The sequence below is a fragment of the Coccomyxa subellipsoidea genome (assembly GCF_000258705.1).
Source record: "Coccomyxa subellipsoidea C-169, whole genome shotgun sequence".
Taxonomy (NCBI): domain Eukaryota; kingdom Viridiplantae; phylum Chlorophyta; class Trebouxiophyceae; family Coccomyxaceae; genus Coccomyxa; species Coccomyxa subellipsoidea.
In genome coordinates this window covers 861,406-1,122,391 of record NW_005178035.1, presented here as the reverse complement: position 1 = coordinate 1,122,391, position 260,986 = coordinate 861,406, and the positions used below count along the sequence as shown (strand labels likewise).

General features: G+C 53.4%; 64 protein-coding genes across 64 annotated transcripts in view; 33 read left to right on the top strand and 31 right to left on the bottom strand.

Annotated features, from left to right (window-relative positions):
• COCSUDRAFT_47526 (hypothetical protein) overlaps nt 1-4,907 on the bottom strand; it is a 6,422-nt gene extending 1,515 nt beyond the window's left edge. Inside the window, exons 1-12 of the mRNA XM_005647656.1 lie at nt 4,823-4,907; nt 4,517-4,670; nt 3,858-4,121; nt 3,522-3,677; nt 3,116-3,222; nt 2,540-2,894; nt 2,161-2,222; nt 1,883-1,988; nt 1,450-1,575; nt 1,047-1,157; nt 481-819; nt 5-165 (exon numbers count right to left, since the gene is read on the bottom strand). Coding sequence (XP_005647713.1) covers nt 5-165; nt 481-819; nt 1,047-1,157; nt 1,450-1,575; nt 1,883-1,988; nt 2,161-2,222; nt 2,540-2,894; nt 3,116-3,222; nt 3,522-3,677; nt 3,858-4,121; nt 4,517-4,601 — 1,872 coding nt within the window. The 5' untranslated portion in view covers nt 4,602-4,670; nt 4,823-4,907. The remainder of the gene's footprint in view (nt 1-4; nt 166-480; nt 820-1,046; nt 1,158-1,449; nt 1,576-1,882; nt 1,989-2,160; nt 2,223-2,539; nt 2,895-3,115; nt 3,223-3,521; nt 3,678-3,857; nt 4,122-4,516; nt 4,671-4,822) is intronic.
• Nucleotides 4,908-5,160: 253 nt separating this feature from the next.
• On the top strand, nt 5,161-8,338 carry COCSUDRAFT_47525 (hypothetical protein; the record flags this gene model as incomplete). The annotated part of the gene is made up of 7 exons (XM_005647655.1): nt 5,161-5,424; nt 5,606-5,761; nt 6,011-6,147; nt 6,331-6,409; nt 6,918-7,040; nt 7,457-7,729; nt 8,195-8,338. The coding sequence occupies exons 1-7, from the start codon at nt 5,308-5,310 to the stop codon at nt 8,336-8,338; spliced, it is 1,029 nt and encodes a 342-aa protein (XP_005647712.1). The 5' UTR covers nt 5,161-5,307.
• A 331-nt stretch (nt 8,339-8,669) lies between these two features.
• On the bottom strand, nt 8,670-9,647 carry COCSUDRAFT_33268 (hypothetical protein). The gene has a single exon (XM_005647654.1). It carries the CDS (start codon nt 9,385-9,387, stop codon nt 9,163-9,165), a length of 225 nt encoding a protein of 74 aa, XP_005647711.1. The 5' UTR covers nt 9,388-9,647; the 3' UTR covers nt 8,670-9,162.
• Nucleotides 9,648-10,854: 1,207 nt separating this feature from the next.
• Nucleotides 10,855-11,473, bottom strand: COCSUDRAFT_15709 (hypothetical protein; the record flags this gene model as incomplete). Its single annotated transcript, XM_005647653.1, has 3 exons — nt 10,855-11,076; nt 11,186-11,330; nt 11,433-11,473. 3 exons carry the CDS (start codon nt 11,471-11,473, stop codon nt 10,855-10,857), a joined length of 408 nt encoding a protein of 135 aa, XP_005647710.1.
• A 665-nt stretch (nt 11,474-12,138) lies between these two features.
• On the top strand, nt 12,139-14,203 carry COCSUDRAFT_42095 (E set domain-containing protein; the record flags this gene model as incomplete). Its single annotated transcript, XM_005647652.1, has 9 exons — nt 12,139-12,234; nt 12,398-12,499; nt 12,618-12,769; nt 12,859-12,925; nt 13,196-13,363; nt 13,503-13,562; nt 13,679-13,766; nt 13,905-13,990; nt 14,114-14,203. 9 exons carry the CDS (start codon nt 12,139-12,141, stop codon nt 14,201-14,203), a joined length of 909 nt encoding a protein of 302 aa, XP_005647709.1.
• Nucleotides 14,204-14,421: 218 nt separating this feature from the next.
• On the bottom strand, nt 14,422-15,885 carry COCSUDRAFT_47524 (hypothetical protein; the record flags this gene model as incomplete). The annotated part of the gene is made up of 7 exons (XM_005647651.1): nt 14,422-14,673; nt 14,811-14,870; nt 14,979-15,093; nt 15,225-15,249; nt 15,340-15,411; nt 15,593-15,726; nt 15,845-15,885. 7 exons carry the CDS (start codon nt 15,883-15,885, stop codon nt 14,566-14,568), a joined length of 555 nt encoding a protein of 184 aa, XP_005647708.1. The 3' UTR covers nt 14,422-14,565.
• A 408-nt stretch (nt 15,886-16,293) lies between these two features.
• On the top strand, nt 16,294-20,402 carry COCSUDRAFT_66195 (Ribokinase-like protein). The gene is made up of 8 exons (XM_005647650.1): nt 16,294-16,529; nt 16,728-16,788; nt 16,964-17,132; nt 17,532-17,684; nt 17,990-18,111; nt 18,483-18,656; nt 19,024-19,236; nt 19,522-20,402. The coding sequence occupies exons 1-8, from the start codon at nt 16,417-16,419 to the stop codon at nt 19,819-19,821; spliced, it is 1,305 nt and encodes a 434-aa protein (XP_005647707.1). The 5' UTR covers nt 16,294-16,416; the 3' UTR covers nt 19,822-20,402.
• A 627-nt stretch (nt 20,403-21,029) lies between these two features.
• Nucleotides 21,030-22,736, bottom strand: COCSUDRAFT_29150 (hypothetical protein; the record flags this gene model as incomplete). Its single annotated transcript, XM_005647649.1, has 5 exons — nt 22,183-22,736; nt 21,896-22,026; nt 21,789-21,832; nt 21,609-21,720; nt 21,030-21,395 (listed from the first exon to the last, which is right to left on the bottom strand). The coding sequence occupies exons 1-5, from the start codon at nt 22,652-22,654 to the stop codon at nt 21,030-21,032; spliced, it is 1,125 nt and encodes a 374-aa protein (XP_005647706.1). The 5' UTR covers nt 22,655-22,736.
• A 746-nt stretch (nt 22,737-23,482) lies between these two features.
• Nucleotides 23,483-25,291, bottom strand: COCSUDRAFT_23789 (hypothetical protein). The gene is made up of 3 exons (XM_005647648.1): nt 24,876-25,291; nt 24,364-24,560; nt 23,483-24,201 (listed from the first exon to the last, which is right to left on the bottom strand). Exons 1-3 carry the CDS (start codon nt 25,152-25,154, stop codon nt 24,177-24,179), a joined length of 501 nt encoding a protein of 166 aa, XP_005647705.1. The 5' UTR covers nt 25,155-25,291; the 3' UTR covers nt 23,483-24,176.
• A 2,404-nt stretch (nt 25,292-27,695) lies between these two features.
• On the bottom strand, nt 27,696-34,178 carry COCSUDRAFT_63523 (hypothetical protein; the record flags this gene model as incomplete). The annotated part of the gene is made up of 13 exons (XM_005647647.1): nt 27,696-27,752; nt 28,438-28,561; nt 28,979-29,167; nt 29,767-29,966; nt 30,427-30,565; nt 30,865-30,986; nt 31,302-31,448; nt 31,748-31,991; nt 32,291-32,400; nt 32,615-32,725; nt 32,940-33,209; nt 33,539-33,702; nt 33,908-34,178. The coding sequence occupies 13 exons, from the start codon at nt 34,176-34,178 to the stop codon at nt 27,696-27,698; spliced, it is 2,148 nt and encodes a 715-aa protein (XP_005647704.1).
• A 1,106-nt stretch (nt 34,179-35,284) lies between these two features.
• Nucleotides 35,285-37,436, top strand: COCSUDRAFT_66192 (CGI-32 protein; the record flags this gene model as incomplete). The annotated part of the gene is made up of 7 exons (XM_005647646.1): nt 35,285-35,624; nt 35,734-35,831; nt 35,974-36,102; nt 36,212-36,261; nt 36,385-36,460; nt 36,791-36,930; nt 37,250-37,436. The coding sequence occupies exons 1-7, from the start codon at nt 35,471-35,473 to the stop codon at nt 37,434-37,436; spliced, it is 834 nt and encodes a 277-aa protein (XP_005647703.1). The 5' UTR covers nt 35,285-35,470.
• An 802-nt stretch (nt 37,437-38,238) lies between these two features.
• COCSUDRAFT_42089 (hypothetical protein) lies at nt 38,239-46,566 on the bottom strand (the record flags this gene model as incomplete). The annotated part of the gene is made up of 20 exons (XM_005647645.1): nt 38,239-38,281; nt 38,358-38,747; nt 39,049-39,218; nt 39,583-39,829; nt 40,011-40,153; nt 40,318-40,465; nt 40,957-41,075; nt 41,475-41,597; nt 42,031-42,207; nt 42,779-42,872; nt 43,075-43,185; nt 43,481-43,745; nt 44,044-44,311; nt 44,538-44,651; nt 45,075-45,222; nt 45,703-45,794; nt 45,940-46,061; nt 46,186-46,285; nt 46,397-46,429; nt 46,513-46,566. 20 exons carry the CDS (start codon nt 46,564-46,566, stop codon nt 38,239-38,241), a joined length of 2,961 nt encoding a protein of 986 aa, XP_005647702.1.
• Nucleotides 46,567-46,919: 353 nt separating this feature from the next.
• On the top strand, nt 46,920-49,623 carry COCSUDRAFT_66191 (hypothetical protein). The gene is made up of 5 exons (XM_005647644.1): nt 46,920-47,523; nt 47,660-47,793; nt 48,007-48,220; nt 48,574-48,734; nt 48,991-49,623. Exons 1-5 carry the CDS (start codon nt 47,300-47,302, stop codon nt 49,098-49,100), a joined length of 843 nt encoding a protein of 280 aa, XP_005647701.1. The 5' UTR covers nt 46,920-47,299; the 3' UTR covers nt 49,101-49,623.
• Nucleotides 49,624-50,224: 601 nt separating this feature from the next.
• On the bottom strand, nt 50,225-52,414 carry COCSUDRAFT_47519 (DUF179-domain-containing protein; the record flags this gene model as incomplete). Its single annotated transcript, XM_005647643.1, has 6 exons — nt 50,225-50,347; nt 50,583-50,733; nt 51,017-51,168; nt 51,607-51,744; nt 51,862-51,996; nt 52,343-52,414. 6 exons carry the CDS (start codon nt 52,412-52,414, stop codon nt 50,225-50,227), a joined length of 771 nt encoding a protein of 256 aa, XP_005647700.1.
• A 484-nt stretch (nt 52,415-52,898) lies between these two features.
• Nucleotides 52,899-61,099, top strand: COCSUDRAFT_29142 (hypothetical protein). Its single transcript, XM_005647642.1, has 17 exons — nt 52,899-53,010; nt 53,536-53,654; nt 53,994-54,152; nt 54,597-54,741; nt 55,039-55,163; nt 55,573-55,725; nt 56,027-56,112; nt 56,396-56,459; nt 56,702-56,763; nt 56,886-56,974; nt 57,269-57,447; nt 58,109-58,312; nt 58,829-58,994; nt 59,421-59,620; nt 59,979-60,027; nt 60,172-60,224; nt 60,445-61,099. The coding sequence occupies exons 1-17, from the start codon at nt 53,004-53,006 to the stop codon at nt 60,631-60,633; spliced, it is 2,049 nt and encodes a 682-aa protein (XP_005647699.1). The 5' UTR covers nt 52,899-53,003; the 3' UTR covers nt 60,634-61,099.
• A 166-nt stretch (nt 61,100-61,265) lies between these two features.
• On the bottom strand, nt 61,266-62,194 carry COCSUDRAFT_53525 (hypothetical protein; the record flags this gene model as incomplete). The annotated part of the gene is made up of 2 exons (XM_005647641.1): nt 62,055-62,194; nt 61,266-61,772 (listed from the first exon to the last, which is right to left on the bottom strand). The coding sequence occupies exons 1-2, from the start codon at nt 62,148-62,150 to the stop codon at nt 61,269-61,271; spliced, it is 600 nt and encodes a 199-aa protein (XP_005647698.1). The 5' UTR covers nt 62,151-62,194.
• Nucleotides 62,195-63,888: 1,694 nt separating this feature from the next.
• On the bottom strand, nt 63,889-65,917 carry COCSUDRAFT_29140 (P-loop containing nucleoside triphosphate hydrolase protein; the record flags this gene model as incomplete). The annotated part of the gene is made up of 8 exons (XM_005647640.1): nt 65,703-65,917; nt 65,543-65,629; nt 65,365-65,439; nt 65,078-65,246; nt 64,870-64,955; nt 64,675-64,772; nt 64,357-64,555; nt 63,889-64,067 (listed from the first exon to the last, which is right to left on the bottom strand). The coding sequence occupies exons 1-8, from the start codon at nt 65,800-65,802 to the stop codon at nt 63,889-63,891; spliced, it is 993 nt and encodes a 330-aa protein (XP_005647697.1). The 5' UTR covers nt 65,803-65,917.
• Nucleotides 65,918-66,627: 710 nt separating this feature from the next.
• COCSUDRAFT_83701 (hypothetical protein) lies at nt 66,628-69,338 on the bottom strand (the record flags this gene model as incomplete). Its single annotated transcript, XM_005647812.1, has 9 exons — nt 66,628-66,666; nt 66,792-66,847; nt 67,045-67,194; nt 67,323-67,428; nt 67,714-68,014; nt 68,226-68,482; nt 68,734-68,914; nt 69,029-69,135; nt 69,294-69,338. 9 exons carry the CDS (start codon nt 69,336-69,338, stop codon nt 66,628-66,630), a joined length of 1,242 nt encoding a protein of 413 aa, XP_005647869.1.
• A 1,558-nt stretch (nt 69,339-70,896) lies between these two features.
• Nucleotides 70,897-71,306, top strand: COCSUDRAFT_15621 (hypothetical protein; the record flags this gene model as incomplete). Its single annotated transcript, XM_005647639.1, has 2 exons — nt 70,897-71,048; nt 71,138-71,306. 2 exons carry the CDS (start codon nt 70,897-70,899, stop codon nt 71,304-71,306), a joined length of 321 nt encoding a protein of 106 aa, XP_005647696.1.
• A 2,182-nt stretch (nt 71,307-73,488) lies between these two features.
• COCSUDRAFT_15606 (RCC1/BLIP-II) lies at nt 73,489-74,271 on the bottom strand (the record flags this gene model as incomplete). The annotated part of the gene is made up of 4 exons (XM_005647638.1): nt 73,489-73,630; nt 73,767-73,810; nt 73,856-73,982; nt 74,087-74,271. The coding sequence occupies 4 exons, from the start codon at nt 74,269-74,271 to the stop codon at nt 73,489-73,491; spliced, it is 498 nt and encodes a 165-aa protein (XP_005647695.1).
• Nucleotides 74,272-76,171: 1,900 nt separating this feature from the next.
• COCSUDRAFT_66187 (hypothetical protein) lies at nt 76,172-79,698 on the top strand. The gene is made up of 12 exons (XM_005647637.1): nt 76,172-76,364; nt 76,611-76,670; nt 76,788-76,831; nt 76,939-76,954; nt 77,069-77,116; nt 77,249-77,359; nt 77,547-77,677; nt 77,811-77,928; nt 78,224-78,367; nt 78,665-78,733; nt 78,901-78,996; nt 79,167-79,698. Exons 1-12 carry the CDS (start codon nt 76,308-76,310, stop codon nt 79,278-79,280), a joined length of 1,008 nt encoding a protein of 335 aa, XP_005647694.1. The 5' UTR covers nt 76,172-76,307; the 3' UTR covers nt 79,281-79,698.
• A 458-nt stretch (nt 79,699-80,156) lies between these two features.
• COCSUDRAFT_63514 (hypothetical protein) lies at nt 80,157-81,448 on the bottom strand (the record flags this gene model as incomplete). Its single annotated transcript, XM_005647636.1, has 5 exons — nt 80,157-80,276; nt 80,387-80,460; nt 80,787-81,025; nt 81,166-81,287; nt 81,380-81,448. 5 exons carry the CDS (start codon nt 81,446-81,448, stop codon nt 80,157-80,159), a joined length of 624 nt encoding a protein of 207 aa, XP_005647693.1.
• Nucleotides 81,449-81,640: 192 nt separating this feature from the next.
• COCSUDRAFT_63513 (glutamate dehydrogenase) lies at nt 81,641-85,388 on the top strand (the record flags this gene model as incomplete). Its single annotated transcript, XM_005647635.1, has 10 exons — nt 81,641-81,659; nt 82,212-82,297; nt 82,652-82,857; nt 83,004-83,136; nt 83,334-83,497; nt 83,607-83,703; nt 83,868-84,036; nt 84,253-84,462; nt 84,854-85,057; nt 85,375-85,388. 10 exons carry the CDS (start codon nt 81,641-81,643, stop codon nt 85,386-85,388), a joined length of 1,302 nt encoding a protein of 433 aa, XP_005647692.1.
• Nucleotides 85,389-90,802: 5,414 nt separating this feature from the next.
• Nucleotides 90,803-93,016, top strand: COCSUDRAFT_15794 (kinase-like protein; the record flags this gene model as incomplete). Its single annotated transcript, XM_005647634.1, has 5 exons — nt 90,803-91,064; nt 91,535-91,647; nt 91,960-92,181; nt 92,394-92,636; nt 92,852-93,016. 5 exons carry the CDS (start codon nt 90,803-90,805, stop codon nt 93,014-93,016), a joined length of 1,005 nt encoding a protein of 334 aa, XP_005647691.1.
• A 1,560-nt stretch (nt 93,017-94,576) lies between these two features.
• On the bottom strand, nt 94,577-97,891 carry COCSUDRAFT_66185 (hypothetical protein). The gene is made up of 9 exons (XM_005647633.1): nt 97,855-97,891; nt 97,628-97,715; nt 97,313-97,473; nt 96,939-97,116; nt 96,389-96,528; nt 95,967-96,063; nt 95,539-95,681; nt 95,152-95,255; nt 94,577-95,031 (listed from the first exon to the last, which is right to left on the bottom strand). Exons 3-9 carry the CDS (start codon nt 97,424-97,426, stop codon nt 94,941-94,943), a joined length of 867 nt encoding a protein of 288 aa, XP_005647690.1. The 5' UTR covers nt 97,427-97,473; nt 97,628-97,715; nt 97,855-97,891; the 3' UTR covers nt 94,577-94,940.
• A 928-nt stretch (nt 97,892-98,819) lies between these two features.
• Nucleotides 98,820-103,423, top strand: COCSUDRAFT_47512 (hypothetical protein; the record flags this gene model as incomplete). The annotated part of the gene is made up of 15 exons (XM_005647632.1): nt 98,820-98,928; nt 99,022-99,080; nt 99,192-99,279; nt 99,401-99,480; nt 99,591-99,698; nt 99,803-99,953; nt 100,120-100,282; nt 100,476-100,640; nt 100,771-100,864; nt 100,987-101,070; nt 101,232-101,304; nt 101,425-101,502; nt 101,652-101,897; nt 102,171-102,334; nt 102,735-103,423. 15 exons carry the CDS (start codon nt 98,820-98,822, stop codon nt 102,876-102,878), a joined length of 1,806 nt encoding a protein of 601 aa, XP_005647689.1. The 3' UTR covers nt 102,879-103,423.
• A 90-nt stretch (nt 103,424-103,513) lies between these two features.
• COCSUDRAFT_53522 (hypothetical protein) lies at nt 103,514-105,885 on the bottom strand (the record flags this gene model as incomplete). The annotated part of the gene is made up of 6 exons (XM_005647631.1): nt 105,524-105,885; nt 105,257-105,370; nt 104,952-105,096; nt 104,591-104,805; nt 104,044-104,259; nt 103,514-103,705 (listed from the first exon to the last, which is right to left on the bottom strand). The coding sequence occupies exons 1-6, from the start codon at nt 105,743-105,745 to the stop codon at nt 103,514-103,516; spliced, it is 1,104 nt and encodes a 367-aa protein (XP_005647688.1). The 5' UTR covers nt 105,746-105,885.
• A 156-nt stretch (nt 105,886-106,041) lies between these two features.
• Nucleotides 106,042-108,980, top strand: COCSUDRAFT_47510 (NAD(P)-binding protein). Its single transcript, XM_005647630.1, has 10 exons — nt 106,042-106,190; nt 106,411-106,477; nt 106,706-106,889; nt 106,996-107,159; nt 107,305-107,402; nt 107,532-107,633; nt 107,757-107,856; nt 108,017-108,189; nt 108,296-108,426; nt 108,588-108,980. The coding sequence occupies exons 2-10, from the start codon at nt 106,468-106,470 to the stop codon at nt 108,628-108,630; spliced, it is 1,005 nt and encodes a 334-aa protein (XP_005647687.1). The 5' UTR covers nt 106,042-106,190; nt 106,411-106,467; the 3' UTR covers nt 108,631-108,980.
• Nucleotides 108,981-115,270: 6,290 nt separating this feature from the next.
• On the bottom strand, nt 115,271-117,212 carry COCSUDRAFT_53521 (hypothetical protein). Its single transcript, XM_005647629.1, has 5 exons — nt 116,756-117,212; nt 116,485-116,561; nt 116,272-116,359; nt 116,080-116,149; nt 115,271-115,889 (listed from the first exon to the last, which is right to left on the bottom strand). The coding sequence occupies exons 1-5, from the start codon at nt 117,040-117,042 to the stop codon at nt 115,734-115,736; spliced, it is 678 nt and encodes a 225-aa protein (XP_005647686.1). The 5' UTR covers nt 117,043-117,212; the 3' UTR covers nt 115,271-115,733.
• Nucleotides 117,213-117,365: 153 nt separating this feature from the next.
• COCSUDRAFT_23770 (rab GDP dissociation inhibitor protein) lies at nt 117,366-120,567 on the top strand. The gene is made up of 11 exons (XM_005647628.1): nt 117,366-117,485; nt 117,561-117,623; nt 117,798-117,905; nt 118,038-118,210; nt 118,318-118,461; nt 118,636-118,771; nt 118,975-119,154; nt 119,316-119,402; nt 119,516-119,645; nt 119,780-119,882; nt 120,049-120,567. The coding sequence occupies exons 1-11, from the start codon at nt 117,399-117,401 to the stop codon at nt 120,164-120,166; spliced, it is 1,329 nt and encodes a 442-aa protein (XP_005647685.1). The 5' UTR covers nt 117,366-117,398; the 3' UTR covers nt 120,167-120,567.
• A 195-nt stretch (nt 120,568-120,762) lies between these two features.
• COCSUDRAFT_47508 (hypothetical protein) lies at nt 120,763-140,893 on the top strand (the record flags this gene model as incomplete). Its single annotated transcript, XM_005647627.1, has 54 exons — nt 120,763-120,845; nt 121,513-121,744; nt 122,223-122,484; nt 122,714-122,862; nt 122,997-123,215; nt 123,486-123,690; nt 123,900-124,067; nt 124,262-124,441; nt 124,842-124,997; nt 125,198-125,382; nt 125,595-125,886; nt 126,161-126,292; nt 126,517-126,629; nt 126,844-127,108; nt 127,369-127,547; nt 127,775-127,945; nt 128,087-128,267; nt 128,421-128,601; nt 128,852-128,997; nt 129,254-129,528; nt 129,808-129,948; nt 130,118-130,300; nt 130,406-130,528; nt 130,631-130,727; nt 130,885-131,092; nt 131,229-131,428; nt 131,740-132,029; nt 132,242-132,392; nt 132,557-132,663; nt 132,801-133,067; nt 133,290-133,469; nt 133,571-133,732; nt 133,852-133,969; nt 134,095-134,290; nt 134,475-134,643; nt 134,818-134,952; nt 135,120-135,255; nt 135,429-135,562; nt 135,708-135,872; nt 135,984-136,088; nt 136,198-136,440; nt 136,474-136,536; nt 136,732-136,993; nt 137,163-137,386; nt 137,515-137,601; nt 137,740-137,886; nt 138,065-138,268; nt 138,440-138,631; nt 138,779-138,951; nt 139,125-139,328; nt 139,559-139,752; nt 139,879-140,087; nt 140,223-140,409; nt 140,556-140,893. 54 exons carry the CDS (start codon nt 120,763-120,765, stop codon nt 140,891-140,893), a joined length of 9,768 nt encoding a protein of 3,255 aa, XP_005647684.1.
• Nucleotides 140,894-140,918: 25 nt separating this feature from the next.
• Nucleotides 140,919-150,853, bottom strand: COCSUDRAFT_47507 (P-loop containing nucleoside triphosphate hydrolase protein; the record flags this gene model as incomplete). The annotated part of the gene is made up of 25 exons (XM_005647626.1): nt 140,919-141,508; nt 142,384-142,618; nt 142,782-142,897; nt 142,998-143,149; nt 143,271-143,368; nt 143,517-143,698; nt 143,944-144,108; nt 144,208-144,384; nt 144,495-144,637; nt 144,967-145,088; nt 145,195-145,265; nt 145,576-145,782; nt 145,887-145,984; nt 146,095-146,264; nt 146,363-146,472; nt 146,582-146,764; nt 147,156-147,285; nt 147,436-147,573; nt 148,317-148,423; nt 148,532-148,735; nt 148,828-148,956; nt 149,327-149,420; nt 149,685-149,737; nt 149,835-150,005; nt 150,707-150,853. The coding sequence occupies 25 exons, from the start codon at nt 150,851-150,853 to the stop codon at nt 141,464-141,466; spliced, it is 3,447 nt and encodes a 1,148-aa protein (XP_005647683.1). The 3' UTR covers nt 140,919-141,463.
• A 1,899-nt stretch (nt 150,854-152,752) lies between these two features.
• On the bottom strand, nt 152,753-154,260 carry COCSUDRAFT_53519 (ribosomal protein L5). The gene is made up of 5 exons (XM_005647625.1): nt 154,217-154,260; nt 153,953-154,057; nt 153,491-153,625; nt 153,189-153,318; nt 152,753-153,072 (listed from the first exon to the last, which is right to left on the bottom strand). The coding sequence occupies exons 1-5, from the start codon at nt 154,220-154,222 to the stop codon at nt 152,906-152,908; spliced, it is 543 nt and encodes a 180-aa protein (XP_005647682.1). The 5' UTR covers nt 154,223-154,260; the 3' UTR covers nt 152,753-152,905.
• Nucleotides 154,261-154,409: 149 nt separating this feature from the next.
• Nucleotides 154,410-155,295, top strand: COCSUDRAFT_53518 (hypothetical protein). The gene is made up of 3 exons (XM_005647624.1): nt 154,410-154,641; nt 154,763-154,833; nt 154,922-155,295. The coding sequence occupies exons 1-3, from the start codon at nt 154,542-154,544 to the stop codon at nt 155,006-155,008; spliced, it is 258 nt and encodes an 85-aa protein (XP_005647681.1). The 5' UTR covers nt 154,410-154,541; the 3' UTR covers nt 155,009-155,295.
• A 134-nt stretch (nt 155,296-155,429) lies between these two features.
• COCSUDRAFT_66177 (hypothetical protein) lies at nt 155,430-158,620 on the bottom strand. Its single transcript, XM_005647623.1, has 10 exons — nt 158,465-158,620; nt 158,075-158,282; nt 157,811-157,952; nt 157,573-157,676; nt 157,214-157,454; nt 156,886-157,047; nt 156,591-156,714; nt 156,271-156,438; nt 155,922-156,135; nt 155,430-155,771 (listed from the first exon to the last, which is right to left on the bottom strand). The coding sequence occupies exons 1-10, from the start codon at nt 158,550-158,552 to the stop codon at nt 155,666-155,668; spliced, it is 1,557 nt and encodes a 518-aa protein (XP_005647680.1). The 5' UTR covers nt 158,553-158,620; the 3' UTR covers nt 155,430-155,665.
• A 906-nt stretch (nt 158,621-159,526) lies between these two features.
• Nucleotides 159,527-162,404, top strand: COCSUDRAFT_53517 (hypothetical protein). Its single transcript, XM_005647622.1, has 8 exons — nt 159,527-159,754; nt 160,018-160,131; nt 160,250-160,345; nt 160,450-160,601; nt 160,763-160,973; nt 161,156-161,304; nt 161,427-161,594; nt 161,693-162,404. Exons 1-8 carry the CDS (start codon nt 159,640-159,642, stop codon nt 161,819-161,821), a joined length of 1,134 nt encoding a protein of 377 aa, XP_005647679.1. The 5' UTR covers nt 159,527-159,639; the 3' UTR covers nt 161,822-162,404.
• Nucleotides 162,405-163,297: 893 nt separating this feature from the next.
• Nucleotides 163,298-164,545, top strand: COCSUDRAFT_42072 (hypothetical protein; the record flags this gene model as incomplete). The annotated part of the gene is made up of 5 exons (XM_005647621.1): nt 163,298-163,347; nt 163,677-163,732; nt 163,934-164,040; nt 164,180-164,373; nt 164,482-164,545. 5 exons carry the CDS (start codon nt 163,298-163,300, stop codon nt 164,543-164,545), a joined length of 471 nt encoding a protein of 156 aa, XP_005647678.1.
• A 442-nt stretch (nt 164,546-164,987) lies between these two features.
• COCSUDRAFT_15553 (nucleic acid-binding protein) lies at nt 164,988-166,324 on the bottom strand (the record flags this gene model as incomplete). Its single annotated transcript, XM_005647620.1, has 5 exons — nt 164,988-165,170; nt 165,295-165,456; nt 165,558-165,692; nt 165,825-165,992; nt 166,109-166,324. Coding segments are annotated over 5 exons (864 nt in total), but the record flags the coding sequence as incomplete, so codon positions are not given.
• Nucleotides 166,325-167,157: 833 nt separating this feature from the next.
• Nucleotides 167,158-169,215, top strand: COCSUDRAFT_29119 (HlyIII-domain-containing protein; the record flags this gene model as incomplete). Its single annotated transcript, XM_005647619.1, has 8 exons — nt 167,158-167,409; nt 167,568-167,695; nt 167,782-167,870; nt 167,970-168,099; nt 168,346-168,405; nt 168,500-168,629; nt 168,726-168,919; nt 169,036-169,215. Exons 1-8 carry the CDS (start codon nt 167,163-167,165, stop codon nt 169,213-169,215), a joined length of 1,158 nt encoding a protein of 385 aa, XP_005647676.1. The 5' UTR covers nt 167,158-167,162.
• Nucleotides 169,216-170,047: 832 nt separating this feature from the next.
• Nucleotides 170,048-173,769, bottom strand: COCSUDRAFT_42070 (barren-domain-containing protein; the record flags this gene model as incomplete). Its single annotated transcript, XM_005647618.1, has 13 exons — nt 170,048-170,206; nt 170,348-170,437; nt 170,539-170,651; nt 170,816-170,978; nt 171,114-171,258; nt 171,365-171,549; nt 171,602-171,756; nt 171,869-172,063; nt 172,174-172,333; nt 172,428-172,540; nt 172,654-172,848; nt 172,975-173,131; nt 173,698-173,769. The coding sequence occupies 13 exons, from the start codon at nt 173,767-173,769 to the stop codon at nt 170,048-170,050; spliced, it is 1,902 nt and encodes a 633-aa protein (XP_005647675.1).
• A 311-nt stretch (nt 173,770-174,080) lies between these two features.
• COCSUDRAFT_15576 (hypothetical protein) lies at nt 174,081-174,341 on the top strand (the record flags this gene model as incomplete). The annotated part of the gene is made up of 2 exons (XM_005647617.1): nt 174,081-174,125; nt 174,219-174,341. The coding sequence occupies 2 exons, from the start codon at nt 174,081-174,083 to the stop codon at nt 174,339-174,341; spliced, it is 168 nt and encodes a 55-aa protein (XP_005647674.1).
• Nucleotides 174,342-174,648: 307 nt separating this feature from the next.
• Nucleotides 174,649-175,705, top strand: COCSUDRAFT_36666 (putative phosphopantothenoylcysteine decarboxylase; the record flags this gene model as incomplete). Its single annotated transcript, XM_005647616.1, has 5 exons — nt 174,649-174,692; nt 174,806-174,972; nt 175,093-175,250; nt 175,335-175,463; nt 175,571-175,705. 5 exons carry the CDS (start codon nt 174,649-174,651, stop codon nt 175,703-175,705), a joined length of 633 nt encoding a protein of 210 aa, XP_005647673.1.
• A 2,401-nt stretch (nt 175,706-178,106) lies between these two features.
• COCSUDRAFT_53515 (hypothetical protein) lies at nt 178,107-179,365 on the top strand. The gene is made up of 3 exons (XM_005647615.1): nt 178,107-178,424; nt 178,520-178,682; nt 178,803-179,365. The coding sequence occupies exons 1-3, from the start codon at nt 178,284-178,286 to the stop codon at nt 178,880-178,882; spliced, it is 384 nt and encodes a 127-aa protein (XP_005647672.1). The 5' UTR covers nt 178,107-178,283; the 3' UTR covers nt 178,883-179,365.
• An 830-nt stretch (nt 179,366-180,195) lies between these two features.
• Nucleotides 180,196-181,338, top strand: COCSUDRAFT_63498 (hypothetical protein; the record flags this gene model as incomplete). The annotated part of the gene is made up of 3 exons (XM_005647614.1): nt 180,196-180,252; nt 180,375-180,951; nt 181,280-181,338. 3 exons carry the CDS (start codon nt 180,196-180,198, stop codon nt 181,336-181,338), a joined length of 693 nt encoding a protein of 230 aa, XP_005647671.1.
• A 10,947-nt stretch (nt 181,339-192,285) lies between these two features.
• Nucleotides 192,286-193,785, bottom strand: COCSUDRAFT_63494 (hypothetical protein; the record flags this gene model as incomplete). The annotated part of the gene is made up of 5 exons (XM_005647613.1): nt 192,286-192,434; nt 192,538-192,642; nt 192,894-193,135; nt 193,246-193,370; nt 193,489-193,785. The coding sequence occupies 5 exons, from the start codon at nt 193,783-193,785 to the stop codon at nt 192,286-192,288; spliced, it is 918 nt and encodes a 305-aa protein (XP_005647670.1).
• A 5,762-nt stretch (nt 193,786-199,547) lies between these two features.
• Nucleotides 199,548-201,200, bottom strand: COCSUDRAFT_15599 (TPR-like protein; the record flags this gene model as incomplete). The annotated part of the gene is made up of 8 exons (XM_005647612.1): nt 199,548-199,712; nt 199,819-199,910; nt 200,034-200,178; nt 200,280-200,339; nt 200,445-200,507; nt 200,611-200,690; nt 200,756-200,908; nt 201,047-201,200. The coding sequence occupies 8 exons, from the start codon at nt 201,198-201,200 to the stop codon at nt 199,548-199,550; spliced, it is 912 nt and encodes a 303-aa protein (XP_005647669.1).
• Nucleotides 201,201-201,722: 522 nt separating this feature from the next.
• On the top strand, nt 201,723-205,128 carry COCSUDRAFT_66174 (alanine-glyoxylate transaminase). The gene is made up of 11 exons (XM_005647611.1): nt 201,723-201,874; nt 202,034-202,115; nt 202,229-202,342; nt 202,469-202,576; nt 202,667-202,770; nt 202,917-202,985; nt 203,150-203,261; nt 203,359-203,507; nt 203,924-203,998; nt 204,284-204,400; nt 204,512-205,128. The coding sequence occupies exons 1-11, from the start codon at nt 201,788-201,790 to the stop codon at nt 204,593-204,595; spliced, it is 1,101 nt and encodes a 366-aa protein (XP_005647668.1). The 5' UTR covers nt 201,723-201,787; the 3' UTR covers nt 204,596-205,128.
• A 484-nt stretch (nt 205,129-205,612) lies between these two features.
• On the top strand, nt 205,613-206,724 carry COCSUDRAFT_6994 (DUF1230-domain-containing protein; the record flags this gene model as incomplete). Its single annotated transcript, XM_005647610.1, has 5 exons — nt 205,613-205,690; nt 205,828-205,938; nt 206,039-206,175; nt 206,296-206,486; nt 206,594-206,724. Coding segments are annotated over 5 exons (648 nt in total), but the record flags the coding sequence as incomplete, so codon positions are not given.
• A 744-nt stretch (nt 206,725-207,468) lies between these two features.
• Nucleotides 207,469-211,140, bottom strand: COCSUDRAFT_53513 (citrate synthase; the record flags this gene model as incomplete). The annotated part of the gene is made up of 13 exons (XM_005647609.1): nt 207,469-207,784; nt 207,892-208,026; nt 208,162-208,356; nt 208,507-208,605; nt 208,698-208,822; nt 208,981-209,197; nt 209,326-209,505; nt 209,640-209,777; nt 209,892-210,022; nt 210,126-210,285; nt 210,382-210,541; nt 210,627-210,798; nt 211,038-211,140. The coding sequence occupies 13 exons, from the start codon at nt 211,138-211,140 to the stop codon at nt 207,767-207,769; spliced, it is 1,833 nt and encodes a 610-aa protein (XP_005647666.1). The 3' UTR covers nt 207,469-207,766.
• Nucleotides 211,141-212,159: 1,019 nt separating this feature from the next.
• On the bottom strand, nt 212,160-213,597 carry COCSUDRAFT_15932 (succinate dehydrogenase and fumarate r; the record flags this gene model as incomplete). Its single annotated transcript, XM_005647608.1, has 7 exons — nt 212,160-212,237; nt 212,353-212,455; nt 212,600-212,755; nt 212,871-213,010; nt 213,123-213,189; nt 213,302-213,382; nt 213,518-213,597. The coding sequence occupies 7 exons, from the start codon at nt 213,595-213,597 to the stop codon at nt 212,160-212,162; spliced, it is 705 nt and encodes a 234-aa protein (XP_005647665.1).
• Nucleotides 213,598-216,024: 2,427 nt separating this feature from the next.
• COCSUDRAFT_33252 (hypothetical protein) lies at nt 216,025-217,992 on the top strand (the record flags this gene model as incomplete). The annotated part of the gene is made up of 8 exons (XM_005647607.1): nt 216,025-216,060; nt 216,184-216,268; nt 216,363-216,485; nt 216,595-216,846; nt 216,979-217,098; nt 217,219-217,434; nt 217,531-217,644; nt 217,732-217,992. Coding segments are annotated over exons 1-7 (893 nt in total), but the record flags the coding sequence as incomplete, so codon positions are not given.
• A 681-nt stretch (nt 217,993-218,673) lies between these two features.
• COCSUDRAFT_15889 (PLP-dependent transferase) lies at nt 218,674-220,759 on the top strand (the record flags this gene model as incomplete). Its single annotated transcript, XM_005647606.1, has 9 exons — nt 218,674-218,796; nt 218,891-219,001; nt 219,101-219,229; nt 219,340-219,597; nt 219,713-219,835; nt 219,985-220,118; nt 220,218-220,331; nt 220,462-220,525; nt 220,625-220,759. 9 exons carry the CDS (start codon nt 218,674-218,676, stop codon nt 220,757-220,759), a joined length of 1,191 nt encoding a protein of 396 aa, XP_005647663.1.
• Nucleotides 220,760-222,346: 1,587 nt separating this feature from the next.
• On the top strand, nt 222,347-223,827 carry COCSUDRAFT_29112 (hypothetical protein). The gene is made up of 5 exons (XM_005647605.1): nt 222,347-222,544; nt 222,649-222,775; nt 222,911-223,115; nt 223,211-223,308; nt 223,460-223,827. The coding sequence occupies exons 1-5, from the start codon at nt 222,533-222,535 to the stop codon at nt 223,705-223,707; spliced, it is 690 nt and encodes a 229-aa protein (XP_005647662.1). The 5' UTR covers nt 222,347-222,532; the 3' UTR covers nt 223,708-223,827.
• Nucleotides 223,828-223,855: 28 nt separating this feature from the next.
• On the bottom strand, nt 223,856-226,507 carry COCSUDRAFT_66171 (hypothetical protein; the record flags this gene model as incomplete). The annotated part of the gene is made up of 7 exons (XM_005647604.1): nt 223,856-224,250; nt 224,362-224,485; nt 224,702-224,878; nt 225,268-225,448; nt 225,584-225,751; nt 225,876-225,928; nt 226,442-226,507. The coding sequence occupies 7 exons, from the start codon at nt 226,505-226,507 to the stop codon at nt 223,994-223,996; spliced, it is 1,026 nt and encodes a 341-aa protein (XP_005647661.1). The 3' UTR covers nt 223,856-223,993.
• Nucleotides 226,508-227,138: 631 nt separating this feature from the next.
• Nucleotides 227,139-227,797, top strand: COCSUDRAFT_63486 (hypothetical protein; the record flags this gene model as incomplete). Its single annotated transcript, XM_005647603.1, has 3 exons — nt 227,139-227,205; nt 227,324-227,412; nt 227,531-227,797. The coding sequence occupies 3 exons, from the start codon at nt 227,139-227,141 to the stop codon at nt 227,795-227,797; spliced, it is 423 nt and encodes a 140-aa protein (XP_005647660.1).
• Nucleotides 227,798-227,875: 78 nt separating this feature from the next.
• On the bottom strand, nt 227,876-229,408 carry COCSUDRAFT_66170 (hypothetical protein; the record flags this gene model as incomplete). The annotated part of the gene is made up of 4 exons (XM_005647602.1): nt 227,876-228,639; nt 228,758-228,949; nt 229,087-229,286; nt 229,404-229,408. The coding sequence occupies 4 exons, from the start codon at nt 229,406-229,408 to the stop codon at nt 228,488-228,490; spliced, it is 549 nt and encodes a 182-aa protein (XP_005647659.1). The 3' UTR covers nt 227,876-228,487.
• Nucleotides 229,409-230,222: 814 nt separating this feature from the next.
• On the top strand, nt 230,223-233,285 carry COCSUDRAFT_23749 (DnaJ-domain-containing protein; the record flags this gene model as incomplete). Its single annotated transcript, XM_005647601.1, has 10 exons — nt 230,223-230,288; nt 230,371-230,416; nt 230,528-230,559; nt 230,663-230,786; nt 230,994-231,164; nt 231,830-231,999; nt 232,160-232,255; nt 232,398-232,559; nt 232,739-232,840; nt 232,959-233,285. 10 exons carry the CDS (start codon nt 230,223-230,225, stop codon nt 233,025-233,027), a joined length of 1,038 nt encoding a protein of 345 aa, XP_005647658.1. The 3' UTR covers nt 233,028-233,285.
• Nucleotides 233,286-234,233: 948 nt separating this feature from the next.
• COCSUDRAFT_63483 (3-phosphoshikimate 1-carboxyvinyltransferase) lies at nt 234,234-236,759 on the top strand (the record flags this gene model as incomplete). Its single annotated transcript, XM_005647600.1, has 8 exons — nt 234,234-234,368; nt 234,479-234,639; nt 234,784-234,973; nt 235,168-235,332; nt 235,465-235,579; nt 235,694-235,831; nt 236,042-236,178; nt 236,496-236,759. 8 exons carry the CDS (start codon nt 234,234-234,236, stop codon nt 236,757-236,759), a joined length of 1,305 nt encoding a protein of 434 aa, XP_005647657.1.
• Nucleotides 236,760-239,286: 2,527 nt separating this feature from the next.
• On the bottom strand, nt 239,287-240,249 carry COCSUDRAFT_8743 (MFS general substrate transporter; the record flags this gene model as incomplete). Its single annotated transcript, XM_005647599.1, has 6 exons — nt 239,287-239,388; nt 239,496-239,597; nt 239,685-239,786; nt 239,836-239,842; nt 239,957-240,058; nt 240,188-240,249. Coding segments are annotated over 6 exons (477 nt in total), but the record flags the coding sequence as incomplete, so codon positions are not given.
• A 1,027-nt stretch (nt 240,250-241,276) lies between these two features.
• COCSUDRAFT_15983 (hypothetical protein) lies at nt 241,277-241,720 on the top strand (the record flags this gene model as incomplete). The annotated part of the gene is made up of 2 exons (XM_005647598.1): nt 241,277-241,441; nt 241,580-241,720. 2 exons carry the CDS (start codon nt 241,277-241,279, stop codon nt 241,718-241,720), a joined length of 306 nt encoding a protein of 101 aa, XP_005647655.1.
• Nucleotides 241,721-242,646: 926 nt separating this feature from the next.
• COCSUDRAFT_53510 (peptidyl-tRNA hydrolase II) lies at nt 242,647-244,217 on the bottom strand. Its single transcript, XM_005647597.1, has 4 exons — nt 243,809-244,217; nt 243,619-243,711; nt 243,401-243,485; nt 242,647-243,272 (listed from the first exon to the last, which is right to left on the bottom strand). The coding sequence occupies exons 1-4, from the start codon at nt 244,136-244,138 to the stop codon at nt 243,160-243,162; spliced, it is 621 nt and encodes a 206-aa protein (XP_005647654.1). The 5' UTR covers nt 244,139-244,217; the 3' UTR covers nt 242,647-243,159.
• A 149-nt stretch (nt 244,218-244,366) lies between these two features.
• On the top strand, nt 244,367-254,636 carry COCSUDRAFT_66167 (hypothetical protein). Its single transcript, XM_005647596.1, has 26 exons — nt 244,367-244,565; nt 244,674-244,774; nt 244,930-244,980; nt 245,082-245,282; nt 245,441-245,624; nt 245,763-245,969; nt 246,268-246,423; nt 246,751-246,858; nt 246,980-247,044; nt 247,163-247,317; nt 247,454-247,573; nt 247,702-247,861; nt 248,085-248,235; nt 248,556-248,707; nt 249,019-249,194; nt 249,339-249,468; nt 249,603-249,746; nt 249,961-250,170; nt 250,541-250,683; nt 251,055-251,211; nt 251,588-251,821; nt 252,076-252,313; nt 252,618-252,709; nt 252,907-253,053; nt 253,382-253,549; nt 253,981-254,636. The coding sequence occupies exons 1-26, from the start codon at nt 244,493-244,495 to the stop codon at nt 254,146-254,148; spliced, it is 3,891 nt and encodes a 1,296-aa protein (XP_005647653.1). The 5' UTR covers nt 244,367-244,492; the 3' UTR covers nt 254,149-254,636.
• Nucleotides 254,637-254,726: 90 nt separating this feature from the next.
• Nucleotides 254,727-257,331, bottom strand: COCSUDRAFT_63480 (hypothetical protein; the record flags this gene model as incomplete). The annotated part of the gene is made up of 7 exons (XM_005647595.1): nt 254,727-254,848; nt 255,091-255,196; nt 255,561-255,662; nt 256,327-256,386; nt 256,669-256,755; nt 256,961-257,032; nt 257,320-257,331. The coding sequence occupies 7 exons, from the start codon at nt 257,329-257,331 to the stop codon at nt 254,727-254,729; spliced, it is 561 nt and encodes a 186-aa protein (XP_005647652.1).
• A 244-nt stretch (nt 257,332-257,575) lies between these two features.
• On the top strand, nt 257,576-260,614 carry COCSUDRAFT_42060 (hypothetical protein; the record flags this gene model as incomplete). Its single annotated transcript, XM_005647594.1, has 7 exons — nt 257,576-257,597; nt 258,045-258,259; nt 258,424-258,588; nt 258,752-258,928; nt 259,103-259,362; nt 259,492-259,795; nt 260,276-260,614. The coding sequence occupies 7 exons, from the start codon at nt 257,576-257,578 to the stop codon at nt 260,612-260,614; spliced, it is 1,482 nt and encodes a 493-aa protein (XP_005647651.1).
• Nucleotides 260,615-260,986: the final 372 nt, after the last annotated feature.

Below are 260,986 nucleotides of genomic sequence, written 5' to 3'. Positions count from 1 at the left end.
TCACATTGAGGGTGGACTGGGGGAGGATGCTGCCGCCACAACCGGAAGGAGTGGGGGTGGCAGGGGGTGCCGCAGGAGTGAAAGGGTTAACCGGGGAGACTGGCTGCGCCGGCTGGCTGACCAGGACAGGTGCGGCCACAGCCCCGGGGTTGTTGTTGGCATTGTCTGCACATAGCACAGTGCACGAGTCAGCTTACTTCTCCAAGGATTGCAAATTGGTGCTACTGGGAAGTGCAATCGTTGTATTTTTGTTGCATGACATGCACTTGCGAGGCAACGCTTTCTCATATCTTCTAGCACTGGCTCTGCCTCAAGTCAGCAATCATCCAGTCTGAAAGACACAGAGCCAGTCAGCATTCCTCAATTCTGAAAGACACAGAGCCAGTGAAACATGTTCGGAGTGCACATGGAACACGGTAAGCACTGGCAGGTGTCTGCTGGACATGCAGAGGAGAGCACGAGCACAAGGCCGAGACGCACTGTTGATTGTGCCGCCACCGCCGACGCTGCCGCCGTTGTTGTTGTTGTTGTTATTGTTGTTGTTTGCGACTCCACTGCCTCCGTTGCTGTTGTTGTTATTGTTGTTGTTGTTGGCAGCACCGCCGCCATTGTTGTTGTTGTTGTTATTGTTGTTGGCAGCACCACCAGCGCCATTGTTATTGTTGTTATTGTTGTTGGCAGCACCACCAGCGCCATTGTTGTTGTTGTTATTGTTGTTGTTGGCAGCACCACCAGCGCCATTGTTGTTGTTATTGTTGTTGTTGTTGGCACCGCCACCGCCACCGTTGTTGTTGTTATTGTTGTTGTTGTTCACCGTGCCTGCAGGAGCAGGCAGGGCCACAGATCGGAGGGCTGACCCCATGAGAGCACCAAGCACCCAGTGCTCAGTGTTAGCCACCAAAAGACCCACATCAGACCACCATAGCTGATGCAGGGGACCTCGGAAGGAGTAAGGTACACATGAACGGCATGCTTTTGCATTTAGAATGGCAGCGTTCAAACAGGTGCCAAGACATGGGGAATGGGCGGGAGGTGAGTGAGTGTACCTGAGGAGCCTGGGCAGAAATTGTTGTTATTGTTGTTGTTGTTACCGCCACCGTTGTTGTTGTTGTTATTGTTGATGACGCACACGTTGTAGTAGTTGTTGGATGCCTGCTCTGTTGGCAGAAACACAAGCACAGGTCAGCGACAAATTCATACCATGCGCCAACTACGAACTCTCACAAATTCTCTCAATCCCGAACCAAAGACCTCTAAACATCTGTAACCAAACGCGTCATGCAATTCCTACCATGTCATACAGGGTCACACTATGCATGCCTTCAAAAACATGAACCCTCTTAGCAACTGACATCGAGTTTCAATTCACACTTGCTGATGAGTCCGTCCAAATTATTTATGCAAGCACAGAATGTAGGCAGAGCTCAGATGAGCAGAGGAGTGACTTACGAGCAGTGACAGGCTTGCAGGGGCCGTTGTTGATGATGGCGACACCCTTGCTCTTGGGTGTGCATGTGTTGGAGTAGGTCACTCCGTCACCACCGCAGACCTCGGTGCTGTCAGCGCACTGCACCCCTGCTCACACACACAGCACGCCATCAATTAAAACTTTGTCCTCTTTGCAGTGCATTCTCGCAGCAGTAACGGATCATGGACAGTTGAAATCATCGGTTTAAACAAATATACCAGGACATAAAAAGTGTGTCATTTGCGCAGAGCAGTCTCAAGCAGCAGCAATCTCGGATATTTGACCATCCTATAGATCAGCACACCATGCCGAAGAGCGCAGAGCAAGGATGGCAGTGACAGCTTTCAAGATGGTGGGCATCAAGGAACATTGCACAGCACAGGGTACATGGAAAGTTTGAGCGGATTGACCCACCAGGGGCAGGGCCCACAGCAGGGCAGGCGCCCTGGGACTTCACGCCAACATTGGCGCAGCCGGCAGCGCAAGAGGACGTGTAAGTCTTGTCGTCGAAACCGCACACCTGCACACAGCAACCATTCCAATTCAGACATGTCCAAGCCGCCATGCAATGTTAGTCACAGCAAGCACCCAACGATTGGTGGGTAGCACACCAGACGCATTGACTGCCAAGCGCGGGCAAGGGAACGAGAGCTGTAGACAATATCCGGCAGAGAGCAGGAGATAGCACTCACCAGAGACTCGGCCACGCCGGCACAGTTGCAGGGCGGCAGAGGGGCCGGAGAAGGCGCCTGGCCTGCACACAAACACAGCTCGCCATCTCAGCAATCGGCAGATGCTTGGGGATTCTCTTCAGCTGCTGTACAGCTTCCAAGGTGCGCTTGTGTTTCTGCAGGGAAAGAAAGCAGGAAAACACATCACAGCTTGACGCTGACCCCTCAGCACTCTAGCAGAGTGCTTTAGATCTTGAGATGCTGCCCGGCTCGAGAAGGCAGCAGGGCATGAGACAGTGCAGGCATGTGGACCTGAAAACTTGTTAGGCTGCTGCACCCCTTCAAACTGCAATTTAGCGAATGAGATCAGCAGGGCATAAAAAATAGCAGGGGTACAGACCTGGGGTAGCGGCCTTTGGCGGCTGGGCGGTAGGTGCGGCAGCCTTAGGGGCCTGTGCGCCACTTGTTGGGGCCTGTGCGCCGCTTGTTGGGGCCTGTGCGCCGCTTGTTGGGGCCTGTGCGCCGCTTGTTGGGGCCTGTGCGCCGCTTGTTGGGGCCTCTGCAGCCGGCTTGTTGGCCTGCTGGGGGGCCTGAGCGGTGGTGGTAGGGGCCTGGGCGGTAGTGGGGGGCACCGCGGCGATCCTGGCGCCGGCCGCGGGGGCCTGGGCGGTGTTGCCAGTGGTAGGCGCCTGTGCGTTGCTTCCCTGGTTGACCGGCAGGATGCTGGCTGCAGCTGCGTTGCTGTTTGTGGGAGCCTGTGCGACAGTCAACGACCAGGCTGTCAGCCAAGCCAATCACTACATCTTCGCATGTGTGGGGAGGAGATAGAACCCTTGGATTCCATCTGCTTCTCAGCTTCACGCAGCTTTCTACAATGCCTCATTGACCAACAGCTAGCAGTCACATGCAAAGCGCAAGCACAGCTAGGCTGTTGGCAGCATCAGTACAAACAGGATGCTTAATTTGGCGGGCTCACCTGCGCTACCCTCTGGGCGCTCTGGTTGGGCGAGGGAGAGGCGGCCGGGGTGCCGGAAGGAGACGGGGACGCGCTGAAGGCGTTGCTCGGAGACGGCGATGCCTGGCCTGCAGCATATGAAAGACACCAGTCTATCAAAAGCTGTGAGCTATAAAGTTCTCTCATGCATGAGGCGCTGAGCATGTGCCGATAGCTCAATTGCGAGCTGCAAGGAAGTGACATGACCATCTTGGCTACTACCAAGCCAACGCATGCAGACAGATAGGCTCTGTGACGGCATGGAAAGCAGAGGCTGTAGGCAGTATGCAGGCTGCCAAGAGAGCGCCAATCAGCATGCAGAATGAAGCCAGCATCCCCACAAAAGATTGACAAAATTTGTCAAAATAAAATACATTGTCCGGCGCACCAGAGGGGCTGGGAGAGGCAGAGGTGCCACTGGGAGAGGGGCTCGCGCTGGTGCCCGCGGCAGCAAAGGTGTTCTGCCTGTTAGCAGCTGCAGCCTGTGTCGCTGCCGGTGTGGCTGCCGGGGTGGCGAATGGGGTGGCTGCCGGGGAGCTTCCACCTGCAGGACGTATGGATATCCAATCATCCCTTGCTAAGAAAGGCTCAAATGGAGCAAGTACAGCTGTGAGATGTAAATTCTCCCCTGGAGAGTAGATGCAAGGAAGCCGCGGCTACAGAGAAGTAGTTCAAAAAGAGCTAAATGCGACTGCGTCCAAGATTAAGCAAGCGAGTGTCTGACCTGAAGGCGAGGAGCCACCTGAGGGCGAGGAGCCTCCAGCGGGGGAGGAGGGGCTCGAGCCAGAGGGAGAGCTGCCTCCAGCGGGGGAGGAGGGGCTCGAGCCAGAGGGAGAGCTGCCTCCAGCTGGGGAAGGGGAGCTTCCTCCAGAAGGGGAGCTGCCTCCAGAAGGGGAGCTGCCTCCAGCAGGGGAAGGGGAGCTTCCTCCAGCAGCTGGAGATGGAGTGGGAGTGGGTGTTGGTGTGCCAAAGAGAGAAGTCAAGCCTCCTGCAACAGGCCAGAATTTAAGCTCAGGCGACTGAAAGGTCCAGATGATGGAATACAAGACGTAGCTATTGAATGTCTCAACAGCTAGATGCAGGCGAGACAACTGTCCCAGGACGCATATTGTGCACCCATCGGTCCATAGGCTGGCTCCGCCTAGTCACCAAGGTCAGTTGCGACCGAAAAGGTCGTGATCGCTGTGTCGGGCCTAGTCGGACGACAGGCATATCCTCCTTGTGTGCGCGTCACATCTCATGAAAAATTGCTGACGAGCCTTGAATGATTCGACACAATTAAAAGGAGGCCACGTAGCAGCAAGGAACCGGCAGCGGTGAGGTGGCACTTGGCACATCACGACCCAATGCCTGACCCGATATAGGCAAAATAGAAGTCAGCACCTTGCAACAACTGACGGCTACTGGCGTCTCCGGTAGACACCAGAGCTGCAAAAGCCGCCACCAGCAGGATGGTGGAGAGCTTCATAGCGTGCTGCTTTGTTGCACGCTAGATTTCTGCTTTCAGGCCTTTCGCACCGCGATCGATCGGAAAACCCTGCAAGCCAAACTACTGTCAATTCCTCGCTTGACTGCGCACAGATTTGGCACTAAAAATGTTCCGAAATTTATACGTAAACATGCAGCACCGACGCCCGACCACCTGGACCTTTTCTGTGTCGAAACAAGCACAGCTTCTTGCAAGCTTACCTGTCTGACAGATACCCGACTTGCAAGCACAGCGGTCTGGGGCTATACACAGCTAATTCGATGCTGCGTCCTGAATTAATTTGACAGATGGTCTGTGCACAACCCCTTTTATTGGGTCGAGGACAAAGACTGCCACCTTGCAGGCTCCACGCGTCATTATCACGATCGATGGTCTTGTTCCGGAAGCTTCATCGGAACGAGTGCGTGATGTATTACTAATGCTCCGATAGGGTCCAAATACTTCCCTCGAATTTGTCAATTTTATAAACCCTACGAATCTTCTCATGGAACACGAGGTGTGGGGCTCTCGGAGGACCTCATTCACGCCAATGTTGGAGGTGCTGTTGCCAAAGAAAAAGCAATCGGGGGTTCTGCTAGAAGGAACGATCGGGAGCCTGAACTGAGGTACCCAGGGGCCACCAAGTAAGAGCCCAAACCTGCCTGTGGCCAGGACAAGCCTCTAGCTCGACATGCAATTGGCCTGAATGGTGCTGGGTATCGTGAGCTCGGCATTCTCCCTGCTTGGGGCGGTTGTGGGGGTGTGCGAAGGCGTGACCAAGGCAGCCGTGGGTGCTATCTGCCAACCCAGCGTTGCGGACGAGGTGAGCTTGCTGCCTGCCCGAATTTCCCAGAATTCAGTGCGTGCGTGAAACAATTCCAAAGGAGTCCTGGGAATCGAGGGGACAATATCGGGACGAGGGTGAGGTCCCAGTATGTCTTCCCTGTGCAGACCTAGTTGGGTCACAGTGCCTGCAGTCGTCACGCAAACATTTTGCGCTGCAGGAGCCGGACATCAATGAAATATCAGGACTACGAGCCCTTCTTGAGACGCTGCAGCTGACCACCGACGGAGGCCCAGAACCGGTCTTGCAGGCCTGCGTGAGTTCATGGCTGAGTGACGAACAAGACGGAGTCTCGATGGTCACCATCATCGACCTGGTAAGCCCTTGCAGTCACTTCAATTTGCAACATGCTTCATCTCTGCTTGTGCTGCTTCATGAGCTCTCTCGCGGAGTAGGTGCCAGACACTCAGGAAAGTGTATGCAGCAAGATGTTTGCCACCTGCATTCTCTACTGTCTGTCCAGCAGACTGCCTTCTGATTCACACAGGCTTGTGGCGCATCTGCATTTTGATAGTATGCACAGTCGAAGATCAAGAGTGCACTCTGAGCTTCGGGCCTTGTGCAGGTGTTTGTGGTGGCCATCAAGAGGTCCGGCAAGTCTGCCTCCTGGGCTGTGCAGTATGCGCGCCTGTGCTCCAACCTCAAGGCGGCTGCCCAGCCGCTCAGCCTGGAAGACACTGTGCAGGACGCCCTGTATGGCAGGTACTTCAGTCCATCTCCATTCCTTCAACAGCCACAGCTTGTTGACAAGATTGTGAACTCCATGGTTCTTGTCCTTTGGACATTGTGTAACTGCGTCTTGAGGTGGTTTTGGCGCAGTCACATGTCGGAAGTCTTCTACCGATGGTGCTGAGCTTTGATTGTGAGATTGCATTGTTTGTGCAGGTCCACAGAGGAGTACTGCAGGATGACCTTCCGCACAGTCACCGTGGACCACTTTGGCCGCAAGAAACACCCCCAGCAGGTATGCTTCACTCCCGGTTGCTGTGGCCATACTTGCAGAGAAAAGTCCAATACGTGTCAGCAGGTGTAGTGTTCTACTTGGTTCTCATATGCTGGGCATGTTGAGTGCACCTTCTGTCTGTGTAAGAGATGGCATGCAGGCGCTTATGCCCCTTCCAGCGGTAACAGCCCTGACTGGCCACAGCATTGCAAGGCTGGTAGTCACATGGTAATGCAAATATTATATTGGAGTGTGCTTGCCGCGGGCAGTGCCACCTGCATGATTCTGCTTCATGCCCGCAAGCAGCCTGCGTTTCGGCCTATAATTGGCAGAGCATCCAAGCCATTCGAGCCCTGCAAAGTCAGCTGAAACCTAGGGGCTGCAGCTGCTTCCAGACAGCCCTCTCTGGGAGCATGGGGTGGTTGGAGGATATTGTTCCTACCCCGCACCTGTCTCACAGGAGGCGCAGATCACCAGCGCATGAAACAGCTTTTTAGCAGCTAAGGGTGAGATCCTTGGATCCATGCAGGTGTCGGAGGAGGCTGCAGACCTGAGGGGCAGCCTGCGCTTCATCGCCTGTCTCTTTAAGGAGCACCTGCTTCCCATCAACTTCATCCACACCCTTGTACTGGACTTCCTGGGCCACCTGCAGGTGCAAAATTCATGACTTCAACCCTTGCCTGATCTACATCCTTTCATATCATGGCCAAACAGACAGTTGTGATAGGATGCCACATATAAAGAGCATGTCCTTGATATTCCCTGATCCGGTCGGGGTGCTTGGCGAAGTGCTCACTGCTGCCACACATGCAAATGTTTTGATGGAAAGATTTTGCATTAGACTTCTGATGTCCTGTCACACAATATCTGTGTCTGCACAATTGCCTGCGGCAGAGACAGGTACACTTTTGGCCTCCAAAACTTCTTTGCCACCACATGCATGCAGCCAATGGATGCATCCATTGGCTGAGTAAGTGTCTGGACTTCAATCAAAGTTCAGTGCACGGAAGTTGCTGGGTCTGCACGCAAATACAGTCTTGAGGAGGGAACATTGCATGTCTGGCGCAGGCGGCGGGGCAGGGGGGAGCCTCGGTGCACAATCAGGCGCTGGTGGCGCTGGGGTTAGTAAGCGCGCTGCAGTGCTGTGCGGACGCATACGTGTGCAGCGAGGCCCTGCGCAGCCCCGAGCTGGCCGGCGGATCGGCCGAGGCGCACATCCGCGCCATCAACCTCACTCTGCTGCGCCTGCAGCCGCGCATCGACCCCTTCGACGAGCTCCGCGCCGACATGCAGGCGCATTCCCTCCTGCTTCCCCTTCGATTATGTCATCTAAGTACAGTGGTTTTTAAATCCAATATAAAGCCGTGCCGACATGCAGGCGAGGGCTCTCTTAATCGCTCCCGGTGTGATTTGCCTCCGGTTAGTATTCTGACGTTCAGCTTAGCACAGAGGACAGTGGAGGATGCTGGCAATTTCTGTGTAAAAGAGAGCTCAGATTGCCAGTACCATTTATAGTGCTGTGAAATTAGGTTTGTGGTGCTGGCAGCTCTCTTGTGTCTGGACGGGAAAGCTAGGATCAAGATGCATGCATTTGGAATGTCATTCTCCTTTGCATTGATTTTCCCGAGAAACACCGATATGCAATTTTGCTTGGACCTTGGGCGTCAATGTGATGACTGCAGTGTAGCAACTGTTCTTGACATCTGGGGAGCCGGAGGTTCAGGTCAATTTGATCAGAAAATCGAAACCCGGACGCTGCGAATACATGGGCGACTGAATGGCTGAAGATGCCTCGTTTTTGTGCAGGATCTGCAGTTCAAGCTGTCTTGCTACTCGTCCTCGGTCTTCGCGTCCGGCCCGCAGCAGCACTTTGGGCCGCGCCGATCCGAGGACTCCGGCGCCACTGGTCTCCGGGGGGTATTTCCGTTACGGGCCACCACCTTCGCCTGATCTACCACCGCCTGATCTGGCAATGCTGCACAGAATGACTTACTCAGCATGACTGACGATGCAAGCGTGCCAGTGACATCTCTGGTGTGACGATGCAAGCACACATTCTGCAATTGCCCAAATGCTGTGCTCACCTGCCAGCAAACTCGCGACAACATGCCTGTGGCGGGCAAATGACTCCGGTGGCTCTGAGCCTCTTGCACGGATGCAGCCCGCCTTGAAAATGGCGGATGCTGTCTGCAGACCACACTGAGACACGTGTGTCCAGTAAAAAGCCGCTCTTGGTCAAGTGTGAGCGAGCTGCATTCTCAAGACTGTATTTCTGATTGTACAGAAGGCCCTCGCGAACGACTGGTTGTGCTTAGGATTAGGCTTGGTAAGTTAGGGGTCAGGCATGTGTCTGGTGTGTGTACATCTTGTGCGGGTTGAGGTCAGGCAGGTTTTAGGGCAATAACAACTTAAGTTTTCAGGTTATCCTCATCAGCATGCCTGCGCATGTGTGGCAGCGATTTGCGCAGCCTTGTCAAAGGTTATCTGACTGTTAAGCACCCTCGACGGTGCGATTCCATCAGGGGTTATGCGATTTCATTTGCTTATTCCAAGCTCTGTTTGTATATATGTGCTGCCGTGAGGCCGCCATTAGGATCATTAGAGTCACTCTAGTACTAGAGTGTGCAGCAGATTCTCGCAGTGTATTGATAGGGATAATTTGCTGTTCTGTGCTGTACTGCGCTGATCTTCTGTCATCAGGCAACGCTAGAAGCAAGTTGATTTTGCAACAGGACCCTGATCTAGAGGTCAGGTCGTCATAGATAGGGGTGTCCTTATGAATGCACAGGTATTTGCAAGGGTGCCATATGGCAACCATTTATACAGAAGTTGTCATGATTGATTTTCTGAGTTCTCAGCAGCATAGTACATGCTATGGTCATCTGGCAGGGGTTGTGAAAGTGCCCTCCACCAAATGCTTCTTGTATTTGTGAGGTTACGGTATGTATGACATGTGATGCGAGCCACTGTGACAGCATCCTGAGGTCAGCCAGGGCCATTGGGAATGACTAACCCAGATCAGCAGACCGGTGCTTTTGGATAAAGTGATGCATGCTTTTGACTGCAGTCTTTACAGCGTGCCAAGGACTTCTAAGTGTGGTAGGGAACCACATTGAGTTTTCAGACATTTTTGGCATGACCTCAAGAGTATTGGACGGGGTTTGGCCAAATGGAGAGATGATCAATTGGGCATTAGTAGTTGCCACCCATCAGGCCCTGGGCCAATATGGGTTTGACTTGTTTAATCTGGGAATAATTGATGCTACTGGGGCGGAGGGGGATCATTGTATTGCTGTCGCATGACATGCACTTGTGACTCACCTCGGCAGCCCTACCTCCTATCTTCTGGCGCTCGCTCTGCCAAGCTCGATTTCTGGGTTCCTTTTTCCCAAATTGTCGTCACAGTCATTCACTTCACGTACAGAGAGCAGTCCAAGAGACCAAAAAAAACCCTGAACATAATAAGGATTCTATGGGTTCATTCAAAGTGTTGACGCAATCGTGCAATATGGTTCACTGTGAGTTACCTGTACACTAGGTGAGCTAGTTTAAGAGTTGTCATCATCGCTGTCACTGCCATATGCACCCAGGAGGCCCTGCAACCCCTCATCTGCCTGAGACTTCTCATCCACAGCATTTGTCCCCTCCGCACCCCCTCTCTGCCTCTTATCCGCAGCATATCCCCCACCCCCTCTGTCAGTTTCTGCCTGGCTGGGCTGGATTTGCGAGCCAGACTTGGCTGCAGGCTTTATTCTGACAATGTGGATGGCTGCCTTGCGTTTGGCGGCGGGCGGAGCCGATGGCGCGCTTTTGGGCTGCGGCTGCTGATGCGGCCGCGGCCCTGCCTCCTGCGCTGCTCGCTGCCGCTCCCCTGCCTCCCTCACCGCCTGAAGAAAACATACCTCAGATATTACACCCCTCATGCCTCATTCCTCAGGTGCCTGAACTTCCTATTCTCGTATCAATATTGAAGAATATTGTTCCTTACTCCTCATACTTCAGTACTTCACATTCATTTGTCTCATTCCTCCGATTTTAGAGGTGAAGTTTGAAGCAAGCATGAAAACAACTAGCAGTGCGGTGACATGAGGGCACTGCTAAAGCGCGAACGGTGAGTCCCAAGTACTCTGGCTCGTATCTGAGCTGTGGGCTGCATCTGTGCTTTCGTCAAGGGTATCGCAAATTATCAACAGCTGATGAGAGTCTGTTGTGAGACTGCTTGTAGTGCATAATCGTGATGATCAAGGGTCAACAGCACCTGTTGGTAGGCATCCAGGGCCGCCCTCTCTTCCTCCCTGACAGTGCGGTCCTTGGCCCTGTCTTGCTCCAGCACCGCCTCCACAAAGTTCAAATCCTCCTCATCCAGCGGCCTGTTCTTCCCTGCCAGCACATGTCATCATCCTGATTACTGAAGGCCAGAGAAGTACACATCCCCATGGTGGGCTTCTGCTCACTGCTCGTCCTGTCTAGAAGCATGGGATTGTGAACAACTCCTTGTGACACAGCAGTAGTCGATATTTACTTTCTTGAGCAGGGCAAATCTTACCGACTTTCATGGACTTCCAGACTGCCTGGAAAGCAGCCTCCTTGGCCTCTGCAGCCTCTCTGAGAACCTCCACCAGCGGCTTGCTGGGCTCCAGGGATCCATCCTCCACCCGCGCTCCTCGTTCGGCCTTGATCTTTTCCAACTGCACACCAAACGCGATCTTTGCTGGGCATCAGAATTACGGTGCAGATCGGGCAGTGCACCCTGTGAATTTTGACGAGTACTTATCCACTGTGGCGTGATGTGCGTACCTCAGATTCGGTGATGAATCTTAGATTGGACCCCAACGCTGCTTTCACGGCCTCGGTATCGATCGCTGGCGTCTTGGATTCTGTGGGGAAGACAGATTTTGCGTCTCTGCCCAGCACTTCCTCCCGATCGAACACCTCTTCCTCCCTGCACAAGGTGTCAATCTCACTTCATTGCTTCTGATTATGATCTTGGCACATGATTATGTGGCAAAGACGTCTGCATCTCTTGAGAGAAGTCATGGCTCACCTTGGAATAACAACCATTTCTATGCGGCTCGGTTCCGACATCTTGCACTGTTACTCTTTGCCCAGTCAACAATAAATCAATTCAGATATTCATGAAGTCTGGCTATTCGAGGAGGAACTCCTTTCCTTCTCAACAGGAGGGTCGAGAAAGCATGCACAGCTTCCAGTCGCAAGGAAGCTAATCTTACGACATCAACGGACATTCTTTCCGAGGAAGAGCATGAGAAGAATATTGCGGTAAGTGGCAAGATTATGACAAGTAGTGCTGAGAATCTGCAATGATTGCACCTTTTGCAGTGAGGAGTGCGTGAAATTGAACGGAAAGCACGATTCCTTTCCGCTATATCTGCAGCGTTACCCTAGACATGCAACGATCGGTTCAGCAGACTTCAGCTGCGATGAGGAAACGCAGCTTCAAGAGGACCACGTCATTTCAAAGGGTGGCCAACGTCGTCGACATCACCACTAAGAAGCTTGAAAGGTGCCCCACACGTCCATGGACCACCAAGATGTTATACTGGATCAATATACAGCTAGGGTTTGGTGCAGGATTATATCATGTCATTCAAGCACCAATATCTGCCCATTGATGTTGAATCAGCCTCGGTTCTGGGCCCAGGTTGGGATCGTTCGCTGCCAGACCAAAATCCACACGATGGGGAGTCATTGGAGTGCGGAGAACGCTTGCAGATGACTTCCAAGGGAAAATGTTCGAGATGGACTGGGACGTGCTTGTCCTCTTTTGCCTTGCAATGTATCTCGTTGTGAGCATCGTCTTTGCTGCACTCTTCTACATCACTGGGGTGCGCACCATTTCACTGCACCAACGTTCTGTAGCTTTCACTGCTTGCACAGGCTTTGCACATCAGGCTGTATCAGTTTGAATTTGGCTGCAAAATAAAAGTATTTTGCTGGAAATCCTGCAGCATGCTGGCCATGTTCAATCAATATTGTGTCTGCAAGCAGGCTGTCTATGAACAGATGCTGGGGGATTCTCACCTGTCCCTGCCAGAGGCCTGCTTCTGGCTCAGTGTCACAAATCTGACCACCATTGGCTATGGCAGCATCGTGAGTCTCTTGTCCTTATTGTGCTTCTGTACCTAAATTCCCTATCCTCTTTGCAATATATGAAGGTCCTCATCGGTGTGATATGAAGTAAGCTAAGTGGAGGTATGCTGGTTTGCAGAGCCCTGACACTCAGCTGGCTTATATCGTGTGCACAGTGGAGCATTTTGTGGGCATCATGATGTCCTCATTGCTGCTGGGGATTGTGTTTGCAAAGGCAAGCATGCCCACCAATAAAACAGCCTTCAGCAGGGTGTGTCTCATCACTGCCAGGTGCGCGCCAGCTGCCACTCTGCGTTCCGTGTCGTTCCAAAGCAACTCTTACAATTTACAGCAGTGAAGTGACTGTGTGTGCACTCCAGGAATGGGGTGCCCCATTTGCTTATACGCATCGGAAATACTAGGGGAAACTTCCTGCTGCACCCGGAGGTGCGATCTCATAACTAACTTTGCTAGGGAAGTCAAGGACAGTTGATTTCTTGCTGGACACCAAATACCTTGGTTGTGATATGTAACAGTCTCCCATGCTCCAGCAGATCAGGGTGTCTTATTTTCAGCGGCTTGTGACAACCGAGGGTGAGGTCACTTTCAAGGTGGGTCCAGCTGAATTCCTATTGAGTAAACTGATTATGCCCATATTTTGGGGGCAACTTTGCATGATGATCTGCAGTCCAACGACTTGAAACACTCTGTTCACAGGGGAGGCGATGCGAAGTGACAGACCCTACTGCCATCGCCCCCAGCCTCATCATTGCGCATGAGATCGATGAGGCCTCTCCCCTGCATGGCCTAACAGCGGAGGACATCCGAGCCGCAGAGGGGGCCATCTTTGTCAGTGTGGCCGCCACCGATGACAACAGCAAACAGGTAGACACTCACAGTGCTTCACATGTACATATGCAGGAGCATGAGCAGCATGGGCATGCAGCAATTCAGCTTTAAATTGTTTGAGCATGGGCGCTATGGCAAGCAAGCCTTTGTTAATCTTATCTTTGGTGGCTTGCAGTCCGTGATTGCACGCACCATTTTCCGTCCAGCAGACATCCTGTGGAATCACCGCTTCCAGGTACTTTCATGCAGGATTTGGACAATCTATATCTGCTTGCTTCTGCAGGATTCATGCGAAATATCTATTTGAAGCTGTGCAACCTAAAATCGCATTGTGGTGTGGAATTTGCACAGGACGTCCTGGTGCAGAAGGATGGCCGCCAGTTTGTCGACTTCACAAAGTTTCATGACACTGTCCAGATCGAAGAGCAGCGTAAAGCAGGTACAAATCTTCATGTGCAGCTGCTGCATGCATGCCAAACATGTCTTTGAGAATGCATGATGCCATATGAAGAGTTGGCACGACAGCACTTCAGACTGCACTGCCACTGAGAAGCAGAGGCGCTGTTTGTCAATGCAGATAGCAGTGGCGCACAGCAGATGCCGCCATACTATGCAAACCAGAGAGTGAAGCATGCGGACATCCTGGGGAAGTCTGGGGACATGGTGCGTGCGCAAGCAGAATCACAGCTTTTACCAGAGGAGAGAGCAGAAAGCAATTCCTCTTCAGCAGCAGATGCAGAACCTGATGCATTGCAAGAGATGGATAGTGGAGGCGCGGCCGAGCAGCAACTCAGGCATAGAGGCGCACAGCTGAAGAGCATCCCTGAGGGTGCTGAGAAGCCAGAACAGCACCAGGGCAGCTCAGCCAAGGGCTAATAGCCATTTGTGTATATTATGTTGATAATTCTTCGACTTATCTTGTGGATCACATTGTTATAACTAGTGTTGTTGCACAAGCCATTTGTTCCGGCGCACAACAATCCCCTTATGTAAAAATGGATCAGGTGAAAATGGCCATGCCAGAAGCACAACTGTGCTGACATCAATTGTACAGAGCTGGCAGCAATGTATCGTTTAGGGTGATGACTTCATAAAGGCAAGTGTTATTTACACAAAGGCTAAGTTGACTTTGTTTGTTTTTGAAAGCTACACCCGTTGTAGTCACCGTTGGGTATCTGTTTGACACTCAACGTTCCACAGCTAATTTGGCAGTGAGCAGGCGAACTCAACGTGATGTTTCATGTCAAAACGCCGCAATCAGAGATCTTCAGATGGTCCTTGGGCTTTGAGAAGAAGTCAACTGGAAGATACTGCAGCTTCTGGACTAGGTCAAAGCCTTCCAGTACCTGAGCCATCCAAGACAAGCAGCTGATGTCATTGACATCTATCTTTATGATATTGCAGACACAGGGCTTGTAATAAATACATGGCCATAAAGCATATTATGATATCATCGATGGGGGCAATCAGGGAGTAGACCTACCTCTCCAAGTACCACATGCTTGCCGTCTAGCCATGGAGTTGGTGCGGTTGTGATGAAGAACTGCAGCACACCCACTCACGATTACAGCAGATGCAGGCAGCTTTTTGGCGGGCAGCTGTTCTTTCTGCATGTATCATGTATTATGTATGGCACAGGGGTTGGCAGCACCTGAGAGCCATTGGTGTTGGGTCCAGCGTTTGCCATTGACACCGCTCCCGGGCGGTGGGGAATGCTGAAATTTTCATCCACAAACTTGCGACCGTAAATGCTGTATCCACCAGTCCTGCAGGCCAACACTGTATTAAACACCAGTGTCGCAGTGTACTGGCTTGCTACAGCAGTGCTGTCATCATAATAACGTAGACGATGTATCAATGACTCCTTGACAAGAGCCAGGGTGATGGGAACACGCACCCATTTCCCCTCTCAAAGTCACCGCCTGCAAATGAGACACTTCACAGTCTTACAAATCTGCTTCACATGAGGGGTCCAGGCAGAAGTGGTGCTTCTCACATGTCGATATGCGTACCTTGCAGCACAAAGTCTTTCACGACGCGGTGGAACTCTGTGTTCTTGTACCCAAACCCCTTCTCGCCCGTGGCTGCAAATACAGAGAGGGCATCCAGAAGTTGCATATTGTCCATGCACAGATCCCAGGTGTACTGTAGTGTCCAGACGCATTGCGGTGTCCCATGGCAGCAGCATATTGAAGACGGCAGACAGCTGTTCCTGCTGACCCTTCAGGCACTGCATGCAGTGAGACAGTGGTGAGGCAAGCTCACCTAGAGCCACAAAGTTGGCGACTGTCTTGGGAACGGCCTCCCCGTAGAGCCCCAGAACTACTCGCCCTGCTGGCTTGTCGCCCACTGTGAGATCAAAGAAGACCTTCTGCGTGATCTGAGGATCAGCTCCTGCCCTGCAACAGTCAGCCCAGGTCCAGTCACATGCTGATGTCTGGAATAATCTGAAATGCGATGCATGCAATCGTTGATGCAACAACCATTTAGTAGTGCTTCGACGGATTGCTGGGTCACCTGTTTGCAGACACTAGCCAGGTAGAAGCTATCATTCCCATGATGGCATGCCTCCTGGTGATGTCTGGCCTGACAGCATCCGCTGATTCCGCCTTGTGGTTCAGAGCCTTCACGACAAGACGTTTATGGGATCTTTGGGACTTCCCAGCAATGGTAAAGAAAGGCACCGACGACCGAGTGAAGGTGGGCTGAATGAGTGCATGTTGCTGGGTTGTAATGTTGCCAAGCATCCCCATACTGTTATTATAACGATGATAATTATGAGAACAACTTTCTGTCGTGGTCTAGAGATGGATGTCTTCTGAAATTCTAAAACTAAGGCTGGCTGGACAGTCAAGAAGTTGGGTGCCCCATTTGGGTCAAGCGGGCAGCCCAAACGGGGACCAACCGGGTCTCAAGCGGCGAGAAGGGCTTCGTCCGCATTCATGAACACTTGCATTTGGGCCGTGGCACATTTGACGCAGATAATGGTAACAATGCATGTCATATGATCGTGTTTGGGCTGCACCAGCTGCAATTTCTTTGCAGCACCATGCCGGGGCTCTGTTGTTGTTCAGACTGAATATTGGACGATGGGGATCCAACGTGGGCAGGCCTTATTGGCACTGTCTTCTGGCACAGGCAGACTGCTTTTAGTCTGTACGGCGTGTCTGCTGGGCGCTGTGGCCATTTCGGAATTGTTCAGGTGAGCAAGGATAGCCTGCGTTGCCCTGTAGGATCTCCCTTGTACGGAATCGATCGCCTGAGCACAAACCCATATGCTACTCATTGGATTAAAGAGTGTGTATATTTCAAATAGCATGGCTGTACACAGCCTGTACGTGCCCTGTCCTAGCGTGCTGTGTGCTTGTCAGCTGACCTGGCCTGCCTTCTTGTTGCTCAGGCCCACGCTCTTGCTCGTTGGCGATGTGACAGTGGATGTGGTGGATGGTAAAAGGGCCTTGGTAAGTCACCATTTCCTCCAGGTCGTTCGCTGGAGCCCTTGCTCTGTACTCTTGGTTACTAGGCTAGGTGTGTGAAGCGCTCAGGTATGAAAACGCTGTGCGCAGAAGAAACAGAGGAACCCTCCTTAAGCAAAGTCAAGACGACCTTGAAGTTCATTCTGTGCTTCGATTACAGGGAGGTGCTATATCTTATGCAGCAGCAGTAGCCAGTGCGTATGGCATTCGCGCATGCGTGGTGACAGCTGCAGGACCGGATGCAGATCTGTCAGTATTCCGGGGCCATGATCTGCATGTGATCTCTACAAACAACACCCTCACCTTTGAGCACTCCTACACTTGGTGGGGTGAGGTTCTCACCCGCATGCAGATTGATTTGTTACATATGATGCACAAATGCATGGCGAGCTGGAAGGTACTCTGCCTTCCATGTCAGTACCGCCAACTGTAGGGATTGCTGCTCTTCTCCCTGTACGATTGAACCACATATCTGGAGCCATGTGCACTTAAGCATAACTGTGTTTCCATTGCTACCCTGCTCTGGCAGCTTGTCTTGCCAGTTAGTACAATGAGCAATTATCATGGGTGTTCGTAGCCCCACCCATGAATGTCTCTCTAGTATTGAGGGGCCAGAATTAAGCTCTGGCCACAAGAGGCTTGAGAGCTCCCCTCAGTTGCACGCTTAACTTGCGCCGCACTTGTGGCAGGCCCTTTTTTGAGATAGAGTGTGTCGCTGCACTGGGCAGGCAACAAGCGGAAGCTGCGCGTGACGGCGACGCCTAATGTGACGCTGAGGGTGGAGCATGTTCCGCCGCACTGCCGCCGCGCGCGCACCGTGCTGCTCGGGCCGCTCACCCCTGATGATCTGGACGCCGCCAGCTTCATCCGGCACCGCCAGGGTTAGCCCCTCTCTTCCAGTCTTCCAAAAACAATTTGGTGCAACGTGCAGAAACGCAGAATGCGTTGCTTTTCGCACAAAATGTTTTATGGTGCTAGCGGGGCGTCACCATGCATGGAATGCCTCTCTCCAGAAGCACCAGGTGTCATTATGCCTGTTCACAGTGTCTAGGTCATGAACGATGTGCTCATGGGAAGGCATGCAAGTATGCATCATGAGGCTGTGCACATGAAAAGGAACTGTGTGTAGGTTCAATCTACTTTTGCCTGAGGAGGGTTTACAAGGGTGGATGATGGTGGGCAGCAGGGGTGTGGGATCGCGCGACGGGGTTCCGGCAGGCGGTGGGGCTCATGGCGCAGGGGCAGCAGCGAAGCCTGGACGCCTCCGGCCGCGTCTCTCCTTCCAAGGAGCCCAGCCCCCAGCTCCTGGTGCGCACAGCCCCTAAATACACCTGTCAGTCAGGCTGCGCGCTTCTCAGCGGTGCATGGCAGTGTCTCTTTCATGACCTGGCCCACGATCTTGTGTGCTTCTGCTGCGCATCCCGAAAAAGATTTGCATTGTTTGCAAGAGCCATGGCCAGAGACCATGATGAATGGCAATGCTTCGCACAAGCTTCTCCTTCTGTCAGCATGCCAGGCGCTGCTCTTTTGCTTCAGTTGCTGCATTTGGACGTTCCTGCAGTCATTAAGGAAATTGCACCGGGAACGCCTTTTTGCAGTAAATAACGTGCAGGAGTGGCAGTTGCAGACTTTCCTATTTTGATGAGCAATGTGTCATGCAAGGGGCTGGGCTGTTGCAGGAGGCGTTGGGCCCGCGGACGTCGGTGTTTCTGTCGGATGTGGAGACTGATGTGTGGCCGCCGGGGCTAGTCAACGAGCTGGCCAGCGGGTCCGCGCGCTGGCTCATCACCCGCGGCGAGTTTGGCGCTGATGAAGTCGTCGGCAACTCCTCTGTGCACCTCCCACCGGAGAAGGTATGCAGCACTCAGCCATTAGCTGTCAAATTGCTGCTATTTCTTCGACTGTCACTTTCGGCCCACAATGACAATGAGCGGCTTTGAGCTGCACGTTAGACACATATCTACTTCTGCGTGGACACGGCTGACCTCAGTGTCCCTAAACTATGTCTCTGAGTCATATGCCCCCTTGCGCATGACTCACGGCGAACTTCACTACCCAACTGAGCCATTGCAGCGTTTGCCTCACTAAGGGTGGATCGCACTGGAGTGATCTTCCTGCTCCTGCGCCCTGGGACGGGATCTGGACCCTCAAATCCTCTTCAAATACAAAAATGGAATGTCGACTTTTTAAAATAAGAGTTTGGGTGTGGTGTGCGCGCAGGTGGCGGCGGTGGACACGAATGGGGCGGGAGACACGTTTGCGACGGCGTACATGCTGGCGCTGGCGCGGCGCGCGGGCAGCCCGGGGGCGGTGGCCAACTGGGTGGCCAGCCGCGCGGTGATGCAGGCGCAGGCCTGCAAGCCCCAGTGCGTCCTAGATGGCATCGTGCTTGGATCCTCCTACGCGCAGTACCGGCAGTGGGTCCGCACGCAGGTGACCAGCTGCTTTATTCTTATCTGTATCTTGTTGGCTTTATGTGATTGGCAGCCCATGTGATTGATTGATGTAGTCTGAGCTTTGTGTGGTTGGTCGCTGGCCCCCTGAGTGGATGCATGCAAACCATTCTTTACCCATTTGGTGGGACTGCAAGCTACTTGTCATTTGCTATCTAATGTTGGTAGGTTTAAGACAGTGGCGCATCGTTTGTGTGAAGTCTACATGAGACAATAGGTTGTGCTGTGGGCTATTGTCTGAATATGCCAAGATGTGTGCTTGCAGGCTGATAGAGCGTCGCGTACAATAATCACACCAGTGACAGCTGCCCTGCGGCCTGTGACACAGCGGGTGCAGGGTGGCTTCGCAGCCTTTGTCAGCAAGTATTCCTCTGGCAAGGGCGGCGCTTCTTCTGCCGGGGAGACAGGCCTCAACGCAGCTCCCTCTGCATTGGGCGGTTATGCGGCAGCATTCAATGGGACCCAGCTGTTTCTGCGGGGTGTCGTAGAGAGTTTCGGGGCCAATGGCATGAATGGCCTCCTGCAGAATGCGCTCAGCAAAATCAGGGCCATTCTGCATGCCTGAAAACGGGCACCTCAGTGGTCAGGAGTCATTACTCTATGTCCGTCCAGTAGGCCCTAGCTGTAACGGTGGCGCAAGTGTTCTGGTGCTGAAGTGAGGGAGTCATTGCCATGTGAGAGCGGTGAGGAGCAATCTCATTGCCTGCTTGAACCGTGCCTGTGTCTGTCTTGCTGCTTCACCAATCGCTTAGCGCTACTCCCATGTACCACCATAAGAGCAATGCAGGCACACCTGGCCGCATGTCGGGTCCGTAGAAGTCCTTTCCTTCTACAGACCCAGATTCGTGCCAGTTCAAGACTAGTTCAAGATAAGTAGCATAGTTTGTAGGTAGACAGAAGGTTTTCATGCGCTTGCCACAAGTGTGCAGCGTCCGTGGATGAGAGAAGGGATTTGCAGACATGGTGTAGTCACCATGCATGCTTCCTTATGTGGCAGATTGATTGTGTGGTGCTGATTGTGTGGACAGTGCCTGCTTGTGACTCAGGGTCAATCTTGGATGTAGCTCCATGTGGTCGCAATGAAGCTCAGAAAAAGGCTGACCCATTGAATCAAGGTGCAACCATGGATATAAATAGCTTCAAGCCAAGGCCACCATTATTAAGCCCATCGTATTTGCTGTGGCATATATTGACATTGGATGCTCACATGTGCACAGCAGATGGGGAACTATCCAGCCCTACATAAATCACTTGCCTGCTACATCGCTTAAATGACACATGGTCGCCAGTCTTGCATACAAATCGTGCAACATCTCTGCGCTGTACTAAACCTCATGGCACTCTGTTATTCAACAGAACGCAAATCATGCATTACTACACTGCAAAACAGCAATGGCAACTCCTTTGAGTTGCAGCCCTTTAACTTGCCCGTAATTTTATCAGACATCTGATGTACATCTCTGTTCTTTCCTACCAAAGGAAGGTACATCATGTGATGCAAACACCTGCCAATCATTGGAACCATATCTAGTCTCTATTATACAAGCTTCAATCTTGGGTATGCTTCCTGCCAGCCCTGACCAAACCATATATGCATAACAAAAAGTGCCACCAGAAATAAAGGCATACAAATCACAGCACTTGCGGAACCACACTGTTCTGTGCAACAGCACCCCTCGCACTGCCGATAGAGCAGATATCTACAGTCAGCAATCATCATCAACGTGGCCTCAGCATCTTATACAAGGCCAGCTTTGCTGACAGCAGGGTGACTCATATCTGGCAGGGCGGCTGGGGAAACTGCTCCTGGTGCACCAGAGAGGCCACCTCCCTCTGCACGCCCCTATCAGACAGCGCCTGACGGAGGTACGCCGCGTCCCTGTTGAGGATCCCTCGGACCCCCCGCAGCACGGACCCCCCGGCCTCCCGGTTTCCCCGCTCCGATTCTTGATGGAGGGTGGAAGCCTGGGGTTGGCTCTCCAGTGCCTCGGCAGCCAGAGGTGTGCTAGTGGCGTTGTTGCACCAAGCACCGGGGCACGGCTGCGTCTGCGGCTGCGGCTGCAGCAGCGGTGTCAGATTCAGCCCGGCAAACAGCGGCGATCGCAGCATGGGGGGGTCCCGAAGAATCACATTGTCCACCTGCTCAGCATTGAACTCGAATCAATCCTGCTCAAGTCCCAAAGGCATATACAGTAATACCACCATTCGTTCCAAATCTTAACGGCACATCACATTTGATGCCACACAAGCCTGATGATGCTCTTGGAACACTAACTTCAGCAAAGGTAGCCCATGCGCACAGAGGGAGCCCAAGCATTGCATGTGTGGCCATGAGGACCCCCGGTCACGCACCTGGTGCTCATAGATCTTCCCCTGGCGGTCCAACTTGAAGGTAGAGACACCATCGAAAATGCCCTCTGCTTTCCATGGGACTCGGGGAATGCCATGAACTGTCCAACGCATCCTGCAGCATGGGATTCAAAGGTCAGTATGCGCCTGAAGTTGTGGCACCTGAAAGTGTATTGCGAGAACATGATTGTCAAAGAAGACTGCTCTGTGCTCCAAAAATTTGGCAGCTGAGATCATGATTAGTTCCCTTGCCTGATCTGAGCGTCATCCGGTTGCCAGATTCTCTGCACGTCCACATACAGCCTAGAGAAAAAGAGCCTCCCATGGAAGCGCAAGCTCCAGAAGATGGTCTTGTAGTTCTTCAGGCCCTTGAAAGTATTCCTTGGGTCCCGGAAGACGATATCCTCCCTGTAGATGTCATCTGCAGCAGAATATACATCTCAGCGGTGGGACAGTGAGTACAGAACAAAATGAGGACAACTGTTGCACAACGGCACCCTAACGACACAAATAAATTACTATACTGAAGGAATCGACTTGCAGTATCTAATACAGCCAGTCAGAGAGGCGCCCTCACATGTGAAGTCCTGCTGGAAGAGGAGTGGTATCTCTTCTCTGAGCGTCCTGATGGCATTCCCAACGTTGGCGTAAAATTCATCATTCTTGCCGTTTCCACCCCCTGGACTCTGCGAGCTGCGCGGAGGTGGCGTGCTGAGCTGCACTGACAAGTTGAGCACGTGGTAAAACTGCTCTAGGTCCCCAAAGTGTACAGGCGGTTCCGCGAGCAGAGCTGGCTCTGTATTGCTTGTAAGTGTCTCTGGCAGCGTCACTGTATCTCTCTGCATTGTCTTTGGGCCAGCTTCCAGCCTGAGACCAGCTGGCTGAGCCTTCACAAGACTTCTTCTGCGTTGTCTTCTTTGCGGCAGTTGAGCGACATTGGTGATAGAGGACTGAAACGGCAAATGCGCACGCCCGCTGAAAGATGCTGAACGAGCGCTCGACGAGCAGATGGGGCTATCAAGCTGTGGTGCAACAGTGGGAAATTGCATATTAGGCAAACACTACTGCAGCTGCGCGCCACCGGCGAGTGGGTCCAATCGACAGCAGCTCAGCATGCGATTGTTGTCGATCTTCACTCTGAGATACTGAAATTGACGATTGCGAGAACCTGTGCAAGAAAGATCTCTTCACATTCTTGGATCCTGAAGGGCCCACGTCGGACGTCTTGTCACGAGGCGTTCCTGTGCTCATGCAGAGCCCTTGCAAGTCTGAGATGTTTCCAACTAAAAACGCAAGTGCATGGGCAGGAAGATTGTGCAGAGACACAAGCATAACACTGTCAGGCAAACACTGGGTACAGCGTAGGACTTGCTGCGCATCACTGTCACAGTCGCACAAACAGTCTCAGCTGCAACCGGCCGGCTCCGCTAATGTGATTCAATTGTGGCTACAGATTCCCTACCAGCTAGCTCAATCAACGTTCAGCTAAACTTGTCCAGCCCGATGCAGCCCTGCTGGCCACTGTACCAACAGCTAGTAGCCCCAGGGCCTGTGTGCGCTATGATTTGGGGTCGTGCCAGTAGCCAACTGCAGTGGCATGCGGAGGGCTGCACAGCGTCTGGACTACAGGTCTTATCAGTATTATCATGAGGTTTATGATGATCACATGCCTGTGTGAGCAAAAGACTCCATGAGCGTGCCTCAAAGCAGCTGTTGAATGCCCAGAGCAGTTGTGCACTCAGATGCCAGCAGTGCTAGCGGCTTCCGCATTGCGGAATCCGCAGTACCATCACGGCCAGCGCTGCTAGCAATTGCAAGCACGACTACAAACAGTGCATGTAACATCAGAACCCTGGGCAGCTGGGTTCACAGCTATTGACTTGCGTGGCAATTACAAGACAGCACCTTCAAGTGCACACTTCCAATCGCGAGCCAACAAGGCACCAGAGCAAGCAATCAAACAATCCAATCAACCAGCCGCGACATCTTCTGCAAAACACCAGTACTGCTCAAGAGCAGGCATATCATTTTCTGTATCATGTAACACTGCTTCTCCACCCACAGCAAATCAGAGTCACTGCAATCAAACGACCCCAAGACAGCAGGTCGTGCATTGTATAAAACTGCGCATTTGCGCAGGCATGACACAACCTCGTCCTAAGACACCCTTCCAGCAGCAGCTTCATTCTGAGAGATTTTCGGTTATCATGCGAGATAGCCACACTAATTTGGCTGGAGGACAACTGTGAGAAAGAATGATTAAATGCCACACACTGCTTGATGGCTTTGACCACTTCTCACCCCGGCTGTTACTGCCAAGCATCACACCATCCCCTCAAAGTAGAATGTACAGAGCTTTATTTGATATGATACAGTCTGCAGACATCCCTCTTCTAGCACTTGCCTACCATTATGACATGCGTTTGTCTTGCCTACCTAAAAGAATCACCATATAGCACAGAATGCTCCTCTCCCAACATCTCTCCACAGGAACAAGCATATCCACCGTTTTGTGATCCTCTCACACACTCTCGTACAGTGTCAGCTAGCTACATTGCGCTCTCCATAGTTCTATCTCCCAATGTAATTGCTGCCCCTGCACACAAGACACTCAGGTCAGCAACAAATTCCTCCAGCACTGCAACCAACTGCCCAATCCTAAGCAGCAAATCTAAGAAGCAGCAGCTATCCTTGGTGGTCACAGTAATTCAGGTAACGTTCAGGCACCAGGTCACAGCAAGCAGGTCATCTGCCTCACCTTCGGGCAACGATCTTTGCTGTTGCAGGCACTGCTGTGCCTCCACCTCCACAGCTTCTGCATGCCATCCTGGAAGAGCCATTGCAGGTTGCGCAGCCCGCATCATTGTCACTCCACCTCGTGCATATGCACTCCTCAAACCCGGAGCCGCTGCACCTGGGGCACTCGCCAGTTTCATCTTCCCTCTGCTCAGGTGCCTGTTCAAACCCACAAACCCCAAGCTGTCAGGACTCAAAGCACCACACACATTGTGGCAAGGTATAGATCTTAATTCGCCTTTGCATGTGCCAGCCCATAACATGACGAAGGGATCCTTACACCATATTCGCAAAGGTGTTGAAGCAAAGCAGATTCTTAAACAGCTACCTGCCCACGATAGCCTATATGCTATATTTGGCACTTGCATCTCAGTCCGCTTTCACAGATGTCCACAAAAGAAACAGAAAACAACTGGCCAGAGGCGCCGCCTAAGCAGCTTCCAAGCTTTGCTGACAACACGCGTTTTCACGTACCTGGTCAACCAGGCGGGCGGTAAACCATGCAGCCACCCCGATGGCTGCGAAAGTGGCGGCCTGTAATAGTATGTTGACGGCAGAAGAGCCGGACGTGAGCCCAAAATCGTCTGCGACACCCCCCACAGACAGCGCCTGGGGAGACGTGGAGCTGCGCCTGCTATTGCGACGAATAGCGCAGTGAGCCAGGCTGGGCAGCGCCGTTTGCTGCCTGTAAGCCTCTCGTCTGCTCACTGAGTGAATAGAGCACATCGTGGAGTTGCTCAGTGCCTGCGCCATCCTTGTAAGCTTTCACTCGAGATTAAACGCGCGTTTTTGGGATAGGTTGATAACACCGCTTTGGCGAAGAAGATCTCAACGACGTATATGCACAGCTTGCAAACGAGGATCTCTACTTTGTAAATTTCGCTCACAACGCCTTTCTTTACGCGAAGCAAGTCTTCAGCGTGAAGCCAGACTCGGTTGTGTCTATAGAGGCGTTTCTACACAGAGCGTGGAAGCCAGGCGAAAGGCACAGTGGCAGTGCCACTGTGGCACAGATTTTCTACGAATTCCAAGTTAGTTCTGGAATACCTTCCTCCGACATCAGGACAGCTCATGCGTTACATGTTGCAGCTCAGCAGCATTGATCATGACCACATATATATATATATATATATATATATATATATGCGCATGCGGCCCCGGCTGGCGGGGGCGGTACTGCCAGTGAGCACCGTGCCCATGGTTGATTGGGTCTTGCTTGGATCTGGCGAGTCCAACAAGGGGTAGGATTGTGGCAGCCTTTAACTGCAGCTTGTCTGCAGGATGCACCCTGCCTCTTGGCAGGAAAAGCGTGTAATAATAATGATTATAATACATGCGCATGCACTGCCAGTGGCGGCCGCGACGGGCGCCCGCGCGCGTGGTTGGCCCGGAGTCAACCAGCAAGTTGCGGCTGCTTGTGTTATTCATGAGACATGAAAATATTCATTAATGCCAGTCACTAATCACTGATGAGCCCGATGGTCATCATGATGCATCACATGTGCGCAAGCTCAGCATGACTTATCATGGATGTTGTCAATTGGTAGGCGCTATTCAGTGGCACTAAGCTGGCAATTGGGGTAACCATCATGACGACGGCGGCTGACACTGCCAGTCTGCCAGACTCAGGCAGACCCCGGGCAGCACTTGGAGATCTCTGAGGTTACATCATGCAGTGCACTCGATGATGCAGCCTCAATATTACTTGAATTTGATCGTGATGCAAACTTAGAATGAATCATGCGCGCAGACACCAGCGGCAGTCGCTCACCAAACACACAGACACACTTTTCTCTGCAAGAAGTACAGCACCTACCTACACACTTGTCTGGCAGAACAAGCACTCACGACAGGCAAGGACATTTGACCAAAAGGTACGCCAACAACTTGCAATTACCCTCAACCGAAAGGCCACAACAACCAAATGGAGATCAGACTTTTTGAGAGTCAATAGAGCGTCCAAAAAATTTGGCGCCACAGCAGAGCCTAGCACATCAGCGGATGGACAAAGCACCCACATGAAAGCAGCATGACTTCCGCTAAGAATGCAATGCCATTCAATCCTAGAGGGCCCCTCAACCGGCCCCCTCTCAAAGCTGCAGCAACTTCTGCGCAGGTTGCATGAAACGACGCACCACCCTTCACACATGGTAAGAACACATTTAATATCTGGTGCACCAGACCCTTCACTCTTCTGAAGCCACTCTTCTGAAGCACGCTGCTGACGCATTGTGGTTCAGGATCCAGCGCATCACAGGATTTGCGTGACAGAACAGAACTTCTCTCACTGCTGTCAACCCACGTACTTCCCAGGCGAACGACCTTTGATAGGCATACTCGCCTTATGAGTCATTCACAATCTCCCCAGAAGCACGCATGTGGAATGACGTGCTCTATGAGGATCATTTAAGGGCACAAGGAGCCCAACATGCAGCGCTTGCTTGCTTGCTTGCCATTCAGACAGCGACAATTTTGGCTGTGCTTGAAATTGTCGCCCAAACCCCAATCCAAGAAAAGAATTTGCAGCTCAGCAGTCTCTGCTCCTCTGCTGGGAGATTCATGAACCGTACTTGTGGCTGAGCAACACTTAAGGTCCGACCGAGTTCGTTCCGCGCTTGAGGGTCTCACTCTCACACAACGTGTTGAACACTGATGGTCAGAGCAAACACGGCGAGATCAGAACGGTGATGTGAACCTTCTACCCCTGCTGGTGCAATCCTGCAGGCCCATCGATCATTTCCTGAGTAACAATTATTCCCTGAACGAACGTGGTGGGGAACCCAATCAAATGAGCTGTGCATGCAACTGCAAACAACATCAAACGCAACCACACCAGTGCTGATTTGTAACAAATTGTTGTTTGAGCTTCGCAGCACACCTGGCAGCACACCTGGCAGCACACCCGCAGCACACTGCTGAGTGTTGCAGTCGCAGTGTGCAAACATGCCGGGCATGGTGCACGCAGATAAAGAGTGTCAGAGCTCTTGTAGTAAAGCATGTTGCCAACAGCAGACGCTGCCAATACAAGCGCAATCAAATAAAGCCCGGTCCACGTTTGACCTCCGCCAATTGGGGGTCCGGGAGAAACGTCCTTTGTAATTCGCCCTATGTATTGTAGCTTGAGCCCCTTGGGCCCAAGGTAACTTTTTATTAAATGGCCAGCTGTTATTGAGTGAGCTCATGCTCTTAAAGCTGCCTCCTGCCTGTCCCTATGCAACTCCGCCTCTTCTCCAAAGATAGGTGTGCAGCAGGCATATTCAATTTACTGCGCACGGCGGAGTCATCGATTTATTGCTAAGCACCCTCTTCGTTCTCTTCAGCGTTGGCCTGCCTCCTGGCCTGCTCAATGACCTGCACCACCCAACGCACCATCCATCATCATGCTGTCATGTTGTTATTATTAAACACGCTTTTCCTGCCAAAGGCAAGGTGCGTCTGCAGACAAGCTGCATGTAAAGGCTGCCAAATTCCTACCCCTTGTTGGACTCGCCAGATCCAAGCAAGACCCAATCAACCGTGAGCATGGTGCTCAGAATTTGTACCGCCCCCCGCCAGCCGGGGCCATCCTGTTGTTATAGCAGCCTTAAAATGCCACAGGAGATCCTCGCAGCCAATATAAAGCGTTAACACAAGGGGGATGATCCTTACGGCACAACAAGCAACCTCTACAATCCAAGGAGTGCGTGGCACCTTGGGGAAGCCACACATATCCCTGCTACAGATGCACACAGGTACAAGGGACGCTGTCCAGCTATTCTGAGCAGCAGGATTTGATGCCACTTCAGATGCAGACAGTCCACAGAAGCAACCGCAGGACACTGTGCATCTGAGGGATACCAAGACCAGCTGCTCAGGAAACCGCATGCAGCTTGCAGGCTAGATCAGGCATCACGCTCACAACATCCAAGTCAGGCCTGTCTTCTAAACAGGTCTGCTCTGCATGCTGGAAGAAAGGGCTCAAGTGCCCTAGCCAGAGGTCATATGGTCATTCTGAGACCAGACAGATGTGCGGACTGGACGGGGCCGGAGGGGGCACCTGTGAGAGGGCGATGCTCTGCGCGTAGGGCAGCTGGCTGGCATGTGCTGCCAGGTGCTGGGTGACCGCCGCGCGCAGCTCCAGCAGTTCAAGCTTCAGCGCTGCATTCTCCGCCGCCAGTTCCCTGCAGCACCCACAACAATTCAGAATATCACAACAGCATCACGCCAAGTTGAGCTGTGTCCTCTGTGATGGATGCCCTTTGTACCAAAGACCATAACAGACTGGTCCTCAACCGACACTTTGTTCAACAGATTCATCAAAGCCCCAGGTACATTGAGTCATACATGGCACAGGGCAGCTACTCAAGCTCCTTTGTTTCCTTTTAAAACACTCTCTTCTGCAAACAACAGAATGAAGGCCTGGCTGTTGGCGGAAGTCCAGGAGCAAAGACAGCTCCCGATGGTGTGTGTCATCAACAAAGGCGAGCCATCATTGACCGCGCCGTTATTGCCGTTTCTAAATCTGGATCCTAGAACAGATCCCTTCTTATTTTCAAAACCGATTTCCAAAACAGGAGCGCGGAGGGAACGGGGCGCACTGCAGCTTGGGGTCGCCGAGGCCGGGGATGGAGGAAAGCAGCGCATGGTTGGCGGCCGCCAGGTCAGCCACCTGCGCGCGAAGCTTCTCGGCATCTGCCTGCAACGCCTCGTTGGTGCCGCGTAGGGCCGCCATCTCGCTGTTGCGCCGCTGCCGCGTTCGCCGCGCCGACTCCCGGTTGCTCAATCGCCTGCGCGCCGTCATCTTCAAGAGTGACAAAGGACATTCTCATACTGATCAAAACAGAGGGCTTTTGCCTTGAACGTCCTTCCTATTCACAGGTTTCTCCTGTTCAAGACTCTGAGGCCCCCGAGGAACAATTCTTCCATGTCTGCTGCTCCATGGAAATGCCCCATCTGAATCCAAAAACTGCTTGGAAACCTGAAAATCACAGCCCAGAGACCCAAATAGGCGTCTTGCGCCACAATCTGAAGCCCCCCATGCCAAGCTAATCTGCCGTACTCTCCCCAGCTCGACCAATAGTGACAGGGAACAGTCACATACGGAACTCCCCGTTGCAGAATGGTCACTCTAAACCCCGCTGAAAATGAATGTTTTTGGCCAGGAAGGGTTGATAAATTAAGACCCAATCTTCCAAAATGTACACCCTATGACGATTTTGAGACCAGATTCGGGAAGCACTCGACGGGCCCAATCCAATGGAGTAAGCCCCTGGTGATACAATGCCAGGAAGACCCTTGAATATTGCCTTGAAATGTTTCCCGCCGGGGGGGGCGAGAATTAGAGTGACCATAACGGTACACGGTGTGTCTGGCGAGTTGCACGCACCGGCGCTTGATGCGATCCTCAAGGGTGTCTGCTGCAGGCTCGCCCTCCCGCGGTGCCTCGCTGTCATCGGCGCCCGCGTCGCTTTCGTCGGCCCGAGCCGCGGCAGCCGCCGCCTCCCGGGGAGCGCCAGCCGCCGACGCCTGCGCACGCGCACGCCCCAGTAGACGTTGCACCTCCTCCGCTATCGCCCGCCCGGAGCCCTGCACAGCGCCACAACAGCCTCACAACCCATGTAGCAAGGCACTAAGCTTTCCATCTAGTGCAAGCATCCCATCCAGTGGTTTGCCTGTATCAAGAAGGAGTGATGGACAAGTAAAGCGACGCAAAGCCTGTCACCACATCTTGTATCCTGCATGTGCTCCCAAAGTGCATGAAAACAGGACCAACTGCGCATGTCTTGCCCAATCCTGTGTTTTGGCGTCTTCCGGCGCCATGGCTTTTCTCATTGTGTCTCTTTGTGCCACACAAGGAATACAGCAGCCCACAACGAGATAGACACAAAGCAACTAGACACCTGGCGCAGAAGCTGAAATGGCTTGTGCAGGTGTTCTAAGGAGAGGTTGCCATGACATGCACAGCTCATACCGATACAATGCACGGAAACACAGTATTTATTGCACCTTCCAGTCAAGGTTGTGATGTCATGCATCACAGGCGCACCTGGCCGGCAGCATCGAGGGAGCGCTCGAGGGCCCGGTAGGAGTCGGCGGTGAGCAAAGAGCGTGGCGGCAGTGACTGTGAGATGCGCATGGCGGCCGGCATGCTCTCCTGCATCTGCCGCAGGAAGTCCCCAGCGTGCCTGCGCAGTCAAAATCAAATTTTCCCTGACAAGAGACCATGCCACCACTCGCAGAGAGTAACGAGAGCACTCGGAGGAATGTTGGTGTGTCCTACAGATAATTTCAGTTACAAGCCCGTAGATGCATTCGGCAACAGAGTCAAGAGGACAAGGAATGCACTACATCACATTTCCTGGGCCCTCGAACACAGTGATCATTGCTGGCCATCACCGTGATCAGCTCAGCCTATTCTGATTCCGAGAAGAAAATGAAAATGGCTCTTGGTCACAAGTGCTGGAAGGATGGTAATCAGTCTCACCGCTGGAGGTCCTGGCCTGCAGCGGCGACTGTGGGTGCGGATGCTGCAGCCTGCAGTGCTGACCACTGCTGCGGCAGCCCTGGCTTGCTGCTGGCTGACCAGTCCAGAGCATCCCCAAGCGCCTGCACCAAGGAACAAATTTTGGTACCTGAGCCTTCAATGCCTGCAATTCACATCCCCTGAAGGGTGCCCACTTCTGCTCAGGATGTCACTCCCATGCCACCCAGGATGTCAGCTCCACTCAAACTATGTGCTCACAATGAACGCTTTAGAATGCTCATTGTGAACGGCAGGAGATTGACATTCTTGTCCCCCTGCATTGTCGAGTGTCTATTTCCAGTCCAAATTTTTCATGTAACAGGCACTGTCCCCTGATCAAATTCAGAGCTTGAGCATTAGAAAAAGGGACTATGGCGACATGCACCCACCCTGCGCACATGGGTGAGGTTGGGTCGGGGCAGTGACTCAGCGGACTGTTCTGCAGGGGCCTCCCCTCCGGCCTTGCGTTTACTGCTAATTCCCCTGCCGCCACTGGGGGCGCGCTGCGCATCCCCGCTCCGCCTCGACGCTGTGTCCGAGTTGACCTGCACGCAAAATAGTGAAAGTCAGACCGGGCAGATAACGTACTGATTGCCTGTGGCATGGGGCCTAGGTGTATGTTGGACAAGTATGCTACCGGTGCAGCCCTGGGGAGCTGACAAATGGGCTGTGTGGTGGCATGTGAACGGCATGTGCTCAAAACAAGAGACCCTCCAGACAGCCCCACCCCAGCCCATAGGTGGCAGGTTGTGCTCCTGGAAGCCCTATGAATCACTCTTCTGCATCTGACCAATTATATTTCGGACCGCACAGATGCAGCGCCAACACTGTCTTGATTGGTCACTGGCAGCGATTTGGGGGGCTGCAGGAATACAAAAGAGCTCGTCGGAGGGCGTGCCTGCTGCGCGGCGCCGGCGGCCGACGGCGGCTGCGCGGCAGCTGCCAGAGCAGCTGTGCTCCAGTGCAGGGGCGGGTGTGAGGCAAGCGAGGACGCCTGGCGCTGCAACAAGTCATTGGCGAAGCCCGCGAAGGGGTTGGTGATCGGCTGGCCCAGCTGGAATGCCACCGTGGCGCTCTCCTGCGGATGGCTGCGCGCCGGCGGCATCGCGCTCAGGTCCCCGGTTAATATCCTTCGCAGCTCTGCGCAACAACCGCAATGTCCTTGTCAGCATGGTGGCACCGGCATGATACCCTCCAAATGAAGGTTTATCGAAGCAAATGCGGATGCAACCCCACAATAGACTTGAGACTGGCGGGCAGGACTCAACAGAGTCCCAGACACGAACAGGGCAGAAGTGCAGCATTTGGCGGGTTTGCATCTGATGTGAATGTTGCTCGTTGGGTTGGCGAAGGTGGCTGAGCAAGTGGGATGAGTAATTGGGCAGACTGTGGTGGGGGCGTGCCTGGGTCAGGGATGGGAAGGCTGTTGGTCCTCTGCAGGCCCCGGCTGCCCTGTGGCGCCGGTGCCTCTGCGCTCTCAGCTACCGCCTCCTTCCCCTGCAGCCGCACCCCCGGCTTGTATCTTCGCTGACCCCTGGACATCCTGTACTTCTCTGGACCCTAAGGCCTCAGATGACCTCCAAGTGGGGCAATCTATAACACGACATGCAAAGCAGGGGTACTAGACATCAAAATGAAAAGTGTTCTCACACGCCAGAATGGGAGTCAATCATCTATGGAATCTGTGCAAGCTGACAGGGGGCAGTGTCACCTTGGGGAGGGATGACGGCTGGCGCGGCAGCTGCGTTGACGGCGGCGGCGCGTTTGTGCTGTCACCCTGGTCGGGCGTGCGCAGCTTGAAGCCCACTGAATTCAGGAACGCCTGCAGCACCGACTTAGTATCAGAGCCAGCTGGATCCTTCGTTTTGAAACTCTCCAACTACGCCAGGTACAGCCCGGCTCACCAGACATGTGTCACAATGTCTAGCAGCTGTCCCTGGAGTAGAAGATGTCCTGAGGAGGTGAGAGCGTGAAGTCAGCTGCAAGTTAATCTCCCACCAAACTTTACACAGATTTGCAGATTTAAAGTTGCGCACCTGGATGGTGTTGGCATCGGACACCTGCTGGGCGACGGCCCCCAGCGGCGCGGCCGCGGCAGCGGCAGCGGGGGGACCGGGGCCCCCCTCCGCGGTGCGCTGCTGGTGGCGCAGCGCGCCCAACAGCCCGGCCAGCATCCGCTCGGCGCCGGTGGCCGGCTGCCGCCGTGCGCCGCCGACGGGCGCGGACGCTTGGCGCGCGGCCAGCAGCGAGTCCAGCGAGCTCAGCAGCGAGTTACGGCCGCTCAAAGTCGCGCTGCCGGAGCTCCCCTGCTCGCAGAAGACACGCTGTGAAAAGAATGTGTGGCTGGTGCACAAGTATACATGGCAAGTCATGAACCGCTCAGCCGCCAATCACCCTTCGCTTAGCTGCCTGCTGGCAACACGATCCCCAGTGATAAGTCAGCTCCCAATCAGATGCTGCTATCAGTAGCCTCCCTTCTACGGAAGGAGCTACATCATCTTGTGCTCTCTTGCAGGCAAGAACGAGAAGGAAAAGCAATGCTGCTTGGGATCAAGAAGACATGCTGTTGCGCACGATATGCTGTATCAGCGGGAAAGGAAAGGGCATTGAATGTGATGGATGACGGAATGGGCACCTGCCACCGCGGCGATCCGGAGGCGTCGAGGAAGGTGGCCGCGCTGTGCCCGCTGAGCACATGGTGCAGCGCAGCTTCCCCGGGTGCAAGCTGACCGGACGCGGTCGACGGTGTGGCCTGAGCCGGTCCCAGAAGGGGGGCCGACAGGCTCGGCGTAGCAACCCCTGTCAACACATAGGACCCTCAACCCCACATCGTAACCCTCACTCACCCAGCCAGTACCGGAATGCAGCGGACAGATGTGCTTGAAAAGATGATTGCCTTGCACTCGGGGAACAAGTTGCACAATACAGCTGCCAGAGCGGATGCAAGCATGACATGTGCAATGACAGTCGTTCTCTCAAGTTTGCCCTCGTCCAAAAAATGCACCCGGGGTGTTCACAACATTGGCGGCTGCGGCGGCGCGTCCCGGCGGGCCGGTGCGTGCCGAGATCTCATGTGCGCCATGCCTGCTCACCGGCAGAGCCTGCTCCGGCCGTGCCCTGAGCCCCCTTCGGCTGCGCCCCTGCCTGGCATCGTCCGTGGCTGTGCTCACTGGCGAGCCATCGTGTTTCTCGTCTGCAGCGTGGCGGCTGGAATCACTGGCGGTGGCCTCTGAGTCCTCCGCGGGGCTTGCTGGTGCTGCCTCCTGCTCTGACATGGCAGCGGCTGCCGCTCATCGCCGGGCGCGAAAGGCTGCTACCCGGCCGCCATGGCGGCGCATGCAGGCTTGAGACGTCGAGCAGATGCTGTGGGTGTTTGACCTCGGCAGCAAGATGTCACCTGCAGCATGCGCCAAGCAAGTTGAGAAGGGGGATGTAGCATGGGATGGGGGCTGAGGCTTGCACCAGGTCTGGTCTTCTGGCAGGAAACAACCATGTATGTAGGTCTATCTGAGGGAATTGATAAAGATTTTCATGCTGTCTAAGGCGACTAGGGAATAGTATTTCTTGGACACACAGAAAACGTCCTGCGAGAAGTTTCTGGACTTGACGTCCGCTCCATCGGATTGTCTCGGATCCGCGGCACTACATGACGCCTGTCAGGTGTCAAGAGTTGACGTCTGCCTCCAAACTGGGCGCCAGAAAGGTGTGAGAACTGCACGGCTGCGTTCCGCCTGGCAGTGGTGAGAGCCAACGACCTTCAGGCGCAGCAAGGGCGCAGGAGTGTGTGCACATTGCCGCACAAAGTACGGCACAATTTGCTGGCCAAACGTAGGTGTCCGCAATACCTGCTTATTGAAATATACGGTAGTCCTTGTCGACTCGTTTCAATGTGCTATTGAGCACATAGATATTGCGCGCGTACTCGAAACGCGCCTTCCCATGCGATGCGATCAGTGTCTAGGAGTATCTAAACTTCTTCTCGCACAACACAGCAACTCTGCTGGAGCTCGGCCGTACGAGGATGTCGTACGGGCGGACTCACCTGTTTGCTGCCGCTCTGGTCGACTTATTGCGGACGTCTCACTGGCAGCGTCCTGCCTGCTACAAGGCTGTCAAAGTCCCTGTCCGACTGATTCCCGACGAGTCCAATGTTGCTACCCAAGACTAGAGATTGGGCGAAGTTCCGACGGGAATCGATGCCATCAGCGGAGGTGATCAGCCAGAGCAGCGAGCAGGCCTGCCGGGTTAGTCAGTTTTGGCCTTCCCTGTCAGCTCTGATGGTCATTGAGCTCCCGGTTTATACAAGCCCTTTGAATTCAAACGTAGGGTTTTCGCCTTGGACAAGAAAACTGGAAGCGGCACTTGGAGCTAGAAGGTGTCTGGAAAGTCGATGCAGTCTTGAGGAAATCGTTCTGAATATAAATTAAGAGCTTGCATGAGAGGGCATGGGAGGGGGCTCCACAATCGTTGAACTTCGGTACACATGCACTTTGGAGAACGAACTGAGAGTTTGAAGTGGGTGAAAACCAGAACATCACGGCAGTTCTAAGTAGTTTCTAAATGTAAGATGGTGGCACCGGCTGCTGCCGCTGTCACCACCGGCGTTGAGGTTGAATTCTGTGTGGACTCTCTCTCATCAGCAGTACACGCACAGAGGACTGGGGCGACACGTGTGGAACTATGTTGTGGCTTGTCAGAGGGAGGATTGACTCCCAGCGCCGGTGATAGTCGCTGGATCACGAATATCGTGGGTCAAACTCGTCCTCTGTTGAGAGCAAAGTCCTGCCAGAACTGCTCCCATTGCTTCTGATGTATTGTCCTTGTCCACAGGCCTCATTAAGGCAGTCAGGGCGGCGCTGAAGATCCCAGTGCACATCTTGCTCCGCCCTCGTGGAGGGGACTTCCTGTACACAACACAGGAGCTGCTGGTAAATCCCATTCTGCCCCTTCACCCCTTGCCTTGCGACAATTGTGACAATCATGCTTCATCCGTGAAAGGGCCATGAACCAGTCTAGAGTGGTGATACTCAGATTGCAAGCAGCAAAAGTGGGGTGTTGCATGTACTGCAGGTAATTAGGGAGGACCTGCTCACAGCAGCTGAGTTGGGGGTGGATGGAGTAGTAGCTGGCATGTTGACCAGGGAAGGAGATGTGGACGCCGGCCAGCTGTCAGACATCATGTTGCTCTGCAGAAGCCTGGTATGCGCCCTTTCTACCCAACCGCATCTGCTGATGAGTTGACTTGCTGCAGAAGTGATCGTGGCAACAACAGGCGTCAGTGCATGACTGCCCCTCTCTGTGCATGCAGGGAATGGACTTCACTTTCCACAGAGCCTTCGACATGGCGCGAGACAAGAGGTTCCCCCCCTATCTTGGCCCCTTGCGTAGCATCTGGTTGACCACCACTTTGGGGAGAAGGTGAGAGATGCTCTGGAGCTCATTACTTGGATGACCGTGTTCACTGCAGTAGCTGATGCGTAGGGCTGCGCTAGACACGCTCATTTCATGCGGTGTTCCACGAGTCTTGACTTCTGGCGGGGCGCACTCTGCACTGCAGGTGATTCCTCCTCAGCTCACACACATAACGATGATTTGCATACTCCTCAAGCTTGCAGAGCCTTGCTTACCGACAGCTGCAATTAGTTCGCCGCCACGTATGGACCCGCCAGATCCAAGCACGGCCCAATCAATAGTGGGAACGATGCTCAGCGTTTTATACCGTCCCCCACCAATTGGTGCCAAGAAGGGTACATAGATACCCAGAAATACAGATATCATGGTCAAAACCGATGAGCGAGAGACATTCCCGGATCAGCCACTGGTTCCATATCTCCATCAAAGGACAGTTTTTCTGTGTGGCTCACACATGGAGAAACTGGGTGCGCAGGGCAGCACAGCCATCAGGCAGCTGGTGGAGCAGGCGCAGGGGAGGATCACAGTCATGGCGGGGGGAGGCGTGCGTGCAAAGACTGCCGAGCTGCTCGTCAGCCTCACAGGCGTCTCCTCACTCCATGCCAGCGCATCTGGGTGGGCCTCCTGCCATGCAATTACCTTGTCACTACAACCCTGCAGCCCTGAGAGCGCTCTTCTTTAGGGATAGTCCTATTTTTGGGCATTCTGCTACGTACCGGTACCAGTGTCACATCATGCACATGCTTAGGAACACACATCTGTACTTGCTTCTTACTTGGCAGATTGAGTGCTACCTACTATTGCGGCGCGTGCTCTGCTCTGAATTTAGACTCGCGGCAGTAAGACCCTTACCGTGACGGGGGACTTTGCTGTCTGCTGTCTTGAGAAGATGTTTGAATCTTGATTGCGTGTGAAGAGCTATCTGTTTCTGCAGATGGGTGGAGAGCGGGATGGCGTACAAGAACAGGAAGCTGTCTCTGTGCTCCAAGGAGCCGCTGACAGATTGGCGGTGGAGGAGGCTTGATGAGTCATCCGCAGCCGCGCTGTGCATCACATGCGAGGCCATCCAGCGCAAGGATACTCTGGAAGGCGCCTGGCAGTGCCTGACATTCAGGGCTTGAGCCTTGATGCGTCATGTACCTTACGTACTGCTTTAAGTGTGCACTGATCTCAGTTGTGACTTGCAGTTGTGTCATTCTTGTGTCGTGTGGTTGCTTGCCGTTTTGTTTGGCAATTGCAATCCTTACAAGGACATTTGTTGTGGCAAATTGAGTGCTCAGTCAAGCCAGGCTGTAAGCTCATGAGGCATTGATCAATGGCTGTAAATACAAGCCTGATTTGCACAATAGATGACAACAGCATCACAACATCCATCGGTCCCTCCGCCTGGCTTAAATTCGCATGGAATACTGTCACCGGGACCGTTTGGAGTCCTTGCGGTGTTCCTTTCCTACAGGGCTTCTGTCTCTGCTCCTGTCTCTGTCCTTACGCTTCTTCTGGTCCCTGTCCTTCTCCCGCTTTCTCTCCCTTTCCTTGTCCCTTTCCTTTTCTCTCTCCCTTTCCTTTTCTCTTTCCCTTTCCCGCTCCCTTTCGCGCTGCTCTCTCTCCCTCTCCCTCTCTCTTTCCCTCTCCCGCTCTTTCTCCCTGGCGGCGCGATCTCTGGAGCGCTCTCGCGACTGGTCCCGGCGCCGGTCTCTCTCCCGGCTCTTGGAGCGGCTCCTGCCTCGGGCCCTGCACAACATCGTCACCTTTGATAACTTTATTCTTAATATTTTTAGACGCCTTTCCAATCCATGAGGATCAGGTGCGCCGCAGCAGTGTTTCTATGACTTTCATATTCATGGCGACAAATGCTCAGCCTCTTTTTACTTGAGATGCACCGCCTTCAATCTGCTGCATGCCAGCCTTGAGAACATGGCATTGTCAACCTTCACAACGATCTACATGCATCAGTAGATAGTAGCTCCTCAACAAAGGCATCACATCGCTTCAAAGTGCTGCATGCTACCCGACAAAATGCTACAGTAGAAGTGTAAGTGCACCTGTCTCGGCTGTGGCTGCGGCTGCGCCTGTCCCTCAGCCGGTCCCTGTCTTTCTCCCGCTCTCTTTCCCTCTCGCGATCCCTGTCCTCCTTTTCCCTGTCCTTGTCCTTCGGCCTGTCCCTCTCCTTGCGCTCTCTCTCCCTCCTGCTGCCGTTTTCCCTGTCCCGCGTGTCTTTTGTGTCTGCGCTGCGCTCGCGCTTTCGCTCTGACTTCTCCCTGTCCCTCTCCCTGTCCTTCTCTCTTTCCCTTTCCCTCTCCCGGCTCCTCTCTCTGTCCCTCTCCCTCTCCCGGCTTCTTTCCCTGTCCCTCTCCCGGTCCCGATCTCTATCCCTGTCCCGATCCCGGTCTTTCGCCCTGTCTGAATCCCTCTGCTTCTCCCTGTCGCTACCCCTGCTCGCAGCAACCCATGGCCACATCAGCAACAGAGCGAAAAAATTTTTACGGCTCAACCCCCGGCTATCGACTGAATAAGCACACTTCACGGTCTCACTGACGAGTACAACTCAAAACCAGTGACATGTGTTCAGCTGAATACATGTCACTGAACAGAGATTTGCTAGCTGTCACGGATGGGCAGGGAATAGTAAGACTTCAATATCAGGCTGTATATCAGGCTAGGCACATCTCGGGACTGTAGACCGTTTTGGTAAAATTGCAGGATTGGTGCGGATCTGTGATGCTCGTAGCGCACCTGGCGCTGCGGTCACGCTCGGCTTTGCCGGCGGCGGCTTTGGAGTCGAGGTCGCGCTCGGCCTCGGCCAGGAGTTCGGCGCGGCGCTCGGCGACGGCCGCATCCACGTCATCGCGCGCCATGCCGCCCTCCTCCAGCTCGTCCCGGTACAGCATCGTCGACACCTCCACCTGTTTTGGCATCAGAGCATTGGTCAGACGTGAGAAATGCAGTGGATATTCGACATATAAATAAGTGTGCACGAAGGTGACCTGGTAGATGCTCTAGCATCTGATAGCGAGTGTAAGTTGTGTCCAAGGCGTGTCAATGTCACGGATTGAAGGTAATCTGAAAAGCAGTATATCATGTGCAATGATGTCACGGCTCACCGCCGTACAAGCTTCTCCCCCAAGCACTGCTGCCTGGCACACCTCAAGCAAGCAAAGGCAACAAACGTCCCTGGTACTTAGTAAAAGGCATCCGCCCCAGCCTATGCGTTCCAGCGGCAAAGGCGCCTTCAGCAACCATCCTGCGCAGAGAGGAGGGAATCTTCACCTGCCGCAGGCGTAGCCGCCGCTCCTCGTCGGCGCCGTCCGTGCGCTCGGCTCCGCCTGCACCGGAGGCCGCCGCGCGGCCGCCGTCGGCTGGCTTGGGACTGGGGCGGGGGGCCCCAGACCCCCCGTCGGCGGCTGCGGGGGCGCGGTCCTCCGCCAAGGGGTCCGGCGGTGGGGACGCGCCCCGCTCATCCCGTGGCGTTGCCTCTGCGTCGCTGAAAATGTCGCCGGGCTCCTCTGCCTTGGCACTGCGCATGCAGTCCAGACGTCTGTATTCACCTTGACCAGGAAGAATTACCAGATTGTTCATTATATATCATGGCAAACCCATTTTCCTCCATGCAAAGTAGATGTTTCATAGCCTATCAAGCTTCAGGTGGCGAGAACTTTGAAGTGCATCTGGGAATTGGGGAGGGGAGTGAAACGCACTCATCAAACGTTGTTGCAGGCTCGGTATCATAGTCGACGAGGGTCCATTTGGACACGATCTCCGGCTCGGGGGGCTTCTTTGCTGGCTCCGGCGCAGGGTCTCTGTTGACGTCAAAGACGCTTGGCGCATTCTTCTCAGCAAGCTGCGCCCAGCGTGCCACAATTCAACATCCAGATTGCCCGCACATAATCAGTGCATAGCAAGGACGCCACAGACGACGCAGTGTGTGTGGCAAGCCACCTTGATTGTGCAACAAGCCGGCCATGCAAAGGGCTTCTTAATGAGAAGTGCACAGTTGGTGCCCACCTTGACAGCCAGGTCCTCATTGTCAGCCTTGCGCTCTGCAGCCTGTTGAGCAGCCTGCTGAGTTGCGTCCGGCTTGCTGCTTGCCGGGTCTCCATGCAGGTAGGAATGGAGCGCCAACAGGCGGGACACCTGCGCGCCGCGGCCGCCCCTGCACGACACACAACTCACTTCAATCACATTTGCAAATAATTTATTTGCATCATCCCTGTCTAGAGCGGGGTGGCACAGCTCACCTTGCAAAGGATGGGCTCTAAGCAAACACCAGCAGCCTTGAGAAGCAAACTGTTGCAAAAGCTAATGTGCCAGTCTTGAAGCTTCTGGATCTATCAGCCCATGGATAGCAATGAGCCAAGACCCCATTGCACCCCAGCCCAAGAAATCAAGAAACTGAAAGCCTGGCACCCGAGCGTAGGTATCAAGGATTCCACTGGGTTCGCATTTCCTTGTCAGAGTATGTGACATGGTTTAGATGCAAGAAGGTATAAGTGTCTCACAGGAAATGCTACAAAACATCTCTATGCATTGCTTACTAGCCTGTCAAACCTGTATAATATTGTTGACCCTGTTGTTTGAATCTGGACCAATAATCGCATAATGAAAATGTCGGCAAACCCAAAGCCTGAGGCCATGGGGGCATACCTGCGGGAGAGGCCGTTGCGGCGGCAGCGCGTGTCGAGCTCGTCGCTGGATAGCGCATTCAGCTCTGCAGCCAGCTCCGTTTCATCACCTCCCGAGCTGGCCCCACGCAGAAACATCGCCTGCAGCCAACCACACCCCAAAAAGCATTCACCACCTGCTCTTCCTTCTGCGCCATTTCTGGAGTGACACCCTCCAGACCTCCACAGGCCATGGTCTGACCATCTGCTACAGTGTGCAAAATGTTCTGTGTCTTGGACAACGCAGGGGTCCACACATGCCTCTTTGAAGCACGGCAGCACACAAAGGGCCAGGGAAGGATTTACAACCAGTCACACGGGCCAATGCGTGTGGAGGAGAATGTTTTATCCACTGGACCCAACACCTATGGGTGGGGCAGTCTATCAGTCTATCACATGAAATGGATCGTGCAGGGCTGAGGCTTTCCAACACCAGCTTGACCTCTACTTAAGCAATCTATCAGTCTAATACATGACGTGAAAGTTGCAGGGGAGGGGCACCTGGAGGCCGTTGAGGAAGTCGTCGGAGAAGATGAACCAGGAGCGCCAGATTCGCAGCACACGCAGCACATGCCGCCGCAGTGACTCCTGCGCCATGCGGCTCTCCACCGACCGGTACGTCTCCTGCAGCCGAGCAACAGACACATGCCACGTCACATCCAGTACAGCAGAATTTCACAACGACATGCATGCACTGCAGGTGCCAGCATGTATAAGGGTCGGCCTGGCAAGCAACTGTCTATTAATCTAAAGTATTCTAGGAAGTAATTCTATATAAGAGTATCACTAAGTGAGTGGCTATTTCAACTCTTTAAGTGTATGAGAGATGGAAGCATGCAGTGTGGACATCTGAATTGACAGCAGGACAGAATAGTCACTAGCGCTTCAGAAAAGGGCATCAGTCCAGGACGGGCTCCGACGCCTTTTGCTGACTACACAGACGAGCCACAACCCTGCTTGAAGTGCTGGACCCATGTGCACGAGTCAACACATGCTCAGTCTTTAGCCAAATGACCCCTTGCACCGCAACACATTGTGATGCGTAGCAGGGCGGCACCTGCAGGGACTCGAAGATGTCGGGGAGGTGGGCTTCGAGCAGGGAGCGGTAGCGGGAGGCGTTGCGCACGGGCGCGGTGGAGTTGTGCAGCACGTCCGACACCAGCATCAGACGCGCCACCTTCACCGGCACCGGCGTCTCCGCCAGCGTCAGCGCATCAGCCATCGTCTCCGCCACCTGTTATTTCCAGGCCCCTAAAACATTTGTTTATTTCCCTGAACCCTTTGCATGTCTCTATGCTCTGTCGAGCGACAATCCGATGGTAAGAGTAGGCCCATCGACCGAGCTGGAGGCTTGTCTTAGCATCCTTGTCTTTCAAGTCATCTGCTAGATTTTAGGTACATCTGGATCCCAAGGTCCAGAGACAATTCTGTCCCTATGCATGCATGTGTCTACCCCTTCCCTGACTGGGCAGCACATTCCACATCAACCCCAAGGTCGACATGCACGCCATGCACAGCCACAGTGCTTGAAGAGGTACGCCATCAGACAATATATTGCATAATGACGTCACATTATCAAGATTACAACAATACTTCACAAACCCTGCCATTAGTTATGCCTGAGCCGGGAACGGCCACCCTTGGCGGCTCACTCAGGCTCAGCGCAAGGGAACAGGGATGGTGCTGCAGTATGTGTGGGGGCCACAACCCGTCAGGGCATTCCCAGCTCAATCAGTGCTGCAGTGCTTGATCGTTTCTCACAAAGTGTGGCAAAAGAGTAGCCCCCGATGTGAACATGCGCGCACCTCTGTGGCGGACTCAGCGTTGTCCAGAGCAAAGACCATCGCCTCGCAGATGTCCGGCCGCGCAATTGTGATCGCACGCAGCAAGTCCTCAAATCTGTCACACATCAGGGATTACTAAAGATGCACACTCGCAAGTGGACCCAACTCTCATTACTCATTCACTCTGCTTCTCCTGTGCAGGGGTGTTCTCGCTCCACCCTAAAGAACTGATCCTATAGTGTGAGAAGATGTCCTGGCATCATGTTTCTGTGCAGACGCAAAAGCAGAGCATGGCGGCAGGGGTTGCAGCAGCGCACTTGTCCCGCTGCAGGTCGGACAGCGGCCGGTCCTTGTCCTTGGCCTCGCCTCCGCGCTGCGCCGCCGTCTGGTGCGACCCGTCCGCAGCCATCATTGCCGGTGGCACCCACCTGCAAACCCAAGATCCTTCAAGGTGCCTTACTCTAAGCAAAAGCACACCCTAGCAACCAATCGCCCTTGGTTGAAGCCCTGAACGGAGAACTTCTAAACAAGGCTCCAAAACCATTCCATAAAGGCCAAACGCGAGTCAAATGGAGCACAGATGTGGTGAAAGCTGGCATGATGAGGATACTTTGGGGTAACGGCGCGAACAAGGACAAAATCTTGAACTTCCAGCGTGAAGATGCACTTTGTGTGTGCTGGACTTGTCAAATACTGCAGCAGTGAAGGATGGGAGTGCAGCACCTGGGTCCGCCTTCCACCATGACAAAGGGCTCGACGCGCCAGCTCTTGAGGGAGTCCCCCGAGGCCAGGCTGAACAGGCGCCAGCGGTAGTAGGCGTGCTCGGAGCAGCGCAGGTCAAACAGAAAGGCAAACTCCGGGTTGGCCGCCTGGCCGGTCATGACCGCCTGCTCAAATGCGCAGCCGTCCACCACCACGTAGCTCGCCATGGAGTCGATTATGAAACGCACGCGGCTGTCGCCTGGCACATCCACCACTATGTCCGGGCCTGCGCTCCAGTAACACGCGTCCTTTCAGAAAAAAAAGCAAAAATATATTTGGCGTCGTTGCTACCTCGCTCAGCGGCAGGGATATCTGCCTGAGATTATGCTGCAGCCCCAGCCTTGCAGCCCAAGAACTTGGCTCAACAGGATGCGCAGGGGCACTGTAATGGCTCATTTGAGGACAGACCTGCTTCCACCATTTCACATTGAGTATGCTCAGCCTTGACTAAAGCGGCAGATCAGCTAGGCCAAGGAATGCAGGAAACGGACAAGAAGGATACTGAAAGGCTTAAGAGAGCCCACCGACGCCCTCAAGGCTGTCCTCGCCGTGCGGCGGCGCGACCCAGGGCGGAGCGGCCTCCACGCCCGGCGGCGGGACGGCAGCTCCGGCCGGCTTGCCGAGCGGGCCACCGGGGGGACCGCCGGCGCCCGCGGGGGCCCCAGCTGTGGAGGCGGAGTAGAGGGGCACGGGCGGCAGCTGCACGGACTTGCCCCAGCCCAGCTTCAGCTCCAGATCGTGCAGGATCGCGCCGTTCAAGTCTGCCTTCGCCCGATCCGCTCCCGCTCGCGTCTGCAGCAACCCATCACGAATGTTGTTCACCACGTGGGCAGTCAAAGCAACTAGACTCGGCGAAGCCGGCACTGGGAACCGGAGAGCACCTCTAGGCGAGCACCTCCCAACACTGTGCTATCTGCAAAATTTTCATGGTGATCCATCATGAACATTTGGTAGCATCTGGCAACAAAACGGAATGACTACTCATGATTGGGTCAGAATTGGTTGGAGAGGGGTTCACCATGAAGGCCACAAAGCCGCAGTTCCTGCCTCGGCGCCGCTGGTCTTCATCTCGCGGCCACATGATCTTGACGCTCGCAATGTCGCCAAAGCGCCCAAACTCCCGCTTTAGCACCTGGCAAGCATGCCACACATATGCACCTTCAGCAACATGCATTCTTTGCACTGACCCCTGTAATGCTCACAGATACAGTTGCTAGTCGCCTCATGCCTGTGAGCGGGGCAGGCTGACAGAATCTTTGGTTCACCCTTAGAAAGCGAAATTGGGAAGGGTGCCATGGCTGGATCTGCAGCATTTAATTGCATTCCCACGACAGGACAGAAGTTGTAGTCACTAGAGGCACATCTCCTCATCCACAGGGGCCACAGAAACGATGCCAAAATTCTCACGCCTGTGGCATTGCCGGCCGCTACAGCTTGCAGCGGGCATGCGTGGAGCCGGTCTGAGATGCTTCTAATGCATAGCAAGCCCCCGAGGTGGTGCAGCAAGTGCCAGTCAGTGTCCTGTTTTCCTCAGGCATGCGGGACGGTGTCTCACCTCTTCATCAATGTCCGGTGCCAGGTTGCCCACATACAGATTGGTGGTGTAGGGGTCTCCGTCGTCGAAGGAGCCTGCGCCGTCGTCCTCCAACTCGATGCCCTGCTCGCGCCGCAACCGCTGCCGCTCCTCGCGCGCCTCTTGCTCCCTTCACAGCCGCCACGTCGTGCCAGGCACAGCATCGCCGTCAGTCCCATGCTCGTAGTGCAACTGCTTGACCCTATGCTTGTTTTGACCTCTCCACACAGGTACATCGTTCTAAAGGAAGCCTTTCCTTTCTTCAGTTCTGCTAGACCAACGCAACGTCTGTAATCACGCATGACCAAAATCCAAAGTTCTTGCACTGCTACCACCACCAACTGTGTTCAGCTTGAAGCCTTCTGACACTGGATTAGAAGACAGACTTGCACTAAGCCATTCTTACTATTGAACCCTGATGTCACTGCAAACCTGCTCACAATGCATTGTTACAATATCCTAAAGCATAGCACGACCAACGCAAAAAGGATTCACATACTGTTCTAGGGGTACACAAATTGGGCATGGTGGGGGTTCTTAGGGAGGATAATTGGCTAAGTTGCTGCCAGTCAGCACCCTGCCGCGGCAGCCGGGGGGGCGTCATGCATACCGCTTGAGATTCTCCAGCATCATGTCAATATTGCGGGGCTTGCTGCGATCACTACGAGAGGAGCTGGGTGGCAGCGCCGAGCCAGAGTCACGCTGGCAAGTTTAAAACATCAGCCCAAGTCAGCCGCCTGCCATTTGTGTCTCAGAATGTGTACAGGGCATGGGTTGCCAAAGCAGGAAGCGGACAATGTAAGACACTGGGGATCAGGCATTCAGCAGAAGTGTGTTGTTGGCATACCCCGCCTATGGATGAGAAGCCGGAATCTCTGGTGGGCCCACGATTGGCTGCTGCGGCCGCCATGGATGGCGGCAAGAAGGATGGCACATACTTTCCGGCTGCTGCCTTCTTCTGGCCTTGCCCTGCCCAACATGCAGGCCTTCAATCTTCTGATCTATGCTAGGTGGAGAAGTTACAAAAGCAAGTAGAGGGCAGATCAATGCCAACCAGCTTGGGCTGCAGAGGAGCCGGGTTGGATGGTGCCACCCCGCAGGAAGGCTTTTGGGCCGCTGCTCTCCTCAGGCTTGGCATCCCCAAAGGATTCCACAAACTCTTCGTACAGCTTTGCTGCTTCTGCTTCCTCTTTCTGCATCGATGGCATCAAGAACACAATAAAATGAGTGGGAGGAACGCAGAGCATGAAAAAAAGCAGAATACCAAAAGGGAGGGACAGCTGTGGCAGTGATGGATGCCTGACCTTCTTCCTCTCTTCTTCCAGCTCCTTATGTCGCTGCACGCGAACAATGGCGATTCAGTCAGATCTAGAGGTCCTGCGCAGGTCTTCTGGCAGATGGCAGAGGCTGACAAACTCACCTGGAATGGCGTCTTCTTGCGTTGTCCAGGAAACACAAATGCATCCTTTCCCATTTTTGGTATTGCTTATGGATCTAGGTATATTGGCGGAGCTCTATCTCGAATGTGCGACGATGAAAGGTCTGATCCAGAGATCGAATCCAGAAAGATGATATCAGCAAGCGCCATTCAGGCACGACGGCGCACCAGCATGCCTTGGACAAGTAGCATTGGTGTCATCTGTGCATCTTTGGATACCTGTTCTGAGCAAATACGATGAGGCCAAGAAAGCAATGGAGCATTTACATAGGGTTTTAATCCAAGGGGTTGGTACCAGGTTGGGGTCAAATTGGGCGGCAAGCCCTGGCCCACGGGGAGCAGGCCAGGTGGAAGCAAGGGAGAGGAAAATTCCATGGCGGAGGAAAATCGGCTGGACCAATTGCAGCCTCATCCAGTACCTTGAGAGAGATTTAAGAGTGTCCTGCCAATGTGCTTACCTGATTGCGACAATTCCAGGAAGTCAGAACCATCGTTGTAGTATTGTACATAGTAAGACAGTTGAACAACCGGGTTTGCATCAGAAGCTAGTTGGGGATGATGTGTGGGTCTTCTATTTGATTTGGAGAGTTCATGCAACTGATGGGCATGCCTGTGGGATCTGGTGCAATAGAAAAGTGTATTCGCCGAGTCTGACACAGAACTCAAAGCGCAAAAATATTGCGCTCAGACATCATAGAAAACAGATCGCTATACAAACGTACTACAGCGAAGCACCAAGATATCAGATTGTTGAAGGCCGCACGAAACGATGCGAATAATCGCCGGGGCTTCAGTATTGTGGGCCTGGTTAATCCTCTTGCCTGGCAGTGAGGGAGGTATCTGGTCAAAGCCGGCGGTGCGAGGCCAACACCATATCCGCGAACATCACATCCCACAGATTATACATCAGTCCTGGAAAGACGAGAACGTACCCCAAGGATTCAAGCCCTGGCAGGACAGCTGGAAGAAGAACCACCCAGGCTGGGAGTACAGGTGGGTCTTTCTTCCACAAGAATCTGAAATCCCTGCACATACTTGCTTTGCTGTTCATGCTACTTTGACATGCAGTGCCACCCAAAGTGGAGGTTTAGTAGCGATGAGTGAGACATCAAGTTGCTGTGCAATGCAGATTATGGACCGATGTCGACAATAGGAAGCTTGTGCTAGATCATTACCCCTGGTTCCTGGACACATACGATGCGCTGCCCAAGCCCATCATGAAGGCAGACAGCGTGCGATACCTCTACATGTACCATGTAGGAGGTGCGGAGCCCCCTTATGAGCACTGGTCTTGCACTTCGCCACCACTGACCCATTCTGCCGCCTTCTTAGAACAGTGCACCATGCTCAGATCTTTGTGCTGCATATACTCGGCTTGCTCCTAGCAATTGCAGGTTGGCACAAGGACGTTGACAGCGGAACAGGATGATTCAGCATCACTTCAATACATCAAGGATGCATGCTCACATGGCGCAGGGGTGTATGCGGACTTAGACTTTGAGTCGATAAGGAGCCTGGAGGATGTTTTAGCGGGGAGGCAGGTGGTGCTGGCAGAGATGACAGAGGAGGAGTGGGACCAGAAGATCCCCAATGCCTGGCTGGCCTCCACCAAGGGTCACCCCTTCTGGCTCTACTGTATCCAGCAGATCATCAAGGCCGCCGGCTCCTGCGCCGCCACCAACACCGACCGGTGCGCTTGCGTTTGTTTCTCTTTAGACATGCTCACTACGCGGGCGGAGTCCTGGACACCTCGTCAAAGAGTACCGTATGACAAATTAAAATAAGGCAAGGTTGTGGAAGTCTCAGCAATGCTCGCAGTGAGCAGGAGGTCAGCCAATGCTGATAGCCTACCGTAAATCCACATGCAACAACATCTCTTTTGGGTGTCTGAGAGCCAGGCTGGAGGATCTCTTGCTGGGCAGATGATATCCAAGTCACTTATGCTTGCTGACGGCTTGCAACCCGTAACTTGCCTCATGTATGCGTAGGGTGGTGCCCTTATTTGTGAGTGCTTCATTGAGACTTTGTGCTGCTTTGTGACAGGTGGGACTGGCTGGAGGCGACCACGGGGCCGGTGATGCTTTTCCATGCGGTGGAGGCCTACAAGAAGGTCAAGGGCCTGTCGGGGTTGACCATCCTGCCGCCCGGCGTGATCTACCCCATCGATTGGCGCCGCACCGTCTGGGGCCCCAAGGACGGCCCAGGTGTGCCCTCTCCCCATTCTCACTGCTGTCATTCTTATTTAAGCATCCTGCCAACTACTGTGCAAGACGAGGGCTAATTACATGCCCTTATAGTGAGGTCGTGTCAGTCGAGAGCAGCTCTGTTTTCAAGAGTGCAGCCTTGGGGCACTGCCCAACCCAAATCCCTGCGAGCACAATATTTTGTGCCTGGACATTGTTGCGTGCGCAGCGCGCAGCTGGGTATGTACCTTCTGACTCAGCGTTGGTGGCTTCGCAGGCGACGAGTTCAGCATCTGCAATCCGCCGCACCCGATTTTCAACGAGGATCAGTGCAAGGCTCGCTTCCCTCAGGCCTATGCCATCACATACTGGACGCACACCTGGTGACCAGCCCAGCAAAAGGGAGGACCTGAGAGGCTGCCAGCATGCAGGCTGCGCACTGATTTGGGTGGATTTTTCCACACCTGCATGGCTGCTAGACTCGTCTGGCTGTTCCTGCCGATGTTACTGGGAGGTCAGACAGGCAGAGCTGTGCCACAACGCGATGTGTACCTGTACAATGTATGGCCACCCGTTGAATGCCATTCCTCGGAATGATGTGTTGCCGGACCTATCTCGAGAGAGGAAACTGTGCTTGCATGAATTCCTAGCCGATCTCACTCTGGATTCGTTTTTATTCTTGTGCGGTAGTTAGATTTCAGTCAAAAAATGATTAGGGCCTGTGTTCTCCTTTCATTTCATTAGGTGTGATAGGCTCTGCTGCTGGGCTGGTGTATGGAATGACAGCAACGACATTTGTTCCATCTGGGGATCTTCCGTCATCTAGTTGCGACACTTGGTAGTGCCAATCCATTTAGCCAAGGAAGCTCCTTAGATAGCTCACAAAGTTGTGGTTAAAGTTGTGTCTTAGAAGTTGCTGCAATTTGCATGATCCTGTCAAGAGCATTTCCTAGGGACAAGGAGGCAGTGCAGTGCTCAACAATCCTTTGATGAGAAGCTCCGCAAATGCTGAAATTTGCCCATCCAAATGGGGGACTTGTAACACAGCTCTAGATCTACGTTACGGTTCACACTGTCTTGTTGAGTGATCATCACCGTGATACGGTGCATATGTGTGCCATTTGGCCATGCAAATCGTGTGCCACAATTTGAATTTGCAGAAAGCTCTACTGTCACAGTGTAGTACACCTCTTTATCTGATTTTCAAACCCTGCCCACAGACAGCATCATGCTTATGATCAGGGATCTTGCTCTTTCAAGCATTTGAAGTCGACGCCAGAGAATCTGGAATTTTATGCATACCACAAAGAAACTCTGCTTAATCATCATCACGGGGTCCGGCAATGTTCAAATAGAGCACTCGTGCACACACAAACACTCTCATATCTTAAAACAGCTTGCAAACCTGCCATTTGGCAAATATCTTCCAGCGAATTAGTTTTGGTGTTGACATCAATGGTCAGCCGAGTGTTTTCTCAAGATATGCACCTTATTTCATCTGCTTAAATAGGTCAGACTGCATCACCATCGCGGTTCTCTGAGGGAGGGGCCGGGGTTCCCATGATTTCAGGGTCGAACACCCCCTTCTGGGCCTTACTAAGCTCTGCCAGATCACCCCCAATCAGGTTCAGCACCTGCACAAGCACCCCAACAGGCTCAATGCACGACTGAAGAAGCCAAAAAGGCACACAACATTGCTGATGCAACTCCCTTACATGCAACTGCTGCTGCATGATCACACAAACTGACAGGGCAGAAGCACATGTCCTCAAAATACATATCATGTTACAGCAGACCTTATGCAAGTGCATGAGAATGGAGCAATGCTCTCTCTACACAGGGTGACATCGCGAACGCAGGTTTAAACACCTGGTGCCACATCTCGCGCCCCGAGTCTGCGCTGTCTGCGCAGCCCTGCTGGAGCACCAGGGCGCTGCTGGCCGCCGCAGTGAACCACACGCCCGACGCGCATTCCCTCTGTAATTGCCCCGCACCCCACCCCGAGTACCTTGTGAACCACCTGTTCAAGAATTTTAAGTCCATGAGGCAATGTCCAGCAAAAGTAGCACAATTCACTCATTTCTAAGAAGTACTGAGTCCTCCTCTCTGGTTAATTGCAGTGAATCTAGTCCCTAACTAAGCAATGAATAAATGTCTGCTCTGTGCTTTTGTAATTGAAGAGGGGCAATGGTAAGCGAGCACTGCAGAGCAGTGGCAAGGTGGTTTCTCCTGACCAACGTATGCTACATCAAGCGAGCACTAAAAAGGAGTGGCAAAAGGTGATTATTTAACAGGGCGCCCACTTGAAGTCTGTGGCTGGCATTCTGCCCTGGCTGACAGCAGCCTTGGCCGCATCAAAGCCCCCCATGTTGATCCCTCGGATGATCTCCACTGCTTCTGGCAGCTGCCCGTGGCAGTGCAGCATGTGCATCGAGTTGGGGCTCACATCTCCACCCTGCACGTACCAGAATTTCTTTTGATGGAGCGCTGATGTGCAGGCTTGAAATTATGGCATGATGAAGGTCACCAGTCCCGCTTTCAGCTGCTCCCATCGACACACCCGTCTTCAGTCCGCCCAATCTAGGGGAGCACCTGAGAAAATGGGGCCAAAGAGATACGGCCTGCCCAAATCGAGCTGGAAATTGAGGGGCAGGGGAGCTCGAAGAAATAGCATATTCACAGACAAAAAAGACCAGAGACTGGAGGTTCTTAATGCAAATGCCTTTGTGTGGACCATCCTAGTTGCATTGGGCAAAGATACGGATTGCGAAGTAGCATTGCAAAGATGGAGCTGTCTTTCAGCCTCAGGTGTTCTGGATGATGCTTGTCGTATGGCTGAAGCATTTGCAGGCCTGTGTACAAGGGAGGCGCCTTCTGAAAATGTGAGGCGCACCAGGAAGAGACCATTGTTGTTGAACTCTGGGCAGAGCGCCTCCAGCCCAGACATGGTGCCAATGGTGTACTGTGTGGGCTTGTTCAGTATCAGCCCGGCGCTGCCCTGCTCGCTGTGCTCGAAGATGAATATGACAGCCTGCGCCAGCAGCATCTTCCTGTCACTCTTTTACACTGATACTAGAAAGAGAGTGTAGATCAAAGGACATGCAAAGGAGGCAACCCATGTGCGAGAGGCGACAGGACATGATATTACCTGCGCAAAGTACTGCTGCTGGGTGGTGAACACAAGTGGGTGCGCGATGAGCAGGCACCCCTTCTCTGGGAAGTTGATGGAGTGCGCCCACAGCTTCGACTCCTCGTCAGGCTCTGTGGACTTCTCACTGACGCCCTGTGCACAGCAGAGAGCGAGTTGAGCAAAGCAATAAGGAGAACTGCTGTTCTGGCTCCAGATTGCACAGCCTTGAAGATTACCTGCTCCTCGGTTCTGCCAGAGGTGGATGCAGTTTGCCCAGCAATAAGGCGTGCTCTGAACTCCCTCCAGTCAGTGTCTGCAGCGCTGGCAGGGAGGCTGTCAGGAACGGACAGCTCCGGTTTCCCCTCATCCTGACCTCCACTGCTGCTCCCAGCGGCGTCCCTACGATCGGTGAAACGAGGTTCACATACTTCCAAGAGCACACCTTGTGAATACAGCCACAGGATACGTGGTGACCCCTGCTAGGTTTCGAGGCCCTCACCTTGCGTCGGCTCTCCCGATGAAGGGGCGCCACTTTGTGCACTTCTGTGCCTGCAACAAGGGATTGCCCCATCAAGGCTTGCTTTGAACAGGGGAACATGCACGTGCGCAAGAAACGAGAGCCACTGAATTGATCCTTACTTGTCGCTGTCGCCAGCACAGAGCCCTTGAAGTTCCAATAAAGTTGTTCAGAGGAGCATCGATAGGAAGCATGCCCCGCATTCCTGCGTGTGGCTGCATCAAGAGTGCCATCTCTCAAACGTACTGTGACCCGGGATTCTAATTCCTCAGCCTGACTGTTTGATGAGAGAAGCTCACTGCCAATTGAACATCTGTACTTTTTGTGCAACGAATTATCCAGTGCATGCGCGAGAGATGCCTTCCCGGAAAGCTTCTCCCAAGAAACTCAATCGCCAGGCACATCCTCTCATTCGCCAGGCGGAAGCATTTACGACGACGAAATATTTTGGCGCATCCCACATGGAGTCCCTGTGGCCCATTAACGCAGATTTGCTCTCTGGAAGCCAGTTGTTTCTCTTCGAGATCGAGCAAGGCGTCGCCAGTTCGTCCCGTTCATTAGCTTGTTTCTCGTATAAGCTGTCGACACGAACGTATAGGCCGCACCGTTGCAACAACCGGCATCTGTGTGTTTTCGGAGCAACATGGGCGGTGAGCTTCGTGCGCTTGCTCCATCACATTGTTGCGTGCATTTTGTTCACCTTTGATTCTTTGAATTAAGTGTAATGCACTGCAAACATATTTAAGAAATGAAATGGTTGGAAGGGTTGCTGCCGGTGAGCACAGCATCGATATCGCGCATACGTATGCGATTGCGTGTCTCTTGCCAGCATAAATCTGGCTTCTTTCCGGCAATTTCTGTGGAATAAACTCGCTTGATCATGTCTTTCTAATTGTAGGAGTGTGAGATCACACCGCTTTCCGGCTGTTGCTGGGGTCACAGTGCCTTCTGAAACCAGTGACTTTTCGTATGCAAGACCAACATATCTGAGCATTCCACAACATTGTGATGTGTTTCGTGTCGATTACAGACGTCGTATGAGGGCATCAAATGTAATAGATGACGCACACACTCTCTTGTTAGCTGGTACCCAGCTGGTCTTGGAACTTACCACCCTTTGTACCTCCTGTACCTGCCATGCAGAGAATCAATATGCATCTGCTTGCCTGGTGCAGTCGCACATCCCCTGGACCCCCTCACGCCAGAGGAGATCAAGGCCGCAGCAGCTGCCATCAAGGCCACTGCTGCGCAGAAGGACCTCTCCCCTCTGCGCTTCAACGTCATCACCCTTGCAGTACGCTCGCCTCCCTCTTGCGCCACTTTGTCATCCTTTCACCTTGCGACTCTGCAACCTTGTTGAGCACATGCCCACTTCACCAACAACCGGCAACAGCACAGAAAAATCAAGCAGCGTCGATCCCATGAATAGATCTCAACCAATCATGGTCTGTAGACTAAATGTGAACAGTGAATGATGCAGCTCTCCGCAGCCAGAGTACCGGAACCTCAATGAGATCCTGCAAATGGGCTATGTGAAAATGCCAGTGCTCATGCTGTATGCTGCCAACGACAGCATACATCTCTTGGGTCCCAGCTGGTCAAGATGATCACCAGTCTTATGTCATGGTTGCAGGAGCCCACAAAGGCGGAGTTGGTGGCGTACGAGGCCAACCCGGACGATGTACCTTCACGCGCTGCTGACGTCATCCTGCAGGCCTACCCCAAGGCGCCCCTCATCGAGGCCACGGTTCTGCTCTCCGGCGCCAAGCCCGCCATCACTGCCTGGACCGAGGTACACCTAGATCATTAGTCACAAAATTAATTGATCACATGAGAGACATGCGTAGACATGTAAGTGTTGGGAGCGCCCGTCAAGCAGTTGCACTTAACAGAGGTACTTGGAGGAAGCATAGGGGCTTGATAATAGTGCAGATCTGGTGTTTACCGCTTTATTGTGTGGGCTATATTTGGTGTAGGAAAGTAGAAAAGATATTGGCGAGCCTGGCTTTAGAGGCAGCGCAGTTCACCCCGCACCCAGAAAGCGCACTGTCTGCCCGGTGAGAGTGTGGAAGACGCTGCTTGCCCGGTGGCAGTCTGAAGAAGCCCCCTAGACATGCAGGAGGGTAGAGTGCAGGCATGCAGGCCGGGAACAGCGCCGGATTGGGGTCGGTGAGAGGTGTTTATGGTGGGTGGATGATGGTTATATATAATGGGGGGAGTGTGCATGCGCTTGCAGATCCAGGACAGGGAGCCGCTGCTGACGCCGGAGGACTGCATCTTGGCGGAGGATATTGTCAAGGCGGACCCCGAGGTGGTGGCTCTGCTGAAGGACCAGTACGGCCTGACTGACCTCGCCCTAGTCGCCTGCGACCCCTGGTCAGGTAATTGTAATCCACTGGACCCTCAGGCGCCAGGTTGACCTGCTAAACATGAGAATACCTGGTAGGAGGGGCAGGATGCAAAGACAGGCCTGGCTCGGTAAGTGCCTATTGCTGATCTCACCCTGACACCCGTAAACCTCCGGGAAATCTGCTTGAAAGAAAAGCTGCGCTCTGAGGTTCTTTGCTGGTGCAGCAGAGGCATTTCTCACACGCAGGGCAGAGACACAAAAGCAGGACAGAAGCAGTGGTAATGCAGGGGTCTGCGTCACAGAAGGTTCTGACATGGACTGTGTGCAGTGCACATGCCGCCGATCGAGGGGCGGCTGATCCAGACGTGGATGTATGAGCGCACCCACCTGGATGACAATCACTATTCCCACCCCATCGACTTTGTCCCCATGGTCGACCTCAACCTCAAAAAGGTGCCCTTCCCTGTGCATCACGTTCATCTGCTTCTCCTCATAACATCCCACCGCGAGAGTAATCAGAGCCCACATCACAAGGCCTTTCGCAGATCCCAATGCTCTGGATTGCACGCCTCGCTGGTGGGTTGGGCTAGATTGGTCTCAGGGACTTTGCTTTAAGAAGAGCTGATTCCAGAAGTATTGGGCAGGTTTTGGCTGCTGTGTGTATGGAGGAGTGCCGGCCTGCCAAGGGCAAGTGCAGCATGGGCGGCAGTCCTGTGCACCTACCAATACTGCCACTGATTTCTGCCGGGCACTGATATCTGCCGGGCACTGATTTCTGCCGGGCACACATGCAAGAATGAATGCAGCAGGACATGCAAAAAATCTACATCGTTTCGTAAGGGCACTCTGTATGCACATGCAGGTGGTGCAGATAGACTTCCCCTGGAAGGACGCGGCCGAGCCGTGGAAGGTGCCCAAGGCAAACAGCAACTACCACCGCAACCTGATGGACAAGGGCTTCCGCACCTCACTCAAGCCCCTCAACATTGACCAGCCCGAGGGACCCTCCTTCACCGTGCGCCCCTTTCTAGCTCCCTTTCACTCATGTATTCCTCTCTATCATCTCTTTCTTCTTGGAGTGCATGTGATTCTTGAGTACACATGTGTTGCAAATCAAAGGGTAAAACTGGTGTCTTCGGGTCCCAGTGGGGTGCTTCCTGTCATGCCAGTCACTCCTACTCTACTTGGCGGCTTTCCACTCAGCAAGCGTGAATGTTTGGCATTGGTCCTTTTAGAGTTAAGAGGGGCAGGCCGAAAGGTACACATGGGCGAGGATATGCTGCATGACTTTAAAAGTGTTCACATATGGTGTGCAGATTGAGGGCAACCTGATAAAGTGGGAGAGGTGGCAAATCCGCACCTCCTTCAACTACCGCGAGGGCCTCGTGCTCCACAACGTCGGGTGCGTCTCTCATGCACTCGGTCAACTTTTCTGCTTCCAAAAGCCAGTGCACAAGCAATGACCCTCCCACCTGACTGCTAAGACAGGCATTTGCGCATCATTCCAGCCTGCATGTGTCGCTAGGGAACATGGGCGTCTCCAGGTTTTCACATTGGCAAGGACATCCATGCATGGCATGAATCACCTGTTTGCCTCCTTTATCACGCCCCAGGATTGATCAGGGATTTGAATGTATTGGATGCAAGGAGAAGGCTTGCTGAGAGGTTGGCTGTTGCTGTGGCAGGTATGAGGACGGCGGCGCTGTGCGGCCCATTCTGCACAGAGCATCCCTTGTGGAGATGTGTGTGGTGCGCTGCTGCCGCCTCCTGCCTTTGCTCTGCGTCAGTGCTCTAAAAAGGCCACCTCACACTTGTCAATAACATTGCTGACTGGACATATTATGCCTCCTGATGACTGTGGAATAATATAGGGTGTCACAAAGCCTGTCTGCTTGAGGTCTTGTGTGTCCCCTTCTCACCGGCCCGGCCCGGCATCTCCAAATGTATATTCAAATTTGAACAATGGACCAATTTTCTCATGGCTGCTGCAGCCGTACGGGGACCCGCATGCGCCGTTCCAGCGCAAGTGCGCGTTTGACGTGGGCGACTACGGGTACCACTCTTTGCCAGAGCGCCACTCTTGTGCCTAGCTTAATGTCCATCAACATGCAACGGACTGCTTGCTTGACATCATGACGTCTTACTGCCATCCTGTGAGTCTTGGCCTTGTTGCAGGCTGGGCTTCTGCGCCAACAGCCTGGAGCTGGGCTGCGACTGCCTCGGCCACATCAAGTACTTTGACGCCGTCCTCAACGACAGCAAGGGTAAATTCCACTTCCTGTGATCTGGCGCCCCTGTCCTCACATTACTGTGTTGTGCTCATGGCAAGCACCTGCCTGCCTGCCGCACCTCTTTATTCAGTGGAAAGCCAATCCTCTGTGTCAAGCAGGTTTTATACGAAGGAACTTGTGTATTTTTTCTGCAGCACTGACGCGCGTGGGCTGTCACAGATCGGCACAGATGGCTGGTTTCCAGACCCAAAAGGATCATCTGGTACCTATCTGCGCCTAGTCCAGTCTGTATAGTCACTGATCCGTGACATGGGCTGTTTTTTGCAGGGGAGCCGTGGGCGATAAAGAAGGCAGTGTGCCTGCACGAGGAGGATGCGGGCATCCTGTGGAAGCACATGGAGTACCGTAACGGGCACGCCGAGGTTCGCCGCAGCCGCCGCCTTGTCCTCTCCTTCGTCGCCACCGTTGTCAACTACGAGTACTGCTTCTACTGGCACTTTTACCAGGTGCGCCTTGAGCCTTGCTGCAATTTTTCAACGCCATTTAGTAGTGCGCGGGCACACTGTTCTTGTGATCATGTGCTCAATGTTGGTGAGGCGTGTTTCTTCCCACTCACTTCAATGCCAGACCGGCTCGGGCTGGTGCCGCCCAGTCTACTTGACTTCTAATGTTCCCCTTGTAAGGAATACAAAGTGCGCTCACCCGGCTGTCCACTGAACCCTGATGCTTTTACTAGCACTTCTACCAGGTGCAATTCGAACCCCTGCTGCAGGATCTCAGCGCGTTCTGCAAATGCGCAAGTCCACCGTTTTGATCATTATGCTCGTGTGCTCAATGCCGGCATGCAGCATTTACCGCGCACTTCAATACCAGACAGGCTCGGGCTGGTACCGTCCAGTCTTGTTACGTTCCCCTTCTAGAAAAAGCAATGCGCGCACACAAGGCTGTCAAGTAACCTAACGGTGCCATGCACTAGTTCCGGCATCCTCCCTGCACCTGCACTAGAAGACGCAGCTATGACAAGGCATGCATGCTTGGCAAGATGGCACTGTCTGTCCAGCAGGGCATGTGTACAGTGTCTGATTGCAACGTCGCCCGGTTTGAATCACAGTTGGCCTCAGAATGCAGCTTGCATAAATCTTGATGGTGGGCTGCTCGCGCGCGCAGGACGGCACGATCGAGTACCAGATCAAGCTGACGGGCGAGCTGTCAACCAACCCGCTGTCCCCTGACGAGGACCCGGCAAATCCGCGCTACGGCACGCTCGTGGCGCCGGGCGTCAATGCGCAGGCGCACCAGCACCTGTTCTGTGCGCGCCTCGACTTCTCCGTCGACGACCCGGCCGGCGGCAAGGCCCTCACCGTCAGTGAGGTGCGGCCGCAGCCCCTCTGAGTATAAGATTGCCAGGGGTGGAGGCTTGTACATGGAACGATCTCATGCATGAAGTGCACGCCACTAGCTGGGTCTCTGCGTGGTGCCCTGTAGTGCAGGAAGCAGTCACAAGTGATGCAAGCATCTTTTTGCACTGCATACAGACCAGGATGTCAGATGCACCTTGCGTGGAATTCTTGCTCCTGCTGCATTCCAAAGCAATCCATTCCTGTTCCAATTCCTCCCCGGACTAGGGCCTTGAGCTCATTTTGCTGAGCTGAGGCTCACAGAACAGAAACTTAGAGGCATGCATGCAGCTCCAAGCAGTAGGACTGTTTCTGGTGGTCAGGGCAGTTGGTAGCACCTGGCACGCGCCGGATGATTTTGACAATAGCGAGAGAGATCCTCAGGCAGACTGCATGTTTCACGGACTTCTGTGGAACAGGCAACAGGGGTGATCAAAGGGGGTTTTGCTGTACCTGGCATGCACTTAAGAGGTACTTTGACGCGGTGCAGGTGAACGTTGAGGCAATGCCGGACGGCCCAGAGAACCCATACGGCAACGGCTTCATCGCGGTGGAGACGGATTTGACGAGCGAGGCGAAGGCGCAGCGCGTGTGCGACCCCAGCAAGGGCCGCATGTGGAAGGTCAAGAACCCCGAGTCCCTCAACCCAATCACAGGTGACCTCTCAGCCCCTCTCTTCCTCGTGACCCCCAACCGCATGTAGTGGGTGCTACGGAAACGCAGTTGTATTGGGACCCTGCCTTTTGTTTCGCTGGCTGTGCCAGTTGCCATTGCTAAGCTGCACGTAAGTGATTGAAGACCCTCTTCAAGCCTAATATCTCCAGTGCTAGCTTGCACCAGTGCTGATGGCAGCGGTGCTCTTGGCAGGCATATTCTGCAGGAGCTGGCAGCAGCCTGTGCTGTGCAGGTCTTCTTAGAATGGTGGCATTATCAACTTTTTGCTGTGCAGTCAGGCCAGTGCCGTGCAAAGTCAAGCCAGTGCTTTCTTCCGCTGGTGACAATAACGATGAAGCTGCACAGGCAGTGCAACTGCTGTGCCATGTCCTGCAATGACAATAATGAAAACATGTGCGCTGCTGCAGGCAAGCCAGTGGCGTACAAGCTGATGACGAATGCGGCGCCGGTGATGCTGGCGACGCCCAGCAGCCTGCTGCAGGCGCGCGGCGGCTTCGCCCTCAAAAACATCTGGGTCACTCCGCACAGCGAGTCCGAGCGTTGGCCCGCGGGTGACTACACCATCCAGTCCAAGGGCGGCGAGGGACTGCCCCTCTGGACCAAGCAGGTCCGCCGCGTTCCCTCCGATCTTCTTACTCTCTGTAATTCGTGAATCGCCTTTTATGTACAGAGCATGATCCTTTTGGTGTGAAATCCGTCTACGTGCCTCGTTCTTCTCATGGGAGCCCATGCGCCAGGTTCATTTGTTTTCTGGGGGCGCTGCAACAGCAGATATGTGCTTGTGACAGGAATGGCTGGAAGATGACGGGGTTTGCTTGTCCTGCTCGGCCATTGTGCATGCATGCCTCTGCACAGCAATGGAATTGAAGAGAGGGACTGCGTCAGGAATCTCCGCTTGAAATCCATCTAGCAACAGGGTCATGGGAGTGGATATATAGAATTTGAATCTGAATTTGTGGGTGCAGAACCGGAGGGTGGACAGCGGCAACGACCCAGTCGTGTGGCACTCCTTCGGTGAGTCGATATTTCCCCTGTGTCATTTTTGAGATTCTGGCCCTCTAGCCAGCTTTTCTGCTTGAACGTTCCCATCATTCTGGAAATTATGCAGCCATGCGTCATCTTGATTAGGCGGCAGCTTAACAGATGTGCTGCGTGCAGGTGTCACACACATTGTGCGGCCTGAGGACTTTCCAGTCATGCCTGTGGAGCACGTACGTTCCCTCGTCTGTTGCCCCCTTTACTGGTCAACACAATGCTAGTTTCTTGCTGCCACTCCTGTCTGAAGCAAATGTTTTGAAGCGCGCAGCCTTGCACCGAGCATTGGCTGGCGTTTTGCTGTAAATTGTGGGGCACACAAACTGTCTACAGATTGATAGACATTCCAGTGTACCTGTTGTGCTACGCATGAACGGGATGTGATTGCCCATGCAGGTGGGCTTCACCCTGAAGCCCTTTGGCTTCTTTGACTGCAACCCAGGCGTGGATCTGCCATATGCAGCCAACGCCGCCAGCAAGCTTGTGAACGGCTGCTGCAACGGCAACGGCGTCGCAAACGGCCATGCAAATGGAAACGGCCATGCAAATGGGAATGGCAATGCAAACGGCAACGGGTACCACTAGGGGAGCAAGCCAGGAAAGTGCTCCTCAATTGAGCAGGCTTTCGGTTTCCTTTGTATTTTGAATGAATGTGTCTATTCCTTAGTTGATGGTAATTATGACTTGGGGTCCGTGGTGGGGTTTGTTGGGGTCCTGAAATGCCCACATGCACAGTGCATTTGGACGCATTCTGCAATATGGTGGGTAGGATTCTGTCCAGAAACACTGACAAGTGCTCCCTCCTTAGGGACCTGTCATTAAGACTGTTAACATTGACAACGATCAGCGTACGAGAAGGCGTTCATTTGTATATAGCAATCCGTGTCTACTCTGCATACGCAGCCTTTTTGTTGACCATTTAGGATGTGTAACTCTGATTATCCTTGTCGGTTTTATGGCAAGTCATATATTGGAACGTATGGTGCTTGTCTGTAAATTAATGGTGCAATTGCAAGCCTGATCAGAATTTGTAGTCCGTTGTTGTTTCTACCAGGTCTGCAGAGAGACTGCATGCATGGGTGCTCAGAGAGGTGGCATGCCGACCCCTCTGTGGCTTTCTCTGTGCTGTTGACTCTCCAATGATCAGGTCACTTCCTGATTCAAGGCATATGAGCTGCCATCATTGTCTGGGTGAATACGGCATTATCAATGAAGCTGAGTCATGAACTGGCTTTACATATCGTCATCTTCCAAGCGGCAATGACATCCTTTGCTGCTGCGGCTATGACCTTGTCAGGCCTCTTGCTGAGCGCCTTCACTCTGTGCCCAATGCCCGTCTCCCTCAGAAGCGACGCAGTTACTCGCGCATCTCTCATGACACTCAATTGCTCCAACACAACCTTTGCGACCCCAGGATCCAATGGCCCTCCACTCGCCACACATGCTTCAATGGAAGTGCACATCTCATGCAAGCGCCTGCCACTGCTCTCCTCTTCTGTCCCATCTGCCCTTGGCGGCTGGGCGTGTCTGCTGGCGATTCGGTGTTGCTTTCCAGAAAGGCTGGCAGCATCTGGGGATTGTGCGCCTGTCGCTGCTCCTGTTGAAGCCTTTGCCAGGAGCTCTGCGGCTGATGACAGGGCCTTTGCCTCGCTGCTGCTGTGAGCCAGCTTGCTCAGGTAGACTGGCTTGCTGGCGCTGGTGGAGTAGCACTCCTGCTCCATCACCTGTGCAGCATATCAAGTCAGTGACATGCAGGACTCAGTTGCATAAGAGGGCACAATCGCCAGAGGTGCAGCTTCAAAAATGCCTCTATGAGACCGGGCAACATGCACATTTGAAGGAAAGGTGGAACCCAGTGTGATTTTGATTCTCAGCACAGCCATCAGCGCTACACGGCCAACTTCAATTTCCATATCCATATCAAGAAAACAACACAATGAATTAAGGTAATGAGGCAAATAGTCCAGGCTTGCACTTATAGTCATATTAGAAGAGGAAGATCTCACCTGTGCAGCTGCTGCCAGATGGGCTTCGTCCACACCACTCCCCGCAGGGCTCCCTCTCAGGGCTGCGAGGATGCGCTGCATGCCGGCATGCCGCATGGCTTCGCTCACAGGCGCGGTGCCCAGTGCCGGCCTGGCCGCCGGCGCCGCCTGTTTCGCCTCCAGCTTGCGCAAGATGAGCTCTCCCTTATTGCCTGCAAGTGAGAACATAACAATGATGATGATTCTTCTGAAAAACTTAAAACCACCACAGAAACCGCTTCGCAAGGCAAGGTTTGGCAATAGTTTGAGGCAAGTGCAGCCACCTTGCTTGTCAAATCTGTCATTTTGAGCTGATCTTCCTTGAGCCATTCAGCTCCCGTGTCAGTGTACTCGAATGATCTACCAGCCAATGCACCCAACAAAAAAGTTTACTGTGTCCTTGGCGTATGTCTCGGACAAGCATGCATGCTGCAGACCTCCAGTGGCTTCCTTGGAGCTCTTGTTGAAGCGCAGCTCGGCGCTCTCCAGCTCCTGGAACATGGCCGCCTGCGAGGAGGGCCCCGGCCCGCGGCTGCGCTTGGCCGCCTTGCTAGCCGCCTCAGCCGCCGCCAGCATGGCGTCCTCGTCATCACTGCTCCCTGCGCACAGCCATTGCTTTAGCATGTGACCCAAGATGTTGTACCATATGGTGACCTCTGCTTTAACAGTCAGCCTTGTATCCTGAGCATTGCTCTGCTGACATGAAAAGGACGCGTCGGCTAAATGGACCCCACATATTTTCTGGGCACACACCTTTGACTGACTCAATCTCGTCCTCATCATCATTATTGTTGTTGTTCTGGTTGTGGCCATGAGCCATGAAGCCCCTCCCTCCAAACCTCTGTTCTCGCTCCCTCACCCTCTTTGGCCCCTCTAACGCCATCTGTGACACCTGCACAACAAGCATCCAACGTCCTCAATCGAGCTCCCTCGCTCTCAACCAATGCTCTAAAGCTCAGTAAAGGGACAGCCCTGTCCCACGATACAGAGTTGATGGCATCATTCGAGATGCAGGCTGCGTGAGTGTCAGCCATTTGCTTAGATAAGTGATATGCTGACCTGCTGGGACACTGTTTTGCGATCCAGGCACCAGTCACAGCCAGAGCATGACACCGACAGGCGCTCCCCAAAATGGGCCAGCAGCTGAGCCCTTCTGCACTGCTCGCCCACACAGTAGTTCACCATCTTGGAAAACGCCTGCTGCCCCCTGTCCACAGTCGCATCACTAGTCGCATTGCTGGCACCTTTCTTGCGCTTCCTCCCCTGTTCCTTGCCTGCGCGTAGATTGGAGCCCATACTTGCAATGCTGAACATTGGATCACTCACCAAGCCATCTGACAACTGTCACGTCCTCTGTGCACAGGTCCCATGTGTAACATCCACATGCCAGGAGGCAGATGTGCCGAGTAAACACCATGCAGGTGGCACCTTGAAGCCAGGGTCTTACCGAGGATGTAGTCCATGCGCTCTCTGTCGTCCACATCGTAGAACAGGACAGAGCGTGAAGGCAGCCCATCTCTGCCTGCACGCCCGGACTCCTGATAGAATCCCTCAAGCGTCTTTGGTAGGTTCAGGTGAGCCACAAGCCGCACACCTGCAGCGCCAATATCAGTCTCAAATGGCCTTTACAAGGTAAAAGCAGGTCTCTGAGACCTCCTATGACCTGGATCTGGCACCTTATATGCGTATGCATGATGTTTTTCATGCCAGTCAGCTCAAGCACTATCGGTCAGATGGCGCAGTGCGGCCGCCACCACCACACTCCTATGCTAGATTCCAGCATGACAAGTCAGGCTGGATCAGATTTCATCGCTCTTTAAGCAGGGACAACCACGATTGATACTCTGGGGTAAAGGCTGGAAAGGAGAGGCTCACATGCTCGGTCAATGCCCATGCCAAACGCGATCGTGGCAGCTACAACAGGGATCTGCCCAGAGGACCACTGCTCTAGTACCCGGGTTCTCTCTGCATCCCTCAAGCCTGCATGGTATGCGGCTGCGCGCACACCTGCCACCAACATAGATACCCTTTCCTTAGCTATTCAAATTGAAGACCACTGACCAAGGAGCACTCATGTGCTGCCGAAGATGTGCAATCATGCATGCCTCTCTCCCTCTCACATTGTCAGAAGTACAAATGGGAACATGTACAACAGTACCTTCAAGATGTGCAAATTTGCATGCACATCCCTCTCACACTGTGCCACAGATACAAGGAAGTACAAAAAGATGCAGAAGTCTACCTCTTGCATTGAGACGGTTTGCCACTTCGTCAGCCGTCTCACGCTTCAGAGTGTACACGATGCAGCAGGGGACGGCTCCAGCAGGCCCCTTCATCTCCTCAATGATGTCAGCAATCTGGCTGACTGCTGATGAGCTGCCCTGCAGCTGGTAGCGCACGTGGTAACTGATGTTGGGCCGGTTGAAGGATGTGATCAGGCGGAGCGGGTTTCTCAGCACACTCTGAGCAATGTCATCCTGAACCTGCATTTCAGACACTACACGTCTTTGTCACCATTCCTCATCGCAGCGGCCAAAGCTGGTAACGGAAAGTTTGCAAGGAACAGCAGAGAGATAGATGGCATGCATGAGGAGGAGCGGACCTGCTTGGTTGCTGTGGCAGTCAATGCCATGATTGGGACACCAGGCAGCTCCCTTCTGATGCTGGACAGGCGCCTGTATGCTGGCCTGAAATCATGACCTGACATAAACCTCGCCATTCAGCACATGAGAGCATGCTCCAATGGCTATTTGCTCACATTTAAGGTAGAGTTGAGAGAGGAGTGTTTAAGCCGCACCCCAGGATGATATGCAGTGGGCTTCATCAATAGCCACCAAAGCAAGCTGGCCCGAGGCATATATCCCACGCATGTGCTCAAGCAACCTGCAGTGAAGTAATTTTCTTGATAGCACGAACCCCTTCAATAGTGCAGCAAGCATTTGGATACTCAAAGGTAGGCATCGATAAAAGGCACCTTGATGGTATTGTAAAAGAGGAGACCCTACTGTTCTGAGGAGAATGTCTCCGGTGTGACAAACAGCAGCCGAAGAGCAATGTTGGCGGTCTGCAAGCCACGGATAATGGCTGCACGTTCCTTCTCTGTGCGGGTGGAGCAAAAATAGTCCGATTTGATGCCCCTCTTGTTGAAATTACTGACCTGGTCCTGCATCAAAGCTGACCCAAGAAACTGGCACTTCAGTTGTAAGGGGGACATAATCAATCTTGGCAGCTCGCAGTGGATATCAGCCACCCTTGGGCCGCAACAGGGGGGATGGTAGGAAGCAGTGCGCACCAATGAGGGGTGATACTACAACCGCCAATTTTCCAGTGATGACAGCTGGAAGGGCGTAGCAAAGGGACTTGCCACCTGCACATCATTGCCAAATGTGGACTCCTAGACGAATTTAGTAAACATGCACCACTGCAAGTAATAGCAGAGCAGCACAGTAGCATAGTGAGAGCATGTCCACCTCCAGTAGGCATGAGGACGAGACAGTCACTGCCAGTCAGTGCTGCAGTAATCGCTTCCTTCTGCTTTCCTCGGAAGTCATTGAAGCCTGTAGGCAAGTTCTTCTCAGTTGCGCTATTCAATAAGCTGATGGTGCACGTGACAATGGATTAAGGACGTACCGAGATCTTTCAGGCTTTCAAGGAGGCGTTCTTCTGCATCAGATGTGAGCATTGTGCAATACGAAAGCGGTTCGGTCTCCACCACACACTCGGGGATCATTTGATCACCAGATCGAATGCCTCCAAAAAGTGAATCCTGGCTGGCACAGACATATCAAGTGCTGCTGGCCAACAACCGAGCTTCAGGAACAATATGTATAATCACTTTGACGATCTTGATTGTTTTGCTTGCAAACAGCAACAAGTCCAAGAAATGCGTGCTTTGGTGACCACGTGTCAGCATCAGCATCGATGCATGCAGCTGCAGAGGCTGCTGACACAGTGTCAGCCTGCGATTGCTTAGATATGTGGGACGCTTAATCAGCCCTGTGTGGCTGGAAAAAGTGTAATCTCTCTCTCTCTCTCTCTTGCTTCCTTTCAGTATGTGATTGGCTGCAGAGCTCGGATGAGTTATGGGTACCATGTGATCACAACCCAAGCTCTTAAAATATATCTGAAGCACACACTCAGTATTCACAGGCTGTCAAATTTGTTTAAACAGAGCAGCCCGTGTAGAGTCTCCAACATTCAAGTTGCATTCTATCAAAAATTACAATGTCTGGTCAGCATAGACACTATATTGCCAGAGCCATTCAGAGCCTGCAAATAAGTCTCAGGTACACATGAACGATATTGACTCACCGCGCATGCGACAGCGCTGCACATTCCGTGGCAATTCAATGAGAGCTCAGCTATCATAGGCTATCAAGCATGCATTCAATTTAAGAAGAGCGTCTTCAACAAACTCAAGTCCAAGAAGCTGTATCTAGTGTACATAGATACTATAGATATACACAAAAGGCAGGCAAGTTATTCCAATGCTATACTTTGACAAACAAGCAGCAGCTGACATTGCACATGCACGACCCTGCAGGACAGCGTGCTTTCACATGTTTCCGCCGCACAGCGGCCAATTGCTTTTTCCCTGCCCATTGTCATTGCCATAGTATCTCCCAAAGTTTGCAAGGGCAGTTTGTGGGATTCAATCGGTCCTTTTCGGCAAAAAAACCAGGTTCATGCAACAAGCACGGTGCAAAGTTTTGGATGCACCTCAACATAGACACGGCGATAGGGAATGTCCTCTCCATCCACTACCAGCCATGTGCCTGCCATGCCACAACCCAATCTATCAACAAGCGCAGTAATTGGTTGGAGTTTATAATTTCAAACACTGAAATTCTCTGGGATCCCCACAGATGCAAAACTGCGAAGCCATTATCACACAACTGCTCGATATGCAGATGTATCCAATGAGCAGTGGATGCAGGAGAGCCGCAAATTTGTTAAGGTGTATTGTAATTACCTGGGCTGAGAGGGTCGATTATGAGGGCCGCAACTTTCTCCAGGAGGCAGTTGCTGCCCTCCAGGTGCTTCCCTTTCCCAATCGCTTCCAGGAACTCAAGGCCCTCCTTCCTTGACTTCAGATCTTCCACATACATGAGGTCCAGGCAGCCTGCACAGAACAAACATTGTTGAAGGCACATCATTTCAAGTCCTGGAACGCGCATTTGTGCGAAACCATGTTTCAGCTTTATCAGGCCATTTGCATTGCAGTAAATGCTGGGTGCAGGCTCTCCTGACCTGTGTCAAAGTCGGCCTGCGGCCCTGTGCGTGAGGTGAAGTCCAGGAAAGGCAGGTTGACAGCGGCAAAGAAGGAGGTCTCCTCACAGGGAAGCATCCGCCACCCCTGCGACACCACCCAGCAAATTTCACACCTTTATACCACGTGCAGCAGACAATTATACTCTTAAATGATCGCACATCAATGATCACACATTCATGAACCCATAGGCATGATCCATGCTTCATCTTCACCTGTGGCTCTTGCACACACTTGAACATTCCCTTGTAGATAATCTGCATGCTGAAAATAAGGTGGAATTGCTTGTCTGGGACCTGCAAAGATGCCATTGTATGGTGGGCTTATCAGGGAAGTATACAGCAAGCATACAGCAAGGAGGAGAAGGCACACCTGGGGCAGGGCATTGGCATTGAAAAGGTCCAGCCGTGACAAGTCACCCAGACCATCCAATATCTGTGTTGCAGGCCCCTGTGGGGCTGAGTTGCCTTCCATGCGTCCATGCTCCTGCTTGTTGCTGGCTGCTTTCCCTTCAGAGCGCTCATGAGCATTTCCTGGGCTGCTGCTGCCACGGTCTGCGTGAGGCAGCCTCTCAGCGCTTGCTGAGGGCAAGAACGCCACTCGGGCTGCGTATTTCTTCCTCTGGAAAATCTCATGCAGCGCTCCAATGGTGAAACGCACAGAGCCCATCCACCTGTTGCCACACACATGCATTAATTCTTGGCCAGAGTTTCTTGCCATTTGGAGGTACTTCAACACTCAAAGTGGAGAATGCAATGTACAGGATTAAGCTGCACAGATGCATTGGCAGACAGCCCAAGAAAGCAATATTCGCCACTGTGGGATTGAGCTCAGGGTGTATTATCAGCCTGACAGTATGCTAGTTATTAGTTTAGTGATGTCACCTGAGATGGTCGGTGCCGCGATCCAGGTTGGCCATCATGCCATAGTAGATGGACAGGAACGCATAGAAGCGCTGCCCCTGCGCCTGCAGCACTGAGAAGATGTCGATGGGCCGCTGCTTGCCCTTGCACACAGCGTACGCAGCCGTGACCGCATCCCACATCCCGCAGTTGGCTGACAGGGCATTCCCAGATCCGCTGGGGACCAGGCAGAAGGGCGTCCTTGTGCGCTGCTGCCAGTGTTGTCCGTGGAAATACCCCTGCGCCAGGAATGCGCCATCTCATGAGAGCCTTTCACAGCAACATGCATGTGACGTGAGAGATCATGATACATATACAGCCATACATCCTGACAGCCAGCATAGCAGACAGCCATACAACCAAAGTACCCATACTGCATTCTTGAATATATACAGTTACTCATTGGTCAGCGACAGCAAAAAAAGAGCACTGGGTGTCACTCCATGCCAGTCCTATATGCACCAGACTCCGATGAAATATCAAAGGGTACCTGGAGAACCTCGAAGGCTGTCCCATCCCCACCCACAGCAACAACGGCTTGGAACTGCTCCAGCGCCTCATCCCTGACAATGTCTGTGGCCTGCCCTGGGCGCTCAGTCACGTGAAGCACCACTTCAAAGCCGGCAGCTTGCAGCATGGCTTCCACCACACTGTGGTAAGTCTTCCTCGCCCTGAATCACATGAGCCCTTGTCACTTTTCCTGATCTCGCAGCAATTGAACAGAAAGGGGTGGAATGCATTCAATGCAGGACAGCGGAGATTTTGGACAGGGCTGTGTTGCTCACTTGCCACGGCCGCTGTGGGGATTGATGATGACTAACAGCCGCTTCCCACGATTTCCCTTGGACGGGCTGCCCAGGCTCTGCAGGACATTGACTGTCTTCTGCGCTATCTGTGCTGATGTGCATGTGAAGCGTCCGCTCTTACACAGATGCCTGCGTCACTTGCGTATTCGCACTAAATCAGGTGAGATCTGCCATACTGATGACGTCTGGAACGAAGATACATAAAGATCTCTCAGATGCATGTGAAGCTGATGTAAGGACCCACCGAATCTGCCGACCCAAGGTGCTTCTGCTCACAGTGCAGTACCATACTTTGAATCCATTGCCCTTCTCCAGAGAAGCACCAATCAGCTCGTCCTCTTTCACCTGCACAGATACCTGTGTTGGAAGGACCTGACTAAATTGCTGACATGAGGCAGCGAGCAGAGACCCTTTGGGTGCAGGACAGTACCTGCACGTTCTGGTCTGCAGTGCCACAGCATCCAGGCCTCAACAGGGAAGATTTCATGGCCTGTTCATGAGACATTCAGTCAGCATAGCTTTTTCAATCGCTTGCATCAAAGAGGAGGTGTTGCTTGTCCAAGGACTATTCTTCAAGGCCAATTTGTGGCAGTATGCAAGGTGGTCAGTATACCTTATCTACGATGAAGCTCACAGAATTGTCTCTGTTTATGCTCAGTACTCCAGTGCCTCCCCTGAAGGAGACCACTATGCTAGTACTGGAAGCATGAGACGGCTCAGCTTTCCCTAGCAATGAAGTTTCCAGGGCAGGGATGGTACCGGAAGCAACATTCATCGTATTAATCTGCAGATGGAGCCTTAGATCCCTATATGCACCCCGATCACGAAACCTCGGACTCAGTCAACAAGGAATCCGAGATCTCGCCGCATCATCAGGCAGTTCTGTGAAGCGATCGACAGCGTCATACCGAGCGCAACTTCCATCGAAAACACTACTCTTCTGTCTGAGCTTCCCTGCATGTGCTCGCGAACAGAACATCGAAACGTTCGAGGCCAGATCAGCAGTTGTTAGGGACCCTTTAAATTCTAAACCCTCTCATATGAGACCCTGATCAGTAGATTTGCTGCTGACAAGAAGCTCACTGGCTCCAACAGCAATTCGACGCTTGAATGTCAATCATTTGCAGTAGAGTAGAGGATCTTGGTTTGCACTGCTCTCGGGAAAATTTCATATCGAATCACGCCCCTAGTCCAGAGGGCTGATGGCCTCTTTCCCTTTAAGGAATCAAGAAGTCGTTGTGCAACCTGCTTGTTGTCCGCATGCATTAAGATTGCTTACGAGGCAAGGCTTCGAGATCTGCAATGACTGTCTGTGCTTGTGCTGATATTTTCCTTGTCCCGATTTCAACGTTCGTAAGCAGTTGATGAATTGCACCAGTCTGTCACACGATCTGAGAATCGTTGCCTTGATCCAAATTTTATGTGTTTTACAGAAGACTGCCGTGTTCGAAGTCAATCTGCGCTCAAGAGAGGCTCCATAGCACAGTGGCTCGAGGAATTCTAGACAAGTACAGACAGGATCAGGCTGTGATAGAGGCACAAAGAGCGGTGACGAGTGAAGATGGGGCCAATGATGACACCTGCCCCGCCGAGTGTGTGAGAGACATCTATTCAGGTGGCGCCTTATCTCGCTGTCCCTCACCATACAGACAGCAGGTCTGTTGTTTCCAAGTGCAGTGCCGTGCTCAGAATAGCAATCTTGACAATTTGATGCCATATCTGCAGTGGAAGATCTGGACAATGCGTTGGAGAAGGCAGGAGAGAACACTCTGGTACGACCTGGCAAGCTGGACAGCTTTTGCAGAGTGTCACATTTTTGTAGTCCCGGTAGACAGGGAGAAAGCATTATGTTGGTCCTGCGCATTCAGGTTGTGGTGGACTTCTTTAAGACTGCCTGTGGGAGCTGTCGCTACATCCAGCCGGGGTTCATAAAGCTGTGCAGGGCCAGTGTGGAGCGGCACTCACCAGTCATGTTTCTGCGGCACAACATTTTTGATGAGTACGAGCCCGTTCAGAAAGCATCAGCTGTGCTCTTTGATCTCTATGGGGTCTTTCCTGTGTGCCCTCAAATTTAGACATGCGCTGTAGGTATGAGGAGCTGTCAGAGCTTTCAGACAAGTTTAAGATCAAAGCAGTGCCGCTCTTCTACTTCTTCAAGGGCGGTCAGGTGGTGGAGAAATTTGCGACGAGGGAGCGGCGCCGAATAGCCAAAGCAATCAACACACACGCTGGCTATGAAGTATTGGACCCTAACTAGCTAGCAACAATCCAGAATGGAGGAGTGATTCTGGCATTTGAGAACTTGTATATTTTGGGGGTGTGCAAGGCGACAAGCCATTGCAGATCTGCAGAAGAATTCTGAATTCTGTTGTGCCACCAACAAAGCGAGTGTTCTGTTCATGTACCATAGAAGATGCGCATGGGGCCATTGCCCTAGAAGTATATATCCTTGGTTGTGCTGGACTGTCCCAATCTGATGTACGTTACACTGAAGATCAATACCCTATATCGATATATCTAAGGTGAATGGCTGAGACGTGAGTGCCGAGTTCAGCCCTGTTGGTGCCAGCAGCACAAGCAGCTACATGACTGCGGTGCCCATCACCAAGTTGAGAGAGACAAACTAACACTATCGTGTCTAGAGATACTGAGGCCATTGTGAGGATCAGTTGTCTGCTGTAATGTGATTTTGCACCAGATGGAGCATGTTCATGATGCCATGGCCAGTACATTGGAAACATTCACTGTGGCTGAAGCTATTTACAATGGGTTGCAGGCTGCCAACCCTGCCTGCATATTTTCTAAGGACAGATGCAACCAGTGCATCAGTCTATATTATAGACTCTATAACATCCATGTCTCTCGTTTGATCGACCTATAATGGCTCACATGTGTATTGCGCAAACCACTGTCGGAGGACCAAGTGATCCTAAGGAAATTGCAGAGGCTTCAAGGATATAGGCAATATCTGCTCAGGAAAACAGAAAAGGTTCTGCAGCAGCAATCGTGGCACAGACATTTCACCCCAAGTTGGTGGAGCTCAATGAAGAAATGCTAGCCCTAACATCTACTCAAACACAACTCGCTCAATCTAGGTTCGCTTGTAAGTCAGCATCGGCATATATGCAATCAATAGATCTGCAAAACGAAGCACAAAAGTGGTTCAGTTGAGTAATCAAGGCCCTTAAATGTCTCAATATATGTCCCATGCATTCTCTCCATTGCACAAGGTACTGCTTGAGCTCTGCCTTCATTTTGCACCCCATGAGGTGCAAGGGGGAATTGCATTCAAGTTCTTCTACAGTTCTTAAGTCCTGGGAGACCTGCTAGGGTCCACAGGATACAAATGCACAAAATTACTACCGTAAAATCAAGCTAGAGGCTTACCGGCAGTTTGCTAAAAACAGCATTCAAGACACTACAACCTGTAGCATCACGGGGTAAAGCCTGAGCTGACATGCAGTGTAGCACTTGAGCAGCCAAGCATCTCTCACATGGTCTTTGCCATCCCTCTCTGACACAATGTCCTAAGAAGTCTCCAGCGAAATATCCTCACAGGGCCAACTCCTCCTTGCTCTGAGCACGCAGCCCACTGCAGAGCAATGGCTGCGTCCCCGGCCAAACATGCTCACAGGGCAAATTCCTCCTTGCTCTGAGCGCGTAGCCCACTGCAGAGGAATGGCTGGGTCCCCGGCACGTGCAGTGCAGTCCCTGGCCAGAAGCAGCAAGCCATTTCAGAGATGGCTAACTCCTCAGGCCGGCTCACGCCTTGCTGGAGGGCTGCCTGCGCAGGGTGCGGTCGGGGTTGACAACATGTGAGTCGGGGAGCAGGGTGGGGATGGAGCGGCTGAAGTCATCTCCCAGGCCCAACTGTCCGCAGTCGCCGCGGCCCCACATGTGCAGGTTGCCCTCCTTGGACACCACGCAGCAGTGGTGCTCCCCGCTCACCACGCACACCACTGAGACCCCCTCCAAGCCCTCCACTGGCGTGAACACCAGCCGCCTGGTGGTGTCGCCTGTGCCCAACTGGCCGTGGGCATTGTAGCCTGCAGTCCCACCAACACAAAGCCATCAACAAATGGACGGCCAGGCACCTGTGCTGCCTGTTACAAACAGACCACAATAAAATGTACCCAGACAGCTAGCATAGAAAACAGCACAATGCTAGTGATATGTGGAGCTGTTACAGACCTGCAGCAGTCACGATGAGCTCCCCCTTGACCTTGATCAGCGCCAGGGTGTGCATGCCGCCACAGGCCACCTGTACTCCCCTGGCCAGCACTGTGCCCTTTGCCCTTGCATGGTCCACGTTGCCTGTCATTGCCAGAGTCGGCGCCAGATCGACCTGAACAGGATGCAGGGCCTTGAGCTTATGATCCTGCCCTGCTTAGCACTGTTCCCAATAAAAAGAGTGGCAATAAAACATTGATGTGCAAAGGTTAGGTCACCTTTGTGGGCAGGAAGCGGTTGGCAGTGTCTCCCAAGCCAAGGGCGCCATGCTTGTTGTGGCCGCACATGAAGATGTCGCCGGCCACTGTCAGAGCAACTGTGTGGTTGAGGCCCGCAGCAACTGCAGTGATCCTGCAATCACACGCACATCCATGCATGTCAGGTCACAACTTACCACCATTGCAAGAATCTGTAGGCCCATGCATGTGTATGAACCGAATGAGAATGAACTCATCATTGAATATACAGTCCAAGCAAAAAACCGCACCTGTCCCAGGGGTCAAGGTGGTTGGGATCAAGGGAGCTGACACGCTGAGGCTGGTGGACAGCCACAGGGGCTGCCATGTTCAGTGCCACAAAGTCTGCAACATTCTCCAGCCCAAGCTGACCATGCCGGCCGCATCCCCATGTGTACATGCAGCCATGGCTGCCCAATGCCACGCTGTGCTTCTCCCCAGCTGCTGCAGACACTATGCGGATGCCCCTGCAGAGCAGAATATCACAGCTCAAGCCCATGAAAGAATTTGCATCTCATCCACACCACCAAGTGTGCCAGCAAGAACTGACAAGAGGGCGCTGCAGACTCACTGCAGGGTGGTGACTTTGCGCAGGAGTGTCTGGTCCTCAAAGGTCCCCAGTCCCAGCTGTCCATGCCGGCCGCGCCCACAAGACCACAGCTCTCCAGCCTCTGAGATGGCCAGCGTGTGGTTGCCACCGGCGCTGACTGACACAATGCGCGTGCGGTGCAGGGATGCCACCTGCTCACCAAGCATGTTTCCTCATGACATAAGGTGCTGGCATTAGCTAGTTGGCCAGGACATGTACTGCAGAAACAGAAGCGTCAGATGCTCAGATAACACAGATGAGGAGAGAAGACGCAGGACTCTGTTGAATACCTGGCGAGGCACATTGAGGTCGATGGGAGTCTCACTGTGACCCAGCTCTCCGCTTGATGACAGTCCCCATGTGAAGAGCTCACCACGCCTCGATATGAGCACAGAGTGATTTGATCCGCACGCCACCACAGCAGGCTGCCCATTGTACTTAGTCTGCAAGGCACCCACATCCCTTTCCAAATGCTAATGTGAACACCGATTTGCTAGGTGCCTAGATGACATTTATGAAAGTAACATGCAGGGCATAAAATGGCATTTGAGGTTGCGCACCAGAAAATTGCCTCCTGAGCTGCTGCAACACATCACAGGCCTGTAAGCAGTGCCATAATCTGCATTTCCAAGCTGCCCATGGAATCCTGAAGAAAATGAAGTCCTCAAGATGTCAGCCCTCCTTCATGAGGAACATGCACGAGCCAAGGCAGGCACTCTGTGGAAGGGGCATAAATGATTACTCATGTCCAAGGCTTGACATGTGGGACACCTACCCCTGCCAAAGGTGGAGAGCTCATAAGGGGGGCTGCTTGCACTGTCACTGCTGTCAGGAACAGCATCCAGGAACAGGGCATTGCTGACGAATAGGCCAGCTGTGTGATATGCACCCAAAGCAATGGCTGTGCCCTGAGCAGCTCCTCTGGACTGGCTGGTGATGAAGTGCAGCAGAGAGAGCCACGTCTCCCTTTTGCTGCATCGCAATGAATAGCAGAAGTCATGTCACGCATCACCTGCAGTTCCCAGCAATGTATGCAACAAGTGAATGATTGTGGTCAGGGTTTACAATGGCCCTCACCTGGAAGCAGGCTGAAGACCCTTAGCGCGTGGTATGGCAGATATGCGACACTTCCCAATGCTCTGGATGATGCTGCTTTTGCTGAAGAAGCGGCACGTTGCACACAGATTGCCCAGCTCCCTGGGGTCACAGAGGTCCAGGATCTTCTCCACAAGCTGTGAGCCACATCAGCGCATGTAGCATATGGACATCACCTCAAATTCGTATGCGCGTCAATTAGAGCCCCGGCTTCTTGTGGAACCCAAACGGTTCATGCTGGCTAGAATGAGCAAAAAGGACATCTTGGCACACAGGACGTCAGGGGCAATAGGAGGAAATTGTCAATTAACTTGTCTAATATTCAGATATTGTAACCAGTGCTATTCGGGAGGTGCATACCGCCCTGTTGTCTTAAGTTTGAGGGAGGTCACAGTGGAACCCATTGAAATTTAGAAGCAGGACTTCGGACCCTCACCTCTTCAGGAAGGTACGCAAAGTAACCCAACTGCGATGAAGTTGTTGAGGTCCTTGCATTCCGCCTGCAAATTCTCTTCTGGCTGTGGCTAGGTTCTTCTTGGACTGGAGCGTTAGCCTCACGCTCCTGGCGGGCGGCCACTCTCTTTGAGCGACGCAAGCGACAGGGAGACTCAACATTGACGTCCTGACAGGAGGTACCCGGTTCCTCCGACGCCTGGGGCTTCTCTGCTCTTCGGAACAGCCTGCTCACAGTCCTCTGTGCCAGTTCCTCCGGCATCTCTTCTTTTCCTCGCACCATGCTCAAGGACGCATGAATTGCGCAGAATGCAGGCAGAATATCACAGCAAAGTTTTGGAAATGATACCTACTTCCCACAGCTTTGTCGAGCTTTGTGTTCCGAGCTCTCTGTCCCTCGTCTCCGTTTGGACGTTAAGGTCATACCCCTTTATCGCAGGGATCTGAAGTATTCAAACCCTTAGCTTCCAAATGAGTCAGGTCATTGACGAACGGGGAAGCACATTGAAACGTGCATATTGAAAAGTTCCTCGTGTGATATAAGCGATTGCAAACCATTCAAGTACTATCTTCTTTCTGTGTAAGGTTCCCGGCCTTGCCTGTTGAGCGGAGAAGCAGATCGTCTAGGGATCAAAGACAGAGAAATTTGGACAAAATGTCAAATGAAGCTCCTGGCATGATTTACAGGCATCTTGGCCGCACCGGCCTTAAGGTAGGTTGGCTTACACAGCGTATGTTTCCTTTCTGACCGCAATTGGGACGACGTGGTGATAAGTCATTGCTTCATTACGTCAGGACAGTCCTTCTTCTTGCGCGTTGTCATGAGCTTCTTTTCTCAAAACATTGAGTTTGCAGCTGCCACATGTCTTACCAGCAGTCGCAGCTCTCGATTGAATGTTCGGACGAGCTTCCGTGATATTGCCTACTTGTTAATGGGTGATGTTTTATTTCTGTCCAGGTGTCCGCCCTGAGCTACGGGGCGTGGGTGACATTCGGCAATCAGATTGGCGTACCGCAGGTATGTAATTTTGAATGATCACCCTGTTGGATAGATAGTCGTGTGAGATGGTTCAGGAAGCTGTCCCTTGGCTCGAATATGTTGCCGTTTCTAACCCTCACCGCTTTCATTCTGTAGGCCAAGAAGCTCATGCAGCAGTGCTGGGATGGTGGCATCAATTTGTGAGTACATGCTCTTCCTCCCCATTGCAATTTTGTGCCCAGAAGCGTCCTTCAGCCATCTGTTCATCATGAAGGTTTCTGAATCTGCTGTTGTGTGCACTGTGCAGCTTCGACAATGCTGAGGTAGATGCCTTTCAAAATCCCTTTCTCTGCAAATGTCCATTGCTTGCCGGACCCACTTGCCTGCCATGTTGTTATTCATAGTGATCATATTGCTGACAACTGTCTTCCATTTAGGTTTATGCAGATGGCAAGGCTGAGGAGGTCATGGGTGCTGCCATCAAGGTATGGCTAATCAGGTTCTCTGGCATGCACATAATACTAATGTCACCACCATGTCTTGGCATGGTATCTGTAGACTGTGCTTTGGTATCAGCGGTGGGGAAATCACTGCAAAATCATTCTTCTTGCTCACAGGAGCTTGGATGGAAGCGCAGCGACTATGTAATTTCGACCAAGATCTTCTGGGGTGGCAAGGGTGTGAACGACAAGGGGCTCTCTAGAAAGCACATCATTGAGGGCATAAAGGTCCGTGCACACATGCAACTATGGTTTACTAAAGACTAAAGCGTTTTCAGTATCCCCTAATGCACTCTTCACAAGGGTCTTTGTGGTTCATTATTGCCCATAACCCTCTCCACTCTTTGGTACACAAGTTTGAATTACAATCTGGTGTGCATGCTCTCTTGTCAAGTTTGCAATTTGTTTCTGGCAGGCATCCCTGAAGCGTCTGCAGCTGGATTACGTGGACCTTATTTTCTGCCATCGGCCCGACACCACTACTCCCATCGAGGAGACTGTGCGCGCCATGAACTTTGTCATCGACCAGGGCTGGGCATTCTACTGGTGAGCATTTTTTGTCCGACACACCCTTTTCTGAAATTTGACCGACCCTTTTTTGCATGCAGTATTTAATATCCTTGTCTTGCAAATGCCCTGATATGCCCTGATTCCTCATCGCAGAGCTTCATGCATACAGGGGCACATCTGAGTGGACTGCTCAGCAGATCACTGAAGCTTGGGCGATTGCAGACCGTCTGAATCTCATTGGACCCGCCATGGAGCAGCCCGAGTACTCTCTGCTCGAGAGGAAGAAGGTCAGTTATATGCCTGCACCAACACTGCCATTGTCACATGCTACACCATTGCTCTGCATTCCTTGAATAGCCTTGCATCCTTGCTTTTACCCGGACGCCCTTTGCTGGACATCTTTGCCTTCATCCGACATGCGTGGAAGTGCTGCTGCGCCTGGAGGTGTTTTGAGTGTGACAGCAATCGGGCACTTTGTCTCGGATTCAAGCGGTGATGACTTCAAGGACACAATGGCCATTGGGCTTTGCAAGTATATGCAAACACGAATGCAATGCTCACGTTGCTGGTGTTGATGAGCAGGTGGAGGTGGACTATGCCCCCCTGTACAAGAAGGTGGGCCTGGGCCTGACCACCTGGAGCCCTCTGGCTTCTGGGATGCTGACTGGCAAGTACGCCAAGGACCATGTTCCCGCTGACAGCCGCCTGGCTTTGGAGATGTACAAGGTGTGTCTTTTTCTGTTCTATATGTGTCTTTACAGTGAAATTGCCCTTCAGCCTGCTCGGGCTTCAGTCACCGAGTAGAGGAGGCGCATGCTTTCACAGGGCTGCCTTGTGCATCTCATGTACGGTGTGCACATGGTGTTAGCTCATATTCTGTCAGGCCCGGAAATTCTTTCCAGGCAATGAAGTGCATGCACTGTCACAGCACCAGATCAGGTGAAGTGCAGGCTTGTGGTGGTGGAGCAGATGGGTGCTGACTTGTGTAGCCAATAGTAATGTGCTTGGTGTTCTGTGGAGCAGGGCCTCAAGGAGAAGAAGCTGATAGAGGCCAACCTCGACAGGGTGGACAAGCTGAAGCCCATTGCCAAGGTGACTTCCTTTACCGCAGCGTGTTTTTTTACCGTGCCGATACAACTCTTTGCGTGTCGCTGTACCTGTACGAGCGAGATGAAGGTGCTGTAATTTGAAGGAAGTGATACAGGTACAACAGTGTATATTTCCTTGTTTCTGAAGAAAGGGATTGTGCATCTGTGCAGGAGCTGGACTGCACACTGGCGCAACTCGCGCTCGCGTGGTGCTTGAAGAACAGCGATGTCTCCACCGTCATCACTGGAGCCACCAAGCCAGAGCAGGTGAGGGGCCCTCAAGTCTACTGTCAATACTAGTCTAGAGCATAAACCTTATCCTGCATGTTCTCTCAAAGTTACTGTGTGGGAGTCAGATATGGTCCTTATTGTGCGCACAACAGACAAGTGGGCGCTGCAAATCCTGCGTTCCCATGGGCTTCTTTTATGTGCTGCAGATTAAGGACAACTTTGGAGCCCTGAATGTGGTGCCGATGCTGACACCTGAGGTCCTGGAGAAGATTGAGGAGGCTGTGGGCACCAAGCCAGATGCATTCGCTGTCTACCGCTGAGTGATACTCTGCGTTTGGAGTAATAGAGCTCACACTGTACAGAGTCACAAAGCTAGCAACACAAGCAGCAATCCAAACATGATGAATCTGCATGATGAATCTGCAAGAGAATCCGTCCTTGTGTGCAATTGCATTCCTTGGACTCTGGAGCTTGATTTTGATCGTATGTCAATCAAACAAATGACCTTGGCTTAGAGGCTCATGTGGTAGGTTCTGTTTAGAGACCTAGGAGATCTGTGTCTTCTATTGTTACCTGTGAGGAGAGCAAGCAATGTCTAACTTTTGTACAGCATCTCATAGACCATCTCAGGTGACCTCTTGGTATTCTTATTGAGAGCTTGCACATTCTCTTTGATGTACAGGATCTGCTAGACTGATGATCAATGAAATATAAACTCTGTAAAAATCATGCATGGTCATATCACAAAACGGTTTTGCATGCTTTTTGTTTATCACCGATACTCATAGCACGATGTCAGCTCAAATTTCTTCAACAATGGTGGTCAATGACAATAAAATAGCACTGTCCTGTGGGTTCTACCCCTTTCTGGATGGGGCTTGCATGCAACTTGGACGGAGTCACGCAAGATATCTCGAAGTGATTTTTGTAACAAGCACCAATATGGCTTTGTCATGTGATCATCCCGACCTTGGATGTGGTCCAACATTGTAATCCAATATATGGATGTGGTCCAATATTAATACTTGAAGCACCACAGTGCACAAAGCTGCCAAGTCTCATGTCATCAATCAAGGTCTGCACGCTCCTTACTGGGGTTGGATATCACAGTGCAATATAGTCTTTTGTCTACACATGTGTACACAGCAGGCACATCATGTTGGGAATTGTTCCCAGAACTGTAGCAGAGAACCCTACTACTGATCCTCCTTTGACTTCATCGTGACAGCGTCCCAAACAAAGACTTTGTCTCTGTCCCGGACAGCACCCTCTATTTGGAGGTCATCCAGGGCCACCTCAGCACCCTTATGAGCACTCTGCACTGGCAAGAGAGGTTTCCAGTACAGCCTGTCCTTGCTGCCAATACCAAACAAATTGGTAAAAATCCCAGACATGCCTGGGGACCCCTCACAGTGAATGCTGTAACCTGCTGCCTGGTAGAGGGCATTAGCGCCAGCATTGTCTGCTTCAGTGTGCAGCCAAACACTCTCCTCCCCCCACCTGCGCCCTGCCCCACCCACGAACAAACATATTTATTATCATTATACACGCTTTTCCTGCCAAAAGGCAAGATACATCCTGCAGACAATCCTACCCTTGTTGGACACGCCAGATCCAAGCAACACCCAATCAACCATGGGCACGGTGCTCTGTATTTATACCGCTAGCCGCCAGCCGGGGCCAAATCAATAAAATCCGAAACGACAGTAACATCAATCAAAAGTCTCTCACAAGGGAGCCATGACAAGGAAGGCAGCTGCGCATGCAAGCAATTTTGATGGCCAGGCTGCAGGTCTTGAAGGTGGTGGCAGGCTCAAGGGTCTCACCCAGAGTCTCGCAGGCTTTGAGCAGAGCCAGAGCCACGCCGCGCCTGCGGTGGCTCTGCAGCACGCCCAGATTGCTCATGTAGAAGCGCAGTGGCTTGGTGGTCGGCCAGGGAGGCGGCAGCAGCGCTTCGGGCGCCACAAGAGATGTGAATGCGCATCCGACAAGGGTCTTGTCTGCCACTGACTCTGCCACCAGACAGGCACACTTCCTCCGCTTCTGCAGACTCAGCTGCTGTGCCCTGCATGGCAGCCCACCCATTCCTGTCACCTTGGCACCAAGCGGATGTGCGTTAGGTAGGCACAGATATTTGTTGTGTATCATGCTGGAGGATCTATGCTTTATATGCATGGCTAAGGCGCATCAGGAGGTGACGATCACTTCTCAACAGCCGAGATCCTCGGCACGATCCTCCTCTGGCGCCCCTCTCGCAGCGCTGCAAGCTCAGCACGCATGTCATCCGCTTGGCGGTCAAGCAGGAGCAACCTAGCTTGTCTGGACGCCTGGAAAGCAACACAAACAGTGCTAGAAGGACCGCACATGTGATCCCAGTATAATCTATTCAGTAATAAATGCAAAAGTCATTAGACTGCACCTTCTGCTTGCTCTCCAGAGCTCTGACGACCTGCCTCTCCAAATCCAACTTGGCTGTCTGGATCAACATTGACCCCAACCATGACTCCCGCCCTTCCCTTGCCTTGAATGAATTTGGCCCAAAATCGAAAGCCTGCGTTGGCAGCATGTCTCAAAAAGGCCCGCATAGTACTACGAGCACAAGCAGAAGCACGACATTACAACAGGCAAAGGCACATCCTTCACCTCCGCACAAACACTTGCGACTGCCTTGGCATCCTCGATGCGTGCCTGGCGCACTCGTATACCAGTATCTACATAGCACTTCACTAGGTTACTTCTCAAAGATCTGTGGGCATTCCAGCTAGTGTAGCAAGCGAATCTTCGCAGGGATCGAGTTACATGCCGATCTGTGAATGATGCGGAACTTCCAAGGGAACCAAGCTCGGACAGTGACACGCTAGCAGAAAGCTTATTTCTGATGCTTTGTGGGATCATAGCTACCGCAAATCGCTCCTGATCTGCAAATTTCGAGCATTTCGTGGCACCAGGCAGGGAACGCCTCCATCTAGAAACGCTCAGCTTTCTACGTAGACATGATGACTCAGATCGAGCAATCGCTGCTTGAACTTTCAGCGGAGCAGAAGTAGTTGCAATTGAACCCTTATCATTGATAGAAGCATAATTCAGTATTTTGCTGATTCCTGGGCATTGCATACAGAGGACTTTGCACGTCTAAGACTTAATAGGGAGGACCATCGGGGTATATGCCAAATCGAAGTGAGTAACGCCCGTCATGCACGCTCTGAAAAGAAGCTCTGGTCTCCTGGGACGATTGCAGCAATGTGTTGCAGCGCCGTGCTTGACAAGTCTGCGCCACAGTGATCTCCAGAAGAGGCAGAACAGCGCGTCGGCAAATACAAACTACTTCATCAAGGAGGTGCTTGATTAACTGCAGGCGATAAATATAACAGGCTTTCAAGTTGGCAAATGCCTTGTTCTCGTGCCATGTCTTCCTGCGGTTGGCACCCCACGCGCCATTTTTCTGCTGACTAGTAAAGAAGATCGAGCTGGGTCGTATCAGTGAAACGGAAAAAAATTCATCGTTATGTTGTCTCTGCACAGAAAAGCATCTACACGCAATCCTGATTCTCTCTTGCAATAACAGAGCGTTGCTCCAAATCCGTCTGCCCTATATGGGCTGTTGGACCCTGACTCAGCCTGCTTGGTCAGAGGGGCCTCCCTCCTGGTAGAAATTCCACAATACGAATGTCCTTTGCAACCTGTCTTGCAGGCATTGAAGGAATTGGAGTACCCCCAGAAGCTGCAGAGGCTACTGCTGACGCCCCAGAGGGAGGTGCTAGTGGAGCTCGTCATCACCAAGGACAACGGCGAGATCGAGACCTTCAATGCCTACCGAGTGCAGCATGATGACAGCCGTGGGCCCTACAAGGGCGGCCTCAGATACCACCCCAAAGTGGATCTGGATGATGTGCGCAGGTGAGCCCTTGCCACCCCCTCTTATGCCACATGCAGCGTGCTTTATGGGTGGTCTTTGTCATCGAGGCAGTGCAATCGCACTCCTGAAAGCAGCAATGGGAGCACAGCCACTGGAGGTATAAACTGATCGCCCATGTGGTGTGCAGTTTGGCATCCTTGATGACGTGGAAGACAGCTGTCATGGACATCCCCTTCGGCGGGGCCAAGGGCGGCATCTCTGTCGACCCCAAGCTCCTGTCAGAGCGCGAGCTTGAGAAGCTTACCAGGAAGCTAGTCCAGGTCAGCACCCTCTGCGGCTTGCCTTTTGCAGTCCCCTCTCCAGTGGCTTGCCTCCTGCGGGCAGAGCAACCCTGTTCCAGCATCTACGCAGCGATCGCAATGCTATCTGGTGCTGCATGCTCAACAAACAAGCAGGCCTGCCGCCAGCTTGACATTGCAATGCAGTGTCTAAGGCCTGTGATCGCTGAGCTGTGCAGGCAATCAAGGACACCATCGGTCCCCAGGTGGACATCCCTGCACCAGATGTGGGCTCCAATGCCAGCGTCATGGCTTGGTTCTTTGATGAGTACTCCAAGTTCAGCGGGTTCTCTCCAGGCGTTGTCACCGGCAAGCCAGTGCACCTGCACGGCAGCTACGGCAGGTCTGCAGCTATCTTGTTGCTGCAATTTCTTCCCCAGTATACCGTGCTGAGAGCCAGCCATATGGAGACGGAAGCGTATTTTGTGAGGTCTGCGCTTCTGTTCTTGCAGGGAAGCTGCCACTGGGCGGGGCACAGTCTTTGCCACGCGCGAGATGCTGAAGGCCACAGGCGCCGGGTCAATTACCGACAAGAAATTTGTCATCCAGGTGGGCCCCTCCCTTCAATCTCTAGGGCCCATGCAAGAGCAATTCTATCAAGCACCGCATGATGTACAATAGCATTGCCGGTGACATCGACGCTAACCTTATGCTCTGCTAATGCTCCGCTGCATGCATGCGCACCCCTGTAGCAAGGTCATTGTTGCCCTCAGGGATTTGGCAACGTGGGCTCCTGGGCTGCGGAAATCTTTGAGGAGCATGGCGGCAAGGTGATTGCGGTATCGGACGCTTTTGGCGCGGTCTACAATGAGAATGGGCTGGACATCAAGGCCCTGCGTCGCCACATTGCTGACGGCGACCTGCTCAGCGCCTTTTCAGAAGGTGCTTCATGTCACCCAAACACTTGCGCCCAACCAAACAGAGGGACTCCTGTGCATTGGGAACGCGAGCTGCTCTTTTCTCTCTCAGTCTTTCCTTCTGATACGACAGAAGCAGGATACTTTCTTTGCATAGCCATTCATCTTCAGCAGCTCCCAGCGTCATGCAAACGCACCACAGAGGTCTAGGAATATTGATTCGGGCTGCTGCTGTGTGCAGGGGAGGCGATCGACAAGGACACGATCCTGAGCATCCCTTGCGACGTGCTTGTGCCTGCGGCCATCGAGGGCGTTATCAATGCCGACACGGCTGGGCAGGTGGACGCCAAGTACGTGGTGGAAGCTGCCAATGGCCCCACCACTCCGGAGGGCGACAAGATCTTGCGCGAGCGCGGCATTGTTGTGCTGCCAGACATCTACACCAACGGAGGTATTGTACCTTTTGCCAAGCATATCTGACACATGTTTGGAGCCTGACAATCCATGCACGCCATAGCCCCCATGCTATTCTGCTCTTTAGAGCCCCCTATATGTCTTTTTATGATATGACATTTAGAATATCATATTTTTATCGTTGCCCATTCATGCCATATACCCCATGCAAGGCTGTTTTGTAGATTAAAGCTCTGCAGCCCTAGTCTGGCTTTTAGATGGGTATTACAGGTCTCATCGTGCCCATGAATGCTTGATACGGGTAGCCTTCACAGCGGTGCACACTGTTAAGTCTTTGATGTGCGCTGAACACGTGCTAGAGAATGCAGTGCCCAGGTGTCAGGAAGGGCTTCTTGGCAGCTGTTGAAGACCTTTTTTGGGGTGTGCAGGCGGCGTGACAGTGAGCTTCTTTGAGTGGGTCCAGAACCTGCAGAACTTCCGCTGGGAGGAGGAGGAGGTCAACAAACGGCTTGACCTGAAGATGACAGAGGCCTTTGCGCAGATCTGGGAGATCAGCCGCCAGAAGAAGCTGCCCCTCAGGACGGCCGCCTTTGTTAAAGCGCTCCAAAGCGTCACCCGCGCCCACTTACACAGTGCGCCCTGGCTTCTCTGTTACCAGATGACACACTTGAGTGCATTAATGCCATCAATCATGCTTGTGGGCCGGAGGTGTCATGAATATTGCAAGCATTGCATGTACCCTGCGAGGCAGCCAATTCTCCTTCCCTGGCGCTCGCCCTGCTTTGATGTGTGCATTCCTCATTGTCTAAATTGAAGCAGGGTGTCTGCATGCAAATGCCGTGTTGAATATATGGTCGAGGGCCCTATCACGTGAGGTGATGCCCAAGGTAGACTGGCCAATGTCTGATCAATATGCAGGAAGGCTCAGTCGGTGTTGTTTGCAATGCAGGGGGATTTGATTAGCTGGGCTTGCCGCGTTAGAGCAGTTGTAGGGTGAGGTTGACGCAGAGCGCTGTGTGTGGCGACAGAAAGTGGGAGGGTCATTAAGGACCTCTCATTGCATGGCCAAGCGATGCGCAGAGCGGGTCTTACATTTCGAGAGGTCGAGAGTTGCTCCTTGCGCATGTTCACTGCTACGCCCTCAATGCAAAATGGACCGAGATCGTTTTGCGCCGTCCTTCAGCGGTCTTCTAGCTAATTGAATGACATCCCCCAAAATGCTGTTCCAGAACAAGCATATCCAGCTGAGTTGTTTCATTTCCGTGGGGAAAAAATTTACATCCTTTTTGGCTATTTATGAGAGAGCACTGCCTCTTGAATCCTGCAGCCGTACCAGCACCAAGGCCAGAAATGTCTTGTGGTCAAAAGGTGTAATAATACATGCGATCGTGAGTAGGGATCAATGATACCCTTTGATAACTTGATGAACGACCATCTGCTGGGCGATTTTGCTGCCAATTCATTGGCCCCCTTCCCCTGTAGCTACAGCAGTTGCAACCCACGCACCGACTTAAACACACACGCAAGTGCCAGCCTTTGCAGTTTACCTGCCGTGGAGTGATGATAGCGTCTTACAAATTAATAGAGGACCTCAGGAGGAGGCAATGAAGGAAGGAAGGAAGGAAGGAAGATTACATCACTCCAGCCGCCTAGGGCTGATTGGATGAACTGGCAGCATCCAAATAATCAAAACAATCCATCACAAAATGTGCAACACCAACAATGTCCAACTGCCACATGAATTGCTGCATCGTCACAATGGCTGCACCAAACAGCCCAGGATATCTGTCCCGAACAGATTGCAAGGCAGGGCACTCAAACACAAGGTGGCGCTCATCCCCAATAACCTGCTGGGCACAACGCATGCACAAACGCTGGGGCCGGGGAATCCTTGCCCAGCGGCCCGAGACATTGGGCAGACTATGACAACCCATCCTGAACTTCAACAGTATACGCAAGCAACGGGCACTCAAAGGCTGCTGTAAGAGCTGGCAAGGGTGGCGCACACAAGCTGGCCTAGCAAACCATCTGTGATATGTACACAAGGTGGCATTGCTGGACGGGCAGGTCCTAGGGCAAATGTCAATGTCATCCCAAACCTGCAGTGCTTGCGCATCTAGCAGCTGCATCACAGCATCAACTTCCACAGGAACAAGGGTGTCAAACCGAATAACAAACTCATACCCAATTCGGCGCAAGCCCCGCATGAAGGCCCAAGCCCAATTCTTAACATTACGGGTTATGGCATCCCAACAATCATCAAGGGCCACTTGCCTGTGAAAATTATTTGCAGGCAAGGCAGCCAAATTGTTCCAGAACTTGAACAATGATCACACACATTTTTCATTAAAGGAAGGCCACGAAGTTGGAACATTCTCAGCCCCAGGAATTAAAAGTTGACATGTCGCCTGCCGATGGCAACAACGGCGTTCCTTCCTAGCAAAGTGCGACATAGGCCAAAAAGTGCGTTGGCTTTTAGATAGAATCCCATCCGCACACATTCCCAGTTTCGAGAGGACTGGGCTTGTCCAGATCTAGGGCGAGCAGCGTGTGAGGCCTCCGGGGCGAGGGTGATTTGTGTCCGCCGAGCACCACCTCACCACCCGGCACTTGTCAGTCCTGCGCAGCTCGGGCTGTGGGGAGAGGAGAGGAGTGGGATCAGCCCAGTGATCACATTAGTGCCAAAAACGGAAGCGGGGAACGGTGAGCACTTTTCAAAATGCACAGTGTGCTGCCTTTAGCAATAGCATCTTCTTTGGTGAAGTCTGCTGGCTCTCATGGTGCACTCAAGCACTGGCAAGCAACTTCTTCCTAGTATTCGTGGATGTGTGCTGCCAGCACAGTTTCTGTCAAGCCTGGAGTCGGTGCTGCGGGCCTTCTGTGCCTGACGCAAGTTCTTGCAGCAACGCTGCCCGAGGTACACAAAGATGCTCAACCACCCCTGAACGGCAGGTGCCCGTCCCTGGTGGCATTTCCACGCCCTTTGTCGGTTAGGAATGGCATTGGCACCGAGCGTGCTGCGCTGAGGCGTCCCGCGTAGGCGGCATCATTGGGGAGCCCCTCAGCGGCAGTGTTGGAAGCTGCGCAGGTGTCAAGTACACAGGCTGTAGGTCCTGCCGGCCTCAAAGCGCCCAGCGTTGCACATGCTGCATGTGTGTGTACATCTGTGATGTGTCCTGGTGTTCTGATCCAGGGCACGCGAGCCAGGGACGCTGAGGAGCGCCGCGAAGTACAAATGGGGCGGCTTTCCAAGCTCTGCCTCTCCTGAGCGGACTCCATCTCTATGATGCCCAGTTCGCATGGATCGGTTAGCCAGCATTCGGAACCGCACGCCCTCACAGCAGCAAACTTGAGAGCGCTTGAGCCAAAATTGACAGAGCAGCACGAGGTTCTTGGACGCTTTGTGGGCGGCAGCAACTCACTGATAAACAGAGCAGAGCTTCAGGCACTCTTCAGAGCCAACAAGGTCATTGGAGAGGTTGGAATACAGGAGCAGCTAGCAGCAGGCTGCCTCCCGCAGCACCTCGGGGGGGTTGGATCAGCACCTGCCTTTGGTCAGGTGTCAGCAGAGCAAGCAGTTTCGGGCATCGCTGCGCTGTCCGCGGAGTTGGACTACCCAGTGCAGTTCCCCGACACGCACTGGCACAGCCAGGCCACAACCAACGAGAGCTGGGGGCACGGGCTGATGTCGCCCACAACAGACGAACAGCCCAGCGATATCACCAGTTATGGGATGCAGCTGCCCACGTCGCCTACGAAGAAAGCCTACAGCGACATGGGAGACTCAATGGACAGGTCAGCTGGTGTGGGGTACCAGGGACGCCCGCGGTGTGGGCGCGCGTCCTCAGAGTTTCAGCGGCAGGGTATGGTGGGCCAGCTCCCCACCATGCACGCGCCGCTGCAGGCAGGCATGGTCGGGGGCCTGCCGCTGGGCAGCATCGGGCAGATCCCTGAGGGGAGCGCGGCAATGATGGGCGCTGCGGGGCAGTTCCTGCGGGCAGCCCCGCAGTTCAACGGGCCCGTCAGCCGCATGATAGGGCCCTTCCCGGCCCAGGCCGGCGCGGCCCCGGCGGCCGGTGTGTACTCGGCGCCCATGCCGCAGACTCTGAGCAACGATGCCGGCCACATGGTCGGGCAGTTCTCGCAGATCGGCGCGCTGCCGGCTGGGTACGGCACGGCCGGCATCTACACTGGGGCGGCAGAGGACCGGCTGCGCAGGTTCAGCGCGCCCGGGGGCCAGGCGCAGCATGTGCAGGATGCGCGGCAGCTGCAGGCGATGCGAAACAGCCAGAGCATGAACTCGGCGCACATGCAGACGGCGGCGCTTCCGGTGATCGGCGCTACGGAGCCCGTCAGGCCGGTAATAGGGGAGCTGCCATGTTTCGCGCAGGCTGGGAGCCCTGGGGAGGCTGCCCAGCCCTCCCTGGGGCTGTCACAGGTGGAACTTCTGCACCAATACTACGCTGCACATGCTGCGCACCAGCAACATCAACAGCAGATGGCATCCGTGAGCATTTCTGTCGAAAATGGAATCAACCTGTCCACACACATGACCCGCTGCCTTGCCCCTTTACCCTGTTGTTTTGAGGCTAGGGTGGTGTTTTCCCCTTGACAGCTGCTAGGGAAGGGCTGAGTAGGCATGCCACTCAGGTGGCTTTTACTCTGCTGGCTGCTGTATGTCTGATTCTGTACTGCCTTTTCTTCCACAGGCCCTCCTGGTGCCCCGCCAGAGCCAGCCGCAGGCCAACTCTGCAGTTGACATGTACTCTGCAGTTGACATGTACTCTGCAGTACCCAGCATATCACCTAGCGAGCCCAGTAGGTACAGCAGTGTGCAGACTCTCTCAGCAATGCCCAGCGATCCCAGCAAGGACGGCAGCATGCGAACCACCAACCTGGACTCGGCCAGCCTGGCTGGCCCCAGCGACCCCCTGGAAGCGCCTGTGGTCGAGAGCAGCGGCCTGGAGAGCAAGCTCTCCACCAAGGTTAGCCTTTGACAGGAAGCTGTGGCTTGGCTTTGCTACTGAAAATCAGCACAGTCCAGCATGACTGTTGGTTGATCGTGCATGTGGGGGCCAGAGATGTTGACTCAGTCCTGACGAGATTCTCTATGTCCCAATTCTTGCATTGCTGAAGCCTTGCCCTGCCCGACTGCAGGTGAGGGTGGTGTGCAGCTCGAACGGCAACTTCATCCGGCAGCCTGGCGGCCACTTCGAGTATGAGGGCGGCGACACCAGGCTGGTCAGCGTGTCCAACTGGTTCTCTCTGGCGTCACTCAAGGAGGCCCTGGAGCGCGTGGTGGTCAGACCAAGTTCCTCCAGATCCATGTCGGGACCCCCGGATGTGAGCATGCGTTGCATTTCTTTCCCCCCCTGAAATGCCCAGATGCATTTTCATGTCCAACTTTGGGAAGCACCAGGAAGGGTTTTTGGGATGGTGTCAATGCATGAATGTGGGTGTCTTTTTCTATAGGGTTCCTGTCACCGTTGTATGCAGGCAATGGACCTCAAGTACCAGCTGCCCAGCGACCCAACTGTGTACGTGGACCTGTTAGACGACGAGGACGTCCAGCTCATGTTTGATGAGGTGGGCTGTGCTGACATCACAATTGGTTTCATAAAAGTAGACAATTTTGGACGTCAATTTGAAGGAATTGTTCTAGTGAAGATTGTTCTTATGAAAATGACCTTCCGCAAAAGTCAACTTTCCACTTTTGCCAGTCTATTCTTATCCTGCTTCTGCTGTCAGCGCATGCATCTACCATATGTGGCAGGATAGCTGACGGTGTTCTTTCTATCGATGTTGCAGTGGGCCGATTTTGCGGAGCAGCACAAGGGGACGTCGTACAAGCTGCATGTGTATGTGGCGTGGAGCAAGGAGCCCTGTGACGATGGTCGCAAGTCGGCCAGCATCTCTGATGACATTGGTGCGTGCCTCCTCGGCCTCAGCCTCCTGCCAACAAACATACTGCATTCTTGTCTGCCCCTCGCATGCCTGTTGCTTGATCCTTGACAAGGAGAGGCACGGAGTCTTTGCAGAGAACGATGTATTGAAAGAGCTGATTGTGTTGGCAGGTGATGCTGTCTCTTCTGGTGAGGTGGCACCAGCTCCCCACAAGGAGGAGTTCAGCGTTGGCCAAATGGCGGGCCGCATGGAAATCATCCATGCCCATGAGATTTCCATGGCGAAGTTCCTGGGCAGCGGCGGCTATGGAGAGGTAAGCCGTGTTACTCACTCGTCTATTTGCCCATTTGAATGCCTTTTGTGGATGTCAGTTTTTTCTGCATGAGCAAACTTCATGGTATTGTGGATGGAAGACTTCATATTCCCCTTTGAACGCCATTCATGCATGGCAAAGTGTATGTCGAGGGACCATCATGTTCTTGTGTGGGGATTTGACAGGTGCTGATACAGAGACTATTGCTGCGCAGGTGTATCTGGGCAGGTGGCACAGCAGCGAGGTGGCGATTAAGTGCCTGAATCCGTCGCTGTTCTTCTCCGGCTCGGACGGCTCCGCCAGCAAGGCGGCCATGGCCGACCTCATGCGCGAGGCCGATCTGCTGGCCAGCCTGCGCCACCCCAACGTAGTCTGGGTCTACGGCGTTGTCCTGCCCAAGATGGTGCGCTTCCCCAGCTGCAGTGGTCTTCTGCACGGCATTCGTTTCGCTTGAAATGGCCCCGCCCCCTTGCTGACCTAGCGCCTTTTCTGGTATTGTCGGCAGGCCAGCTAAATGTTTCGCGGGTTCTGCATATGGCGTGGCAAGCATAGAAAACATGGCCAAGCCTGCCACCGATGGTTGTGAGTTGGCTTGGGATGCATAGATATATTCACTGGTGCTGCAGACATACCACATACTTTGTTAGTCATCTTTGTGTGGAAGAGGCGAGGTGACATGATAAGTAGAGCTGGTCTTGTCCGCTGAGGGGAAAAACAGTGCGCCTGCCGTTCATTCCTCACTCTTGCAATTTGTTTGAGATCCGGCCAACATGTTGCATGCGGCTGGTGCAGGAGACAGACGAGGACGGCAGGCTTGTGATGGAGGACGTGGAGCCGATCTCGATGGCCAGTGGGGCCAACATGGGCCGGTGCGGCAACCTGCGGCCGCCAGCGGTCGTCACAGAGTTCATGAGCCAGGGGAGCGTGAAGCAGGCGCTCGCGCGCAAGTCAGACGTCGTCAGCGGCAACATGCACCGTGTCGTCGTCGCCATGGACGCCGCCAAGGTGCGCTCAGTGCTGCTGCCCTATGTGCATGGCGAGAGGCTGCGCTGCCAAAGCTTCTTTTTCAGGGTTGATTTCTACTGCTATAGTGTGCCAGCTCATATGGATCGCGGCGCGCTTCCACTTGACATTCTGGATGCACTCATTTTAACTTTGGCAAGTTGGATAGAGGTGGGGGCGCGAAGACGGGCCTGGCTCAGCCTTAAGGGTTGACAGGGAGATGTAAGTGTCAGTCAGCTCTTGATGCTAAACCAAGGGTACTGCAATATCAGCAAGTGAGGCATGTGTGCTGACTGGGTGTGGTCCTGGCCACAGGGCATGGAGTACCTGCACCAGAAGAGCATCGTGCACTTTGACCTGAAGAGCGCCAATCTACTGCTCGGCTACCGCGACCGGCGCGCTGTGTGCAAGGTGTCCGACTTTGGCCTGTCTAAGCAGAAGCGCGACACCTACGTTAGCAATGTCACCAGTCAGCGCGGCACGCTGCCCTGGATCGCCCCAGAGATCATCAAGACGCCCCACACCGTCACAGAAAAGGTCCGCCAATTGCCCGGGCTTCCTCACAAACTTGTTCTGGATGTCCATGTGTTGGCAGCTGGCCCGGTGTGCATTGTGAGGCTGGGCAAGTCACCACTCTGTATCTTCCTATGGCAAGGTTTGGGGCGCTGTTACCATTGTGTTCAGTGATGATCACCATTGCAGGTTGGTTGGAAAATCGCGACAGCTCACGTTGGCTGGCTGGCGCGCAGGTGGACGTGTACTCGTTTGGGGTGGTGCTGTGGGAGCTGTGGTCGGGGCGGGAGCCGTATGAGGGCCTCAACTACCACGCGCTGCTGCATCAGATCACGCTGACAGGGGGCGGCCTGCGGCCGACGCTGCCCAACTCGCCAAAGTGGGAGTACGAGCCCGTGCCCGAGCCCGCGCCCGGCTGGTGCTCCCTCATGGAGCGCTGCTGGCAGGAGGTCCCCGAGAAGCGGCCCTCCTTCGCAGAGGTGCCTATTTTCCCCTCAATGCCCCACGTGCATGCACGAACCATCAGATCATAGGTTAGTCCGCTTAAATCAAGGGAGAGGTCCTCCAGAGAAGATGCTCTCTTCACTGAAGAGTCTTCAAGGGAGGGAGTGTATGGCAGGGGGACATGACTGGCACTGCATTATGGTGGGTTGCTCAAAGATTCAACTGAGGTTGTGTGATGGCTGCGGTGCAGATTGTGAGGGAGCTGAAGGTGATGGGCCAGGCTCTGAGGCCGCCGCGAATGCGGCCCAGGAGCCTCGTGGGCGCCTCGGTCAGCTCGTCGGAGCTGGACGCACGCGGAATTCCCTCCGGCCGGCCCGGCATGGGTAGCCCAGCAAAGGTACAACCCAGTTTCTAGTCTGGCAGAATTCGTGTGAAGCAGGTGCAACAGGTGTGTTGCAGGCAAGAGGTGCCTTGTGTTGGGGGTGTGATCTGCTGGCTGCTGCAAAAAGCAAAGGCACCTTTTGGGGGAGGTCCTCACCATTAACCCATGGTTGGTGCAGGCAATGCAGCCGCCAAGTGCAGCGCAGTTGCCGAGGCAGGCCACGGTGCGGCAGTCAATCCTGGAAGGCGGCGAGGGGCTGGAACAGCAGCCACCTGGCGCCAGATCGGCCCAGGTTCCGGGGGGAACTGCCTTCCCAAAGTCGCCGTCAGCCGCCAACCTGCCCGGGCCGCAGCCGGCTCTGGCGAGCGTGGCGATAGCGGCGGCTAAGGGCGTGGAGGCGGCGTCCGGTGGGCCGGCAACGCCCCCGGAGCAACCGCCGACCATTGACGGCCTCCTCCGCGAGCACAGCGAGGAGCCGGGGCAAGCAATCTTGAACGCTGCTAACAAACTCGGCGGCATGAACTTGGCCGGCCCGGCGCCCAGCCAGCTGCCGGAGGTCAAGCAGCAGGTACCTGCGGCGGCTGCCAGCAGCATTGAGCAGCCGCAGCCGGCCCAGCCAGCCGCTGTCCAGCCCCCGGTCAATCCCTTCAGCAGTGCCTTTGCCTACACTGAGCGCATGAACAGTGCGTTCACCTCTGGGGCATGACCGTGAGGCGTGCTATGCTGTGGTCACTTCAGCGTAGGAGCGCTTCCGGCACTGTCGGGACCATCGGCAGCACTTCGTGCTTGTGCAGTAATTGTGCTTAGGATGAGCTTGCAGTCGTGTGGGACGGACGATGCGAGCACGCATGCCCCAGACATCCATAATTTCCCTGTTTTCACATCATGCCGGCATGTGGAAAGTGGGAACATGTGTTTTTACTGTGCTGCAGTGCCCAGCAGCACACATCAGGTCTGTCAGATAGTCCACGAGTTGTTGTCTTGATCTGAGTGTGCACAGCAAGCCTTTTCTCTCCCTTGAAGGGTTGTCTGCACTCAGCATCGTAGATGGTGGGTGCTGATGGTAAGCTTTTTAGTTTGCAGTCAGTACGGAGCTCATGGGCAAGCAGCAGCCGGCAGGGACCGGTGTGCACATGTGTTCAGGGAGTACTAGTCTTGCATCTGGGTGATTCAGAACTCTCTCCTTAGGAACTCAAGAACATTTCATCAGATCTATTAAGGGTGTGGTGAGGTTGTGCAAAGGGCTTGCAGAGTGCTGAGTGTATGTGTCGACCAAAGGCGGCAGCCTTTCGCTGTGGAAGAAACAATAGATTGTTTTGAGCGATCTGGTGTAGTCATTATCCTTACAGGCAATCCTGCTGCACACAGGTTTTTATCATACTTAGGCTTTGTGCTATGCTTTCAAGCATGTGCACGCTGTCCAAAATATATAATGGGCAAGAGGAAAGGGTGCAGAATCTCCACAAGTTGCTAAATTTGTATTTTGGGACTGGCCGCAAGTCGTCAGAGTCAAGAGTTGTCAGAGGGGCTACACAGACATTTTGATTTGTAAGGCATGTGAAGACTCTTCCGACACCTATACTGGTAGCATCTGCAGGTCATCCATTACATTTCGCACAAAAGGTGGCACTTCTGGCACTTTTCTCAGTGATCCCACATGTGCATGAATCGGATCTTAAGAGCTTCGCATCTGGAAAATCATTCAACATGTCACCACTTTGCTGCAAGAGATCCATGAATGCGTCCACTTCATGGGCCCCTCTTTAGATGAAAGACTGTACACAGGCCTGTGTTGCACAAATAGCAAGGATTGAAGCATTTTGTATTTTTAAAAAAGGATTGCTTAGCATTCCTCAGTGGAGTTGTTTAAGAGAGGGCTTCAGGCAACAAAGCGCTGAGCGTCTCCTCTGAGACATGAGTGAACTATGGTGTGGGATGTCTTCAGCTACCAACTTCCTCATGCCGGCAATGCCTCCACAATGGAGAACACACTGCGGGTGGGAATGTGGCGGGCAAAAGTAAATCCTGCTTCCCCCAGCATCTGCTTCCTGCAGCCACAACACGCCAATGCTATTAAGCACTATACAGCAATACCCTGGTGATACTCACATGGCTAGATAACGACCCATAAATCTGCAGTCAGCCATGACAAGCAGAGGGCGGCTCACCATTGCGCCACTGTCCTCTCTGCTCCATTGAGCGCCACCATCATGTGCACATCCAGCAGTGCGCGCTGGAACAGGGGATCCGCAAACTCCTCTCCAATTGTGGTCTGCACAAAACATCTCGAACTAAGCCACTGCAGACTACCCATGGGTGGCCAAAATTTCCAGCATCCACAAGATCATTTTCTTTCTTGCCCACAAATGATTTGGGACATGTGGGCATGAAGGTCCCTATGATCCATCTGCCAGAGAGCTATAGTGTAATTTTAGTGAGCAAGCGTCCCTCTGGTCTCGGTGGCATCATCTGAGATTCCCTGTCTGACATTCCCTTTGTTTCTCTCAGCGGCCACTGCCCTTTGCACTAGATTGCTGCTGCAGCGGGGGACCCACCTCCACAATGAGCAGCCTGGCCTTGGCGCTGCCCATGGCCTGCCGGATGCTGGATAGGATGGCGATGCTGTCCTTGTCATCCCAGTCATGCAGGATGAGGCGCATCATGTACACGTCCCCATCCTTGGCCTTGGGCATCGTCTCTGCATGCAGCTACTTTGTCATCAAGGCCAGGCACAGCTTGCCCTTCACGTCAGGTTCCACAGAGTAGGACTGATTCTATATCCTGCAATGTGATAAGCAGTGCTCCTGGGTCGGGGAATGTTTGTGTTGTGAAGGCACTACTCTTTATATTGCAAGGCAGCCCTTTCTTCCTTGTTGGTGCCTGCAACCCCTTGTATGTCTTGCATTCTGTCTTACTTAAGATTACATTGCCCAACAGGAGGCTGCTGAGGGCGGTGTGATGGCTTGGTAGGCAGAGCCCCCACCCGGCTTGAAGAAGTCCCCAGCAGCGAACTCCAGGCGGGGGTTAAGCAGGGACCAGTGCTTGTTCTGTGCCCACATCTCCTTGGCCCTCTCGATGACCTGCCGGATACCAGCCATTGCAAGTGATGCCACAGAAACACATTTGCATGCCCAAGGCCTTCAGACGTGGCCAATTCTAATTTACGCGGACAGTGTCAGGCAAGACTGGAGAATTGTAATGGTGGCCTGACAGCGGTGTTTTGCCACCACAGGTGTTCCACTTCTCACCAGTAAGAGCTAAGAGACATTGCACGCTGCTGTGTGTGTGTTGGACTGGTTTGCGCCGTTCTAGACACACCAAGGTAGAACGCAAGACAAGCCAGGCAGTGCGAGCGCCAAGAAGGGAGTAACATAGACAATAACATCAGGTGAAGTCATGCATCACCTGGGGCTGGTCGAAGAGGACCCCTCGCGGCTTGCGGTTGACTGTGAGCAGGTGCGCCATGAAAGAGCCGTACGCGCCGCCAATGTCCACAATGCGCGAGTGCGCATTCCATTTGTAGTCAGTCGCCATCGCATTCGTCCCTGCACATTACTTGATTTCAGAGACCTGCTGGGAGCTGAGGCTCATTGGTCCTGTGGGCAGTTTGTCACTGCCCATCTTCAAATCACAAACTTGCCATGTGTCTGCATTCCGTCAAGTGTTTGGCAAAATTGCTTTCTGGCCCAATAATGCATGTAAACAAGGTGGAAATGGATCTGAGTGTTGTGGTAGTCTGATTACTGCGGGTCAGCATAAATATCGCCCAGCCCTCCCACACCACTCCCAGACTGCCATTAAATTTTTTGAAGCCTGACTGAGATCCATCATGGCTTCAAAGCCCCTCATATCCGTGGCCCTGTCAGGCTATCTCCTAGCTCCTTCTGACACATTTAGGACAATTTTGCAGGTAAGAGAGATTGTCTGAAAGGGACCTTTGCTGGGTCAAGCGTACCCATGTTGTCCACTTGCTTCATGGCCTTGGAGAATTTGTCCTCCTCCTTGGGGTCCAGCTTGAGCCACTCGAACTCCGACAGCCCATCGTGCGTCTTCTCAAAGGCCTTGCCTCCGGTGCGCACCGCCCACGCCAGCTCATCCCATGCCGGCTTGTTGTGATCCGTCTGGTGCAGAACCTGCACATCCCAAAATGCGATCTCAATCCCAAGCCCAAGCATAACCGCCCCAGGGCTCTCTTGTCCCACAGGGTGAGGTGAGCATCTATTGATCTCCGTTGTCCATGAAAATCAACCTAGGTCAAAGTGTCACAGAGCGCGCAGGTGATGAGTAACGGCAAAAGCATGAACAAGCCGGGAGGGAATGGGGGCTCACCATGTCTCGCAGACAGTTTGGGTGGTCAATTCTGAGCACAGCAGACAGGCGGTTGTTCTTGAAGCGTGCTGGCCCTCCCCTGTGCAAAGGCTTGACCGCTGTGAAGATTCCCATCTGAACAGCGCTTCTCAGTACTCTGTACAATCGCTCACTGTCAAGCCCTGCGCCCAACAAATCGCAGATTGAATGATTGTCAAATCACCTGCAGCAATGGGATGATGAATGGAAAAATCTGTCAAAAGGCTTGAGTTACATCAGGGAAGTGCGTCTAGGTGTTCTGGCATTCTGGTGCGCATTGTTGGCTTGAGAATTTACCTAGCGATTTTGCCAGGGCATCTGCTGTCTGTGGTCCTTTCCTGCCTAGCTCATCAGCTATGCCCAGATGAGCCACAGTGTACAGTATCTGCACAGGGTCACCTTGTCAGCTGCGTTACTCATCACAAGGCGAGCGACTCAGAGAGTCCAAGAACTGCACACGAGATCGACCGGTCACGTCCACTGTCATGGGCAAGCAAAGTTTCAAGTGTTTGGCAGCTGATTGCCTGTGCTTGCCAAGCGCCCCTCTGTTTATCAAAGATCGTCAGGGGCGGGGGCTGGATCCATTCCAGGAACATCCTTAGTAGAGTGATCAGCCATTTTCCGAACACGAATATTGGCCACGGTGGTGGATTGCTCCAGTCCCTGGAAAGCGCATCCCAAAGGTGATATGCCAGCTGTTTATCAATCAGTGCCTTTCAGATCACTGAACTAACCTCACTAGACAATTGATAGGTGTACCTTAATAGGTGATTTTCCTTCCATTCCACGCTCATGTCGCCAAATTTTCGAGAATTGACCTCTAAATTTGCATCAGAACCTCCTGTCAAACCAGCATCGTTGTCACCTTGGACTCGCGACCTGGTTACCACCTCGTCAGCCCAAACTCGTGATCAGCTTATTGCACCTTCTCAATCAATTAAATTGAAGAGACCACTGACATAGACACAGCGAAATCCCGGAAGAGTGCTGGAGCGACTTCCGGACAAGCTGCCAGCCCGAAATCTTGGATTGGAGGAGGTTTTCTCGCCGTCGAACAGCTGGAGGCATGTGATCCACGTGCTGCCTGCCACCCGAAGTTGATGATCTTGCACCATCTAATTCGCGATTTGATCCAGAATTGAGCGATTGAGACATTCGTAGAGGTGTGAAACGTGACATCTATCTGTTGATGGCGGCTTGACAGCGTTTGGGCGTAAGCCGAGGTTGACCGCTTGCGTCAGCTGTTTCCAGACTCCAGAAGCGCTCATCAAGTTGAGCGATTTATAAACGAAGGTACCAGGTCTTGATTCAACTGTATATAGCTAGTGTTTCCTCGTGCGGATCGTGATATAGATGGGTATTTGGTCGACTTGCTAGGGTTTTCACTGACTCTTCTCCAGTTCTTTCACTACAGTCGTGCTTCAAAGTGTTTAAAATGTGTAGTGGCTCATCAGCAGGATTTGGGATCAAAGTTTCTGCGTTGTGGAAGATGGACAGCGAGGCTGGACCTGTGAAGCACTCAACAGAAGCAGATCAACAGAAGTCCGAGGTACCTGTGGTGGTGGCGAGGGAGCCAGTCATCGAAGACATCTCAAACAGTAAGCATTGTCATCTCCTTACAACCAACATCACACAAGCTCCGAATCTCTGATGAGTGCTAAAGGACTGATCGTTTCTTGGGACTTGTGCAGTGCGCTATGGAATACTTGATGTGCCCGTGTGGTATGAGACTATTCTGCTCGGTTTCCAGGTAAATCAGTTCTCTTATGCAGAATGTCAAGGTTGACTCTGTTCCAAGGCAATTCTGCCCTCAAGCTGTTTTGCATGCAGACATTGACCTGATCTCTCTGTGACTGTGCAGCACTATCTCACTATGCTTGGATCCACAGTCCTGATTCCTTTCCTCATAATACCTCCCATGGGTGGCACGCCCGAAGATCTGGCAGCAGGTAGGCCGTCGACAGACACACAAATGTCTTATTGCACCAATGTTGCGGAATTGATACATGGAAAACACTGCCTCATGGCTCTAACGACTGACCGTGCATTTAAAGTTTCTGGCACATGCAGTGATTGGCACGATCTTCTTCATCTCGGGGATCATCACCCTTGTCCAGACCATTGCTGGCGACAGGCTGCCCATCATTCAGGTGCCTTCGTTGAAGCAATGCCACAGGATTGCTCTCCTTAATGTGTGCTGCTTGAGCTGATATGCAGCTCAGTGTTGCAGAGGCTCTGAGGCAAACGCTTGGCTGTGCAGGGTGGCTCATTCGCCTACCTGACGCCCACCTTTGCCGTCATTGCCCAAATAAAGAGCCGCTATGACTGGCAGGATGCTCAGGACGGCACAAACCATGAGCGATTCCTGGTGCGCTCACACTGCCGAGAATATGGTAAACTTTACAGGATCACTGACAGGATTCTTCTTTTCAGGTAGACACAGCCTTCCTGACACTGTTGTGGAATGTTGAGGTGACCATGCGTGAGGTCCAAGGGGGCGTTATTGGGAGCGCCTTCTTCATCATGTTCTTCAGCATGTCCGGTCTGCTGCGCGCAGTGCTTCACTACATCTCACCCATCACAGGCAAGAAGGCACCCCTTGTCTACTTCAATCTCCATCGCAGTAATTGCCCTGCATGCGTGCATTGTGCAGAATTCAACTGTACTTCAACTTACATCGCTGTGGTTCCCCTGCATGGATGCGTTGTGAAAAAGTCCATGCGTTGTGCTAAATTCCATGGTTGTGCCTGCCAGCCATGCAACTGACATGTGTCCTGGGTGCTGTGCAGTGGCTGTCAACATTGCAATTGTGGGTCTGTCCCTGTACAGCGCTGGCTTCAGTGGGGTAGCCAACTGTCCCCAGTTGGGCCTGCCCATGATAGCGGCCTTGATCATCACCTCGCAGTACCTCAGGAGTGTGGGGCTTCCCAAGCGCATTCCTTTCATCGGAGGGTGAGATGACTTGTCTCTTTCTCGACATAACATTTGGCAATGCCTCATGACATGCCTCCACAGCTCTTTGGCTTGCGCTGTAGACAGGTGGTAAAGAGTGGTTTCTTTTCTCAGAGTGGCAATCCAGAGCTGAGATGCAAGGGTTTGTGATCATCCAATGGTTGTGTGATGGGTTGCTGTGTTGTTGATTCAGGATGCGCTGCTTTGAGATGTTCCCAGTGGTCATCAGCATTGTCATTGTGTGGGTCTATGCCGTGATTGTGACGGAGGCTGGTGCGTATGACAACGCCAGCGCAGACACACAAAAGTACTGCCGCACAGACCAAAGCGACGTCCTGAGCAACTCACCCTGGTTCAGGTAGCCGCATATGAAGACATGCGCAAAGATTGGCAATGTCCTATATGTATCTCATGTAGCTGGACAGCTTGGCAGGGACGTGCTTTCTGAGGAGATTCTTATAGCTAAGACTCTTACTGGGCACTTGCAGGTGGCCCTACTTCTGCCAGTGGGGGACCCCCACATTTTCCTGGAGCTCCACCCTGACAATGCTGGCTGGAGCCATTTCTGCCATGGTCGAATCGGTGCGTAATCCCTGTAAATTCCCGGACCACCAGAAAGAATCTACAGAGACTGAGACTTTCAATGTCTACCAGCGTCTTCCAGGCTTATGTTGCATCCATGAATGGCAGTTGCTGGCATGCAGTTGGGCGACTACTATGCAGCTGCGCGCATCTGTGGCGCCCCTGTGCCCCCTCCGCAGGTCATCAGCCGCGCTGTGACCTTCCAGGTCTGCCTTCTGCACTCTCCCATGTATCAGGCTCGCTGCAGACCATGCTGCCATTGCTAGTGCTGCATGTATCCCTCCACATAGCCCAGATCAGCAGCTGATCCCCACCCGATTTGAGTGATATTTTGGTCTTTGTTTGACACTCGGCCTGCATGCTGCAGGGGTTCAGCTGTGTCCTCGCCGGCCTGATTGGCACAGGAAATGCTACGACCGCCTACAACGAGAATATCGGAGGTGGGTTGGAAAACACTCTGCCTTGTCACTGCTGTTCTATATTGCAAGATTGCCCCGGCTGATGTATGTGCAGATGATTGCTGGAAAGCTTGCCTTGATGTGCTGTGCTGCATTGTGCAGCCATGCAGCTGACGCGCGTGGGCAGCCGCCGAGTCATCCAAGTGGGCGCATGCATAGCCATCATCATTTCAGTCATTGGTGCGCACCCCACAGCCCTTCTGCAATGTCTTGTACTCACCAATTAAATCCTCTTCAATGTGCACTGAACGGTGCTATTTGCCAAGTGTGGAATTCCACACAAGCATGGTGCAAAGCTTGAAGCAGAGCTCGGTTGTGTATGCATGCAGGCAAGTTTGGGGGCATCTTTGCCTCGCTGCCGCAGGCGATGGTGAGCGGCCTGTTCTGCGTCATGTTTGGGCTGATAGCCGCAGTCGGCATCTCCCAGCTGCAGTTCACAGACATGAACTCGCCGCGCAACATCTTCATCACCGGCCTCGGACTGTACTTGTCGCTGTCCATCCCTGACTACTTCACCCAGTACACCACCAAGAATGACCACGGTCCCATCAACACTGGATCGCACGAAGTCAACGGTGCGCACTCCACAGCCACCTGACCCTGCCTGCTGGCAATCACTTGCGCATGATGGTTTGCAGAATTTCTTTGATCAAAACATTGTCATGCATGATGGACTGCATGGGCATACTCTATGGCTGTCCTTCATGACAGTAAGGGCGGCCTTGCTGCACACGACGCATTCCAGTTGAATGTGAACAGCCAGAGTGATTTGTAGGAGGCTCTGGCTGCGTTGCAATCTGCCTGTGTGGCGCTAGGAATATTGATGGAAATTCGTTTGCTGTGCGCAGACATCTTCAACTCCATCTTTGCGACGGGCCCCGCAGTGGCGCTGATAATCACGCTGTTCCTGGACAACACAATCCCGGGGTCGCGCAAAGAGCGCGGCCTGCATGTGTGGCAGCAGCTGGACGCAGACGGCACTGACTGGTGGGAAGACGACCACATGAACCGGGTGAGGCCTCTGCTTGCTGAGGTTCATTCATTCATCCATTACACAATTTTCCTGCAGAGCCAAGGTGCATCTGCATTTAGGGCATGCCACAGGTGCTCCAATTTACTAAGATGATGATCCGAACCTCTGCGCCAGCGCAGCAGCACAGTGCATCCTGTGAGGAAGCAATTGCCACAAAGCCAGGGGCTTTGTGCAAATGATGACAGATCTTCTGCCTTGACAGCAGCAATGGGCGGCATAGTTGCACCTGAGCGCTCGTTAGTGTGTCAGGCAACATACCTTTCATGCGAAATGTGATGAAGCACCAAAAATGGCATGGGCAGGAAATGATGCCTGCTGGTGTCTCCTTCTAAGAGATGTCATGGAGTGTCATCGAGATTTGATGTGGTGAGGGTGGCAGGTGTACGGGTGGCCGTTTGGGCTGACGCGCAAGTGGCAGGGCTTCATCAAACCATACCGCCTGAAGTGGAATTCTTTCTGGAGCACACTGTGCACCAAGTGCACGTCCTGCTGTACCAAAAAGCAGAGCACAATGCCTGTCTGAGCTAACGCAGTTCTGTTCACAGTACGAATACAGTCAAGATAATCAATAGTTGCATGCATGTCTCTGGCCCAATGCTCAGCCCTTGCATGGCGACAGTATGTATAATTACTGTACTCGATATATCATAATTGATGTGCATTACATGATTAATGGCAGAATAGTCAAGAAGATATCTTCCAGGTCGTTGAGTTATTCTTATGCTTATTCCATCCGTGAGATTGATTCATGAAGTACAGGAAAATGACGGCAGGCACATGCCTCATTGCCGTGAAATGTGCCTACAGCTATTTAATATAGCTGTTTTGGGAATGTCAAGTGACACCAATACTTTTGATTCAGCACTTGAAGCACATGCGCATTCTGAGTGGGTATTATGAAATTTGTCATGGACATGTCAATTTACAGTGACAAACGATTACAGAAGTAGGTCATGGCTAGCAGGAGTCTTGGAGGTCTATGAAGCTAACTATTGCAAGATAGCTTTATGGAATCGAGGAGATCTGTGGTGAATTGCTTGTCCCAGTCGTGTAAACCAACAGATAGGCAAGTGCCCAGCTGCAGTACTCCATATGCCTCAGGCCCTCAGCCCATGATCCACAAGCATATCCCAAACCAGATCCAACAGAAAGCACGCGCTACCAGTTCAGCCAGTGCGAGGCGCTCTGCATGAGCGGGTGGGCCCAGTATGCCCCGAGGGTGACTGCAGTGATAGTGAAGTAGGGCAGCCGCAGCCACTCCTTGTAATAATCCTTGGGCAGATTCTGTCGCCCCTCCCAGATCGCCTGGAAGGGGACGATGCTTGTGCGCTCCTTCACCGCGTCAAATGCCTGCAACATCGGCAACACTCACTTCAATTCACCTGTGCAATTCCTACAGAATAGCAAATCCACCAAACCGGCCACATCGATCATTTACATGGCACGACACATGCCAAGTCTGCAGTGTTCCAAATAAGTGTCCTCCCTCATAGAATGCACTCAGAAAAGCTTCAGGCAAGTGAGACGGCAGATAAGGTGGGTGAATGTGGTTGGTTCTGTTGTTGCACTTGTCTGCATTGCTGACAGGCACCTGATCAGGCAACTGCCGGCACTGCAGCTTTCTCCAGATGACTCACATCTCTCTCTCCCAAACCGACGCATGCAAAGAGGGGGCAAGGAGGGCCCACCTCGCCGTATTTTCGGCGCAGGCGGAAGTCGCCGTGCCAGCAGGAGAAGAGGTGGTGCGCCATGAGGGCGCCAGTCGTGGCCACCATGAAGCTGGAGCCGATCCACAGCGTGTGCGCGAGGCACCACAGCGCCTGCCCAAATGTCTGCGGGTGCCGTGTGATGCGCATGACCCCCGTCTCCCACAGGTGCAGCTTCGGCTCGTCCACTGCCGCCACCTGGACATGTTCGGGGGCTAGTTATCTCCACGAACAGCGAGGAATGGATATAATGAATAAAACATTAAGTTAGGTCTGCTTGATACCCGTGAGGAGATATTTAGCAGGTTGACAGATGGCCTGACGCACAGCATAGTCCCTTGCGGAATGAATGTGCACCCCAGAGGAGCAGTGCATACGGCACATTCTGGCTCTCACTAAGTTACACGACAAGCCAGCCAAGCGAGCCATCTACGGCTGGGCTCTTGTTGACTTTGTCGAGCTCCATGCACGCAAATTCTTATAACAACACTACTAGATGAAGAGCCAAGTGCTGGGCATGACTGCGCACCTCCAGGAGGTTGAAGGTGGAGGGGTAGAGGAAGAAGAAGGACACAAAATTGAGCGTCCACACCAGCTCGTGCACAAAGGGCTGACCGCGCAGATTCCACAGCGGCAGACCATCATATCTGTGGTTGATGAAGTGCACCAGCGCCACCGTCGCCAGTGGCAGACTGATCGCAGCAAAGATGACCCGGAACGCCCTTGCGCCAATTAGCTTCTCGCCTGCCGCATGCATGCATCCTTCAGCAGCGGATCTCAAACGCAGCAGGCACCCGCCACTCAAGCGTGCCACAATTGCAAAGAAGATGATGATGATATAGGTTGCATGCCTGTAATTGAGACATTTGATCAATATGACAAATGCCTACCAGAGGGACGCAGGTACGCCAGGCCACTGTGCACGACTGCAAAGACGGCAAAGATGGCCATCATGAGGAAGGTTGAGTCTGTGGAGATGCTTTCAAGCTGCTCCAAGAAGTTGTTTGCCAGCCCTGTGCCTGGGGCAATCCACACCTGCAAGGGATGGGAAAATCTCTCAAGGGCGTCCTTCTTCTAGGTATGGGGCAGTCAATTCAGTGTTGTAAGCATGCACATCCTCCACCATGCTTGCTGACCGTATGAGGGCATGCTGCCGTGTATCCTGGACATGTGCATGGTGTTGCCGATGTCTCACCACATACATGATGCTTAGGACTATAGCCAACTCTGCCGTGAAAAACACCCATTTGCCTGTGCTCTGCTCCTCAACCGCAAAGTATGCCGCGTCCTCGCCCACCAAAGCTGCTTCCTACAATAGTTGCATCGGCAGAATGTGAGATAATTATGACACATTATAATTATGAGCATCATTATTATATGCTCATAATATAGCATATTGTGAGCAGGCAGTGCAGCACGAACACGTTTGCAAAAAGTGGGCACGACTGTGGCTTAGACAAACCTGTTTTCTGTCCCCCACTTCAGCTTCCAAAGGCTCCTGCGCCGTTGCTTTGGCAGCTGCATGTCTACATCTTCTGGATTTGTGCACTCGCTTCTGCAGGGCCTCCTTTTGTCTTTCGTCCCTTTTAAGCGTAATGCGCCTAGCTGCAGAAAGGCGGATATGCCTGCACAAAGGGAGTTTGACGCCTGCAAAGGTACTAGAATGTCTTGTTGATGTAAACATGTCGGTTTAGTCACAATTCCACTCCGCTGGCAGTGATATGCATAAGCATCTGTACTAAATAACAATTATGTGTTGTCCTTCTGCTCTCGACTTGCACATTACCACACAGCAGTACAGAGCATTGAAAGCCTGCCCTTCGATCACATTCGATTGCAGTGTACACTTCTCGCTCAGATGGAGCTCAAGAGGATGACGCCACGTGGCAATCACCGAACGACCGGGATCGCCGTTTGGGGCGTGCCGCACCAGGGCCTCCGAATTCCCCTGTCGTCTCGAACAAGGACAGTTTCGATCTCGTCGCCTTTCAGAGAAGTCTGTAAGTACTGATCTCGACAATAGTAGATGTGAAGCCTGGATAGGTTGGCCTTCGTTTTATCCTGCCAAAGACGTCTCGATCATACGACGTGCCGAGGTTGATCACGAGCACCTAGTTCACGATTTACAGGTCAGCAAGCCGATATAATTGGCTACATCACTGTACATCTTGTATATGTGAAGTTAGTGAATGCACGTTTTCCTCCGACAATAGCTGCTCTACCTCAGCTTGCGTGTTGTAGGAAAGTACAGCTTGGAAGTCTTCTCGTACAAAACATTGTTGAAGTCATTTGCGTGACTAGATATGAACTTTTTCTCGCGATCTCAGTAAGGAATTTGGTCACATGCAGGAGATTGATCCAACGCTTATTTCAAGCAACTTCTCGGCTTGAGACTCTCAGTTGAAGATGAGCCAAGGTATCGAGAGGCATTCTCCCATTGTATTGAAGCAGTTGCATGAATATCTTATTGTGTGGTGCTAGGCAGAAATGTTGATTGTGGGGAGCTTGAGCCGGGCTGTATAGCTAGCGGTCACGAAAATTGCGCTCACATTGGATTTCTTTCTGCACTATTATGCTGGACCTAGGATCCTTGCTATACAGTCAACATGTGTCCTAAATCATGCATTTGTCTTATTAACATCAGCCCAGGAGCAGGAGAACTGGCTGCTGGCTGGCTGGGAACGGTCCAAGTACGACGATGAGCCTGGTGCCAGCCTCGGTGTCATTGTGAACATTGATCGGGTGGTGGTCGTGACTGGCGTATCTTCAGGAATCGGCTATGCCATTGCCAAATCGCTGGTTGAGCACCAGTGCCACGTCTTTGGCAGGTGCGCACTCTGCCCCAACTTGCTTCCTGTGCCATAAGCACGCTCCTTCTTTATTGTTCGTGAGATGGGGGTTTCCCCTTTCTTGACTGTAGAGCTGCCACCACAGCGTGAGGAAGGAGGCAGATGCAAAGCGGCTGCAAGGGGAGTTTGGGGACTTCTTCACGCCGCTGCTCTTTGATGTGACAGACGAGGCTGCGGTCCACAAGGCAGCAGCAGATGTCAAGTCCCGCATGAAGGGCCACACCCTGCTGGGACTGATCAACAATGCAGGCATGCCCCTGCTCCCTCCTGCACACTCTCCAACGATCAGTAGACAATTTGCACTTTGCAGATCAGAGCATGAGAACTTCCAGGTGGAAGCCGTCAATCTGCTGAACATGGTTGGGCTCTCTCAGCAGTGTGGTGTCCTGTGCAGGCATCCATGTGGGCCTGGATGCCACAGCAGATGTGCCACTGTCTAAGCTGAAGAAACAGCTGGATGTCAATCTGGTTGCCCCAGTGGCTGTGATCCAGGCAAGCCCCTCAAGATCACCCTGGAAATGCTTCCACGCAAATGAAGATCCTCCTGATGATATTTCCATCCACAGGCTATCAGGATGCACATTGAGTGATTCTCTGAATGTGTCATCTTCTGGCATGCAGGCATTTCTTCCACTGCTGGGCACTGACCTCACACTGAGGGGCAACCCCGGCAAAATCTTGAATATGTCTTCCATCTATGGCACCTACACATTTCCCTTCTCGGTCAGCTTCGGCCCCTTGCATTTGCACCTGCTGTGTACATCCTAGCTCCTTTATGAGATTGCATGTGCAGCTAACAATGTGTTTGACAACAAGTGAACACGTGGGTTTGTGCTGGTGCTGTAGAGTGCATACTCGGCCAGCAAGGCAGGCCTGAATGCCATTTCAGAGGGTCTTCGCCGCGAGTTGAAACCGTTCGGCATTGATGTTGTCATCATTGCACCAGGTGACACGCACTGCTGTCTGAAATATGACAGCACCATATTTTGCAGCCATCATCAGCAGATTTGGGAATGGAATTCTTAACTCAATGGTTGTGTGTCAGTCAGGAAGATCTGTATGCGCACCTTCGATGTAATGCATCTGTTCATGGCATGTTACTGCAGGCCCAATTGAGACGGAGATATGGGGAGATGTAGTGGAGAATTCTGAGGGCACTGGCAACACAAAGAGCCCATTCAACACCTTTTTGGAGAGGGCACATGCGCTGACACAGACTGAGACAAAGAAGCCCGGCTGGTTCCTGCCAGCCGCAACTGTTGGCGAGAAGGTCTGGAAGGTGGGTACTTGTGTTTCAACACTTCTCTGAATCCTGCACATCTTCTTTCAAGCTTCCTGAACCATGCTATACATGCAGCTGTCAAATTTTGTGCTTCCCAATGCAGGTCCTCAACACAAGCAGCCCAGCAGTGCACTATGTGATCACGCCCAACTGGTGGCTCAACTGGTTTGCTCCCACGTTCTTCCCAAAGCATCTTGTGGACAAGGAGATCACGCGGCGGTTTGGACTAAACAAGTATGCTCAAACCACCGTTCTCGGCATCCATCCCTGACATATCATTGATGCATGCTTTGGCTCATTTACAACTGGTCAATTGCAGAGGTGTGAATCCAATTTGCATGCATACACGCTACATTAGTGTGCACATTTTTTGAGGTGGAAGGGTGTGATTGCAGGCTGCTCCCAAGAGGCAGTGCTTCGACTGCGAAAGAAGAGTAAACATGGAATCGAGCTTGGTCGAGAGTCTTTCAAGTCTTCAGTATAGGGCACATACTATGCGTAGTATACATAGTGCAGGCATGTTTTTATGTACAGGTAGTCACATTGCTTGGAGGGTATAAAAGCAGCTGGCCAAAGTGTTTAGACAGTGCAGTTCACGAAAAGACCAGCCTTGTTCTGTTGCTTTGTACACTATGGTAACCAGCATCGAACTAGGCACACTGTGCGTGTGCCACTATGAATGCTCAAGGTCTACAAACAGATCTGGGAGCCAACTTTGGAAAATTGTTGAATCAATGCAATGAACGTTTTACCTATTTACTGTAGAGAATCTGATACTACGCTAGATCTAGATGTGCCCCTCAAGCTTCATGCCATGCAGTGTCAGCAGTTCTTGTTCTGTATGCCGCATTTCAACTGCCAGTTGCAATTTGCCTGAGCTTCAAGCAAGTTGTGATAAATTACCGCCGCGGCCGGTAACGGGCTTATAAGGCATGCTGAAGTACGCTACTGCCAGTGGCCAGCCCATGGGAAGCCTTTTGAAAGGCGGCCACTGTAGGCATGATCGCATCCGATGACCTGGCGTCATCGTGACATGATATGACATGTACATCAGTGCAGGCTGCGACCTTGACTGCGCAGTGGCCGACGGCAGGCTACTGCGCATATGCGTTGCTGTACACATGATTCGCGCTCGGAGCGGCACACAGTGTCTAGCAGTGGTTGTGCCTGCACTGCATGTCCAGAAGCAAAACATTTTGTCCTGGTGGGCATGGGAGTAATTTGCGAAATCGGGTCCCACGTGGCGCGTGACTGGTGCAGGTTCCGGTCCACTGTCATGTGCGACTTGGGGAGCCCCCCTGGGGACCCAGAAATTGCCCGACTGCCTGTCTGCTGTCTGTGTGTCTGCTTAAGCTCTGTGTTGTTGATGAGTGCTTTCGGATGTCTTGCAGGAAGCAAATTCGTTGCGCCTGCAGCGCGCAGTCGTACTGAGTGCAGGCAATAAGAATAATCCCTCTCCTGGAAGAGAGGCTTTGCAACGTGTAGTGGGCTTCAGGGCCTTGTTGGATAAGCAGGTAAAATGAGCGGGGACTGCACATTATTCTGGTAATTCTCTTCTGGCCCTTCCCTGTAGACACGCGAGTCTGATAATTCCAAACCTTGATGCTGCTAATGAATGAAAACGAGCATGGCTATCAAAGAGAAGCCACAAAGCTCTTGCAACGCGGAAGGATCTCTCGGTGTCACTCCTGGTTCTCAGCAGAGGGTGCACAGGCACAGGAGACTGGACTGTCCAATTGGTGCTGTTTTTGTCAGCTTCCTCGTCTTTCCTCACTTTGCCTCGTTGCAGTTAATACAAATACTTTGGAGCCCACTTGAATCAATGGGGTGAAGCAGCCTTTTTGGGTGTTTCTGTTCTTGTTGTGTTGGAGTCCTTTTGGTCAACTCTGCTTGTTGATGTTTATTGGACAGGTCTTCCCAAGTCGTCCTCCATACCGCAACTTTCCCTGTTTTCTGCATGAGTCTCTTAGTACTTGATCCTGAATGTGCAGTGTCGACAATTCGGAGTCTGCGTTCCTGAGCGAGGACTTCCCAGGCTCACGTTGGTGGTATCAGCGCCAGGCGACGAATTCATTGTGCGCGCACTATGCCCTACAAAATGGCAACAGGACTGACGAAGCCCACATAACAACCAGACAGACAAGGGCTAGCAAGGGCCGCATGTGCATCATCGCGGCAGGGGATGCAAAGCTGCATCACCCTCCAAGTGACCTCCAAGGCTGTGACGTGGCTCAGGCATCTTTATTCAGCCTGCAAATGGCAGAAGGCCAGAAGAGCCAGTACTCAAGCGCCTTGCGCCTGGCAGCGGTGAGTCTTCTCTCTCCACTTTTGCTTCCCCTGATGAAAATCCTGTTGCCCTGTTCCCTTGCTCTTCTAAAGAGTGAGCTGTGGTTTACTATTACTGTAAATGCACGACCTAGGATGCCCTTGATGCACGGAATCTCTGTGTTCCTGCAGACTGCGCAGCAATTTGATGCCTCCTTTGATGCGACAGTGTGCTGATCTTTCTCTTGTGCTGTCTTTGCAGCTGGTTGCCAAGCGGCATGCGTCGGCCCACATCATTGCCTTCGTGGCAGGGCCTTGTGGATTCAGCCAAGGGGATGTCCCAGGCCTGGCCAGCAGACTCGAGGGGACCCGCCTCGACGTTGTCATGCTGGCGCCAGCGGCCGAGGTGGGCAGCAGCACAATGCAGGCGCTGCAGTTCCTGGTGGACTGCTTGAATGGTGACGCAGCCGGTTTGGCAATAAGTGAATCTTTGGCACCCAAAGGCAGTGCACCGGCAGCAGACTCAGGGAGGCAGTCCAGCAGCGTCAGTGCTGCAGCAGACAGCGCTCAGTCACCGTCAGGAGGGCTGGAGGCATGCGGTCACGCTTCTTGCGCGAATGGAAGCGCGTTGATCAGGTGGCAGGAACCAGAAGCAGCGGAGACGAGGGCAGGAAGGGCCAGCCGCCTGCTGTTCATCCAGCCCCCTCAGGAGGGCATGGAGGTCTGGCAGCAGCTGGAACCGTTCATGGAGATGCTTGAAGCGTCTGAAACACCTTCCAACCACCAGGAGTCCGGTCCTCCTGCCGAGGCTGAGGCACACACTCTGATCCCCGGAGGCAGCCCAAATTCTGATCAGCCTCCTGCTGCAGAAGTCCTAAGCCTTGCATCCCCCACGCCAGCCCCCGCTGCCAACACCACCCACCTGTGGCAGCAGGAGCAGCAGCAGGTAACAACGGCCCCCTTTGATCTGTAGGAGCTAGGTACAGCACATGTGCAAAGCGCCAAGTGACACTTGCTTTCATCATCATCAGAGAGCAGGCCATGGGTTTTCAGTGCAGCTGCTTTCTGGATCAAGTCCAAAATCTGCCTCATTAGCCACACACAAGGGGTTGAGGCGGGCTTCATGTGTGCGTACGTGATCCTTTAGATTGCCTGCAATGACGTCTATACAGGGGTAATAGTGACAGTGCTAGTGATGTGCGCGAGTGGCACAGTGGCCGCACTTTGTCAGGCAACTATTCATAATACACCTCTCATCCTTGCGTATTGCGTGCGTGCGATGGCACAGAGGCAGCTTGCTGCTGGTGTGGCATGTGACAGTGACAGTGACAGTGACAGTGACAGTGACAGTGACAGTGCTGTGCGCGCAGTGGCACCGCGGCCGTGCACTGCTGGCGCGGCGGTCTGGGGTGCTGACGCCGGCGCTGTGCCGCAACGAGTCGCTGGACCTGCTGCACCACCTCTCCTCCGACGGCTTTTCGCGTCCCTGGCTACCCAACTACGCCAACCTCCCCCAACGCGCGGCCGCCGCCCTGCAGCAGCAGCAGCAGCAGTCAGCGCCCTGCCGCGTCCAAGTCCTCCGCCTCGACGTGCCCCAGTGGCAAGTGCTCATAGTGCGGCCCCGGACGTTATTTATTTGTCAAAATGCACCTTGGGTTTTGAATGTTGGGGAATAGATCACCCCCATAAAGAGGTCAAAGTCCTTGCCTCAGGGTCTGATGAATTGCATTACTCTCTGTGCGAGCCCATACTTCATTTTCATGCCGTTTGATGCTAATTGATCTTCATCACGCTCGACATGTGGGAATGCCTTGAAGACTCATCAAATGCGAAAGGTAGCTCACATAGGTAAACCAGACAGCGACTCCTAAGAGCAGAGTTAGTCGGCTTTGAGTTGGCAGTTGGAATTGAACATTGTGCTGCATGCATGCTGCAGGAGGTGCCGGCGGGAAGGATGTTGGGCCCCAACCAGGGTTCATCCTCATCACAGCGTCTGGATGCGAGCAACGGTTCTATTCTAGACACCCTGACGGCGGCGCAGTTCGCAGCGCCGTCCACATTTGCTGAGCAGTGCTGGCAGCCCTGGGGCATCCCCTCCCCGTCCCCCACTGCGAGCGTCATCCCGGTGGCTGCGCCCATCAGCAGCCCCTTTGAGGTGCCTGTGATCCATGCAAGGAAGGCCGCTGCCCCGCGGGTGGCAAGCCACACACCGCCGCGGCCCAGAACTGCATCGAGGAAGGGGCAATCGCCTGGCAGGGGCCAGCTGCCCGGCCAGGGCAGCAGCCCCAGGGAGCGGGCAGCCCGGGCCAGGGCCAGCAGCAGGCCGGTGCGCCTGGAGCCCGATGCGCGCATGGGCAAGCTCTTGCTGGTGCGTCGTGACCCCTCCACTCTGTGCACCTCGCCAAATGCAATCTCCCCTGGTGCAGATCGTCAGGCGAGTGAAGTAATTAGATAGCGTTCACGTCCTTTGAGTTTGCAGCAGAGCCGTTGAAAAAGTCCTCCTTGACGAGGCCATCCTCCGAGAGGGATTCTGTAGCAGCAGGAGGTTTGGGTGATTGGAGTGACTGATCTGGCATTCATGGGTGTTTGCGGCTGCTGCGCAGTTGCTCTCTGTGGACGACCGCCACAAGCTGAAGCTGGTGTGGACGCACGAGCCGGCAGGGCAGGGCGCGCCAGGTTCTGGGGCCTCTTCAAGGAGCACAGCGTACCCCTCTCTGTGGGAGCGTCCCGCACCCTCTGCACCACAGCCCCTGGGATTCCCCTACCAGTCTGGCTCGCAAGCTGCGCTGCCGGGTGCTGAGCTGGCCATCAGCCTGGACCCGCAAGCGGTGGCGCTATCATCTGCCCATGGGGGACGTGTGCTGGTCGTGGAGCAGCGCCTGTCCGCGCAAAAGTCCAGGCACCACGGCCACAACGAAGGTGGCGCTGCGTCACATTCCGTCAGCTGTGTACATGTGTCCCAACGAGAAAGGAGGCTGGCCCATCCTGACGTGCTTGGGCTTGTCCTTGTTTTCCTTGCTCAATGCTTCTTTCATCACCTGGCTTGTCGGTGGTGCGAGGCTTCCTTCCACATCTTTGCATATGTATCAATCAATAAGGGATCCTGTTTGCGGTGCAGATCGGCAATGAGCGCAAGGTGCAGAATACAACAGGGAAAGTGAGGATGATCCTCATGGTCTTCTGAGCACAAAATTGATCTAAATGTGTATGTCTTGACAGGGATAATTGGCCTGATGCCAGACGGGCACCAGGTGGAGCGCTGGTTCTTCTGGCTGCAGCAGCCAGACTCTGTTCCTGCCCAGATGAGCACATCCGACAGCCCAGATCAGGCAGCTGAGACAGGCGCCAATTCTGGCGATGCGAGCGACGTGGCAGCCAGGCTGCAGGCGCTGATGACTGATCCGCCCCAGATCGGCGCTCGCAACGCCTTCCGCAGAGCCATGCAGCGCTCAGAGGACGAGTCCAAGGGTGCGGCATGCATTCCTTGCATGCCGAGGACGTGATTATTGAAGTCTACCCTTGACATCTATGATTGGAATTTGCCATGGGTCTGTGCACCGACAGCCCATGATTGATAAAGGGGCGGGGGAATTGTTGCTCATGCGTGCTCTTTGGCTGATCAAAATGTGTCTAGTTGTGCAGGGGATGTGTTTGTTTCAATCAAAGCCGATACCAGTGTGGAATGTGTCACCAGTGGGCACCCTTTTAGCTTTATGGGTCAGGCAGACAATCTGCCAATGGCCGCCTCTGCATCGATCCCCATAGGTGGCATTGGGAAAGACATGCAAGGTCTGTCTCCTGCTAACACACTAAACTGCTGTGATTTGTCACAAAGGCACATCTTGCAGAAATTGCCCCCTGCCATGTGAGAGCATGCATTTCTTATCCATACAATAATGAGCAGAAGGGGATTTTAGCAGAGTGCCTGCTGGTTGCAGGGGAGCGAAGGAGAGCGGAGCAGCCCATCAGAATAATTGCTAATGATAATACTGAGCGGCAGCAACCTGACACTGCTGTGCATGTGCACCACGCCGAACGTGCCTCGCACGAATCTTGCGAGGACGGCAGCACCTGCAGGTCAGCTTAGCCAAGATTCTCACTCTAGCTCGCACACAGGATTGTGGCAAAGAGACGCAAACATTCAGTGAAAATAGGGATTCTTGATTTTGGAATCATTGTGTGTGGCCTGTGCAGGGATCATGAAGGAGATCCTGACAGGTGTCTGCAGCAAGGTCTGATGAGCGGTGGTGGGCCTCTACTGCCGGCTGTGGATTCGGGCAAGGATGCCACGCCCGAGGACTCTGTGCTGTTTGAGCTGGACTGATCATGGAGCGATGGCCATTGCTTTTCTGCACACGATCTGGGTCTGGGAGGATCTTGTCGCATAACAGAACAGGTTGACCTGCAATGTTATCGGCTTGTACGAGCCTTCATGACTACCGGACCCAGCAATTTCTGTACTTAGGCGCCAACTGTCCTGTACCATGGTGTATAATTGTATGTGTGGCATTCAATGTAATTTACTGATCTCCATATATGATATAAAGATCAGATCTGCAAAGTATCTACATTAAGGCCACACGCACACAAGACTTGCATTATGTTAGACCTAGGCGTGCTTTAGGATGCAGTACACTGCACATACCGAGAGAGGGACTGAGATGCGATGTGGAACTGTTTACATCTGTGCTTATCCAGACATATTCATATGTGGCACAATGGTCTTGGAATCAAAATGCACTTCCTGTCATTTCGGTTGATCAATGCGTGCATTGCAACACATGTGTACAGTCAAACGTAAAGAGGGCACATAAAATGAGTCAGCCTTTTCTCTGCTTTTCCGCAAGGATCATCGTGCTCAAAAGGGGCTGCTTCAAATGAAATGGGAGTGCACTGCAAGCCAGCTAGCTGCAGGCCGCAAGGAGTCAGTTGTCCAAAGCCAACTCTCAAATCAGGGGAATCAGCGTCATCCAAATAGCATGAAATAAAGTAACCTATGACAAGCCATCTACTTGCAAGGCGTGCACAAGTGGTGAATTCGCCGGTTGCATTCACCTCTGCCAACCTTCAACTAGGCAGAACTGCATTCTAAGAAATGCTTGGGCAATATATCATTCATTGATGATCGCTCGCGTCCAATGAGGCTGTCCCACAAGTCTCTGAGGCCGGCCCCATGCAGTATCTGTGTTATGCATTTTTAGCTGCGGCTAGCGGAGCTTGACTACAGAGGTTGGCTGCAGCAAATGGCATGGGTTTTGCTATCTTCTGTGGGCCTCCTACTTGTCCCGCTGTTGGCGCCGTGATCTTTGTGGCTGTGGCTGAGGCTGTGGTTCGGAGTCTGGGAACCCGCGACTGCCTGACAGGTCTTGCAGGGGCAGACCGCGCGTCACTTTCAGCCTTGCATTCTGCAGCTCCTCCTCATCCTTGCTCACCTGAAATAAAGCCCAAACACCCTTGTAATTAACCTGGCAAACAGAAACATCCATGATACCCAAAAGCAGAGGAATGCTCTTGAAGCAACTGCAGTGAGGGGCTTGGAGTGACCAGAAGGTGGATAAGACTGCAAAATTGGCAGTCTTTGAATGGGCATGCCACCTGGTGACTTTATTGAGATAAACACACCTTCTTCTTCACAGCGAATGGATGGTTTTCTGGCAACTCAACCTCCTCCAGATCCAGACTTCCCACATCCCTGCGCCAATGGCAAACAATACAGCTCCGGGATGCATATAAAATAATGCAAATCTTAAGGATGTCACAATTTGCTTGCTTAGAAGAAGTCGGTTTATATTTGAGTCACATCCAAGGATATACCTGTCTCGGCGTCGTCGGAGACGAGCCGCTTCAATCTGCTCCTTGCTCAGCTCCTCAATTTGCACAGTGCGAACATTTTTCATCACATCTGCAGATGCAGTGAAAGGTCTCGTCCTTTTTGCACAGCCATCAGACTTGCTGCCTGAACACAGCTCACGCAGCGATTGTAATGCAGTCTGGTATTGTATCAGCAATAAAGCAACAGCGACGCACTGTCGTAGAATGGATCACTGTTGGATACGTTCCGCTCCTCATTGATGAGTCCTCGTCCCTCCAAGCTATCCAAGGAGCTGCTCAAAGCAATCACAGGACAAGGATAGTCATTTGAGTGTGTTGATATTAAACTTTGTTCCAAATCTGCATGAATGACAGTTGCTCATGGATCCACAGTGCAGCTTAGCAGAACCAGAGTGAAACTTCTGATCAAGCGCTGACTCAGACAGAAAGCCCCGTAGGAGGATACAGCAGAAGGCGGTAAACTTACCCAGGACGCGTAAGTCGCTTAAAGAGTCTAAGAGTCAGTGAAACCGCAATCAGCACCATAGGTACTTTGAAATACCATGGAGAGTGGGCAAGAGGGTTTGGCGGAGCTGTTGGCTGGACATATCCTTGAAAAACGCTCTGTTCCTTACGATTGCCCCCAAATGCAGCCACAAATGTTTTCTTGTGGATGAGATGCACCCTGGAGGGTTTTATCAAAGCCACGCATCTCTTAAATGCGCCAATCGAGCGTAAGAACGAGAAGTTTGCGGCCTCAACTCGGGTCAGCATTCCTGCAGGATATAATGTGTTATCACTGAAAGCCAACTTGGAGCAAATTCAGAAGATGTGGGCAGAGAAATCAACAACTAGCCGTTGAGTTCCATCAGAATCAGCCAATTATCAGGATATAGCAAGGATCAAGGATCGGCTTCTAAAATAAGTGCTGAATATCGTCAAAGAATAAACACCATTGGAGACAGGAAAAAGGTGAAAACGAAGGAAAGATCTCGATCAATTGAGAGTCATCCAGTGGTTATGAGAATATCTCCTGGCCATTCCAGCACAGAATTTCCTCTCTCTTTTCACAATAACTAGAGGTCAGCTTTTTTGAAACTGTCCAAGGGGAGCACTTGTAAAAAAACAGTATGGACGAATCTTACGACGCTATTGTTTTGGGCACAGGCCTGAAGGAATGCGTTCTGAGCGGATTGCTTTCTGTGGATGGTCTGAAGGTTCGTTCTCCGGTTTTGATGCGCTCATTTAATCAATGGCTTGGTGCTTTTCTTGATATGATTGTGATTCTGTAGGTGCTCCACATTGACCGCAACAACTATTATGGAGGGGAGTCAGCGTCCTTGAGCCTACAACAGGTACTATTTTTGTGGGTACCCGTACGCTTGATATGCTGTCTTTCCCATTGTCCTGTCAAGTTGAATTTCTTTATTGATAGACAACAACAAAGATAGCCATTGGGTGCTATTCTGCTGCAACAGTATGGTAGCCCACAGGTCGACTTGAACTAAGGATCTGTGTCTGTTGAGCAGCTCTTCGAACGGTTTAGACCTGGTCAGCAGCCTCCCAAGTCGCTTGGTCCATCACGTGACTACAACGTGGACATGGTGCCCAAGTTTATCATGAATAGTGGCGAATTGGTGTGTAACCCCTCCTCCTGTGTCGCCCTTCCTGGACTTCTGAATACTGGGGCCTAGCTGAAGTTGACAAGACTGGTTTGCCGGCTTGTTTGCCAGCACAGAAGAAATGAAATGGCATGCGTCTCTCTGTAGGTGCGAGTGCTGGTGCACACGGACGTGACCAAGTACCTGGAGTTCAAGGGCGTGGATGGCAGCTTTGTCCAGAACAAGGGCCGTGTGGAGAAGGTTCCTGCTACAGACTACGAGGCCTTGCGCTCACCGCTGCTCGGTCTCTTCGAGAAGAGGCGGCTACGCAACTTCCTCCTGTACGTCCGGGAAAAATGCATCTCCTTCCAAATGATCACTGTTTCGAGCAAATTGACTGCACCTCTCTGCACACAGTGCATGCTGAGCTGTGACTGTGTGGGAGCAGGTTCGTGCAGGAGTACGATGAAAGCAATCCCAAGACCCAGAAGGGGTATGACTTACGGCGAATGCCCATGGCAGCCCTGTACAAGGAATATGGCTTGGATCCCATGACCGTTGATTTCATTGGACATGCCATTGCCCTTCACAGGTGAGCAGCAACGGTCATGAGAACACTGAGGGGTCCAGGGTCACTGTGCATCATCCCTTCTGGGTCTAGAAGCCCCAGATTAAGACTGCACTCACTGGGAGTTATGCTCTCTTGTTTCCTTGGATGAGTGTATTGCTGAGTTTCAGACCTGAAGGAGTCTTGTGGGCCATGCAGAGATGATGCATATATGGGGGAGCCAGCCTTGGCAACTGTGAAGAAGATCAGGCTCTACTATGACAGCCTGATGCGCTTTGAGGGCACCAGCAGTCCCTACATCTACCCTCTCTACGGCCTTGGCGAGCTCCCACAGGTATTTGCAGTCCGCCTTGTGTGATCCATGCACCGCTGTAATCCACTCAGCACACGAGGCCTCATGTGGTGCCTGCATTGGCCGAGATTGGCTTCTGCATGGCTATCAACTGTGCTGAAAGCGCGCCGTGCTCTCGCCATGCTGTGCCGGGTAGATTGGTTGGTTAGTTGCTTGTTGCAAGAACATGGGTTGGTGCTGCGCAGGCGTTTGCGCGGCTGAGTGCGGTGTATGGCGGCACATACATGCTGTCGAAGCCAGACGCGCAGGTGGCTTATGAGAACGGTGTGGCAGTGGGTGTGACGGCAGATGGCGAGACAGCAAAGGCAAAGCTGGTGGTCGGCGACCCGAGCTACTTTCCTGACAAAGTCAGCAAAACCAGCAGGGTGAGTGGGCTTCACTGAAAAGCTGTCTAAGAATATTGTATGTCTGCTTTGTGAGGTGGGGCAGACCATTTGTTTGATAGGCTGCCTGGACAGGATCGATATATGTGTTGGTATTGACTATCTTAGTGCAGCTGACTTAAACCAATTGGTTGTCCCTGCAGGTTGTGAGGGCAGCATGCATATTGAGTCACCCGATACCGAACACCAACAACTCAGCATCTGCCCAGATCATCCTCCCACAGAAGCAGGTACAAACCTATCTCTAGTTTTGAGGCGATTCCGGTGGCACATCTCTGGCATGGAAGTCTGTGCGCTTTTAGCCAGAAGGCAGGGTGTGAAGGCGTCTGCTGTTGTTCTGCAGGTGAACAGAAGGTCGGACATCTATGTCTTCTCCTGCTCTGCCTCCCACAACGTAGTGCCCAAGGACAAGTGGCTCGCCTTTGTCAGCACCACAGTGGAGACCAGCAATCCCGAAGCAGAGCTGGCGCCCGGTGTGTTTCCCCCCCCCAATATCTTGACGACATCAGTCACATTGGCAGCAACCTTTGAGTGCGCAGTATGATCCAGCATGGGAATGGTCTCTGCTGCCTACAGTATTCATGAGAGTTATTTAATCTCTGTGCAGGGCTGGCACTGCTGGGACCCTTTGATGAGAAGTTTGTGGACGTTGTGGATGTCTACGAGCCGCTCGAGAGCGGTCAGCGAGACAAGTGCTTCATCTCCAAGGGGTGAGCTGCTTGCCCAAGCTCTGCGTGGCAATACCTACCTGCTATTCTTACTACTCATGGCCTTTGGTCATGTATATGCCAGCCCAAGGTACCGTTAAGTGCTGATCGTGCTTGTTGGTCCCTGTGCATGGGGAGGCATGATGAGAACTGCTGCCATGTGATGCAGGTACGATGCCACCTCCCACTTTGAGACGACCGTGGAGGACATTCTGGAGATGTACACGCGCATCACCGGCAAGGTGCTGGACCTTTCCTCCAAGGACGTCTCCCAGGCAGCTCAATGAGGGCGGCGCGCAGTGCCTAGCTGCTGCAGCCTTCAAAAGGAGGTGTTGGGTGGCGCTCTAATGGATGCTGATGCTACATGCTGCAGCGGAGCGGCCAGGGGGCATCAAGCCTCTCCTGGAGTATCTGCCAGTGTCCTTTGTATAAAAGATATATGCAGCTATCAGTTTATCAACGCAACCAGAAGTGGATGTTTTGTGTCACTGCTGAATGAGTCTTATTTGGATATGTGCTGTGTATATAGATGCTATAAATGAGGATGAGCAGCGCTGGTGTGATATGTTTTTGTCGTGTTCCTTGTTGAAATCATTCTGAGCCACACTGCAAATTGGAAGAAAGGATTCGCAGGAAACTTTTGGTAAAAGGATCTGGCAATCAGATAAAGTAGACGGTGGCAGAGCAGCCTGCTGAGCTGAGCCGCCACTGGCAACTAGTGATTTGTAAAAGCGCTGGCTGCCGCAGCTGCAGGTGTGCAGGCCTGAAGTTTTGAAACAAAGTTGCTGCAACTTGCTGCTTTTGTTGCATACCCATACCATGGACGTAATGCGGCAGGTGCGGACTGCACTTTTGCGCGCCAATCAGGAGGCTCATTGTTGCTATGAAGCCGGCCAGTAGCCACTCCCTGGGCTCATCCAGTGTGATCAGCATGATGATCATGATTACAGCCCCTGCAGCGGGCAGGTGTGTGCCACACTGGCAGTGATCGATCATGCTGTGCATGTGCTTGCTTGCTGGTCAGCCGCGCCTGCAGTGGACCCAGAAGAAGGGATTATCAGCATGCTTGCCACACCACCAAGAGTATCTGTGGATAAAGTTTAGACTGAGATAGGTTTTGGGGGTTTTATATGGAACGCGTGAGTCACAGGATTGAAACCCTCACTTTAAACACCCCAGCCCCAGCTCTAGCAAATTTTTGACTTGGTGCTTCAGCGAATTGCACCTTTTCGGGGCGCACCCAGCTGCGCGGCCATCCTATAGAACGAGAGTTACAAAAGTGGGTACCTAGTGATCGTAAGACACGGCGAGAGAGGAAGAGGGCGTCTGGGCGTGCGCTGTCGGGCGGACATCGATTCAAACTATCTTCGGCCGCCTTGAGGCTTTTTTACTGCCCTCAGGTTGGATCTGCAGCAAAATTTGCCGCAGAACTTATTAATACATATCAGCAGTAGCTGCCGAGCACGCAGCAGACAATTTTTGTTTGTGACGCACGCTAGCCCTGGCGCTCAAGCTGAGACCTGAGACGTACTTCAACAAAAAAGACCTCCTGGGCAGCGTACCCTGAAGCCATAAGTGCATCTGCCAGCTACCAAAGGAGAGGGATGGATGCTCAGATTTTCGGTACATGCAGGGGAGTAGCGGCAGGCACCATGGCTGATATCATCGGCCTGTCATGCCGCTTTCCCGAGTCAAATGGGCCAGCGGAATTCTGGAGCAACCTCATGGACGGGACGGACATGCTCACCTGTGACGACAGGAGATGGCCAGTCGGGTTCCAGGGTCTGCCGCCCAGGTCTGGAAAGGCTCCAGGCTTTGACAAATTCGACGCGGCATTCTTCTCAGTCCACGGCAAGCAGGCGCAGGTTCGTGGGCAATTCAGTCACATATAATACATTACGGCAGAAGTGGTAAATATAATGCAGGGTCGATCTGGTCTTCGGACCAAGGGAAGCAGTTTCAAATCGGCCAGGAAAGGATGCACCCCAGTCCAGGGACCACTGATTTATGGAGCATGGGTGAATTGCACGATCCAGATACTATCTTCTTGTTACTTTTCAGTTTATTGAATAGCTTGATTGCCTTTAGGCTGCATGTTTATAGCATTTTCAGGACTTGCAAGTTTGAATATACTGTGCCCACATGACAGCCTTGTTTTATGGAACAGCACCGATGCGGTGCAAGGAACTGACAGGAAGAAGACATCGCCGATGTCATTGCTAATGTGTATAAATACTTGGTCCACATCTCCTCATGGTGGTGCCTGCTACTCCCTGAACTTTTGAATGGCAGTTCCCATCTGTCTGCAGCAGAGCTTGGCTGATATGATCGTGCTGTCCACAGAAAATGGACCCACAGCTACGGAAGCTGCTGGAGGTTGCCTATGAGGCCTGGGTGGACGCCGGTGTGGATTTCAGCGCCCTGAGAGGCAGCGAGAAGGTGGGAGTGTATGTGGGCGCCTGTGGGTCAGAGACTCACGCCCAATGGCTGGGAGACATCGACAGCATCACGGGCTACGAGCAGTCAGGCTGCGCACAGTCCATGTTTGCCAACCGCCTGTCCTGGTGGTTTGACTTCCGCGGCCCCAGCAAGTGCATCGACACAGGTGGGTGCTCCATGTGGCTTTTTTACCCTGGCCTTCTTGTTGCATAATCTGATTCAGACAGTAGTTGGCTGCCTGTCTGGTCAAAAGATGGTGTGATGGATGTGCATGTCACCACAGGAGTCAAAATGTGTACAGATGTCTCTCGCATGTCTGGTGTCGTGTTGTCAGTAAATGTGCATGACATGACTTCAGCGCAATCTCTGACAGAAGCATGCCTCTCTCTGCGCAGCTTGCTCCTCTTCTTTGATGGCTTTCAACGATGCCATCTCCGATCTTGACAGCGGCCGCATCGACTATGCCATCGTCGGTGGTGCCTCTGGAATCTTCCGGCCGCAGACATCCATCGCCTTCCAAAGACTCCACATGATGTCTCCAGATGTGAGCTATCTTTCTTCATTTCACATTGCTGCATCTCCTTTCCTGCTTAGTACCTTGCTGAACAGGCCAACGTCTTTGCTGCAATGTGCCCGGCAAATATTGTGCGCTGGTGCTAAGAGCATTGTCCTGCGCAGGGCACGTGCAAATCCTTCGATGCGTCGGCCAACGGCTACGCGCGCTCTGATGGTATTGCCATCGTGGTGCTGCGGCGGACGGGCCTGTCAGATATCCCCGTCTGGGCCTCGCGCCACCCATATGCGCGCGTGCTGGCCTGCGCCACCAACAACGACGGTCACACCAAGGAGGGCATCACCTTCCCCTCCGGCCCTGCCCAGAAGGCCCTTGCCCAGGAGGTGCTGCCCGCTCCCCATGTCTTTTCCCTTATTATTCCCTCCTAGTCAGGAACATCATCCTGCGATACACAAGACATTGTGGACCAAGGGAGCCTCGGACGTGCTCATCCATGGCATGCACCATTACACCTTTGGGGATGGCCAATCCCTGAATATTATTGCATTGATTGTTAGCATTCAAGAGATGCAGGATGAGCTTGCCACCCTCAAATACAACATATTCACTGGCAATGGTGTGTGGATGCTGAGCATGTGTGTGCATGCATACAGGTGTGCGCTAAGGCTGGCCTGGAGCCGTCAGCGGTGGACTACATTGAGGCGCACGGCACCGGTACAGTGGCCGGTGACGGCCAGGAGCTGGGCGCGCTAGAGGAGTGGTACGGCCGCACCGGGGGCCGGACCGCTGAGAACCCCCTCCTCATCGGCTCCGTCAAGTCCAATATGGGCCACTGCGAGGGCTGCTCCGGCCTGGCAGGTGTGTGCGCACTTGCCCTGCTTCTTCTCCATATTTGCAGAGTGCCCAGTCTGTCAGTTTCAGGATTATTCATGTCGCCAGCTGTGCTCTATAGGTTGCCAATGATCCGTGCAGATGGAATTATTAGGAATTTTACAGCTATTGTTCAGACACGCATGTGAGCGATTGGGGTCGAAAGAAATTCTGACAATGGCATATTCTTGGTGCAGCGCTGATCAAGGTGCTGCTGTCATACGAGCACAAGACGCTGCCTGGCAACCTGCACTTCAAGGAGCCCAACCCCAACAACGCCGGCCTCAAGGATGGAATCCTCAAGGTCGTCACAGAGCCCACCAAGTTCAAGGGCATCACCGCTCTCTCCAACTTTGGCTTTGGTGGTGCGTTCCTCTTCCTCATGCCTGTCCTTCATCCTGTGGATGGCTTCGCACCTGCATGCACACCGCTGCAGCTTGAAAATGGGCATCTGGGAGCTTATCTTGGGCTCTTAAAGCGTTGTACAAGCGCCGTGTTGCTAGTACATGATATGACCGATCAGAATGCGAGATGCTGAGATTTTTGTCGCTGATGGCAGGCTCCAACGTCCACCTTCTGCTGAGCCCTGGCGACACGCACGAGGCAGTGTCACCAATTAATGAGGAGGGCGCTGAGGAGGCTGACGCTAAGAGCGGAGCCACTCCCGCGATCATCCCCCTGGCCTCCCGCACCAAGGAGGGCATGGCCGACCTGGTCAAGGTCCTGCAGGGCCTGCCAGGTGTGCATGCTTGACTCGGACTTCTGTGCAAACAAATGCTATGTCTTCCTAGCTGTGGCAGCTGCACAAACTGCCGTGAATTGTGTTAGAGCACACTAGTGTTAACACTGCAGCAGTGGTGAGTGACACTGGGACACAAGGGAGGTGCTATATAACAGATCCTTTGAGGGTTTATCTTATTATTTTTATACGCTTTTTTTGCCAGAGGCAAGGTGCGTCTGCAGACAAGCTGCAAGTAAAGGCTGCCAAAATCCTACTCCTTGTTGGATTCGCCAGAGCCAAGCAAGACCCAATCAACCACTGGGCACACTGCTCAGTGTTTGAACCGGCCCTGCCAGCCTGTGCCAGGGCGATCCTTTGAGCTAATTTTACTGATGATTATTGGCAATTTTGAGCGCAGGTGGTGAAAAGTCAGTGCTGGACCCGCTGCGGCGCCTGGCCAACAGCGTGGGAGGGAACGTTGCGCGCCTGTCAACGCGTGGCACCCTCATCGACGGCGAGCTGCGCTCCGCGCAGGCGCCCACCACATCGCCCCCCGTGTGGTTTGTCTTTACTGGTGCGCGCTCTCAGGTCTTATGCACAGCAGTCACAACTTGACTGCCTCCCGAGCCTCTTCTTTTGCCTGTATTCTTGCAGCATGACACAGTCCAATTTCCCGGCAACAATTCTGCTTACAAGTTGCATGTTTGTGGGTCGCAATAGAGCTCATGGTGCAGGAGCAGCTTGGGTATGACAATTACTGGTGGTTTGGCACAGGCAATGGCAGCCAGTGGCCCAAGATGGGCAGGGAGCTGATCGAGCAGAACGCCACGTTCCGCGAGAGCATCAAGATTTGTGCCTCCGTGCTCACCCCTCTGGGCCTCGACCTGCTGGAGGCCTTTGAGAAGGAGGACGGCTTTAGCGAGGCCCGCCTGGCCGCCGTTGGCCTTGCATCCGTCCAGGTGACCCATCATTCTGTATCCTCATCCTATGTCAAATGTTTGGTGCTCTCAAAAAGCCAGCTAGGATTCTCTAGGTTATTCGACACAGAAGAGCAGAAGGGAGAGAATGCCTCCTCTGGACCGGAAGGCACCAGATGACCATGGGACAGCCTATTAAATTGACATGCAAAGCTGTGGTGTGCAAAGAAATTGAAGGGGTTTGCATTGCGCAGATTGGGCTGGTGGATGTGCTCCGTGAGGAGTACGGCATCACACCCGGCGGCGTGCTGGGCCACTCTGCCGGCGAGATCGCGTGCGGCTACGGCGACGGCTGCTTCACGCGCGAGCAGACCGTGCTGGTGGCGTACCACCGTGGCCGCATGTGCCCCGAGCACGGCATCAGTGGCGGCCTCATGGCTGCCGTGGGCCTCGGCGCTGACGAGGCTGAGGCACGCCTGGTCAAGCACGGCAAGGCTTCTTGCGTCGTCGGCTGCGACAACTCCCCCACCTCCACCACCCTCTCAGGTGTGCATTCCCTCCCCGTTGTTGGGGTTATAGGCGTATTCCAGCTGAGTCGTGCAAAAGGAGCACATGACGGTCCCCTGCTTTTTGATGTCCCTGCATTGTGGGGAGATTCTCTTCAGAGGTTGCTCTCCTTCATCTGGGGCATCACGCATCAAAGTGCTGTCAGCACCGTCATCTGTACCCTTTTTTCAGGTGTCTTCCCATGTTCCAAGTTTGTCACGCAGAGTCAAGCACACATATATGCTGACCGTCTTCATGCTGTGTCTGTGTGCAGGTCCGGAGGGAGACCTGAAGCCGCTGCTGGAGCAGCTGAAGGCGGAGGGTGTGTTTGTGCGCGAGCTGGACACTCGCGGCCTCGCCTTCCACTCCCCTGTCCTGCAGTCCCACCTACCCGAATTGCAGGCTGGTGAGCATGCTCACATCCTTGCCCGTGCCCAGCACTGCAAGACTGCCTCTGTCGAGGATGACTGGAATTAGCGAATTTCCTGCTAATTTACATTCTCTGGTTCCAGCCTTCCAACTATCTCATTCTTGTTCCTTTCACTGCTGGCAGCCAGAACGGTAGACAGCTGTGCAGTGTGTGATGCAAATGAGTGACCGTTGTTGAGAGGCCATTGATTGCACCTGCAGCGCTGGAGGAGGTTGTGCCAGAGCCCAAGGAGCGCTCAGCCACATGGCTGTCCTCCACCTACGCCGTGGACGATGAGAGCCCAGAGGCCCGCCTGTGCTCCGGAGCCTACCAGGTATTTTTTTGCAAATAACATCTGCATGCCTCAGAACATAGATAGTCCCTCGCCTGAACCTAATTACCATTTTCTGGGTGCTTTGCCTATAGGATGAAGAACAAGTTCTGCTCAGGCCGGCTTAGGCTGCAACACACTGTGCACAGCCAATGGATTTCATCAGTGGGTGGCAAATGTCGAGCGAACAAATCTCACTGTGCTTGTGGCGGCGCAGACGCACGGCTACGCGAGCCGCGTGCAGTTCCGGCTGGCGTGCTCCAAGATTCCCAAGGATGTGATCCTGCTGGAGATAGGTCCCCACGCGCTCATGCGCTCGCCCCTGCGCCAGAATCGCAGCGACCTGCAGTACGTGGCTACCATGAAGAAGGGCGACAGCGCCGTCGACACCCTCAAGGCCGCCATCGCCGACCTCTGGCGCAAGGGCGCTGCCATCAACTGGTCCACCTCCGTCACTCCCGCGCCATCAGCCACCCCCGAGCGTGCGCCCCTTACTATTTTATCCTGACCCTTGAAATTAGCACTCCTGCATGAGCGCGTAGTCTTCCATGAGACATCCATGGACCAGCCAATGAGAAAATCACGCATGAATCCCAGGTTCATCTTGGAATTGTCGTTCTGAAGGCCATAGAAGCATCAAAGTCACATGAGGGTGGGTTGAGACCTTCCCAAGTCAAAATGGTCTATCAATATGATGGCTTTGAGGCAGCTTCTGAGGCTTGTGTGCATGTTGCTGCTGCAGTGCCGCGCGTGGTGCGTGAGGCGCTGGTGTCGTGGGACCATGCGTCGGATTACCCGCTGCCCAAGTCCAAGGACTGGACCAGCGCTGGCGGTTCCTCCGGCTTCACCAAGACCTACAAGCTCGGCGGCGAGCACGCCTTCCTGGCCGACCACGTCGTCGACGGCCGCATCCTCATGCCTGTGCGCTTCTGTCTGGCTGTCCATGCACCTCCCTGTCTGTTTGTTGCTCCATCTCCGGCACAATTGTAATCTGGGGTAATTACAAGAAATTCTCATCCACTGGACCCTGAGGCACCAGTTGGACCTCATGCTGTTCAAAGCAGACATGCTCAGACAGAAACTGTAGCGTTTCTGTTCAAATAGGATTTGAAAGTGGAGAGAATAAGGGATGAGTGTGTTGCATGCAGGCAACGTCATACTTGGTGACGGCGTGGGAGGCGCTGGCGACGCAGCACGAGAAGACGATGGCGGAGCTGCCGGTGGTGTTCGAGGACGTGTCCATCGTGCAGGCCGTGCAGGCGCAGCCTGGCGAGAATGTCACCCTCTCTGTGCTGCTTGACCGCAGCCACCGCTTCCAGGTGCCCATTGTAGCCGATCTGATACCTACCACCGAGCTCTGTTAGCAGTGGCCTATTTGAAGACTTCTTAGAGGAATCAGACTGCAGAAACTTTGAAATAACAGGGTTTGTAATTTTAGAGGTCATAAATTCTCTGTGCAGGTGCTGCAAGAGACGGACATCATTGCAGAGGGGCGCATCAAGCCGCGCTCAGCGCCCGCGCCCGCCAAGAAGGAGGGTGACGCAGCTTCGGCGGAGGCACCCGCCGACACCGTCGCACCTGCAGAGGCTGAGGCTGCCGCTCCCACAGAGGAGGCCAAGCCAGAGGCCGCTGCCCCTGCCGGTGTGCATCCTTCCCCCGCATGCATGGTTTCTGACGGCATGTTATGAGCTCTCATAGACATCCCTGCCATCCCGCATGAATTTCTACCAGCCTTCTCAGTGAACGGTGAGCTTTGTTATTTATTTTGCCTAAGAGTGGCCTGCTGGTGTGCAGATGCAGAAGCACAGGAGGAGGCGGAGCCTGAAAAGGTGGAGGTTGAGTGGCCGTACAACGCCCTGGACACTGTTGACGCTGGCACGTTCTACCTGGACGTTGCGCGCGCAGGCATCCAGTACGGGCCCCACTTCCGCATGGTCGAGAAGCGCCACATCGATGGCAAGGCCGTTGTCCTCAGGTAAACATACTCTTTTCACCTCCCTTCTGACATCAGGGTGATGTTCAGTACCAGTTGAATCTGGTGTTTGCATGAGCCCTGTGAACTGATGCGCGCTATCAAGACAGTGCTGTGATACATGCAGACTCTTCTGCCAGGGCTCGGTTCTGTCTCCTGTACTTGCTTGCTTGGCTCCACACAGTTGTGGCCGTCATGAGAAAATTCAAGAAAAGCTTTCAGCAGAGGCTGAGGGTGTGCATGGTGGGTGCAGGTGGGACGGGTGCTTCATCAGGCTGCTGGACGGCATGCTGCAGGCAGGCGCGCTGGGCAGCGCCGACTACAACCTGCGCATCCCTACCAAGATCCGCCACCTCGCCATCCTGGACTCCAGCCCAGCCATCCCCGCTGGCTCCCAGGGTACATTTGCCTGCCCTTTTGCACTCTGCCAGCAGCCCCAGACACTGTGTTTTCATGACAATGAAGTATCTAGCGCCTGGGACTGTAATTTTTTACACTCAGGCATGAATATGGCGAGGGTGCAAGCCATTACGTTTCTGCCTGCTAGCAGCTTGTATACTCTCCAGCAATCAGTGAGAATACTTGATCAGGGAAGGCCACGAGGGATGGAGGAAGCATGAATGCACAGAGACTGAATTTGGTCTTGTGTGCGCAGTCATGGTGGACGTGGATGCCCCAGTGGACGTGTGCCGCACGGAGTTGTGTGAGGTTGCTGGAGTGGAGCTCTCGTCCGCGCCGCGCCGGCCGATCAACTACAAGACACTGCTCAAGAAGATGGACTTCCTGCCCTACGGCGAGAACCTGGACAAGGACGCCAAGCGGCTGGCCTACTACAAGCAGATCCGCGGCTACATTAAGGCCCTGGTCGAGCCTGCCATCATCGCCCACGGCGCCGCCTCTGCCGACGGCATGCCCGACCACCTGCAGAAGGTGAGCCTGGGGCCCATTATTGCATCAATGGTGCCCCATGCATGCGCAGCGAGCGCCACTCTAGTTGTAATGCATCGCCCCTCCCTCGCTCGAAATATGCTTGCCTGATGCCTTGCTACCTGGGCATTCATCTGCTTTCTACCAATGTCTTTACAATAGGTACCGAATGCCCAGCAAGATCACCATTCGAATTGCAGAAGACAATTCAGGGTGCACAGCAGGTGGCGGTAGCACTGAGGTAAGTGAGAGGGCGTTGATCAATTGTGTTCGTTTGCACAGGTGCTGGTGATGCTGGAGGACTTCAAGGAGCCGGCGCCGGAGGGCGCGGAGCTGGAGGCGTTCCTGTCGGGCCCCAAGCACCACCTGGCCCGCCTCATCCGCGATCTGTTTGCTGAGGAGGCCTCCGCCACTACCATGGAGGTGAGCTCTCAATTCCGACAGTCCTGTGTGATCTTGGCAGTTGCCAAGCAAGATGCCGTTCTGCTCTGTAGTCCTAGCTGGCACTTTGAGGGCACTTGTTCACCATTGCAGCATCCAAGTGATGAGGAAGTGGGTGCAGTCAACTGACAAATTGTGTGGTGGTGTGCAGAACCCCATTCAGGCCATCGTGCAGCACGCGGAGCACAACGTGCTGTACGCACAGGACCCGCTGATGCAGGGCTTCCACGCGCGCCACATCTCCCACATGCTGGACATCGTGTGCGAGAACCAGGGCCAGACCGGCTTCACTGTGGCTGAGATTGGTGCCGGGACTGGAGGCTTCACACGCCAGGTCAGAGCAAACACCCCCATTTCACTCTCTTTCAGCAATTCTCTGTATTGACATGACCGTCAGAAAATGGCAGGGGATGCTGACATCATGTGGTGACATTTACAGGTCATTGCTGAGCTGGACCGCAGCCCATTCTCGGAGCTGCGCGGATACACAGCCACTGACATCACCCCTGCCTTTGGCCCCAACCTGCTGCAGATGGTCGGCAACTCCAAGCTGGAATTTAAGGTCAGCATTGGCTTCTGCTGCACAAATCTCTTCTTCACGCGACTGATGGTGCTTTTCTGCATGTGGTGAAGTTGCATGCTGACTGCTGGGGAATGTTTGCAGACATGGGATGTCAACAAGCCGGCACCTGACACCCTGGGAGGCCCCTTCGACCTGATCCTGGCATCGAATGCCGTCCACACATGTGACAATATGGCAGGTGAGCACTTGAATTTTGAGACCGCTGCTGTTCCCTGCCATAATGCTAATTCAAGCAAAGTATCCACTTCTTTTTTAAAGTCAGCTGGCGGGGCAGATTGATGTGGAAGAGACTTACAGGGCTGGGCAAATCTGAATGCATGTTTGGTGCGATGCAGAGACGCTGGCAAACGTGCATGCATCCCTGGCGGACGGGGGCTTTTTGCTGCTGTACGAGACCACCGCAGCGTTCACCACATGCCTGTGGGGTCTGGATGAGCGCACCTGGAAGTTCACAGACGAGCGTGAGTACGGCCTCTGGATGGCCAAGCCGCGCTGGCACCGCCTTTGGGCTGAGGCCGGCTTCACCCAGATCGTTGAGCACTGGTGCGCAGCCCCACTCTGTGCTTGAGCAAACTGGTTGCTGAGTGAGAGTGTCCGTTGACGCTGTGGCCTTCCATGTACCACAGCCTTGCATGTGCGAGAAGTTGGATGTGAAACACATGGTGACTTGTGCGCGCAGGTGCCCGCATGAGTCAGGCGCGCTGTTCCTGTACCGCAAGCTGCCGAGCGTGCCGGAGCCGGTGCTGTTCGCGGCGCCTCCCCTGGTGGCCACCGAGGAGCACATGGAGGGCTGGCTCAAGGAGTACAACGACGCCCTTGCCGCAGTCGACCCTGAGGCACCCAAGGAGGCCGCCCCTGCCGAGGGCGAGGAGGCTGCAGGTACATTTCTCCCCCCAACTTATGCAGCCTGCCTGCCTTTCTTCTGTTTAGCCCCAAAGCACACGTTCTGCAGCCGACTTCCTGGAACTGGCCATTTAAAACTCCAGCTTTCCGGGAAATTCTAACTGCCTACCACCAGCGCACTTCTGCTGCCATGCCTTGGGAGACGATAGTGGCCAATCTGGCGTGCCAGTGACGTTAAAGATGAAAGGCAATCCAATCTCCCTCTTTAGATACTTGGCAGTCATGAGGGGAACTATGTGGAACTATGGGGAGGTCTCGACTGACGTGGGTGTCCGATGCGTGCGCAGAGCCGGCCAAGGTGGAGCAGAGGCTGTGGCTGCACGGCAACCTGCGCGACAACCCGGGTGTGCTGGGCCTGGGCCACTGTGCCCGCCTGGAGGCGCACGGCGACAACCTGCGCTGGATGCTCGACGCGCACCACCCCTCCTCCGCGCTCACCTCCTGCGCGGGCCCAGCCGCCAAGCCGGACCCCAAGCTGACCGCAGAGCAGATGCTGGCCATTGCCGGCCGCATGGACCTCGTCAACAACATCTTTCAAAATGGCGTGCACGGCTCCCTCCGCAACACCCTTGTAGAGGTGGGTGCACCTGTCCTTCTCCATCAGCGCTCTATCACCTCCTTTATGAAGGACCTGAACCAACCTCGATTTCAATCATAACATCAGCATCTGGGCTTGGCTTTGAACCCCCGAAGCATGATTTTGCTTTGTGCCAAAAATGCTTTGACATGCGCTCTAGAGGCAAGTTACCGTAGCATGAATTTGACACATGGGATGTTCTGTGGCTGCAGTTGAACGAGGTGGACAATGCGGCGGCGCTCGAGAAGGCACCCAAGTGCGGGGTGCACCTTGACATTGTGTCCCCCGGCGACATCTCCTCGTTCTTCTGGGCCCACAGCCAGGCGCCGCCGCCTGGCCTGGTGGAGTGCAATGTTGCATACGGTGCGCAGCTGCCTCTAGGCCTCTAAACCTAAATCCTTCCCTGCTGTTTCCCAATGCAGAGATGGAGATTGTCAGTGGGGAACCTAACATGCTTGCGGGTTCAAGGCACAATCATGAAAATAGCTTGTGTAATTTTTTGTGACATGGGCTGGTGTGCTGCGCAGGGTCTCTGAATTTCCGTGATGTGATGCTGGCATACGGCAAGCTGAGCAAGGACCTGATGAGCCACGCCAACGGAGGCAACCAGATTGGCCTCGAGTTCTCTGGCAAAGTGAATATACTGCTCACTCTTCGTACTTCCTGCTGAGCTTTTCTCTGAAGAGCCACACTAACAGCTGCCCACCAATATGGTGAACTACTACTACTACAACTACGCTGTTCCTGATCATGATGGTGGGGACGGTGCAGGACAAGGTGAGCGGCAAGAGGATCATGGGCATGACGCCCCAGAACTCAATCGCGACCATGGTGGCTTCCAAGCCCCACGCCCTCTGGGACGTTCCGGACAGCTGGACCCTGGCGCAGGCCGCGACCGTGCCGGTGGCGTACGCGACGGCGTACGACGCACTCGTTGTGCGCGGCCGCCTGCAGCCGCACCACCGCGTGCTCATCCACTCTGCCTCCGGCGCCGTCGGCCTGGCCGCCACCCGCATCTGCCTCAACCGCGGCTGCGAGGTGGGCATCGCTCAATTCTTGCCCTGAAGAGCCTCTCGCCTATAACATTCTTTTTGCTATCGCTCTGCAAATTTCATGGCCTCTTAAGCGTCTGTGTGGGACTTTGTGACTCATTTAAAGAAGAATGCCAGTACTGCATATCCCTTTAATTGTCTATCAGAAATTTGTCAAATGCTGATCTGTGCTGAATGCGGCAAATTTACACGCAATGGGTTGTGGCAGGTGTTTGTGACGTGTGGAACTGCGGACAAGCGCGCCTTCCTGCTGGAGGCGTTCCCGACCCTGAGGGAGGACCACATCGGTGACTCGCGCTCGTGCGCGTTTGAGGAGGTCGTCAAACGGCAGACCAACGGCACCGGCGTCCACCTCGCTCTCAACTCCCTCGCCGATGACAAACTGCAGGTGGGTGTCTCTTGTTCTTACTCCAGTGCATTATGGAGCTACTCCATCGGAGGCATCGGGTGTATGCATGTGCTCATTATGTGATTGTGGATTGTGTGCAGGCAACCGTGAGGTGTCTAGCAGACAACGGACGACTGCTGGAGATTGGAAAGTATGACATTTTGAAGGGAACGCCACTGAGCATGAGGCCCATGCTCCGCAACGTTGCCTTCGAGGGCATTGACCTGGACAGAATCACCAACGACCCCAGCAACATCACAGAGGTGGGCACTCTTGGCTTCATCACATATTCCAGCAAGGTGTACTGGAAGAATACCCTGCACTTTCAATATGTTTGCTGGTAATTTGAGCTATTGAAGCAACTTGACTTGCCTTGGTTCAGGCATGGGAGGTGCACGCGCTGCTAACGGCCGGAATCAGCAGCGGCGAGGTTGTGCCACTGCCGCTCAACAAGTTCTCCCGCAAGGAGGCTGGCAACGCCTTTCGATTCATGGCTGCTGGTGCGCCACCTAATGTTCATTCAGTCATTGGCCTTACTTTCTGCCTGTAACTTCTTTGCTTTGGGAAAGGGGGTTCTCTGTATTTAATCTTGCATGCTTTGATACAATGAGTGTGCTGCCTGCAGGAACCCACATGGGCAAGGTGCTCATCCAGATGGCTTCCGATGGAGACTCCGAGGAGGCCCTCGCCGCAAAGGCGGTGTTCAAGTGGCCCGCGCCACCCGCCAAGGCAGAGGAGGAGGAGGGCACGGAGGCCGTCGAGGCCACCGCAGCGCCTGCCATTGAAGACGAGCCCGCTGCCAAGCCCGTCTTCTTCTGCAAGTGCGCATCTCTCTTTCCCTGGCCCCCCTGCGATTGCTCTGCTTGCTTCCACGCGCAAGCAGACACATTTTCACTCTGGTGAAAAGGAAACACTTACCTCATTGAATAAATGACACTGGGTGTAGACTCAACAAACTTTCTTACGTCCTTATGTGGAGGCTTGAGAGTGAAACTGCGTTCACAGGTCGGACCGGTCGTACATCATCACGGGAGGGGTGGGAGGCTTTGGGCTGGCGCTGGCAGTGTGGCTGAGCAACCGCGGCGCGCGCAACCTCGTGCTGACCTCAAAGCGCGGCATGCGCACCGGCGGCCAGCGCAAGGTCGTCCAGATGCTGCAGAAGCGCGGCGTCCAGGTCAGCCTTCTCTCACACCAGCACGTTTTTAAAGCTATCATGACATAGCCTTTGGAGCAACATCTCTCCTTTTGTTCACCTGCTGAAGTGTCATGGGCAGACATTGAGGCATATCTGTGCTTCAATCAAGGGTGAAATTCAGTTGCCTGACGTGTGTTGGATTTCACGGTGCAGATTGAGGTGTCCAAGCTGGACGTGGCTGACCTGGGCGAGACGGAGCAGATTGTAGCACTGGCGGAGGGCATGGCGCCCGTGGGAGGCATCTTCCACCTGGCCATGATCCTGCAGGACCGCTGGATGTCCAACCAGGTGACCACCCTCTTCTCTGTTCATAGGAACACATTCTCTGTGTACCCATCCATTGCTATGTATTTTACCCTCTGAGGCTTCCTGAGCATGACTCACAAGCCAGCTGCATAATGACCTCATCTGCACTCTGTGGGTGGCTGCATGCTGATGTCAAGCACTGTGCGCAGACGGGTGAGAGCTGGAACGCGCCCATCATTCCCAAGGCGTACGGCGCGCTCAACCTGGACAAGGTGTCCCAGAAGCTGCCCCACCTGGAGCAGTTTGTCATCTTCTCCTCCGTCGTCTCCTCCACCGGAAACGAGGGTGCGTCGAGAATGTTCCCCATCCCCTTCTTTGATGTGACAGCTAAAACGGCACCTTCAATATACATCTGCAGTCCTGGTGTGATAGGTAAGTAATGCAGCTTGCGGAGACATCAGCAGAAGCATCTGTATACTGTGCTGGGACTGAGCATGGATTCATTGTGGCGCGCGCAGGTCAGGGCAACTACGGGTACGCCAACAGCGTGTGCGACATGCTCTGCATGTCCAGGCGGGCAGCAGGCCTGCCAGCCCTTGCACTGGCGTGGGGCCCCGTCGACCACGTGGGATACGTGGCCGAGATCCTGAAGGTGCCTCTCTCCTCAAGTTCCGCCCATCACCTCTCAGGCCTTGGATTCACCTTCAAGAAAGCCCACTGCACACTTAGACATGTTTTTGAGTACTTGAAATCTTGCCGGTAATGCCTGTTAATGTGTTGGGGATTGGTAATTGCAGGGTAAGCTGGTGGGGCGCGTGTTTGAGTGGCTGCTGCCACAGCCGGTGGATGACTGCCTGCGCGTGCTGGCCAGCTGCCTGCTGGGCGGCAAGGAGGTTACACCGCTGATGTGCTCCACCACAGAGACCGTCGGGTCCAACTCCGCCGACGGAGAAGAGGACACTGTGAGCGCCCTGCCCTTCCACCATGCTGCAGAAGACATGTAAAGTTGCAAGCCCTTCTTCATCACATGCAGTGGAAGACTCGCCCTCTGAAGATGTTGTGTGACTGCGCAGGACCTGGTAGAGGCGGTCTTGAGCCTGATGGGCCTCAAGGCGGACGCAGTCGGCGAGAACGACAACCTAGCAGCACTCGGCATCGACAGCATGCAGCTGATGGAGGTCCGCCTTACATATCCTGAGCTGTCTGCTTGCTGCACAGCCCTGTTGTCATGCCGCATGCCACCAACGCTGTTCTCAGCAGGAGCATGACAAAGTGATGGGTGCACAGGTGAGGGCGGTGATGCAGAAGAAGCTGTGCCGGCCGGTTCCCCTGGAGACGATCGGCACACTCACAGTGGCGACCCTGCGTGAGCTGGCGGCAGAGGCCGGATCTAAGGGTGGACGCTCGGCGCCTAAGGCCGCCGCTGCAGATGACAGTGCCGCCGCAGACGAGGGCAGCGCGCCTGCAGAAGAGGCTCCTGCCCCGCAGGCGCAGGCGGCCGCTCCAGAGGTCGAGGCGGCTTCTAAGAAGGTGCAGGCCCCGAGTGCTGTGGCTGTGCCACAGAAGGCGGAGGCGGCTTCTGCGGGCAATGTGGTGGCGCAACAGGCAGTGGCAGGCGATAAGAAGGTGCCCCGCCTGTTCTTCCCTGGTGCTCAGATGCGATTAGTGCGCATGCTGGCAGTGGTATCCACCTGCAGACAAGATTGCAGAATGGATGCCATCTGGGGAAGTGTTTGCAATGTCTGCTTGATTAGACAAGCAATTGTAATGTGATTGGAGGAGTTCGTAGCAGACAGTTCAAACTCTGGTCATGCACGGCAGGGTGGAGATGGAGCGGGCGAGATTTCGATCACTGCCAGCGCGGTGAGGCAGAGGAAAGCGGCCAAGGCGGCGGCGGTGCCAGACAAACCCGCAGCCAGCGCCCCGGCCCCCGCCGCAGCAGGCAGCCCACCTAAAGCGCGCACTGTGTCGAGCTCGGCCTCCCCCAAGGCGGCCACGGCGACTGCCACAAAGGCGCAGACGACCCCTGCAGCCTCCAACAGCACTTGGGGCGCCCTCACTTTTGCAGGCGTCCTCTACATAGGTGCGCTCGCATTTCCATGCTCCTGCATCTGCATCTCACTTTTTTCATGTGTTTGTGTGATTAACACCAAGTTTTTCGTGTCGCTTTCCTCCTTGGTTTCCACATAGCATAGTTGCCTGAACATGACGTATGGGGTTCAGTAGGCTTAGGATGGTGTTCTGTCCTGCAGGTGCTGTGTTGGCGGTCATTGGGGCTCCGGCGTTGTCGGTTGTGACTGCGGCGGCCAGCGTCGGTGGCTTGTTTGCAGTGGTTTTGGTGGTTCCAGCCATCTGGCTGTGCGTGGGCGTGGCGCTGTGCCTGGCCTGCGTGGCCACCAGCCGCCTGCTGCAGCCCAAGCTGTCCGCCAACCGTCCTCTGCCCATGTTCAGCCTTGAGTTTGCCCGCTGGTGGCTGGTGCGTGATCTCACTTGAGAACTGATGATTTTCTTACATACTACTTCAATATGCAACGAGCAACATGGGAGCAGAGCTGAGGTCATCAATGTTATCAGGGGCTGAGGTGATGTTGCTGCGTGGTGCAGGTCAGTCGTCTGGTCCATGTGACAACTATTGTTTTTGCCGAGCACCTGCGCGGCACCCCCTTCCTCACCTGGTGGTACAGGGCGCTGGTGAGCTTTCCTCCTGCCTTAGCAATTCCATTTTGCGCATGCTGCAATTTTCCCTTTGCACAGACCACCACTGCCATACTTGGACGTCTGCATGTAATTTTTGGGACACCCAAGAAATGTGGGGGCAATGTATTGCAGGGAGCCCGCATCGGCAAGGGCGGCTACATTGATTCTTTGGACGTGTGTGACTTTGACCTGATCACCATCGGCGACAACGTGGTTGTCAACGAGGGCTCCACCATCATCGGTCACTTCTTCCGGGACGGCCAGCTGCACTTCAGCGAGGTGTGCCCCTGCACCCGCATGCTTCACCGTCGCTCTCCCTACCCCTCACCATCCAACATGCACAGCCAGGCACTCCCTCATGCATACCATGCCCATGAAGCATCTGCAGAGTGACGGCCTCAAATTGGGAAGAAGTGGAAAGAGTGGGAATTTGACAGCATTGGGGCTTGCGATGCAGATTATGATTGGGGACAACTGCAGCCTGGCGCCCTTCTCCATGGCCAAGGCAGGCACTGTGCTGCCGTCCGGTGCCAGCATCGGGCCTCAGGCCACCGGCCCAGCCGACCCCAAGAAGCGCGCCGGCAAGGCCCCAGTCCTGGCCGCGCTCAAGACCCAGCTCGCCAGCCCTGACCTCACCGCTGCCCAGACAGCCGGCCTCCAGGTACTTTTCGTCTCCCTTAGTCTGTGTACAGCGTGCTGTTTGCCCTCTTAAATGACTGTTGAGTGCAAGCCCATCTAGGAAATATATTCCTGATCCCTGCAACAATTTTGAGAAGGTGAACCCAGATAATTGAAGATGGCGTCCAGTTTCTGTGCCTGCCCCATGGTGCAGGTGGCGGGCCTGTGGGCAATTGGCGCAGTGGCGACAGTGTGCGCAGTTGTGGCGTACGGCATCCTGGGGACTGTGCTGTCTGCAGCGGGTCTGTCTGCGCACATTGCCCTGTGCCCGGCCGCTTTCGCCGTGTTCGCCCTGGCCGCCCTCTTCAACCCCCTCTACGCTGCCACCCTGCCCATCCTCCTGCCGGTGAATGCTCTGTTCTGCATTGCACTAAATATCTCTGGTCAAATAGGAGGCCTCAAATCGTGTGCTCTCAATGACAGCTGCACGCGTGCGATGGTGACCCTGGACACATTATTGAAGACCTCTCGAGCAAGTTTGCCTGGGTCGCAGATTGGAGCGCCTGCAGCATGGTCTGCTCTCGGCACTGTGCTGTCGCCCGTCTTCGCTGTGGCCGCCATCATTGCTGTGCCCCTGTCGATGACAGTCTTCGGCGCCAGCCTGGCCGCCGCCTCTGTCCTCTTCAAGTGGCAGGTTGCCGGCAAGGTCTCTCCGGGCGTGTACAGGTAACCCTATCACTCAAATGCTATGAATTCTCTGCGTAGTAAGTGGTTTTTTGCAGTAAGGAAGGCAGAGGAAAAACAGTTACGCCTCTTCTGGTCCGGATATGACTGTTTGGGGACTCACAACAGATTGCTTCAAGGTGGCGACCTGAGTGGGAATCTGTGCAATGCTGCAGGCACCAGAGCGTGCTGGGTGTGCGCATCTGGACGGCCTCGCGCATGGTGGAGCTGGCGTTCAAGCGCTTCATGACGCTGCTGAGCGGCACGTGGGCCATGAATGTGTACCTGCGCGCGCTCGGCGCCACCGTCGGCGACTGGGTCTCCTTCCGCCTCGGCATGTGCCTGCCCCTCTGCCCCGACCAGATCACCATCAAGGACGGGTGCGCCACGCCATCCCACCCCCTCAGACTCAATGTCATCAGCATTTTGTCCATGTCATTGCTAATTTGGTAAGAATTTGGTAGAGATGATGGTGGGACCAAAGGGAGTATAAAGAGGAAAGAGGTCCGTCTTCATACTCCCCTTGGTGGGACCTGAGCGGTGGTAAACAGAGCCTGTTTAGAGCCAGTGAGGAGAAAACAAGACTGACTTGGGCCGGTGTGCATTGCAGGGTGCACGTGGGCGATATGGCCAACCTGGTGTGCACGTACGCGATCGACGGCGAGCGCAGCGTCACCGCCCCGGTCACACTCGAGGCACACTCCCTCATCGGCGCCGCGGCCGTTGCGCTGCCCGGCACCACCCTCGGCAAAAGCGCCACCCTCGGCGCCGGCGCTGCCTCCCTGGCTGGCGCGCAGCTGCCAGGTACCTACCTAGCTGTCTGTCGAAGTCAGCACAGCTTCCTTTGCTTTCTGTTCTCCTCAGCACCGCTGTGTGAACATGTATGGCTGTGTTGCATCTAAATACTCAGACAAACTTGTGTGTGCGCAGGTGAGATGCTGTACATGGGCAACCCAGCCACACCGGTGTTCAAGAGCAGCGGCTCCGACAAGGCGGCCGGCCCGACCGATTCGCGCGCCAAGCTCATGTTCGCCTCGTGGCCCCTGGTGCAGCCCCTGCTGGCCTTCGGCATCACCACCCTTGCCACCTACGCCACCATCGTTGCCGCCCTCGCCACCACCGCCATCTTCGGCTCCCAGGTGATTGTCTCTCCCCTCCATGAGCCCAAAATCATTCAACTATGCCCACACTTTGTTGCAGTGGCATTGAGTGTGCTCCTTGACTTCAGCACAGCATAGCATAATACGTAAGCTGAGGCGAGTATGGCTGTGCAGGGCTCCTGGATTGGTGCGCTGGTGGCCGGGTCTGCGCTGTGGACGATGTATGGAGCTCTGCTGGGCAGCCTGGGTGCCGCCGCCAAGTGGTCATTCACCGGCAAGCTGGAGCCGCACGCTGGCTTCTCCATGTACGACTCCCTCTCCTTCCGCCGCGCGCTCGTCCTCATCTCCGAGATGCCCCTCGGTGAGCACCCTCTCCCTCAAGCCCCTCACCAGATCCATCCTGAGCAGCGATCATTCACTGTCCAAGCCATACAGTTACTGCCCAAGCCATGCATGTACTGTATCAAAATGCTGCGGCGCTGAGACCCGTGTCGGTTGTGCAAACAGGTCCCTTCGCCGAGGCGGTGCGCGCGTCTCCCTGGTACAACCTGTTCGCGAGCCTGCGCGGGATGACCATCGGCAAGGGCGCCTACCTGGACAGCACGCGGCTGCTGGACTACGAGCTGGCCTCCTTCGGGGACAACGCCATTGTGTCGCGCAACGCGCTCGTGTACTGCCACCTGGCCTCGCACAAGAAGGGCAAGCTGGTCGTGTACCAGAAGCGCTCCTCCTTCGGCGTCGGCAGCGTGCTCGGCGCGCGCGCCATTACTCTGCCCGGCTACACGCTGGCAGACAAGGCCGCCCTGGCCCCTGTCGGCCTCGGCGCGCCCCCCATGACATTCTAGGCGCTGCCTAGACAGACTGGATCAAGGATCTCTGCGCAGTGACTCCCCATGCGCAAGTGCCCCTCAGGAGCATGAGTAAAGAGGCACAACAGCCCTTGAAGCATAGAAGAGAAGTTTTGCAAAGAAGGTGCACAAGGTTGGACGCAGCCTGGGCACCTTCTGAGGGACTGAGTTGAAGGATTGCAGAACTGAGACTCACCAGCTGCAAATTGAAACACTCGACCATAAGGAGGACGCCTTGCAGGGCGAGTGAAAGCATTGCAAAACTTTTGGTGGCCATCATTATAATGACGACTACAAATAACCCAACACAAAGAACGCCATTTACCGTCACTGTTATAGACTCACCTTGTAGAAACATAAGCAGACTGCCGGAGCGATAAGCAATTAGGAAGAGATGAGACATCGTTGTAGGTGCTAAAGCAGTTTCAAGACCATTTGCAATGCAGCTTTGAAGCACATGGTGCTGTCTGCACATTGCGCCTGTGGCCACAGTGTTGAGTTGCAAGAGCAGTTAATGCTTGCAATGAATCAATTGGGTGACAGAGGTGATCTGGTATGAGATTTTTTTCATTTGTCATTGTAGAATTTGTAGGATGCTGCGCAGATCCATGTCTGTCTTGTGTGCACATGTGGTCATTCATCTGTTGATGCATCATAGCCATCAGCATGCTCTGTAACTTGATCATTGATCATGCGACAGTGCCACGACTCTCCACTGCAAACTGTTGGGTTTGTAGCACATATCTGTTCCATTAATCTGCATTCAGTACATTTGTCATGCAAAGGAACATGCATGTGACTTGCAAACTCAGAACCATTTTGTTGTACTGCAAGGCACCGCTATTCTCCCGAAAGAAGCTGAATCAAGACCACCAAAACCTCAATCATGTGCGGCTAGACCTATTGATAACCGATGTCATGTCATGTGCACCATTACTTCAGTCAGGCGGCTCTACTGGCTTGCTGCGCTGCCTGGCACTACTTCCGAGCAGGCTCATTCTTTGAAGGAGCGGATTGGAGATGGCAGTTACTTTCTTCCCAGCAGATGCTTGTGCGACACTGCTGCTAGCATGCCCTGCTGGCAGGTCACGCGGGTCCCTGTCAGCTGCAGATGGTCCGCTTCGTGATGCCTGCTGCATTTCTGAGGAGCTTGCCGATTCATGCTGTTCTGCTGGCCTTTCCTGGTCTTGATTCCAGACACCAATGGATGATGCCGACTGCAGTCCGGCATGCACCTGTCGCGCTGATGGTGTGCCTTCCCTGAGATTCCCGGCTGTGGTTCCAGCCTGCCTGCATCCTGAAGCTTCTGCTGCTGCCTCCTCATTGCTCGCCCTGCTGTTCACATGTTCCTGCTTCCTGTTCGCTGTATTTGGGGGTGTTTGCGATTTGCGTCGCGGCTCGCTCGCTGTGTCAGGTGGCGCAGGTGCTGAGCTGCCGTTGCGCGGCTCAAGACGCGGCCGTTTCTGACGTGGCTGTTTCTGACCCACTAGCTCTTCCCCAGAGCTTCTGCCTCGCCTCCTCTCTTTGGTCTGCCTGCTGGAGCGCGCTGTCATGGCACGAGCTGCGTCAGCTGTGAGCTCATCATGGCTGGCGCGGAGCAGCTGCTCGAACGGGCGGAGTGCTGCAAAGAGGCAGCCCTTGGCTGCTGCGTGCTTGATGAGCGCCGCCCAGGGAGCACAGCCCTGGAGCGTGCTGACGCGGCCAATGACCCACAGCGACTGCCTGCATTCCCCACCAGCAACTCCTTGTCTCTCTACAATTCTGGCTAGACTCAGAATTGACATTCAAATGTGCCCCCATTGCGACACCGCCAATTAGACTTCTGCGGAATTGCCTGGTTTGCATCTGGATCTAAGAGGTGTCAAAGAAGTTGGCTTGGAAGTACCTGGCCCGCGTGAGCGCCACATTCATGCGCCTGACATCGGCCAGGAACCCCAATCCGCCGCTGTCACTCGCGCGTGCCCTCACGCATGAGAAGATGACCACGTCCGCCTCTCGTCCCTTCAACACGCAAGCACATATTTTCAAGATTGTGGGCAGAGCAGCGTTTAAGAACTGAGAAGGTGAGAAAAAACATTTGGGAAATTTGGGCGGTAAATACCTGAAAGCCATCTATTGTTGCAAACTCCACAGATGCCATCTTTGCGGCGCCGTGCACCCGCTGAAAGTGTGAGCACAGTGCTGTGACCTGGGCTTTGTAGGAAGACAGCACTGCCACTGAGCCCAGAGCCTTCCCGTGCTCCTTCATCAGGCCTGCATAGCAGCCCATTCTCATCCAAGATTCTTGCCGTCCCATGCAGCTGTTCAGATACATCTGCTTTGTTTTATAGACATAAAATGCTGTGAGATATCAGGCAACTGGAGGATGCAGTACCTGTGAAGAGGGAGGATGCCAGATCAACCTCAGTGGAGTTGTACAGAGATGCTGCTGCCCCAGACCCTGAGCCGCTGCCTCTGCTCTCCTCGCCTTCCCTACATTTAAAGATTGTTTTTGTTCAGGCGTCGCTCACCGGCAATTACAGCGTTGGAGCGTGCAGATGTCTGTTCTCCAACAAAGGGCATCAGAAATGAGATAATTTATCCAGTGATGCTCTGATACGACTCCAAGCTGCAGCAGTACCTGCAATCGAAGAACGCAAATGGAGGGAAGCAGGGAGTCCGATGGAAGGGCGCAGTGCGTGCATTTCCCAGCACCGCAGGGGCATCCTTCAAGTGGCCGCTGTAGAAGAAGGAGGAGGGCCAGGCGCTGATGGCTGGATGCATGCGGTATTGCTCAGCCAGCAGGGACACCGCCACACCACCCTGGCCATGCGCAGGCCTTCAGCTCCTTGGACATGGGATGGCAATGCTTCTCACACTCTGCACACTGTCCCTGGGCAGCTGCTTGCATGCTTGTGACGGCTCGTCTTGCCTCGACTGCCTCGCCTCGTCTGTAAAGGGATGACTAACGGATTGCGTGACTCTTCTGCAGCACCATAATGCTTTTCCTTATATCCGAATGTTTTGGCGGTGGCAGCAGGCCAAAAATATAGATGGAGAGGGACCACCTGCTGCAATCGCTCGAAGAGGCTGCGCGACAGCCCAGCCGCCTCGGCTTCTCTGGACACAACTGTGGCCGGCAGCTGCTTGGGGTCTCCCACAAGTACCACCTTGCCGTCAGGCTTGAGCATCTGCAGCGGGATCAGCGCTGCCGGCTCCACCGCCTGTGCTGCCTGCAGCGACGCCCATACCCTTAATACAAGCATTTGTGGCAATGCCTTCTGATCAAGACACAATTGTAAACTGAGAAGATACAGTAGGATTGGTCGGACAAGTGTGCTTGCCTCGTCGATGATGACAGCGTCAAAGGCTTCCAAGCCGCCAGCCTGTATTGCCAGCAGCTCTCCGCCGGCAGACGACAGGGTGCACACAACGGCTTCAGCCTCCCTGATCACAGCTGCACGCACCGCGCGGCTGGCCTGCTGTACCTGCTGCCCGCCAACTTGCACCTGCAACCCATAACCATGCTCATTTCCTAAAAGATTTGATCCCATGATGAGCTGAGCAATACACACAGTGTGTCAGCAAGGACCTGGTAAGGCAATAAGACAGGTCAAACCTCTTCTGTGGCAGCACGCAGCTCGGCTGTCAGTTGCCTGCGCCGGCTGTGCAAGGCATCCAGCTTTGCCTTCGCTTTGCCACGGTCAGCTGCTTGCTCATCACAGCTGCTCTGCTTGCCTCCTTGCTCGCTGCCGTCTTCACCTGTCAAAAAACAGACATTGTTGGAATGCCTGGCTTGGCAATTAACATGCATCCTCACATGCCAGGTGCATGCTTGTTTGCCCATTAAAACGTACCTGATTTGCTGCCTGCTCCCGCACCGGCCTCCTTGTCAATGTCTGTGCGCACTTGCGTCAACTGCTTCCCCAACGCCACACGGCGCTCGTGGGCAGCTGCAAGGCGATCTGGGGGGAGGGGGGGCAGCAGGACACACAATTTCCTCAAAAAAGGGACATCATCTATCTTGCAAGGAAACCTAAGGCAACAAAATAGCAGCGATGTCCCAAGACTTCTGCTACACAGTAGCATACCAGAGGCTGAGACTGCCGATTGCTCCTCGTCCGCGCGGCAGCCCGACAGGGTGTCGATGTGCAGAGCCTGAACATCAGCGCTTGTAGCCTCCAGTACGCCCAGGCGCACAACAGAGGCAGACCTGCCACACGCAATGTCTGCCTTTCTATGTGCATGCACACAAGTACGGATTTAATTCCGACAAAATTGGCAGGTGCCGTCCTCAAGGCTGCACGCTCTGCACACACCTTGCCTTGCCGGCGGCATTGAGAATGTTCCTGGAGAGGCGCAGCGCCAGCTCATCAACAGCCGCATTGGACTGCGCGCAAACCAGCACCCGGCGAGCACAGGAAGATGCCTGCGCGCTGGGCTGATCAGCTGAAGCACCGCCAGCGCTGCCCAGGAATGCAGACACCACCGACACAATTGTGGATGTCTTTCCTGAGCCGGGGGGACCCTAAGCATCACAGAATTCTCCCATCAGCCATGTGAGCCTCCAATGCTGATTGTGGCCACATGGGAGTATTACGCTCTGGATTGTATGCCTTCAAGATTCAGTAAGGTTGGCACACAGGGATAGGAAAACAATCAGAATTATTCTTGGGAAACAAGCTGGGATGAAGCTGGACCTGGATCAGACTGGCAAGGCTTTGTCGCGTGTCCAGCGCGGCAGCAATGGCGGCCTGCTGCGAGGGATTGTGCTGGCGCTGGAAAGCGGAGAAGCTGGCTGGCAGCCCTGCCCTTCCCAGAGCTGGGCTCATATGACCCGTGTAGCGCTTGGGCTGCAGCAGAAGGTCCAGCAGAGCAGGCGGGAACTGGGCAACCTTGCACAGCGCCTGCAAAGGATACAGCATCGATCGACAACGCATTTGGAGAGCGATGTGTCTGCTTGACTTGACTTGACATGACAGGGGTGCACATTCCTTGTCCTTAGATTCACCTGGAACTGGCGTAAGTGAGGCACACATGACAGCAGGTGCTTGGCCTGCCACTTTGTGCGGGGCAGGAAGGTTGCTTGGAGATCCTGGGGTGTGTCACCTGTCATCAATCACAACACCATTATGGCAGCAAATCCATGTTGCCTTGAGAAAAGTCTCAGCATCAGTATATGTTTACAAATACATCTGAAGCACGATGCCTAGGTTTACCGCTCTGCTTGGGAGTCATATTCACGAGTGCCTGGACAACTTTCTGATCTCGGCTGGCTGGATCCCTTTCAACGCTCTCGACCAGAATGAGAAGCTGCACTGCCTCGTTCCTGCTGGTGCCCTTGGACGTGCTGGTCAGCAAGAGCACATCGCTGCTCCTGAAAGGCTGCCTGTACAACATCACGTGCACGAGATTCATTGCATGTGCATGCCAATATTTTGCGTAGTGCAAAAAAAGACGTCGAAAGAAAGCTAGCAGGGAACGCACCCATCTGAAGCGTCCATGAGGAGCTCGACGACATGCATCTCGCTCTGGCGCTGAATGCTGCGGAGCTGCAGGACGTGATCACAACCCCTCCGTCCAGATGTCTCCAGGGCCTGCAGAAAACATTTTCTGATCACTGTGTGAAGTATTATGCCATTTTCTCAATGATATGACAGGCTTGATCAGCAATCTGTTTTTCTGCAATACAGGCGCTCCAAATACCTGTTTGAGGTTTGAGCGCAGCTCCTCCAGCAGGAGGTCGTGGAATGTGTTGCTGTACAGGTTGACATCATCCCAGGTGGTCCTTTCAACTGTGCCCACCCTCAGCCCTGATCTCTCCTTCATGATATCAGAGATGCTGTGGCCCAGCATGTCGCGCTTCACAATGTCCATGGTGAGTGTAGCCTGCTGACAGCCATCAAAGAACAGCAGTCAGACAGCTTGAAGGCATGCATGCATATGCTTTAATTGCCAAATTAGCCTTCTTGAGAAGGCAAATACGGTATTCAGGCGAACATTTTCACACGCTACTTTTTAGCAGTCTCCATTCTACCTGATTGGAGGTAGTGCTCTGGACTGTGCCAGTTCGCCTCTTGGCCCATTTGTTATTGTCCGGGGGTGCAGCAAGCTGGATCATCTTCCGCTGTGGCTTGGAAGCCAATGGCAGCCCCAGCTTTGACCTTTCCTCCTAAAAATTGTGCCAAAGCTCAGCAGCAGCATAATCTTTTTTGGTTCACTATTTGCCTGGTGAGAATCAGACTATATGTAGTCCAGCAATACGATGCTGGGCTGTTACCTGCTGCTCAGAGGACTTCCTCCTGTCCCGTTCCGCATCCAGCTGCCGATCAGGAGTGATGGAGAGCGGTCTATTTGACCTTCCAGGCTCACCAGAACTTTCAGCGCTCTGCTTTGCTCCGTAGTTGCTGCTGTGGCAACACGAGCATGAGCAGGTCAAACCAAACCCAGTGTTGCGCAGAACAAACCGGCTTGAAATTATATGGCAGGTTGCTTTGTGTGCATGTGTCGGCGTCATCGTTGAGAGAGCAGGCGTGTACCTGCATGGAGTAGGCGCATACCTCACACTTTGTGGACCAGGCTGTCGCAGAGATGGGCGCTTGAACTTTGGTTGCTGTGTGGCAGCTCCTTTCATCTTGCTGATTTCAGCCTTCAGCTTGCTCACTGGCGCAGCCTTAGCCTTGCTGTCAGCATTGCCCCTGCAAAAAAAAGGATGAGCAGCGGCTCATACTTGCGGATATAGAGTGCTGGGATGCACCATACAAAGTTCCGTACCACATGCATGCATGCATGGCTCAAGCAAACGAGATGCATTTTAGGCTACATACCTGTCATTGCTGGTGGAAGCCTCCTTACGCCCAGACATTGGCCAGTCTGCAGGCCACAGAGTGTTCACATCAGCGTCCGTGATAGCGTGCCGTGATCTCTCCTTGCGGCCCTGCTGTACCACTGGCGCTTGTGCAGCAGCAGGATGGGCTGACAGTCTGCTCCCCGGCTGCTCAACCCCACCATTGTTTTGCTTCATAAAGGCTGAGATGGACTTCTGCTTCTGTGGGGACGTCAGAGGTCTCCCATGGGCAGCCTGCACAGGACCACATTCTTGATAACGAGAAGAATATGGAGGCTCATGGACGTGAACACAAGCCAAGAAAGTCCTTTTTTTTTACCTGCGGGACTTTTGTGGCTCCAGCAAGTCGACTAGGCCAGTCCTGCAGAGGCTTCTGTCCCATGTTTCCTGGTGCTACTGATGAGAAGTATGACCCAAGCCGCACCCTAAATTAGAGACGGGCATCTTATTAGAACAAAAGTGTTGTTCAGGCATACTCAGGAGCAGAATCCTACATACACTGATTCAACCTAGATATCATCAAGGGTATATAAAAGGATATAATCTACTTCTTCAAATAATGCATGAATTAATTAGGATGATTCTCATGCGCACTTTGCGTCATCGGAAAGGCAGCTGCTGGGAGCTAGGACTCTCTGCGCAACATCAAGGCACTCCTCTGGCAACACTGCAGTGATGGGCTTGGGCAGCATGTCCAACACCTGGGACAACAATGGCGTTAGAAGGAATGAGATGGTGGCAGGCTCAAGCACGCGAATCTCGATAGGCACCAGTGTCACTCACTTGAAAAAGAATGTAAGGCACCGCACCTGGCAGAGGCTGCTGACCCACACTTTTGAAAGTGCGTCTGGGCACTGCAGCCCCCACAGCAGAGCGTTGACAAGCCAGGACATGTCACCCAGGGCCAACAGGACATCCTCAGAGACTGTTTGGCTACTAGATGACCGACAGCCTGACATCAGGGCCCAGGCATGCGGCAGCAGCCGGAACATGGCTTCAAGAGCAGACTGAGCCTGCAATTCAAGAGACGTCATCAGGCTGATGACCGAACATAACACCAACTGCTGGACATCTGCCAATTATCTTGCTGCATCTCAGGACTTACCGCATGCACAGACACCTTGGAGAGCCCCTCTTGCAACAAATTCAGCACGAGGCACCAGGACCCCTCTGCCAGTGTCTGGAGATTGGGAGGGATCTGCTGCGAAGTTGCTGCCATTGCTTTGGTGAGCCTCTCCAGAAGCACCAGTAGAGCAGTCATCTCTTGGTGGACCAGGGCCTTCAACATTGCCGTCGTGTCAGACGATTGGTACAATAAAGATGAGGACCCACAGGACATGTTGAATCAGCCCAGGTGCAGAGACAGAATGTTTCCAAAAAACAACAAGTGATCCTACCTGTGGCATAGAGAGGGTCTGCACAAATGAGATCTCGTCTTCCAACGCCGCCACACATCCAAAAAGGGCATCCGTGGCTTCGCCAGAGATAAAGGCCTCCAAATTTGGCAGCTTCGCCCACCGCAGCAGTGTCTGCTGTGCTGGTTGATGTAGCAAGGCATCAACCCCCACCATCAGGTGCGCTAATGCTGATGCTGTCTCACTGACCTCGTTCTCTGGCACCTCGCAATAAGAATGCAAAAGCACCATGCCTGCACTCCTCCGCACATGCTCAAGCAGCAGAGCTGGGTAGTCCAAAGCCCTGCTGCCAGCAAGACCCAGTCAAAGCACAGAGTACTGCCACCCTCTCAGCAGCTGCAGGTTGAAGCTGAGCGTCAGATGAGTGACGAACCTGACAGCACTGTAGCTCTCTTGGCTGTGCGGGTCCCAAGATTGAGGCCACTGCATGGCAGAGTAGAAGGGCGAGGACTGGAGGCCTGAGACACTGTGAAAGCCAGCGCCTCCACCTGCTGGCCCGGTACTGGCTGCCTGCGATCCTCTGGTGCGGCACAGCAAGGCAGCTGACCGAATGATAGCTGTGTACACATGAGGGTCCATGTCCAACATCTCTCCGCAATCCTGCGCACCGAGCTCAATTGTGAATCAAGGATGTCCTGCAAGTACCTGGTGCCAAAATCAATGGCTGCCAAAATTTTTTACCCAGGGTGACGAGTACCTTCCACAGGGTTGGCGAAGAGAACCAGCTCATATTTGCATAATGACTGGGCTGCGCTGGGTCCCCGTGACCAGATGAAATGTTGATGTCCCGAATCACAGATGCGTCGTCTGTGAGGAGCTTGCACAAGAATTGCACTGCTGGGTTGTGGTTGGTAGATGAACAGTGCACCTTTGCCAGCCTACATCAGCATAGAGATTTGTACAGAGGAGAAATGAGGCTGGTAAATCTCACGAGGGGGAACAGGTTGGCTACAACCACATAATTCATGAGAATTTCAAGTGGGTAAGGAGCACATACCTGATCAGTGCAGGACCATAGATGTGCATGTGAAGGGTTGTCGGGTAGCCAGCATCATGGCATGTGTTCAAAATCCCAATGGCTGTTTGCTCAGAGATGAAAGTCAAAGAAACCTGGCCAGCTGGCTTTGCCAAATTCTGTGTATCATGCAGCAGGAAGCACAAGATCCGTGATATTGACTGCCTCTCATCTGCACATCAAAGGCTTTTAACACCCTCACGATAGAGTAATATGATACTATGAATCTGCGGATAGGCCGAGTTTCGACTAGCAGGCACTTACCTTGCGTTCCTGCAACTGATGCAGCAAGCGGCTTCATGACCTTCACAAGAGCTGTCAGCAGCTTCAAGCTGCGCAATGGCACCGCTGCGTTTCTGAGGCGATCCAGAGCAACATCTGGAGAGCAGCCGCTATATTGCCACGCCTGGTATAAGAAATCGCAAAGTCTTATTGAGCACAATATCATCTTTGCATTAAGTTAAAGCTGATACTGGGAGGCATCAGGGCACAATCTCAAGAAGCTGCAGAACAAGAGAAAAGCGGGTTCTTGAAAATAAAGTGTGGATGATTACCATTCCATGCAGACCCTCAAACACGCTGTGCAAGCACTCCACCGCAGCCCAATTTGTTTGCTGGTCGAGGGAGCAGGAGTGCTCAAGAGCCAGCCAAATGAGCTGGGGCAGATGTTCAAGCAGGCAAGCCATCGCACCAGCTCTCATCCGCTTCAGTACATGGTTCAAAGCCAGCCATGCAGGGCCCTTCTGCTGCTGGTAGCGCAGCCGCCCTGCTCTGTGAGCCTGAGTCAATGCAGCACACAGGTGTGAGTATCTGGGGCTGGCAATGGAAAGTTTGCATAAAGACACTAGTCAAAGCCATACGCCGTTGCCAGCAATCCCACCTGCTGCATGTCATTTCCAAAGATCACTGCCCAAGTCCTGAGGATTGGCAGGAGGGGCTCGACATCCTCCGCTGTGTCAATCTGTCTTGGCAGGAAGTCCAGCATCTGCAAGGTGTGCATTGCCCATCAGACTTGTTGCCGAATGTATCCATTAGTGTGGTCTTGACATTGACTACTCCTGGACATGCACAAGCAAGCAACACATTGATGAACACACCAATGAACGCAAGTTTGCGTCGTGGTGCGAAAGCAGCCTGTAGACTCCCAGAGGTGTGCCAGTGTCCGTCAGTCGCAACTCATGTGATGACATGAGGTGCAGCAGCGCTTTTCTGGCTGCTTCCATGACATCTGCATCCTCGAGACTGTCCAAGTGCAGTGCCTCATATAGCGCATGCATCAGCATGGGGGGCAGATCATCATCAGGGCCTGTGCATGGGAAAGGCGATGCTCTGCTTATGTGGACATCAATAACAATGCCTCCGACCGGCTGTGTGCAATTGTGCGCAAAGTATTGCTTGGTGCACCAGGTACACAGTACCTTGGATCTCGAGAGCTGTTGCTAGTTGCCAGGAAAGTCTTGCTGCGTCCCTTCTTTGCAAGACGCAAAGGATGTCTGTCCTGGATTGTGCCTTCCATTTATCCTGAGATGTCGTCACCACTCTCAAGCACCAAGCTGTACACAATAGAAACATGTACAAGCAACAAGGCTGGACACTTGGATCATCACCTGAGCTCTATGGTGTGCGCCAAGACACTCCAAACATCCCTCAACCTGCTTGTCCAGCATGTTGCATAGCGTCTGGACTGGAGTATCCGTATCATGGTGGGGTAAGACGGCTTCCAGGAGCTCAGAGAATGCCTGTGACTCGTTGCACCACCAGTGACCAGAATTGTGATCCTCAAGATACCTTGATATGGTACTCTCGATCCATTCTCCAGCAAAGGCTCCATTCATAATGCTGACCATCAGAAACCAATGCGTGCAGCGATGGCTGGCTACTGGAGGACTTCGATCTCGCCCAAAAAGATCAGAGCGTTTGTCTAGATGCTTCTGATCAATAAATATGAGTTTCGTAGGATGAGTCTGCCTATTCAGTCTTGTAAGTTCTGTCCAATCGACGCTTAGCTGTTTGGCTTTAAGGTTGTCTACAGCCCTACTAATTGGCGTATTTATACAGGAAAGTAATCGAGAGTAACAACGAATGAACTTTTTGTCCCATATGGATAAATCCTGTTTATGTTGCACCTGCAGTGCTTCTCTCAAAGACACACCTCACCGTGCATGCATACTTGCCACGTCACACTATTTCAGAAGCCACCTGGAAAGGCCCGTGGACGTGAAGACAGAGACAGAATTTCGCTTTCATTGAAACCTCTGTGTAATCTCTACGGGGTCAACATATGCCATCCATAGCATGCTGCATGCATGCACTGGAATTCAGATGCGGATGGGGAGCGCATGCATGCCCAGTACATTCAATGCCAAGTTGGCACTGCCAATCAAATTGATTGAGCATGCCGCATGCGGCACGAAGAATCCCACACCGAATGCTTGCAATGGCACAACGCTGTGACAGTGGCAGCTGCGCAATATGCCAGCTGCGGCAGTGGCCCTGAATGGTGGAATACAACTTCTACTGGGACTAGAGCTGCTCAGCCCAGTAGCTTGTCCAGACATGGCCCATTATCATCATGATGATGGCATCGCTGTGCTGACATGATATTTGACCACCCCAATTACACAGGTGCTGCCATTATCCCACACCAGTGGGTCTGAACATCAGCCCAAGCTCAGCACACACTGGAAAGGCGGAACTATTGCACAGACATTGTCTAGTGTTCTACAGACTGGCACTGTCATGCCAGGACAGGCTCAGGTGTAGCTCTGCTTGTTGTGCACAATGCCCTCGAATTTGGTCTGGAACCACTTGATGGCATCATCCTTGCCGACGCGGTGCTGCACGCCCACCTTGGCCAGTCTCTGCCTCCTCCTGGCCACACGGTAGCCGGCGCGTTCCAAGACAACGTAGAAGTCCATGCCTGCCATGCATCACAACAGCTGATCAATCTGCAAAGGCTCGATGCAGTGTCAGGCTCAGGAGGGACCAATGCAAATGCAAAAAACCTTTGCGACTCTGGAGGCATGCATAGCTCACCATAGATGCCTGTTGAGGGATCATATTTGATACCGAGATCAATGTGCTCGTTGATGCCAAATCCAAAGTTGCCTGTCTCTGAGAAGTTGCGCCTCAGGAGCTCATACTCCTTCACCTTCAGGCCAGCCTCCTGCAAAAGCATGGAAAATCGGATGTAAGTCTTGGCATGACCCCTCCAAACGGGTGCATGGTGATGAGTAGCAAATGTGTCTTGCTGAAATCTGCTGTACCAGTTAAAACAATGGATGTCATTTTTAGTCAGGAAAGTGCATGAAACCTTGCTGCATAAGATAATGACTCACAATGAGCTGCAGTGCCTTCTCGCCGCGCACAGTCACTGAAGTGGAGATCTTCTCATTTCGCCGGATGGCAAATGTGCGGACTGTGTAGCGAGCCTTGCCAAACACTGGCTGCTGCCCAGTGAGCTGCTCCAGCACCTGCGGTGCACATCAGCACATGCTGTTATTTCCTGCTAGTATGACTTGGTGTAGCACATGACCCAACCCCTTGATATATCAGGGTCACGCCCCTGGCCAAACTTCTTGATGGTCGGGAATCACTGATAAGAGGAAAGGATGATGCCAGCTTCATGCGCCAGCTTTCAGGTAAACAGATGTCGCCCACTACGAACGACAGCGAGTAATGAAGGAGTCCTCTTCACAGATTCTGTGCATAATCGAAGACATATCTGCTCCACATCGTGGGACACTATGGATAGCTGAAGCAGGCAAAGATTGAGCGTCTTTTTGGCAATTCCCATGTACCTTGGCTGCCTTCTGCAAGCGATCTCCAGACTCTCCCACACAGATGTTCAGGACAAGCTTTGCAACACGGATCTCCCTCATGGGATTCGTAGTCTTCTTGTCGTTCTGCAATGTCCAAAACAATGAATCACATTCTTAGTTATATCTTCACGGCGATGCAGCGTGAGGAGCTTTGGAAACAAGAGCACCTGTGACATTGTGACTTTAGAAAAACGTCAACCAATAGCTGTCAAAGTCCTGTTGTTGAGCACTTTGAGAACGTACCACCATCTTTGCGAAGTGGGATCGCAGCCAGGAAGCCGTCTCCCTCACACAAGTTTGCAGATGGACACTAGAAGATGCAAGCCGCCAAGCATCGCTGTGTGAAACCCTCCTTGACCCTTCTCCATGAGCTGATCCAGGGGTATATCGGCAACCCTATTGAGACAAAGGGAAGAGCTCACTCACTCCTGAGCACGCACAGACCTGATATGGTATTCATCCTGTAAGATTGTACGAGACACTGTTCCACCCGCTTGAGCGAGCTTGGCGTGGACTGTGCTTGTGCTCATTCTCTGAGGGACACAGGACTTGCTCTAAGTTAGCTAGAATGAGTGCAATCCTGAGGCGCATCGGCCAGCCTTTGCTACAAAGGAGGCCATCGTCACAGAACACAATACTCAGGGAGCAGAGACGGGGTTTTGCCTCAGGTGACGTACGTTGGATCCCATTGGTTGCAAAGGGAGCCCTATATTCTTTCATTAGATGTAAGCTGGCCAACTGTGGGATGCAGTGCACATCAGGAATGATAAGTATCTCGTGTGCATGCAGAAGAGCATGGGGAGAAGAAGGTCAACTTTTGGCAAGCCCCTACCAATGTTGCGTCCTGGAAAGAGGAGCAGGTTCGCAGTCCCCCTTCATGCACTGTGAAGTGGGCAATCTATCCATTTTAACAAAGACTGGCATTTGATCTGGCTCTTGTGCTTGCAGATTGTTCTGGTAGTTCTTGCTGCTTGGGGACTAGGTATTACAACAGCTATGAAAGCTTTCGGTGGCAAGAAAGAAGAAGCAAAGTGATGCCCAGCCATGTTGTCTATGTGGCACCAGTCCTTCAAATCTGTTCCTGCCTGAAACGGATCGTACCACGCTGGGTGCAGTGCAGTACACTTGAGCAATAATCAGTAATTTATGTAGGGCTGCATTCCACTCATGCCTTGGTGCATGCGGTTCAGTCCTGAGATTCCGGGGAAAGATATGCGGGTGACTGACCTAAAACCACCCGTGATTGTGGAGAGAAAGCTTCAGGCCAGTGATTGCCTCTAGCAGCATCTTCAAATAATCATACTGTAAGCCATTTGCCACACAAGCCTGCCACGTTCAGTGAAGAATTGCCAATGTCAGTGACCCAGGGGAGAATGCCCACATGGAAGTCGATGAAGAATGCACCCTCATGCTCATGATGCAGCAAGAATAGGCACAACTGCAATGGAAGAGTCCCAATTTGTAGTGCCATTAAATACAAAGTTCACCCTAGAGATCTTGCTGGCACATACTGTTTCGAGCTACAAATCATTTGGAGTTGGCAATCACTGCTCGGGAGCGCAATTGAAGCGCCCTCATGGTGGCCCCTCTTACTTGGCCCCTCTTATCTTTGAAAAATTTGTTTGATTGTCAGCACTTCATGAAAGTATACAAGTATCATCTTCAAGACGACTGCTCATCATCTAAGGCATCTCAAGATTCCCAGTCTCCCATATTCTCCCACTGCACATGTTCGTCTGGCTTCTCTTCATGCAGCCGCAGAACCATCTCTCCGGACCAAGACTCCTCTGGCTCCAGTCTGCAAGAAATGCCAAAAACATCAGAAGCAGAAGTTTTTTTTTATGTTTCTCATATCTAGAAAAAGGCCTGTGAAGAACAGCATACAGCCACCACTGCAGACGCCACAGCAGACATGTGGCTTTGGCCAATCCTGCAAGAACAAACCTACCTCACAGGCCGGGCAATTTCGCCGCTGGAGAAGGCGATGAAGTCGTTGAACATGGATGGGTCTGGCAGATCATGATGCGGGTTCCACAGTCCCAAGTCCCTGAAGCCCTCCCGGTGGATGAGCTCTAAATGGTAGCGGTGGTTTCCCGGGTAAATCATGACAGACCCACTCTTTTCGTTGCCCGCGTCTATGTACACTCGATCCATGCGTCTCTCTGCAGCAACCAGTCATATCTCTGTCAAGCATGCAAAGAGATACAAGATGCCCTTACAGACGCAAACTCATGTTGGGGACCCCAAATTGGGGCACAATATTGAACGCTTGGAGGGGAAGCAGGGTAGAGCCATACCGCCAAATGTTGTGCTGTCATCCGTGGACATGTGCAGCCAGGGCTTGTCAGGATTGCTGTCGCAGTCGAGCACCATCTTCCCCGCTAGGCCCTGCGCTTCGGCAGATGCCATCTGGCCGATGCCTACGTGGCTTTGAACAGCTGCTTCAAATGTGAAGGGCTCGTCACCTGCATGCAGAGCATGGATTAGATTGGCGTGCCTATGCTACAAATGCAGCTGTGAGGGAGCAGAGATGCAACCGCCATCACTTCAAAGGGCCACAAACTTTGCCCAGTAGACCAGGGACCAGGTACCAGATACTCAAGATGGCAACCCTTGCCTGTATTGACAATCTCAAGGACACATCGCAGTTGCACTGGCCATGCTTCCTCTGCCTCCTCTATGTCCTCATCAGCATCCTCTTCTTCTTCCTCCTCTTCAGCATTGCCCTTGTCGCCCAATGCCTGTGACAGATGTGCAATGCCAGCCGTCAGAATGCAAGACACCCAATATGAGCATCGATAAAGGGACAACCTGCTGGAAACGATCGAACTTGTACCAATGACCTAGCTAACCAGTACTGCAACAGCATGGTCCCCAGTTTTGAGCGATGCAGGACTTATCACAGCACCCACCTTCCATTTGTTGGGACGGCCACGTCCGCGCTTTGGGGCAGCTGCAGCTTGCGCAGCAGCAGCTGCTGCCAGCTCCTCCTCTGTCGGCTCCCGCTTGCCTCTGGTAATGGGCTTCAGATTGAGATTGTCTGGCAGAATCTCATCTGTGCACATGAGTGAGACCTGCAGCGAAACAGAAGCATGAGTGCTTTGTTTGTCCGCCTTGCAGGACATCCTTGTTGAAAACTTGTGCAGCATGTGCAGACTGCTCATCAATATATCATCTATTGACTCCAGCTTACTCGAACTCAAAGATATTCAAGAGCATTTACAAGAGAAGGAGAAGCACCGTGTAAAAGGCCTGGAAGTGGAAGGGCCATATTGCGTAGGTAGACTCATCCGACTCCGTAGCAAACACAGCAGTGGGCGCTGGGTCTGGGGCATCCAGGCCAGTGACGCCGGTGCCAATGAGGGACCAGTGCATGCGGTTAAGAAGCCCATTGGTGGGAACACTGCTGCTGCCCACGCCGGCATAGGCGGCAATGCCAGATGCTCGACCATACTGCGGGAAAATGAGAGGAACACCACCCCTGCCATGCAGAACAACACGTAGACATGTCACTCTTGACTCCCTGGTACGAGGGCCATTCCAGAAGCCTACTGCAAAGGGAGAATAAGTCAAGCTTGATTGGACAGGGGAGATCGCACAGAATGGGTGATGCGCCATCCATGGGGGTGTCTGGCCGTAGGTGGAGGATGTCGGATCCGTCAGGGCGCTTCCAGGAAACCACATTGGCACCATGCATGTTCACCTGCATATGCACGCGGCATGGACGAGGAATGAGTTATGAATATCATTTTCCAGGAGCACTTCAACATCAGTGGCAGAGACCTTTGTGATTGCAGTAGGCTTCAACGCATTGTTCTCGAGTACAGATGACCTCACCACAGCGCTGTACCCCATGGGATGGTAGAGCAGGGCAGCAGGGCAGCTGTTCTGCCCGATGCCCACCTCAATGCCACCACCACGCTCGTCCTCTATGCTTAAGACCTCCTGGCAGTGCTCTACGTAGGCTACGACTGCGGCCCTGCAGCATAGCCAGAACCCCTTAGAACTGGTTGCATGGCCAGGGACATGCTAATACGCACTGGCTCCCATTGGAGTGCAACTGCAGCCCGCGCATGATAGACTGGCTGCTGATATGCGTACATGGCATCCTGCTCTTCTGGTTCCGGCTCCTCTGCAGGCTCTTCGTCTGGCTCCCTGGTCTCCCTGCGCCGCTCGGGCGTGCGCAGCGGATCGCGCTCAGGGTCAGGAATCTCCTCTGGGCGCGCTGGCCGCCCAGGAGTGGGGGCGCCCTTTCCAGGTGGCACCTGCTCCGGTGGCTCAAACTCGGGCACTGTCCTTGGGGCCGTGCCTAGAGGCAAATGAAAACGATAAGATCAGTACCAGAACAAAAAATGCTACAATCAAAATCTACAGTGTACAAAGGTACTCAACGACGCTCTGCAGTACTGAACACAGATTAAGCACTCCATGCCCGGATACAATTGATGCTGAGTGGTTGCAATTGCATGCAAATAAGGATAGATACGGTACCTGGATCACGCGGAGGTGTGAATTCTGGAGGAGCGGACGGCCCTGAGGGGTCTGTAGGAGGCTGCCATTCTGGGGGCGCCTTTGGCATCACTGCTGCCGGGCTGCTGCTACTGTCTACACGACGTCTGCCCTCCTGCTGGGCCGAAAGTGAGCTGCTCGACAGATTTGCTCCCCAGCTCCCACCGAAGTTGGCTGCCAACCGCTGTGCATCGTTGAAGGCTGGAAAATTTGGGAGAGAAGCCGATGCGTTTTTGCTGCTGCTGCCAGACCGTGGCAGGGTCGCAGCCGAGCCGGCCTTGCAGGGTAATCGGCTTAACAGGCTTCTGTGAGTGTTGCGCGCCCCATGTGAGAGTAACCCAACTGGACGGCCTTGTCTGCCAGCTGGACCTGCACAGCCAGCACAAAATGACCCTCCTACATTGCATTCGCTATCTCAGATACGATGCGCTGCTTACAATCACGATCAAAAGCACGATATCCAGTTGCTGAGCTGTTCACCAGTGCCATATAAGATCTGAAAATTTCCTTCATGCGACAACACACCATCAACATACCCATGTGCATGATAACATCCCTAGCATGACGGGTTTCATCCCAGGCAATCATAATGGTAGCCTCTGCTGTGAAGAGTATGCAGAGCTTTTTGTGCAGAAGTCCACTTGTACTTGTTTCGGACATTACGGATGCCCAAGATACAAGGTCCAGGCGTGAATCACCTGAGATATGACTGCACTGACGCATTGACGCGTAGCAAGGCGAGATGTGTTGCACCTCGACCTGGACAGCTCCCATGCAAGGGCAGGCTCGTTTAGAACAACTTGTCTGTCACCCAGGTCTGCCACACTATCTCAACAAGTTAAAGTTCATAACCAATCAGATGAATGATTGACAACCGGGATGGGGAAGAAGGAAAGGGAGAAAGGGTCCATCATTGAGCCGAAAAGCGCCTACGGTCGATATCCACGTCGAGATTACGGATTGCAAATTTGGTTAATTAACCCGCGGTTAATTAACCCGGCCGGTTAACCCGGAGCGTCGGAGATGAGCTCCCAATTGCTTCAAGTCCCCAAAATTTTCCTCTTCACATTGTGTAGGAGGGCAGTGCACACCTAGAACGCTGTTTAATTGCTACTGCTGGGGTCCCCTCCCTCATTGGGCGTCGAAGCTAGTGAAGGATGGCCACTTGTCTGCTGCCTTGTTCCACTTCGCGGCCAAGCGTTTCTCGGCCTGACCTCGACTTCCGCTCTGCCATTGCGAAATTGCAGACTTTCCATAGGAAAGGGGCCAGAGGTAATATTGGAGCGCTTGTTGCCCTTCAAATGCCACGATTGGTTGGGAGAGCCTGCTGACCACTGAAGCATGGCCTCTGGATGTTCTTTTGTATTAGCAGCTGCATGGAGTTTTTGGTGTTGAAACGTAATATTGAAAGAATTATTAGCACACTGTATGTAATGACAATTTATTTTCGGTGCAGGCACCTACATCTTGTTGGGTGTTCTTTGTTCACTCAGTGTCTTGGAATTCTTATCTAATATTGCCATGCTGATCCGCAGCCACTGTTCGCAATGCACCACTGCGCGCTGTCGCTCAGCAGAAGCTGATGTGGGAAGCCCTTCGTGAGGCTGTCGACGAAGAGATGGAGGCAGATCCCACAGTCTGCTTGATGGGTATGATCTCTACGTGCTTGACTGCTGCTTTTGCCACCTTCCGTGTGATCAGCATACTTAATGCATGCTTGAATCTCTTCACGCATTTTTCCTCAAGAGAATTTTGATATGATCACAGGCGAGGATGTGGGTCACTACGGTGGCTCCTACAAGGTCTCTTATGATCTGCACAAGAAGTATGGAGACCTTCGTTTGCTGGACACCCCCATCTGTGGTGCGATATCTCATGAATTGACAAGATCGATTGTGCCAGCTCCCGCATCTATCTCATTTGCGCTGCGTTTGTTATCAAGCTGATGCGACAAGTGTGGCATGCAGAGAACGGCTTCATGGGCATGGGCATTGGAGCTGCAATGACTGGTCTCAGGGTGATCATTGAGGGAATGAACATGGGTTTTCTGTTGCTGGCGTACAACCAGATCTCCAACAATGCTGGCATGCTTCATTATACGTCTGGCGGACAGTACAAGGTGAGACCTCGCGGCACAATCTGATCAGACCAAGATGCAGCATCGTGCGCTGGCCATTGCTCTAAAATTTTGAAGTGTTGCTCACGTTTTGCAGGTTTCAGACAGGTATGCCAACTGCGGGAAGCTGCCACAGAATGTGCTGACTACATGTCAATGTGCAGGTGCCCGTCGTGATCAGAGGGCCTGGTGGTGTGGGGCGGCAGCTGGGTGCGGAGCACAGTCAGCGCCTGGAGTCGTACTTCCAGTCCATCCCAGGCGTGCAGCTGGTGGCCTGCTCAACAGTTGCCAATGCCAAGGCTCTCTTAAAATCGGCAATCCGCTCCGACAATCCTATCATCTTCTTTGAGCACGTCCTACTGTACAACGTTAAGGGTGCGGAGCTTCCCCTCTTAATGACCACACTGACTGCCAGGAATGTCTTCCCAGATTCAGCATACAATGGAGGGCGCAACGCAAATTTCTGTGTATGAATGCTTAAATGTGTGGAGTGTGCAAGTCAAGCATCCTGCACCGTCTGTGCATCTAGTCTGACATGCAGTTTGGTGTGGGGACAGGGGAGACAAAGGAGGGGTACTACCAGCCCTTGGAAAGGGCTGAGCTGGTCAGGAGCGGCAAGGACGTGACCATCCTGTGCTACTCGCGCATGCGCTATGTCGTCATGCAGGCAGTGCAGCAGCTGGAGAAAATGGGCTATGACCCCGAGGTGAGTATCATTGATGAAATTGGAAAGAGTGCACAGGCTTTCTCTCATGCAGATAGGGTTGTCAGATGTTGTGTATAGCATGGGCAAAACGGCTTGCTTTGTAATGGTTTGTCTTGCATCAGGTGATCGACCTCATCAGCTTGAAACCTTTTGACATGGAGACCATCAGCAACAGCATCAAGAAGACCCGCAATGCAATCATTGTAGAGGAATGCATGAAGACTGGAGGAATTGGTGCCTCCCTGTCGGCCATCATCAACGAGTCCCTCTTCGATGAGCTCGACCACCAGGCAAGATTCAGTAATGCTCTCTGGTGTTTGCATTCCTATGCATCTGCTCCATCAAACGTCACTGGCATCATTCAGCTGAAGTTACCCACGTGGTGCAGGTCGTGCGCCTGAGCTCACAGGATGTCCCCACGGCGTACGCATATGAGCTCGAGGCAGCCACCATTGTCCAGCCTGAACAAGTGATTGAGGCTGTCCAGCGTGTTGTTGGCGCTGCTGTCCCTGCATAAATTCCGGTTCCTGCACAGGTTACACACTGATCTTTTCCATGCTCGCTCAATAACAGGTCCATAAGCCGCAGCAGGTCTTGCCAGACCAGCAAGGTGTCATCTGGCACGGTCCACTGAGAGGGCCTTGAGGGGAACTTTGGTGTGGCATAAAGAAACGCTACTGGGAACACCATAACTCTGGTGCAAATGTTGCCATTCTCACGCTTTCCAAAATGCACTTGCCTGTATGGTGAGTGCTTGTGCAGCGTCAGCACCGTTCTCTTGCTGTCCTTTGCGTGCCCTGTAGCTGCAGGGCTGGCTCCAGAGAATTTGCGGGTTTTTAAGAAAAAATCCGAGAGGAGAGAGAGGAGACACTGTATTATGCTTTTCATGAGGGAAGTAATTGTGGTTCTGTATAAGCACTTTTAGTGTCCATCTTCACTCTTCCACAGCGCCAGCTGTGAGCTCGTGACTTGGGTTGCAACCGCTGTGCTGGGTAGCTGAGCTGCGCCTGCAGGATGCAGTGACTTCATTGACAGATCGGCCATTGCAATGCTTGAGGGTTGTCCAGAGAGCTGATGTAAATTTCTATATGTATTGACAAACACTCGGAGTCTAGACTGATTGGGTGCCAGTCGTGTCAAACAAAATTGGGCATGGCACCTTGGTGACCGGGCTAAGTCAGAGCCAACACCAGCTCTGCAAAAGAAATGCAAGTGTCAAGAATGTGAGTCCCCGAGCGTGATCACAGCGATGTGACACGCCACTGGCACTTACTTAGCGATCATGATGCAGTATTATGGCATGAGATCATCTTCTTGATCATGAGCACGGCGCTGTGCGGCAGGCATGCAACTGGCAGCCACGATGGCTAGGACCCTAGCAGGTACACCAGTGCATGCACACCGCTGCAGCTGCCATTGGCAGCCGGCCACAGTAGCTGCCGCAGCTGTGGCAGTGCCGGCGGCGGCCGGCGGCCGGCTCCGGTGGCACCTGCAGGTGTGTACTATTGTAGTACACTGTTGGCAACGTAACTCTGTGCACATGCAGGTCCTCCGGATCCATCCAGCTAACAAAGCTAATTTTTTAAATTCCAATGTCGAACTTCATCGGTCTGTCGTTAATCCGCCCATCTCAGATTGAGACTACTAGCCTAGAGGAGCACCTGCAGGCTGAGAAAGGTGGGAGCGTCGTGTTATGGTCTGCCCAAATGTAAATCGAGCTGCAAAACAGGGCTGGGGAGCTCGAAAAAATGGCAAATCCACAGATAGATGAGATACCAGGAGCTACTCAGGCAGTGCCTACGTGCGGACCACTCTAGTTTGCACACTCAGTGATTGAAAACCATGAAATTATAAAACCCTGCAGAGGTCGATGCACCATGCACAAAGTCCAGCATCGCGCGCAAATTCAGGAAAGAGGCTCAAGATTCAGACTACAGCTTGCCTTTGTCCACCTCATCAAGTTCATCTACGATCTCTTGCAAAACTCATAAAAATGGTGGCCGTTTCTGCGTCCGGCTCACAGGTCCTGGGGCAGCAATCCAGGTGCGCCATAGATGCCGGGGCTCAAGCTTCAGTCGCTAAACACTATGCCCCTGCTTGTTTGTGTGGCATGTGTTAGTGCGCCATTTTTCATGACTATGTGTTGATGAGATTAGGCTTTGGGTCTTGCTCAACTTGTTCGCCGTGCACGACGCCCCATCAAGCCTTTCGCTTCAATCCTGCCCACCGCCGCGACATCGCATCGCAGGACGTTTGTACTGCATTTTAAATGCTGTGTATTTTCGTAATTGGTGGGCGCGCGCAAGCTTTGCACGTGCTGAATTTTGACTTGTCATCAACCTTATCGCTAAGGACTTCTTTTGTTTGTGCAGGAAGCTGGGAACCGGAGTCGGGGCTCTTCGGCTGCCAGTGAAGAGGAGCAGATCAGGTGGGCAAGTGCAGACCTGCGAGTTTGGATGATCTGCGAAGTAGAGTGACTGCATTAAAATTGATGCTGATATTTATGGCCTGTTGCCTGACCTGATTCCAGACCATGGATGATCATGGATTGCCTGCTTTTCTAATTCTTTTTAGAAGGATCTCATGGCAAAATGTGATCTTGATGCTGCAGTTCGTCTTGGTCAGCCAGTACTTGCGCGCTCCTTCAAGACCCGCGAGGGTGGTATCACAGAGAAGGGAATTGACGGCAGCGATGAAATGACGCAGAAGTACCAGGAGATTGCAAGTGACCTGAAGGTACAGCACAAGCCCCGGAAGAATGTACTGCGTGCAACGGCGGCACCTAGCTAAACAAAATGTGGTGGGCTGTTACAGTACGCAGAGGCCAGTACGCCAGAGAATGGTGGGACCTGATGTACAATGCTTCTGGTCGCAGGAAAAGTGGGAGGAGACAGAGGAGAAGCCTGCTGTCGTTGCCATCACTGTGTCAGCTTTTATTGCTATCTGGGCTGCATCCGGAGTCGTGGATGCTGTGGACAAGCTGCCAATCATCGGAGGCCTTTTGGAGTTTGTTGGACTCCTGGTGACAGGATGGTTTGCCTACAGATACCTTATCTTTGGCCCTGACAGGTACGTGTCGTGGTTCACCTTTCAATGCAACTCGCATACTTCCTGGCCGAAGTGTGCTTTCTGAAGATGTGAGTTCAGGGTGTTTGAGTGGTGCTCTAAATTGCGCAGGGAGGAGCTTAAGAGCAACATTGAGTCTTTCCTGAAGAAGGTGACTGGCAAGAGCCAGGTGTGAAGAGATGGTGCTGGGTTGATATTTCCTCCTGCTACAAAGCTCATGCTGAGCCACAAAGTGATGATTTCCCATGGGAGAGACGAGAGCAAGACTGTTGAGAGTCTAGAGACTAGTCACTAGACCAATTTTTGTTGAGAAACTGAAGTGAGGAGTGCTCTATTTGATGTGAGCATAAACCCTGACCCAGGCTATCAGCCTAGTCTGTAGAAGGTCGACCTTCTGACGGTCAGCCAATCAGACGTCAGCCAGTATCACATGTTCCATGCCTGCAACATCAAATATGACACTATCATGACATAATGTGCATCCTCATATACAGTATATCCCAGGACTCTTTAAACACACGGTCAGTCCTCACAAGCTCAGTGAGGAGCTTAGCTCACGGTCAACACACTGCTTTACTGTGACAGAGAGGAAGCCCTGGTCGCTTGTCTATCTTTCTCTACACAAGCTGGCGAAGCACACGTTGGACACTCTCCTTCATGCCCTCACTCGGCAAATCAGTAGTCACATGGATTTCCTGGACGAGTCTTCCTGTGCGGACAACAAGATTGTAGCCATCCTTCACAACTTCCTTACTGATCCACAGTTCCAGATCCTGGCTGACAGCCCTCTTCTCCTCCACCTGCAGAATGTTCATGTCAGCAGTCAATGGACACACAAAACTGTCCCCATCGTCAGCATCTTGACATCAACATCAATTTCGGCCTTAGTTTGCAGCACAATCCAAAGTGGAATTTGCTGCAAACCTGTCGACCAATGTCAACGCCCTCAACCCCAGGCTCCGCCGCAAGGGCAGCACACAAGTCCTCGATTGCCGCAGGAAGGTTGGCAGGCACCGAAGTCACACTGCTGGTGTCCAGCGGCAGCAGCCCATCTAGATTCTCCAACAGAGGATCACCCTCCATTTGCTGCAGGCAGCTCATACAGCATGAGGCACGTGGACGGCCTTAAAAGAGGGACAACATCAATGAGCAGCCACGCAAAAAGGGGCATATGGCGCAGCTCTCACCTTTAAGGACAAGTTGATGTGAAGCTTCTCCTTATCCACCTTAATTACCTTGCAGTTGACGAGGCTGCCTGGCTGGACGACGTCCTCAGGCGTCATTATCTTGTCCCATGACAGCTCTGATATGTGGATCAAGCCCTGGACACACCGGGACATGTGTGAGCCAGTCTCTGAAGGTGCATGGATAACATGCCCCACAATCCTGCAAAAACTGACGGCTTGCAGCCCCCACGTTGACGAGCACTCCAACATGCTCAGACTCCTCACCACGGCACCATGCAGGTTTCCATCTGGAGAGCGGAGAGAGACGAAAGCGCCATAGTCTGTCGTGCGGGTAACAATGCCCTCCACAACGTCGCCAGTCTGCAAGCTGGCTGCCAGCTGCTCCACCATTGTGGCCTGTTCACTCAGCACGAGTTGTCTGCTGGGAATGTTGACCTGCATGGGCACACATTACGGTCGAAATGGTTGAATTTTGCATGTGGCTACACACCAGCTTGGAAAGGAACCCATCTCGAGAGCGCTGGCCTTGTATAGTCGCCATCAGCACACACCTGGATGACCTTTGCAGACACAGCCTGTCCCACAAGGCCTTCAAGGTCTTGCATGGAAAAATCAGTCTTTGGAAGACGTCCTGGGTCTAATCTGGACATGGGTATGAACCCCCGCAAGCCGTTCACATCCACCACGACCCCACCACGATTCACTGCGGTGATTTTCCCCGTCCACGTCGTGCCGTTTTTCTGCATCTCAAGCACATTCTCCCAGGCGGGAGAGATGGCCGGCTTTTCATTTGCTGAGTCGGTGGCAACCTGCAGCGATACCACATGGTCATCACCACTACCCTGCTCCAGCTATATTACTACATGCTCATTTTGTTGGAGGACTCCTGTCCAAAAAGGGAGGTCAGACACCCACCTCCTGCAGCTTTCCTGTTGCCACAGCTGGTGCACACCAACGCCTCTGGCACCTAGCAGGTCGTACCACGAGGTCAGCTATTCAAGCATTTGTTAAGGATCACATCCCGAAGTCGTGCTCATCCACGCAAGTGTAAGGCAACCCCCAGCAGGACACTCACCTTTCCTTTGTGACCGTGACTGAGAACTTCCTCCTTTGGAGCAAGCAACATTTTCCCTGCGTTAAAGACAACGTTCATATAATCTTGCTTGCTTCCTGTTCTAGTTCCTAGTAACTCTGAAAACTGTTCGGAAGCTGACGGACGACGGCTCAGTTTGCATACCCAACCAGCAGAGTGCCTTTGAATTGGCAGTGCTGAAAAATGGATCATACAACAGCGCTGAACATTGCTTGGAGCCGCTGCTAGGAGGTCCATCGATGCAGATTAGGAGGTCTAGCAATGGGACCACGTCACTGAGCTATTTCCACCACCTTTCTAAAGGTGTTTGCTGCGATGACCTTGATCACAAAACGGAAACTCAATATCGGTAAATACTTCTTAGCAAAGCAACTGCACAAGCAAACGGATTCATGATCAGCAGTATTCTGTGATCAAGCCAGGAGGAGTGACGTCACTGCGAGGTCATGACGGTGCCCATGCAAAGCGAACAAGAACGCTGTAAACGGTCTAACTCCGGAAACTATGCAAAGATGAAAGAAACCTCTGATGAGGACGCCGCCTCTGGAGCAGGTAAAAGCGCTGCCCTCAATGCGCCCCTGCGCAGGCGCAGGAAGGTTAATGCACTGAAACTTCTCGCCTTCCCTGCCCTCCCAGAGTCCTTGCGGGACAATGAATACATCACAAAATACTACAGAGTCAATTATAACAGGAAACAGACCATCAGATCCCTGTTCGGGCTCCACAACGAGACGGGAAATATCTGGACCCACTTCCTTGGTGCGCCCAAACTTAGGGCCCCCTCCTGATCCTAATTATGAATCTAATGCGGAGTAGTGTTTGTACTTGATGTATTAAAATCATCCACGTAGCATCTGCATTCTCTCGTGCCCACCATAGTGGAGCTGAGGCTGAAGTTGTAGCTGGAGTTCCTGCAGGCTTCGTGCTCTTCGCTGTGCTGACCTTTGTGACGATCTATGCCCAGCCAGCACCGTTGAAACTTGGTGCTCAAAAGCTGGTTCAGCTTGAGGAGAGGGTCTTATTAGCAGGACGCCTGGGCTGGCAGGTGAGCACCTTCCCTTATCGCAGGAGGAGACAAGACGTGCCCCTCAGTTCTATGCATCATAAGGAATGCATCTCCGTTTCTTTCAGGAAGTTTTGAGAGCAGAGCAACACGTCGAGGCCAGCCTCCGTGCCACTGGAGGACACCTACTGGAGGATCTGAAGGCCCTGGAAAATAGGTAACGTCAATATCTCTGGTTGATCATTGATCCATGACATCAAGTGGAGCGGCATGTTCCATCCCAGTGAGCCAACATGTGATGGTGATGATGATACAGAGCCATAGCATATGGAGTGGAGGGGCTGCGAGGGGCAGAGGGACGCTATGCAGAGCTCTTGGCTATTCTGTCGGACAGCCAATGGCCAACGCCGCGGTGGCCGGTATATGTCTTCTTGGCAGGCGCTATGGTGACTCGTCTGCTCTCATGCAGTTATCAAGGGATTTTGAATCCCTTGATAACTCCTTCACCCCATCTTTGTTCCTTCTGTATGGTTTGTAGCTTTGCTTCGCGACAATCAAGCAATGATTGGCCTTTCATCAGGGTGTCGCAAATTTATGGAAAGATGCACACAATCTGCCCTCCAGTACTGTGCAAGTTTGACCTGCAAATCCCCTTCATGGCAAGGAATGTCTGAGAGGTGTACTTGCTGCAGATTTGCTTGTGGACTTCCGCCTTCTGCCATGGCGTGTGCTGCCTGAGGGGCGCTGCAGAGGTGGGAAAGTGCAGAACAGAGATGGAAAGAAGCTTGTCTAGATGTCTGTGTCTCATCGGATAAATGTGGCTTAACAGTACACTTTGCAATGCAGACCATCTGGAAATATGATTATGGGGGAATTGTAGCGCTCATTGTTGCAAGTTTCATTCCTCCGATTTGGTTTGGCTTTCTCTGCGAGCCTGCTCTCCGCAATTTCTACTTGATCAGCACATGCATTATGGGTAAGCCCTGGGCCTGTCTTTTTGTTTTCGTGTACATTTGCTCTGATCTGTCAGGCTGGCAAAGAGTGGATGTTCATTGTAAGATTTGATCTGCAGGTGTCTTCACTCTGTGCGTGACACTCCTGCCATTCTTTCAGACAGTGCGATTCAGAGCCTTCCGTGCTACTCTCTTTGCCGCCCTTGGCTTGTGGGGCATTGCGCCGAGCGTGCACATGTTGTTGCTGCATGGCTCGGAACCTGCAGTGCAGACTGCCTTCTGGCACAATCTGACCATGGGTGCCATCTACCTGGTGAGCATCTTTTGCCTTAATTCAGCAACTCAGTGTCTTTTGTAAGGTAGTGAAGCCACGGTGCAGTGCATCCATGTCCTTGTCATGCACTCAGGGCGAGAGGCTGTTCTGCGCAGTTGGGAGCGGTGCTGTTCGCATTGAGGGTGCCGGAGCGCTGGAAGCCAGGAGCCTTTGATCTCTTCTTCTCCAGCCATCAGCTGTTCCATGTGTGCGTGGTCACTGCCGCTTTGGTGCACTACAAAGGCATAAATGTCATGTTGGCGTGGCGGGATGGTGCAGGTGGCTGTAATGGTTAGTCAAGGAATTTAACTTTTGCTCCTTGATGGAGTCGGAATCATGGTGTTGTCATAGTTGTCTGCATAGATGTTATAGGGTAGCACAAAACGGATGCTTTCCAGTGGCCCTCCTGGCTTCGTGTGATTGATTCAAATGAATAGCTCAATGCAGGCTGATGTCAACAGATTGCATTCTGTGAACTGATCAGCTTCTTTTGAGGAATTTTATGCGATATCACATCGATGCCGTATGTGCCCCAAGCTGTTTCTACTTGTGCGTGCCTGGTCTAAGATGTCGAATCAGGTGGATGCACTAATCTCGGACAATTGAGTCTTACAGCCAATATATTATTGTTATTATTACACGCTTTTCCTGCCAGAAGCAAGCTGCCAATATATTTGCTTGGTCAAATAGAGGAATATAAATACCCTGAATTGAGAGCTGCGCACAAATCATGATCAAGGACATACAAGATATTACTTGCAGTGTTCATATGGATGTAGGTCAACTGAAATGCCAGCCAGCCCACCTTTGTCATGCGAGATGACAGTGCCTTCAAATTGGAAAGGAGACAAGGCACAGCAATTCATGTAGCATGCTGCCAGCTGCTGAGCACAGTTGGGCTGTACAGTGCCTTCAAGTTTGCTCCAGTGTTAGAAAGGCACTGCTTCCTTATGACATAATCTAACATACGACAGATAATCATTGCACTTTTGTCTGAAACGATTGCAATCCTTCCACAAGTACCTAAAGCTTTCAGCAGTATTCACTTCTCACCAGTACGAGGCACCGTGCTATCCACCCTGCTGGGTAAACGTGGACACCGTTACTGCCCACCCATTCTGCCACGCATTAGGTCATCCTGATGGCAAGGGAGGTAAGGGATGGGGCTCCGGTGATGCAGAGCGTGTGCTCGTTTGCCAGGTGCAGCATGCAGATGAAGCAGACATGCACCGAGAGATCCTTGATGAGGCTTTCGCTGGCGCCCACCAGCGCATCTTCCATGACATCCTGCGGGAGGATCAAGCTCATTAGTAGAGGAAAGGAATAATTCGCCATTCTGGCAGGTGATCGACATCCAGAGCGCAGTGCTGGGTGACTCACTCCTACATGTTAGCATGGGCATAGAGCGTTCTGCTGCAATGTATGCACCTGGAAGGCGAACTCAGCGGACTGGTCTTCTGAGGACTGCCTGCTCTGCAGTGCGCTCCACAGGGCCTCCTTGAGGGCGCGCACATCAACCTGCATGCCTTGATGTTTATAATGCAGCCGATATGCAAATGCCTCCTTCTCATTGCCAACACAACTGTGTCCATCCTCTTCAATTGGCCATGAATGTGTACCTGTTTGCTGGCCTGAGCGTAGCTAATGGCGACCCTCTCCACTTTGCGAGGAGCACCCACCAGGCCATCTGGACCCTCATCTGCTCCTTCAGCCCACTCCACCTCGGCTTGCCCTACACCGCAGCTTTCCATCATAAGAACGCATACATCCACACGTTTTGGAGTACTGTGAGGATATGCGAAGGCTTGGGATCACTAGTGTTGAGCATCTGCTCAAGCGCACAGAAGCTTGCTGCCATGCAGGCAAGTTTGGGCTGGAGCTCACAGATGCTGTCACCATTGCCTCCTCCAAATGTGTCATCGTCATCATTATTGAAGTCGTGCTCCATCCACATGTCCTGGCGTGCTGAACTTGCAGCGTCCTCAGCTGCCCCAGGTGCAGACGACCGCAGCACTGCGTTTGAGTTGGGCCGCAGGAAGAGCTGCATGAGGGCGCTTGCCTGCATGAAAGGAAGACTCTCAGACGGCTTGCTGCAGGTGCATGACCGATGACCATTACTTGTTCATCGCCGCCCAGACAGCTCCTAGTGACAAGGGAAAGTGCAGGGATGTGGGCACATGTCTTGCATGCGCACTTGGTAGTGGTGGTCTTCCGGCAGCAGGGTGTCTGCTTTGGCACGCACAGTCTTCAGCCTGATGGTATGCGGCGCTGCCTGTCGCAATTTGCCTTCTGGCACTGCGCCGAGCGCCTCAAAGTCCACCAGACAGCTTACTTTGCGCCTGCGGGAAGGTAATGCTCAGCCCCTCTAGCAATATGAATACCTCATTGCTGATGAAACACAGGGACACGCATGCCAGCAAGAGGCAGAGTAACTGGTTTGCTCACTTGGATGGGGCTTTGACAGTCGCTTCGGGCGAGTCATCAGCAGCTGCAGTCGGCTTGACGGCTGCGCGGGTACGGTAGCGCCAATGCGAAGCACCCGCCCACGCCAGACCAGCGTCCACACTCGCGCCCGCGCTGCCCAGCAGGTGGTGCATGGCTGCCTCGCTGAGACTGAGCTGCTCACTTGCCTGCAGACAGGGCAAGTCCAATCCTTGATCCGCTGCTGCTGACACAGCCCACATCCTGCCACAAGACAAATAGTGCAAGAAAGGATGATGTGAAGTCACGCCGGGAGCCTGCCTGCGATGAGCTGGGCTCCTGCTCCTTCGTGAAAGGCATCACCCCTGGCCCAGCATCATCTGCTTCCTCATCAAACCCATCAGGCGCGCCGAAATCTGCAAGGCAGAAGATGCTTTGCTGTTGTTTGGGATATTCAGCAAGAGGAAAATTCCTGCAACATATAGCGAACATTGGATGTGCATCAGTCATCTAGAGCGGGTGATGCACCTCCATCATCATCTGAGAAGTCCGCCGCTGGGAAGTGCCCATCATCACCGAAAACATTGGTGTCCTCGTTGATCTGCTGCACTGGGCTCCCCTCCGTCTCTGCTTCTGGGTGCATTGACTCGCTCTCAGCTCTGCCATCTTGAGGCTCTGGCGTGAAGTCACCCATTCTGGATGCTCCTGAAAAGCCTGGGACACCTGAATATGCAAAGCCACAAATTCACAAGTGAACAGGACGTCTCCCTTTGAACATGCCACAGCTGAAGAAGAAGTTGCAAATAGAGAACCCCATGAGCAGAGGCACTCACTGGCAATCAGGGCAGCATATTCGGCAGTCGCGGCAGCGTCCGGCTCTGGTGGCGGAGACGCCAGCTGAGCTGTCAGCGCAGTCAGCCCAGGTGTGATGACAGCGCTGGAGGCACCTGCCAGTGCGGCCTGAGCTTGGGCCTGTAGCGGTCCCAGGCACACCTGCAGATGCCACATCCGTTGATAACTCACTGGCAACGATGCGTTGAGGCATTGACAATCGATTGTCAGCAGGGCTTCAAAAGGCATCACGTACCGTACAGTCAGATGTAAGAGCTGTGGCACTCTGGAAGCTCCTCTCCAGCAACCCGCAGGAGTCAAACATGAGCTCCAGGCCTCTGATGACACTGAGGTTGTTCAGCAGGAGACCTGCATGTTATCTTCCTCATTGCATCATTGCTGGAAATGGAAGCAATGCCACTTGCAGAGGCAAGGCACATTCACCATCCTAGACCCAGGACTTGGGATTTCATTATGCGCACCTCGGGCCCCGCCTTCGTCAAATTGCGCAGATGTGCGCCGGAACAAAGGATCCATGGCAAAGGTCAGGTCAAACTTTTTGACGTTGAGGGCCTCAAAGGATGACTCCAGGGTCGAGCTCGGGCTGCTGTGCTTTGTCTCCTTGGCAGGTCTTGCAGAGATCTCATCCCCTTCTGCAGATCCTGTTGTCGCTTCATCTGCAAGGGTAGCCAGTGCGTGGAGTCTTCGAGCCTTCTTTCATTCCAAAGTTTCCTTGCACGGATACAGTGGCTGTAATTCGGCTGATGCGTGCGTCTTAGTGAGATTGCTATGAAGCTGCGCACCTTGCACAGGCGCATTGGCTGACCGTGACAAGCCTGACAAGGTCTGGAATGCAATTGTGTGCACCGAATCAACGCGGCTGCCATAGATCTTCACGCTGGCATCCAGAGTGACACTGGCGCGCTGAAAGTTTGTCGACTCCCCATCTTCTTGCGAGGGCTGCAAAGCATGTTAGCAGTTTGAATGGCACACACCTTCTGATGAAAGAGAAAGTGAAACATAATGATGCATTGCAAGTCAGTATCTTGCCTGTATCAGGTCGCTCAGGTGGTCGATCAACGGAAGGCTCCATGTGTTCTTTGCAGTGATTTTGTTTTCGCTTGCAAGCTTCAGACAATTGTCAAAGAGGGCGTGGAGTTGGGCATGTTCAAGGCCCCCGGATCCTCCAGTTTGGGTTCCACTCCTACCAGAAAGCACAGCCACAACGTGACTCAGTTGGACTCTTCGATTCAGCTGAGAGTAATCACAAGACTGGCCTGTGCAATTTTTCGGGTATTGTAACAACAATCTCTGCCTATACCTGTTCGCGGTGCCTTGCTGCAAAAGTGGTGCTTGAAGCTGTATCTCCTGCATTACCACAGTCCATTCAAAGATTGCAGATGCAAAGGACAATAAATTGCTATTCTGCAGTGATTGGGCTTCCAAGACAAATTGCTTGACCTTTTGTGCCCACACTCCTGCAGATATAATTCTAAAGACAGAATTATTACTATTTAAGAACACACCTGTTGGCTTTCTTTGGTTCCCGCACGCGAGTGAAGAGTGCGTTGCTCCTGCAGGTTTGTGATGTCTTCCATTTTAGGGACTGACTTTTTTTAAATTCAAGAGTTGTACCTGCCGGTGCACGTATGCCCTGAGCTCATCAGTTTGTTGTGACTTAACCAGGTTTCACTCAGACTCCCGTGGGACGAGTTCCTTTCTGTTGATGCTGTCGTTGCTGCGATTTCAAGTTGGAAGCCGTTGCCTACTTTGGTGCGCTGACAAACGTCACGTCGATGAATGAGCTCGGACATAGACTCGATCGTAATGCTATTAGAAGGTGCTTGTGTCCTTTTGTAGAGCTCTAGTGGCGACTTGGAAGGTCCGATTATCACTTTGCAGGTGCTCGATGCACCCTCCTCTTCACGTCAGCAAACATCCCTACTGCAAGAAGGTGTCGATCATCGGTCCTGTCCTCCATCTGAACTCGTAGACATTCAATTATCCTGACGATGAATCTGATATTTTCTGTTGCCTGCCAACACAGGAGATCGAAGCTCTCGTGGGTTGCCATTCTGAGCACGCTCTTGCAAAGTTTGTAGGAAAGTGCAATCAGCATAAATGGGATCTTGACGCGTGCTTCAGAAGAGAGAAAGCGTTGAAGAGGTAGAGCCCAACAATGTCTGCCTAAAGATGTTCCGAAATCATCGGAACTCGGTGTGATGTTCAGGACCTTCTATTGCAGGGCTGTAAATTTTGCAAAGGCAAAGGAAGAAAAGGCCAGGTTTCAGCGTGCGTTGCAACTAGAATCGGAGCAGCAGCAGCAGCAGCAAGCTGGGGCATAGTGTCCTGCACGACAGTCAATTGCAGTAGTGCGCCTCAAGAACAACTGACATTGGAAACCACTTCATTCGGATCATCCTGCTGTGTCTGGCTCATCCTCTTTGAGCCTTTGAGAACTGCTAGGCACGCCTGCAATGGAGCAAGATGCCTCGTGCAGTGGGCGGGACACAGATGCCAGGTGCGCCCATATTTGCAGTAGGGCGCATTGCATCCTGCATCTCTCAAAGTTTGCAGTCCCTGCTGTGCATCTCCTCCAGGAAATGGGTGACACAGGTTCACTGTGTGATGCAGGAGGCCCAGGGTGTTGTTGGGCGTGAGTGGCAGCGTGGCGGCCATCAGAGTGCCAATTCTCGCGAAGCTCCTTGCGCAATTTGCAGATGTCCAGATAATAGTTACCGATGCATCGAGGAATATGCTGAACGATGAAGATCTGTCGGCTCTCAATGTGCCTGTGAAGGGTGAGGCGCTCGCAGATGGTCTCCACACCTGGTGATCTTTTGCATAATACCAGTGTGGCTAGGCAAGGGGTTTTGTCATTTTAGAATGGGGTGACTGAGAGAATGGGGATGGTGACGCAGGTGATGAGCACGAGTGGCATGCTTGGAAGACGGTGGGGGATCCTGTCTTGCACATTGAGCTGCGGCGCTGGGCAGATTGTTTCCTGATTGCCCCCCTTTCTGCTAATTCGCTGGCGAAAGCTGCGCAAGGATTCTGCGATAATTTGTTGACTTGCGTGGTGAGACTGCGTGCTTTCTGTTTTTGTTCACACCTGTCTTGTCCCAGTCACTTGACAATTTTGATGGTTTGTGTGGTTCTCCAGGTCAGGGCTTGGGATTTTGACAAGCCTCTTCTGGTTGCTCCGGCAATGAATACCTTCATGTGGAATAGTCCCTTCACATCTAAGCACTTGAAGACCCTGCAGGATTTGGGTGCAAGCGTCATCCCCCCGGTAAGTGTTGCTCACGGGCACGTCTTGTTGGTGTTCCAGTGCTGCAGGAAGGGTGCACCTCTGCTGTGTCTCCTCCGCTTAATAATTTTATTCCTGATCAAATGCAGGTGAGCAAAAAGCTGGCTTGTGGCGATGTGGGGAATGGCGCTATGGCATCTCCTGACGATATAGTGGCTGCAACAAAGCAAGCTTTGAGAATGTGCCAGTCTGTGCCTTATATATGGGAGGAGACTGCTTCATGAGGGTGCATTGGCCATCGCAAGTGGGTTCCTGATCCGTGCCCTGCCCCAACATACAATGGTAAGGTTTTTTTGCACTGTAGTACAGTTACTGCACTATGCTTTCTTGTAAAGGCCTTTTGACTCATGAAGGCTACGACTAGTGCACTACTACTTACCTATTTAGTTGGCTAGGATTTCTGCCAGAGCAGTGGCCATTCCTCTGATCTCATGAGCTCATACCGCCATTCGCCTCGGAGGCCCCAGGCCTCGGGGTGCCTTGAGGTCAATATCGCGATTGCAGTGTGCTTTGCGCATATGCATGCATGCGCTCCATAGGTCACACGGTGCAAATGGTGGCAATCTTATGATCTTGGGGATTGTGCATGTTTATGGGGCTTAATCAAGGTAGATTCTCACATCAACTCATATTAGAGAAAGAGGTATGCAGACATCAAGGCAGAGCGAGCGCCAGGAGATAGGAGATTTTTCTTTAAAGGGCTCTGCAGGCTGCCTCGCAAGCTTGAGTGCACAACATGTAACAACAATACAATGATCCCCCGGCCCAGGACCACTAAATGACCACATTGCATATATGCAATGTATATACATGCATACAAGCCTTGCACTGAGTGTGGCTAGAAGAGGGTTAGGGCACCGTGCCACCTAAATTTAAAGGCAATCAGGAGCGAGGTCAGCCCCAGGGGGAAAGAACCGTGGCCGTGAAGATACAGCTATAATTCCTGGGCCGGAGCACCTGTGCACAAGTGATATGCAGGGCCAATCCCAGTGGAAAGGCAGCAGAGGAGAGATGGAGGTGCAGGATATGTAGAGCAGGCCTGCTAGGCAGGGGAGAATAGCGCGGTGGAGCGGCAGGAAATAATCGCTGGAATGCAGCCTGAGATACACCATGTGCAGCAGTACAGGAGCATGAGAGCAGACAAAATACATGCAATGCCTAGCAGCCTGACCATATCTTAGCTCACAACTGGTGTGACACATTTCTGGTGACGAATCGCTGATGTCAGGACGTGGCACGTGCATGAATCTGAACTTCGTCAACGGCAGTAACGAGGATTGTCATCATCTGAACAGCAATTCAGCTCACTCAAACAACAACGATGTGAAATATTAATTGATATTAATTGAGTGGACAGGCAACTGACCATCCAACAACGGTTCGAATGGATTTTGCTAGCACACAGTCGGAGATCCTAGCGTTCCTAGAACAGGCACAAGAGGAGAATCTTAGGCATGATCAGAAAACGAAGGGAAGCATAGCTGCCTTCAGAGTCGAGAAAGGTACTTTTATTGGACTCGACCACGAACATGTCGCGGATTTTCCACCTGTGCGGGAATTTTGAAGGGAGTAGTTCGCCTTGTACCACAGTTCAGTGTCTGTAAAAAGAAAGCGAAGGCCCTCCTATTACGTTGTACTATATGCTTCCTGGAATACACATGCTAGCTCAGCCGTGGCTGGTTACACGCTGTACGACGACGGAGTCCTTCGGAGGACATTGCGATTTGCAGCAAGCTGTTAAGAGTGTTGACTGAACGCTGACTGCTGAGATGTGCATAAGCTGTTCTGTTGGATTTGGAGCGCAGATCTTTCATTGATGCATGGGAGATGTGGGTTCCGCACTCCTTTGCAAACAGACGAACTAGAGTGATGAAAGAGACCTTTCTTGCTGCGCAGGCAGTGGACCCTACAAGCAATGGGAGAAGCAGCCCTTGCGTGCAGAAGATGGTGATGCTGCATCAATCAGTGGCGATGAAGACCAAGAGCAGGCATCCAGCTTAGGGCAGATGGTCAGCAGGAGGTGTTCAAAGATCCTTATCTGGGCAAATTGCTCTTTCATAGCACTGGTGATAATTGGCGGCATAATGCTGGTGAGATCTTCTTCTTCTTATTGAAAATGCCTACGCACTGTCACAATATTGGCAAGTCACTACAACTGTCCTTCATGGTGATTCTTCTCAACTCACAGAGTGTTTTCAGGGCATCCATGGGAGATGGCATGGCTCCAGCCACTTGAATCAGAAGTACCTGCTGCGACATCCGCATCCGCATCAGATGCGTTTCCAGCCGGCATTTTCACCTGCACCTGCGCCTGCGCCTGCTCCTTCAAGAGGTATGGTGCTGAGGTACAGTAGCCTTACAACGCGGGTATGCCATCCAATGGAATCACGCTGATAGCCGGCATGTTGTCACTTGTTGATGGGTTGCTAGGAAGGAATATTGTGCCTGAAATAAGCTGGCCTAGGACTCACACTACCGTATTCACTCGAAGAATGATGATTTGCTGAGAGAACTATCTGGTATGCAGGAGAGAGTCGTGGAATGCAATTTTTGTCTCCTGTGGAGGCTCCGGCGGCTCCCTTGGCAAATGCAAATTGGGCAAGTGCATTTCTAGGCAGCAGGTATCCAATTGAAAGTTCCGCTGGAAAGGGTTCTCAGCGGCAAGATGCATCCGTGTCAGCGAGCGCTGTTGCGACTGCCGCGTACTGGCGCAAACAGAAGTCAGAAAGAGCAACTGCTACAGTGAGCAAGCACAGTTCAGTGCCAGCACCTGGCCCGTCGCAGCCCTGGTCTCTTGCGGAGATGCATCTGCACGTTGCCCCGGGTTCTGGGCCTCCACGGAGGGCTTCTTTTCCTCCTGCGCCGTCATTACCACCAGCAAGCATGCCTCTGGCAAAGCCTGGGGTACCTGCATGGGCACACAAAGGCTACACTCCAAAGAAGGTAGCAATCTCCCACGATCGCCTTCCTGATGAACGTTCTGGGAACACTTTAGAAAGCCACCAATATGTATTGTGACACCCACTTGCACAATGCAGGGACCCATGCAGACGGAGGCAGGACCGCGGTATGATGCCTTTCCATCTGCAGAGCCTGCAGCGCTCAACAAGTGGTCGCCGTTCCATGCTGTTCGGGAACATCATGCCGCAAGCAATCCAAAGAAGCTGGCGTACCTGACACCAACAGAGTTAGCTGCTCTAGGTGTGCATGACTCACCCACCTCATGCTATGTATGCAGTGTTGGCTCGCAATGTAATGATAGGATTCGCTTTTTTCTGTGCACACATGGGCAAGCCGATTGATGTGCAGTGGATGTTGCAGGGGGCGGCTTGCAAAGTGCAGACACATCAGATCTTCACGAGGAAGACACCTTGGATTACCAACGGTACTCCTATCCTTGATCGCAGAAGAGCCACAGATGATGGTAATTGCCTTCGATGTATCTGGCCTGCGCCAAGCTATTCCAAGGCACCTTGGTGACTGTGTCTCCCAATGTATCTGTTTGCTAGCGTCTTGACACAGCCTCAAGTCGACGAGATGTACGTCAGCCATCGCGCACGCACGATGCGCTGTGCAAACTTGCTTTGCGTGCAAATCAAAGAGTTTGCGTGTGACACCTTTTAGGATGTCCCCTGTAGTGTCATGGATTTTATGTTACCTTGCGTCCAGATAGATGACAACGGATTCAAGTACACCTCATTTGGACCATTTGCAATCCGAGTTTTGATGACTCGGTAATTTTTTTTGCCTGGAGAGTGTGAAAGTGTTTGAAACTGAATATTAGTGTATTGAGGGAGACGTCAAGTACCGTAGCTAGGAGTATTTTTCAGGTCAACAGGCTCCCCTGCAACTGTCAAAATCTGAAACCTTTCAGGCAGGTACCGTGAAACGGCAGGTCCATAAGTCCCGAACATATGGTGTGCACCGGCTGTTGAACAAACACTTGTGGCAAGACATCGTGTGGCATCCAGTCATCTGGATTTCAGATGTACCGTATGTTTGGTGTGCACGCTCTTTCTGATTCCTACATAGCATGCATGTGTCCCATGCACAACTTGGACTCGCATAGTGTTCGCTATACTTCATCTTCCTTCCCCAGTAGCTCGTCACGATTTGTGAAAGCAGAATACCAATCTTTGTGCAATTACAAGTTGCGATATTCGCTTTACTTTGGACGGTGATTGGGTCTTAGCTAACCAGCTAGCAGCCCGCAAGATGTTAACGCTCGGCTTTTCCAGCCCGCTCGCAAGGTGCAGCCATAAATTTCTGCACTCCTTGCAGACATTGTAGTGCCCTTGTGCTTCCTGCGAGAAGACAATCAAGGAACGTTGCAGGCGACGGCTTAGAGGCGTATGGCCGAGTCCCCCAATGGAGTAGAGAACACATCGCAGGACCGCTCCGCATGCGGCACATGTATTGCCGGCCCAAAGGGTTGAAGAGGGTGTCACCATCCACATCCTTACAAACTTCATCAGTACAGACACAGCAATTCCCAGCAGCCCAGGTGCCCGGGCCAATAGCCTCTCGAGAAGGTCCATATTTCTGGCAAAAAGGGACCCAAGGCATCGGTTGCTCTACGACCATTTTGCCGGACTGATGGAAAGGACACTTGGCCTACACCAGGTGGCCTGCCTCGGCCTATAACAGGTGGCCTGCCTTGGCCTAAACCAGCTGCGCAGCCCAATTTCCCAGCGACAAGCGAGACTTCGCCCACATGGTGCAGGTCCTGTCAGACACGCGAGAGGTCTATGTTGACGCTGGCCAGTCGCAGGTCTTCCAGCAGCAGCTCGGGGAGCCAGTCAAGACAGTAGACAGCCTGGGCTGCCTGCAGTGAACCCTGCACTCCTGCTCACATTTCCCTGCCACAGTTTGGCTGGCAGGGATGCCATGCAGGCTCTCTTAGAGGCAGGCTATCCAGTGCAGTCACTTCTGCTTGGCAAGGAGCACAACCAGCTGCAGCTGCGTACATGTGACCTGGACATTGTGGCCTCTCTGCTGGAGATTGTGAGTCAGCGAGGGGAGATCAGGCAGCACGGCCGCGCGTTGCTGGGCCTCCTGACAGACTGCAGCAGTGGCGAATGTGAGCCAGAGAAAGTCACGGCAGTCCTCACAGCGCTGCTCGAGCAAGGGATGGAGTTCCGGCAGCCGGAGTGCTGGCCAGCAGACGATGAGGAGAAATGCAGATTGGTGGTCTGCAGGGGACGCTGCTCTCCCTTTTCTTTTGCGTGCACCTTTGGGCAAGGCGGGACTGTGAAGGGGTACCTTGCAGCGCTGCAGCAGATAGATGACAGGAATTTCATAGACTTCAGCGCCAAGGATGTGGCCCACACCGTGCTGATGGGAGCCGCGGTGATGGGGAGAGCAGAAGTGTGTGCTCTGCTGCTGGATGCTGGAGCCGACATGCTGGCCCCTTCTGCCTGGACAGGATACCCACCTCTGGGATGCTGCCATGAGCCCAGAATGGTCAAAGGTGAGCTCTGTCACAGAGTACTTGCTTGGATGCACGCTGTGACCCTCGCAGTTGAGGGCGGTGCAGAGCAAACACCCATATATTGTTGCTTCTAAGGGAGCGGGTGCCATGGCAAAAGGCCAGAAAAGCATGGTCATACAGAGTGCCTGTTTAGGCCAAGGCAGGCGTTCATACCTTGGTCATCACCACAATTTTTTGGCAGGTTCACTGGCCATCTGGGCGCTAAGAGCCCCTCGGGTTGTATCAGGCACAGATGACCGGTTACACTCCTGCAGTTCCAGCCCGGCTTGTCACCTTGTATGTTTTCCTTAGAGCCCTGGGGTCACAGATTGCCGTGACGGAGCTCCTAGCGCCTTCACCAACTGCCAGCGCGGGATGGGGCCTTAAGCACGCGGTACCACCGGTCGATGGATCCGCTGAGCTCAGCTCTGCACGGTCCCTGGGGTGCACCCTCCACCCCCGGGACAATGGCCTCGCCCCCCACCAACCGTGCTCGGGCTGCTCACACCATGGGTATCCCTCGGCCGGGCGGCTCAGTCGTGGGCCCCGCTACCAGTGGAGATCAAGACCGGAGCTGGCCGCTGCCGCGACGGGCGCGTCCATGCTGCGTAGGAGGAGGCGTCGGGCTCCCGCCGGGGCCGCTTTCCCAGGACCCCAGTCCCCGTGCCCGCTGCCGCTGCTTTGGACTGCCAGCGCGCCTCAAGTGCCCTCAGGCCGCTGCGCTGATCGTCCCTGGTGTCGGCCCAGATGGCCGGCCGCAGCGGGTCGAGTGGGCGGGCCTCTCCCTTGCTGATCCTGTAGAGCACGTGGCGGCGCATGGTGGCCTCCCTGACCACGACTTCATGTGCCGGCCGCAGGCCGAGTCCCCATGCTTGCGGCCGCGTCGGTGTGCGGCCGCACTACTACACACAGGAGCTGCTTACCAGCTTGCCAGCGGGCAAGCAGCTTCTGGTGGGTGGTGACTTCAATTGCATCGCTGGCCAGCAGGACATGCTGGACCCTGCCGGGCAGCCCGACCAGCGGACGCAGGACCGCCCTGCGGCGTGTCGAGACGATCACCGGCTCTACGATGTCTGGCGGGACCTTCACCCCAGCAGGCGTGCCTTCACCCACATAGCCATCTCCGGCCAGTCAGCAGCGCGGCTGGATCGCTGGCTGATATCAAAGCCGCTGTGCGATCGGTCAGGTTTTTTTTTTTTTTTTTTTTATTTTTAAAAGGGGAAGCCCCCGCTATTACACAGGTGCCAGTCGCACGCTTCCCAGCACGCATGCAATAGGATATTTGGGGAAACCTGTCAGAGTTGGGGCACGCAGAGCACTCCCGCAGGAGGATAATGCGATACTTAAGAGAAGCGCAAGCATGAAGGCATACCACAGAAAGGCAACAGAAAGGCTCCTAGCGATGGACATGTCCCAAGCACCAGAGGGTAACCTCATCCCAGAGGCGCACTCCAGCCCGCCGGCAACGCAACACCGCTGAGGTGACGTTGGAGGACCCACGGGGCAAGCCTAGGGCTTGCAGCTGGAGGCAGGGGTCACAGCAAAGCAGGCAATCATCAATCACTGGCAGGCAATTATGGATGTGCGGGCAACCAGTGGTGGAACAGACATGAAAGGCACGTTTATACGGTTGGCCGACAGGGATGGAACAGGATCGCGTTCGGACCCATTACCACTAGGTGCCGCTCGGGGCTGGCAATGTGACCCTAAACTATGCCTCAATCTGCCAGCAAGGTGGGGCACAAGCAAACGGTGGCATATGGGAGATATGAAGCCGCAAATGAGGCGAAAAACAGGTAGGCTGGTGAGAACTCGACCAGATACACACACCCACCACATTGGAGGCGGGGATAGGCAGGAGGCATCATGTCCAAGGTCCTAGACACCCGCTCAGGTTCAAGGGTGGATACTGGGGTTGGAAACCCTAAACCCTTCAGATAGCCTTCAATGAACTACTGTGAATGGTGAGGAGGACAGACACTAAGGCAGAAGGCCACGGATGACAGGCCAAGGGGATTGTTGGGGCTGCTGGTGAGACAGAAACATCGGAGGATCACTGGAAAACTATTGATAGCCTAAAGCCCTGGGCAGGGTGGTCTTCTGTAAGCTTGCGCCAACGCTCTGGCTCTCCGGCACGGTACTCCACAGGTAGCGGGGCGCACGATGGATCCGTCTGGCCGAGGGATACCCAAGGGGTGAGCCGCGCAAACACGTCCGGTGGTGGGCGAGGCCACCGGCACTGGGTGGCGAGGCCAGTGCCCCAGGGGTGAAGGAGGCACCCCCGGGGCCGTGTTGGGCCGAGCTCGACAGGTCCCTCGACCAGTGGAAGCACGTGACTCGGAGCCCCATTCCGCGCTGGCAAAGGTTAGAGGTAGGAGAGGCGCAAAGCTTCTGGTAGGCAATCTGTGGTCCCAGGGCTCTAAGGCAAAAGGGGTCTCAGACAAGGAACGACAGGCCGGGCTTTGCCGGGGTGGGATCGGGACTGGTGAAAGGTTAGTCATCCGTGCCTGACTATGGTATGACGAAGGCTCTTAGCGCCCATGTGCCCAGAGCACCTATCGCAAAGGCCCCCCTAAGAGAGGGTGTGAGTTCAACACAAGAATCGACACGAGCGGGTGTCATGGCAGAAGGCCAAATGAGAGCATGGTCATACAGATAGCCAAGTTAGAGCCGTGGCCGGCTGGGTACAGTGAATGGTGGATCGGAAGCGTCACGCTGGAAGCGGCACGGGATGCTGGGCACTCCAGTGGATGACTGGTTGCGCGCCCGGCAGCTCCTCCAGCGCGCAGAGGACCGCGCGGTGGCACCATCGCGCCGCAAACTGCTCCCTGGTGATCATCGGGTCGCGTCCGCGAAGCCAGTCGCTGAGCACACCTGCTGTCTGCCGGACGTTGACGGTCGCGAGCCGCCAATCGGCAAGCAGGGCCTTCTTGCAGGAAGACAGGATGCGAGCCGCAACCGCTCCGGGGGTGATCGCCGCCGCATCTGGCTGGTGGCGGCCGCGCTGATATGCTGCCCACAGCTGACAGATTGTAGCGAGCCGCAGGCGATCCCAGAGCTGCCTGAGCTGCCGCGGCGGTCCCCAGATCCTGGTGTCATCGGCGAGAAGAAGGTCGGCGCTGCGCGGTGGCGCGTCGTCTCCGGTCACCGCGGCCCATGTCGCTGCGAACCAGTCCCACACCCCGGCGGCGAGAGGGCAGATGATGAAGACATGGGTGAGTGTGGCCAGCTGACCTGCACAGCTCGGATGCGGGCAAACGTGACCGGCGGGATCGGCGCGGTGGACGTGACGCGCGAAGCCGCCGACGAAGAGCTGGCCATGCAGCAGCCTCCACGCTGTCACGCGCTGCCGCCGGTCCAGATGGGAAGCGTGCACCACTTGCCACACATGAGCCCAAGGTGCTGATGGGTCTGCTGTGGCAGCAGCAGCAGGATCAACAGTGACATCTGCTCCCTGTGGCACTGGTGAAGGGCCCGCTGGCGCGCCCGCAGGCCCGCCGCGGTCCCGCAGCGGAACCGGACGTGGCAGCGGCGCAGCCATCCAGATCGCCCAGGAGGAGGGATCAGGCTGCCCTCGAGGCCTCTTGCCTAAGACCTGCGACGCGGTACCAGCAGCTGCAGCCCTGGCCTCCCATCGCGCCTCGAGCGCCCGAAGGCCGCTGCGCTGATCATCTGTGGTATCAGCCCAGATGGCTGGTCGCAGCGGGCCCGCCGGGCTGGCCTCCCCCTTGCTGATCCTGTGAAGCACCTGTCGCCGCGCGGTGGCCTCCCTCACTACAAACTCATGTGCCGGCCGCGTGCCGAGCCCCCAAGCCTGAGGGTCCTGTACCTGGGATCCCCAGAGGCCAAAGAAGTATAGTGTGGGCGGCGGTGGTGGCGGTGGCTCTGGCAGCTGCTGCTCCCACTCCAGCTGCTCCCTTGGCTGCTGCTCCCCTGTCTGCTGCTCCACCTGCAGGTGCTGCTCTGGGTGCAGCTGCTCTGCGTGCTGGCGCTGCTGACGTGTGCCGCTGCGTGGATGCCAGGGCCTGGTGATGTCCCAGTGCTGAACCAATGCAGGCTGCGCGGCCGGAGGAAGGAATGCGTGCATGGCTGCAACGCCTCCTTCCACTGGCACAAGGGCTCCTGTGCTGCTTACTGTGTGGCTGAGAAGGTAGGTGCTACCTTCGGCTGTGCGAGACCAGACTCGGCGATCCGACGGGTCCGGCAATGCGCACCACATAGCGGCCGGTGGCTGCACCTGAATGAGCGCTCTCCAGGCTGCTGGCAAGGCAGCCAGGAGGATGGGCACGCGCTCTCGCACCACCCGATCCGGATGCTCCGGGCCGCGCACGACATCGCGGAAGCCCCCGCTATTACACAGGTGCCAGTCGCACGCTTCCCAGCACGCATGCAATAGGATATTTGGGGAAACCTGTCAGAGTTGGGGCACGCAGAGCACTCCCGCAGGAGGATAATGCGATACTGAAGAGAAGCGCAAGCATGAAGGCATACCACAGAAAGGCAACAGAAAGGCTCCTAGCGATGGACATGTCCCAAGCACCAGAGGGTAACCTCATCCCCAGAGGCGCACTCCAGCCCGCCGGCAACGCAACACCGCTGAGGTGACGTTGGAGGACCCACGGGGCAAGCCTAGGGCTTGCAGCTGGAGGCAGGGGTCACAGCAAAGCAGGCAATCATCAATCACTGGCAGGCAATTATTTTTTTTTTTTTTTTTTTTAAAAGGGGAAGCCCCCGCTATTACACAGGTGCCAGTCGCACGCTTCCCAGCACGCATGCAATAGGATATTTGGGGAAACCTGTCAGAGTTGGGGCACGCAGAGCACTCCCGCAGGAGGATAATGCGATACTTAAGAGAAGCGCAAGCATGAAGGCATACCACAGAAAGGCAACAGAAAGGCTCCTAGCGATGGACATGTCCCAAGCACCAGAGGGTTACCTCATCCCCAGAGGCGCACTCCAGCCCGCCGGCAACGCAACACCGCTGAGGTGACGTTGGAGGACCCACGGGGCAAGCCTAGGGCTTGCAGCTGGAGGCAGGGGTCACAGCAAAGCAGGCAATCATCAATCACTGGCAGGCAATTATGGATGTGCGGGCAACCAGTGGTGGAACAGACATGAAAGGCACGTTTATACGGTTGGCCGACAGGGATGGAACAGGATCGCGTTCGGACCCATTACCACTAGGTGCCGCTCGGGGCTGGCAATGTGACCCTAAACTATGCCTCAATCTGCCAGCAAGGTGGGGCACAAGCAAACGGTGGCATATGGGAGATATGAAGCCGCAAATGAGGCGAAAAACAGGTAGGCTGGCGAGAACTCGACCAGATACACACACCCACCACATTGGAGGCGGGGATAGGCAGGAGGCATCATGTCCAAGGTCCTAGACACCCGCTCAGGTTCAAGGGTGGATACTGGGGTTGGAAACCCTAAACCCTTCAGATAGCCTTCAATGAACTACTGTGAATGGTGAGGAGGACAGACACTAAGGCAAAAGGCCACGGATGACAGGCCAAGGGGATTATTTTTTTTTTTTTTTTTAATTAAAAGGGGAAGCCCCCGCTATTACACAGGTGCCAGTCGCACGCTTCCCAGCACGCATGCAATAGGATATTTGGGGAAACCTGTCAGAGTTGGGGCACGCAGAGCACTCCCGCAGGAGGATAATGCGATACTTAAGAGAAGCGCAAGCATGAAGGCATACCACAGAAAGGCAACAGAAAGGCTCCTAGCGATGGACATGTCCCAAGCACCAGAGGGTTACCTCATCCCCAGAGGCGCACTCCAGCCCGCCGGCAACGCAACACCGCTGAGGTGACGTTGGAGGACCCACGGGGCAAGCCTAGGGCTTGCAGCTGGAGGCAGGGGTCACAGCAAAGCAGGCAATCATCAATCACTGGCAGGCAATTATGGATGTGCGGGCAACCAGTGGTGGAACAGACATGAAAGGCACGTTTATACGGTTGGCCGACAGGGATGGAACAGGATCGCGTTCGGACCCATTACCACTAGGTGCCGCTCGGGGCTGGCAATGTGACCCTAAACTATGCCTCAATCTGCCAGCAAGGTGGGGCACAAGCAAACGGTGGCATATGGGAGATATGAAGCCGCAAATGAGGCGAACTGCTCCCTGGTGATCATCGGGTCGCGTCCGCGAAGCCAGTCGCTGAGCACACCTGCTGTCTGCCGGACGTTGACGGTCGCGAGCCGCCAATCGGCAAGCAGGGCCTTCTTGCAGGAAGACAGGATGCGAGCCGCAACCGCTCCGGGGGTGATCGCCGCCGCATCTGGCTGGTGGCGGCCGCGCTGATATGCTGCCCACAGCTGACAGATTGTAGCGAGCCGCAACTGGAGAAGAGTAGAAATCTGCCCAGCTCCCAGATATGCTGGTGGCGCGCTGAGAGCGAGGCGGGCTCCTGGGCTGTCAGCCAAGCGGCGTTCCTGTCCAGCCAGAAGTCGAAGAAGGCCTTCCAGGCCAGCTGCTCTTGCTTCAGCAGCCTGCCAAGCACCTTGGCCTGGAGTGCCATGATCTGGGCGCTGACGTCCACCAGCGCAATGTCGCCGTCATTACCCGCGCAGGTCACCTTGCCCGGGAAGAGTGCTGCTGCGATGCCTGTCACTGGCCTGTTCGCTGCGACAAAGGTGTGAATGGCTCTGCAAAGCCTGTCCAGCAGCTCCCGCGGCACTGGCACGAAGGTGGCATGGCAGATGACCATGGACGCCAGCACCTGCTTGGCGACGTCCGCCCGGCCCAGCATGCTGAAGCGAAACCCGGACCAGTGCGCGATGCGGGCCTCCACCTTCGTGACGATGGCTGTGTGGAGGGCTGTGGCCGCCGCTGCTGGCTGGGTGGACAGAGGAACCCCAGGTGCTTGACGCTGCCGCCTAGCGCCGCGAAGGTGACCCCTGTGACCGGATCTGGCCCGGTCAAGTGGCTGAGGCTGCCCAGGCCCAGCGCCTGACTCTTGCTGCGCTGCAACCTCGCCCCCGTGGCTGCGCAGTGTAGGCTCACGCTGGAGTCCAGAACTATCTGGGCGTCGCTGGGGCTCCTCGCGTGCACTGTCGTGTCGTCGGCATGCTGGTCCATGACTGGTGTTGGCTGTCCGGAAGGAGACCTGCTGCTGCGCGAGGAGCCTGGCATGTGCTGCCATCGGCTGCGCCGCGAGCACGAATAGGAGCGGCGACAGCGGGCTGCCCTGGAAGACACCCGAGTCCACTGGGAAGGCGTCGGTGTGCCAGCCGTTGAAGGCGACGCGTGCTGTCGTGCCGGAGTGTAAGAGATGCATCCAGCGCTGCGCTCCGGGCCCAAGGCCGACTGCCGCCACTCGATCCAGGCCCTGTCGAGACGGTCGAAGGCCTTCTCAAAGTCCAGGAATACAGGGACGCCTGGCTGGTGGGTGGCCGCCAAGCAGCCGATCTCCTCAAGCTGGTACGTTGTCCCCAATCCAGCGCTTCGGGAGGAAGCCTGTCTGGGTGGCGTGCACAACCTGGTTGAGCAGCGGGCCGATGCGGCTGGCGATCCCCTGCGCTGCCAGCTTGCATTCAGTGTTCAGCTTTGTGATGGGTCTGTAGCTGGTCGGAGACTCCCTGTCCGCTCCCTCCTCCTTGTACAGGAGAGTGATGCGGCCCTGTAGCAGCGCTGGCGGCAATGCTGGACTGGCGCCGCTGCTGAAGGCCTCCTGGAGCAGGTCTGTGAGCTCCGGCCCCAGCTCGGGCCAGAACCGCAGGTACAACTCGTACGGGATGCCATCCAGCCCAGGCGCTTTGCCGCGCGCAGGATCTTGGCAGCGGCCTCCAGCTCCGCGAGTGATACGCTGCCATCACCGAGATCCTCCTCCCCTGCTGCCGCTGCCTTTGGGGAAAGCCGCCTGTCCAGTGCCTGAACAGCTCATCCTGCACCGCATGCGAGACCAGCTGCGCCGCGAAGATGCCGTCGGCTGACTCTCCACTGAAGTAGGATTGCAGCAAGTCGCCGCCCTGGTCTCGCCCTGCTGGGTGGCCCAGCACCACCCGCGGGCTGTCGGGTACTGATCCTGTCCCCAGCGCCTGCAGCTTCGTGTGACACTGTCGCTCCCTGGCCAGGTGGTGGAACCAGAAGGAGGACTGCTCCCCATAGAACTGCCACACGATCCATGCCTGCAGCGCCGCGCCCTTCGCTGCCTCGGTATGGAGGGCCTGCAGCAGGTGGTGGGCGTCCTGCCCTGCCAGCAGGGTCTCCGCGGCGGGTGTCTGCTCGTAGGCTGCGAGCGCTGCCTGGCTGTCCGACTCCAGAGCCCGCTGAGCTGCCCTGCGCTCGGCTGCTATGGCCCAAGAGCGCTGCAAGGCGATGTCCTTCACCTACTGCTTGAGGTCCACCCAGCGGCTGCCCCGAGTGACCGCATCTCCAAGTGGGCGTGCGGCAAGGTATCTGGGATCTCCGCTGCTCTGCGATCGCAGAACGGCTGATCATCCAAAAGGTGGAGAGGCAGCCTCCAGGTTGCAGAGCCGTAGAGTGTGCTGGCTGGTGAGTTGAGGCTCAGGCTGACTCCCAGGTGGTCTCCTGGGTAGCCCATCACTCTCTTGTACAAGGGGAAGGGGGACCTGAACCTAACACCGATTCCGATTTCACACGATTTCTCCACCGATACACCAGCATCTTCAAGTTTCTCACTTGCATTGTGTAGAGAATGTTCACAGCTTTCGATCGATACCCCACTTGCCTACTTTTGTGCGTATTTACTCATTTCGACCACGACATAGTTGCCATCCCGCGAGCTCACACGTCCGGATAGCCTCCAATGTAGCTTATTTTCAGCCACTATCATCATCGACAATATATATACACATTTTACGCGAATGTTACCCGTCTCCACTGGACCAGATGCGCACAGCCACCTTCCTCACTCTACACTAGCGACTAACACTTTTCCACTATCCCCACGGTTACTCGCTGCGGGACATATATTATGGGATTCGATGTTGTTCTCCTGAATTCTTGAAACAGTTGTGCCTGTACTTTATGCATTTCAGCCACCAAACCATTCCACATACTGACAACCAGTGGTAGCTAAACAGGGTTCAGGGGCAGGAGGGAAGTGTCACAAGGGAGGAAGAGTGCGGGGAGGAAATAGGGGCAGGGGAAGAGGTCACACGAGCCTCTTTTGTAGGCTTCCTGAGGGGTTTTCAAGGCCTTTAGTAGGGAGCTGCCACAGCTCTTGAACAAGGCCCCAAGACCTCCTCGGCGGACGGTGGACGCCCTAAAGAGCTAATCAGCAGGAGCAATCAGCACAGGGGAGCACAAGGTTGTAGAGAGGAGCACAGCAGCAGCAGCAGCAGTTGCCCAGCAACTTGGGTCCCCCACCTGGCCAGCCTGATCAGCACGATGCAGACTGTCAAGTCATGGCAGTTGGAGCCTCAGAGAGCCCTGGATGCCCATGCGTTGAGCACTCCCCGGCCAAGGCTTCTCCGGCCGCGGCCAGACCGGTGGGGGGACAGCGAGCCACTCCTACTGGCTGCCTTGGGCCAGCTTGAGCTGCAGGAGGAGGTTCCTTATGGCAGCCCGGAGCGCATGCAGCTGGAGCTAAAGGTCACCAGAGGAGTAATCGCTCACTTCGCGCCGCATGTCGGGGGAGTCAAGCAGCGAGGATCGCCCGGCGCAGCTGACAGCTGCGTGGAGCTCTGGTTTGACACGGTCCCGGCAGCAGCTGCGGCGCGGCATGCGGCAGCGGAGGACCAGCTTGTCCGGCTGCGTGCAGTGCCGGGCAGCGGAGACGTAGCGGTGCCGGTGCAACTCACTGCTGGGCGGTTCCACTGCCAGCACACCTGCATCATCATCCACGGGCTGCCGTACGAGTACTGCAGAAAGGGTCTCACTCAGACCCTTCTGGACTGTGCTGGCTGCCCCAGGGACACATACGTTGTTCGCGGCGAATTCCTCGGCGACCTGCCAGGACCGTTGGCAGTGGGCACCCATGGCGTCGGCAACGGGAATGCGTGCCTTGCATACATCCAGACGCCGGATGAGGACCGGCACTTGGGCCGCTTACCAAAGCGGTTCTTCATCGACGGTGACACCCGGATCAATATCACGCGGCCGGGGCAGCTGCGGCAGCCCAGCCAGCCATCCTCCTTCCAGTCGCAGCGCTTAGCTCCGGAGCCGTCGCGCCGCTCAGGGCCTCGACCGATCCGTCAGCGGCAGCGCGCTGCGCAGGCCCACACGCGCACCGCAGCCGCGGCGCAGCGGACACAGCCAGCACCCAGTGCCCAGTTGCAGCAGCTGGAGGCCCGCGTACAAGCCAGCCGCGCGCCCGGTGGCGACCGCTCTGGCCTGGGTGCGTCTGGCTCCATCAGTGTAGCGCGATTAGGCCCGGCTTTCCGCCCCGCTGGAGACACGCAGCCGCTTACTCCGATGGACTGCACCCCTCCGCGAAGTGCACAGGTCTTCCCTGCTGCTAGACAGGCACTGACAGACATGGAGGAAGACACGCCGCCGCCGCCACCGCCGCCGGTACCGATGGAGTGGGAGACACAGGCATACACGGTGCCGCAGCGAGAGTTGCGACGCAGGATATCGCGCGTGCGCGATAAAGGTGCAGCCACCCCCATGGATTGGGATCTGCCTCACACCGAGGATCCACCCCAGACGGCTCACCGTCGCCCTCCGCACCTGGACCTCAGCGGCGTCCCGGTTGAGCGTATCGAGGAGTGTCTGGAGTGGCTGGCAGGGCATACACACTTCTCCCCCGCAGACAGCGCGGCAGCGATTCGCCGGCTGCACAGCGATGCACCACTCGCGCTCGTGTCGGGAGGGGATGCACCAGCAGATAGGGAGCTGCGGCACCAGCTCCTCTGCGATGCTCTGCGTCGCATCCATGGAGCAGACAGCTTGCCGGACGACTCGTACGGCTTGCCGGCTCTGACACCGGAGGACCTAGCGCAGCCGGCAGAGGTCCCAGCAGCACCCATTGCACGTCAGCAGGGGAGACCCACCGTCCCGCCGGGCTTTGAGTCGCGAGCAGCCGCAGCGCGCGCAGCGCAGCGTGCGGCGCAGGTCGCACTAGCGGGGCTGCCGGCTCCGTGGCGCTCAGCGCGTACGCGGCATCAGCCTACAGAGTGGTGGCTACAGCAGCAGGGGCAACAGCAGGAGCGGCAGCGGGTAGAGCACAGGATTTCCAGGAGGATTCGCAATGGGGGCCCGCCGGCACGGCGGCCCTCGCAGCCATGACTCGCTCCCGATCGCCCTCCCTGCGCCTTCTCAGCCTCAACGTCAACGGCCTCAGGGACAGAGACAAGAGGCACTGGCCCGTTTGATTTCGTATTTTGGCCTCTGCCTAAATGTATATATCCATCCACTGTTCAGAGGACTCTGCGGTGGCACCAGTGCGCTGTGGACTCTTCTTCCCGGCTGAGTGTGGGGTCGCGTCCCCGGAGCCAGTCGCTGAGCACGCCCGCTGACAGCCGTATGTTGGTGGAGGCAAGTCGCAAAATCGGCCAGGAGAGCCTTCCTGCAGGAAGACAAGATACGGGCTGCGAGCAGCCCGGGCGATGTGTGGGCGTCCTGCTGATGACGGCCGCGCTGGTAGGCGGCCCAGAGCTGGCAGATGGTACCTAAGCGGAGGCGCTGCCAGAGAGGCCTGAGTTGCCGCGGCGGCTCCGACACCCTAGTGTCATCTGCCAGCAGCAGGTCTGGGCTGCGAGGCAGCGCGGGCTCCCCTGTCGCAATGCGGGCAGCTCTGTCCTGCTGGAGCGGCGGATATGCTGTGAGAAGGTGCCGCTAAAGAGCTTGCCACGAAGCAGCCGCCAGGCCGTGATGCGCTGCCGCCTTCGAGATTGGAAGTGTGAATGACCCTCCACACATGCGCCCAAGGTGCGGCCTGTCCTGCGGCGGGCACGGCGGCTTCCAACGTGTCTGAAGGTGGGCCCTGGGACTGTGCTGGCTCGACTCCAGGCTCCAGTGCATGAACCTGGCGATCCCGCCCCGTCCCGCCACGGAGCTGGTCGCTGCCGCAACGGGCGCATCCATGCTGCGTAGGAGGAGGGGTCGGGCTCCCCCCAGGGCCGCTTTTCCAGGACCCCAGTCCCTGTGCCCGTTGCCGCTGCTCTGGACTGCCGGCGTGCCTCAAGACCGTTGCGCTGATCGTCCGTGGTATCGGCCAAGATGGCCGGCCGCAGCGGGTCGAGTACACTTGCTGATCCTGTGGAGCACCTGGCGGCGCGTGGAGGCCTCCCTGACCACGAACGCATGTGCCGGCCGCAGGCCGAGTCCCCATGCTTGGAGATTCACGACTTGGCTGCCCCCAGAGGCAGAAGAGGTACAGCGTGGGTGCTGCGGCCAGGGGCACCAGAGCGTCCTCCTCTTGCTCCTGTGCTCCAGGCTGCTGGCGCTTCCAAGTGCGCGGGTGCCAGAGCCAAGTGATGTGCCAGTGCTGCACCAACGCCGGCTGCGCGGTCGCAGGGGGCAACGAGTGCTGACCAGCCTGTGCTCCGTCGTCTGCTGGCACGAGGGCGCCTGTGCTGCTGACTGTATGGCTGAGCTGGTTATGCCCTGCAGCTGCATACCGGATCAGGATACGCCTGCCACAGGGCCGCTGCTGGATGGGACTGAAAGAGCTGCCTCCAGGACGCTGGCAGAGCGGCGAGAAGAGTCGGCAGGCGATGGCGGATGGCGCTGTGCTGGTGCTCCGGGCCGCTCGACAGGTGGCAAAGATAACTGATCCTGACAAGGTCTAGCCCGGCCCAGTCCTCCCAGGCAAGAGGCTTCCCGCCGGCGTCCGTGAGGTGCCTGAAGAAGAGCGGCTCGCTGAGAACCGCGTCGTGGCTGAACTTGTCTGGCTGGATGCGGCGATGAGGCTGCATCTTCTGGTAAGCATGCAAGTTGTGCCGCACCGCGTCGGGGCCTGCAGCCGCTCTGCTGGGAAACTTTTTTTTTTTTTTTTTTTTTAAAAGGGGAAGCCCCCGCTATTACACAGGTGCCAGTCGCACGCTTCCCAGCACGCATGCAATAGGATATTTGGGGAAACCTGTCAGAGTTGGGGCACGCAGAGCACTCCCGCAGGAGGATAATGCGATACTTAAGAGAAGCGCAAGCATGAAGGCATACCACAGAAAGGCAACATCCGGTTCGGATGGTGCGAGAGCGCGTGCCCATCCTTCTGGCTGCCTTGCCAGCAGCCTGGAGAGCGCTAATCCAGGTGCAGCCACCGGCCGCTATGTGGTGCGCATCTCCGGACCCGTCGGATCGCCGCGTCTGGTCTCGCACAGCCGAAGGTAGCACCTACCTTCTCAGCCACACAGTAAGCAGCACAGGAGCCCTTGTGCCAGTGGACGGAGGCGTTGCAGCCATGCACGCCTTCCTTCCTCCGGCCGCGCAGCCTGCATTGGTTCAGCACTGGGACATCACCAGGCCCTGGCATCCACGCAGCGGCACACGTCAGCAGCGCCAGCACGCGGAGCAGCTGCACCCAGAGCAGCACCTGCAGGTGGAGCAGCAGCCAGGGGAGCAGTTGGAGTGGGAGCAGCAGCTGCCGGAGCCACCGCCACCACCGCCGCCCACACTATACTTCTTTGGCCTCTGGGGATCCCAGGTACAGGACCCTCAGGCTTGGGGGCTCGGCACGCGGCCGGCACATGAGTTTGTGGTGAGGGAGGCCACCGCGCGGCGACAGGTGCTTCACAGGATCAGCAAGGGGGAGGCCAGCCCGGCGGGCCCGCTGCGACCAGCCATCTGGGCTGATACCACAGATGATCAGCGCAGCGGCCTTCGGGCGCTCGAGGCGCGATGGGAGGCCAGGGCTGCAGCTGCTGGTACCGCGTCGCAGGTCTTAGGCAAGAGGCCTCGAGGGCAGCCTGATCCCTCCTCCTGGGCGATCTGGATGGCTGCGCCGCAACCACGTCCGGTTCCGCTGCGGGACCGCGGCGGGCCTGCGGGCGCGCCAGCGGGCCCTTCACCAGTGCCACAGGGAGCAGATGTCACTGTTGATCCTGCTGCTGCTGTCACAGCAGACCCATCAGCACCTTGGGCTCATGTGTGGCAAGTGGTGCACGCTTCCCATCTGGACCGGCGGCAGCGCGTGACAGCGTGGAGGCTGCTGCATGGCCAGCTCTTCGTCGGCGGCTTCGCGCGTCACGTCCACCGCGCCGATCCCGCCGGTCACGTTTGCCCGCATCCGAGCTGTGCAGGTCAGCTGGCCACACTCACCCATGTCTTCATCATCTGCCCTCTCGCCGCCGGGGTGTGGGACTGGTTCGCAGCGACATGGGCCGCGGTGACCGGAGACGACGCGCCACCGCGCAGCGCCGACCTTCTTCTCGCCGATGACACCAGGATCTGGGGACCGCCGCGGCAGCTCAGGCAGCTCTGGGATCGCCTGCGGCTCGCTACAATCTGTCAGCTGTGGGCAGCATATCAGCGCGGCCGCCACCAGCCAGATGCGGCGGCGATCACCCCCGGAGCGGTTGCGGCTCGCATCCTGTCTTCCTGCAAGAAGGCCCTGCTTGCCGATTGGCGGCTCGCGACCGTCAACGTCCGGCAGACAGCAGGTGTGCTCAGCGACTGGCTTCGCGGACGCGACCCGATGATCACCAGGGAGCACTTCGCGGCGCGATGGTGCCACCGCGCGGTCCTCTGCGCGCTGGAGGAGCTGCCGGGCGCGCAACCAGTCATCCACTGGAGTGCCCAGCATCCCGTGCCGCTTCCAGCGTGACGCTTCCGATCCACCATTCACTGTACCCAGCCGGCCACGGCTCTAACTTGGCTATCTGTATGACCATGCTCTCATTTGGCCTTCTGCCATGACACCCGCTCGTGTCGATTCTTGTGTTGAACTCACACCCTCTCTTAGGGGGGCCTTTGCGATAGGTGCTCTGGGCACATGGGCGCTAAGAGCCTTCGTCATACCATAGTCTGGCACGGATGACTAACCTTTCACCAGTCCCGATCCCACCCCGGCAAAGCCCGGCCTGTCGTTCCTTGTCTGAGACCCCTTTTGCCTTAGAGCCCTGGGACCACAGATTGCCTACCAGAAGCTTTGCGCCTCTCCTACCTCTAACCTTTTTTTTTTTTTTTTTTTTTTTTTTTTTTTTTTAAAAGGGGAAGCCCCCGCTATTACTTTGCACCTTTGCATAGTTGCACGACACCTGACACGCGTGTCAGGTGTCGCAGTGTCGCGAACGTTCGCAAACGCGTGTCGAGATTTTGGCTATTTCCGACACCGCTCCGACACCGGGTTATGTAAGGGTTACGTTTGACCGTTTCTGACCGTTTTTGGCCGCTTGGACGCCGGAAAATGACCCAACAACACCCCAAACACATATAACATGCTTGTAAATGTGTTTAGCGACAATTCCGATGTGTTTTGATGCGTTGTCGGGTCCGGAAACAGCTTTTTGAGGTTCCGTCAGCCTTAGTAACCTGTAGTCATCACCCGATTGCATGGTTACTAACGTCCTCAGGTCTGGACACGCGTGTCGCGGTGTCGCGGTGTCGCGAACGTTCGCAAACGCGTGTCCAAATTTTGACCAGCCGTGTCGTGCAACTATGAACCTTTGCCAGCGCGGAATGGGGCTCCGAGTCACGTGCTTCCACTGGTCGAGGGACCTGTCGAGCTCGGCCCAACACGGCCCCGGGGGTGCCTCCTTCGCCCCTGGGGCACTGGCCTCGCCACCCAGTGCCGGTGGCCTCGCCCACCACCGGACGTGTTTGCGCGGCTCACCCCTTGGGTATCCCTCGGCCAGACGGATCCATCGTGCGCCCCGCTACCTGTGGAGTACCGTGCCGGAGAGCCAGAGCGTTGGCGCAAGCTTACAGAAGACCACCCTGCCCAGGGCTTTAGGCTATCAATAGTTTTCCAGTGATCCTCCGATGTTTCTGTCTCACCAGCAGCCCCAACAATCCCCTTGGCCTGTCATCCGTGGCCTTCTGCCTTAGTGTCTGTCCTCCTCACCATTCACAGTAGTTCATTGAAGGCTATCTGAAGGGTTTAGGGTTTCCAACCCCAGTATCCACCCTTGAACCTGAGCGGGTGTCTAGGACCTTGGACATGATGCCTCCTGCCTATCCCCGCCTCCAATGTGGTGGGTGTGTGTATCTGGTCGAGTTCTCGCCAGCCTACCTGTTTTTCGCCTCATTTGCGGCTTCATATCTCCCATATGCCACCGTTTGCTTGTGCCCCACCTTGCTGGCAGATTGAGGCATAGTTTAGGGTCACATTGCCAGCCCCGAGCGGCACCTAGTGGTAATGGGTCCGAACGCGATCCTGTTCCATCCCTGTCGGCCAACCGTATAAACGTGCCTTTCATGTCTGTTCCACCACTGGTTGCCCGCACATCCATAATTGCCTGCCAGTGATTGATGATTGCCTGCTTTGCTGTGACCCCTGCCTCCAGCTGCAAGCCCTAGGCTTGCCCCGTGGGTCCTCCAACGTCACCTCAGCGGTGTTGCGTTGCCGGCGGGCTGGAGTGCGCCTCTGGGGATGAGGTTACCCTCTGGTGCTTGGGACATGTCCATCGCTAGGAGCCTTTCTGTTGCCTTTCTGTGGTATGCCTTCATGCTTGCGCTTCTCTTCAGTATCGCATTATCCTCCTGCGGGAGTGCTCTGCGTGCCCCAACTCTGACAGGTTTCCCCAAATATCCTATTGCATGCGTGCTGGGAAGCGTGCGACTGGCACCTGTGTAATAGCGGGGGCTTCCCCTTTTAAAAAAAAAAAAAAAAAAAAAGACCCAGCAGCCTACATCGCTTAGGACCGCAAGCCGACGCCCGCCTGCATCGCTCGATTGGGGTCCTTTTTGACGGTGGAAGGCATCTTCAAAGTCCAGGACACCAGGACTCCTGGCTGCTGGGTGGCATTCCGGTAGCTGATCTCCTCGAGGTGGGCCAGGACGTTGCCCCAATCTAGCATTTGGGAAGGAAGCCTGTATGGGTGGCATTTACAGATCGTGCTGGCAATCGCCAGCGCCGCCAGCATGCAGCCTGTGTTCAGTAGCGTGATGGGTCTGTAGCTGGCTGGAGATTCCCTGTCGTCACCCTTCCCTCTGCAAGGAGAGAGCCCTGCAGCAACAACGGCTTGCAGCGCTAGACTGGCACTGCTGCTGAAGGCTTTCTGCGGCAAAGTCGACAGCTCCTGCCACACCGAGGGCCAGAAGCGAAGGTCGTCGCAGCGCGCTCCCTACCCTGCTGCTGTTTTTAGTGGAGCTGTCTGTCCAGGACCTTAAGCAAGATGAGGTTACCCCCTGGTGCTTGGGACATGTTCATTGCTAGGTCTTGCCTGTCAGCGGTTTGCCTTCATGATTGCGCTTCTCTTTAGGTATCGCACTATCCTCCTGCGGGAGTGCTTTGCGAACCACCCATCAGACAGGTTTCCTAGCTATCCTTATGCATGTTTTCTGTAAAGCGTGCGATCAGCATGCGTGTGTAAGCGAGGTTCATCCTTAAAATAAAAGAAGAAGAAAAAAAGATCGGCTGCGCCGTGCAAAGGCCCGCGGCTGCCACTCCACTATGTTAGGCCCGTAGATCATTATTACTCTGGTTCTGTCCTACTGGATGATCGAGAACCACTCGTGGGCTGTCAGGTGCTAGTATCGAATGCGCATGGATGACTCAGCTCCGATTCCATGACCATCCTGAATGGCGCTGTTGAGTGAAGGCACGCTTGTTGGAGTGTCAGTCACTTCAGGCATCAGGGATGTGGTGATCTGTGTCGATGCCGCAAACCAGTCCAGCTACCCTGTGCCCGTTGACCGGGCTGTCCGTCAGCGTTAGAAAAGAGGTTCCTGTTCTCTGCGCTTCTCGACAACCCCATTGTGCCTGGCATTGTTTCTCAATCTGGCGCCGCATTCACCGCGCTCGGCAGCGTGCATTTTCATGCACGCGGTGAGATCACTGTAGCTGGTGCCTGTTCTCTGCGCGTTTCCTGCAATTTTTCCCTTGTCTCTCTTATTCGAAAGAATGGAGATCTGTGACGTCAATGTATCTACATCACTGGTGAGCGTTGGCCCCTTGAGTAACGTCCAAGCCATGCCACCCAAGATAAACTGCGCCCAAGAACAGGCCTTCTACGTTGCTGGAATGCAGCAGTGCAATGTGATATGTGGTGCTGATCAGATCACCTAATATTGTTTCAAAACTGGACTGCGAATGAGGACTCTTCCAAATGCTTCAGACATCCAGCCAACTTTTGACAACTTGCAATTGAGTTGTCCTCAATTGCAGCATGCATTAGTTTCCCTAGATCCCAGGAGCAATGTCAGTAGAAATCTGTCCAAACGCAGCACGAACTGGTTTTCATTGAAAACCACAACCTTCAGCGACTAAAAGCTGCAGCAGTACCATCTTGATAACGCGTCATCATTATCACCTGCGGAACATGCATTCTGATCATGATGACAGCTGTGAATGTCAGATTCTCTAGGTCAGATCCTGGTCCATTGACCACAGGAATTGCTGAATCCAGGCTCATGAGTGATCAGTGCGATCGGACATATTTGCCTAAAAAGCACGACCATGTCAACCAGAATACGGTATTACTAAAAAGAGTGTGGGTTTATCAGGGCCAAAACTCACTTGGCATCAATATGCAAAGAGATTTCCAGACCTTGAGTGAGCTGGAAGCAACTTGACTGTTCAAGTGAGATCAGGCTCATCATGGTCATCATGCGACTGCAATCTCTTCTTGCCACGAAGAAGCAGTGTTGTCTTCCAGGCATCCAGCCGTGTCATGCTGTCAAACTCTGCGATTGCATCTGTGTACTTCTCTGCATCACCTGCCTCAAATGCCTCCACCAAATCCTGCAGACAGATCTAGCTCAAAACACATCTTCCATCCTTCTTTGCAATTCGAGCCAACAGGGACGTCACTGTGCTCATTGACCAGAAAGTCACGGGAGTGCGACACCTTCAGCAGCTTGCCCTCCCGAGATCCTGAGAATGTGTAGTCGATGTCCTCGTACCGTTCCAGCGCAGATTGCATCGCCATCTGATCACCCACTGCAGCAGGCACAAGATCTTGTCAAAGCCCTGCAACAGACCGTCAATACACCCTTCCGCATGCTCGTGCATGTCAAACGTTTCCAGGAGAAACGTTGCCAGGAGAGACTTTGCCAGCCTCACCACAAAGGCGGCAGATGCCAGCGTTCAGCAGGTGACCCTTTGCAGCATATTTCAGAAGGTTGTTGTCCATGCTCAACCGAGCAACGTCCTCATATATCTGAATAGCCGAAGGATAGTTCTCCAGTTCTGCAGAGAATAGGGCAACCTGTGGCCGACAGAAAAGCTCATGTAGGACGCATGCGAATACCGTCTGTTTGTTGTACAAGAGAGACTGCGCGTCAGTTTTCATACTGGCGCGCTGCGTACCTTCAAGCGGCATTTGTTTGCTTCCGAAGTCTGCTCTTCCCCAGCAAAAAGGTCAGCAGCCTGGTTGCAGCCATCAATACTTGCGTCAGACACAAGTCTAAATGCGTCAGACATAAGTCAGCAGTACTTGTGGAGGAAGGAAAACCAAAATGCGGAATTGCAGACCTGGGTGTAAAATTCTATGGCCTCCTCCTTCAATCCTCGCTTCTCTAGCGTTTCAGCCACTTCCTGCAGTTACATCTGTGCTGTCAGGCTGGTCAAGTGGGGCGTGATGCTAAGGCATGCTCTGCAGAATCAAACAGCAAGGCATGCTTGAAGCTCAGGAATCAACCCTCAGATTTTTCGCCGCCATGCCCAGCCTGCCGGCCTCTGTATAGTACTCCACGGCATTGTGGAGCGCCCTCAAAACATCTGCGCAGACACAAAGTGAATAATGACTTGGGAACTCCACATGCAAACCATTGAGCCTCGAGGACCGACCACGGCTATTGAGGCAATTATCTCGCCTGTCTTGTCTGTCTTCTGGTAGCATTTCGCTGCCTCCACGTATGATGAGGCAGCTTCGAGCCTGCTGTCTTGTTTAAGATGGACTTGTGCCAACTTCTCGAAAGCCTGTCCAGCTTCATTCCCTTTGAACGGAGAGGACCTATCGTCAGTATCTCGTTTACCAAACAAGACGCAGGGTTACATTCAAGATTTGGCCAGGCACAAAATGCTGGCAAAGTGGTCACATGGAGGTCAAGGCAAATAGCTCTTCAGCGACTTACAGGATTTTGCGAGCTTGAAGTGGTTCGCTGCCTTCTCCAGCAACTCTGCGGCATCCTCGTACTTATTCCCGAAGCTTGAAAAGAGCCCAAAACTGTTCAGTTTCTTGTCAGCCTTCTTCATGAAGTCCGCGCCACGCGCGGCATAATCTGCCATGATGGGCGCTTTAAGATGATCTGAGAAAGACCTGTGTAGTTTCAGGTCGGACAAAGTGTGTTTAGGGCACCAGAGACATCTACTCCTTCATTCCGAGAATGTCTCGGGGTGACGTTATTGTTCCCTTGCCACGGTGGAGCCAGCTAACTCCACCCCTCGTCCCGAAATTTCGGGAGTGGATACGCTTCGGACGAGGCGTCTTTTTTCACCCCTAAAGTCGAAGTTGCAATCATTTGGTGTGTATAGACGACCAGAATGGACGAACCGACCACCGAGTAATGAGTCGTGAAATATTGAAAGAGATGGAGAAGAATCGCCGTTCTAACAATTCATGGGAAGGAAAATGTACGGATGCAAGAAATCTTATCGATTACAGAAATGTCAACCCTCGCCGAGGCAATCGGTTAGTCATCGAACACCAAATGCAAGAATCCGCTTTACGAAAAGCGTATCCAATAAACCCTGCATCAAGCAGACATGTGATCTGACGAAGTCTGAACATGCTCCATCGTGCAATTTCGCGAAAATCTGAGGAAGACCACCCCAAGAGATTGCATCATTCCTTCGTACAACTTCTGCAGATAGCCATGTCTGCCAATTTCCAGCAGTATGCTAAACCAGGAGAGGTCACCCCTGAGATCACTCCCAGCCGATTGTTCGACACACCAATCAAGGTATGCTAATTGAAACCATGCAAAAATCGAATCGAAGTTTTGAGCTGGGGTTTACAGGGGGAGTTAAGAACAGTTGCACAGCGCATCCTGTTGATGGTAAGCTGATTGATGTACACGTTTTCCAGGACAAACCCCTGAATGTCCCGCTTTGCATCGCAGGTCCCAAGCCGCCTTCTGATGGGTCCTGGACCCGTCAACGCGCATCCGAGGGTGCTAGCTGCTCAGACTCTGCCTCTCCTCGGTGCGCCCTGCCAGTGCGTCTTGGTTCGTCTCTTAGCGAGCACGGTGGGTCCTATGCCTGGCTTGGCGTGAAGTTTCGCAACCCACTCACGCTCGAGTACAACAATTTTGCAGGCCATATGCACCCCCCCTTTTTCTCCATCATGGACGAGATCCAGGATGGGCTCAGATACTTGTTCCAGACGAGCTCAAAATACGTCCTCTTGATCAGCGGAACAGGACATGCGGGTGAGCACTCATTCCCTGCAACAATGAAATTAGACCCCACGAAAACAACTTGTCCTTCGGTGGCGCGTGCTGGTACAGGCACTAGACAGTGCTGGCGATCCACTGAAGACATGCATAATATGGCAGGCATGGAGGCGGCAATCGCGAATATGCTGGAGCCTGGCGAGACAATTGTGGTGGGCAACAATGGCATCTGGGGGCAGCGGGTGACTGACCTGTCAGCACGTTTTGGTGGTGCGTTCTGCACCGCTCCTTTTGCTTATTGACCTCATTCCCTTGCATGTAACTGTCTTCGGCACAGAGTCTGCTTTCTACGTCTTGCAGGCAATGTTGTGAGCCTGGAAACAGCGGCTGGTTCCACTCTGTCTCTCGAGGAAATCAAGGCGTCCCTGGACCAGCACAAGCCTGCTGTTCTGTTCTTGTGCCAGGTAACATTTGCTTTGCTTGATTGCTGGACCAGCAATGCTGGTTCTTTTGCCTGCCCTTACTCTCTACATGTCTTGTGTGGATGGTTCTATTACTGCAGTGTGTCCTGGTGTGGTGCATATTCCCTGATGACCGCCGTGTCTTCCAGGGTGAAAGCTCGACAGGGGCGCAGCAAAGCCTCGCTGGCGTCGCAGAAGCTTGCCAAGAACATGGAACGGTAGGAACCTTTTTTAATTTTAGAGGCGTACATGTTACAAGCCTTCAGTCATGCAGAAACACCGGTGCAAACTTATCAGATCATAAAAGAGCGCGTGTGACCTGGTATGTCTTGCATGTTGGGAACCATACAGTGTCTGAAGAGTGTTGGGCACTGTGATGTAGGTGCTGATTGTGGACACAGTGTGTTCCCTGGGAGCTGTGCCTTTCTACGGCGACGCATGGGGCGTCGACTGCATGTACAGCGGATCGCAGAAGGTCATCTCGGCGCCCCCAGGTTGGTGTGCTCTCCATTCTGGAGAATGCGCTGACCAGCACTGAGGTCACACAGCCCAGAAAATTGGAATGTCTGAGCTTTTGCTGCTCTGCTCCAGGAGCCGCTCCCTTCATGCTGAGCGAGCGCGGTCTCAAGAAACTGCTGAATCGGAAGATGAAGGTTGCGTCTTACAACTTTGATCTGAACCTCATCGGCAACTACTGGGGCTGGTTCTCCAAAGCAAGGCAGTATCATGCGACTGCAATGGTTAGCACATGGTGAGCATTCTCCTTCTGATTTGAACTCCACGACCCGGGGATCCCTCTTGAGCATCAGCAGAACACGTGATGCTGACCACCTTGTGGAAATATGTACTCGCACTGCTCCTGGGCATTGTGTTACTTGATGTGGAAATTTGTAGATGCATCAGCACGTTTTGAGGTGCTCTATCCTGATCGGACACCTGAACTGCACTTCCAAGCAATGCACTGCAGCAGGAACCCTGAAACCGTGCTACTTTTGCGTAGCTACTTCTGCAAAGAAAATTACCTTCTCCAATGCTTGATGACTTTTTGTGGTGAGTGGCCAGGTATGGGATGAGGGAAGCACTTGCGATCATCTCAGCCGAAGGACTGCCATGTCTCTGGGAGCGGCACAGCAGGCTTCACCTGGCTCTGCTGCAGGGGCTGGGGGCGCTGGGTCTGAAGCCCTTCGTCGAGTCTGATGCGGACCGGCTCGTCTCCGTGAACACCATCAAGGTGCGACCCCTTGGGTAAAGATCTGTGTCTTGCTGCCATCATGCCCCTTGTACAACATTGCACCGTTTGCTCTTTCATGCAGATGATGTGTGAACAGCAGTGCATGCTCCCCGCTGGAAAAGGGTGGTAGTGTCCCTTGGACACCTGTTGCGTAGATTTTTGTTACTATCATGAGTGGAGCATTGGCAGAGAGGTTTGCTATGGGGTTCTAAATAGAACTGCCCCTGGCTTCAATGAGGTAACAACATTTGGCAGGAATGAACTGGAATGCTCTGTACATTGCAGGTGCCCGAAGGTGTGGACTGGGCGGCTGTGGTCAAGAATGCGATGGAAAAGTATAATGTGGAGATTGCTGGTGGCCTCGGTCCCACTGCAGGGAAGGTCTGGCGTGTTGGAATCATGGTATGTACTCCTCACAGTTCCTTGGTGCAGATAATCCTCTGGAGATTTCAGAACAGTGCCCGCTTGCTTTTTATTATTGTTCAGGAGGCATTATTGGTACGTTGTTTGCAGGGCTACAATGCAAAGCTGGAGAATGTGGAGCTGGTCATCGCTGCTTTCCGGGATGGCCTGCAGCAGCAGGGATACTTGAAGTGAACGATGCTGAGGAAGTCACTTGATGCAGATCCAGCATGGCAAATTTAATTGCTTGTGAAAAGTAAAAGGTTCATTAAGCTGATCTCCGGCACACTCTGTTCTGCTACGCGCAGTCATCGTAAATTATGATAATGATCTCACAGAGGGTCCCTTGTATCCAGGTAAACAGATTTTAGAAAGCCTGCACATCTTTGATGCGAGACTTGTCATGCAACTGTGCAGCTGCCTGTGCACCTGCCCCTTTGTTTCATGCAGCTGTGAAGAAGGGACAGCTATTACATTTAGTACGTTGCCATATGGTGGCCACACTTCAGATATGCATCGGCAAGAAGCCGGGGGCAAAACTTAGGAATTGTCCGTTAGCTCTAGAATTGATGATACAACATTACCGGGAACAGCGTGTCGGTGAGACTGAGTGTCACATCCTGTCTTGTCATCCGGTGAATCATCTATGGAGGTTTGATTGTCTTACTCTGCAGCCAGACGGCTTGTAGCTCTGTTTGAGATCCAGGTCATGTAAGGGCCCCAGGATCTGATAAGCGCGGACACATGATTTAGAAGTGTAGTCCCATCCTTCACGCATGAAGCGCATTTTAAGTATTAAAAACGAGCGAAAGATACAGTGGGAGAGTGGGTTGTCCTGCTTCACCATTTCTTATCATTCTTTGGGGCCTCACTTACACCGCATGCTTTGTATACTCTTAAAGTCTCAGTGACAGGAACACAGCTAGCGGCATGCATGCCATGTGATGATGACACATGACATGTGGCTTCCGCATGACCTCAAAGATTCCCTTGCATGTATCTTTTAAGAGACCACGAAAGCGATCATTGATTGTCGAGATGATTGCAGAGACCAGCGGTAGTTCATATCAGAGTACATTTGTGCCTCGCACAGCGCCCTCCACCAGCTACGTGTGTGTCAGCAGAAGGCGATGGAAGAGGTATTGCAGAGATGTTCGCGTTGCTGATTCTCGAACTCCATCGAATGGGAGAGGAGGGTCAGACTTAGCGCGTTTAGAAACTGCAGTACCTGTAGATCAGCGTCCTGCCACGCAATTGAAGGAACTCCGCGAAGCTCAACTCTATTCTTGGGTAAGCAGACTGTGATCTGGTCTTCCCCATCAGATCTAGTAGTATGATGAGGACGACACAGACACCGTGATGATTCAAATATTTTTCACAGAAATCTTATTGGAGCTGAGCACATTCCTATATTTTGCTTGGCTCAGGCAGTGCTGGAAACTCAGGCGTACCTGAATAGATTAGGTGTCCTGTTCCTGGGCTCCTTTGCGCTCTTGGGGGGGCCTATTGCTTATCAGACCTTCGATCCCTTGAAACAGGTGAGTCCTTCTGTATGTGTTGGAAATGATGACGTCTTCAACAGCCCCTCCCGCCTGGAGTTCCTGAGCTGCAAAGCTAATGATCCCGATCCTGGTGCAGACAGCAGAGTTCTTCTTGAGTGGAGCAGTTGGTGCCGGTTTCGTGGTGTCGCTGGCTGTCCTGCGGATATACCTGGGCTGGAGCTATGTGGGGGATCGTTTGCTCTCCGCTGCTGTCGCATATGAAGAGACCGGATGGTCAGTGAGCGCTGCTAGTTCTTAAATTGCTCATTGCAGGAGTGTGATGCTGGTATCTAACTGTGTTTGCAATGAAGCCCTGTCACTTCTACATTTGAAGCAAAGCTTTACTCATGGCAGGTATGATGGACAGACATTTGTCAAGCCACCCGAGGTCCTGACACGAGATCGGTTGCTGGGCACTTATGAAGTGAAGCCTGCTCTGTCACGCTTGAAGACCACCCTTCTCGGGACCGGGGGCGTTCTCTTGCTCAGCGGATCTCTACTATTTGGCTTGATCGCCAGCAGTGCAGACACTGATGGCGTCTACGGTGAGGCAGCCACAGCGACATGCACTTGATGCCATGCCTCAGAGTACTGGGAGACAGGACACTTATATTGAGCAATGTCATTTGAAGCGTCGAGTTGTTGTACGCAGGGAGGGGTGCTGCTAGGACCCCCCGGATAGTCAGCAATGAGGGCATAATCTACAGCAAAAATGTGAAGAGCTTACAGGATCTCAGAGGGGATGACACAGCTGCAGCAGAGGAGGCTGAAGCGCAGGGGGGTGAGTGCATCTGCTGTTATGAAGAGCCCTGGCATGCTTCACTGTGTCCCTCGGAAGACCCGGGTGTGGAGTGAGACCAATGCTGCCATGCTGCTGAGAGCTCCATGGAAGGTAGCTCTAGCTCTATCTGTTGCTGGAGAGCAGTGCTTACAAGCCAACAGAGAGTGCAGCAAACCTCGTGTGCTGACTTAGGCAAGTGTGGAGTGTAGGTGTGCCTGGCTACTGTGGAGATCGATACTATCGAGCAGCAGCGGGCGGCAGCCTGTGCAGTAAATTTGATGCAAGGCCGGCACGGTAGTGCTGACTAGGCTCGCTAGGAGATTGAATTGATAGCTTAGAAAAACTCGAAGTACTGACAACATAATCATTTGTCTTCAGCGCTTTCCAAGAGCCTGCTTAAACAGCCTGAGGCTGTAAGAACACTGTGCTTGCGTGTATTTCTTTATGAGTGAAATTGGAGAGCAAGAGATCAGAGGTGCTTGAATTTCGGTCTATTGTGCATGGAGTTGAAATGATTATGTTGACCACTGATCCATTTTGCAGTCCTGGGCAGAAGAGTGCTGCAGCAGAGAGGTCTGATGTTGTTGGGAAAGAGAACAGCACCTTAGAAAAGAGGAAGGAACCACTCTGTGTGCCACAATGCTTTCGCGATATGTCTGACTGGCAATGTACTTACCTCTCAATCCCAAGGCTGTAAAAGCAGCCCTGTTGTGGTCACAGCGTGTGATGCAACAATCTGAGCCAATGATGTTGAATATAATTCTGATTGGACTTCTGAAACAGAGTATTATTGCTTGTGCATGCGTTCAAATTTAGACCGTAATGCTCGAGCTTTGTGAACAATCTTATATCCCTTCTAGAGAGAAATCACACATACCTTACTAGACCTACTTAGTAAGTGCCTGGCCAGTGACTGTTTTCTACAGCCAATTCGAGAAGATAGGCACACAATAGCAGAGCACCAGGGTTTGCCAGCCTAAGCACATGGCTGGTACCAAAACTGAGCCGTCTGCCCAGCGGTGGGGCATTTTCACTGCTGGCCCACTACCTGGTGTACAGAACCTGCATACCAACAGATTGGTGTCACATGAAGCGAGTCCAAGTCTGTGTTCATAAACATGGCGTTTCTCAAGATTTACTTCATGGGATATCCATGGGTGCTGACATACCTCATCCCAAGGATGCCTGTACAGTGGCTGTTGGAGGCGCTTCTGGTCCAGGGCGTGGCCAATGAGCCCAATGGAGCGCGCGAGCACGAACAAACCGTTCAAGTAGCCGATCTTGACAATGTCCTGGATCTCAACCTGCACCAGGCCTCACTACAGTCATGCATGCTCTGTCTGATCAAGGAGGGGACACAAAGCTTGGCACCTGTTGCCAGCATACATAATGGACCTGAAAGACACAATACAAAGTTTCTCAGACTTGATGAAACATGCCTGCGAGAACATTGAGGAGGAGTGCAGCAGGTCCAGGAAGAGGGCGCCGATGCAGCCATCCACGTTGAGCACCAGGTTGGCAGCCTTGGTCAGCGTGTAGCGCTCCACAGTCAGCGCATAGTCCAGGTAGCGCGTGCTGGGGAAGAACTTTTGCGCATACTTCTGCAGCAGCTCCACGCGCTTGTCGCGGTTGTCCTACGCGCAGGAATGAGTCCGCTCTGTAGCGCTTACTTCATCAGCAAAGCGACTGCCACATCTAGAAAGTCAAAAGCCTGAATGAAGCGATGTGGGCAGGATTGAAGAGGCAGCGGCCATGGAGAATCCATCAAGCAGACATGGTCAGACCTTTGATTTGATGCGGTGGCCAATGCCAGCCACCCGAATGCCCTTCTTCTTCATGTCCTCGACAAAGTCATCCGCATCCAGGCCCCGGTCGCAGGCGTCCTGTCAGGCAGTGAAGACACATTCTGTCTCCATTGCAAGATTGAAATATAATCAAATGGAAGCAAGATGCATCATCATGCTAGGCTGGTCACCTGGAAGTAGCGAGCTGCGTCATCAATGGCTCCTCCGAAGCGGGGCCCAATCGTGAGCAGGCCTGACACCAGGCAGGACACCAAGTCCTTGCCAGCCCTGGAGGTCACGATGCAGTTGTGGGCACCTGTGCAAAGCCAGGACCTTGTCTATACATGCGGCTTTATCAACATTACAGAGGCTGCTCATTTGACAGTACCCAAAAGCAATTGGTACTGACATCTCTATTTGCTATTCAATCAAGCATGCAAGTGGCAGATTCTTGTCACTACCAAAGGGAGGTACCTGACACGCAGGGGCCATGATCCGCGCAGAGCATGACACACATGTCGATGAAGCGCGTCGCATACTTTGGCAGGGCCCGCTTGAACCATAGCAGGGAAATAACGTCCCCAACGCCGTAGTCACCCTCAATGAGAGTGCTCATGTCCACGCCATTGTAGGTAGGCTCCTCCCCGCGGTCATCGCAGATGGACGAGACAATGTTCGTTGGCACTCGCACCTGCACCACAAGCACCCCATGTAAATAACCAAGCATACGACTGTGCTAATCTCCCCACACGCATGCATGTGAGCTGGGTACAAAGTCCACTTCAAGCAACGGGAAATCATTCAAGGAGAAGGGCGCGCCTTGCCGGCCTTCTTGGCAGCTTCCAAGTCAAGTGGAACACTGGGGGCGGGCACGTCTGGCTGTGGCACCAGGATGCCCTCGGCCACCAGCTTGTCGTAAGTCTGCTTTACAGCGCCCTCCAGCGCCTCAAAAGAGTCTGGCACGATTGCGCCCGCCTCCTTCAGCGCTGCATTCTTTGCCTGCAGGTTCACTCTGATCGATCAGTATAATGGCAACATGCACCCAACAGCTCGCATCCATGTGGCAGTTCTCCCACAATTAATTGGCAATTTCTCTGCACACATGTGGACAAGGTAGCAAGGGTGCAGCATGCCTGTGCAGACTCCATCTGGCCGCCGCTCTTGGCGCCAGCATGGCCGAACTGCACCTCGCTCTTGAACAGCTTTGCGCAGGTCCCGCTGACCCAGGCCACCACCGGCTTCTTTATTCGCCCCTCCTTCAGCGCTGCGACCTGCACCATGCCATACACTTCCCCTGAGCGTGTGTTTCACTCTTGGCACATTCCTCGGCTTTGTTGGAAGAAATGTTGGCAGCATCGGTATACTAGGACGACGTGGGAACTCACCAGAGAGTATTCATCCTGGCCTCCAAGCTCTCCCAGCACCACGATCAACTTGATCTGTGGGATATTTTCATATCGCAGGCAGTGGTCCGACAAAGTGGACCCAGGGAAGACATCACCACCAATAGCGATTCCTGTGTGCCAAAAAATGGCTTTAGACACATGTCCATCTGTGAGGCAGATTTCATTAATGCCCATGTGCATGTAAATATTCTCGAGTAGTAGGCAGGCGCGCACCTTCGTAGAGCCCGTCAGTTGTGCGGGACAGGACGTTGTACATCTCATTGGACATGCCGCCGGACTTGGAGACAAAGCCTACGGATCCAGGCCGGTGCAGCTTGCATGCAACGATGTTGTCCAGCGTGCCTGCGGTGTCTCCAATGCGGAATGCTCCTGCCTGCAGGTGAAACCATGCAGCTATCATTCAGCACCTGCCCCATGCAGTATACATGCTGCAAAAGCCATGCTGTAGGCAATTACCGCGTGCACACACCTGCACTCCACCAACAGTGGCCGGCCCAAGAAGGATCTTGTTGTTGGCCCGTGCGTAGGCAATGAGCTTCTTTGTGTCCGCTTCAGGCACACCTTCGGCAATCACTGCCACCACGCGGATGGTGGGCTGCTTCATCGCCTCCATACTCGACTCGTACGCGCTGCGCATGTGGGTGCAAAACGCTTAGTCTTGGGCCCCAACATAGCAAATCTCTCTGGCCACAACTGCAGGAACATGAGACGCACCTCCGAAACGATGCAAAATTGATGAAGACATCTGCCTTGGGGTGCAGCTTGACAGCCTCTGGCACGCTGCCTGACACGGGGATAGCAACCTCCTCTCGCCCAAAGAATACCTTCTGAAACCCGCCAGGGTTCCCAGGCTGCACAACGCATGCTACGGAAGGAATGGTCCGCCCTACAGCACACCTCGGCAACGATCATGCAGAGCACCAATGACACTTGTACTTCAGCACCCCAGCTGTCACTCAGACCTGCGAGGGGAATCCTCCATCACTTCAGCATTGAAGAAATTACAAGGGTCATATAGTAGCACCAAAAATACACATGATCGAATTGAGAGTAAACTCGTGCCCACAAAGGCCCCCCATCCTGAAACAAGAAACCGATTGATTGGATGGTGAGTTGAAGCGTCACCGCAGAGGAAGTCAAAGTCCAGCATTCGCTGGACGGGATTGGCTTTCCAGTTGTAAAATATAGCTTGGGTATCCTTGCTGAATATCTGACCGAAGCTGCCCATCCTGTTCTTTTGCGAAACGCTTTCCCCTGGCTGATGGTCAAGTTCGTTGGCAGAAAAAGCACAGGCAGAGGGATCCCAAGACGCCCTTACGGTCCCAAAATACACTTTCAACGATTGCGGCTATCTTCGTCGCAAACAAGCCCTTGCTGCTGTGGCCCAGATGTCCCTATGAAAGACGATGGGTCAGAGAAAAGGGTGTCTTCCACGAGATCTCAACAAACCCCTGCAGCATAGATACAGAGACAATCAACAACGATTCACAGAACCCACACCCTATGAAGTGGTCGGGCTCTGAGATGCGGAGGAATCGCTGGTGCGCGGGGCGTCTTGTCAACATTGAAAAAGGGCAGCTCTCGATACGTGTTGACCCTTGTCCACGTGGACAAAGCCCCATCCAACACCCTGCATGCTTCTGCTACCAGACACTGACCTTCACAATTTGCCCTCAGCAAGGATTGCTTGATCGTGATGCATACGAGTGTAGGGGTGATGGAGCTCATCGACCCACCGGTGCATGGTTGAACAACTTATTCAAAAGCCTTGCCTAGACCGCGGTGACGCCAGAGCACTGGTACATGTACAGTCACTGCCACGGTGGCCACCATGCGGCATGCCGGTGCGCACCGGTGACCGCAGTACCGGTGCTCACTTTACTTCCAGGGGAAAGGGAAAGGTATCCATCAATGACATTACACGCACTCATCCATGATTGAGCTGATCATGATTCTAAGCAGGACTTCATCCTTTGAGTGGTTCATACTTTTCCTTGCTAGCACTTGCAACGTACCACTGGTGAGCGTAGTGCGGAATTTTAGAAATTGTACTAACTACAGGAGCCTTCAAGCCAGCTCTAGGAATGACAGGCACGCTGTCAGATGGTAGCATCAGTATTCTGATAACCATCTACATAACCCATCTTGGGTGCCGCAGTACTAATACAGCATGACAATGAACATGCAGACCTTTGACTCAGGTGGGAGCCAACGTGGCGCCTCAATGGAGACCGATACAAGGAAGAATCAGACAGCATGACCAAAGTGCACTGACTGCTTGATTTTTGCAATCGCCTTGCCGGGGTTGAGCCCCTTCGGGCAGACCTGCACAGCAAAGAGCAGCTCAGGACCCCAAAACAGCCACAATAAAAGCTAATCTCCACAATTGCTGCCAGCCAGATCCACAGCCAATGTCGCATGAACCAAAATGGAGTCTCACCTTGGCACAGTTCATGATTGTGTGACAGCGGTACAGTTTGTAGGCATCGTCCAACTGTGCAATGCGCTCCTCTGTAAAGTCATCCCTGCTGTCGATGATCCACCTGCACAACAGCAACACCCAGTCAGATACCCCGCAAGTCAAATGCAGATATGACCTGCACCTCTCTTTGTGAGGCCTCTGCCCTGCAGGATGCCGCATGCAGAGCGGAGAAAGTAGCAGGGTGCACGTGAGAAAGGCCAGTCACCTGTAGGCTTGCAGGAGGACTGCAGGGCCCAAGTACTTGTCTTCGTTCCACCAGTAAGATGGGCAGGATGTGGAGCAGCAGGCGCACAGGATGCATTCGTACAAGCCGTCCAGCTTGTTGCGGTCCTCTCTGCTCTGGTAGTACTCCTTCCCTGAGCTGCAGACATGCAAAGAGCGCATCAACACTTAAGCACTGAACCTCGGATGCTTGCCGGAAACACGAGTAATGGCCTGCCAGTTGTTCGTTACAAAAGAAGCCGACAGGGGAATACCTGGGATCCTTCTTCTGAAGGAATGGGTTGATGGATTTGTACTGCGCATAGAAGTTGCTCATGTCCACGACCAGGTCCTTGATGACAAACATGTGCGGCAAGGGTGCCACCTTGGTCTTCGTATCAGGAGACCGCTCCACCTGAAGACAGGCAATTTGGCTCCAAATTCACGCTAATTGCATAATTTCCTGACAACAGGTGCCAATGCAGAGAATCTGACCTCTCCTGGAAGTTCATCATCATGGAGCGCACCTTTGTGAGGCACGCCAGGCAGTTTGTCCCGTTTATGTTCATTGCACAGGAGCCGCATATACCCTCCCTGTCAAGAACACCCAGAAGATTAATGCAGGAAGCAAAGCTGCTAGCTCGCCAAGCAGTAAGGTGGCCTTGCAGATTGTTTTATAGGTTCCAGGGTCCATTTTGTCACAAACCTGCATGATCGCCTGAAAGCCAGTGTGGGGTCCTGCTCATCCTTTATTTTGAAGAGGACGTCCAGCATCATGGGCCCGCAGCTGCAAAGAGCAAAGGCAGTAGTCAGGCACCATACAGATTCACCAGATACACCTCTATGACCTCAAAAAGGACTCCAGACAGTTAGCAGTACCGGCTGAGTCACCACATGCCCTTTGACCTACCAAGCCGCTCACCTGTTGATGTCAATGTTGTAGCTCTTGTACGTTGGCTTGCCACCATTGTCGGGATCCCACCTGATGCACCACGAGATCATGAGGCTGCCAGGTACGTAAATATAAAGGAAGAACGTAGGCAAGCGCTGAAGACAGGCACTCACCTGTACACCTGGAACTCCTTGTTCAACGCTGCCTTAGTTGTGGCAGCGGCCGGTGCTGCAGCCTCCACTTGTGCCGATGACGTGAAAATGCGTGTTGCGAGACGTGGGAGGGCCTGTGAAGTCCCTCTCCTTAACGCATTCATCCCCGTGACTTCTTGGTCGACAACTGTGTGCTTTAACAATGTACTCCCTGATCCAAAGTCCTCGCCTCGTCCACGTAAATTTTCGACTATTGTTTGATCGGACTGGACGGAATACGCACCCTCACTGGCTTGGCAAGCAGGCGACAACGTGGCACCCTCATAACCCTTACGTTAGTCTTCAACCACTAACTTTGATCTGTACAAATTTACAATCCAGGGGCTCGTCACTTGCAACTGCAATTGCGACCTTCTAATCCGTGGACCCACAAGAATGGAATCTTGGATATATTTTCTGCATTTTCTTTCCTTGCACAATAGTCGGAAAGTGTCCGGTCGCAGCACAAACAAGACTCGAAGACATGAGCCAATGCTTTTCGCGGTCAGCGGTGCACTGAGTCGGTGGTATGTGGAATGTGGAAAATGCAGGGTAAATTAATGTAGGTATATTGATAAGGGATGTCGCCATACTGGCGACACTCCCAACGCGGAGCTGGATTGGTTTTCCATCCGGATGCTTGCCTCAGAGCATCTGTCGATTTCCTGGCCTTACGAATCCTGGTAGCACCATGACCCCCAAGATTGCAATAAACATCTCAAACTAACTATTTCGGATTTCACAGTCACGCTTTAGAGAGGAATGAGGGGCGGAGTCCCAAAGCCATCGCGACGCCCCAGTCGCAGCTGTTTTCTCTGGATCCAGCCACCGTCACAGAAAATTGCACTGGAAAGAATGTTTCAATAGTCTAATATGCGCGTGATTGGGCCCGAGCCGGTGCTTGAACTTTGCGGAATGATGCAGTTGCAAGGAGAGGGCCCTGGAATAGAGATTTGTATTGAAGTTGAAGGCTAACGTAAGGGTCTCATAAGCAGTTACTAATCCCCAAACCTGAATTGCCAGTCGTCAATGCTGTTTGCTAAGCAAACTTTGCTTTCTTCGATCACGATCGACAGATCACAGTGCAAATAGTCTTCAAGAAGAGAAAAAATCAATCTGTGATCTTAGTGTGAATCACCGCTGGTAGGTTGTGCTACATTCTCAGCCAATACCAGCACTCCACTCTCTTTAGAAGCATCAAATGTCATTTGCGTTGTAAGGATCCCCTTAAATTCGTGCAAGTCAAGCTATGTGATCAGACATGGACAACGAAGCCAGCCGTCTTCCCCTCGAGGTGTTTGAGGACCGCACCTCGTCGGGAGCAGCTGCCTATTTACCGCCCGCTCCCGCCTTTGTCAAGCAGCACCCTGCAGCTGCACGCCCTTTATCGCCTCATTCGACGCGCAGAGGCACGCAGCAGGATCATGTCCACAGAGCAGGGCAGGTTCCACAGTATGCAGGCACCCCTGTGCAAGACACCCCGTTGCAGGGTTCCCAGCTGCGATCTGGTCTCGCTGACAGCCAGCATGAAGCACAAGCGCTGCCTGCTGCTCAACCTGGCGTCCACCGAGGCGCAGACCTTCAGACAAATGGCCATGGACCGGTGAGAAGCTGCCACTCCCGTGCCCCCTTCGGGATGCCGTATGGCAGAAATTGGTGGGGTGCGCCTTTTCAGCTCAGCCAGCAGCAGCACCAGCAGCCTCACTGGGTGCCAAAAGATGGGACGCCCCAGCAGAGGCGTCCCACTGCGCAGCCGGCCCTGCATGCCGTGCAGGCACTCCGTGGCGCTCCTGCAGTTGTGATGCCACCCCATTCTGCATCAGCCAGACCCCGGCAGCCACCTGATCAGCCAGTGCTTTCCCCTGGACCGGGGGAACAGAGCGGCATGGAACCTCGGCAGTCACGCAGCCGTGCGCAGCCTGTGCAGAGCCCTGCGAGACAGAAGCAGCCTGCACCAGCGCAGCCTGCACCAGCCAAGCAGCGGGGGGCTGGCATGCAGCTGCCGATGCTATCTCAGCTTCATAGGGAGATCGAGGTTTTTGCGCAAAGAGCCTCACCGACGAAGGTGAGCTGGGCAATGGCAGTTCGAAATAAATTTGTTTGTTCAAACTGGACAGGCTTATAACATGCTCCCCTTACTGCATCGCTGTATATTATGCACGGCACAGATCGAGCATGTGTGGCACAGGAGGAAGCAGGAGCTGTCACAGAGTTGGAGAGGATAGTGAGGGAAGCTGCTCTGGCCATCTGGCCAAACTGCACAGTGGGCATCTTTGGGTCCCAAAGCTGCTCCATGGCCCTCCCAGGATCAGATGTGGACATCACCATCCTGAACGTCGACAGCCTGAAACCCCCAAAGAAGGGCGCGTCCGGCTTTTCCATGTGAGGCAACGCCTGATATGGCCAAAAGTCTGCTACATTGACAATGCCTGACATGCAGTGTGCACGCTGACGCATTTAATTGTGCAGCTTCGCAGCTTCGAGGCTCAGTGTCTGTTGGTGCAGGAAGCAGCGCAAGGGTGTGGTGCAAGAGCTGCGAAGGCTTCTGAAAGCTCTCAGCAAGCTCAAGTTGGTGTGTGGGAAAGCTGAGGTGAGATCAGCACATATACACAAGAACACTGTGCACAAAAATAGCGAGACATCCTGTGGGCGACATGTGAGCATTTTGTGGATGCTTTGAGCAGGTCATCCCAGCACGGATTCCCATTGTCAAGTGCTACCTCAAGGTCCATGGGATGAAGATCGCAGCAGATATCAGCATGGGTGTCGAGAATGGCGTGGAGGCGGTGCCCTTCATAATGCAGCAGGTGCTGATCAGACGTGATGCCCTTACACAGCGTCACTGTGAACAGGTGGGAAAGGGAAGGGAAATGCTCTGACATTCTTCAAGGCTGAGCATCCGATTTTGCCTTGCAGGTCCAGTTCTTTGGGCCGTCGCTACGAGCTCTGACTGTGGTCTTGAAAGCCCTGCTGAAGCAAAGGAACCTCAATGAACGCGTCAGTGGCGGCCTGGGGTCATACTGCGTCTTGAACGTGGTCATGGCTCACCTCATCAAGGAGGGGATCCGAGCCACGTCCACTGCTGACCTGGGCCACCTCTTGCTGTCCCTGCTACGCTTCCTTGGCAGGACAATGGATTGCAGCCGGCAAGCCATCAGCGTGCGCATGGTGAGGTCTCCCTCTACCAAATTAACGCTCTCCTGCTTTCGCAGACATCATCAGGTTTGGCATGCAAGGGGACATTTTACTTCGACTTTGCCTTGATGACTGTGTATTCATATCCCTCTATTTAATTGTCAGGGGGGCATTGTGGAGAAGCAGCAGCAATGGCAGCAGGCGGGCAGGCCTTACCTGTTGGCAGTGGAAGACCCTCAGCAACCCGGCACAGATATTGGCTCCGGGTCTTTCAACATTCAGGAGGTGATCCTGCTACTGTGTCTATACTTGCACCTCCTATTTAAACAGAATTAGCAGGTCCTTGAGTTGTGGGCTCTTGGCTTGAGCACTTTTGAGGAGCGTGGTGTGACGATCCATTTGCAGGTAAGGAGCTGCGTGGCGCGCGCCCATGATGTGCTGCACGCAAGCTGTTGCAGTGCGGCTGTGGGTGGCGCGGGCCCTGAGGCAGCGAGCTGGGCGTCGGTGCAGGCTGAAGGCCAAACTTTCAGTGTCTCACCTCCTCACCGCTCGGAGTACCCTCTTCTGGACACCGTCCTGAACACATCGCTTGCTCTGGATCGCAGCCCGTCCGCATCCCAGGCACGACACTGAGCGCTTGTTCTCCAAGAAGGGTTGCACTGTGGTGCTACTTGAAGGCTGTATTTGCGGAGGACTCCATGCATTTGTGTGTCGCAGGCCAGGATGGACCTGGCTTCAAAGCCAGCTGGAAAGATGAAAGTTAAGGCGAAAAAGAGCGTAAAGGTGAAGCGATTTCGGGGTGCTGCAGCTAAGCGCGCCCGAGGAGCAGAGGTGAGTTGCTTGGACCTGTTGTGGGTTACAATTTGATGTCCATACTTTACAAGAGACTGTTGGATTGACTGCATGGATCTGGTCCAGGTGCAGCCCATGGTGAACCCTCAGAAGCAGGCAAAAAAGAAGGCCCAGAGCAAGAAGATTCCCATGAAGAGGAAAGCCGGGAAAGGTACTGAGCAAGGCGATCAACCAAAAAAGAAACGCAGGAAAGTGCAGAAGCAGAAGGCCGTGCAGTGATACGATGAGGCATCGTGCTGTGTGCATAGCTGATGTGAGGTTGAGGTGGCAGTCTTTTGAATTGAGTTCTTGCTGCTGGGAGTATCTGCAATGCTGACTGAATCGGTACATGTTGGCCAATCGTTCCACATTCAATCGTGCTCCCCTGAGCATGCTGACCACGCATGCTTATGCCGAGCACAAAGGTATTGGATTCTAGAACACATTTGCAATTGCGCAACCACGGCCTAGGCTGCTAGCACTAGCAGACATCTCCGAGAGTCAGTATGTTGCCAAGCACACATGATCATGATGCATCCGGCTCCAAATAGCGCAGCTATGATACCATATTTTTAGTATTGATGTTGGCCACTTTTCCTCTATGCTTGCAGTTGCAGCTTTCTCAGCTGATCATCTCAGAGTTCTCATGATCATGATGATCACCACATGATGTGCCATACCAATGGTGGTCAATGCATTTCTGCATGCCTTGGCCGCGCCGACAATGCCGGCAGGAAAGCTAGTGCTATACGGTAAGCACTGCTCTACATTACACTGTGATACCTGGATACCTGCTCAGTGTGCTAACTTTAAGGCCAGAAATTTCTTTGTTTGTCCCGTGCTCCAATGCTGCGAGCACGTGGCAACACATGGTGCCATGGTGCTGCATTGCTGGTACTGAACGGACACAAGGGCCCACAGGAGAGGAAATTTGTCCCTATACTGAGATAGAGCTTTCGCATGCTCGCCAGTGTGAGTCAGCTGGCGAGACCAGTGCTGTGCTGCCACAGATCGATCTTGACAACAAGAATGGTGTCTCAAAATGCCGAGTCACTGAAGCCTTTCAATGAGAATCTGTCAAATCTTGGAACGAATATTTTCAGTGTTATGACTTCCTTATCGTTGCAAAACAAAAGCATCAACCTGGGTCAGGTGGGCCTGTGCCTCCCTCTTCTTAATGATCAGCTTCAGATCGGTTTTTCCGGTCCGATACGATAATGCCTAACCTCCGCGGGTGTGCTATCAGGGATTTCCTGATGAAGAGGGCCCCGATGAGATGAAGAGACGGGCTGGAGCTGCTGTATTTGAGCACACAAACCAGTACCCACCGATGTTTGGGATTGCTGAGGCGAGACAGGTGATTGCACTCTTTCCTAGGTGTTTTGCATGTATGTGTGGCTTCTGAAAAAAGGAACAAGATCACACATTTCGGGATCCAACCAAAGACGTTCAACAGGCAGTGGCGCGGCATTCAGCAGCACACTCTGGGCTAGCTGTAGACTGGCAAACTGAGACACTCATTACTGTCGGCGCAACAGAAGCTCTGGCAAGCGCTTTCATGGGGATATTGAACAGGGGTGATGAGGTATGGTCAATGGAGCAATCCACCATGGAGTACACGATGTTTGCATAACATGCCCGCAGTTTTCAACAAGTCCAAACCCCGTGTGCACATATATGTTTTATGCACCGCAGGTGATCATCTTTGATCCACAATATGATGCCTACATTCCCCTGTGCATTGCAAATGGGGGAGTGCCTAAGGTGGTAAAGTTAGATCCGTCAGACTGGAGCGTGCCACATGACCAGCTTGCAGCAGCCTTTAATGATAAAACAAAGCTCATCCTGATCAACTCCCCGCACAATCCCACTGGCAAGGTCTTCTCAGTAGAGGACTTGCAATTCATTGCCGACTTGTGCAAACAATGGGGCGCATATGCTGTGCTGGATGAGGTGAGTTGATGAAACATATTTGAGAACTGCTTTGAGGTGCACGTCAATGTCACACAAATGTGCTTGGGATGGATCCCATGGCTTCACTCTTGACGTGAATTCTGTTGGTGTCCAGGTGTATGAGCACCTGGTGTTTGAGGGGAGTCAGCATGTCTCCTTGCGCAGCCTGCCGGGCATGCATGATCGCTGCATCCGGATTGGATCAGCCGGCAAGACCTTCTCCTTGACTGCATGGAAGGTCTGCTGCTGCATCTTACTATATTAAAATTACCTGTCGTATGTACTATTAATGCTTCCCCCTGTAGGGGCATCTCATGTAGCTCAGTGTGTGCAACTTGTCTGTGACAACATGGCATAGCTCGGTCATTGCCTTTGTGTGCCACTCAGGTTGGCTGGGTGACAGGGCCACCAGCTCTGATCTCTGCCGTTGCCAGCGCTCATCAATTTATAACTTTCACGGTGCCATCGGCCATGCAACATGCGGTGGCTTATGGACTAGACAATGAGGCAACCTTTTACAGGTATGCACAGGCCTGATGAGAGTGCTACATTCCTTACCTCATCTCTACCTGCATGAGAGCGCAGGGGTGGTTTTAAGGAACCAGATCTGGGGCTGCCAGGGGGTTGGGCGAATTATTGCACCAGAAGAGGCTTTTCCTGGAGAAACAGCTGACAGACGTGGGATTCAGAGTACTTCCAGCGCAAGGCACATATTTTCTAGTGGCAGATTTCCGGTATCTATCTGATTCTCACCTTCACATACTGCTCGTTGTCAATGTTCTGGTCCTTAAGCACTGTGCCCCTGCAAAACTGCCTTACCTACAAAGTTCTGCTTATGTTCAGGCCACTTGTCCCCGATGATAGCGACGAGAATGATGTGCAATTTTGCCAGCGTTTGACCATTGAAGCTGGCGTCACAGCTATCCCGGTGCGCATCCACTGTTCTTATGCTGTGTGGGCCCTGTGCATCTATGCATCCCTGCTATACCTGCTGTCACGCGCATGAATGAAGGTGGCGGATGTGCAGGTCAGCGCATTTTACGCAAGCAAGGATCCTCCGCGTTCTTTGATTCGCTTCTGCTTCTGCAAAGATGATGAGAAGCTGCGGCAGGCCTGTGCTGCCTTGAAGAAGTATTTCTCCAAGAAGTCCAATCAGACCTAGTTGTCTGTCCTTTTGGACAGCATGCATGTATTTAGTGAGTGCCACTACTCCCCCTGCAGACCATTTTGTCTGTTAACTTTTTTGGATGATGTAGGACTTTGTTGACACTGCAACGTCATTAGAATAGGTTTCCTGTACTGCATTGTACATACGTGCTTCAGGTATGCTGTGTTGTGTTGGTACATTGAAGTCATCAGACAAGGTCCAGTGATGTCAATGCACTGCGCCTGCCAGCTGTTCTTTATTAGTGGGGGGTCTTACACCAACAATGCAGAGCAGATCACCAGTAAAACCTCACTTTAGAAGTAGCCTACCCAGTGTGTGAGTCTTTCACTGGATGATGACACTGCGCACTATTGATTGCAGTGACTACCGTGTTTCAGAACCAGCTTCACTTGGCAAGCTGTCTGGTGTTATCAACAGTAACCCGTAGTAAAGAAGGACTGCGCTGAATTTCAGCCGTGTTACCACAGCGTCTGCTAAGCTGGATTGTAGTTATTGAGTCACAGTTGCTTCGGTGATATGCCACTTCCTCACAGCCAATGCTGTTACTGGCAAGACGTCTCAACGCCCTGCAATCGATTGTTCAGTGACAGACATCAGGAGGGCTGTTTCCCTTGACAAAGTGTAGTCAGGTGATTGACATGTGTGCACAGTCAAGCACTGCCATAGTGTTTGGGAAACACAGGTGGGAGTGTACACATGCTGACAGTCTATCGACTAGCTGGTGTGTTATTTCATATATGGTCTAATTAAATCATGCTAGCATGCTTCGCATGCGCATGCAGTCAGTGATTGGCAGTGGGTGCCACCCACTTACTTGTTTAAGGTGTGAGCATGCTTAATCACTCATGACCGCTCATGCTAGCATCAGCATGATGCAACCTGACCTATGGGCATAGCGGAACGCTCCATATGGTATATCATTGGCTCGCAGACATCCACAAAGTTCAAAGAGTTTGGCATGTGCATGCCAGCCATCAGGGCTGTGCCCGCCATATGATATGCATGCATGCATGCATTCTGTCTTCTTGAAGATACTCCAATGTGACTCAGTCGCTGGCCACAGGATGATCATTTAAATCGAAAGTCGCCAACTTCATCGAGTTCTTCGCTTTGCTTGGCTATTTTTGCTCAAGAAATCTGGTAGGAGGTGTCTGCCCAATGCTGCCCATGCTGGGAAATCGGGCACAGCGGTCAGGGCATGTCCCTGCATGCAAGACAATCCTTGGGCAAATTTACCGTCCCAACCCTCAGGATTACAACTTATGTTGCTGGAATTGTATACGTAGCGCAGAGACAGCGCTACTACTCCCGACGTGACCCATGGTCTCTCGCTGTGCTAACCACCATGGTCTACGGCATTGCTAGAAGTGTGTCGAGCATCAAAGGCAGGAATCCGCTCAAGTATGTGGCGAGATCCGTTAGATTTATCAGCTCCATACATTCACAAGCCTTGTCGAATCCTTCATTCGAGAAGCTAGCAAGCTCGATCACTGCTTCCGATGCCCAGGTAAGCAAACTATTTCATCAGCAAAAAGGTCTTCATCACTGTTCTAATTGACACATTAAGCGAGTTGCAATTTTGCGCAGGCGTTGCTACAACAGGGATACGTTGTCACAGACAATGCCCTCGATGGTGGGACATGTGAAAGGTTTAGACAAGAGATCCATGCTTTGAGGGTATCTCAAAAGCTGCATTTGAACAGCACTCATCTTGTGAAAGCTGGGAAACGCGATCTGCTGCAGAAACAAGGCATCTATGAAGCAGAAATGGCAGACAAGGTAATCCCAGCTACTAGCCTTGACCTATGAATGAAGCAATTGGTTCATGACCAGGATGGTCCATCCACCTGTGCAGGATGCTGAAGTATCAGCTGTCCTTGCAGGCTGTACAGGAAGCAGCACCGACTATTGCAGCACTTCAGAGGGACAGGACGATGCTCACAATGCTGTCGTTGTTCCTTCCGCACTTAAGACTGCACTCACAGCTCATTAAGCTGCAGTACAATGCAGGTACAGGTCCCACTTGTTGCAACTGATCAACAGTCTCACTTGGATTTCCTCTCACATCTCGTTACACTGGGATAACAGCTTCTGCTTTCTATGCCTGCACGTCCTCAATGCATGACTAACCTCATACATCTTCAGGAAGTTCTGGCTGCTTTCCTTTGCACTATGACAGCGACGAGTCAGTCGACGCCAGACGGGTCACAGCCATCCTGTACCTTAATCCTGGCTGGGAACCAGCGCATGGCGGGGAGTTGCAACTATTCCCTTGGCCACGCCCTCCAGTGACAATTCCACCGCTTGATAACCGTCTGGTCATCTTTTCTACATGCAGAATGCTCCACAGGTCAGCTGGAGCTAGACTGCAGATTGCAAAAGAGGAGGATCAGTCCCACGGACAATGCTTCAATTCTGGTAGATACTGGAGCATGTGTGCTGCAGGGTGCTGCCATCCCTTGCTGAGCGATTTTGCCTCACAACTTGGATGTCGATCATGAACCCGGGGCCACCACCGACACCCATCCAGCATCTTGAAGCAGGTGCTTTGAACTACCTTTCATGTCCTCCCTCCCTGTAAGTGCGCCCTACTGTTCAGCTGTAGAGCTCTTGTACGGTAGCATTGAATTTAGGGGTTCCTTGCTGCCGTCTCAGTGTCTGCAAACATGCCGGTGATTTATGTGTGGCAAACAGGCTCTTCTGATAGAAGCCTTGAAAATCTGGCTGCTCAGCCAGAGGTTCGGAGAGCACTGGCAAAAGTACATCTGAAAGATTCATGGGCCCAGTCATTGATAGAAAGCCATGCAGACAGCGAGGCAAGAACTTCGATGCTTGCCACCTTCTGGAGAGAGGTAGAGCTCTTGCAGCAAAAAATCAAAATATTGGGATTGGATGGGATTGAAGTCTCAAAACTGAAGCACGCCCCTGTCCAATGGTTTTGATGCTCGCCAAGACTTTGTGTGGCATTTTGCAAATTCGTTCGAGTAGGTGCAGATGCAGATCTCATAATCTGTTGGCAACTAACTCGAGTATGCAACCCATGTAAACGTTTTCAAGATGTCACTGAAAGTAATCACTCCTTGACCAAGTAAATTGCAGTACCATATTTACAGTTTTTTTACCTTTCATGGTCAACATCTGTTTCAAGCAACTCAGTGGACGCCGACACTCCAACTTTCAAGGCACAAAAACAAGTGCCTGCAATCACTTCTACTTTGTTTTGGACAGTCACTGGCTGTCGCTGTCAGTGCCATACCCCACCAGTCCTCCCAGCCCTCCACCGCTGTCTTCTGCAGGCTCCTCGGCTGCACCTCCATTTTCCTGCCTCTTTGCCTCAGGCTGCACTGCACCATTGTCTGCTCCATTCTCTGCTTTCCTCTTAACTCTGACGATGACCTGCATCGGTCTCGGCCTTGTTGGGGCTGCCGGCTGTCGCCCCTTTGCAGGTGCTTGCTGCTGCGTGGCCAGCCCACTCGCTGCCGCTCCTGCACCAGCAATGCAAAATATTTTCCCAGGGAAGGGTACTCATTGCAGTTTCTTTAAGCTGTCTTACGAGTAAGTAAAACCGCATTCACTGCAATAATCTGAAGTTGCACCTGCATCCTCCCGGTCAGCAAGTGCCGGGGCATTAGCCGCGGCTGGTTGGCTTGAAGACGCCGGCGCGGGCCCCTCGTCCAACCGCCGCACAAAGCGCTGCTGCTGCATCAACATTGCGCGCACCTGCACAGCAACATTTGCGGTGCTCAGCTCACGCCGTCCTCCCACCCTCTAGGCGCCAGTAAACACAACCAATGCCAGGAAACGATCATTTGTTCTTGGCTCCAGCCTACCCCGTCCAGGCTGTGCTGCACCCATGGACTGCTCCTTGTGCACAAAGGACAAGACCCCACAAGGAGTGCAGGTTAAAAAGAAAACGATTTCAACAACTGGACGCACCGCCGCCTCGTCTGCTTCTTCGAGGATGACTTCCTCCTCGTCACCGCTGCGCTTGAGGGCGGAAAGCAGCGCTTCGCTGTTGACGCGCTCCTGCCGCGCCTTGAGCGATTTCATCTCGTCCAGCGCATTCATGATGTCCATCTCGCGCTTGCTGTCCAGCGTCCTGTTCTCCAGCGCCTGCACCACTCGCAGCAGCCAGCCACCATTCAATGTTCTGTGCCATCCCCGTCTTTCACGCGATCCTTGCAGGTGGCAGCATGTAGACCTGTGGCGAGACCTAATGCTGCCGAGCTGCCTGATGCCCTTGTGCAAAGAAACACTCTGCCCCTGAGCAGCTCTTGGAACTGGCTGATGCCCTTGTGCCAAGAGACACTGCGCCCCTGAGCAGCTCTCGGAACTGCCTGATGCCCTTGTGCAAAGTGACACTGTGCCCCTGAGCAGCTCTTTGAGAGATACTCTAAGGCATTTACAGTCAAAACCCTGGTGCACATATACCACATAGTCCTTTCACATGTCAAGAGTCACATAGCCAGCCAGAAAAGAAGGCAGGGTGCCGTGAGGCACACCTTCATGGCATTCCCTCTCTCCTCCTCCTCGCGTGCAGCAACAGCCTCCGCAACATCTCGATCCTTCTCTCGCCAGGGCTCGTAGTTGCGTGATGCGCCCTGCTCCATGGAATAGTCTGCATGCTCTGGGTCGGTCTTCATGGTGATCTCCGCTGCGCAGGCTGAGCACCGAAAGTAGAACCTGCAGCATGTCATCCCATCCCTTCAGCATGCAAGGTTGTGCTTCAAGACTTCTTTGGCTCCACTCTTATACAGTTTACAGATGTATCTAATCCTTAAAGACAGCTCCTATTGACTTCAGGTGAAGGCAGCTCACCTGAAGACCTGAATGCCCAGGTAGTTCTCGCCCTCCACGTCCTCTTTGCGCGTGTTGAACTTGGTGCCTTTGTACATGTAGGTGCCGCATGTTCCGCATCGTATGCTCATGGGAAGCATCATGCGCACTTTCATGACATTGTGATCCGGCCGTTTGCCTCTAGGCAACCTGCACAAAGCAGCGCCATGGATTGTGAGATTTGCAATCCTCTGCTCAGAATGGCAAGGCATAGCAGCAGGAAGTATTTTCTCCTGGAGCAGGGCAGCAGAAGGAGAGGTATTCGATCACTCACTTGGCCGGATCAAAGTCCGGAGGGAAGTACTTGTTGAGGACCTTTCGTTCTCCCTGTGGCACACACAAGACTCGGCAGGTGAGAGCCCAACCACGATGTAGAGCAATATCTTACACGTTAAAATGAAATTGACTTATTTAACCTACAGGTTACATCACAATATCTTACATGTATGGCATATAAACATCTAGGAAGGCCCTTTGTGCTCACCATGTTGTCAAGTGCTCAAAGATCTCCTATTCACTGAGCAGAAAGCACTCGGTCCTTCTTCTGAATTCCTGTACTTACTGGACGGGACTACAGAGATGTTTTCTTTCTACGTTCACCCCACACGAAGACGAGGAAAGTGTGTGTGAAGTCCTTACGATCACTCAGCTGAGATTCTTCAGTTTGCTCTCAAAATGTTATGCTCTGATGCTCTGTAGAAATAGCGAAACAAAATTACTTGTTATGCCTAAATGCTGCTGGTCTCCTTCAGTGGTGGGTGAGCTTTCATGTGCCTTTGCAGACCGGCGTCCCTTGAAGCAGCTTCCAACTGTTGCCCGCTAGGGCAGCGAGGTGGGCACCTGGGCAGCTTCCGGCAGCGTCCGCGGCTGTCCAGCATCGGATTTTACGAGTACTCTCGTTGTCATCACAGCGCCAAGAATCTCCTCGAACTCGACATCAAAGAACGCACAGTATCAAAGTAGAAGGTTAGAAGTGGCGGAAGAAATTTGTTGTACAGGTTCAGCACTGCAGTCCCAAGAAAGGTGACCCGCCTGGAGCCTGCAAAACGTTCAGACTGTCATTACTGAACACAAAATACATTCGTCATGCGACCTCATTTCCTAATTATATGGGGTTGTTGCACCCACAAGGACCGACGAATTTTGGGCTTGCGCAGACTCTGGTCGCAGGACGGAAGTTCCAAGGCACGTCGAACAAATCCTATCCGGTGAAATAGGACAAATGACTCTTTCTAGATACAATTTGTCGCGCTTTCATATCAAATGAGCCATTGCGGTTCTTCTTCTCGGTGGAGGCATATGAGCATCTCGAGGCCGGCTACGACGCGCAAACACAATCCAAGGAATGCAGTGAGCAATCAGAAGTTATCAATTATATTACTTATCTTCTTACTTATCTTCTATCGCAGGCAGTATGGACTCCAAGATTATCCTTATAGCGGCATGTCTTGCACTGGAGAGCACAGCACTGCTGTTCATGCTGGCAGGGGTTGGAGCTCTGCAGAATATATGTGATAATGCAGATCAGGAGGCAGACATGTCGTGTGACTCGGCTTACCGCTACCAGTGGTGGCTGGTAGTCTTCAATGCTGCTGCACAGATTGGTGAGTGTCTGAGGCGCTCACTGCGCAATACTCACCACTGTGACAAACGTCACAGAAGAAAAAGTAGACGCTTTTCCAACAACACAGCGCCTTTCTGAGGCTTGCTGATGATGCGCAGGTGTGGTCCTGTCAATTATCACCGATACTTTGGAGAAACACAGAATTGGTATCTGCTCGGTCCTGGCAGTGCTGACCGTGATGCTAATGGTAAGTGGACTTGATCAACGTGAACATCCTTTTACACAGGAAAGTGCCTGTTGTGGCGTAGCTCAAGAAGATCACCGCTTGCTGAATGGTGTTGCAATGGCTGTTTCTTCTTATGCAGGACAATGCCAACGAGTTCGTGACGGTGCATGACAAGGCATCAGGAGCGCTGGCTGATCGTGCAACAGTCTTCATTGCCGGTTGTGTGTTGGCAGCCATGATGCACATCATCCTCATCTTTGCCTTTGGACGCACCAATGCACCGGCAGCAACGCAAGGGCCCCCTACTAATGGCACCTACAAGACTTATGAGAATCAGATGGCGGAGCGCCCTGTGCAGGAGCAGCATTTGGCCTCCCCTCCACCATCGAGCTATCCGCCAGTGTAGATACAATTAATCCTATACGTGGATCGATAACTGCACTGACATGACTGCAAATATTTAACATATTATATGTTTTGAGTACCTGGAAAATTTACTTCAGAAAGCGTGGTTGGAAATTTGTTGTATCTGTATCCAACTTAAGTCTCTCAATCAGTGTTCCAAGAGCCTAGAACCCAGAGTCTACAGTCTTGCTTGGAAAGTTTTGGGAAGCCTTCAAGATGGTTTTTAATAGCTAGGATGCTTCAGAATAGGCATCCGAGACAGCAAACTCCCGGAGTCCTCTGCATGCTTCAGTTGCATGCTTCACTTGCATGGCTGAAATGAATACCCTTGGCAGGAACGCTTGCTTCCAACAAAGAGTGCGGTTCATGGTATTCTGCACGTGTTGCATATCAACGTCTGTGCTAATTTTAAGGGGTACTACGCAACAGAACCTGACACATTCTAAATCTGGTCAAACGCCAGCAACACACTTGACCTGAACATGAGTGATAGACTGGAATCTGAAACCATTAACTGAACTCTATGCTTGTGCAACATTGCAACGATAATTGAGCCTAGTTACTCCTGACAACACCATGACAGACACCTGAGCACCCATCCATTCACAAGCAGTAAGCGCAAGACGACAATGCAGCTCAAAGTTGAAGCCGTTCATGGTTAATCAAGTGAAGAAGTGACAGCTGCGCCTTTTCACGCAAGAGGACCCGACAATGCAGTGAGCTGCTTGTACACCGGATCCAAGCTGGCAGGCGGATCAACCCTGCCGCTCAGGATGTCGTCGGGGGATACAAGGCCACCATAAGCCTTTGCATTTGCGGCTTTTGCATGAGTTATCGTGCCACCTGAATGAAACGAAGCCATCAGTCCCCAGCATCTCAATGTTTCCAGTAGCATCTCTGCTTGGCATCCTGGAACTGCCAATCTTGCAGCCAAATTCTATGTGAAGCATCAGGTGATTACCATTGATGGAGTAGTCTAGCAGCTTCCCACTCTTTGCCACGTAGACAGCAGGTTGCATGTCTGCACATCCCATGGCGCTGAGGGTGCACACTGGGCTGCCACTGCGGTAGGAGGTGATTCTGAAGTCCCCCTTCTTGTACTTGTCTACATCCTCGTCTCTGTACAGGATAGCGATAGTGTCCACCATCTCACCTGGGCAACACCCAATACACTTTCATTGAGACAAGTTGGTTAGGGCATATCTCCGTGCTTGAAATGCCTCTGGCAAAGACAAGCCATCAGTACTCATGCGCCATCAAAGCCATGAGGCATGAGGCCAGAGGGATCACCGCCAAGGCTGAGGCCCACGCCAAGTGATGAAAGACTGAGGAATGAAGGGGCGCTCCACTGCCGATTCACAGCTGCAACTATGAAGCCCTGGCCGCGGAAGGCAGTCACGCCTGCAGCTGCATATGCTGCTTGCAGGAAAACAACTCCCTTGGCCCCTTGGAAGGCATCCCTCGGTACCACATTCTCCGACAGCACATGCCTGTTGACCAGATCACAGCATTAAGATCTCTACTCAAACCCACAAGAACGAGGTTGACAAGCAAGGGAAAGATCCGCACTTTAGGATAGTTGCACCGATGAGGGTTGTGTCATCGACGACATCCTTCTGTAACCTCGATATAGCTTCACGCTGTTCTTTGATATCCTGTTTCGTCAACTCCTCCTGGATGTGCAGATGCTGATTGACCAGGGCTTCCTGTTCGTCTGCACTTCGATTGAGCTCATCGTTGATCCTGGACTCCTGGGCCCTCAATTTCACCTTGGTACTTGCCATTTAAAATTGAAATGTTGGACAGACCGACAATGCAAGCCAGGTTGCCATCCGATCGCGCAGCTGCCAGGAAGGCGGAAGCTTGCTTTGGGGTTCCTCCCTGTACTTGAGGGTCGATGACCGTTGGTGCCAGCAGCTTCCAGAAGTCGAGAGCTCCGGAGCAGTGTCGAGAGCGATTTGAAGCATTGGAACAGGCATTCGCAATATTTCCTGTGCGTTGTGTTGGTAGGATTGTGATAAAGGTCATCGTGAAGATTGAACTTTGGGGTTGTCGCGCTCCCATTCGAGGACGTGATCTGCGTCATCCTCCTGGGAGAGGACCAGGTACAAATGAGTGCAAGTGGGGATCTGAGCTTCACAATTATCATTAATTAAATCATGATCAAGTTCTGTAAATAAGGATGCAAATTTGCTCTTCCAATGATTTGATTTCTTGCTTTGTCACGCTGAGAGTGCCTTTCCTTGTGGCTTCAAGACCCATAGGCCGCTCAATGCTAGGCACTCCGACGAAAAATAAACTGCTTGCCGCTTGATGCCCAAAAGGAAACGTGAGTTCATCCCCAATCCCAGTCCCTGCAAGTGAAAAGCTGTCCATGCTGATTCATGCGTGAAACTCTCTTGTCTGCTACAGGTGAAAGCGAACAGATGGGGAAGGATTATTATGCAATTCTTGGAGTACCACGAGAAGCAGATGAGGATACCCTTAAAAAGGTGCGTTGGCTCTCTTGAATCATCTGTAGGGCATCAGCTTCACAGAACACTTACTGAAACTATGCTCACCTTGCTCATGCAGGCATACCGGAAGCTAGCCGTGAAATGGCATCCCGACAAGAACAGAGGTAGGAGAAGGATGCAGCGCTGAAAGCATTGGTAAACAGCAATGCTGATTTCGCACCAATTAGCGCCTGTCTGGACTATTTCATGATGGCGGTGCTTATACTGTGTTGCAGACAATATTGAGGAGGCCACTGCCAAGTTCAAGGTCTGTCACTCAGTGATGTTGATTGCACCCAACACGTTGGTGTTTTGGACGCTTCAGGACCTAGCAAGCGAGGCTTTGTCTACAACACAATGGCGTTGTGCAGGAAGTGGGGGAGGCTTATGATGTCTTGTCAGACAAGCAGAAGAGGGAGATATATGACAGATATGGTGAGGAGGGTCTGAAGATGGGGGGCCCCCCTCCAAGCGCAGATGGAGCCGGAGCAGGAGGTTTCCCAGGTTTGTTTATTTTGACCCTATGGATGTTGAATGTACTGTTGTACTTGCCGGACAAACATCACGATTCTGATCGATGATGCAGACATTTCCAGGGGTTGTTGCAGACTACATCTCCAGGGGATTGTCTTAAGTACCCATTGACAACCTCCTGTGATGGGTGGCTGAATCGATAGGTGTGCACAGGTTTCGGGGCTGGAGGCGGCGGCGGCGGCGGCGGCCGCGGCGGCGGGTACTCATTCAACGAGGATCAGGCGCAGAAGATCTTTGAGAACCTGTTTGGAGGGGGCTTGGGGGGCTTTGGGTCATCGGGCATGGGCGGCGGTGGCATGGGTGGTGGCCCAAGGGTCCGTGTCTTCTCCTCTGGCGCCGGTGGCCCAGGAGGCGGCGGCGGCGGAGGCGGCGGCGGCGGCGGCGGCTTTGGTAAGAGGCATTATCCTTGCAGGCGCTTATTGGCAAGCACCTGGTTTCGAACCATCCCTATTGGGGGTGGCTGCTTGATTCCGTCTGAGAGAACCTCTGAACTAAACCTACATTGTGTGCAAAGTCTTTGTGAGCAGCGGCCTGGAAGTGGCCGAGGCTTCAAACCTCTGCATCCAACCTGTTTTGGCTGATCTGCTTGCTTGTGAGGAGTTGCTTTTCCCCGTGTTGCATTGGCCACCAGAGGCCCATGCAATGCTATTGCCCAGTTCTTTTTTGTCCCCAGGGGTGTTCCTGAAGGCCCAGGATTCCGGTGTCAAACTGATCTGTGCACGATGTGAAGATGCGAGGTAGAATTTATGCACTCAGATGTTTTCTTTCTGCGTTCTTGGATGCCATCATGCATTGTCAAGTGCTTTGTGCAGGCAATCTCTTTGGTGGTGGCTTTGGCGACGCTGATGAGGAGGAGAGCCCTTTCTTTGGAGGCGGAGGCGGCAGGTTTGGCGGGTGCGTTGCTGCAGTCTTATACCCTAACATCTGTGATATCTGCCCCATTTCAGCTCCGATGTGTCTCAATGCTCCGTTAAGAGCATTTGAATGCGTGAGGAGGCAGTAAGATTGCATTGTGTGTACGTGCAGGTATGGGGGACAGCAGCAGCAGCGGCCTCGCACGATTGAGGTGCCACTGAAGCTGACCCTAAAGGAGCTTCACACCGGCACCACAAAGAAACTCAAGATTACTCGCAGAGTCTTCAACAAGGAGACCAACAAGCTTGAGACCAAGGAGGTGCGCACAGCTTGCATGCCATGGTTGGGAGAGAAGTGTCAATCGAACTTCCAAATGCGAAGAAGAACACATCCATGCTTGGCCGTCCACAACATTTTTGGGATGCCAGGGAAGCGCAAAGGAATGCCTGGTGGGTACCATGTTGTTCTTTTGATCGCAGGAAATCATCACCATCAATGTGCAGCCAGGCTGGAAAGATGGCACGCGCATCACATTTGCTGGGAAGGGCGATGAGCTCCCCGGCCAACCACCGCAGGTGAGTCATGACCAGGCAGCTTTAGAAAGCTCCCTGCAACTGACCTTGAGCGTGCACCCATTGCCACTAGCAAAAATGCTAATTTAGAATTCCCTGCATCTGCTCAGGAGAGCGTGAAAGCGGCTTTGTGCTGGTCGTGCAGGATCTGGTCTTTGTGGTGCGGCAAGTACCGGATGACCGCTTCAAGCGCGAGGGAGATGACCTCATCACGCAGGTGCGCATCAGGCTGCCAGATGCGCTGTCGGAGGGCAAGATCGACATCCCTCACCTCGATGACCGCATCCTGCGCGTGCCGCTCAAAGAGGTGTGTTGGGGGGGTTTTCCCTGCTGGTGGCTATTTGTAAATTTCCGGCTGCATGCAACGAGGCAAGAATGCTTTAGGAAATGCCGCAAACAATAGCTGCAGGTTGTCGCTCGGGTAACACAGTCAGAGGCTACGTTTCTGTCAAAAAACTTGACCCTGCTGGCTTTGCCTGGGTGCAGGTTGTGGCGCCTGGGTATGTGAGGGTCGTGAAGAACGAGGGCATGCCCAAGTCAAAGGCGCCAGGCCAGAAGGGTGACCTCAAGATCGTCTTTGATGTGGCGGTGAGGATTCTGAACCTGCAAAGTCATGCTGTCCCAAACTGCTGCTGACCCTCATGGTGCGCGTCTGCATGTATCTCTGCATTGATTTGAGCTGACACCCACCTCTGCGTGTCTGCAGTTCCCAAAGAAGCAGCTGAATGCCACAGAGAAGGACGTCCTTGAGGACCTGCTGAGGGATAAGTGGTGATTCAGAGGAGAGGGTTTTCAATGGATGCAACCGAGCTGAGGAATGTTTGGTGGGCGCCTGCATTTGCCGGCATTTGAGGCTCATGCACATTTTAAATATTGTCAGATAGGGCATGAACTTGTAGCTGTAGACTTGTTGTTATGGTTACATATATCTGCCAAGGAGGGTTGTTGTGCTTGTAGTATGCAGATGCAAAGTCAGTCCTGTATTGTGAGGAACTTCTGACACTGTTGTTGTTATTGTAAAAAGGTTAGTGTGAACTGTCGTGTGTTTCTGTCTTGTTGCTGTGCAGCTTGCTCGAATCCAGGGTCTGTGCATGTGTTTTGGTTGAGGAGACTAAGGTCAGCTTGGTAGCATGTACCAGTGCATGGACACTGGTACACCACTATCTCATATGATGATCAGGTTCTATATTTGCAGCAGCAGCAACAAAGTCTCAAGGTCCACTCAGCTGGCAAGTCAGCGTATGGCACATAGCTGCCAACAGTTGACATGCGCATCAGCCGTGTAAATGGCACACTGGCCAGCTCTGCTGAGCTCTTACGTGCATGCATAGAATCATCATCACGATTATCATGATGATGTTGGCGGCCATATGATGCGTATCCTGCATGCACAGCTTGACTTGCATGTGCCAACACACAAGCAAGCAGTTCCTTCCCCAATTTGGTATGCATGTCAGGAGTACCTCAGAAGAATTTCTTCTTTTCTACTAAAAATCGAGTATCAATTCGAGGGATCCAGGAAGCTTGCAGCGCATTGTGCAGCCAGCTTCCCTCACCTTCCCTTCTGGATTGCATCCCGCACGTGACCCGGGCATCTCTTTCCGAAAACAATGAAACGTTTCCGCTTGATTTACACAATTCAGCAGCCATGGCTCATGTATTAAGGTTCAGTACGTCTGGTCGCTGTCATTCCACCGATGAAATATTAGATCAGAAATTTTTGCTGCCATTACGAACATCGAGCGGCTGCTCGAGGCCCGTACACCAGCAGAGGGCATCACGGCTTCAAAAAGGAGTCCGATCGAGCCCTTATCTTTGTAGAAGACTTTCTGTGCCGAGATCTGCAGTCGCTTCAGGTGATTTGGAGCAAGCCATGTGCAAAGCTCCCCAGCTGTCGCTGTTTTTTCTGCGATGAACCTGCATATTTGTTGTGGCTCAATCTCAGTACAAGATTTTATGGTTGCGTGCAGAAATAGAGACAATGGAGCAGCTGGTCTTGCAGCCAATTACAAAGATAGAAGGCCACGTGAAACTTCCTGGGTCGAAGTCCCTCTCGAACCGCATCCTGCTTTTAGCTGCCCTGTCCAAAGGCACCACGGTCGTCAAGAACCTCTTGGTAAGTACGTCCACATTCAGATCTTGACAGAATGCCTCATTTCCGACCAAACAGATCTCTCTAGGGGTGAAGTGGCCGCTCTCATCCCTCGCACTCACTTGCTCTCACAGGACAGTGAGGACATCCGATACATGGTCAGTGCTCTCAAGACTCTGGGCATCCAGCTGGAAGAGAGATGGGAGCAATCAGAGATGGTGGTGCATGGGTGCAACGGGCGGTTCCCAGTGGAGGGGGCTGAGCTCTTCCTAGGCAACGCTGGCACTGCCATGCGGTGAGGACTGGGCACACTTCTTCTTGCCAATAGGCCTTGCGCTACGACCTGTGCAGAGAAGCTGCCATTTTAACTGCACAGAATATCTGCTGGCGTTAAGCAAATCGATGGCAACCCTCCACCCGTACCTATGCTCCTGCACAGGCCCTTGACGGCTGCAGTGGCGGCAGCGGGCCAAGGGACTTTTGTGCTGGATGGCGTTGCGCGCATGCGCGAGCGGCCCATCCAGGATCTGGTGGACGGCCTGAGCCAGCTGGGTGTGCAGGCAGAGTGCAGCTTGGGCACCGGCTGCCCACCCGTCACTGTGCAGGCTGATGGACTTCCCTCTGGCACGGTGCGCGATCATCGTCATGGTCATTACTTCTGCTCCTGAAGTTCTGTTTTGTAGTATGTCATGGATATCACTCCTTTGCAGGCTTACACATTGCAGATCTGTGGATGAGCTGCAGGAACAACTCTTGCAGATCTTCGGAGATTAGATTCAAGACAGAGGGGCAGGGGTATGATAGATGGCGCTGTGGTGGGCAGGTTGAGCTGAGTGGAGCTGTGAGCAGCCAGTACCTGACGGCACTGCTGATGGCGGCTCCGCTGGCGAAAGGCAGCGAGGGCATCACCATCAAGATCCGGGACGAGCTGGTGTCGCAGCCCTACGTGGACATGACTGTCCGCCTCATGGAGCGCTTCGGTGTCAAGGTCTGCCATGCGCCCTCACCAAGACTTAATAACTGCCGTTGTAAACTTGGACCAGGGCATGCTGAGAGGCAATGCATGGTCAGAATGTAATAGAAAATAGTAATGAAGGCCATTCCTCTGGTATATAAACAGGTGGAGCGTCTGGACGGTTTGCAGCACATGCACATCCCTCCTGGCCAGACCTATGTGTCGCCAGGCGAGTCATTTGTTGAGGGCGACGCCTCATCAGCTTCCTACTTCCTTGCAGGTATAACCTTGCACGATCAGGATCCCTGCTTAGATATCTCCGGTTTTATCTCTCACTGCGCATCCATCAGTGTGCAGCCTGCCTGAAGATGAGAGGTGGGTTGCTGGGGCGCAGGAGCCACCATCACGGGCGGCACAATGACAGTGGAGGGCTGCGGCTCTGACAGCCTGCAGGGCGACGTGCGTTTTGCTGAGGTAATGGGCCTCATGGGCGCTGATGTCAGATGGAGCCCCTACTCCATCACCATCACAGGTGACAGACCAGGCAACAAATACACTCGTCCATTACCTCGCTGCCAATATCACAGTCCCCACCTCGCATGGTGCATCTATACATCTTGAATTACAAAAGAATACTGCGCCTGTGGTGCATTAGACTTCTCAAGCCTTTTTAAGTCTTATTTTGCGGTGGTTGACATTACAGTAGTTCACAGTCATTGAGGTGTTGTTTGCTGGTATGCAGGTCCTGCGCGCGGCAGCCTGAAGGGCATTGACCACGACTGCAATGACATCCCAGACGCCGCCATGACCCTGGCAGTGGCTGCCATCTTCGCAGAGGGTCAGACGCGCATCAGAAATGTCTACAACTGGCGCGTTAAGGTATCCTACAGATTCTGGCAGACACTGCGTTGTATGTTTCAGACATCACATGCAGCCTGTGTTTCAATTGCCCCGCCACCACGATCATATGGTGATGGAGCAGTCTTTGCACACCTGGCCTGTCCTGCCTTTGCTGTTCTCATGTTTGCGTGCTGCAAGTGGTGCTGCAAAGGGTAGGACAGCTGGTCACCGACACCTGCAGCTGGCCTGCAGATGCACCTGCCTCCTGGCAGGAACATCGCGCTGTAATTGTTGTAATAGTAAGTGGGGCTGCAGCATCCTCATCTGTGCTGACATGAGCCGTGGCACGAGCGCAGGAGACCGAGCGGATGAAGGCAATTGTGGCGGAGCTGGGGAAGCTGGGTGCTGATGTGGAAGAGGGGCGCGATTATTGTGTGATCACCCCTCCAGCGCAGCTTAAGCCGGCGGCTATCGACACCTATGATGACCACCGGATGGCCATGGCCTTCTCGCTGGCTGCATGCGGGGATGTGCCAGTCACCATCAATGACCCTGGCTGCACGCGCAAGACCTTCCCCACCTACTTCTCAGTCCTGGAGAGTGTTGTCAGCCGGGCATGAAGATGGTGGCAGCCTGCAGGATAGGACTCTGATGGTTGTTTGAACGTTCAATGTTTCATAGTACAAACCTTTGAGCATGCTGAGGACCTGTTGCTTGGTGTTTCTGTAAGAATGCATCCCTAGAAAACGATAAAGACTGAGATCTGAGCAAGGCTGAGATCTGCAATCGGGCATGCCGACTGGGCATTTGCGCAAACTAGCGACAGCAAAGTCATTGTAATCATGCTTTCTAGAGTGAAGTTCATAAATAGAGTCTATGGAATGTAGCTACAGATTGCCACAGCTCTTCGTCCAGCTTGTGGCAACCACGATTTTTTTGATTTCAAATAGCAAAATAAGTCTGATTAGGGCTCTGCCACATGCACTCCGTTCTATACAAGGGTCTTTCACCCTTCTGCTGATCAAGTCAAGTCTCATGGAATTGCAATTGCTGAAGCTTCAATGTACCATGTCAGTGCTGACTCAAGCTATGCTATCAATACTTCTACACCCAATAGAACGACCAAAACTCATTTTGTACACTTGCAAATTGACATTGATAGTATTTCAACCGTACAGTACACTGTTGCCATTGTGTACAACCAAACAGGAAGATTCATCAGAATCCTCATTCCAGCAAACCTCTGAGGAACAAAGCTCACAAACCGTCTGCCCCAAAGTTTCAAATTCGAATGGACATCCCAACGTCTACAACAGACAGAATAAAATGGACATGTGATGACATTCATCCTCTGTGGAGCTTCCCGGCAACCTCCAAGACATGTGAGCTAGACCTGCTGAGCAGATATACATATGGCGGCACCTCTAATTTGATCCTAGAGCCTCCGGCTGGTGTTATTGGGCCGTCGCCTCTGCCTGTTGACTTCCGGAAAAATCGCACTCAGAAATGACACAAGAAGTGCCGCAGCTGCCAGCACTACCATGGACCAGGTGTAGCCGCCGCCCCTGTCCTTAATTGCTCCTGCATTGCATCAGATCAATATTCAGCGCTACTGAACGATATGAGCGGGGAGACAACGATGTGGCATTGTTTTTAGCAGGAGCTCTTCATCCAGTAGATGAGGGCTGAATTGACACACCAATAATATATGGTCCCATGAACCCTCCCACACTCCCCACCGAATTGATGAAAGCCACACCAGTTGCTGCCCCAGCATCTTTCAGAAAAGTGGCAGGCCAAGACGCCATGACCTGCAGACTCCACACAACCAAAATAGTTAGAAAAGTGCACATAGCATCAACACTGCTGCGCCGACCAAAATCAACATGGGCATACTTCACCGAGCCAGCCCTGACAAGGGAGTCACCGCATCTGGTGCCCAAACAACCGCTGCCACAAGCAGGGCTCCAAAAGCTGGCTTCGGGTGATGCTGAATGAGTGCGGCCAGCACGCCAAGCGCCACAGCTGCCACCAACAGAGGGACTGCCACATGCCATCGCCTCTCTCCTGTTGAGCAGTAGCAATGGATTTAAATACCTACTGCAAACTCTGCCCAGTGCTATTATCAGCATGCGGTAATGCATCCTGCAACTGTGCCATCTGTGCCGCGCATTCTTTGGCCTTAAGAATCTGCAAAAGGGGGACAGGCATAGAATTACCTGTCAGCTTGGAATGATGCGCATTCGCCAAGATTGCAATGGCGGAAATCACGAACGGTAAGGCTGAAAAGAGGGCTACAATAGATTTCTTCGCCTTCCCTCCTGAAAATGGCAGGCAAAGAATTGAAGCAGAGCGCACTCTGTTGCTTGGGATCTGACAGGTAACAGAACAGTATCTCAAAATTCATCAGTTGTCACTTTGCTCCTGGAAATGTTTTGAAAGCCCTTACCAAGGATAGAATCGATGATCAGGGGACACCAGAAGATTATTCCATCTGCATAAAGCACAAAGAACAACTATCAGCACACACACTATCAGCACAATAGGCTCAGGGGCAACAAAGGGCGGAAGATTAGCCATACAAACACACATATTTAAAGACAACCTCAAGAAAACCATGATCCTCTCACATTTTGGGATGTTTGCAACCATTGAAATTGCTGCCAGGTGCCATGTGCGGTAGTTCTTCAAGGAGTCCCAGCCATGCGTGGCTGCTCCACTCCCCACAGCCTTTGCCTTTAGATCTGCATTCCGCTGGTGAAGCCAGACACGCTCCTCCTCCTTCAAGAAATTTGCCTGAAGTTGCGGCACAATACATGTCACATGCATGATCTGACACGGCAAAAACTGGGTCAGTTTCAGATTGTCAGTGAATTGCTGCGGGATATATAATCAGGCAGGTGATGAGGAGTACGTCAATTGCTCACGTTGATCGGGAGGTCTGCCAGGGTGAAGGCCACGTAAATCCCCATGACCACAGTCAGCGCTCCTTCTATCAGGAAAAGCCACTGCCAGCCCTTCAAGTTCCCAAGTCCGTCCATAGCAAGAAAACCTGCACCGCCCCACCACAATTATGAGCCGCCTACAAGCTCCCTTTTGATGCATGCGTGCACGACAATCTTGTGATCTGTAACTGCTCACGACAGGAAGAGCAGATAACATACAGTCACCTGCGGCAATGGGGCCGCCAATGACCTGCGAAAGGGCAATGCCCACTAACACCCAGGACCAAGAAGCGGTCAGTTCATTCTCTGCACAGCACAAATTGAATCAATGCCCAGTCTCCTTTTGCATATACAATCTTAAAATCCATGTAAAAGAGCTTGCTATGAGGTGTGGTCCTCTGTGTAAGTGACCTTACCTGAGTAGAAGAGGGACAAATGATACCACATTCCTGGCAAAGTGCCAGACTCTGCTGCTCCAAGAAAGAACCGAAGGACGTAGAATTGGGGCACAGACTGCAAGAGAGCCAAAGTCACCATCAGAGGGCCATACCATCTGATACCTTGCTTTCCGGGAAGGGGCATGCCTGGTGAATTTTTCACCTTCAGGGTCGCAAACAGAGCGGCCACAATCCCCCAGATTATCACGAGGAATGCGAGCCATTTGCGTGCGCCAAATCGCATCAAGGCCAAGTTACTGGGTATCTGCATGAGCATTCAAACGAGTCAGTTTCATGATCCAGCCATATATTACAAAGAATCTTCGGCTTTTCCTGAGAACTCCCGGGGTCACCAAAAAGTGCACGTCATAGCCACACATCATAGCCAAAGTGGACAATCAAACGAAAGACAATCAAAGTTTGCATGCCTGGAACAACGTGTAGCCCAAGAAAAAAATACCACTTCCAATGCCATACTCTGTTCCAGTCAAGTTGAGACTGGCATTCAGCTGAAGGGCTGCAAAAGCCAAGTTTGTCCTGGCACAGAGAATGGCACAAGATGTGAGATATTTAATTATGTACATCATTGAATCTCTCTGCACAGTTTTTCACCCCTAAAGGATACCAGGGCAATACAGCTCGGAAAAACAGAGAGTGAAGACATACCGATCCAGATAGCAAAGAACCGTGAGTAGGAAGAACTTCCAGAGAAGAAAGGTGTCCAATTTTCTCATCACATCCTGGGCTTTGATGGGTGTTTTAGCGTCTGCTAATAGATCATCCTCACTGTCTGTTGCTCGATCGGAGTGTTTCATATCTGCTGTTGTTGTCTCAATACAATTTGCCTCAGGGGCGGGATCCCCAACCCCACTTGAGCTTTGTATCATGAACGCGACAACTCGGCATCTAAATTGCAAGTATCTGGGTTACATTGCAAAAAACAGTACGTGATGCATGAATATTTCTTCCCTATTTTCACGCTTTTTCCAATGGTTCAAGTGATGGAAAACGCAGCTTCTTCCAAACTGACACCAGATCTGTCAATGCACTACGTAGAATTTGGAATATTCTTCAATTGCCATTGCAACGAAGCCTCCGAAAGGTTTCGGAGACAGATTTGCTTTCGTGACCCCTCTAGAGATGAGATAAGGGTCAAGCCCTAGGGCTTGCTTGTACAAATTGTCGATCAAAGATGTGAAGCAAACTATTCGTTGCATCCGCGATTTGTTAGTTATAAATCGTTGCGAAAATCCAGCTGGTGGCGAATTGTATCAGTGCATGATGCGTTTACTCGCAACCAGTGGAGAGACCTTCACGTTGCAGTCTAGCTCACAGTGTTGTTTGTCTTGCCCTATACAAAATCCTAGGCGACAAAGATTAACGGTAATGATTCCATGTCTATGTTACGGCGAGGAACGCTATGATTTTGTTTTTCGCTTGGATAAGTTTGGTTCTTGCAGCCTTCTGAACTCTCTTTTCCCTCTCGCCCAGGCCTCTCTATCTCTGCAGAAGACATTTAACGCACAGCAGAGGCTTCATGCACTTGTGAACACCAGATTCGGCTGCTATCATGTCTGTGGATGCAGAAGGTGCGTGCTTTGCCTGTCACCTGTCAAGTGCCCAACAAGGTGTCACATGCAAGTTCCGGATGATTAGGACTGACTCTATGCGCATAATTATAGTTACGCACTGCTCTGCAGACGGGCATGTAATTTGAGGAGGCATGGGCGGGTGTCTGCGCTGACAACAAGAGCTATGGTGAACGTGGACTTCAGCCCGGCATTACTTCTGGGCATGAGCCTCATTGCTGGCGGTCTTGCATTGTATCAGCTGCGGCGAGTGCAGCCTGACATCTCCCGGGACTTTGATGTCATCGTGTCTGCAGTGGCCACGTTCTCCGGTGGCATCCTCATTTTCCAGGTACTGACTGCACGGCAGTGGCCAATCCTATCTAGCAATCAGACATGAGCTACTCTGTATGCAGCTGAGCTGAGGATGCTGCGCTATCAGATCAAATCTAAAAGAGAAATTGAAGGCCTTTGGGTCTGCTCTGCGCAGGGCTGGCGACTTGACCCTTTATTGCTCTTCTGTCAGCTTCTCACTGCGGGAACCGCTTTGGGATTTGCAGTCGAATCCCTGCGCCTGCGACAAGAGGTCAGGGACATTCAGGTGTGCCTTGGGGTGCCCCACAGAATGTAGTGCATGCATCCCTCTTGTCTGATACAGGGATACGTCTTCATCACCTCTCATTGAGGACGTAATCGACAATTATTTCATGTGCCTTGTATTTGACTGCACCGATCTTCTTCTGGCTCGTGCATGATAGCCATATAGTGTGCTGTGTGGTGGGCAGAGGAGTGAGGAGGATGCTGCGGGGTTTGGTGCGCGCATGGAAAGGACTCCTGGTGGCCGCAGTCAGCCGGGCATCAGCCTGCCGCCTCCACAGCAGGAGCCCTTCAGGCAGTGGAGCGGAGCAGACTGGCGCACGGATGCATCATCACGCCAGGTCAGCGGCGATTATCCCGCAAATGCTCATGTGATATAGCAAAACGGACGCCGAGACGCTCTTAAGCTGTGAGATGCTCAGCATCTGATGCTGCATCTTTGGCGTGCTGTGCAGCTCATACTATTGATGCCATGCAGGATTAAAGCTGATGTGCAAAAGAACTTGAATCTGGCATTCTATTATACATTGCAGGACCCCTATGCTTCGGGCCTGAATTACCCCGAGGAGGCTCCAGAGGCAGGGTACAGTGGGAGGGATGGCTTGCTGGATGTTGAAGTTGAAAGCGAAGATGGATACTACACCGAAACAGGTGAGGCAGGGACGTGGCAGCAGTCAGGGAGAGCCCAGGAATACACGAACGGAGAAGCAGATAAATCTCGGAGAGCACAGTCACAGCGCTGGTCGCCCTCAGTGGACACAAGCGCCCAAGATGACTGGGATTGAAGCATATTTTTTGTTGGGAATAACTGTGTTCTTTGCATCTTGTGATCCTCAGTCTACTCAATTTTCATAATGCGCAAGCAACCTCTGATAGCATCACGTCCAGACCAACTGGAATACGAAAACGTGATTGTAAAGCACCACGAACGATGTGCGCTGGTTTACTTATTGTATTATTATTGTCATCATTATTACAAGCTTTTCCTGTCAAAAGGCAAGGTACGTCCTGCAGACAAGCTGCGATTAAAGGCTGCACGATCCTACCCCTTGTTGGACTCGCCAGATCCAAGCAAAACCCAATCAACCGTGGGCACGGTCCTCAGTATTTATACCTATACTTATTGTATAGCATGCATATTTGGTGCCGCTGCTCAAAATACGCTCTAAACATGCTCAGTGCTCAGCTCCTGGGCGGCTCACAACACATAAGACGTATCCCTCCATATGGAGCCAACTTGCTGCTGCAGGATGCTTCATACTTGCAGCAGTGCTGCCCAGTGCACAGTTCTCAACACAGCAATGCAGCAACACTCACACAATTGCGAAAATAGAATAGTGGCTGACAGCTCAACATCGGGCATCAGTAGATTCGTAATTCTCCCACGTGAGCAGAGACTGATCCAGGCTGCTCTTTTTAAACTATCTGGGACGTGGCCTTGCAAGAACATTCCCAGCATTATATTCCAAGTCTTCACAATTCCTTCAGGTGCAACAGTAGAGGTTTCAGGTCACAGGCTGGTGCAGGGCCAAGCGCCAGAACTGTTTTCAATGACCTCTCATCAACCACCGTCCTTGTTGGTATGCCTGCACAAATTGAAGATATCTTTGCTTGGTCCTGTTAACAGATTGTGCAATCAAATCATCAGGGCAGCCCGTCCGAAGTGAACAACCAGTGGAGCTGTAAGACCAGCTCGAGCAGAATACCCAGTCACCTCTTTTACGTGCTGCTGCCTGAATGTCCAACATGGCTCCCTCGCTGCTCACTCCAAGCGTCCACTTCCTGCTATTTGTCAATTCCTGCAGAGAGGCCCATGCTTGTGGTTCTCAGAAATTTGCGTTTGTCAGCACACCATGCAATGTCACTCCACGCGTTGGGACAAAGGCCTGGTCTTATGCTGAGTCACTGATCTCATCACAGGAGAAGACATACCCATTGTCGCAGCTCCACGCTCTTTATCTTGTACAATTTCTTAAACTGGCCCAAGCAAGCTGTGCTGCAGTGCTTTGCTGTGGCGCCTGCACTCTATAAGAGACACAAGCACCAAATCTCATCTGCTGCTGTGAAGTGAGGTGCTAGCAATATATTGACGATGAAGCGGCTGCAAGACTGGAATACACACCAGCTGGAGGTCCATCCGGACCAAGAGCGCCAATACAAGGAAGTCTTCGCCCAATTCCATGTCAGACCCATTCCGTGAAGCCCCTTCCTGATAATCTTGCTGAATTGACTGGATCCTAAGTCTCTGCAGATCTGCCTCGCTTGAGCCGTTGGTGCGTGGCGTATCAAGAACTGATGAGGCATCATCGCTGTGGCTGCAGTCCTTGCTGGCCCTGCCGCTTGCAGAGAGGACTCTGGACAAGCAATAACCCATTGCAAACCCTGCTGTTGCTGCCAGACCAAGGGAAACCCCCACATGGCGACTCAGGTCCACCTTTATGTTGGCAGACATGCTGGCTAGAACCTCTGATGCCCACCAACTTTCTGTTACTCTCCCTAATGCTGCTGCTGTCAGCAATATTCAACCATGCGCAGATGTCTCCCTTGAAATAAAATTGCTTGCAGCTTCGATCTAAGCCGAAAGGAGAAAGGGAGGGTTGACCTCTCAAACCCTAAATGCAGGTGTCTCTGCCTGGCGAAGATCTTTATTCATCGCTCTTTGTCGCCAATCATCGATCGGGGAAGTCGCTATCTCAACAGATGAAAAGATGGACTCCGCGTCTTGACTTGGAGACCGGCGGGAGTGGAACACGGCGGACCTTGGTGTGCAGCGCCAAGCAGATTGACGACCTGTAGAGGCGTCAAAATGCTTAACTTGCACGTCGCTTCCCCTCATGGATTGCGAGACATCAGACTGGTATCGTGCAAAGGCCGGAGAGGTGAGAAATTCCCAAGCCAGCGCTTTTCACAGACTGATCGGTGCAACTGCAAGCCTTGTCATATCACCAGATCAAACTAAAGCTTAACCAATTCCTGATGTGTTACAGAGAAATTAATCCGTGCAATTGCCCATCGTTCCCCACTCGGGCGAAGAAGTAAGATATGCCTTAAGGCAAGTGCACCTGGTGGATCATCTGGAGTGCAACCGGTGAGTCCTGGAGTGTCTAAATCTTATCTACAGAAAGCTGTCAGTCCTGTTTCTTATAGATGTCTACTATGACGGCAGCATTGCACACCACAGTTCTATACAGCTTTGTGCCTTCAGATCACATGGGCATCACCTTTTGTTCATTGCTTTTGTAGGAGGACGATGAGCTGGCAAAGCTCCGATATGAAAATGAGGAACTGCGCGCGGTAAAGCTCGATACCCCCTGCCCTTTGGAAGCATCGAAAGCGCGTGTGTACAGTGTGAAGGCGCTCAGATCCTCAGTCATGAAATTTAACTTTGTCTTCAGGCTGTGGCAAGAGTGCTGAGCCAGCTGAGCCCAGAAGTACAGGACAAATTCAATGAACAGCACAGCAGTCTGCGTGTCAGTGCTGCGGCAATCGGAGAAGAGCTTCCAGCAATCTCTTCGGTCGGGGTATTGGAGGAGGCCCCACTTGCTACAGAAGCTCAGGAAGGGGTGGCTGGACCAGCCAGTGAGAACATTGGCGAGGTACTTATTTCAAACCCACCTGGAGTGATTTGGTGTAGAAAGTGGTGAACATCCAGAGGGGGACATTCATAAACTTTTCAGAGGAATGGCAGAAACGTTTGCACCAATGTGGCAAGGCGGCCTTGAGCACCAATTGCCTGTGCCTTCGTCTGCTGCAGGAGTCACCTGCTGAGGAGGCAAGCCCGCTGGATGTGCTGGAAAGTGCTGCTGAGGAACCCACTGGTGCAAAAGAAGCAGATGAGCCTGTTGCACCGGTTGAGGAAGCCTCTGAGGCTGGAGAGGTGGCTGCTCCAGAAAAGGGCTGGAAGCTGACTCCTGAGGGCGATGCAGCCATCCTGCAAGGTGATATCCCTTGCCTTGCCTTGGCGTGTGTTGCCATTATGAAAGGATACCAGTATAATCCACCCCAATCCGTTTCTGCTGACAGATTGAACGCTTGCTGTGTGATAAATTGTCCGATCTGCAAGCAACGCGCTGCAGGTGAAGATGAGACGATTACCTTCTCCTTCGGGTCGCTGGTGGACAAGCTGAAGAGGAAACTCACGGCGTCAGCGTCCCCATTCAGTGGCAGGAAGACCAGCAATGCTGGGCTGGCTGCGGCCCCACCGCCAGCACCAATGCCCAAGACCGGCCTGTCCGCGCCCTCAAAGGGCCCCTCCGTGCAGCGCATGCAGGCCATGAGCGATGGTGAGCGCCCTGCCTGCACCTTCTCAACCCGGCCAACAATGTTCACGACCAGGCTAGATTGTCAGGGACTCCCCAGCAGCCAAAGATCAGTTACACTGGCTGCGCATGCTGTGTGACACGCTCTGCCGGAATCACAGCAGATGCCTGCCAGCTTTGTTGCCAGTGTATCTTACCGTATGCTTCTTTCTGGTGGTCAAAGTAAGACAGGATGAGTTAACAGGGATAAGTCGAGGCTCTGAGGATCCGCTTAGTGCCTCAAGTAGGTGTCTTGGCTTGCATGCTGAGATGGATTTTGCAGAGCGTGCAGAGTCAGAGGGGGCAAGGGGCGGGAGCGCCAAGGCAGCCACTGTCGTGGTGGAGCACCCAAAGAGCTCCCAGGAGGACATAATTGCGCGCGACACTGGGGCGGGCGCAGAGACAGAGCCTCTGCAGACCAGCCACCAGACTACAGCAGGTGCTGAGCACAACTTTCTTTGTTCCACAATCCGGCTGATGACTCACTGCAGAAACTTGCTTCAGCAGGCTGCATGCCTTGCTCTTGACCACTAGGCACTGAGTTTGTTATTATTACTAGAACCTGCTTTTCCTGCCAAGAGGCAAGGTGCGTCCTGCAGACAACCTGCAGTTAGTGGCTGCCACAGTCCTACCCCTTGTTGGAGTCGCCAGATCCAAGCAAGACCCAGTGAACCGTGGGCACGGATGCTCAGTATTTATGCCGCCCCTGCCAGCAGTGACAGTGAGTTTACAGTGGAAAATATTGAAAGAGGTGCAACGAGCGTAGGAGGGAATATCGAAATGGATGAGGACATGGCAAAGGAGGCGAGGCAGTATGGAGGCGGCCAGGACAATGACCCCTTGCAGCCCCCACGCTCTGCTGAAAATGCTGCAGGTGCACACCCGATTGAAGCTTTCATGGCAGAATTGTCTGCCCTCGTGCCATTTGCGGACAATGGACTTGGGGATAGCTGTTGTGCGAAGCAACTTATGATGTGAATGTGTGTGTTTTGCAGGGCTATTAGAGGCAGCTGCAGCCAGCGGCCGGAAGGAGCTTGCGCAGGAGAAGGAACAGGCAGAGGTAAAATTTGTGCATCGCACAATTTGTTTCTTTTGCGTTTCACCTCAACTCTTCCTTCCTATGCATGTCCCGTTGCTAGGTGAATTGTCTGGAAGTCTGAGCATTGTGATTCTGACAGGCCGGGACCAGCAGCCGCCCTGCGGATGTCCATGCTTCAGCGGCCAAGCTGGTGAAGGGCAAGGAGCACTGGCTGTATTTCGTCTACCCTGAGAGGCCAGTCGCTGGGGCTGACGTGGCGGTGTACTTCAACAACAATGTATCCGACATTCTCAGGTGCGTCTTAATCGCTGCTGTTTGCAGAAACAAAACTTCACGAATCTTTCCAAGACGAAGGAGCATTCACAGCTTACTTTTGTGCTTCCTTGTGCTGCTGGTGTGTGAAGGTTGAAGTGCTCAAGATGCAATACAGGGAGAGGCCGAGGCGGCAAATACACGTGAAGTTCAACAACTGGGAGTTGGAGGGCAAGAATGGGTGCTGGTTTGATTTGGAGCAGACAGATGCACCGCATGACTTTGGTGCCGACTGGTGGTAAGTACCCTCAGACATCTATATAGTGTCACTGCTTGACAGCTCTCCCTGGATAACGTGCGCGTTGGTAATTGCCACTCTTCCGGGCGGCTAGAATAAGTCTCATGCACCCTTCTTTGGCTGTGCAGGAGGGTGATTGTGAAGGTGCCGGAGGATGCCTTTGAGATGAACTATATTTTCACCGACGGAGAGGGCGCGACTGACAACAACATGGGCCAGAACTACCTGACCATGCTTGACAGCGTTATGACACCGGAGCTCTGGGCAGAGCGTGCCATGGATCGCCTGGTGAGCCTGCTCTCCTTCTTTGCTTCCCACTGTCGCCTCACAAATCTTGTGACAAGCACACTGTCCCCTCTCATCATCCAAGGTAGGCCTGTGTTGATGGCAGGTTTGACTGAGACGTGCACAGCTGTTTTTGGGCCTTCTTCCACTGCTTGGTGCTCACAGGTAAATATGACATCTCCAGGAGTTCACCCATCATGTATATATAAATGGGTTGGTATGGTAGGTGGCGGCAGAGAAGAAGAGGAAGGAGGAGGAGGCGGCTTCCAGGGAAGCTGCCGAGAAGGAGCGGAGGGAACGCGAGGAGGCCGACGACCGCACAGCTGCCAAACAGCGCGCCGCCGACCTGTGCGACAGCGTTGCCTACCACCGCCAAGGTCCGCCCAAGACACCATCTGACATGTTCGTGACATGCCGTCTCACCTATTGCTGACATGCCATTTTGGAATTTTATATATGTGCATGACTGCGCTCAAGAGCAATGTAAGATACTGTTATTGGAGACCATCCTGGAGAGTGACACATCTTATCTCTTGGGGGAAGGGTAGCTGCTTTGCGAGTACTACTGTTAGTCACCCTGCTGGATGGGTTGTTCATGTTCTGCAGCACGGATGATTGCCAGTCGAGAAAGGAACTTTGAATGGCAGGTGCAAGATACTGGCAGAGACTGATCATGTGTTCATGCATGCGTGCTCAGGTGCTGTGACACAGCTGGAGCGGTCTCCAGGGCAGGTGACGTGGTGCACGGTTCCGGAGGGGCTGGTGCCGGGGAAGAGGGCAAAGCTGCTCTACAACGCCAGCGCCGGACCCCTGGCCTTCATGACTCCCCTCCCCTCCGCGCCCTGTGTCGTGCTTGGCCACAATGGGTGGCTCGACACCCAGGCATGTACTTCATGCCCTTCCACACCCGTTGTACCAAGAGTTTCCAAACAGTCATCTTCATCGATGGTTGTGAATACCCTGGCGCTCTCCAGCATCTGTTACTACAGCACAAAGAAGGACGCCAGATTGTTCGAGAGAGTGCCCAATGGACATCATGAGTGATACTTTCACCGCCTTTTTTGCACTGTGTCCTCACTGGCCCACCCGTCTTTGTAAAGGATGGCTTCTCAATTTTGCTAAGTCATGGTGGAAAGTTTTTGCTGGCTTCTCTTGAACAGGAGATCATCATGGAGAAGGCAACAGGCGTGAGCGAGGAGGGCGACTGGTGGGCGGCGGAGTTTGATGTCTTTCCTGACGCGGCCGTGATCAACTTTGTTGTCAAGTACTACGAGCACTTCGACAACAATGAGGGACAGGACTTCAAGGCTCTAGTGGAGCTGGATGCTGGCGGAGGGTGAGAAAGCAAAAAACCCACCTCTACATGTGGGTTTATACTGTATTTGCTTTTTAATTATTATTCTTATCAGTACAGTTGCTAATTGGACAATCAGGCAAGAGTATCATATACGTAATGATGGGGTGATTGCTGCTTGAACAGGTCGCTGAATGACTTCCAAGAGAGGAAGTTTGACGAGATCTACCACAACCTTAGGCAGCAGCGAAAGGAGCTGGAGGACGAGTGGGTGCGCAGAGAAACCAAGCGCACAGAAATACGCTCAATCGCTAAGGTCTGCAGACGCCCCTTCAATACCTTCTGAACGGCTGCTATGATTCCTTATGGAGGTCACGTAATGTACGAAAGATCACCAGACAGCAGACATGTGCTTTGCATTGCTACGACTGCATAGGTGCATTTGCACAGGCGAAAGCGATGGCGGTACTGCGGCGGCAGATGAAGCACGTGCTGTTCACAGAGCCTGCTGAGATCCAGGCCGGCCAGGATGTCACTATCTACTACAACCCCCAGGACACACCCCTCTCCGGCTGTGCAGAGGTCTACCTCTCGGTGAGCGCTCCTTCTCGCGCCCTGTCTTCCTTACAATTCTTAAAATCTAGGGTCTTTCAGCTCCTATGTCTTGCTGAAGGGCAGTTTCTCTGGAAATTATCACTCCTGCAGGCTAAAGACCCATTGAGAATTGTCCTGCTGCATGTCTTCAGCAGTGGGTTGAAAGGGGGAGCGGCACGAGTTAAACAGTGCCATAATGGTATGTGTGCTACAGGGCGGCTGGAACAGGTGGTCGCACCTGAAGAAGTTTGGGCCCCTGAAGATGACGGTGCCAGACGGCGAGGGGCAGCACTTCAGCGCGACGGTGGCCGTGCCCAAAAACGCGCACTCCATCGACTTTGTGCTCAGCAACGTGCCCGAGGGAGAGGGCATCTATGACAACCGCGGCGGCCTTGACTACCACCTCCCTGTGGAGGGCTCAGAGGTGCTCATCTCATCACCCTCTTCTCTTCTTTTGTGTCCAACAGCTTGTCGTCCTCAGCATATCCTTCACTGCATTGCAATGGCCGGCTGGCTGGCTGTGACCAGCCGCCTGCTGCATTTTTTAGCGCTATAATGTCTCTCAAGGCAAGCAGAACATCAGCTCTCGCGAAGACTTTTGGAATCACGCAGCAAGACGGGCCCATCAAATAGAGCTTGGTTAGCATCAGGGATTGCACCGGAGAGGTCATCAGGGTTCACATCTCTCTTGTCTACAGGGAACCCTGGATGACTGCTTGAAGGTCACACAGAATGCTGGATGATTGCTGGGAGAAGTGCAGAGGTTTGACAGGGCTGTGGGGCTGTGCGTGCAGCTGACGCCGCCGGGGTTGCATGTGGTGCACGTGGCGGTGGAGATGGCGCCCATCTGCAAGGTGGGGGGCCTGGGCGACGTGGTCACAGCGCTCGGCCGCGCGGTGCAGGAACTCGGTCACCAGGTCGAGGTCATCCTGCCCCGGTGGGGCTCCCTCTCACTTCTGCTGCACACTGACATTGAGAGGAAAGGGCCATGATGCCTACTGCCAACCCCTCTGGACGTGCATTGTTATGGTCTCTGCTGCATGTGAACGGCAAGTGCTTACTAGGCTGCTCTATTGCATTACTAGAAAACAGCCTGAGACAAAGCCATGCATGCCACTGTCCTCGATTGTAGTGAAGACTGCTTTGCCGCATAAGTGCAACTGCCTCCGGTGTCAACAGATTGACTGTATCTGCTTGTGCTGACCACCAGTCTGCCGCTCTGATATACTTGTTTTCTGGTCAGAAACAAGGACATCGGATGTTGCATGCGTGCATGAAGCTGACGGGGTTGGCCTGTTCTGGGCGCAGGTACGACTTCTTCCTGCAGTCACCGCTGCTGGGCGCGACGCAGTTCGAGACGGAATTTGACTGGGGCGGCACGCACATCTGGGTCAGCACGTGCGTGGTGCAGGGCCTGCGCTGCTTCTTCATCGAGCCCGCCAACGGCTTCTTCGCCGTCAACTCCGTTTATGGCCGCTCCGATGACGCAATGCGCTTCGAGTTCTTCAACAAGGCGCGCCGCCCTCTTCCTTTGCCCAAAATATTTCCAAATAGGATAAGTATTTGGACTGCAACATCAAAAGCCAGATGCAATATTGGATGTCCTTTCTTGGGGTGAATATTACACTGTTCCCAATGCACTTCTTGGGATCGGGGAGCAGCTCATGATGTACAGAATTTCAAATAGGCACACACCATGCCTCTGAATTGTCTCTATCCCATGGCAAGGCACCTAGTGGAGCACATATAAGAATCCACAGGGGGTTGTGGCAATGTGGTGCTCGAGATCCATCCAGCAGTCTGAGTCTTGGACTTCTGTAGATGGTGACTGTGCGTGGCAGGCGGCGCTGGAGTTCCTGCTGCAGACGGGCAGGCAGCCGGACATTCTGCACTGCCACGATTGGAGCACGGCCGGGACAGCGCAGGCATACTGGGACAGCTACAACCAATTCGGCCTGTGGCGCCCCAAGGTTGTCTTCACCATCCACAACGCTGAGTACGGCCTCGACCGCATCGGCTCCGCCGCGTACTACTCCCAGCGCTTCACCACCGTCTCCCCCACCTACGCCTTTGAGGTTCGCCTTGCCCTGAGCGCTTCACCCAACCACCACCAATGCCAATTTCATATCTTGTGCAGCTGCCATCACGGGTTCTGCCGTGTTTCAGTTGACAGCGCCTACTAGTACCTCCACAATGGGCGGAACACAGCAAAGCAGATGAGCAACGGCAATCCCATGAGTTCATGCCAGATGAGCCTTTGTTTCGGCGCTATCTCCCTTTCTGTTTTCAGAGATGGGTCAGAGAGTGATGTGATCTTTGTGTATGGCAGATTGGCGGCATTCCGGCGATAGCGGCGCACGCAGCCAAGTTCATGGGCATCCGTAACGGCATTGACGTGGACATCTGGGACCCGGAGAACGATGAGCTGCTGCCGCGGGCGTACAACGCGGAGAGCGTGGTGGAAGGCAAGGCCGCCGCGCGCGAGACGCTGCGATACCGCCTCGGCCTCACCGGCTGGGGCGACAAGCCCATGGTCGGCGTCGTCACCCGCCTCACCGAGCAGAAGGGTGCGGCCCCGCACCCACGCTTCCGGTAAACTTTACTGTGGGTCATGCCCATGCACGATGTAGTGGGTATTTGGACAGCATCCACCCGTAGTCTCAGGTCGAGGGAGTCCTGCTTGGGCTTTTTGGCTGGCGGTTTTTCATGCCTGCACACACTGTTTAAGGAGAAATAAAGAGGTTATATTTCTTAATCATTAATAAAGAGATGAGCGTCTGTTTCCTTGAGAAGCAGCTGGCATGGACCCGAATTTGTCTGATTTTCTGATTAGGATGTGTGGGCTGATGGGGTGTGCATGCATGCGCGCAGGCCTGCACCTGATCAAGCACTGCGCCTGGCGGACACTGGAGCGGGGCGGCCAGTTTGTCCTGCTGGGCTCCGCGCCAGACCCCAAAATCCAGGTGAACCTCCAGCATGGCAGCCCGCTCACTGGCATGTTCTCTTCCACAGATAGCCATGCAGAGATGGTGCTCATGTCTATTGCTGATTTACACGAAATTTTTAGATATTCTTTGGGAAATGGGACCCAACAGATCCCTGCAAGCGGGTCTTGTCTGCATTTTGTGCTTGCTGTGCTTGAATGATGGTGCATGTGCAGGCCCAGTTCAATGCCCTGGCAGCAAGCCTGGGGGGCGAGAATGCACACTTTGCCTTCTCCTACGATGAGTCGCTGTCTCACCTCATCTACGCCGCCTGTGACATCATCGCTGTCCCCTCCATGTTCGAGCCCTGCGGCCTCACCCAGGTCCCCTTCCTCACCTCTGCCTGCCAATTTGACCGCTGTTCAGCATTTGGTGCAAGTGCGCGGCCAGGAAGGACCTGCATTTACTTCCAAGGGACAGGAGATGGTGCCAGGTCTCTGTGTATGTCCATCAGAATTATCGTTCTTTTGCGGGTTTAATCAACAATTCAATGGCTTATGGGCAATGCTGCTGACTAGTCATGCGCTCTTGCCAAATCACTGTTACCAAGTCGTACAGATCACATGGGTATTACATGGCTCCGTTCTCTCTGGCACTGGCTCACCGGTGCTCTGCTGCTGGCTGCTGACGCGCTGCCGGTGCCGTGCGCAGCTGATCGCGATGCGATACGGAAGCGTGCCAGTGGTGCGGTCGACGGGCGGCCTGCGCGACACGGTGTTTGACGTGGACGTGGACAAGGCTCGTGCCGCATGGGAACTGGAAGGCTCCTCCGACTGGGAACGCGACGCCCTCGACTCCACCAACGGCTTCGCCTTTGAGGTGGGCATCCCTCCTGACGCCCCATTTCTGAGACTTTTACTGGGACCTTACTTGTTCCAGCGTGCAGCGCTTCTTGGCTGTCCCAATTGGACAAGCCTTGGAACAGTGAAAAAGGTGTGCAGGGGCATTCCTTGACTCATGGCGCAATTACGGACAAGATCCTGTGGAGATTTAAGTAAGTCACCCCAGTGCAGGCTCCTCTACAAGTCACTGACTCATTGCTTAGAATCCTTGCCCAGAAAGGACCTCTCTCGTAGGGGACTGCATGGCGTTTTCTGGAGAAAAGCTCGGTATTTGAGCAAAAGATCATGCCCCTCATCCGCCCGGGCATACAACTTATAATTATGCTGCAAGGTGGTGGACATGCAGATGCAGCAACGGAGTTGCACAGTGTGCACGCAATGAGAGCATATTGAAATGCGCGACTGCAGGGCACGGATGGGGGCGCGTTGGACTATGCGCTGAACCGGGCGCTGGACGCGTACTACAAAGATCGCGCCTGGTTCTACGGCCTGGCCGCTCGCATCATGCGCCAGGACTGGTCCTGGAACCGCCCCGCCCTCGACTATATCGAGCTCTACTACCAGGCCATGAAGTGACACGACCTGAGGCTTTGCGACAGAATGTCTTGGGTGGAGAATTTCTTGCAGTGACGACCAACTCAGCCCAGGTCTTGACTATACTCTTGCAGACCCAGTGCAGGAGATGCAATATAATGTGCTGGTTTGTGTTTGCGGCAGCAGCAGGGTTGAGCTTTCAGGCTGTGCCTGAGACTTGCAGTCGCCTTTGCAGCATCATCGATATACTTGAGAAGAGAGTGCGTTATGAGAGATCGGCCTGAGACACTGAGTGAAAGAGGTGTAGGATTTCTGTGGTCGAGTGTGGATTGCCGTGCGGCAACCAGCAAAGGACCACAGGCTATTTGCAGCAAATAAATGTTATTGAGAGGGTTTGAGAACCAGTCAAAAACGCAGTCGGATGATCATTGTACGCAAAGCAGAGGTGCTGCAACTTTACACACATCCTGAAGTGTTGAGACTGTGCGCACTGTTGGAAGGAAGAAACTTCTGATGTAATATGGGCAGTGAAGAGTTGGGCCTCTTCGGCATGTAATATTGCTGGTTAGAAGATTGACAATGTCTTTCCTTGCTAGGCATCGCCACGAGTCCCACTGATTCTAACCTACCACACCTCTGCAATAAACCTTCAAGACGTATCTGCCGTTCTGACTTGCCCAGACGTGTGCTGCATCCTGCACGTCGCGCGACACCGCCTCTGTGCTCAATTGCGCCGTGCCGCCTGCACCTAGCAGCTATTAGGGCTTGCATGAAAATCCAGATACATCTTGTCAGCTTATATTTGCAATTCCTGGGCCACTAATGACACGCCCGCTCATTTGTGAGTCTCACTAATCTATTTTAGAATGCGAGTGCCAGGATCGTCCTAGGCTAGTCACAGATGTGCAGCATTGCGCACTTTGAAGAGAAGTAGAAACGTGGCATGCATGCCAAACAGCAATGATTCGTTGCACAATAGCACACCTGTGGACACGACTGAAGCACTTGCTGATGCGATGGCGCTGGCCACAGCCTTCTCTATGTCCTCAGATCTTGCAGCGGCCACGGCCTTGGCATTGTTATTGGTCGCCTGTTTTGGCAGTAGGCAGTTATTGCTCACATTCAAGCTCTTTCACCGCTTGCACAGTATCAACCATTTTAATAAATAAAACCGTGATATCAATGATGGCAGCACGCCTGGCCAAGCCTACAATTGGGTTACCTGCGCAAGTGCAGTGGAGATGGCATGTGCGATGCTGTGCTCGTGGCAACTGCAGAGGCGCTGGCATCTGCTGCTCCTAGGCCCTTCCCTGCAAATTGCATGGGCCCTTGGTGACTACTATATTATTTGTCCCTGACAGCAGCACAGTCTGCATCGCTACTTGCCAAGTAGTTGCAGACAACCACAACAGCCACAACATGCAATGATGGAATGTCAGACGAGTGCCTTGGACCGTCGTCTTGGCTGCAGCCGAGGCGTATGCTTCTGCTGTAGCTCTGCCACTGGCTGTGGCGGCTGCATTTGCCGCTGCTGTTGCATCGCCTCCATTCTTGACCTGTTGATGCATGCTCATTTGGTCAAGCATAGCAGTCCTGCTTCACATGTTGCTGTCGGGGTTGGAGCTGCAATTGAGACTGCTGCCAGCATATTGGTAGGAGATTTTACCTGAGCAAGTGCTGAGCTGACTGCCTAAGAAATAGCATTCTCTGCCTGTGCAAAGGCCTGTTGCGTCACAAAATTTACAAATGTGAGCAAGACATCCCAGAAACAGATTGCAAATGGCCCAGCAGTGACAGAGCTATTGTCACCATCGTGCAAATCAAGTTGATACTGCCATGCCTGTTTGTTTTCTCTTGGTCAAGGGCTGGAGCCGCTGTCACCTGAGCATTGGCACTGGCAACACTCTCCACTTTACCTGCAAATTGCAGCAGATGCATTCCTGAGTCAGCATGGCGACCAAAAAAGAGTGTCAATCCTTAGGGAAATGCTGAGAAAACGGGCAGTGTCTACCGCCAGTGGAAACAGCCAGTGCATTGGCTATGGCGTGCGTATCGCCTAGCTGCAGCATCTTGCAACTGCTCCCATGATACCCACCCTGTCAGTGATCTATATAATCCACCAGGCTGGCCTTGGGCATGCGCGACATTGTCAGTATGCCTTACTGTCAAACTAGCACAGAATTGGTAGATATCAGATGAGTTGTGGATGTCTGAACTCACTCCCGGTGGGGCAGGGGGCACTGACTGGGCCGGTGCTCCCACAGGTGCATTGGAGGTGGCCTGCAGCAACAATTCATGCTCAAGCACAAATTGTACAGCAAGCCTCAGCATGTTAGTTGGAATTTATCAAGAGACGATACACTGAGTGTATTACTCATGCTCCTTGAGGCGGAGCATCGGCAGCCCTGCATGTGGCTACCCTTGGCTGCTTATGACAATCTCATCTGCCCTTAGCAACAATGCATGTGCGTTTACTCTGCTCTCAGACCAACGCAGATACATGCCACTGAATTTCTGGCCTGTAAATTGAGTAAAAAGAGGGCAATTTGAAGAGCGGCACACCGCAGCGACGGCCTTGGCCACAGCATTTGCTGGAGCGCCATTTGTCACCGCTTGTGAGACAGCCTTCGCCACAGCATTCCAATTGCCCTGCACCCCACGCTCTAAGTTCCGCAATGTGCGTTGATACGCACTGCCCACCCGCCACGCTCTGCTGGCAACTTCAGGACACTATATTTTCCCAAAACCCAGAGGCATTTTGTGCATGCATGCATGCTGAGCTTTAGCATGCAGGTGGCAACTGCGGCGATGGAAAAGGTTTTTTCAGGATAAAAATTGTTACAGCAGGTTGCACAGTGGCAGAAGCAGTGGCGAGTGCGGTGGCAATGGCGCTGGTGTTTCCCTGCTGCGCTTCCTGTTTGATGATCTGGCCAGCGCGCGGAACGTTGTTGAGCAGCAATCACAGAAGCTCCTCCACAGCGCTGCCCTTCTGTGCATTGGTAAGTGTAGCCTGCTTTAGTGGGATACTAGGGTACGTGGCAGGTGGTTTCGATCTGGACACCTTGGTCTGATTCTTCACGTTCTGCAAGCATTGCAAATTTTCACCTGGAACTCCTCCTTGTTGCAATTACCCCCAACTGGTGCCGAATAACCAACACTGCCCTTTCTGACTGAGTGCGCGCCTGTATCCAATTATTTGCTGTTCCTTCTGACATTCGAACACATTGTAAAACCTTCTCTAGAGGAGCTAACAATTGGACGTTTGAATGGTACAGCTGTCTTCGAGTTTTGTGACTCGCTATGACCATGACTAAGGGGAGGGGTGGCGCTGTGCACATGCCAATGCATATGTGGGGCATGCCTTATTTCACAAATCTAAAGTAAATACTTTGGTGCATTGTCTGAGAGATCAGGCACCGCCCCAGCTTTGCAGGATGTTCACAACAGTATTGGTTCCCCAGCCAAAAATATGACAGGTCCCATAATCGCAAGTCAGTCAATGGCACGAGTCAGGGAAATAGGTTCAGTGGGAAACTGCGATCCAGCCACAAATGGCCACTGTCTGCCGATTATATTAGAAAGGAGTATCAAAGGCATTACTTTCCTCGAATTCATTGCACCTCGCCACTTGTCTTCACTCGTTCGTCGCCCCTCCGCCGCACCTTTGCACCGGATCGTTGCACGGCCTGACCACCCCACGCCCTTCTTGTCCAGGTATTGTGCAGGCCTCTTGAATGCTCCTTGAAGGTTGTAGTCGGTTGTGCAGACCCTTTACCAATATGCAGCTGACGCAGATGTTTGCAAAATGTTTCGATCCTTGGTAATCCTCGCACTGGGTTGAGGCATATGGCGAAATTATGGTCGAGGCAATAGAGTGATAAAAGATTTATTTCAGCTATGCTGATTGATTTTTTAACACATTGTGCGATGTGGCGCAGGGTTCATTCCAGAAGTCTCCAGAAGTCGTCCAATCGAGAAGCACAAGATGACCGCCACACAGCCACCCATATGGTACCTCGTCCAGCCGGAGGCAGACACGGAGTTTGTTGCGCACTTTGTGCATTCGCAAGCGTTCGGATACCCGGTCTGCTCCCGGTTCCGGAGGCAGCACGACGATATCATCACAGAGCATTGTCTCGCAGTTTTGGAAAACGTGAGTAGCTCCCCTGTCACTGCAATGCTGAATATACACATTCAATGATATTGTTGCTTTGTGTGTGGGTTCTAAAGCTCCATTTATTACTTGCGCATGCCCCAAGGTGCTGCAACAGGAGCTGTCTCAGGCCAAAGTCCCGACATCTCTGGGTGCATCTGCAGGTCATCGCTGTGTACAGGAAGAACGCAGTACAACAAGTACGTGATGGCTTCTATGCTCTGGCCGTCGGCAGCCTCACCAGTGCACTGGCTCTGCTGCCAAACAGCGTGGAATTGCTGACAGAGCGGGCGGTCCTGCACATCTGCATTGGTGACCCAGCCGCAGCGGTGAGCTCCTCTGTCCAATTGCAATTGCCTGCATAGAAATCCCCTGCAGTGCACCCAGCCCTCTTTGGCGCCTCAACAACGTCTCTTGCCTCTGGATCTGCTCTGGGAGATCAGTGATGCTTGTCTTTCTTGGTGCCTGACGTTTCATGTTGTACCCCTTCAGGAGCTGGACACTTCCATGGCTCTGGCACTCGACGACAGCAGCGCGGATGCAACTTACTTCAGAGCGCAAGCGCGCAGCCGGACCGGCAACATATGGAGCGCGGAGGCCGATTGGCACCGTTGCCTCCTGCTCGCGCGGCTCCAGGAGAATGAGGCGCTGACGGTCATGACTGAGCAGGTGACTCATCGCCCCGTCAGCACCTACTTGCTGTGCCTGATGGGATCTTGTCCGATGTGCTCACCTGCAGTGGAGATGTGTCGGTGCCACTGCCGCCTGCTGCTACAGCTGTAGCAGTCCTTGCAGCAGATTAGACTGGAGTGATGATGACGGAAACGCCCCTCTGATGCGCAGGATCTGGTCGAGGCGGAGGAGTATGTGGCCGACATCGAGCGGTGGCGCGCGATGACCGGTGAGGCAGGCTACAGGAAGATGCGCGCCGAGATCAAGGAGGCCTCCGCTGCGCGCGAGGCGCAAGCCGCTGAGCTGGCGAAGGAGGCCCTTGCGCAGGGGGCGTTCTTGTCCTGGCAGCGCTTCTCGGCCTTCGTGCGGCGCCAGCAGGAGGCCGTGTCCTTTACTGCCGCCGAGGACGTCAGCACCGCTGCCCCCCTCAGGTACCCCATCTGTCACCAGCCGCCCCCTTTAGAGCCCCTGCTGCGCTTGCATCTCCTTGAACCAGCATGAAACAATCCCATGAAGGCTGCAGCACCTGGAGCTGACGCTGCTGTGCTGCTGTGGTGCAGGATCGAGGCGACCTGCGCGAAGGGCGACTCACCCCCTGACAGCCCTCGCAGTGTCGCCAGCGGTCTGCTGAGCGAAGCAAGCTCCCGGCCGGACAGCCCCAGGCACGCCGTCGATGACAGCACTGCTGATGTCATCCACGCTGAGGTGGCGGCCAGCTGGCCGTCAACCGAGCGGTGTCACAGGGGACTGTCAGACGCGCAGCTGCTGGCCATTGAAGCGGCGCTCAGCGATCAGCCAAATGACCCGGTCATGCGCCTCGCCAGAGCCGCCCACCGCTTGTGCACCCGCGACATGCATGCTGCGGTGCGCATTCCCTCCTGTGCTCCATCTTGTTATGACTGCATTGGTCATTGTCATAGTCATTGTCGTTGTTACCTGTCAGGAACCTGCAATCTGCCTGGTGCCGGAGGCAGTGCAAGCCAAGGTAGCTTTTACAAACTGCTGTGCTGACAACTGACCGACCTGCAGGAGCTGGACATCGCCACAGCGCTCGGCTTCCAACCAGATCTACCGCAGACACACTGCTGGCGCCGAAGAGATGCACACTGCTGGCGCCGGAGAGATGATATGCTGCAAGACTCGCACATGGCATCTGCAGTCCAGGAGGTGAAAGCCGCGGCCCTTCCCTTCTTTCTTTATTACACTCTGCAACCAAGCATGATTGACTCCGGCTTGTAGCATGCATGGGTGCCGCCAGACTTTGCTAAGATTCAGGTTGCCTGCTGAGGTGAAGCATCAGCTGGTTGTGCAGATGCACTTAATAGTGCCTGCTGTGCTGCACAGGTGATGGGCCACCTCCAGAGCTTCCTGGCGGGCCCGAGGGACAACGACAGCCTGGAAGGGACGGCCGCAGCATGCAAAGCGTGCACAGCGCGACACGCAGAGCTGGCAGCACAGGCTCATGCCGCCGCTGAGCTGGCGGCATGCAGCAGCACCGCAGCTGCCGCGAAGCTGGCCCTGGCAGCCTTGCAGCCGGAAGCTGATGTCAAGGGTAGCAGCAGCGCGCCAATCTCAGCGCCTGCAGCCGCCACCGCCCAGCCGGCCAAGATCAATGAGAAGAGGAGGGGAAAGAAGAAGGGCCCTGGCCGGCGGCGCGAGAACAGAGTCATGGTCCATTACTGAGACTGCACAGACTGCAATTGAAGGGGATGGGTGATTGTTGGGATGTCAACAGTCGGCAACGGGACCCATTGAGAGGGTTGGAAACAAACAAACATACCGAAAACGGGTATTCCAATGGGTATCCCAAAGGGTATTCCAATGCAGCTGTTGATTGTCGATCCCATGAGTTTCCAAGTAATGAGGTTGACAGGCTTCCATGGTCGAGGAGCGGTCTGGCCTGATCCTGCCTAAGAACGATGCAGACCTAAATGGTGCACATAAAGGATGAAAGAGAGTTGAGTTGGCGTCAAGACACAGCAGAGCTGCTGTATTGAAGTGGACGCTTGAGAAGAGTTGCCAGTGTCCTGCCAGGCTGTGGGGACCCCGTTGTGA

Coding starts and splice junctions, on each gene's coding strand:
- COCSUDRAFT_23789 (XM_005647648.1), bottom strand. CDS start 25,154: ATGGCGCAGGCACTGAGCAACTCCACGATGTGCTCTATTCACTCAGTG. Junction 24,561..24,875: donor CCGCCCGCCTGGTTGACCAG/GTACGTGAAAAC, acceptor GGGTTTGAACAG/GCACCTGAGCAGAGGGAAGA. Junction 24,202..24,363: donor GCAAAGATCGTTGCCCGAAG/GTGAGGCAGATG, acceptor TCTTGTGTGCAG/GGGCAGCAATTACATTGGGA.
- COCSUDRAFT_66195 (XM_005647650.1), top strand. CDS start 16,417: ATGGGGATCCAACGTGGGCAGGCCTTATTGGCACTGTCTTCTGGCACA. Junction 16,789..16,963: donor TGGATGGTAAAAGGGCCTTG/GTAAGTCACCAT, acceptor CTTCGATTACAG/GGAGGTGCTATATCTTATGC. Junction 17,133..17,531: donor GCACTCCTACACTTGGTGGG/GTGAGGTTCTCA, acceptor TGCACTGGGCAG/GCAACAAGCGGAAGCTGCGC.
- COCSUDRAFT_66191 (XM_005647644.1), top strand. CDS start 47,300: ATGCGAATAATCGCCGGGGCTTCAGTATTGTGGGCCTGGTTAATCCTC. Junction 47,524..47,659: donor CACCCAGGCTGGGAGTACAG/GTGGGTCTTTCT, acceptor TGTGCAATGCAG/ATTATGGACCGATGTCGACA. Junction 48,735..48,990: donor GGGCCCCAAGGACGGCCCAG/GTGTGCCCTCTC, acceptor GTGGCTTCGCAG/GCGACGAGTTCAGCATCTGC.
- COCSUDRAFT_66185 (XM_005647633.1), bottom strand. CDS start 97,426: ATGGGAATCTTCACAGCGGTCAAGCCTTTGCACAGGGGAGGGCCAGCA. Junction 96,064..96,388: donor TCCTCTTCGACCAGCCCCAG/GTGATGCATGAC, acceptor GGTATCCGGCAG/GTCATCGAGAGGGCCAAGGA. Junction 95,256..95,538: donor CCAGGCTGCTCATTGTGGAG/GTGGGTCCCCCG, acceptor TGTTTTGTGCAG/ACCACAATTGGAGAGGAGTT.
- COCSUDRAFT_53510 (XM_005647597.1), bottom strand. CDS start 244,138: ATGTCTGCCAACATAAAGGTGGACCTGAGTCGCCATGTGGGGGTTTCC. Junction 243,712..243,808: donor TCCGGATGGACCTCCAGCTG/GTGTGTATTCCA, acceptor TGTCTCTTATAG/AGTGCAGGCGCCACAGCAAA. Junction 243,486..243,618: donor GCGTGGAGCTGCGACAATGG/GTATGTCTTCTC, acceptor GCCTCTCTGCAG/GAATTGACAAATAGCAGGAA.
- COCSUDRAFT_53515 (XM_005647615.1), top strand. CDS start 178,284: ATGCATCTGCACGTTGCCCCGGGTTCTGGGCCTCCACGGAGGGCTTCT. Junction 178,425..178,519: donor AAGGCTACACTCCAAAGAAG/GTAGCAATCTCC, acceptor TGCACAATGCAG/GGACCCATGCAGACGGAGGC. Junction 178,683..178,802: donor AACAGAGTTAGCTGCTCTAG/GTGTGCATGACT, acceptor TGGATGTTGCAG/GGGGCGGCTTGCAAAGTGCA.
- COCSUDRAFT_53519 (XM_005647625.1), bottom strand. Junction 153,319..153,490: donor AGAAGGCACTGCAGCTCATT/GTGAGTCATTAT, acceptor ATGCTTTTGCAG/GAGGCTGGCCTGAAGGTGAA. Junction 153,073..153,188: donor TCCCTCAACAGGCATCTATG/GTGAGCTATGCA, acceptor GATGCATGGCAG/GCATGGACTTCTACGTTGTC.
- COCSUDRAFT_53517 (XM_005647622.1), top strand. CDS start 159,640: ATGGCCACTTGTCTGCTGCCTTGTTCCACTTCGCGGCCAAGCGTTTCT. Junction 160,132..160,249: donor TCCCACAGTCTGCTTGATGG/GTATGATCTCTA, acceptor ATATGATCACAG/GCGAGGATGTGGGTCACTAC. Junction 160,602..160,762: donor CGTCTGGCGGACAGTACAAG/GTGAGACCTCGC, acceptor GTCAATGTGCAG/GTGCCCGTCGTGATCAGAGG.
- COCSUDRAFT_66167 (XM_005647596.1), top strand. CDS start 244,493: ATGCTTAACTTGCACGTCGCTTCCCCTCATGGATTGCGAGACATCAGA. Junction 244,981..245,081: donor AAAATGAGGAACTGCGCGCG/GTAAAGCTCGAT, acceptor CTTTGTCTTCAG/GCTGTGGCAAGAGTGCTGAG. Junction 249,195..249,338: donor GAGCTGGATGCTGGCGGAGG/GTGAGAAAGCAA, acceptor CTGCTTGAACAG/GTCGCTGAATGACTTCCAAG.
- COCSUDRAFT_66177 (XM_005647623.1), bottom strand. CDS start 158,552: ATGCCAAAGGCGCCCCCAGAATGGCAGCCTCCTACAGACCCCTCAGGG. Junction 157,048..157,213: donor ACTTCCAGGCCTTTTACACG/GTGCTTCTCCTT, acceptor GTTTCGCTGCAG/GTCTCACTCATGTGCACAGA. Junction 156,715..156,885: donor GCCGTCCCAACAAATGGAAG/GTGGGTGCTGTG, acceptor CATCTGTCACAG/GCATTGGGCGACAAGGGCAA.
- COCSUDRAFT_23770 (XM_005647628.1), top strand. CDS start 117,399: ATGGACGAATCTTACGACGCTATTGTTTTGGGCACAGGCCTGAAGGAA. Junction 117,486..117,560: donor TTTCTGTGGATGGTCTGAAG/GTTCGTTCTCCG, acceptor GTGATTCTGTAG/GTGCTCCACATTGACCGCAA. Junction 118,462..118,635: donor CATGCCATTGCCCTTCACAG/GTGAGCAGCAAC, acceptor TGGGCCATGCAG/AGATGATGCATATATGGGGG.
- COCSUDRAFT_29142 (XM_005647642.1), top strand. Junction 59,621..59,978: donor TGCCCCTCTGGACCAAGCAG/GTCCGCCGCGTT, acceptor TTGTGGGTGCAG/AACCGGAGGGTGGACAGCGG. Junction 60,028..60,171: donor AGTCGTGTGGCACTCCTTCG/GTGAGTCGATAT, acceptor TGCTGCGTGCAG/GTGTCACACACATTGTGCGG.
- COCSUDRAFT_66174 (XM_005647611.1), top strand. CDS start 201,788: ATGTCTGCCAATTTCCAGCAGTATGCTAAACCAGGAGAGGTCACCCCT. Junction 202,771..202,916: donor CTGTTCTGTTCTTGTGCCAG/GTAACATTTGCT, acceptor CGTGTCTTCCAG/GGTGAAAGCTCGACAGGGGC. Junction 203,508..203,923: donor AGTATCATGCGACTGCAATG/GTTAGCACATGG, acceptor GCTCTGCTGCAG/GGGCTGGGGGCGCTGGGTCT.
- COCSUDRAFT_47510 (XM_005647630.1), top strand. Junction 108,190..108,295: donor TTGGCGAGAAGGTCTGGAAG/GTGGGTACTTGT, acceptor TTCCCAATGCAG/GTCCTCAACACAAGCAGCCC. Junction 108,427..108,587: donor CGGCGGTTTGGACTAAACAA/GTATGCTCAAAC, acceptor GTGTGATTGCAG/GCTGCTCCCAAGAGGCAGTG.
- COCSUDRAFT_53521 (XM_005647629.1), bottom strand. CDS start 117,042: ATGCTGACCCGAGTTGAGGCCGCAAACTTCTCGTTCTTACGCTCGATT. Junction 116,562..116,755: donor AAGCGACTTACGCGTCCTGG/GTAAGTTTACCG, acceptor TGCTTTGAGCAG/CTCCTTGGATAGCTTGGAGG. Junction 115,890..116,079: donor CATTCGCTGTGAAGAAGAAG/GTGTGTTTATCT, acceptor GCTTTATTTCAG/GTGAGCAAGGATGAGGAGGA.
- COCSUDRAFT_29112 (XM_005647605.1), top strand. Junction 222,776..222,910: donor TAAGCTGCAGTACAATGCAG/GTACAGGTCCCA, acceptor ATACATCTTCAG/GAAGTTCTGGCTGCTTTCCT. Junction 223,116..223,210: donor ACATGCAGAATGCTCCACAG/GTCAGCTGGAGC, acceptor TGTGTGCTGCAG/GGTGCTGCCATCCCTTGCTG.
- COCSUDRAFT_53518 (XM_005647624.1), top strand. CDS start 154,542: ATGAGTGCAATCCTGAGGCGCATCGGCCAGCCTTTGCTACAAAGGAGG. Junction 154,642..154,762: donor GAGACGGGGTTTTGCCTCAG/GTGACGTACGTT, acceptor GTGTGCATGCAG/AAGAGCATGGGGAGAAGAAG. Junction 154,834..154,921: donor CGTCCTGGAAAGAGGAGCAG/GTTCGCAGTCCC, acceptor TTGTGCTTGCAG/ATTGTTCTGGTAGTTCTTGC.
- COCSUDRAFT_66187 (XM_005647637.1), top strand. CDS start 76,308: ATGTCAAATGAAGCTCCTGGCATGATTTACAGGCATCTTGGCCGCACC. Junction 76,671..76,787: donor ATCAGATTGGCGTACCGCAG/GTATGTAATTTT, acceptor TTCATTCTGTAG/GCCAAGAAGCTCATGCAGCA. Junction 77,929..78,223: donor CTCTGCTCGAGAGGAAGAAG/GTCAGTTATATG, acceptor GTTGATGAGCAG/GTGGAGGTGGACTATGCCCC.
- COCSUDRAFT_33268 (XM_005647654.1), bottom strand. CDS start 9,387: ATGGCCCTGGCTGACCTCAGGATGCTGTCACAGTGGCTCGCATCACAT.